Source organism: Mauremys reevesii, linkage group 3 (assembly GCF_016161935.1).
Source record: "Mauremys reevesii isolate NIE-2019 linkage group 3, ASM1616193v1, whole genome shotgun sequence".
NCBI classification, from domain to species: domain Eukaryota; kingdom Metazoa; phylum Chordata; order Testudines; family Geoemydidae; genus Mauremys; species Mauremys reevesii.
In genome coordinates, this window is record NC_052625.1 from 34,415,612 (window position 1) to 34,703,969 (window position 288,358).

At 43.7% G+C, this 288,358-nt stretch overlaps 3 protein-coding genes across 29 annotated transcripts in view; 1 reads left to right on the top strand and 2 right to left on the bottom strand.

The window, feature by feature from the left end:
* Positions 1-4,235: 4,235 nt before the first annotated feature.
* On the bottom strand, positions 4,236-15,346 carry MRPS10 (mitochondrial ribosomal protein S10). 7 transcript variants are annotated; one of them, XM_039532781.1, is made up of 7 exons: positions 15,312-15,346; positions 8,097-8,161; positions 7,930-8,002; positions 6,780-6,919; positions 5,951-6,059; positions 5,057-5,146; positions 4,236-4,686 (listed from the first exon to the last, which is right to left on the bottom strand). In XM_039532781.1, the coding sequence occupies exons 2-7, from the start codon at positions 8,120-8,122 to the stop codon at positions 4,600-4,602; spliced, it is 525 nt and encodes a 174-aa protein (XP_039388715.1). In that variant the 5' UTR covers positions 8,123-8,161; positions 15,312-15,346; the 3' UTR covers positions 4,236-4,599. The 7 variants fall into 7 exon arrangements, with proteins under 7 accessions (XP_039388715.1, XP_039388713.1, XP_039388718.1 ...); XM_039532779.1 differs by having other exon boundaries at positions 15,261-15,343; XM_039532784.1 differs by lacking the exon at positions 15,312-15,346 and adding an exon at positions 14,717-14,834.
* A 2,298-nt stretch (positions 15,347-17,644) lies between these two features.
* TRERF1 (transcriptional regulating factor 1) lies at positions 17,645-170,417 on the bottom strand. Of its 15 annotated transcripts, none has more exons than XM_039532762.1 (20): positions 170,306-170,417; positions 169,459-169,667; positions 126,169-126,219; positions 118,213-118,271; positions 116,529-116,958; positions 68,529-68,622; positions 64,195-65,845; positions 63,312-63,364; positions 61,282-61,432; positions 60,099-60,347; positions 55,478-55,844; positions 53,346-53,412; positions 51,391-51,530; positions 50,986-51,089; positions 31,328-31,403; positions 26,163-26,251; positions 24,242-24,355; positions 23,255-23,455; positions 22,602-22,810; positions 17,645-20,880 (listed from the first exon to the last, which is right to left on the bottom strand). In XM_039532762.1, exons 7-20 carry the CDS (start codon positions 65,599-65,601, stop codon positions 20,559-20,561), a joined length of 3,549 nt encoding a protein of 1,182 aa, XP_039388696.1. In that variant the 5' UTR covers positions 65,602-65,845; positions 68,529-68,622; positions 116,529-116,958; positions 118,213-118,271; positions 126,169-126,219; positions 169,459-169,667; positions 170,306-170,417; the 3' UTR covers positions 17,645-20,558. The 15 variants fall into 15 exon arrangements, with proteins under 15 accessions (XP_039388696.1, XP_039388698.1, XP_039388706.1 ...); XM_039532764.1 differs by having other exon boundaries at positions 169,459-169,581; positions 170,306-170,404; XM_039532772.1 differs by lacking the exon at positions 170,306-170,417 and adding an exon at positions 170,137-170,296 and having other exon boundaries at positions 63,312-63,361; positions 169,459-169,581.
* A 36,153-nt stretch (positions 170,418-206,570) lies between these two features.
* UBR2 (ubiquitin protein ligase E3 component n-recognin 2) overlaps positions 206,571-288,358 on the top strand; it is a 121,450-nt gene continuing 39,662 nt past the window's right edge. Inside the window, exons 1-25 of one of the 7 annotated variants that reach the window (XM_039530180.1) lie at positions 206,571-206,740; positions 210,289-210,548; positions 214,133-214,211; positions 219,351-219,464; positions 232,240-232,370; positions 232,888-233,026; positions 234,276-234,338; positions 237,886-238,006; positions 248,678-248,785; positions 254,407-254,495; positions 255,343-255,441; positions 258,380-258,543; positions 258,629-258,728; positions 259,846-259,974; positions 260,838-261,021; positions 262,769-262,830; positions 263,782-263,892; positions 273,575-273,640; positions 279,157-279,279; positions 280,881-280,944; positions 281,397-281,521; positions 283,875-283,927; positions 284,183-284,285; positions 284,748-284,796; positions 285,548-285,702. In XM_039530180.1, coding sequence (XP_039386114.1) covers positions 206,663-206,740; positions 210,289-210,548; positions 214,133-214,211; positions 219,351-219,464; positions 232,240-232,370; positions 232,888-233,026; positions 234,276-234,338; positions 237,886-238,006; positions 248,678-248,785; positions 254,407-254,495; positions 255,343-255,441; positions 258,380-258,543; positions 258,629-258,728; positions 259,846-259,974; positions 260,838-261,021; positions 262,769-262,830; positions 263,782-263,892; positions 273,575-273,640; positions 279,157-279,279; positions 280,881-280,944; positions 281,397-281,521; positions 283,875-283,927; positions 284,183-284,285; positions 284,748-284,796; positions 285,548-285,702 — 2,769 coding nt within the window. In that variant the 5' untranslated portion in view covers positions 206,571-206,662. Of the gene's footprint in view, positions 206,741-206,962; positions 207,112-207,155; positions 207,543-208,352; positions 208,379-210,288; positions 210,549-214,132; positions 214,212-219,350; positions 219,465-228,338; positions 228,454-232,239; positions 232,371-232,887; positions 233,027-234,275; positions 234,339-237,885; positions 238,007-248,677; positions 248,786-254,406; positions 254,496-255,342; positions 255,442-255,516; positions 255,616-258,379; positions 258,544-258,628; positions 258,729-259,845; positions 259,975-260,837; positions 261,022-262,768; positions 262,831-263,781; positions 263,893-273,574; positions 273,641-279,156; positions 279,280-280,880; positions 280,945-281,396; positions 281,522-283,874; positions 283,928-284,182; positions 284,286-284,747; positions 284,797-285,547; positions 285,703-288,358 lie in introns of those variants that run through there. The other 6 variants (XM_039530182.1, XM_039530184.1, XM_039530185.1 and 3 more) reach the window with 6 other exon arrangements.

The following is a 288,358-nucleotide window of genomic DNA, read 5'->3' on the forward strand; positions in this document are numbered from 1 at the left end:
CCCGGCCCTTGAGCTCCCAGCTGGGGAGGCTAGCCCATGGTCCCTCCCCCGCAGCCTCAGTTCACTGCGCCGCCAGCGCTCTGGGCGGCGGGCCTGCGAGCTCCTGCCAGGCAGCTCGGTGGTATGTCTGGCTCTGGCTGGGCTCGGAGCGGCATGATAAGGGGGAGGAGTGGGGGGTTGGATAAAGAACAGAGGGTCCTAGGGGGCAGTCAGGGGGCGATTGAATAGGTGTGGAGTCCTAGGGGGCCTGTCAGGGGCAGGGATGTGGATAGGGGTTGGGACAGGGAGCAGGGGGGGTTGGATAGGGGGGTGGGGTCCTGGGGAGCAGTTAGGGATAGGGGTCTGAGCAGGGAGGGATTGGATGGGTGGAGGGTTCTGAGGGGGGCAGTTGGGGTGCGAAGTGGGAGAGGATGGATGGGGGGGCAAGGGCCAGGCTCTTTAGGGAGGCACAGCCTTCCGTACCCAGCCCTCCATATAGTTTAGGAACCTGATGTTGCCCTCAGGCCAAAAAGTTTGCCCACCCCTGGCCTAAAGAATCTGATCGCAGTATATTAACTTCCCCACCCCTCCCAAAAGTCCTTTGTCTCTCTACTTATGGGTGTTAGGTAGATAAAATACCACTAGTTTCTTCTTTTTCATGTTATATTTATTTTTGTGTCCTAAAGACCTAGTGTCTGTCTGGTTTTAGTTAATAAGAGATTAAAAGATCCCACTTTTATTCTAGATGTATTCCTGACTGCTGAACAGATGACAGAAAAAACAATATATTTCAAACAGATTTGTTGATGGGTTTGATGTGAATATCCTGAGTAGCTAGCAAAATCAGGCCATTCAGTAAATGAAGCTTTGTGGCTGACACGGTGAGCTTTATTGATACACTAATTTAATTTTGTTTTGATTTCCCTCCAACACTCCATCTTGGCTCTTTTTATTTTTCTATTAAAAGCTGCTACAGCAGAACTTCCCCAAACTATCTACCTCCCTACAGCGCCTGTTGCCTATGTTTAGCAGAGTAGTAGGGGTTGAAATCAACTGTGTGCCTTCAAATTGGAGATAGGTATGTCTCATAGAACTGGAAGGGACCCCAAAAGGTCATTGAGTCCAGCCCCCTGCCTTCATTAGGTGGAACCAAGTACTGATTTTGCCCCAGATCCCTAAGTGGCCCCCTCAAGGATTGAACTCACAACCCTGGGTTTAGGAGACCAATGCTCAAACCACTGAGCTATCCCTCCCCCCTTGAGCTGTGTTGTTTCCCATCAGTCAGCTAGGTATGGAAGGAACATAGACTGTACTTGAGGGCTAAAGTTATTGGGTTCTTCCTGTCTGACACCTCTTTTTAAGAGGTCACATATAGAGAAGAAAAAAGACTGTGCCCTGAAAGTTACATTACTTCCCCCCTCACTTCCCAAATGGCCAATGAGATCAGCGCCCTCCCCACCATACAATTGAGTAAGGTTCTCCTCTTCCCCAAAACACAGTGGGTTGTGGCAGAAAAGGAGTGTTTGTACACCGCATTCTAGTGACTGTAGGGGTCCAAAAGTCCTCCTCCCTCCCACTTAATTATTTTGTTTTTAAAGTGCAGCCCCTCAGTTGAATCTCTTGCTAGGTGTCACAATAAAGGCTGTGTGATTTTACATAACTTGAGGTTGGTGAGATGAATAGTTGCAACAGTCACATGTTGTAAGAAGCACAAGAAACTCTGCACATCTCTGCTGAAGCAGGTTGATTTTCCCCTGGCAGGGGACTGCATTTGTCCGCTAGTAGCTCTCTAGTGCAGGAGTCGGCAACCTTTCAGAAGTGGTGTGCTGAGTCGTCATTTATTCACTCTAATTTAAGGTTTCGCGTGCCAGTAATACATTTTAACGTTTTTAGAAGGTCTCTTTCTATAAGTCTATAATATATATCTAAACCAGAGGTAGGCAACCTATGGCATGCATGCCGAAGGCGGCACGCGAGGACATTTTCAGTGGCACTCACACTGGCTGGGTCCTAGCCACCGGTCTGGGGGGCTCTGCATTTTAATTTACTTTTAAATGAAGCTTCTTAAACATTTTAAAAACCTTATTTACTTTACATACCACAACAGTTTAGATATATATTATAGACTTATAGAGACCGTCTAAAAACGTTAAAATGTATTACTGGCATGCAAAACCTTAGAGTGAATAAATGAAGACTCAGCACACCACTTCTGAAAGGCTGCCAACCCCTGATCTAAACTATTGTTGTATGTAAAGTAAATAAGGTTTTTAAAATGTTTAAGAAGCGTCATTTAAAATTAAAATGCAGAGCTCCCTGGATTGGTGGCCAGGACCCAGCCAGTGAGAGTGCCACTGAAAATGAGCTCGTGTGCTGCCTTCGGCATGCGTGCCATAGGTTGCCTACCCCTGCTCTAATGTTTCTAGAACCCCCATGATCTATTAATACACTTTCTTCTGACAGGTACCCTACTATTCTAACCTTGGGCCCAAGTATAATGCTAAATTTCATGGTGGGCCTGTGGGCAAAAAGACAAGGAGGCCAGCCAACTATTGTTTAGGTGTGACGTAAACAGACGACTTTGCTGCTAGAAGCAGCTAGCTCATTATCCCAGTGGGCCACTCAGGCCTCAATAATTTACTTCCTACTATAACCTATTTGAATATTAAATAGGTTATAGTATTAGTTTAAATATATATATATATAATATATATATAAATAAATATATATAATATAGCTTAAATATTCCCTGCCAGCTTGTAAAGTAGAAACAAAATATACGTAGCTGTTTTTGAACTGATTACAAGAGCAGGCTCATGCTGGACACAGCTAACCAGTACCAAAAGCTTGCTAATCTTCCTCTTCTTACAGCCTTCTTTCAATTCATTGCAGCCCCGCATCCCCTTCCATCTCCAAACTATTCTAAAGGACCATTGTTACGGCTAGAACTGCTAGGCAACAGCACTTTCACTCAGCAGCTGTTGATCCTACAGAGCAAACTGTTTAAAAAACACTTATGGGGTATTTGTGGTTTCTCAAGAAATTTCAATATTGGGTTTCATTCCAAATTAGAACAAAAAATTTAAAAATACCAATTTCTCAAACTGGACAGTTTTGGCCAGCTCTGATAGTAGTCACCCCCACCCCTGTGTCACCCCACAGCAGTTCTTGTGGCTCCTTCATACCCTTCCTTCTGTTGCTGCACCCCAACAATCTAGGTCCCAGCTCCACTCCTGTAAGCCTGCTGAAGTGCAGAGTAAGTTATTTACCAGCTCTCTCTGGCTGTGGAAGAGAAGGGAATTAAACTAAGCCTGCATCGTAGGCTAATGTGCTAATCATTCACCCACTTCTTCAGGAAGCTCTCTCCAGCTCCACAGAAGAAAAGGGAGGAAAAGGATGAACTTCCACTTAGAACTGACTGTAGGTTGTAGTGTAAGAGCCTCATTTTCAGGGCCCCCATGGAAGAAAACCTTTTACACCTGTGATTAAAATACTTGTGTTGAGACCAAGTTCATAGCATTATAACACATCATCAGATGATGCTGTTAAAGATAATTTTACAAGTGCTTTTTCTTAGGCTTGATCTACACTACAGACTTATGTGGTGCTCTGCATGATGCAGTATACTAACCGAACTCCCGCTGTAGACAGCAACATAGCTACCACCTCAGACATGGAGTACATCCAGAGACTGGAGAAGCTCATCACCAGGGGCAATGTCATCCCTAAGCACTGCTGCATGTGTAGACAAGCCCTTACTATACAAGCAGCATAGTCTTGGGAGAAATGCTATATTCAGTTTTGTGATGCAGATATTTTGGGGGAACTGGCAAGTAGCTAAAGAGTTTGCTCTTTGCCATTGTATCAAGAAAGGACCCTAGAGAGACTCAGCTGCTGCTTGATAACTGTGTCTGATCTGATATTTCCTGTGTGGTGTTTGACAACATTGTTCAAAGTGTATACAGCATAAAAGTTTCACTAGAAAATATCCAGTCTGTTACTGATTTCGCCTCCCACCAGAAACTGACCTGACCTGTAAGTGCCCCACCTGCTCAGCTAAGTGGTGAATACTAAAATAAGTCCTGAAAGTTCTCTTCAATGTGCTTTTACTGTCATCTTGCCAAGTATAACAAGAGAAGATAAATGTAACCTTTTTCAGGAGACTATCCCAGCAATAAATATTTTAAATAAAATTTAATGGGTCACATAAAAACTCTGAGATATGTGCTTCAAATATCAGCCTCAGTGACAGTAAATTCACAAATCCTGTGGTGTTTATGCACAAATAAACCATTACCGTACATCCATGACCTGTTCATGTACATTTATCAAGTTTTGGCCACATAAGACTTAGAATAAAGAAAAACAGACAAAACATTTTCACAGCAGTACAGTCTTTCTGCTAATGGCCTGGAGCTGGGATCCTAACTCACTGATAATTAGGGTAGCAAATGACCTGTCTCCTCATAATTTTTTAAGTATTGTTTGTAAAATTAAGACAGGGTTTGAGGTTGAATAGAGGGTAACTCCTGTGAGAAGATGCTGTGTTTAAAATGTTAACAAGCAGAGGCTGAGCTTCCGTGGCTAACAGATGTGAAAAAGCTTTAGTACATGAAGGGCTCATGACGTGCTTGCTGCTTCTTCTACTGAAGGTAGCTTGTCCCAAATGGGTTTCTGAATATGTTCAGGTAGTTTCTCTAATTTGGTCTAAAAACAAAACAAAACAGTTATACCTACCAATCTGCACCTTAGATGTGACAATTCCCTCAAAATAAATTATTTTGCTGTATTCATATTTACCCAAATCAAATTACAAATACTTAATTCAGGTACATGAAAGGCCACCAAGTGGCAGAAGCCATTGTAAGAACAACACAGCTTCCATCCCCTCTTCAGCTTGTGCTTTCCACTGTTTGGATCCCGTGTTCCCGAGCCAGAATTTCTGCATGTTCCAGAAATTACACTTGCTATTAGTCCCAGCAGATCTCAACAGCTACCATTTGTCATCTGATTCATCTTAAAACTAGACTCATCCCACAGCTCTTATTAAAAATTCAAGAAAGCAATTCAATTATACCTTTTTTATTTCCATGGCAACCCCTTCAGGTAAATTTCTTTGGATGTATTCCAAATAGACATCAGCTGTACTGCCAGTTAAATGTTTTAACTAAAACAACACAGAAAATGTTTTAAAAATAAAATTAGCATATCACTGTATTATGATATAGGCACACACTGATAGGAACATTTCCTCAGAGTCAGAAAAGCTAAAGCACTTAAGTTCAACCTTCTCTTCACTACAGGCAAAAGCTTAGCATCATCTTTGCACACTCACACTCATGCACAGTTAGTAGGAGAAGGTACTCCCAGACTCGGGGTTTGCTTAACACCTGTATTCTGGAACTGTAGAAACACATACACCTTTGTTTACCTCCAGATCCTCCTGGGATTAACTTGTAGTTTGATTAGTGCAGCCTATATTTAGAAAGGCCACCCTGGGTATTATATAACATCCTACCATCCTATGCTAGGCACACTACATACATACATTAATTGACAATCTCTTCCCCTCAACAGACATGGGTGGTGGCCAGTTTTTGTTGTTGTTTTTGTTTTTAAGAGGAAGGTAGTTATTTTTTAAAGGCAACTGTGGGATGGTTTATCTGCCATTTTGTTCTAATTTTTAATTAACGTAAAATATACAATGTGGAAAATGGTGTGCTCAGTACCATACTTTTCAGTAGTATTATTTTAATATAAGGTGCATGAATTGCATCAAATATAACAAGTATTCTCTTTAGTCTCCACTGAGACAGGATTAGGAAGTTCTGCATGCTGGGGTTAAATGTAAAATCAGTACACATTTCAGGAATTTTAGTGAGTGTCAAACATTAAATGCTTGACAAAAGTGCATTTTCTATATGTGAAGTTCTATTTGAGCTCTCTCCTTTCCTCAAATACACTCACTCACCTCCAAGCATCTATAATGCGTCCTCATTTCATACTGAACTCTGTGCTTCTTGAAAATGTGTATTGACTTCAGAAGGGTGAATCGTTCTATCTTCCTGGGAGGTTCATGTCTAACATGCAATCATTTAAAAACATTATTTCATATTTTAAATCACATTCATACCCCTTTTAGATCAAACCACTGTTTTCAGTATCTACATAACCCACCAGGACTTAATGCCAGGATCCCTGCTTTAGTTGACATTTGCACAAGTGAATGAGGCAGTGTGAAAAGTACCAGTGTATTTTGGTATCACAGCCATATTTTGGATTAATAACTATTAAAAGACCTGGGGGGAAAAACAGGCCCACTAAATTCAGCTAGGTGATAATGATACTTAGGGGGTTGCTTGCACAGCCAGTGATGCTGTCTTTACAGAAAGTTTGAAATGGTACTTTAAAAAAATACACACAACCCTAGGCAAGATTCCCTTTTCTATAAATGTTTTGCTGTTTAAGATAGTGCTGTGTGTGTAACAGCTGTTGCTTTTGGCTGTATGGTCCTTGAACTATTATTGTATCCTACTGCTGTGTGAAAGGCACCATGTAAAACCAACTTTAAAAAAAAAAAAACCTGTGTAGGATTTTATAACAAGGAAAATAATCAAAACAACTTGTCAGGGAAATATCCCAATGGCTTCAAATTAGTTAAAAAATGCCACCAGTGTACATCTTTCACTTCTGAAACACTTAGCAAAAGTAAATTCCATACCTCAAAAATCTACAACTATGGATGCCATAAGGGGTGGTGTTTTACAAGTTGCAGCTGAGAACAGGTCACCTACACTTACATTTTTTCAATGGAGATGCCAAGTTCTTTAGCAGCAAGCACAGCAAAATATTCATAACTGTCCAACACGGTTTTATCATGGCCTTTAATTAAAACTGATAATTTCCTGTATAACATGTCCGGTTCATCTGAAATGGATACCTACATTTTGTAAGAAAAAGACAAGTTAGGTGATAACTCTATACTACCCTTAATTAATTATTACAATACACATTTATCTTGTACACCCAACTATCCTATATGGGGGAAAATACTATAGGCAGCTCAACCTAATTGTACTTTATAGTTTTGTCAACCTGTGGCTGATTAGCCACTATTTCCAATTCTGTCAAGGATGGCAGAGCTGTGCATGACTTAGGGTATAAATACATTTAAAACACTCCAGCTAAGCCATTGGCCTAGATTCTCCTGTAGGTATAGGTAATCCACCTCCCCAAAAGGCAGTATTTAGGTCTATGGAAGAACAATGGAAGCTGTCTAAACTGGGGGTTAGGTTGGCTTAATTATGCTGAGCATATTTAACTACACCCCTAAGTGACATAGTTAAACCAACTTAATTTTCTAGTGTAGACCAGGCCTCTAAATTTTGAGCATTCAGAAGTTCTTGATCAGGAGGGTGAGGGCTCTTCAAGATGACTCAGGGGAAAAAATGCAGTAAGGCTTGCAATAGTTGAAGTTAAGAGTAGAGCTCAGCAACTTCTGAAGAGTTGCAGATTCTTCCCTAAAACCAGTCTACTATTACTTTTTTTTGGCACTGGAGAAGAGTCACCTTCTCAGGCCCTTCACTGTTGGCAATTCTCTCTGTAGCAGAAGAAAAATACACAGGACTCCCTCCACCAGGATAAGATGAAACATAAGTAAAATGGGAATTAAAATTTCTCCTTTTAAAGTATCTACCATACGTATTTTAAAATGAAAGGACTTTCCACAAGAATACAACATTTCTATTCTAAATGGAGATTGTAACCCTAGGACCTCATTGAAAATGAGACCTCAATGAGTAATAATCCAACTCATACTATAAATATTCTTTTCCTAATGGGATTTTGCATAATTAAAAAAATACCTATGCTAAAATAAGTCTGAGTTTGTGTATTTGCTTTGTTACTGAGAATGTATATAATAAGTAGAGGGTCTACTTAGTCACATACCAAAGAATTGTCCTTATGATGGTGTAAATCTGTGTGAAATCCTGAGAACTGAACCCACAACAAGTCCTTGTTTCTAGATGGGAGGAGGGAGAAAAGACCACATTTAACATGATTACAAATTAAGAGCTCAGGGTTTTTCAGACTTCATTATTAAATGTTATACTTACAGAAGAAAACGATATTGCTTTGGCATATCTCTGCTTGAGTAATTTACAGGAAAAGTCCCTAGTCCCTGTGAAAATAAGTTAAATCATCAGCTGGCGTCTTTCAAATTAAAAGTTATCAGCTTAATGTAGATTTGTTAAAAGCTAGTTATTGTTTTCTAGACTAATAAATAAATAAATGCAAGTCTGGAGGAACCACGAAGAACTTAGCATATGAAAGATTAAATGCATCTTTTTGCAGAGGCTCTATAGTAACTTGAAACCTGTGCATAGTGTTGGTGCAGAGCAATGAGACACATACTGGTTAGAGGAGTTTCATTCTTGCTCCAAAGATGATGGCACAGAAGGGAACGTAGACCGAGTCGTTTGGAATGGCTGCATGATTGGTATAAAAAGGCAGCAGCTGCTATTCCAGTGCATAGGCCTGAATAAACTTCACTTTGATTCCTAAACAAAGTCCATTTACACATAGGGTTTATAGTGAATGTTGCCCTCAGTTGAACACATCATAAAATGACTAGTTTAATTAATTTGTATGGTATCTTTCTAGAAGGATTCAGAACTATAGTAATATGGAAATTACCTTTAATCTGTGCAGAAATTCCACATTAAAGTTTGTGTGTTGGAAATGCAAATCTGACTAGCTCACACAGAAATTTTTTTTGGGTTAACAGTTACTTTACTTGTCAATACATTACCATTACATGAATACAAAAAATATATGAACTGATTACCTACTATATATGCCTACCTACATAATCACCGGCAACTAAGACAACTGAGGAAGAAACTAATTGATTACCAATTATACAAAGTCATAATTATAAGAATACCTGTGAGTTAGAACTCAATACAAAAATTGAATATTACTAATTTTATTAGCACAATAATGGACTCCAGCATGTGATGTCATTCCATTTCTGAATGCAGGATATAGCAATACATACAGTATTTCACAGTACAATTACAGTCTTTTTGGCTTTGCTTTCATATAATAGCAGACTTGTTAGCTCTGCCCCTGTGACAATTCACCCAAATTTGGCCAAGTTATTTGTCTCTGAAAAATCAGAGTTTGCACATGCTCAGTAGAGACGTGTTAGAATTTAGCAGGTAAATTAGCAGGTAAGATTCTCTCTCTAGTGAGCATTCTCCACCCCATATAGCTCCTATGGGGCAACCAGACTGAGCAGGCAACATCCCCCGAGTGACTGGTCTTGTTCCAGTCCAGGGCTCCAGGGGCTAAGCAGGACTTGTCCAATCATTGTTGCTCTCAGCATCCAGATGCTGGGGCAGTGGAACTCAGAGCAAGGAGACTGTCTCACCTATACTCTCAATGGTCCCCCTGCTAGCACCCAGGAGGAAAAAGAGGATGCCTCACTGGAATTTAGGGGGAGAAGGGAAGTCACAGAGACAGGCTTCACAGGGGCAGAATAGGACAGGCAGGGAAAGAAGGTTCTGTAACAGCAAAAGCACACTCACTTCCAGAATCTGGGACAGAATCCAGGATTCCTGAGTCCAAATACTCCTCTGCTGCCTAGCAAACAGCTGTGAAACCCACTGGCAAGTATCATCTCCCTTTAGTGGATGGTCCACACAAGAGGACAAAAGCCTGCTACTGCCACCAGTCACTTCATTAGCTCAAATGGTACAGACCTGCGCTATGTATCTAAAAGTTCCAAGCCTGCTATTGCTCCAAGCTAGGATCAATTTTCAGTTTTGTTTTGTTTTTAAATAGGAAATTACATGCAAAAATCTATTTTAAAAGAAAGTTAATGTTCCAAAGTCAAGCACTTAAAAGGGAGGACGTGCTAGAGTTAAGGTTTTCCATGCAACTGTAATGTGTCCCCTTGTGCATCTAGTCTTTAATTACATGATCACATGCTATTTTTCCCACAAGACCCCTGGCTCATTCACTCCACACTATAAATTGTGTTCAGGGAATGAATCAGGCTTGTGAATGAAGCTGTTGTCTGCAGGACCTCTCTCATTTGCTACAGAAGTTAGGAGGTGTGTAGTGAATGAGGAAAGACTGTAAGGAAGAGAAAGGAGGGTTTTTCAGTTTAAGCAGTTGAATATCACCTTGGAGAACTGAATAGTATTCTGGCCTCTGCCATGAAGTTCTTACATAATGCTGACAAGTCACGTCAACCAAAACATTCACAGGTGGCTACAAATTGTGTTCCTTATTTCAAAGTACCCAACTTGAGACACCTGGAGTCAGATTTGCAGAAGAGCTGAGCACTCACAACTGCAGCTAAAGTCAATTAGAGCTGTGCATTGAACATATGAAATGCTATAAAAATGCTAACTACTCTGAGAAATTAAGTCTCCTGATTTTAGTGAATACCTGACAGTTTGGACTGTAACTTCTCTATGGCTTAGTTCGTCACCTGTCCTACAATAGGGATAATGCCACCTCCCTAACTTACAATGGTTTATTGAAGATAAGTTCATTAACATTTGTGAAGCACTCGGGTACTACCGTGGTAAGTACCACAGAAAAGCACATGAATGGCATGCAGAAATATTGAATGGGACTGCACACTGAATGAGTATAAAAGATATATTGAATAGCCACCCATACAGTTAGCACTGTCCAACCTGGGCACTGAATGAGGCAGCTGTCCTGTAGAAAAAATGGTGATAATGTAACTAAAGACGATTATAATGCATATACACAAGGGGGGCAAATTAAGGTTGTACAGGCAACCTTAATTCCAACGTTTTCTAACTTCTGACTCTGCAATCTTAATATAGTTGTTTGTATGTAAATATATATACACGTTATATTCATCATGTGCTATTGTAAGCATCATACTAACTTTCATAACTACAGAATATTAAGAGAGTAGCAGAATATGTTGAAATTAATGAGAAAGTTGATTGTCTATATAAAATGAATGAGAAGAGATGTTTGATAATTAATGTCCTTCCTTTCCTCAAAACAAGAGTGGGCATCTCAAGTTCACAATAGGTATTAAGTTTACACCTTGGTGCATTGTTTATCCCTTTTAATTGACTGAATGGCAGATTTATATTCTTACACACATTCCATTTTTTGCAAGTTATGTTTTTAAAACTTCATTCTGGACACAAACATTTGTAATCAATTCAGTGTTTAAAGTGATCTACTGTTTCATCAAGCTTTGTTTTTAAATCTTCAGTATGGGGAGTTATGCTCCTTTGTGGTACCAAATGTTATAGCCTGAGGGGCATTCAGCACCTATTAAAATATAAGTTTTGTAATAGTTCCATTTATTCTACAATTTAAGTCAAATATTTTTTAATTTATTTCAAAAGCTGGCCATCCCACAAGGCTACAGACACTCAAACTACAGTATAATGTAATTCAAATTCCATATACAGGTTGACCCTCCTGGCTAAAACAAAATTGGTCCTCTCCTAACAACAGTCATCCAAAAGAGGCTCAACTTTGTCCTCCTCCCATACACACTGCAGGAAAAAAGCAAATCTTGGAGCTTGGAATGTTAACAAGTCTCAGGAAGAAAGCAAATTCCAAAGTAGAGGGTCTTAATGGGGAACCCCAACTGGTAATTTACTCTCAAACCTGAGAGAACTCAAGCACCTCCTCTGACCCTCAATTGTTGCAGAAATTACATAGGGAAAACAGCAGTCCCTCACATAGCTTAGTCCCAAATCTTTGTCTCTTTCACTTCCACAGCATAAATTTCAAAATTCATTTTCTCAGTTAGATACTTCCCACACGCTAGCCATCTCTTTGCTTCACCCACCAAATAATCTGTAAGCCACAGAAACCATGCCAGGGCACGACTGGGAGATGGCTTTTGGGGGCCACTATATCAGTGGCCATGAACAATAGATTACAAAATTCAACCAATTCATAGCTAAAGTTATCTTTTAGAAAGAGTACACTTCCCGAAAGCAACCTGATAGATATTCTACAAGGCTGGACCACTGAAACAGGTCTTTTGCGCCACCTGGATAGATACAGCCCTAAATCGACAGTCTTGGATAAAGGGTATATCTACCCTACCCCTCCTCCAAAGTCTGTTCATAACTTGGATTAAAATAAAAGACACAGCAACTCTGCTTTCAACTCATTTGTAGTTTAGGTTAAAGCCTATAGGAGAGCCTGGAGTTGAACTTGAGCTACTAACCCAAGTTAAGAACACATTTTTTATACCCAAAGCTATAACCCTCAACTCCAGCCAAGATGTGGCCAGTGACATGAGTAGAGCAGACGTCCCCATGATTGTCATGCTAGCTACAAATTCCTGAGACAATCCACAAGAGTCATCTGCATTGACATAGAAGTCAAACACTATTAGTCAAAGCGAAGAACCTGAGAAATTCAAGCAGGGCTCCCGCAGCACAGCTAGCTACTCAGCAATATTAACTAAACAAAGTTCGGGTCTCAGACTTTAACTTAGAATTAAAACAAACACAAAACTTAGAAATAGGGGTAAAGCCCCAAGACTGTCAACTCTTGGAGCGGGGCTGTCTATTTGCTCTGCCTTTGTGCAGCCCTGGCAGGCTGGGCTCCTGGTCCAGGAGTTGGGCTCCCAGGTGCTACCCAACCCCTCAAGGTGATATGCACAGCTCTCTGGGCCAGACACAACAAGCCGGTGTAGTGTGAAAAACTGCTAACTGATGTAATTTGCTACTAGTAGCAGTTACTGCTATTAAATGTCTATCCGACCTCATCTGCTACTGGACCAGGGTAGCAAATTGTAATCTGTAGCAGTTACTGACACATAAGGTTGTTCTTATTTGGTGACTTGTCCTAATTTGCTAAAACTTGGCAGGGTTGTTGGATGGAAGCATGAAGTCTTCCCTGCCTGGTGTACATAAGTATCAATTACCTCTTATAGAGTGAAGTCATTTAAACATCATTTATTTTGCAACTTCATTTACTGTGCTAACAAAACACAGCAAGTGCAATACTAGAAAGACAGATGTCATTGTTAAAACTACTAGCAAGTACTTACTTGTACATATTTTCAGTGAGTGTTTGTTATTAAAATATAAATAGCACAATAACAGAGGTAAATGATGAAGTGCTAAGAGTAATTCAGAGAATCCCAGCAGCAAATAAAACAAATTTGTGAACTGCTATGAGACTTCAGAGTAGCAGCTGTGTTAGTCTGTATCCGCAAAAAGAACAGGAGTACTTGTGGCACCTTAGAGACTAACACATTTATTTCAGCATAAGCTTTCGTGGGCTACCGCCCACTTCATCGGATGCATGCAGTGGAAAATACAGTAGGAACATATATATATACACACACAGAGAACATGAAACAATGGGTGTTCATGAGACTGCATGCAGCCATATAAACTGATAAGGGATTCTTTGTTCTTCAGGGCAATATGTAAAATATTTCACCAGATCAAGTCTCCTTCAGCACCTCAGTAGGTTACATCAGACTGAGAGGAGCTGCGGTGACTAGGCCCTGGGATGCCTGTGCCGCTACGAACCCAGCCTTGGGAAGCCCATTCTGAGAGGCACTGTCCTGTGGGAAGGGAAGTCCCTCTGCCCCTTCCTCCCTATTTTTGAAAACACTGGTGTCTCGGTCCTCTGGGGTAAGGGTCACCCCCTGTGCCCCAGTTTTGCCTTCTGGCAGTGCCTCACTTCTGGGCTTAACCCCAGTGCCTATCCCCCTCCTTGACTTTGCCCTTCAGCCCCTAGCCTAAGCCTGCCTCCAGCTGCTTGCACCCCAACCAGTCAATTTCCACCCCCTGCTCAGGCCATCCCCTGCCGATCTGCCCCCTTTTAACCCCGTACAAAGTAGCCCGAGGAATATCTGACGAAGTGGGTATTCACCCATGAAAGCTCATGCTCCAATAGGTCTGTTAGTCTATAACAGGGGTCGCCACTGCGCCCAGAGGGGCATCTAAATGCGCCCACGTCCCGGCCGGCAGTGGAGCATCCGCCGAAATGCCGCTGAATTTCTGCGGCGACGCCTCTCGAGGACGTCGCTTGCCACCGACAAGCGACGTCATGGAGAGGCGTCGCCGCTGAAATGCTGCAGAAATTGGGCGGCATTTCGGCAGCTGCTCCACCGCTGTCACGGTCCTTCCAGACGAAAAGGTTGGGGGACCATTGGTCTACAAGGTGCCCTCCGGACTCTTCGCTGCTTTTACAAGTAAGGGCAGTGGCTTCAGCAGCGGTTACTGAACCTACTCGCTACACCCTCAGCGGCAAACGCAGACCCAGAGCAGCTTCTCGCACCGCACCGGCTGTGGCCGCTCAGTTCTTGGCCCAGCTGCCGCGGACCCCAGGACGCCAGCCGAGAAGCCCGAGCCCCGCTGCGGGTACGTGCAGCGGAGCCGGGAGCCAAGCAGCACCTCCGCTCGGGCTGCAGACACCCGCCCGCGGGGGCCGGGGCCCTGGCTCGTGTCCGGCAGCGCCGAGCACTGGGGCGGCTGGACGCGGAGCGGGGAAGCCGGGCGGGGGAAGCCCTGGGGGCAGGTCGGAGCATCGCTGGGGTGCGCGCGCCCCGCCGCTGCTGCCCGCCCCGCGCCCCCGGTACCTGGCAGCCCCGCCGCCACAAGCGGCTCACGCCTCCCCACGCCGCCATCTTGCCCACAGTCCCGCCTGCCCCGGCAACTTCCGGCGGCCACCGCACCCTAGAGCTGACCCCGGAAGGATAGAGCGGCCCCACCCGCAACCTGCTACCATAGAGTTCGCCCTCCCGCCTGTAACGCGGCAGCAGCAGCTCGCGCTCGAGTAGCGGGTCGGCGCAGGAGCCAGACCCGCCCACGTGACACAGAACAGGCCCCGCCCCGCCGCACTGTCAGCGTCCCAAAGCCTGCGGCGGCACCGCCCCCTCACCCCGCCTCAGCAGCGCGGCGGCCTCAGGCCCCCCCGCCCCCGCCGTGGCGAGCCCGAGCGGAAGGCGCCTCCGCTCCCTGCCAATGGCTGAGAGGCCCCACGGCGGCTGCCCCGCCTTACACCCCATCGTCCCTTCGCCAGCCGCGAGCCGGGGCATCCCGCCGCCCAGGGCTCCGGGGCGGGATGGGCCACGGGCACCATTTCCCAGTACGCGCCTGCGCCCTTTGTCCCGTGCTTGTCCCCGGCCCAAGCACCCCCAGAGCGGCCCTGCCTGTGAGGAACCCGACCAGGCCGGGGGGGGGGGGGGGTCCTTGAAACACGTGTTAAGGCTGCTAAACAATCGGCTCCACCTTGTCTTGAGCCGAGACGCGCTGAGTGCGGCTCGAAAGCTTCTCACCCACCCTGGGGCCATCAACATTTTGTCTCTCCAGGATCCTCTCCTTTATCTTGTGCTTTCCCCAGGTCAGTGCGCTGCCCACCCGCTCTTTATAGCCTCGATTAGAATCGCTTTAGGCCAGCCCCGGTCTCATGATGGTTGTAGCGTGCCTTGCCTAACAGCGCTGCAGGCCATCGTCACTATTGCAAGGCAGGGACAATGACATACTTTGCAACAGTCAGCAGTACACATAGCCCCCGATCTGTACATACTCACTCTCCAGCGTATGATTGCCTTAGTTTGTAGTTAATCACAGCAAAAGTAAAAGCAGCTACATGTGCCTAAATTGTTTATAGCTGTATTAGAACTCTGTGAAACGCTTTTGAAACTGACGCACCTAATTCTCATTCTTCACTAGACGGAAATAAGGCAAACCCGTTTGTTCAAAGTGCTTTACACAAACAGTGATTATATATGTGTACACACATTTCTCCCTTTATAGAACCCGAGCATATGCAAATTTCTTAACCCAATAAACTCTGTACTCAGACATGATAATTGAACTTTCACACCTTGCTCTGTGGTGGCATGAAGACAGCCCTTCATAGAATGACCTCCCTATTCTTTGCCAGGTTACTACATGCTCCTTAACCACATCCCTCCTAAAAATTCAATTTCTCCATCATTTCTAGAAAAAATAGATAAATATAGTAATATATTAACAAGCTAGTAATATAATATGGCTTCTGTATTTTTTGTACACCCAAAACTTACAGTGGAGTCAATAGGAGTTTCAGATATACAAGGAATGCAGTTTTAGGGCCTTTGACAGGGAATTTTCAAGGGAGTGAAAAAAATAAAGGGAAGCTCTTTCTGGATTTGGATTCTAGTTGTAGAACATTCCAAAATATACAAGTAAACATATGGCAGCAGCAGAAATGTTTAGACAAGACTATACCAGATGTAGGAGAGGACAGAGTTCTTTAGTTATTTATTTGATAGATTTGTTTCCAAAACAAGATTAAATACACTGTGTATTTGTTTTAGGGCTATGGCACCTCAGAATTTTAAAAGATTTCTAATCTTCTCTCCCTAATACTTCTCTCAGTAATACTTTTTACTGTGACTAACTATACCAAAATATTAGGGGAGGGGGCAGGGGAAACAAAACACTTATTACTGGAATGATTTAGGAATCCTAGTTACCAGATATAGAATCTTAGAAATGTAGGTCTGGAAGGGACCATCAAGTCCAGCTCTCTACACTGTGGAAGAACAGAGTAAACCTAGACCATCTCTGACACATACTTATCAACATGTTTTAAAAAAAGCTCCCATGGGGATTCCACATTTCCAGAGCTTAACTACCCTTGTAGTTAGAAAGTTTCTCCTAATATCTAACCTAAAGCTCGTTTGCTACAGGACTTTCTGTCTTACCTTCAGTGGACATGGAGAACAATTGATCACAGTCCTCTTTATAACAGCCCTTAATATTTTAAAAGATTTATCAGGTCACCCTCCCTCCCATTGTCTTCTTTTCTCAAGACTAAACATGCCCAGTTTTTGTAACCTTTCCTCATAGGTCAGGTTTTCTAAACCTTTTTATCTTTTTTTTTTTTTTTGTTACTCTCCTCTGGACTCCCTCCCATTTGTCCACATCTTTCCTAAAGCGTGGGACCCAGATATGGACACAGTACTCCAGCTGAGGCCTTACCAGTGCCATATAGCAGAATTAAGGAATGCTCTTTTTAAAAGCATCTATAAAGTAAACTATGTGTATATTATTTTTTTTAATATATATATAACTTTGTTGTCAACCCCCCAATTTTTTAACAGATTAATTTATTTAAAAGAAATTTTCATCACGGTAGAAAAACCCAACAAACCACATTTTATCAAAAGTATAAAATTCACTAGAAAATACTGTCCTCTTTTTGGCAAACTGTTACATAAAACCCTTTGATTTACAAATACAACAATTATTTGTTACAAAAGAAATAGTACTGAATATTCTATACATAGTGCTTTTTGATATGTACCAAGTATATGGAATCCAAACAAAAACCATCAAAAAAACCAAAACAAATATTAAGTTGTGAAATTAAGCCATCCTAGTGCAAATCTGAATAAGTTACATCCTGAAGTTAAATTGCATGCAAGTCAGATGCTAATAATATGAAGCTATATCTGGAAGAGATCACAAACTACATTAAATATGTAGTTTTTATTTCCATTGCTTTTCCACCCAAAAGTATATATATATTTTTACACTAGAGCTCCTAAAATATTTACAACCTTCTAATAAAATATATCAGTTAAATATATTTGAAAATAAGATGATTTTTTTCATAAAATATATTGATTTTCTATGTACAGACTTTACCAAAGGACTAAATCCAATAGTGAAACCATCCCATAATACATAGTTTTGCATCAGCAACTATTAGCAAGAAAACAACTTTTCTGAAATAAAACGAAACCACATTTAGATACATCTAGGCAGAACAGCATCTGTATAACATCAGACTGTGCAACATTTTAATATGGAGTCAGTGTTTGAGGCCTAACTTATTTAATACTATTTCAGGAATCTGCATTCTTTCTTTATAGGCAATTTCTTTGGTTATTTTGAACTAATTTTTATCATGGGTGTAAAATTAAAAGTGTGCCTGTTTCATCTTGGAGATCTAGGGAATAGTTATGTGGATTTAACACAGGCATCATCTGGCCAATCTTTAGTTAGAAGGAACCCAGATTCTTTTAAAAAAAATACTTCTGTGGGGGTCAAATCCAAAAATGTCTACAATATGTTTACTCAATTCTTCTTCAGGCAAAACTCTCATTGACTGCAATGAAAGTTTTGCCCGAGTTCGGCAGGATTGTCCCTTCAAGACTCTCTATATGCAGACTCCTTCCTACCAACCTATGAGGAGTGCCACTTCCACAGCATGCTTCCACTTTCTCTTCAACTCTACTGAAGAAGTCCCTTCACAGAGGAGCCCTTAGGGTTCAAAGCTCCATAAATTTAGAGGGGAGGGGAGGGGATGGGCTCTAGTCAAGTCTTTCCACCTTAAGCCCACAGACTCCAATGCAAGTTATTGCATACAAAGGCCCTGAACCTGCAAATACTTAAATGTCTGTAGACTCCACTCACAAGAGTCTAAACTTCCGTGGACTGCCCAGAGTATAGGAGTCATGCTCCAGGGCATGGCAGAGAGCCAACTGGAAGTGTAGGGACATAGGCCTTCTGTCAGATCTCCTGGGATTCACAGGCATAGTGGGTGGAACCATCTGTTGTTCCACAGAAAGAGGGGGAGGAAACTCCACCCACCAACAAAAGAATTCACAGGAAACTTGCAACTTTTAAATGATGAGTGGTTTCAACTTACCTATAAGGGTCATTCTTGATTAGCAGAGCATTTGAGTCTGAGTAAGAACTTGAGGATTTGGCCTTGTATGTTTGGCTTTAACACAAAAATGGTCTCTTTACTCAAGTAATAATCCTGTGTAGACACCGGTCCTGATTCTCACTGCCTTTGCACCTTGATGGTCATTTACATCTGTCTATGGTGAGTGAAGAAACACTATTATTTGATAGTACTCTACTGCCATTTTGTATTCATTTTGTACAGGTGTAAGTATACAAGGGGAAGACTGTGGAGAACCAGGCCCAACATCTTGCTTGCTCTGGTTAAGACTACATTTTGTGACTCCACATATTGTCAGATATTGTGACGAATGAAATATTCTTATTGTAAAAAAATGGAGAAGATCTAAAATGATTTACATACAAATGTGTTATAAAATTTGCAGTACTGTTCTCCTACACAGGATTCAGGAGAGCATCAGTGTTATCAGTGAAGCCTCTAAAACATTTACAGCATTTTATTTCAAGAAGAGCTCACAAACTGCCACTTAGTAATGAAAGGTCATGCACCTAAGCACTGTCTAATCCTGCATGTGGTTTAGGTGCAACTCTATGAATCCAGTACTGTGTATCTGTGGAGAATGTGCCAAACCAAGGTCAATACAGATAAGGTTAGAGAGATCTTCTGTGCAGATCTTGGCCAAAGGCAAAAGAAAAAAAAGGGGGGGGGGAGTTAATGTAAGCATTTTTCCCACTTTTGCTGGATAAATGTCACACTGAATACATACAAATCTAAGTTTGATGTAAAGACAAGTGAATACTCAAAAATAGCACAAGAATATTTCAGGACAGGAAGAATAAAAAAAGTATCTGTTTAAATTTCCAGAATGTTCTTTTGAAAGAGAGCAGATATACCAACAATATCCCTCCCCCCTTCTGTCTGTGAGGAAAGAATGTCTCTGGACATTTACTGTCTTCTGGAACATGTTCCTGCACTGCTCAATTGTACAAAACCTCTAAAACCTCTGGGATGGCTATTGAAAAGCGTGATTTATTGTTACAATAGAAGGTATCTCCAGTTCTGTCCAATTACAAAGGCAGGGCTCCTAATCCAGTGTTCCAATTAGGGGATGTGAATTTTTGCCACACTTTAACTGAAGTGAACCGCTATAGAATCATCTTCAATTCTCAGACTGGGTCATTCAGAAACCAGTGGATCTCTCTCTTTTGAATCCTATTAAAATGGAAGCTCTAAAATGTACAGTATGAACAATATCTTTTGCAAGCAGACTAACAGGTACAGGTTGAGCAGTGTTCTGCTGAATGGATGGTAGTCACTCCTCTAATTATTTCATATTTAGTCAGATTTCTTTTTGTTACAGATACAACAAGAATGCAAAATGAAGAACACATCAAGTCAGCATCTCCAACAAATATGGAGTACTATCAGAAAAACACTGCAAGATCCATTGCAGGCAATTAATCCAGTCAGAAATGCACAACAATAGGACCAAAATGAGACGTGTAAAATGAAACAGTCCAGGTTATACTGAACTGAGAATCAGAACATTCTGAAGAGTTAAAGATTCAAGTTCCTCCCATAAAAAGGCTGGAAGGAAATGGAAATAGAAACATGAATTTCTCGGTTATATTTGTGGTTTTGAATAATCTCAGTGAAGCAGAACCCAGATAAAACATATTTGTGCCAATTATTTATTTTTCCCCAACAAACAAACTGATTAAAAAATGGGTGGGAAGCATATCTTTTCCCTAGACCTGGATAAAAGAATTACCATTTTTAAACAGGTAGTTTAAAATCAATGGGAAATAAACAGGTTGTCCAGGTTTCCTGACTGATACATTCAGGATGTTTTCAGTAGCTGTCTGCATGTGACAACTCTACATTTACAACTCAGCATCATCCTGAAGTAAATCTGCATCTTCATCATCCAACAAGAGGTCAGCATTCATGACTTCAGTCTCTTCCATGACATCTCCTAACTCCTGAACAACATCATCTTCAAGGTCGCCTACATGCTCAACATGTTTAATCAAACTCAAGTGATCCAGAGGGATCACATCATGTCCAACTGGCCCAGTAGTTCTTGCAATAGCAGCTGCCATTTCTGCTGCAACAGCAGCTTTCTGAGCCTTCTGCCTTTGCTGTTCTTCCTGTTGTCTGTGGGTCTTCATATGAGCATTGCGACTTTTGATTTTGAAAAACACCCTAAAATTTCAAGAGAAGAAAGAACATTTCAGATGACATCCTATTGCCTCTATTCAAAAACACACTGATGGTGAAGAGAAATCTATGTACAACTTGGAGGATTTCAGAGAGCAATTATCAGGTTTCTGCAATCTAATAATAATACAGACAACTGTATGCTCTCTTCATTTAAACATATATATGAATCCAATTGCTGCTGTATCTGAGTGCCTCAAAACTGTCAATACACTTATCCTCCAAACACCCCTATCAGGTAAGAGTGTGCTAATATCCCCATTTTACAGATGTGAAAACTGGGGCAGAAAGAGACTAAAGGTGGGATTCGCAAAGTATTTAGGCACCTATATACCTTTGTGAATCCCACCCTAAGTGATTTGCTCACAGTCACACAGGAAGTCAGTGGTGGAATAGGAAACTGAATCCAAGTTTTGGGAGTCCCCGGTTAGTGCCCTAACTGCTGGAGCATCCTTCCTCCCTCTTTTGGAAAGGTTAATTTATGCTTTTTAGCTACCCCTTCCTCGGATATCACATCCATCTACTGCAGCACTGCCAACTCCAAATACATAACAGTCATCAATCAGGCTTCCCAAAATCATGGTTGACTTTTGCTGAAGTGAAGAGTTCTGTGAAGATAGGATTTCAGTTCTGTATTCTGTGGCCAAACACAAGGGTAGGCAACCTATGGCACATGTGCCGAAGGCGGCATGCGAGCTGATATTCAGTGGCACTCACACTGCCCAGGTCCTGGCCACTGGTCTGAGGGACTCTGTATTTTAACTTAATTTTAAATGAAGATTCTTAAACATTTTAAAAACCTTATTTACTTTACATACAACAATAGTTTAGTTATATATTACAGACTTATAGAAAGAGACCTTCTAAAAACGTTAAAATGTATTACTGGCACACGAAACCTTAAATTAGACTGAATAAATGAAGACTCGGCACAGCACTTCTGAAAGGTTGCCAACCCCTGTCCTAACATTTCAAAACTCAGCTACTTAGAGTAGAGACCTTGACACTATTAAACTGCTCAGCTGGTTTATCCTGGAATAGTATCAGACTTTGCAATTTTGAAAACTTTTCAAGATTTGATTAGTATCTGCACCCAAAATGTCTGCTTTATGTGACACTTTCATGAAAGTGGCTTTTAAGACTTCAACCCTTGTGGGCAGGTACAGACGTAGCCAAGTCACTTGATGTGGCTGTATTGATTTTATGTATTACACTTCCAACACTTCAGATGTCCAGAATATCACATCAGCTGAACGGAAACTGTATCAGTTGAGCCAACTGAGTGTTTTACGCCTCTTGGAAACAGAACCCAAATGAGACTTCGATAACATCAACAAAAATGCTAGGGTTATCTGCCTCCCTCTGCTGGAACCAGGAAGCATAACTCTTGCATAGGGACTACCAGGAAATTGAAAGAGACTGAATGCAGTAGGCAAACTGTCCAAAGCTCTCAAATGATATCCAAAGCAGTTTCTCAAAACAGATTAGGGTAGGTGGCTTGTGGGCACATTTCAAAGGCTGTTTTTTGTTGGGTTTTTTTGGTGGATGGAGAAAGGAAAACGTCACAATATGTCAAAGGAAACTAATACTCCTTTGAAGCAACCATGAGAAAATAAATAATTACTAGAAACTTGTTGATGTTCTATTTCTTTGGAATATGAGCAGACAAACTTTCTGTACTATTACAGACAGATATATTCCCTTACTTGCCACACTCTTTACAAGGAAATATTGTTGTTGGGTCCGTCTCGCCACTTGTTGTGCTGTGGGCAGGGGAACTCTTGACTGAGCAGTATCCACTCTGCGTGGCAGATTTTTGCTTTGTACCTGGAACTGTGCATCGTGGTTTTGTCACCTGGTTTGTACCACCATGAATGCGAGCATGGCCATTTAGTGCTTGTCTGGAGCTGAACACCTAAGAAAAAAACCAAACTCCATTAGACCAGCAGCTCAGAAAGAGAAATACATTTAATTTACATTATATTGATATATAAACAACTGCACTGGTTAATAATACAAACAACACATTTAGCCAATTCTGTTCTCAATTATACCTAGTTGAAGTTAAAGATTTACTCATTATAGAAACAGAAATGTACAATAATGAGTGGCATTCCCAGTTATTTCATTATATTATCCTTCTAATATACAAAAAACCCTAGATATTATCTGGAGCTTTTCATCCATACATCTCAAAGTACTTATTTTATCCCTCTTTTATAGATGGGAAATCTAAGATACAGAGAGGTGAAATGACTTGCCCAGCAGACCAGTGGCAAGGCCAAAAGCAGAACCTTAGTCTCTTGAGTCCACCACAATACTGCCCTCCATATGCTTTAAAGGTATCAAATACACTTACAGCACCACAGTTTGGCATTTCACAGATAAAAGAGGCTGCAGAAAATGTAAGACTTTGAAAGGGTGGCAGGTCTACAGGTGCACCAAGAGCTATAGGTGGTGGTTCAGGAGATTTCTGCATTTCACTTTCCTCTTCTTTTACAGATTTTCTTTCTTCTTCCATCTCCTCCTCATCCTCTAAATCTTCCTCTTCCCCACTTGTCTGAAATTAAAATTAAATTTAAGGAAGACTAAAAATTTCATAAAAGAATAAAAGAAAGGCATAAAACTAGCGACAGTTCTGAAACACAGCATCAGTCTCTTCCTTCAAGGTTCTTGCTGTAACATTTTTATTTGTCCCACAATGGAGGACTTTCCATGTCTTATTCATAACAAAATGATCATCTATCCATAGCTCCAAGGAGTTCTACAATATGACACAAAACTGCCCTTGTCTTTATTATAAAGCTGTGGTGTCTACATATCCCAGCATGCAATGCTTCATATTGATCTGGGTGGCAATATATAACATGCACACACACACACTAGCAAAATTACCTGCTAAAAAAAGTGTCTACTTTAAGAATGTTCAAACAACAGTGGCATTGAACTCACATGCAAACTAAGACTTTCTTGCCAGTGTAGGTAAATTATCTTTCCAAAGACATAGGCCAATAGTCTATAGGAGTAACTATCCAACTTTTCATACACTGAAAATTACAGTAGCGATTCTATACATATCCACATACACACATGCATGCATCTAGGAAAGTGTGCACATATTTTTCTGTTACAGTGCTACCAGCAGCAGAAAAATACATAGGACATACATGTTTCTAGACCAGAATTTGATATACAGTGGTAGAAGTGCTTGTACCATTAATACATTTCAGTTTTCACCATTAGAAAGATAAATGAAACTGCACTACACGCCCTGTCCTCTTCCACACACGCACACACGGGATTTTTTACAAGTGTTACAGTTTTATATTTATTTTTTAAAGCTCACCAGGCATTCATCTCTTATTTCTGCTAGACGTGTTCTGTGTTTCCGTCCCAGACGCATGATTTTCTTCCAAGTATAGTAGTATTCCACACACTGTGCAACTGTCTTAGACTTAACCTATAGTGTGAAGCAATAATACAAATATTCCAATAACAAAATGTTAAAACGGCTGTTTTGTTTTTACCTCTGAAAAACAAAAATAATAAAAACACCAATTTCTGACAGCCCAGTCTTTTTTCATTTCTGCAGTCCAAGATAAACTACAAATCTGAGTTTCAATGTGGTTGCTTTGTGAACACTCCTATAAGATATTCTCAGACAAAAACTCCACTACGGTGTTTAGAGCCCTGCAAATCCGTGGGTATCCGCTTTATATCCGTGGGCCATTTTTGCGGATAGCAGCTCGGATGTGGATACAAATTTTGTATCTGCGCAGGGCTGTGGAGCTGTAGCACAGACTCACCAGAGCAGGTGGAGGGCCCTAGGCTCACAGCTGCCTACATGGCTCTCCCCGACCTGGCTCCAGCCGGGGCTCGGAGCCGCAGCCTGGCCATAAGAGCCAGGCGGGGAGCTGTGGGGAGCTGCGGTGGACCCTCCACTTGCCCTGGACAGGGAGCCTGAGCAGCCCCCCGGCCCATGGCCCTGCCCCCGAGGCTCCCCACCCAGGCTGGGTGGAGGGTCCGCACGGCGGTTGCTCCAAGGCACATGCACCCTGCCCCCGCCGGAGCTGGCTTGGCGCCTGGGGGGTGGGGACACGAATAGGGGATGCTCTAAGCCCCCCCCCCCCCCCCAGTGGGCAGGTGGAAGGTGTGCTGCGGCTCCCCAGGGCTGCCCAGCTGGCCTCCATGCTGGCCTGGCCTGGTGGGGAGGGGTCTGTGGAAGAAAAGGGGGAGGGGGCAGACAATTTTGGGGGATCGGATGTGGATACACATTTTTCTATCCGCGCAGGGCTCTATCAATGTTGACTGATGGTACACAACAGTAACTGACGAGTAAAAATCCTCAGAAGAATATTGTGGTGGTGTAACACCCCACTCTCTCTAAACAAAACAACCATTAAAAAGCCAGGAAACTGAGAATTAAAGTTTAACTTACACAAACCCAAACATTTTGAGCATGGATAATGACAATTGAGATACCTCAGCTCTGCCCCCCGAGAGATGCCTGCTTCCCATCTTTCCTTCTCTGGGGGTAGAATACCAAAAACATGCCCCAGAACATTCTGTCTTTATTATCTCTCTGATACTAAGTGTGGTGTTTCATCACCACTGTGACCTGGTGCCATAATTTCATGATCTGATCCTAGAAAGCTACTATACCAAGAGACACTAGCTCAGTGTCACATGAAACTTGGATAATTGGCTGACACAGAATCACAGGTACAATCTAAGGTGCCAAGAGCTCTCAACATCTCGAAGTATCAGCCCTGTCAGATCCAGTCTAGCCCCCAATGGACTAAAATTTGACTAGGCTGGAAAGGTATTTTTTGGTGGCCCAATGCAAATCCTTTTAGTTATGCCTGAGTTTTCTTTCTTTCTCCTCCCACACCCTCAGGTGCATAGGGTGTCAACCAGTTTCCACCATTTATTTTTGTCTTGTGCTGTTCTATTCAGGCTTCTGAGAGTCAAGTTGACAGATCTGGGTTTTAAAAAACAGACTTTGAGCATGCACACTAGAGTTTATTATTACTTTAAAAAGTAACTAAATTTCTAATGTTCTATTGCTGCACACACATGTATACACACACACACACAGAGTGAGCTGAATTCTTCATTCATTATGCAATCTCTAACTTCCACTGGTTCTGTGATTGCAGTGAGTCAGTCTATCACTAAGGCGTGAAGGAGGACAGATTCAAACTGAATGTGGCAAATAAAGAGCAAAAGATTATAAATGGCAAACACCAAAAGAGAAGCCGCCTTACCATTTTCTGTACAAAAATAAAATCTTTGCTGTAAGTGGATAATGCTTTGTTAAACAGCCTTCTTTCTAGAGGTGTCCACATGTCAGATCCTAAAACAAATGAAATAATTATAAACAACTTGTCCTCTAACTGCCAGCCTCCATCTTTGTTCGTATGATAGTCTGTCTGTTAGGGCAGGGGACTGGGAGTCGGGACTGTTTGCTTGTAATCCCTGCCATTAAACAAATTCATTTAGAGATCCTGGACAAGTTGTTTCTCTGTGATTCAGTCCCTTCCATCTCTAAAATGGGGATGGTACTTAACTACTTCATAGGAGTCTGGCAGAGACTGCAAAGTGCTTTGAGATGCTGGGATGGAAGGTGCCAAGTATTATTATTATGTATTTACTTTGCTAGATTGACTGCCCAGGAAAAAATAAATTTTCATCTCTGAATATCAGTGCTGAAATCTAGTGTGGACCATTTAAAGCAAGTTAGTGCTCTCGCTGAAATCCTTAGTGGGTATTAGTCAAACAGGAGGAACACAGGAGCCGCTCTCCTGGATCAGATTAGTATTGTCTCTGCACATGGACAGCACTAAATGTTTCAGAGGAAGATGCAAGAAACCTTATAGTGGACAGTTGTAGGATAATATGTCCATGTCTGATGTTGCTTCCTAACTCTGTTAGTGGTTGGTTTATGCTCCAAAACTTCAGGGTTTTTAGCACTTTTAAAAATCCTGTGTAATACAACTGTGGATGTTCTCATTATCCATATATGGATATATGCCTCACCCTTTTCTGAGTTCTACTAAATTCTTTCTGCTATCCTGTGGCATTGAGCTCCATGGACTAATTATGCCTTGTATAAAAATGTATATCCTTTTATCAACTTTCAGTTTTTATTGCTTTTCAATTTCATCCTATACTTATCAATTTGCTCCTGCACCTCCCTTTTGACATTCTTAATTGAAAAAATGGTGCCTCAATTTTAACTGAAAAGAGTAGGCCTAGGACACCTATCTCCCCAATATCTTCTGTTGTGACGACTAGACAGTGTTTCGCTTCTCTTCAGTGATATTTATCCTTTTGTTCTCTGAAGGAATTTCTCATATCAAGGAGAAAGCAATATTAGCAATTTCTATCTACATTTATATGAAATCTTTTTGTATGGCCCTTGTACAAGGAGACTGACCTCACAGGGCGAGTTTCATTCATTGTTCTGTTATCCCCTCAGGATTGTCTTCTGACTCATTGCTTTGTATGCAGCCATTTCTCCAATTCTGGATCTCTACTACTTAGTATTTTCCCCTATTTGCATAACCTTCATATACACCTAATTCTGCCCTTGAGCAGCTCATCACTCTAGTCTCTCTGCTTGTTTACCTGACGTGGTCTTGTGCAAGTTTACTACTCCACCCTTCTGTGCCTCACTTTATTAATCTGTTAAAACGGGAACAATACTTATATCAGTGGAACGTAGTGAAGTTTAGTTATTTTTTAATTGATCTTTTGAGATCTTGTCATGAAAACTGCTGTGTGTTATTACTCAAACTATAGCTTTTTCTCATAATTGTACATCTTTAATGCTTTTTTAAAAAAGATGCTGAAGCATAAGCTTCAGTAAACTCCTTCATTTGTCTCTTCTTTTCTTATGAATTATTACAATGAACGAAGGGTTAATTTACTGTACACCTAAGGGGATTCAGGCTTTGTATTGTTTCCTGGAAGTTGTGGTGTTATCAGCAGGGGCCCTAATATGAATATTAGGATTAATTAAAGCAGCCTAATTAACTAGGATAAAACCTCTGTAGGAAAAGTAACAGGAGAAAAGCTGTTTTTAACTCTGGTTGCTGGGAAACTGACTTTGTACTTGCTGGCTGTGGGAAACACAGAGTGTGTATAGGGGATCTGCAATGCAGTAAGATAGAACTGAGACCTTGGAATACGGATGAGTTTTTAAAGCAGGTCTTTATATTTCAGCAATTCATCCTATATTCCATTGTATTTGCCATATGGAGACTGCTACTGCACTGACAGACAGTAAATCTCTTCTGCAAAATGTGGGGGGGGGGAGAAGAGGGGGAGGGAGAGAAGGAAGCACTGGTTCTGAGTCCATCATTTCAGTGGGCCAGTTCAGGCCCACTATATGCGTAGCATGAGGAACACATAACATGGTATATGGCCTACATACAAAAAAGTGCCCTATGTATTGGATGTTTACAGACTCTGATAGGAGCACATTGCTGTTTCATGTGGTCTGTCTCTCTTATGCATTCCTAAAGTGAGAGTTGCAGAGTTGAGAAGTTCCAATGCCCAACAAACAAAATCCTGGTGCAGCTCAAAGGACCATAACAGAGCTTTTGTTTTGGATCTGGGCTATTTTAGAGACCACCTCTTTCTGAAGGTCACAATCTGACAAATGTCTCTAAAATAAACAAACTGGAGTGTTATTGCTAATAGTCCTCAGTTTAGAATGTCCACCATTCTCGGTGGATGGGTGAGGAGCCCTAAAATTTCATATTTCCTTCCCTCATTAGCCTGACGATGTCTGAGTGTGCTGACTTTCGAAGTACAGTTCAAAGTCCACTTACTCACTCATTATTTTGCCTGAAATGTATTTTAAGGAGGATTACGAATATCTCATATTTGGGGAATTGTTCACATTCTCATGAGTCAGAATTGTGCTCTGTTTTGATCTAGTTCTGCTTTAATGTACACATATACACCAAGGAACCATGATAAATCAAATTTATATTTGGGGGGGACGGACGGACCAAAACATACAAATTATTAATCCAAATGCCACTAAACATATAAAGTTTGAATTCAACTAATTCTTGCAGTTAGATTGTTTTCCTGCAATAACAAATCCCATTCGCCTAGAGCAACTGACTGACCAATAATCACCAACAAAACTACCATGTAAACCCTGTAAATAGACAGAAAGGGATTTTGTCAATATCAGACACAACTGTATATTGCATTGAAAAACTTCAGAGAGCCGTTTTGTACTTTGGCTTTTTGTATTTTAATGAGGTTTAAACTTGGATTGGAGAGATTATAATTCATCATGTAGTGAACTGACTCATGTTCAGGTTTCTTTGTCTGCTTGAGAAATTCTGGTCCCTTCACTCCACCTGGCAAACAACAGGGTACTCTGATGCCCACAGCGGTACTGCTAGTTGACAGGTATTAGCATTTAACTGGAATTCTATCTTGTGAGGAATGTGAAGAAAACAAGAGCCTCCTCTTGTGTTGCCTTTGTCATTGTGAACCACTTGCAGAAAATGATAGAAATTTGTTTGAATGAAGATGAATTCTTAAAATCTAGCATTTTCCAGCCTTTAACCACTTATCAGAACCTAGAAGAGAGATTTTGGCCTTTATTTCACTCTTATCAGCTAATTACAGATCTGAACAATATTAGGTGACCAGAGGCCAGGGCTGCAGACATCACTGGCAGTAACCAAGTAACAGAGATGGGGCTTTTCTTGCAATAGAAGTATCTCTTCTGCAAGAAAAAAACATAATTGACAATTTTCTCTCTTCAGTCTTCTGTGGGAATGACAACTGGTTTTCTCTTGGTGGGAGAGAGAATCTTCCACTCAAAGGAACTGCTTAGGAAAAGCACCTGCCATCCCTTCCATCCAAACAGCACCCACATGCAGGCACAGTGTCTTTTTAATACCTAATCTTGTTAAGACTTCACACATACTTTCATATTGAATTTCAAGTTGTTAATTTATCCTTAAAAGGAGAGAAACTGTGGACCAGACTTCCCCCTGCATCTAAGCTCCATTTGGCCAATGGGAGTGGCATGGCAATCACAGAGCTGCCTGATAAACTGGGACAGTATGAGTCTTTCCTGGTGTTTTAGAGCAACCTAGGGATTGCTCCAAGTTACACCAGTGGAGGATCACCATACTATAATGTAACTCTTCATGCCCCTATTTTGGGATGGCAGCTGGCACATGTGTCAGGCTGCAAACATTATACCAGCAGAGAGCTCTTCCCTGGGTTGCCATAGCCAAAATTGGGCTCATCTGCACTTCCTAGGTAGCACAATGGGCTCTGACTGGAAGCCAGAATTTGGCCTTGTACATTTTGATTATCCAAGCATCAGGAGATTCCTGGATTGTTTCCTTTTGAGTGCAAGCTGAAGACAATGGCTAGGCTCAGACAAGAAATCTTACTATAGAACCTGGGTTGGCTTAGACACAGGATGTGAGGTTGTGGGGTGAAAAGAGACCTGCCCTCACCTATCGTTTTTATCATGTAATCTTTAGTAACAGCACATACATCTAAATAGCTGGCCAGGGTACATGTATCACAAAGTATTTTCAAACTATGAACAAGAGGACACTTCAATTATGTTTGTTAAGTAGAAGAGCTAAATCTGTTTGTTTTAGGCTAGAACTATGCAAACAATGATTCTGCATTCAGTAACTGTGAAAACACTTGCAAGAGTTATACTCTAAGCTGAACTTTGCACTTTTCATGAAATGACCATAAACGTCCTTACAAATATTTAAGCATCACAACATCCATAGGAGGAAGGTAAAACTGTACAACAATGACACTCTGGTATAAAGAGGCTAAGGGACCAGCCCCAAGCTAGATCTTTAACAAGAACGCCAAGAATTTCAATCAGTTTTGGATCTGAATTAATGGCAGAAATTAGCCTAAATTGTTACAAATATCTATTAAGAACAATGATGTACCAAACCCTCCCCCCCCCCAAAAAACAAGGAAGAGTATTCATACAGTCTAAAGATTCATCTCTCCATTATTAAGAATTTTCTCTTTTAGTTATAGGAGATGATAATTTGAGGTGTTACCAGATGTTTTTTGTAACATCAACTCTTTATTTAGAATCTTTATTTTATACACCAGCATAGTTTACAGATTAATATACCAAATTAACATAGTTTATTTCATCATCTTTTTTTCCTTGACATGAAACAAATCAAAGTAGTATTAATGTAGCCAAGTACTGTCTGGTTACAAAAACCTGACCAGAAATTATACCAGAGAGAGGAAAAACCTCCGTTACGTTAAACAAAGGGAAAGAATAAAAGAATCAGGTGGCCTGTAGCTTTAATTTTATTCAAAATTATGTGTGCTTGCCCTGTGCTCTTTTATAAATGTAAATACATACATACATACAGCTTGTTTAGAAACCTACCAGCATAATGGTAATTTGCCAAAGGATGACACTTCAATCTTACTGGCTTCCTCAACAGCAGCATTTCCAGGGCAACCTACAAAACAAACAGAACAACAGAATAAAAAAACCCTCAGATATTTACTGTGTATAAATGTGCACACTACAAGCTTAACAAGTATTATAGTATGGGACAGGATTCAGTATCAACTGGGTTTATTTTCTACTTCCTTATACTAAAAAGCATCATCAAATTACTCTCCAAGACCTACTTATGCTTCCTCCCGTACAAAAAGTCATCCCCAACTAATCAACTAAAGATGGCCAGGCTGATGTGCGACCAGTGTTAAGAAGATATTATTTATTTTTATAGAAACAAAAATAAATATCCTTTACTTAGAACAACACAGTTGTGCACACAACTAGCCCATGTAACCAAGTGATTGTTCTACAGTTCCCCTCACCTTCCCTTCCCTTCCCTATTTACTCCTCCTGGTTATTACCTTCACTGGTTGCATCTTGCCTTAAATTAGAAGGTAAGTTATTTTGAGAGGGACTTTATCTTTCAATTTGTTTGTACAGCCCTTTGGATGCCACTATAATACCACCATCCCCGCAACATTCAACTCTAAGTGAATTATCCACACGAGAACAGCAAGCAATAGCACACTACAGTTCTGGACAATTAAACACAGATTTGACAAGGTTTCACAGGAGATAGAAGAAGACTAAGTCCTGTGGGTCTTTCCATTGAAATGAAGAGAGACCCTGGGTAATGTCAGCACAGGAGAATGCCTTGTATGTATTAAAATACACAAAGCCAAGGACTAAGTGCCATTAGTCACCCAAGCAGTACAAAACTTCTAGAAAGGCCCTGCCTTGAGATGTAATTTATTAACAATGAAAGGAAGTGGTCAGCCCCCAGCATGACTACAGGGCAGGTTCACGGCATCACTGCCAATTTATCAGAAAAGTTCTTTTGTGTGGCAAAACCTAAAGCCATTTAATAATAAAACCCGGTTACCTCCCTTTTGTAACTCTTGTACTTATAGATGTGCTGCTCATGTCCATTCCATTCTAGGTGTGCGCGCGCCAACGTGCGCGGCCGGAGATTTTTGCTTTATTGGTGCCCATAGGGCCAGCTGTAGCGCCCTCTGGCATGCCGCGCCCACTGCGGTATATTAGGCGCTGCCGGCCCACGCCCTCTCAGTTCCTTCTTGCCAACGACTGACAGAGGGGCAGAAGGGCGGGTAATGGAATGGACATGAGCAACACATCTGAAAGAACAACAGTTATGAAAGGCAGGTAACCGTTTTTTCTTCTTCAAGTGCTTGCTCATGTCGATTCCATTCTAGGTGACTCGCAAGCAGTATCAATGGAGGTGGGCTCGGAGTTCACCATCATGCAGCTCGTAGTATGGCTCTGCCAAAGCTGATGCCATCTCACAGCTGCTGAGTCAGCGTGTAGTGCAACGCGAACATATGGACAGACGACCAGGTAGCGGCCCAACAGAACCCTTGAATCGGCACCTGGGCCAGGAAGGCTGCTGAAGACGCCTGCGCTCTAGTGGAATGAGCTGTCACAATCGCTGGCGGGGCCACTTTCGCCAGCTGGTAGCACTGGCAGATGCACGCCATGATCCAAGACGAAATTCTCTGGGCTGACACTGGGCAGCCCTTCATCCTGTCCGTGACAGCAACAAACAACTGCGTTGACTTACAGAACGGCTGCGTTCTACCAGTGTAGGAGGCCAGTGCCCATCTGACGTCCAGCATATGCAGCCTGCGCTCCTCATCTGATGCGTGAGGCTTCAGACAGAGGACCGGTAAGGAGATGTCCTGGCCCGTGTGGAGCTGGGACACAACCTTGGGAAGAAAAGCTGGATGCGGGCACAGCAGGACCATGTCCTTGAAGAAGACCGGACAGAGCAGCTCCTACGTGAGGGCCCTGATCTCGGACACCTGCCGAGCCAATGTATTGGTGACCAGGAAGGAAGCAGGAGGGAGCAGGAAGCTAGGGGTTCAAAGGGAGGTCCCATGAGCTTTGAGAGCACCAGATTCAGATCCCCTGTGGGAAACTCGGTCACAGACATGATATTTCAGGAATCGTGCTGTTATGGGATGGGCAAAGACAGACGTGCCCTGAAGCAGAGGGTGGAACGCAGAAATCGGCCCCAGGTGCACCTTGACCGAAGACAACGTTAAGTGCAGCAAATAGTCCAGGATGACCTGCAATGAGGCCTCCTGAGAACGAATGCACTTGCCCGAGGTCCAACATAGGAAGCGCTTCCACTTGGCCACATAGGTAGCCCTGGTGGAAGGCTTTCTGCTGCCCAGCAGGACCTCTTGGACCACCATGGAGCAGTCCTGCTCGTCCGTGCTCAGCCACGGAGCAGCCACACCATCAGGTGCAGTGACGCCAGGTTCGGGTGGAGCAGATGGCCCTGGTTCTGGGACAGCAGATCCAGACCGAGAGGTAACTGCAGCGGGTCAGCCACCGAAAGACTCAGCAGCATGCTGAACCAGTGCTGGCGAGGCCACGCCGGGGCAATGAGCATGACCCACGCCCTGTCTTGCTTCACCTTTACCAGGACTCTTTAGATAAGCGGCACTGGCGGAAAGGCGTACATCAGCGCTCCTGACCACGGGGTCAGGAAGGCGTCCAACAGGGAACCTTTGTCCCCACCATACAGAGAGCAGAACAGGTGGCACTTCCTGTTCTGCCTGGATGCAAACAGGTCCCTCCATTGTCAGAAGATCAGGTTGACCACCTCCAGATGGAGGGACCACTCGTGGCGAGAGGAGAAGGTCCTCCTGAGGCGATCTACCAGGACATTCCTGGTTCCAGGTAAGTGAGCAGCCAAGCAGGTGGATGGCATTCTGCACACAAAGGTCCCAGAGACTCAGTGCCTCTTGACGCAGGGCCGAGGACCTGATGCTCCCATGCCCGTTGATGTAATACATCGTGGCTGTGTTGTCCGTGAGGACCTGCACCACCTTGCCTTTTAGGTGGGGCAAAAACAACTGGCAGGCGAGGCATACCGCCTTGAGCTCCCTGACATTGATATGAAGAGCTAAGTCGTGCTGCAGCCAGCGACCTTGGGTGCTGAGCTCACCAACCCAGATCTGATGTGTCCGAGACCAGGGTGAGCGATGGTGATGGGGCATAAAGGGAACTCCCCGCAGCACTGCCTTGGGGTCTAGCCACTAGTTTAAAGACAAGAGAACGCGGTCCGGCACCATGACCGCTCGGTCTAGGCAGTGCCTGCTGGGAACATAACCGTGGAGAGCTACGTTTGCAGGGGTCGCAGATGAAGCTGGGCGTGCTTGACCACATATTTCCACGCTGCCATGTGGTCCATCAGCCGCAGACAAGTGTGGGCAGTGGTGAACGGCTGTCTCCTCACATGGGCAATGAGATCCACCATGGCCTGAAAGCATGCTTCCAGAAGGAAAGCCCTGGCTCGTGTGGAATCAAGAACTGCTATGACGAACTCTCTGCGCTGGACCAGAGTGAACATGGACTTTTTCTGTGTTTATTAACAGGCCCAGGTCGTTGCAAGTGGAGCATACCAGATTGAGGCTTCTCCACATCTGTCCTAGTGACCTGCCCTTGATGAGCCAGTCCTCTAGGTACAGGAAAATCTGGATTCCCCTCGACATCTGAGGTAAGCTGCTACTGGCACCATACATTTCGTCAACACCCTGGGAGCCAAGGACAGGCCAAAGTGTAGCGCTGTGATCTGGAAGTGGTGCCCCACCACTATAAAACACAGGAACCATCTGTGTCCTGGGAATATGGAGACATGGAAGTAAGCATTCTTTAAGTCAAGAGCGGCGTACCAGTCCCCTGGATCCAGGGAGGGGATAATGGAGGCCAGGGAGACCATGCAGTATTTCAACTTCTTGAGACTTGTTGAGGCCATGCAGATCCAGGACAGGTCTGAGGCCCACCTTGGCCTTCGGGATTAGGAAGTAACGGGAGTAGAATCCTTCCATGTCCCGAGGAACTGCCTCCACAGCCCCCAACTACAGGAGCTTGTCGACCTCCTGAACCAGGAGTTGCTCGTGAGAGGGGCCCCTGAAGAGGGACCAGGAAGCAGGAGGGTGGGAAGGAGGAGTTTCCACAAACTGTAGGGTGTAGCCCTGAGCTACTACGTCCAGGACCCAGTGGTCCGAGGTAACCCGTGACCAGGCCGAGCGGTAGGGGGAAAGGCAGTTGAGGAAAGGATGGGAAGAATCTGGCTGGCTGACTGGGGCATCGCCCTTGAGCACACCCTCAAAACGACTGATCCCGCCCCCGCCTCCGCCAGGTTCTTTGAGGGTCCAAGCTGGGCTGGCAAGCGAGAGGAAGAAGGGCGGTGATGGCTAAACCCAGCATCCCTTCTCCTTGTAAGTCCCTGCCGGGCTTGCCAAGGCCTCGATGGCGATGGAGGCCAGAATGGCTTTCTGGCTGACTGCGGGATATGCATGCCCAACAAGCAAAGGGAAGCCTTAGTGTCCTTCAACCCATGAAGTCTGGCATCCGTTTGATTGGAGAAGAGCCCAGCTCCACTGAAGGGGAGGTCCTGAATTGAGGCCTGCTGTCTGGAGCCAGGAGGTGCATCGCATAACCACCGCCGATGTGACCACCCTCACTGCCGAGTCCCATGCCATTTGCAGGGAGCATCTGGCTGCCACAGTACCTTCCTCTACCAAAGGTACCAAACTCCTGAGCCTGACCTTAAGGAAGGGAGTCCTGGAACTTCTGGAGGCTCTACAAGAGGTTAAAATTGTATTGGCCCAGCAGGGCCTGATGGTTCGCCACCTGGAAGCATAAGCTGGCTGTTGAATAAATTTTTTTGCCAAATATATCAAGTTTTTTGGCTTCTTTATTCTTGGGAGCAGTGGTGGGGATCTACTTGTCCTTTTAGTTGACAGCAGACACAACCAGCGGGCCCAGAGGTGGGTGCGTATAACGGTACTCAAAACCCTTGGCTGGCACAAAATATTTTTTCTTGGCCCGTTTAGAGGTGGGCGGGATGGAGGATGGGGTGTGCAAAATGACTTGGTGATCTTGAAGACCCCATCGTGTACAGGCAGGGCAACCTGGGAAGGCATGGAGGCTGAGAAGACATGGAACAGGGTCTCCTCCTGCTCGGCTGTCTCTTGCACTTCTAGCCTCAAGTACTCAGCCACCAGGCCTGAGACGGGCTTGGTGCTCTTTAAAGTCCTCTGGGAGGCTGGCCCTGGAAAATCCTGTGGAGAGGAAGAGGCTCTGGCTGCCAGTGGAGGTGCTGGGGGCTCAGCCACCGCTGGAGAGGGAGATTTGGGGGTGGGCACAGAGACATGCATCCCAACTTCTGAGTGAACTTCCGGTACCAGGCCCAGCAGGGCCTCCAATACCCGCTCCAACGCGGCCACAGATGCGCGCTGCAAAGGGGGTATCATCATCACCGGAATGCCCCATGCCCCACAATATGGCCACTGCATTGGCCACTGGCTTTGCAGCCACTGCGGTGCCACAGATGACAAAGCAGTTTCCAGTGCTCAATCTTGTCGCGAAGACCAGGGCGATGGGCTGAACTGGACCGCCGCGTCAGGGGAACCGCACTCTGGCGACCAGGGAGGAGCCATCGACGCCTGGGTTTGCTTGCTGGTCGTGGCTACAGGTGAATGCTGACCAGGTGTAAGCAAGCGGTGGCTATACCGGGGGGAGCAGTCCCGGTGCTGGGGAGATTGGCACTGGGAAGAACGGCGTTGTGAAGACTAGTAATAGAGGGGGAGCAGTCCCATGGAGCCAGCGACCAGGCTCGACATCAAGACACAGATCGGCGTCATAACATGATCCAGTACAGGGGAATAATGTTTTGACATCCGGGGGGAGAGTCTGGGCAACTGATGGCGCGGTTGCAATCTGCCCCAGGATTGCTTATCTGGCAATCTGTGGTGCTCTCCCGCCCCCGGAGAGATCTTAATGGCTGGTTTGTCCTCTCGGGGAGCCTTAGCTTGGTCCTGCGGCACCAGAGACGTCACAGGAGCAGGTGGAGACCTGTGTGCTCTCTGCTCCCAGCTTTGGAATGACGACCGTGCAAGCAGGGTGGTGGGCCCTTTCCGCTCACCAGAGTCAGTGATGGACCTTTAAGAGGGCTAGGATCCCTAGCTGCAGAGGCCCACTCGTGCTGCTCTGGAGAAGGTTGGCGGACAGGCCTGGTTCCTCTGGTTCCTGGTTGGATGACCCTTGGGCCTTCTTGCTTGGCCCCGGCGAGTGCTTCTTCGTCTTCTTCTTCAGCACTAGTGACGGCGAAAAGTGCCGAGAGGAGCCGGGCGCGAGCGGCACACTGTGCATGGAGGCCTAAGTACTTGGTGCGGCCTGCGCAGACAGCTCGGAAGCCGGGTGGAGAGTGGACTCCATCAGCAGGGCTCTGAGGCGGATGTCCCTCTCCTTCTGGGTACGAGGCCGTAAGTTCTTAGGCCTGGTCTACACTAGGACCTTAAATCGAATTTAGCAGCGTTAATTCGAACTAATCGCTCAACCATCCACACCAGGAAGCCATTTAATTCGAACTAGGGGGCTCCTTAGTTCGAATTTGGTACTCCACCCCGACAGGTGGAGTAACGTTAATTCGCACTTGCTAGCTCGAATTAGGCTAGGTGTGGATGCAAATCGAACTTAGTAGCTCCGGGAGCTATCCCACACTGCACCACTCTGTTGACGCTCTGGACAGCAGTCCGAGCTTGGATTTTCTGAGCAGCCACACAGGAAATGACCCGGGAAAATTTGAATTCCTTTTCCTGTCTGGACAGTTAGAATCTCATTTCTTGCTTTGACATCGGGGCGAGCTCCGCGGCACCTGCAACGATGCAGAGCTCTCCAGCAGAGGAGTCAGCCCAATGGAAGAATAGAAAGAGATCCCCAGCATGGACAGACCAGGAAGTCCAGGATCTGATCGCTGTGTGGGGCGAGGAGTCTGTGCTGTCGGAGCTGCGCTCCAACAAGCGTAATGCAAAGACCTTCGAGAAGGTCTCCCAAGCCATGACACAGAAAGGATACAGCCGGGATGCGATGCAGTGCCGCGTGAAAGTCAAGGACCTGAGGCAAGGCTATCAAAAAGTCAGAGCGGCAAACGGACGCTCCGGAGCACAGCCCCAGACATGCCGCTTCTACGAGGCACTGCATGCCATTCTCGGTGGGTCTGCCACCACTGTCCCACCAGTGACCGTGGACTCAGTGGATGGCATAGTGAACCAGGACAGTTCCTACTCGATGTTCGCCGATGGGGAAGACAACGAAGGGTCCGTGGAGGAAGGCGCAGGCGACAGCGAACACAATGCCGCTTTCCCTGACAGCCAGGATCTGTTCCTCACCCTCAGAGATCCCCTACCAACCCTCCCCGGCCGTGAACCCGGACTCAGAGTCAGGGGAAGGATCAGGAGGTAAGTCTTATAAACAAGAAAACATTTATTTGTACGAAAACATGTATACAAAAAATAGAAATTCTATATCTAAATACTATATCTAAAAGTTTTTAACGGGAAACTATACGAACAGTAGGTCCACACAGATTGGGATGGAACAATAGTCCTCCATGGACAATTCCACAAATGCTTCAAAAAGTTCCTCAAATACCCTCCGCAGGAGGTTTCTAGGAAGAGGTGCCTTATTTGGTCCTCCGGTGAAGCACACTCTTCCACGCCACGACATCCGTAGATACAGGGGAACCATCGCCTCAACCAGCATGGCTGCGTAGGGTCCCGGTCGGTGAAGTGCTTCCCTTAACATCCTGTCTTTCTGTACTTGAGAGACCCGCCTCAGGGTAATCTCGTTCATGAAGTGCTGCATCTAATTAGGGCAATTAGCGAATAGTTACTGTTCTTAATGGTTTACTTATACTTTGCATAACAAAGCCCCTCGCTTAGCAGCCACGTGCTGTAGGCCACAGAGGAAAAGCATACATTGATCTTTCCCCTGCAGTGTCGGGAGTGGCTGGAAAAGTGTCATAGTATCTGATTTCCAGATTGCCTTTAGCAGGAGGGCACAGCTATCCGTTAACTGATAAGCATAATGTACTGTAAGGCTTACCAGGACTGTCTGCTAGACGGATTCAGCTATCTCTCCCGACTTCTCCGCTCTCCTGTGCAATGCCGCAGCCAATCAGAGCGTAGCCCAAAATGTTGTGCTTCTCTTGAGACCACGTGAGACTTGTTGCCCGGTACGGTCTTCTTCATAGAAATTGACTAGACGGTGTTCACTGTTCGCAAAAATGTATCTGTTCAAGGAAATCACTAACTTTCCCCATCACACAGCTTCGGCTCTTTCCCGGACTGCCCCGGCATCCCCCTCGCAGAGACTGGCAATGATTAGACGGCGAAAGAAGAAGACTAGGGACGAGATGTTCGCTGAACTGATGGCCTGCTCCCGAGCAGAGGCTGCAGAGCAGAAACACTGGAGGAGACCCTATGTGAGCAGCATCGCACACTCATGGAACGTGAGGATAGGTGGCGGCAGGAAGACCAGCAGACCACCCAAACGCTGCTTGGTCTCATGAAGGAACAAACGGACACGCTTCGTCGCCTTGTTGATGTCCTGCAGGACCGCAGGCTGGAGGACAGGGCCCCCCTGCAGTGTCTCTGCAATCGCCCTCCCCCGCCAAGAAGTCCTGGCCCCCCCTCATCCAACAGTACAAGACGGAGGCGGTAGAGGCCGTGAGAACTGTCACTGAACCAGAACAGAGCGACCGTGTACCCCGCACTTCTCACGTTAGAAATTTGTAGAAGTGCTTCCCTTATAGGCTCAGCCAGTCCCAAATCCAAGGTTCATCCCCCCACTGTTTATTAGATTAATAAAAGATGTTTGCTGTTAATCACTGTTTCGGTCATGTCTTTCCTGTCAGAGGATTTTTCGTGTATGGGGTGGACAGGGTTTCATACTTGCAGTATAGCCTACAGTACCAGGGTACAGACTTGGGGAAAGGATCAACTGCGGGGCACACACACACTGCAGTCAGTAGGCACCAGGGTCATTCTGTGTTGTGTATGCTGCCCCTGGTCATTTCGTAATATGTATGCTTGTCCAGGGTCCTAGCGCCTGCCACGCCATTAATGTAAAGGCAGGCTGCCCTTACCATGCACTTCCAACGGATCAACGAGCCTATCCGCTGCCCTGAGCCCCAACAAGAGCCCTCATCCACGGACAGATACTCACCCTTCTCCCACACCCATCACCCCTTCCCACGCACAAACCCGCAGCCCACTGCCGTGATCCAAACCCCTATGCAAAGAAGGCACCACTCGCCCCTTCCTGCAAACCCTCCCCTTCATGCAGAACCACTTTCAGCCGTCCCCCACCCCAGAGACCTATGTAGGAGCAGGAGGATGTCAGTCCTCTATGGAGGAAGCGGTCTGTACGTCAGTGCACACCGTGCCCAGCACAGTATGCGTCCATGTTTCAACACCAGAACAGAAATGCAAAGTAAAACAAAGATTTATTAATAATGAGTGTAACAATTACTTTGCTTTAAAACGTGCTTTGGAAGTGGGGGAAACTTGGAGAACGCGGCATGTAGCCGCAGATCGAAATCGACACAAACAGACACAGGCCCAGGGTCAGTTTCTCCTGAAAGCAAGTGGAGAGTCATAGGTTACCCGATCTCCGAGGAAACTTGCTTTCAAAGCCTCCCGGATACACAGCGCTTCCCGCTGGGATATTCTCTCGGCACGGGTGTCTGGCTGAGCGTAAACTGCAGCCAGGCGATTTGCCTCAACATCCCATCCGGACAAAAAGGCCTTGCCCTTGCTCTCACACAGATTGTGCAGCACACAGCAAGCAGCAATAACTACGGGGATATTCTTTTCGCTGATGTCCGAGCGAGTCAGTAAGCTCCGCCATCTCCCCTTGAGACGTCCGAAAGCACACTCCACCACCATTCTGCACTTGCTCAGCCGGTAGTTGAAGAGTTCCTTCTCTCTGTCCAGGGCGCCTGTATAGGGCTTCATGAGCCAGGGCATTAGCGGGTAGGCTGGGTCCCCGAGGATCACTGTAGGCATCTGCACATCCCCAACCGTTATTTTGTGGTCCGGGAAGAAAGTACCTGCCTGGAGGAGTCTAAAGAGACCAGAGCTCCTGAACACACACACGTCATGAACCTTGCCCGCCCACCCGACGTTGATGTTGGTAAAACGTCCCCTATGGTCCACCAGTCCTTGCAGCACCATGGAAAAGTAGCCCTTTCGGTTAATGTACTCGCTGGCCTGGTGGGCTGGTGCCAGGATAGGGATGTGAGTCCCATCTATAGCCCCACCGCAGTTTGGGAATCCCATCGCGCGGCCGCCTATGATGACCTGAACGTTTCCCAGGGTCACTACCTTTGAGAGCAGTTGCTCAACGATTGCGTGGGCTACTTGAATCACAGCAACCCCCACGGTAGATTTGCCCACGCCAAAGTGGTTCGCTACTGACCGGTAGCTGTCTGGCGTGGCAAGTTTCCAGAGGGCTATGGCCACTCGCTTCTGCACACTCAGGGCTGCTCGCATCCGGGTGTCCTGGCGCTTCAGGGCAGGGGACAGCAAGTCACAGAGTTCAAGGAAAGTGCCCTTACGCATCCTGAAGTTTCGCAGCCACTCTGTTTCATCCCAGACCTGCAGCACTATGCGGTTCCACCAGTCCGTGCTTGTTTCCCGGGCCCAGAATCTCCGTTCCACACCATGAACTTGACCCATTGCCACCATGATCTCCACTGCCGGCGTACCCTGCTTTCTGAGAGGTCTGCGCCACTCTCCTCACCCGCTGCGGAGCCTCCTCGCCCGATTTCTCAGCAGCTGACCGTGGAAGAGGTGGACGATAAGGTGCGAGGAGTTGACAACGGCCATAAGTGCAGCGATGATCGCAGCGGGCTCCATGATCGCAGTGCTGTGGCGTCCGCTGTAACCGACCAGAAAAGTGCGCGAACAGATTTCCCGCCGGCGCTTTCAGGGAGGGAGGGCGGTTGTGAGTGACGGTTGAATGATGACAGTTACCCAAAACCACCCTCGACACATTTTTCCCCCAGCAGGCATTGCGAGCTCTACCCAGCATTCCAATGGGCAGCGGGGACTGCGGGAACTGTGGGATAGCTTCCCACAGTGCACCGCTTCAAAGTCGCTGGCCCGTTAATGTGGACTCAGAAATTCGAATTACTGTATTTAGTATGGATACACAAATTCGACTTCATAAGGTCGAATCCACAAATTCGAACTAAGTTGATTCGAAATAGTCTTATAGTGTAGACAAGGCCTTACAGTTCCGGCAACGCTCCTTAATGTGTGATTCCCCCAAGCACTTAAGACAGCTGTCATGAGGGTCACTTACAGGCATAGGCCTGCCACAGACAGAGCAGGGCTTAAACCTGGGAGCTTGGAGCATGCTCCTCTTGGTGCAAAGTCTCACCAGGGACCTTAGCTAACAACTAACTACACTACTTAACAGCTACGTAACACTAACTATAATTAACAAAGGCCCAAAGTCCGATGGAAGAAAACCCCTTGCTCTTGACAAGCAAGAGAGGCACTCCGAAGAAGGAACTGAGAAGGCGTGGGCCGGCAGCTTCTAATATACCGTGGCATGGGCACAGCCCACTAGAGGGCGCTACAGCCGGCCCTACAGGTACCACTAAGGCAAAAGCCTCCGACGGCCACACACGTGGGCATGCACACCCCTAGAATGGAATCGACATGAGCAAGCACTCGAAGCAACTTGTTATTCTGCTTCGAATGCTCTGCAACTTCCCACTTATGGGTTTTGCACCGCCCGGTGCAGCCTAATGGTAGAACCTGCTCCAAGCACTGGCTGCTATAGCTTATGGCGCCCCTTCCTGCTGCTTCCTATAGCATCTCCAAACGTTCTCATAGCGAGGTTACACAAGGCAGCGCTGCGGCCTCTACTGTCTCAGTACTTTCCAACCACTGTGCCAGTCGTAAGTGTCTATCAGATTCGGGGTTCTCTCCTATTCAGTACCTTTGGATAGTTTGCAATAGTTGTTTGTTTTAATGTTAAGTGTAGTTTAAGGCAGCTACAGTATAGTTAGCTAGCAGAGTTTGTAGGTTCGGTTCTTTGTAACAGTGGAACTGAAGAAAAAGCAGCAGCCAGGTTTTAAGAGTTGTGCTTCATGCCCAGATGTCTTCCCAATGCTGGACAATCATGTTAGGTGCCATAAGTGCCTTGGGGAAGGCCCCTGGCCTTCTGACTGTTCTATTTCCCAGCCCTTTACACCCAGACTTTTTAGGGAGACACAAAATAGACTGCTAGCGCTCCTGCTTATAGAAGCTCTTGCTGCTAACTGTTGGGTTCTGGGAGATCACCAGAGCTGAAGACTAAGAGGCCTGTTTCAGCTCCAGTTGCTTTGTCTAGCAAGAATAAAATGCTAAATGATCCCAGGGATTAGGGTTTTTGTTGGTTCTGGCTCCTATTCCTGTTTTGTTGGATCCTCCGGTTAAACCCGTCAAGATGTTGAAGGCATTGTCTGTCCAGCTGACTGTTCTCCAATCCAGACCTAAGGTCTGAGCTTTGACCTGAGGATTAAGAGTTGTGGAGCAATTGGTAAGGATGCCTCCCCCTTCCTTTGCATGGAGACAAGCTAGCCCATTTCACTGACATTTGGAGGTCTATTAGCTTGGAAAAGAGGGTCCTAGTAATTATAGAAAAGGGCTATACACTACAATTTTAAAAGTTACCTATTCTCCCCTAATCCTTCACTTTTCAGGACACCTTCTCACATGATTATTCTTCTATCAGAAGTTTAAAAATGGATCCTGACAGGTGCTGTCAAAGAAGTATCTAAACATCTGTAGGTCCAAGGTTTATTCAAAATACTTCTTGGTACAGGGAAAAAAAAAAAAGATGGAGATTTCCATCCAATTTTAGATTTAAGAAAATTGAACAAGTTCACTTGGAAGTTCCAGTTTTGAATGCTAACCCAGGCCTCCACAATTCCCTTGCTTTCAGTTATGGATTGGTTCGCAACTCTTGGTTTACAGGATGCATATTTCTCTCTGGAAAAATCATCCTTTTTACCTTCATTTTGTAGTGGCACAAAGACATTTTCAGTACAAGTTTCTTCCATTTAGCCTTTTCCCAATGCCAGGAGTCTTCAAAGTACCTTTCTGTAGCAGCGATCCATCTCTGAAAACTATGCATCTTTGTTTACCCATATTTGCACAATTGGTTGCTAAAGTGACAGGTTGCTAAAGGACAGGGCAAGGACCATTGTTTGTGTGCGATACAATCTAAAGGCTTACGAAGGGGTTATCTAATATGTATACCCTTTTGAGGGAACCAGTTCCACAATGGGATTTTAATTTGGTTTTATCTATGCTCATGAAGCTGCCTTTTAAACCGTTGGCAGAGTATTTTTTATTTTACTTAACTATTAAAACTGTGTTCATTATTGGTATAGCATCAGCCAGAGGGGTGAGTGAATTATATCCTTTGATGGCTGATCTGCCATTTACTATTTTTTATAAGAACAAAGTGGTTCTTAGACCTGATCTCCGGTTTCTACTAAAAACTGTATCTGAGTTTCATATCAGTCTATTAATTTACCAGAATTTTTCTCAAAGTCACAGCCTAATAAAAGGGAATCTGTGTTATATACTTTAGATGCCAGAAGGTTTTTTTTAGCATATGATTTAAACAGAACGAAAAGTTTTAGGAAGTCATCTTGGTTATTTGCTTCTTATGCTAAAACCCATATGACTCATAGAATATCTCCTAAAACTATTTCCAGAGGGGTTAAACAATGTATCATTAAATGTTACAAGTTAGCAGCAGTCCCTGCGCCTACTGTTGTAAGATCTCATTCTACTAGGGATACGGCAGCATCTTTTGCTTGCCTTAAACATGTTCCTATTGGAGAAATCTGTATGGCTACTACTTGGAAGTGAGTCCATACTTTCATAGGTGCCGACTCTGTGGGTGCTCCAGGGTTGGAGCAGGGGGAAAATGGTGGGTTCTGAGCACCCACTGGCAGCCCCCCCATCAGCTCCCCTCCTTCCCCCCCACTGTTTGCCACCCGCCAGCAGGCCCCACTGATCAGTGCCTCTCCCGCCCTCCCCGTGCCTCCTGCGATCAGCTGTTTTGCAGCGTGCAGGAGGCTTTGGAAGTGAGGGGGGAGGAGTGAGGGCGTGGCGCACTGGGGGGGGTGTGAAACGGGGGTGGGAAGAGGTGGGGCAGGGATGGAGCAAGGGCGGGAAAAGGTGGGGTGGGGCCTTGGAGGAAGGGGTGGAGTGGGGGCAGGGCCTGTGGCAGAGCTGGGGGTTGAGCACCCCCCAGCACATTAGAAAGTCGGTGCCCATGCATGCCTTTACTAAACATTATGCTTTGGATTTGGCTTCAAGAGTGGATGCTAAATTTGGTACATCAGCACTTCAATCCTTTAATTAGGACTCTGTTTCGCTCCTCCTGAGTTTTCAGCACTGCTTGCTGAACTTACCCACAAACAGGGATATGCAAAGCCACTCGCAGAAGAAAGGAAGGTTACTCTTAAACAGAATTCTTCAAGACTATTTTGCATATTCACACTCCCACCCTCCACCCTTCCCCTCTTTCTCAAAGGCCTGGTCTACACTACGCGTTTAAACCAGTTTTAGGAGCGTTAAACCGATTTAACGCCACACCCGTCCACACTAAGAGGCCCTTTATATCGATATAAAGGGCTCTTTAAACCAGTTTCTGTACTCCTCCCTAACGAGAGGAGTAGCGCTAATATCAGTATTACCATATCGGATTAGGGTTAGTGTTGCCGCAAATCGACGGTATTTGCCTCCGGGCAGTATCCCACAGTGCACCACTGACCGCTCTGTACCATAGGCGGCAGGTTTGTATAATTTTTGGTGGGGCCCAAAATGGTGGTGCCCCCCCGCTCCCGCCCTGTAAGCCGATATAAAATGAAGCTACAACGCGTCAGTGCCACAAGATTACAAGGGTCAATTAAAAGTGGAAAGTCAGAAGCAGCACTTGCCTACTTCAATATACAGTATTATATTTTGTTGCATCTGTTGTGATGAAGTGGGAATGTTCTTAATATTTTCTCTGAATACTGTGTGGGTGCCTCAGTTTCCCCTGCAAGATGCCAACTGAAGGTGTTAGGGACAAAGAGATCAGGTGGCCTCCTTGTCCAGAAGAGGCACAGAGGCCAGAGGAGGGAGTTTCAGTTTGGAGCTGGCTGGGGAAATTGGGAGAGACCCAGAACTTGGTTCTGGGCTCCCCACCCCCCAAGATGGACCTGACAGAGGGGTTCTGTTTTCTGTACCAACAAGCTCTGTTTAAACTGTGTTCCCGTCATCTAATAAACCTTCTGTTTTACTGTCTGGCTGAGAGTCACATCTGACTGCAGAGTTGGGGTGCAGCGACCTCTGGTTGCCCCAGGACCAGCCTGGGCAGACTCACTTTGGAAAGTGCATGACGTGGAAGGGCATGCTGAATGCTCCGAGGTCAGACCCAGGAAGGTGTAAGCTTCTTGTCCTGGAGACAGTACGCTCAGAGAGAGGAGGCTCCCCCAGAGTCCTGACTGGCTTTGTATGGAGTTGTTCCAAAGCATCACAGCATCCCCTTCCACACCGTGCACTTCCCAGAAGTCCGCACAGGCACTGACACTCCCTCCTCCGGCCTTTGTCTCTTTTCCAGGCATTAGGAGGCCACCTGATCTCTCTGTTCTCCAACACCTTCAGTTGGCACCTTGCAGGGGAAACTGATTTGGGAGAAATGAAGTAAAAGCTGCCCAAACCGAGCTTGAGCACTCCTGAATTTTGAGGTGTTCAAATCTGGAAGGCAGGTGCTGGGGGTGGGAGAGGGCTGTGGGCTCCATGGGGGAGCATGGCAGCAACTGTCTGGAGCTGCATGGAGCCAGATACGCTGGTCTGAGTGGCACAGTAAGCAGTTTGGGGGTTGGAGAAGAGGTAGGGAGTTCCGGGGGGCAGTCAAGGGACAAGGAGCAGGGGAGTTGGATGGGGCAGAGGTTCAAGGGGCAGTCAGGGGACAGGCAGCAATTGGATAGGCATGGGAGTCTAAGAGGTTTATCAGGGGACAGGTAGGGGTGCGGTCCTGGGGGAAGTTGGGTGGGGTCTCTGGTGGGGGCAGTTGGGGACAAGGAGAAGGGCGGCTTAGATCGGGGCTGAGGTCCCAAGGGGCAGGTAGGGGCCGGGGTCTCGGGAGGGGGTAATTGGGGAACAAGGACCAGTGGGGCTTAGATAGGGGGTGGAGGTTCTGGGGGGCAGTTGGGGCAGGGGTCTGGGGAGGGGGCAATCAGCGGACAGAGGCTGGGATTCAAAGGGCTCTGGGCTGCTGGCAGCTGGGGATCCCAGAGCCTTTTAAATCCCAGCCCCGGCTGGGCGTCAGAGGACTCTGGGCTGCCTGCAACCGCAGGGAGCCCAGAGCCTTTTAAATCCCAGCCGGGGCAGGGAATCAGAGGGCTCTGGGCTGCCCACTGCGGCGGGGAGCCCAGAGCCCTTTAAATCTCAGCCGCGGCTGGGATTTAAAGGGCTCTGGGCTGCCTGCAACCGCGGGGAGCCCAGAGCCTTTTAAATCCCAGCCGCGGCCGGGAGTCAGAGGACTCTGGGCTGCCTGCAACCGCAGGGAGCCCAGAGCCTTTTAAATCCCAGCCGGGGCAGGGAATCAGAGGGCTCTGGGCTGCCCACTGCGGCGGGGAGCCCAGAGCCCTTTAAATCTCAGCCGCGGCTGGGATTTAAAGGGCTCTGGGCTGCCTGCAACGCGGGAGCCCAGAGCCTTTAAATCCCAGCCGCGGCCGGGAATCAGAGGGCTCTGGGCTTCCCGCTGCAGCAGGCAGCCCAGAGCCCTCTGATTCCCGGCCGCGGCTGGGATTTAAAGGGCTCTGGGCTGCCTGCAAACGCGGGGAGCCCAGAGCCTTTTAAATCCCAGCCACGGCCGGGAATCAGAGGGCTCTGGGCTTCCCGCGGCAGCAGGCAGCCCAGAGCCCTCTGATTCCCGCGGCTGGGATTTAAAGGCTCTGGGCTGCCCGCAACGCGGGAGCCCAGAGCCTTTTAAATCCCAGCCGCGGCCGGGAATCAGAGGGCTCTGGGCTTCCCGCTGCAGCAGGCAGCCCAGAGCCCTCTGATTCCCGGCCGCGGCTGGGATTTAAAGGGCTCTGGGCTGCCTGCAAACGCGGGGAGCCCAGAGCCTTTTAAATCCCAGCCGCAGCCGGGAATCAGAGGGCTCTGGGCTTCCCGCTGCAGCAGGCAGCCCAGAGCCCTCTGATTCCCGGCCGCGGCTGGGATTTAAAGGGCTCTGGGCTTCCCGCTGCAGCAGGCAGCCCAGAGCCCTCTGATTCCCGGCCGCGGCTGGGATTTAAAGGGCTCTGGGCAGCCCTGGCGGCAGCGGCGCTCGAAGCAGGGGAGAAAAAATATTGGTGGGGCAGAGCCCCTGCCTGGGATTTATTCATGGGGCTAAAGCCCCAGAGCCCCATATAAGTCGGCGCCTATGCTCTGTACAGCAATCTGAACTCGGATGCAGTGGCCAGGTAGACAGGAAAAGCCCCGTGAACTTTTGAATATCATTTCTTGTTTGCCCAGCGTGGAGCTCCGATCAGCACGGGTGGCGATGCAGTCCAAAATCAAAATCCAAAAAGAGCTCCAGCATGGACCGTACGGATGTGATCGCTGTATGGGCAGGCAAATCTGTTCTATCAGAGCTCCGTTACAGAAGACGAAATTTCAAAGCATTTTTAAAAAAATCTCCAGACAGAGGCCACAGCAGGGACTCAGCACACTGCTGCGTGACAAACGTAATGGAAAGCCAAAGAATCAAATGGACGCTCATGGAGGGAGGGAGGGGGGACTGAGGACTCAAGCTATCCCACAGTTCCTGCAGTCTCCGAAAAGCATTTGCATTCTTGGCTGAGCTCCCAATGGCTGTAGTGTCAAACACATTGTCCGCGGTGGTTCAGGGCATAGCTCGGCAATTTACCCCCCTCACTCACCCCCAGAAGTAAAAGGGAAAAAAATCCTCTCTTGACTCTTTTAAATGTCACCCTATGTTTACTGAATGCTGCTGATAGACGCGATGCTGCAGCAGTCAACGGCAGCATCCTTGCCCCCCCCTCCTTGGTGGCTGATGGTACAATATGGCTGATATCCATCGTCATCATCAGCCTTGTGGCAGATGATGCAGTACAATAGGACTGGTATCCGTCCTCCTCATCAGCCCGTGAGTGCTCCTGGCTGGCCTCCGGTGAGGTTGGCTGGGGGCGCCTGGGTAAAAAACTCCTGATCATTCCCAGTAGATGGTACAGAACGGCTGGTAACCATCTTCATCATAGCAACAGGGGGCTGAGCTCCATCAGCCCCCACCCTTCATGTGTAAAGAAAAGATTCTGTTCTGCCTAGACTATCATAGCAGCGGGATGCTGGGCTCCTCTCCCCCACACTGCTTAATGACCTGTCTGGACTACCATAGCAGCTGGAGGCTGCCTTCCCCTCATTTTATCTCAGTAACAAGTCACTGTTTCTTATTCCTGCATTCTTTATTACTTCATCACACAAATGGGGGGACACTGCAACGGTAGCCCAGGAAGGCTGGGGGAGGAGGGAATCAACAGGTGGGGTTGTTGCAGGGGCACCCCCTGTGAATGGCATGCAGCTCATCATTTCTGCGGGATCTGACACGGAGTGGCTGTGCTCTCTGGTTCTCTGATACACTGGTTCTCTAGTACACTTGCCCCATATTCTAGGCAGGACTGATTCTATTTTTAGGTACCATAAAGGAGGGATTGACTCGGGGAGTCATTCCCATTTTTGTCTTTTGCGCCCCCGGCCGTTCTCAGCCAGGGGCACCCATGACAGCAGCAGATGGTACAGCACAGAAGGACTGGTAACCATCATCTCATTGCCAATTTACAATGGCATGGTAGATGGTACAGAACGGCTGATAACCATCTCTGCTATCATGCAAAAGCAAATGAATGCTGCTGTGTAGCGCTGCTGAATCGCCTCTGTCAGCGGCATCTAGTACACATACGGTGACAGTGACAAAAGGCAAAACAGGCTCCGTGGTTGCCATGCTAATGACGTCTGCCAGGGCAATCCAGGGAAAAAGGGCGCAAAATGATTGTCTGCCGTTGCTTTCCCAGAGGAAGGAGTGTCTGACGACATTTACCCAGAACCACCCGCAACAATGATTTTTGCCCCATCAGGCACTGGGATCTCAACCCAGAATTCCCAGGGGCGGGGGAGACTGCGGGAACTATGGGATAGCTACGGAATAGCTACCCACAGTGCAACGCTCCAGAAATTGATGCTAGCCTCGGACTGTGGACGCACACCACCGAATTAATGTGCTTAGTGTGGCCGCGTGCACTCGATTTTATACAATCTGTTTTACTAAACCGGTTTATGTAAAATCGGAATAATCCCGTAGTGTAGACGTACCCAAAGTCCTACAGCAGTTTCTCTGGGTTGGCGGTGGCAGGAACTGAGACAGTAGAGGGTGAAGTGCTCCCAGTCAACCTCAATGTTCAGAGACACTGAGGGAGGAGAGGGGGCACATGTGAGCTTTAATAGATACTGCTTGGATAAGGTTCTACCTTTAAGGTGCACCAGGCAGTGCAAAATCTATAAGTGGCAATATGCAGAGTAAATACAAGTAAATAACCTTCATTTTCCCATGCTGCCAAGGTAAATGAGAAGTGAACCTTTCTCTTCAGCTTCTTGTCTTACCATAATATCCCCTTTGGACTCAAAGAGGGAGTGCAATGCATATTCTGAGTTAGTTCCTCCACCAGGTAACACGCTTGAACAGCACATATTTAAAAGGTCTTCCACTGTCAGAAACAAAAGGGATCCTGTTAAATATTGCAACATGTCAGCCAGATCCCTAAAACCAAGGATTCTGCAAAGCCAACTCAAACACAATAGAGTGTAAAGTTTTCATTCCGAAATGCGCACACAGTTCTTGATGTTTGCATTGCACTTTTCTGTAACAATTCTCAAATGCATAAAATTAAAACTGATCAGATATTGCAACATCTGTATAACCTTTTCAACGTAAAAAAAAAATATGTGGAGATTTCTATACTGAATATAGTGTTTTCAGTAAACAATTCAAATGGCAAAATACAGTACCTCTTTGTTGGAAGACTTTGTTTTCCAGTTCTGGCCATGGTTTCCAAACCAAAGTTGCCTTGTGCATATCTCTCCCCATTGATGATCGGTCTTGAAGTTCAGGAATATCAGCCTGGAATCTTGATCCAATATTGATCTGTCTGTAAATAAATAGAGATCTCAGTTGTAAGATTTACAGAGAAAAGAGTATTATCTTATCTTTTATTTTATGCCAAACAAAAAATAATTACTCAGTTGAGACGCTCCCCAGGAGTACCCAGGGCTGTGAGGCACCTTTAGCATGAATGAGCCTTGTCTGTACCTGCCAGGAGTCAGCTCCCTGACAACCCAGGCCACAAACAGAACAAGTACTCCCCCATCAGCCACTGTGGGCTCCACTGTCCCTCTGCAGGCAAGCAATAGGTACACACCAACCTCCAAGCGTCCCTCTGGAGTACCCAGCCTTGTTCCACTGAACATTCACAAAATTCACAGATTCACTACTCCAAAAGGAATAGTACACAAAAATTACTAGTTTTAACTCAAGATAGCCATCCACTTAACACTTAGCACTTAGATATATTTATAGTGAAAACAAGAATGTGTTTATTACCAAAGAACAGAGATTCAAATGATACTAAGAAAGAGTATCAGAAACAAATGGTTACATAAAAAACAAACTTATAACATGCTTGCTACAGCCTAAATTTAACTCATAAAATATTCCCTTGTCTCCTACAGCATAGCTCATCCCAAGTCCTTTTCCCCAGTGTTTTAAACCAGGTGTCTCATTAGATCAAGCCCACTGGCAGGTTGTCTTCACAGCCTGAAGGATCCCAGGTACACCTCCATACCCCAGTTACACTCCCAAAAATTCATTGTCTTTACTTGTAAACAGGATAATCCCTGCTGTTTTTGTTTTTTCACAATCTATTCATTAGCACTTGATTCAATATGCAAGTAGATTTCCACTGTAAGATATACAATGGTCAGCCAGGGAGATACGTGTCTCCCACTTGGAGAAGTCTGTCTCAATGCATGCTACCTCTGAGTGACCAGCCGTTAATGACAAGGCCTTAAAGACATAATTTTCAGCACGCATATATAACTCCTTACACATTATCTACACATACATTTTGCAATGATTATGACCACCAGAATGACACCAGAATGATCTATTTTGGTAAGGCCAGGGGATCCCTGTAAACCTGTGGAACCCTGTGCCCTCTGCCCGTGGGCATCAAGAGGTCCTTGCATCACACATCACAATGGTCTGACATGAAATGGTGTCAGACTCTCTTACAACATAATATTCAGTGAACTCTGCTCTCCCTGAGGCAAATAGTATATTATAAAGACCTAATGTTCAAAAAGCTGTGCACCATTCCAACACAGTTTAATTGGACTGGGAAGCAGATTTTAAGTCCCAGAAGGGAGAGAGAGAGGGAGAGAGAGAGGGAGAGATGATGGATATCATTACAGTATAGTGAACAGGCCAGATGCAGTCAGTTATACCTCCCTGCCCCAAAAGAGATGACACACCTCAGTAGAGGGCTGGCGGTGATAACACTGTCTCTGTCCTCTCTTGGCATCCCATGAAGGGAAGGGAAGTTTAACATCTCCCAGAACTCCACAGGAGGGCTGCCAGGGCAAGTACTGAATCAACATGCTGCCCGAATGATGTGGTCACACTCTTTTCCAGCCAGCACCGGCTACTTTTGTGACTTCACTGGCCCTTTATAGCTTTCCCCTGAAGCCATGGCTGGTTTGCAGTGCCACAATCTCATCTCTAGCAGACTTTCTGCTGTCAGTGACTCAGCCAATGTTTACACTGGTATAGCCTTGAGTGCCTCCAGCCAAGAAGTATGGTATTACCTGCCTTGTTCAAAATATACAAGACCACATTCTCTAGGTGAGAGAGGGTAAGCTGGCTGAGGTACGCTGTAAAGTGATACACATTGATAAATGTTTCTTACGGTTCTATATCAACAGTCTGTTCTCCAGGCCCTGGAGTCACTGGAATGCTGCTTCCATCAATACTATCTGAAACAGAAACAGGGATTTGATTTTCTGTTTAGAAAGCTATTTTCTTAACTAGCACATCATGTTTGGTCCTCCACTGCCCCCAGTTGTGTTACTATCCTTCTATTAAATGTTCCATAGAAATCAATGAAACATCGGGCTATAGCTGGTACACTGGCCTGAATGTACCAGGGGCCTTAAGAAACCAGGTACAGTGCAGCTGGGCATAGCTGTAATTTTCAATAGCATCAATTTCCACACTGACTACCACTCTGAACAATTTTACATTTTCCTTTATAATCTACACACTTGGTTGTACATGTTAGCTTTGTACCTCCTATCATGCTGCCACCCATGCCTAGTATGGTCTCCAGTCATCATATGCTAAGCGCACACTCCTCGTCCTCCTCCTCCAAAAACCTCTTTAAAATTAATTATTCCATAAATCTCTCCTACTTCCTTTCCTCATCAATAACCCCCACAGACTCCCTTAACCGATCTACTGTCCTGTGACTTGTTTAAATTGTAAACTATGGGTCAGGAAACATGTACTAACATTCTGTTAGTAAAGCATTGAGAATGTATTTATGGCACTGTAGAGGTGATTTTGCAAATCAGTGAAATACAACACAGTTACCAACAAAAAAAAAAAAAAAAGAAAAAACACTGCAGCCAAACCCCCAAAATCCAGGTCAGCTGTCACCGTGTTACAGTACCTCTGAAGAAACCAAGGACCAGAGTTTAAGGGGGATACAATAGTGACAGAAAGTTCAGGTGGCCCTGGACTACTTCCTAGAATTAGGAGAAGGCCAAAACCAAGTTCTGATCATCTTCTACAAAGAGCAGGAAGGAAGAGGAGACGTTGCAGGACAGAGGACTAGGACTGCCAACAATAGTTTTATAAACAGGATGTCAGTGCCTACTAGAGAACATATCAAAGAGGCATCTTGATTTATCCATTTTGCTAACTTGAGAAAGCTAGCAGTCAAATTTTTAATCTATTAAGGGGACTGATCGCAGAAGATGGGAATACAGAAGGGGAAGCAAGGAGAGGGGATAGAACATAACAGCAACATGTCCAGATAACTGAGGACTACTGATGGACTATGAAGGGTGTATCACCTAGTGATTTTTGACCAGAAGGCCGGTGGCTGTGAAGAAAATGTAGATGTAAAATTGTAAAACACAGGGGATCTTCAAGGATCCAAGACAGAAGATAATTTAAATACATCTATTCTTCTTTTGGGTTACAGGATAAATTTAATGGTCCAGTAAGTAAAATCTTAATTCATCACCTGAAACATGCTGCTAAATACCTAGTTTATATGTTTTGCAACACTACACAAACAGAAATGTGTCTCTGGAAATCTGAGGAATTGCTTTGCTTGCACAGTTAATTTATAATAAGTAAATTAAGTTCTCTAACATACTGGGGACCATTTCTAAGTTACTTAATCACACCTTAAGATGTTATTTCTACCTTGGACAGATTCTTCCAGTATAGCTAATATAGATTATCCCCCATACACACCTTAAAGATCTTTTCTATGCATATGCTATAGATAGATAGATAGAGAGAGAGAGAGATAGAGAGATAGAGAGAAACTAACCGTGTCTTGACATATGTATGTTGGGCTTTAAACAAAATATTTGCTATCGCAGTCATGTAGCCTGATGTTATAATAAAAAATTTCTTCTCCTGAACTGAATAAATGCTTAAAACCAAACAACTGTCAAATACCAAAACAGGTATGTCCCCCTTGGCCCATTTGAGCAGGCTCCATTTGAGTTACAAACACTGTCTCCTTTGAAATAAATATGTTCTGATCTTTCCATTTGAAATTAACCTGTCCATTTCCTGGTTTAAACCCAACACTATAATATCTAGAAGAGATGTACACATCTGGAAAAACAAACTTTGTTGAACAGGAAAAGTAACAGTAGTTTGTGTATGTGTCTTGTCCTTCTCCGAAGATGACTATTTCGAAACAGAAAGCACACAGGGAATATAATATAACATAATAGTGTTTTATGTAAGATGTGGATTTGGGCTCAGAGAAAGTGCTACATTAAATAAAATACTTACTAGATCGACATAGGAGCACCCGTGGAGTGGGTGTTAAAGGAGTAAGTGGCAGCTGGGGGTGAGATGCATTATGAGATGTGATAACGCTGCTGAAGAGCCCAGATCCTTGGCGTACTGGGCTAAGCATAGGTGGTGGGGTATAGGGAGGAAACGCATGTGTCCTGTCTAGGAGATGATCTCCTAGAATGCGGGGAGAGCGAAGTTGGCTTTGATACAGTGTAGCTCCTGAGTAAGATGCACTGAAGTTGAAGGAAGGAGGCGGTATGAAGAGTGGTTCAGGTCTATGTCGATATTTTTTCTTGTCCTGCAGGGATTTGAAGTCTTCTTCCAATTTTGCAGCACTTTGAGGCTGTTTTCTGCTAAGTTCCTAAATGAAAATGTATAGCATTGAAATATACAGCTATGATTAGTTTGAGTTACATTACCTATAATTTCCCACAGCCAATGGTGACAGGAAACTGATGGCTGTTCAGGGCCTTACATGGAATAAGTCTGACAGTTTCAGTCCAGTTTTTGTTTTTTTTTTAAGTCAACAGGTGCCCATATGACAAAAATACCAACACTACAACTGGTATGAGTTGGCAATCTTAAGACAGAAAGAATTAATTACTTTTCCAGATTCAGAAATCATCACTCCAGGTCAGAGAAGGACTGCAAAAAAGTTGGTTAGGCCAGTGGAATAGTGGCCTTTGCCACTGCCAGTGTTTAGTGGCTAAAGAGAAGACCTGGCTCCAAGATGTCAATGCAGCATTTTTTTACCAGCACCCCTCACATTCACACTTATTTCCAACTACACAGAATTTATACTGGTCATCTGGGAGTTGCTCTATGTACCCCCCAATGTCTGAGTTTATTAGAAAGTTAAATGTTTTCGAACACATCTACTTGGCTTTAGTAGGATGGACACATTTGAGCTCAGTGGAATAACTGCAGCATTGTCACTGGCAGGAGAGGGGGAAAATGTAATAAATTCAAATTCTCTCTCTTATCATTACATTTCTATCGGCTGGGTGGAATCCAGCTGCAAGGAATCTTGTATTAATTTTCTCCTTTCTTGGCAGAGAAAATGGTAGCAGATGAGAACTGGGGACATAACAGCATTATCCATTCCAATAATTTTGAGATTAAAGACATTTAACACTGTACCACCCTGGTCTATAAAAAGTGACAGCAATTGGGGTTCTGCAATCTGAAATCTGATTTTCAGGGAAAATGGTTAGGTAGCTTTTTAAGAATGCACACGATGATGGTACACATTCTTAAGTTTTAAATATACTACTTTCAGGTGCTTAGGTTTTAAGATCTCATTTATGATAAACATGGGGGGGGAGAAGAGAATTTCTTGGCTAGATAAAGATGTACCAAAATTTCTATATCATCTGGTTAATATTACTACTATATAAAAATAAATTACTCGACATGTTTAGATAATATATCTAAACACCATGGGTGGCTCTTGACAAGCATACTCACCCAATAAAAAGTATGTTAAAAGAACATTAACACTGTCACCTTTTATTCCCGCTGTTAACACATTCCAGCTTGTGGAAATGTTCTCTATTGCAGAGGTCCTGCCCTCTCTGTTAGATCATAGCTATATCCCTTCCAACATCTGGTGATTTTTCCTCCCCAAAAATTTAAGTTCTGAACATATTTTTCTTTTGCAGGAAAATGTATCTTTAAGGAGGACTGTGTAAAAACATTGAAAGCAATGAAAAAATCACAGGGGAGTGTGAAAAATAGCCATGTACTACAGAGTCAGTCATGATGGTGAACATCCAATGTTCAAAAAGGAGAAAGAAAAGATGGGGGAAAAAAAATCAAGAAATATAGCAGAGGTCTGATCAGAACCTCAAATTAAGTGTTTGCTCCTTCCTTTTTGCAAAGAGGCAGTGTGGTACAATAGCTAGGGTGTTGGCTGGGACTCTGGGAATGTGGGAGCTATTCCCAGCTCAGCCACTCTAGAGTGAGACAGTTTACCTCTAGGAGCCCCTGTCCTCCCTCCCATCTTGTGTGTGTTTATTCAGACCATAAACTCTTTGGGGCAGGGATTCTGTCTCACATGCCATCTCAATTTCCATTGGGGACTTTAGACACTACTGTGATACAAACACTACCTATAGTTTCTTAAACTTTCCATTTTATGCTTTGCATCTTTTTTTTTTTTTAAACTCTGTTTACCAGTTTTAAATAAAAAATTGGTTTTAAGGTTTCCAGTATGGATGATGGAATTCAGAAATATAGAGGGTACAAATCAGTTGCTGTGCTTTATTTGTAACAGCTTCCAAGTGAGTAGTCTTGGAACCTGGTCCTGCAAAAAACTTATGCACATGAGTAACTTATTCACAGGAATAGTCTCCATGAAGTCAAAGTGGAACTTATTTTTCTCGCTTTTTTCTTCATCTGACAAATGTTTTATTTTGCTAGTGACTTTCTCTGTGTAGTAACAGTAGAAAAATTTCTGCCTTTTCCCTCCTGTAACTACTTTTCTCATACACTAAAGTAATTGGAACTCCTCATGTGAGCAAAAGTTACATGCCCAGGTATTTGTGGGATTGTACCCAGAATGAGAAAACAGAACTTATGAGCCTCCTTTGATCACCTCTTCATTCTAACAGTCAGTCTTCAATTTCGGGGTAAGAGAAGGACCCTCAGTTTTACTATTTGCTCCATATCTACCTCTTTGACTAGAAACCCTGGGAAGTTAAGCCAAAAAAAGTACAGAGCAGATTATTATTATATCTGGTACTCAGCTCTTGCTGGAGTGAAATAAGGCACTGGAACTAAAATTCCCATGAGCCATTGCTCTGTATGCCACTACATCAAATGGTTAAGGGCACTCTCAGTATAGGAAATGCAATATGGCATTTTTGAAAAATGTTCACATTGAATATTAAATAAGTCCCCGATGTTCTTGGCCTCACAGCTCAGAATTAGCTCTCTAATTCCCTGAAGTTCCAGACACTGTTGCTTAGGTCCGGCACTGAATGCATTCTCTAGTACTCTATAAAAACCTAAATGTTTAATACTGGGACACAATGGAATGCCCATTTACCATCTGATTCACTTCACTGTGCACTGCTGTTGCAGGGTATTTAGTTTCCTTTTGCTTTCATTAAAAAGGCATTCACTAAAAAAGTATCGACTTTACAAATCAATCCTTGGGACTCCTTCATTGTAAGGCTTGAGACACAATGCGATTGAAGCAAAACAGTTACTGTTCCTTAGAATATAACAAATCTGCTCACCATCTCTAAGTGAATGCAGCTCCTTCACTACTCTAATACATTTCCACTGCTAGTATAAAAAACCGAGGTCTAGAGTTCAGAACTGCGTGTTCATAATTTGCACATGTAATAAACAGGATGGCATGCATAATCCTGGGTGGGTGAGTGCACAAGTGGCCAATCAGATGCCTAACTGGCCACTGCAGACTCAGTCACTGCAACTGCATACGCAATTGTGGTAAATGTGCATGCACAATCCTAAACATCTGGCCCAGAATCTCCAGAGGAAATCGGCACACAGCACATAGTGGAGCTCAAGGCTTCAGCCATCCCTCTCAGGAGATTAGAAATAGAAAGGAGAAACTACACTGCTAAGCTATCAGCAAAAAGAGAGATGCTGACTTCAGTGTTACTACAGAAGGTGGAAGTCTGCACTAGCTAAAGAAAAAGGAGGGAAATTCATTTAAAAAAAAAAGTGTGTAAATCCAGAAATATTTTTAGAGATCACTGACAAGTGTTTCACTGTATGGGCAGTAGTCACACCTTGTAATAGTCAGCCCTTCTTGTGCCTTTCACAATTACACTGCAGTGGCAGATTTCTAATGTTGTTGCACTAGAAAGTGTAGTAAATTAAACTGTTTGCTAAGCCCACATTCAGTAAAAAGCATGCTTGTGCATGCTTCACTGAAGTCTGACAGTCTGTCTTATTCATGTCTAATGTGCTTTTCACCATAGTGTCTGGTGATATCAGATTTATGAGTTAAATGAAAGCCAGAAAATACTAATCATCGTTACTTTTCCTTTTGGGTTTATGAAGTCCCCATGTTTTAACACATAGTTAAGATACACGCTGAAGGGGGGAAAAGAAGGAAAAAAAAAAAAAAAAAAAAGAGATGATCCCATTGTATGTGCCGGTGGCCAGGCAACACCGCACAGCTTCTTATTAGAACATACAGCTTTAGTAACTACCATACAGTGCTATTTAATCTACCGCAAAAAAGATACACAAATATATTTTACTTCAGAACAGGAAGAAAGTAGCTGCTGCATTTAAGCAACAAAACAAACACAAAGAAGCACAAATAGGAAAAAAAAGGAAAGGTAATAAATCCCTTTGTTTTAGTGGAATACAAAATCCCTGCACTAATGTTTCAAATGGTTTGTTTTATTTCTGAGTATTGATCTTCCACGAAGGATGAAATTAATATTCCTGGATGACAGAGGAGGAATTACTTACACGATACTACAGGCCTTCACCTTTCCTTGCTAGGTGTGAGCCACACTGATTTATTAAAATATCCCAGAGTGTATATATTTTAAAATGTAATTGCACTAAAACCAAAGGGATTTAAAAGCATCACAGCACAGTTAGTAGCAAGAAGGGCAGCACTCACAGAAGATGAGCAGGGGGTGACCACTTTTGGACTGCACGGTGGAGAGTAAGTCATCTTCATGAGAACTGGCATCTCGTCATCTGACACAGAATTGGCAGGCTTGTCTTTGACTGTGGTACTGTTGGTAGCGGGCTGCGCACTGGGCTCAGGCGACAGAAGCTTTACAGGGACAGAAACGGGCATGACGATAGGCGCGAGGCTATCCACCTCTTTAGGCGGCTGCTGTTGTGGCGGTTTCTCTCCTTCATCCTGTACAGACAATTACAGGCTTTCAGCCTCAGTTAGAGGGTTCCTATTGGATTTACAGACTATAAAAATAGTATGAAAATGTATTCATCGTGATCTGGAAAGAAATGGCTCTGGTGTGAAACAAACAGTAGCACCCCTTCTCAGACTGCATATTTGGCCTGAATAAAATTGGCCAGATAATTATGACTTATACATAGGATTCAGCCTCAGTGATAAAGAACCATATAACATTTCTTTTAAAGATGACCTGCAAAGAGGAAAAATAGGTTTGTGCTCTTTTTTATTGCTTCTTTATGCTGAAAGTAGAAGGTAAAAAGATCTCTTTTCAAAAATATTTGTTTTTTGCATTAGAAATTAGATCTTGTCTAACACAGAAGACAACAGAAGAACTAGTATGATTATGCCATCAGAGATACCAAGGCAGAAAAACCTGACTGAGAGGATAAGTTATTTTTATTCAGACCAATTAACTCATTTTGTGTTTGTTTTTTTGTTAACATCTGTTTAACTCAACATTTGAGAGACAAGCTCTATGTTAAAGATTTAACACGCCTGATCCTTCAATAGTCTTGAAAGCATTTCCAACATGTGTCAGTCACCCAAGGAGTCCAGCTAAAAATAAGGAAGACAAGATTTGTCATTCCTGAAATTTCTAATGTATGAAACAAACAGAAAAATAAAATTTAGTTTTGCAGGGCTTCTTTATTCATTACAAAAACACAGGCACAAAAAAACATTTTTTTTCTCCCCTTTGACAGTCACCTTTAAGCAAGGCTCTTGGCCTATGTATAGGCACAACTATACACATTTCCATTAATGTAGAGGATAGCATAACAAACAAAATTGGGGGGGGAAATGTTGACAGAAAAGCAAAGCAAGCAGCAAACATTAACATGAAAAGAAGAGAGCCAAATAAAGTAAAATGAACGAGTACCTGTTTAAAATTAGGAGATGCTCTTACTCCTCCATGTGATCTCATGTGACCATTTAGTGCTGGTAAACTCTTAAATTCCTTCAAGCATATTGAACATGTTAGCTTGCTCTTTATATGGGATCTCTCGGGAAACGTTCCTTTGTTTGGGCCACTGTTTTTACAGGGAGATAAAGGAGAAATCAGTTTGCCAGATGTCCCCTTTCACTAAGAGCCTTTTATCTGAGAACTTCAAAAGCAATTTGTAATTAAATTGTAATTAAGCCATAAAGCACTTCTTTCAGGTAGGTAAGCAAAGAAATCAGGGTATATACTTAAAGATATATGTGCTATAGCCTAGCTCATTGATTCCCAAACTGGAGGGGAAGGGAAGTGGTAAACAGGACACACTCTCTCAAATAGGGTTGCCAACTTTCTAAATCGCACAAAACCGAACACCTAGCCCTGCCCCTTCCCCGAGGCCCCGCCCCCACTCACTACATTTCCCCTCCCTCGGTGGCTTGCTCTCCCCTACCCTCATTCACTTTCACTGGGCTGGAGCAGGGGGTTGGGGTATGTGTGTGGGGGGGTGAGCACTGTAACTGGGGGTGTGGGCTCCAGGGTAGGGCCAGAAATGAGGGGTTCAGGATGTAGGAGGGGGCTCTGGGCTGGGGCGTGGGGGGCTCCAGCTGGGGGCTCTAGGATGGGGCCAGGGATGAGGGGTTTGGGATGCAGGAAGCGGCTCCAGGCTGGAGGGTGGGGCAGAGAGGTTCAAGGTGTGGGAGGGGGCTCTGGGCTAGGGCAGAGGGTTGGGGTGCAGGAGGGAGTGAGGGCTGTCTGGGGGTGTGGGCTTTCGGGTGGGGTTGGGGCTGAGGGGTTCAATGTGTGGGAAGAGACTGCGGGTTGAAGCAGGTGGGCTCTGGGGTAGGGCCAGAAATGAGGGGTTCAGGGTGTGGGAGGGGGCTCTCAGTTGGTGTGCAGGGTGGATGAGGGCTCCCTCTGGGGGTGGAGGCTCTGGGGTGGGGCCGGAAATGAGGGGTTTGGGGTGCAGGAGGGGGGGCTCAGGCCTGGGCAGGGGCACAGGCTTACCTCTGGCAGCTCCCAGTCAGCAGAGCAGCAGGGGGGCTAAGGCAAGCTCCCTGCCTGTCCTGACTCCGTGCTGTGCCCCGGAAGCGGCCAGCGGGTCCAGCTCCTAGGCGGAAGCGCGGCAAGTGGCTCTGCACACCGCTCTTGCCTGCAGGAACGCCCCCGCAGCTCCCATTGGCAGTGGTTCCTGGCCAATGGGAATGCGGAGCTGGTGCTCAGGGCCAGGGCAGCACGCGGAGCCGCTTGGCCTCCCCACCTAGGAGCCGGACCTGCTGGCTGCTTCCGGGGTGCAGCGCAGAGCCAAGACAGGTAGGGACTAGCCTGCCTTAGCACCGCAGCACCACCGACTGGACTTTTAACAGCCCGGTTGGCGGTGCTGACTGGAGCCGCCAGGGTCGCTTTTCGACCAGGTGTTCCAGTCAAAAACTGGACACCTGGTCACCCTACATCTTGAGAGTCTCAAGATGTGGTCCACAATATAGACCAATATGGCCTAGAACCAGAACTGTATTTTAGTGACTCATGTTTCCCCACCCATCTAGCAATAACAAAAAAAGAGTGCCAGAACATGACAGCCACCAACTGTGGCAGACAATTGTGCTGGCATGTGGTTCTCCTCATAGTACTGATGGGCCTTAAGAAAAACTAATGGATTCCTTGGTGACATTTGCTGCCAAAGATGGAAATCTAAACAATATAGCATTGATCCACTGAGTAAATCTGAGCAGCATTAAAAGCATGCTGTCCCCCTGCCTTCACTCATTTTAAAGAAAAAGAGCACTCCAAAGTAATTTAAATGTATTGGTGCAGAGATCGCACAATTTTACATCTAGTGTATACATCCTTAACCATGGCTTCACATAACAGTTCCCAAAACCAGCTGAGAACACCTCTATTCAATTGCAGAGCTCATTTATATTTAACCATAACATAATTTCATTAAGAAATCTACGCCAAACTCATAATACCTTGGCTCAGGGGACAGTGGCTGCTGCAGTCTGCCATCAGACAGTTGAATCTGCTACCAGAGAGAAAAAAAGAAAAAAAAGTATTTTTCAAGCAACAGCAACATAAAGAGTCTTCACAGCTTTATTATTATTTTTTAATTATTTTTACTTTTTTATGCTAATGAAGTGATGGTAAAAGGCTCTGAGACAGCCTTGGAGAATGCCATCCTACATTTATCCACAAAATGGGTATACCTCTGAGCAATGTCAGTACAAGTTGCCCTACACTTACCTGCTAACGTGCTCCTCAGCCCTGATTATGTGACAGCATAATGGAGGGTCTGTGTCTTGGTATTTCTGGGGAGCTACCAGGAAGGCTGCAAGCTAGTGACAAATTTGGTAGCATTTTTTGAGCTTGGGATATCTGTCCATCAGGAACTGAACTGACACTGCCAAACTCATTTTACACTGGCCAATGAATAGCCACTTGCTGGTAATAACTCAGCCTAGAGCAGTGGTTCTCAAACTTTCGTACTGGTGACCCCTTTCACATAGCAAGTCTCTGAGCATGATCCTCCTTATAAATTAAAAACATTTTTTTATAAATTTAACACCATTATAAATGCTGGAGGCAAAGCAGGGACTGGGGTGGAGGCTGGCAGCTTGTGACCCCCCACGTAATAACCTCGCGACCCCCTGAAGGGTCCCGACCCCCTGTTTGACAACCCCTGGCCTAGAGTAAATCAGTGACCTAGAGGTGAAAGACCCATTTCCAAGCCCTTGAAACATCTCAGCTATGCCCATGCCCTGACCCATTGAATCCCCTGCAGTTATTTCAGCTGTGTGTAGTACAGTCATTATTCAAAACAGGCCTGGATGAATGGAAATCTAAATCATTACATACCTGAGGCCAAATAGCACTAGGAGACTCTTGCTGGGACCCTTTGTTATTTAGATGGATACTCGATGGTGCTAAAAGATTTCGATGAGAGCCAGTGTTACCTACAGAATTAATTTCCTGCCGTGTAGTATCCTCTATTGCCTCTGCCACACTCAGGCCAACGTGGGAGTTCATCAGAACTTGAGACCTATTGTCATTCTGGTATTGCTTTTGCGGATCGGTGTCTTCTTGTTGCTGCTGTTGTTGCAATACACTTTGTGGATACAAATGCCTATACTGCTGCTGTGGATCCTGATAGAAATACTGAGGCATTGTTCCCAACTGTATAAGCTGTACAGGATGAGCTTGATCCTGGGAGTACTGGTGTGTTTCATGCACGGTTTTTGGGTCAGAATCCCTATGATAGGCAGGAAGATGCAGTTGCATCTGTTGTTGCTGCTGCTGCTGCAACTGTAACTGCTGCATAACTGGTTGTGTTTGATAATACTGAGCTATTTGCATTGGACACTGCCTCTGCTGTTGCTGTCGACTTTGTTGCTGCTGCTGCTGGATCTCTTGTATTGAGAGCCGCTGCTGTCCCTGCTGTGGCTGTTGCTGCATATAATATTGAGTCTGCTGCAACTGTTGTATCTGTTGCGGTAACAGCTGCTGAGACTGCATTTGTTGCACATGTGGTTGTCCTTGTTGCATTGCAGAATGCATTTGTAGCTGAGATAAGTGTTGCTGGTAATCATAATACAACTGTTGTTGGTGCTGCATGACTTGCATTTGCTGCTTTTGCTGAGTGCTTGCAAAATTCTGGTGTACTTGCTGTGGCCCTTGCTGATATCTTTGCACAGTGGAAGTTACAGATTGTTGCTCAACAGCAGGCTTCTGAGACAGCAGCTGTCTAAGTGCACTGTCACTGGCATTATCCATCACTGAAGACTGAGCATGCAAGACCTGAGCCATATTGTTGACTTGAATTCTTAAATTTTGGTTAGCAAATACTTGTGTAAAGGAGTCCAATTTATGTAAAACTCCACTAGTAAGTTTTTGTGACCGAAGTTCATTGGCTTGAGAATACGAATACTGGTATCCGTCAGGAGATTCACTCTGCCCTAATGGGCTCCACATGGCATTCTGATTGTTCCTTACCGGAACATGGTTTCCTGAGCCAGTATGTGTCCAACTTGTTTGTCTAGAGGAGTCCGCTGACCCAATATTTTTTGAACCTACATTCAAAGCTATGCTGTCTCTTGAATCCTGGGGGAATTGGGGAGAGAGGGGAGAAGCCTGAGAAGCATCCATGCCTGATGTTCCATAGCTGTGATTTAAAGGGGGGAGAGTGTTCATTTGGTGCGGTTGGTAATACAAATTCTCATTGCTGTTGGCAGTGTGGTTAGGTTTGTACAACTGCTGGTCCCCCATTTTTGGTCACCTTTATCCTGATCTTACAGGCACAAAAACCATAAACTTGTAGACCCTGAGATATTCCAAGTACGAAAAAAATTGCTAGAATTTGTTATTATTCAGCTTGTCCATTTACATTACAAGGACTAACTCCTTCTGGTCTGTTTGCAATTCCAATTTCAGATTGATGCTGCTTCACATCTTTGAAAAAGTCCAAAACGCAAATCTTAAACGAAAACAATAGATTCACTATGCCAGGTACCTGTGAAGTGAGAGAGAAATAGTTTAAGTGCATTCTACACAACTTTTGCAGTTTCCTTTGATGTAACAACAACAACTTAATGGGGAAAAGGATATAATCTTATGAACAGTTGTAGCAGTTGGGCTATTCCATGGCAATTGGATTGCTTCATCTCATCCCACTATTCCTTCATTTCATCCCATTACAGTGTTTCTACAGTTCTCTAATACAATCACTTTGTTTTACCAATGAAGGTGTGCTTCCAAAACCTCTCCTTTACACACACACACACACACACACACACACCCCTGTCCATATATAGCACTCAGCTGCAGTCTTTAACCAGACACTAAACTATGAGAAAGACTCATTTCTAGTGTTCCCAGTCTGCTAGTCAGAGACAACATACACATGTATAGTAAACTCTAATTCACAAACTCCTGCAGATATCACAGATGGCTCTACTATGTCTGATAACACAACTGAAAGGAAGTGGTGGCTTGGAATCCAAGTGCCAGCACTGAGTTGTAGGCATGGGGGAAGATGAGGTACAGTATGATTTAATTCTGATTCAGAATTAACATAGTGGCTCCAACTCCGCCTCACAACATGAGGGCTCGTTTTATTCCATGTTATCTTTACAGAGGTGTGCAATGAAGAAGAACAAGTCTGCTATTTGGTTGAAGATACAGCATTGTGTACGTCTCTGAGGAGTAATATGCAAGGCTAGTGTGCTTGTTAAAGTGACAATAAAATCACAAGTCTGGTTACATCAATCACCTCTGTACACACAGAGTCATTTACTCATCTTCTATATGGACTTTTGGTAATTGCTAAGACAAATCAAGCTGTCCAAATCGTCAAGTGATAACAGCACATATCTGTCACAAGCAACCTCTTGATATACCTAGTAGGTACCAAGTTCTAATTTCCATTCTGCCCTCTCCCCCACCCACCTTTTTTTTTTTCTTCAGTTGTCCATCAATTCCTTAATATTTTAGCAGCCTGGTTTATCCTGAATGCTCTCATTTGTCATCCTTATCTTGTGAACTGTAATTCAGTGTGAATTAACTGATTTACAAATATCTGTACTGTTTTGGATGCAATTAAAAAAAAGAAGATACATTTGTGTGTTCTTGGGATGTTTATCATTATGCGCACGGGAATAATCACACTCTCCCTCTACACACACACACACACACACACGTTGCGAAGCAGTTGGAGCTACTACTACACATAGGCATCTACATACGTTATCATTATGCTGCAACCTTATTTCTGCCCTCTCAACCCATCCTTCTCTCTAACCTAACTGCTCCCCTCCAAAGATTGTGTATTAATGTCTTAAGGTCCCTTCCAACCCTGATATTCTATGATTCTGTGATAAGATTGATTTAATGCTGGGGGCGCGGGGGAAGAGGCTGACATGAGGGGGCAGAAGTGCAGGTGCTGATGAGGAACATTTTAACCATCACCAGTTGCACATAAACAGCACACATTTATACAATTCTACACATAAACTCTTATGCCAGGTACAATCCACAGAACCTTCTCCATGGTCGGATAACATCTGAGGGAAAAGCGCAGCTCCTGTTGGAGAAGGCTGTGTGCCCACACCACTACACAGAAGGCTTTGTGAACAGAGTGCATAAACTTTCTCCATCAGCAACCAGTGGCACATAAATTTTCAAGTTATGATAAATAACAGCTAAGAACAATCCCAAATTCAGTATTTCCCCCCAAAAACCCGATCCGTTGAACCAGATAGTCTCAGAATACACCTCCCTACCAAATTTTTGTAGATGGACTTTTTTTTTTTTGGGGGGGGGGGGGGGGGTTTGAGAGAAAATACCGTCGACCACAAAAGTCAGCCTGCCAAGGAGAGATTTCAGCCATAGAAAAGCTTCAAACACTGCCTATTAAAAATTATGAATAGAAACTAAACAAAACCTACATAGAATATTCAAAGGGCATAAACATGGTGTATTCTTCACACCGATAAGCCATCTACTGTATATCTCACTAACACCCAACTATGGAACAGTGAGCAGGTGCTTCCATAACATACAGAGAGTACAAGAGAACGCCTGGTATTTTTTGCTGTATATATAGCATAAAACTGGGCTAGGCAGCTCTCTCTGTTTATTAATAGCACTGGTTTGTGTTGCATACTGTAAGAATTCTCATGCCTTTCTGTTAATTTTTTTGAGGTGACAAATATTCTTTTTTAGTCACTAGTTATATGAGTCATATTACTAACACAACTAATGAGTTAGCCCAAGTGTCCTCCACAGATAATTAAGTACTAACAGACTATTACAATTTCAAGAATACAAGAGAGTATTACAGCATGTATGATTCTTCTCAAGGCAGCAGAGAATATCAACATAATTTATTTACAAAAATGAATTTACTGGCCAAACCCCACATTTGAGAGGGGAGTGCCAGGGCAGCAGACATTACTGTCTACTGCAGCATCACTGCAACTAGCTCTGTGGTCAAGAGGGAATTCCATCTCCCTGGAACACCCATCAGACCCCACTTATTATGGCTGTTAGCAGGAAGTGAGGAGCTGGCCCATAACGTGCAGGGGTATCAGAAAACATTGTCAAAAACATAAAAAGGTTTGTATTTAAGAAGTAAGCCTGAAAATCTCATATATGTTCGCGCACACTCTCTCTCTGCAGCAGACCTTACAACTTACCTCCAGCTTGGGGGGTGGGGCATGTGGTCCTCTTGTGTATAGTCTACAATGTCGCCATCACTGTCACGCAGACACTGATTACTTGTGTACCAACCTGAAAAAGTTATTATGAAATATTATATTATTATGCCAACTACTGAGTCGCAGAGCGACTAGAGAATTCAGTAACTATAGAAATAAGTTGCAAAATGAGCTCTCATTTGCTTAAGAAGCTAAACTATTCCTTCACATCTATATTAATATCAACACACGCCCCTGCAAGAGCAGCATTTCTGAAAATATCATGAGGCTTCTAGAACTAATGACTTAAGGGCTTGATCCTGCATGGTGTTAAGCACCCTCACCTTACACTGACTTCAACAGGAGGGGAAGGTATGCAGCACCTCACAGGACTGAGCACTAAATAGAGAGCAGCATTTTTCTACTATTACAAGTCATTAATTAGACTCTAGAAGCACTGAGGAACCTGATCTCTGATAAATTAACTGAGAAACTTTTGAAAGTGTAACAACAACAGAGTTTACTTCCCCACCTATGAAAGAAATAAACCTAATATAACTACTTTTTATTTAAGAGCTCATGCCTGAAAGCCCTGGCGTGTCTTAACAATAGGACAACAATCAATAGCTACCAAATGGCAAAAAATGAGCCAGTGCTCAAAGAAATCCTAGAATCACTGTATGCTACAACTTCAGCTTCTACACTCTGCAAAATACATTTCCACAGTCACCTATCAGATGTTTTGGTACTACAGAGATAGCATAACGATGAGAGCATTAAATATACAGAGATAAATAATTAAAGAGTAACAGTGCTACCACCACCATTTCTGCAAGTTACATGGCAAGAGAAATATCCTCTTAAAGACTGTGGGTGAAATCTTGGCCCCTTTGAATGGGAGTTCAATAGATTTAAATGGGGATAGGTTTTCACCTCAATTCTCTTCACAACCTACCAGTCCCCATACTGCTTGATTGTATAAATATTCCATTCCGAAGACCACCAGGAAAAGTTCCATAATAACAGTGGTAGTCCACAGACCATAATTTGAGAACCACTGTTATAAACACAAACAGTTCTATCCCGAGCACACCAAAATAACCATCACATATTCCAACTCCCTTCCCCCATTCACACAAATGAAAAAGAAAATAAATCTTCAGTCTTCCCGGGAAGGATGCCACAAATTAATTCTGGCGTACATTAAATGGGAGAACATTCCAAAATTGTGGGCTCTCAAAAAAAGGAGACCTTGCTTTTCTATCCTCTCTAAATTATATTATCAGACAATCATTGGATCCAAATGTTTTAATCACAATGTGGGAAGTGGGGCAGTTGGCAGTTCTGTAGGGAGATGGTCCTGTATCCTTCCCAGCTTTATATACAAAAAACAGGCTCTTAAAAACACACTTGCTGAATTTTTCTAGGTGTAAAAATAATAGATGGGTCACATTTATAGACCTATACAGTTGCCTGTTTGGTTCCCATTTAAATTCCAGAGAAAAATATTAATTCAAAAATAATTCAGTGTTAAAAACTGAGTGGGGAGGCTGGGGAACAGTACTGTATGCCAGTTGAGTTTTGATTTCTACAAAGCTAGTGCAGAGTTAACATAAGATTGCAGGACAGAGAAAGCTGAAGCAAGCAGACCCATTAAGCCATAGAGTTACTAAAGTAAAGTAAGGACCTAAGCTGCCCAATGCTCTGCATGGCTATGAATCAAAACGTAATCAGATCATACGCATTATCCACTGTATTTCAGGTTTTTCAGCAGTCATATTAATCAAATGTCTACACACTTTTATAGTTGTGATTTCTCATAATCAAGAGTTAGCATGAAAGTGAGGACTGAAACAATATATATTTCCATACTTTGGAAGATAGATGCAAAAAGGCCTCCATGCTGGACAGGATCTGTAGGATTAATCTGGCATTTTTAATTAATTTCACTGATAAGCAATAGAGTTTTGAAGATTGTAAATTCCTTGGCACCAGGACCTTCTGTATTTTGCCTTGTACAACAATAAACATACTGTCATCATGTAACAAAGAATAAATAAATAATGTAAGACTTCTCTCAGCAATCCAAACAGTATTTTTAGAAAACTTAAATCAAGAAGTTGTTGTGTATATAGATGCTTCCTTGCTTCTCCCCTAAACTGGAAATAGCTCATTAATGGTCTTGATCATGCTTCACTACCCTTCAATCTGACAGAAAGGGACACAGTGTACTTGTTTCTGATATTAGAATATGAAGTTTTGTATCTATATGATAAGATTCCAGAATTGTCACTCTGAAGCCTAGAATGCCTGGAGTCAATGTGAAGTGATGGAAACAGCTACAAGCTAGGTTGAAAGCTTTTTGTTAAAATATTACCAGGGTGAATCATCACTGGGTTCACAATCTTACTATCCAGTTTGTTCTCAGTCATTTTGACTTTACAAATTACACACATACTGAGTACAGGTGTAGTATAGCATATATTTATTCCATGCCAAGAGTCCTAAACCATTGTGATAGCAGGGATAACTCAACCAATCACCACCTTTATTCTACAAGTAATTTGCATGCAACAATTTCATTGGTTGTATGAGAAAGACTACACAGATGGTGGATTATTTGGCCCAACTGCCACATCTGTGCAACAGCATGGGCTTTCAGTTATTAGTATTCAATAATGGTTAAATTGAAGCTCATGGGATACTGATCTTCTGATGCTCTCCCTCATTCTTTTCCATATACTAAAGGCATTTTAAATTTGCTTCATACTTTGCATCAGTGGAAGAGTAAGAGGATTTCCTTATTCAAGGCTATATTACATTTCTCTATGCTACTCTGACACCAGGTCTACTGCCACAATGCTTCTTGTAGCTAGTTCCCCACTCCCAGCTTCTTTTTCGCATATACAATTAACATATCAGAAGTAAATGTAGTGCATAAACAGAATGGAGATCATGTAACACCATGAAAAGATGCTGTCTGGGTCAGCCGTGAGACAGGGAGCAAACAGGACACAGGTGTGAGGAAGGGAGCCAAAGATGTTTTATTTTTCCTAAGCTCAGAAATTCATCTGTCAACCTTAAGGACACGTAGGAACATGGTAATGCAACTGGAAGATTTGCTGTCAGGAACAGGTAGTGAAAATTTGGTCCGAGGTCTGGGAGTTGCTCTTTTAAGTCTTGGACGGTGCCAAAATACCTCTATTGGTCCAAGGGAACAGTGACCATTTCAATACTGTATATCTCATGACCATTAAGATGGGAAACATTTTTTTCTGTCCTTGATAGTTCAGGATGGCTGTTAGAACCAAGCCTAATGCTGCACACCATCTCAAAGGTTTGTATCTCAACATAAAAAAAGATATAGAGCATTAAAAGCCCTAATTCTGGAGGATCATGGGAACATTGGCAGCTATAATAATTCCAGGACTGAAGAGAGGCTGGAGGGGAAGCAAAATGCTAAGTGGGATAATCCGATTTTAAAGTCTGGATATCATGAAATCTACTCATTTTTTAAAATACATTTTTAAAAATTAATGATGTACGTGTTCAGTAGTTTCACAAACCCTGAAAAAATATTGTGTGTTCCTTTACAACAAAGCTCCTTGTTCCAGTGAAGTATGAAAGGTTGTTGTAGTCTCATGTGGCTGCTGACAGCATAAGCAGTTCCTGTTTTTACTCTTTAAGAGGAACTAGAACATCCTAACTAAGTTTAGAAATTATTGGATTGGGTGGGGGAACAGAATCTAACATTTTCTCCATATAAATCTATTTTTGAAAAATAACCTATCATCTCTGGAAAGCGGCTTAAAAAAAAAGAAAAAATATTGGGAGAATTTCCTCTTCTTTTGATGGATAATAAAATGTTCTCAAACTGGCCAGTTAATTTAAGCTTTTCATAAAACTACCAATGTTCTTGTAATCCAAGTGGAAGAGGTTAATTTCTAGCCAAGATTATTAATTCGATTTAGTGAAAAAAGAGATAGTTTCTTCATTCCAAAAGAAATTGGGGGCATTTCGGTGACTCATTTGTCATCTTTGTTGTTAAATTGCTTCTTTACTTTCAGATGCATCAAATAATTCTAAGCACTGCAAGTGAAACCTTTATTGTATTACTCATATACAAGGTGAAGATAAAATTACAGGATTGCTTCAAAATGTGGATGCAAAAGATCGTTACTAGAGCCTTAGAGAATGGGCTTGAGTGGCACGTTTCCCAACTGTTGAAGAACCAGACAGGATTTAATAAAAAATTGGTTCACCACTGATAAACAAGATGGTTTTTAATATTCTCTATTATGCTGCTGCCCATCTGATCAACGGAAGAAGTGGTATTTGAACTCTTTTGGGGGGGGGGAATGAGGAATGACCTCTGGTGATCTGGGTGTAGAGAATATTTATGTAAACAGTTTTGTAAACCTCTCTGAGCTTTATGCCAGGGATTGTGCCATAAATCTGCCTCCTGTAAGATATGTACATTGTAGGGGAATTCATCAGGTTTTCCTTAAGGCTTATCTTTTGTTTACTCCTATTATTGAAATCCTGATTTTTAGAAGAGACGATTTGCCAAACTAGATCAAGCCACTGCAGTGGAGACTTCTCCGGGAAGGCAGGCTAGACTTTGCCTTTTGTCAGGCATAGTATGAGCTCTATTCACTGCTGCTAACCGGGGCTGGGCACAGTTTTGTGTGTCTTCTCACTTTCAGGTGCCACCAGTTAGTATCCTGCCTCTAGCAGTGACCAACACTTGTTTTAGTGCCAGTCGAATATCCCGAATGCACTTAGCCAACTGGGCAATGCTCATGTTCCTCCTTGACCCCTGCAGGTGATCTGATTATGCCTGAAGCTTGAGTATTGACTATCTTTTTCTTAGCTTCTATGCTGTTAAAGAGTCACATTACAATTTTAAAATTAATCATTTTCTATACTTATGTATTGCTTATGATTGTACTTGCAATATGCTAGGATTTTTCAAGACAAAGAAAGAAAGAAAGGTCCCTATCCTGAGGAACTCACATTATAGTGACAGATGGGTGAAATACAGAAGAGGTTACGAGGAAATGGGAAACAGCATATAAAATTATGTTTTCGAAAGTGACAAGTAATTCTGGATGGTTCACCTGAAACTACTTTAAACTGACTGATTTTCAGAGGATGCTTACTCAGAACTTTCTGAAAATTGGGGTACACAAAGATAACTAACACTTTTGAAGATTTGGACCATAACTCCCACCCTACCCCACTCCCTTTTTATTTTTAGTGAGTGTACATGTCATCTTGCTTTGCAGTGGGCAGTGCAACAGGTGTTGGTCTTCAAAAAGAATCAGATGTAGTAAGGATGGGGGCCTTGTGTATTGTACTTATTACTGGGATACATAAAAAGCTTTTAGATGCAGCTGACATGAATATAAATGTGTAAGAAACACAAGTCAAATTTTCCAAAATAAAGCCCTTCATTAAGGATGCAAAGAGCAAGAAACCTAGCCATTCATGGAAAGCCAAAATGAATGAGCATAATTAGAAAGTTTATAAATCGCGGTGACTCAAGGACCTCTTGATGCCAACTGGCAGAGGGCACAGGGTAAAGGTTACAGGGATCCCCTGGATCTGGTATTTAGTTTACCAAACAGCGTTATGTAAGTGTTCTACTGAAACCTGTCTCACAGTGGTTGTCATCATCTTTGCGAAATGCATGCGTGGATAATATGTAAGGAGATATGTATATAGATTGGAAATTATGTTCTTAAAACCTTAAAGTTAAGGGCAGATCACCCAGAGGCAAAATGCTTTAAGACACGTTCCACCAGAGAAGAGGTGGGAGACATTTCAACTTCCTGCTTGACCACCATGAATTGTGTGCTATTTAACACCCGTGAAAGACTCATGACTTTGGGAAGAAACTTAATTTTTCATTTACTATTTCATTTTTCAGAGTATGACAGTACTCCAGCTTCCTCAATCAAAAATCCACTTCTGCAGTTATGTAACATATAATTTTATGCCAAAGCAACAGTAGTCTGCAGAACTCTAAGGATCAGCAAAGAATAAGAAAATGTTGATACAAATTTTCTCTGCTCGTGTGGAATAAATGTACGTAGGCTTCCATTAAAAACTGGACATCTACCATCTGCATGCAGCTTCTAAGTTTACTACAATACTTCAAATTCTATGTATATAGAGAATATCACAAATGCCAATGGCAAAAGATAAGAGGTAAATACTGAAGTGCAATGTCCTTTTTTAAAATGGCATCTAATGACCACGAATGCATACAAATACATGACAGTCTTCCCACAATTCTGATCAACTTCACTGATGGCTGGTTTGACTCATTGAGATTTGGAGGTTTTTTGCTGGTATTTTTGCCATTATTTCTGTTACAATAAAAGACTACATAGAGCATCTGATTATCTAAATTGCTGGGTCATGATTAAAGAACATTTGACTGAAACAGTAGAACTAAACATCCTTATAAATGAGAGGGAAAAGAAGCAAGCAATATATATATATTTTACACACAATAATAAAAGATTAAGGTTTCAAAGTCAAGTACTCAAAAGTTAGAAAATGCCACAATTAAGGTTGCCACTGAGATTATGTGACAAGATACAGGTGATTCAGTCTGTAGAAGGTTAACAAGTCCCCGTCTGTCGTGTGACAGCTGAGGGTGGAGTATAAAAGGAAGAAAAGCTGGATCAAAGGGTGTCCTCTCTTCTTCTAGACCCTTCATGCTGGTATAGCTTAGAGAAATTTCTGCTGTGTTTTTAAATTAGCCCCCCCTCCTTTTTTTTTTTTTGCACAACTGATTTGCAAACAATAAAACAAGCCATCAAGAAAGAGCCTTGAAAAGACTAATTGCTTGGAACTTTACTCCCTTTCCCCAACTGTAAACTGGTGGGAAGTTTCATCTGATATCATGGGAGGATTTAGTGAATGGCAGGATGGAAAAGCAGGGAGATAGACACAAGCAGTCCAACACAGGATGAAATTTTTTGGTAATTAAATTAATTCAGAAACAAGGTGCTGTGTATACATTCACAAGAGAAGTAGGGGATATTGTTCTAATATCTAAAATATTCTCTCAGCATTTTCACATTGCTGGGTTTGTTATCTGGCTCTTCTGGCACAATACTTTGCATGGAAGTAAGAAACTGGTTCATCTAAAATGCAGAATGTAGATATATTCTCTGTAATTTTGAGTGTCCGCTTGTCTGAGGTCACGGCGACCCTGTTCTAAAAGAAATGTATAATCATCCTACAATCAAATGGATCTGAGCCAACTGGACCTCATCAAAGTTTTGGTTGCAGAGCTGTGGCAATAGACATTCTAAAGTCTGGTTTGCCTGAGCTGTTTGGCTGGTTGCTCTAATATCTTCTATATTCCATTTATCTTTCTCTCTCTCTTCTCGAGGCATTAAAATTTTGTTAAAATCTGCCAACTCCAACATCTGCATCTAAATAGGCCTCTAAAAATTGTTGCTTTAAACTGTTCCTGTAGGTCTTTTGCAAACATTAAAAGAGAAGCTCTTACATCTTCCACAAGAATCAGAAATACCTCATTTAAGCCCTGTCTTAGTTGTGGGGATCCCCAGTCACAGTGTTCTCGGGTGCTTAGAGCTGGGCCAGATTTCACAATTTGTGAAAGATTCTTATCTCGTGCTTTGGAAGCAATCATTTTGCAAGTACCAATTTCCTTCATCTCATTTCGCCTAACTCTTTCTTTTCTACTATATTTCTAGAGAATAGAATAGGCTATTTTTATAAGAACATTTTTCTGGACTTGTTTTAGTTGGCTATTGTAAAGTTTCAGAGTGAGCCTATTAAGGGAGCTATACTTCTCAGGACTACACTTCACCATAATCACAAAGTGTTGCAGAAGTTCTGGTGTAAGAAAAGCATTTTTATCCTCTGTCTTTTAGACATTTTTTAAAAGGAACCCTAGAGATCATCTTAACTTGCTCAGGACCTTACAATAAATAAATGCATTGCTATGTATCAATCATATAACTAATCACATCCCTGTAAACTGTCTTCCAAATCAAATTCAGACTGCGTTTAATGAGGACATGAAAGCAATCTGACCTCTCTCTTCAGAATATGTTGTCTTCTGAGATTAAGTACTTAGATTTGTTTGCTTTTTATGAGGTGGGGAAGAGTGAGCAGATGGACACTTAGCATCCCCTGAATCCATGGAACCCAAATCCATACCCCCTACAACAGTGGTTCTCAAAAACTTTTGTACTGGTGACCCCTTTCATATAGCAAGCTTCTGAGTACAACCCCCTCTTATACATTAAAAAGGCTTTTTATATATTTAACACCATAATAAGTGCTGGATGTAAAGCAGGGTTTGGGGTGGAGGCTGACATCTTGCGACCCCCCTACGTAATAACTTCATGACCCCCCGAGGGGTCCCAACCCCCAGTTTGAGAACCCTTGCCCTACAACATCAATTCCCACATCAGACTTGTGTGCCAGCTGATGAGATGCACAGAAAATAGAATGCTATTTAAATAATCAACAAGAGCCCAGTTCTCAGACCTGATGTCTAATTTATTACGTGCTCCCAGAAAGGAAAGAAAAGAAACATTGTGGCTTTTCTCCTTATATTCTTCATTCACGCTTGGTCTGTGGTTTTTTGAAGTATACTTCTAAGATGCCTGGCTGGAAATAGGGGAGAATGACTAGCCATCACCCACACTTTTTCTTAACTAGCTCTGCCATGTTTTATGTACACAGCAAACAGTGCCATTTCTAACAGCCCTTTCCTTCACAGAGGCAACATGGGGAATGCAGTTGCTCTGAGTAAGACTAACAAAACTAAACAGTAAATAAAAACAGCTGCAACAGAAATGACAGGGCAGGCAGTGCTACGCTTTCTGCTGCAGAGGCTGAGCAACTGCAGATTTCCCTGGAACACCAACATGGTATAGTCCAGGGGTCGGCAACCTTTCAGAAGTGGTGTGCCAAGTCTTCATTTATTCACTCTGATTTAAGGTTTCGCGTGCCAGTAATACATTTGAACGTTTTTAGAAGGTCTCTTTCTATAAGTCTGTAATATATAACTAAACTATTGTTGTATGTAAAGTAAATAAGGTTTTAAAAATGTTTAAGAAGCTTCATTTAAAATTAAATTAAAATGCAGAGCCCCCTGGACCGGTGGCCAGGACCCAGGCAGTCTGAGTGCCGCTGAAAATCATAGGTTGCCTACCCCTGGTATAATCAGTCACACTGGAACCTCTAGAATTTCTTATGTCCCTGGAAGTGAAAAACAAGCTCTTTAAAACAAATACAGATTACATGCATCTTGAACCTCCAGTATACACCAAGCATACGAAGATATTTTAAAAATGAACTAAAGTTTAAAAATAAGTAAGAACAATAGAAAAATACAGCTTTAATATAAGTTTCTTCAGGCACAGAATATTTTTATTGTCCCGGTCTTAAGAATTACAACTAAAAAAAAATCCCAAAAGGAAAATTTCCTTGTCACCTGTGAATTTTCTTTCTAACACTCTAAATGTTAGACACTCTGTACACTACAGGGCATGCCCCCTCTCCAAGGTGGTTAGAGCAAAAATTGACAGACAGCTTGCAGTGGAGAGCCCCAGAACATAAAACGCAATATGTACACTTTTCATTTTCAAAAGGGTTTTAGACACTAAGAGCCTAAATCCCACTGTCATTGGGATTTAAACTCCTAAGTGCCTAAATCCCTTTTGAAAATGAGACTTAAGTATTGCAACACTGACAGCATTAATGCCTAAATACTTTTTAAAAATTTGGGCCTTTGTCATAATGGAAAATACACAGATGAGTCTGTACAGACAATGGTTCAAGTTCCAATACATTCCTAGCTACAAAGAAAGCCACATCGAGAGAGAGCACGAGAGAGAAGGCTGAAACAGTGTAGTGGCTCAGTTATCTGGTTAAGGCATCTAGCACCAAATTCGTGCTCCAGAAACCTGTGTTGACTGTTGCTAAGGAATCTTTTGATGGGGTCTTGATTGTAATGAACCAAAGCAGATTTTTGGTCAGGACACTCACAACATGTCTCCCTAATGTATTGGATTTGAAGCTGTTTGGCAGCTCATCCTGTAGAAACTCTTAAGACATCCTTTACTGTGGCTGTCTTGGTATTAATCCACCTTTTGTAGCATCAGTATCGGAATTTAGTCCAATTGATCCAATATATCTTGTTGGTAGATGCTTTTCAGGATACCAAAAGTGTATCCAGAATTCTCTCCAAGTATCTCAGATACCTCAGTTCTCCCCTTTCACCTTTCAGAATGCTAATTTTAGCAAATGCAGATTTTGGCAGTGGATCAGTTCTTGGGTTGGAATTCCTTCTGAGGCTGTCGTTTCAGAGAGAGTTCCAGCTGTAACCTCACTAAGTCCAAGAACCATGATCTCTGAGGCCAGCATGAGATAGTCAGGATGACTGGCCTATTCCTTTAGATTCTTTTTACTGCCCTTTCCAAAAGAGGAAAAGCATAAAGTAGGTCCTGTGGTCACCTCTGAGATAGAGCATTGACTGCCTCTGCTTCACGCTCTCGTGTCCTTATGAAGAACCTCATCGTCTTTCTATATTCCCCCTAGGCAAAGAAATCCCTGGCCACTCCAACACTAGCTCTGGAGAGCTTCATTTCTTTTTCTCTCTATCTGACCAGAAGTACAACCCTCCATCTCCCCATTTTGGGGGGGAAGTCTGCAATGAGGTCTGAGAACATTTCATCCTGAGTTTTCCATTTCTTCTGCCTCAAGTTAGCCAACCACTCAGCTGTTGATAAAAGCCCTGTCTTTTAGGGTCTGGCCACTGCAGGCACCATGGTTGGAGCAAGAAAAAACAAAAACAAATCCCCCCATACGCTATTATTGTTCATATTCTGGAGAGGCTACAATAGCATTTTTATATGTATTTCTGACCTTCCCTCCCTGAGATTCTTCCCAGTCTTGGGGGAACCTTAGTAAATAGTGTGTGCATGATGGAGGATGACTAGATGGGGATTTTTGACTGCAGTATATGCTGTTTGGGTTTGCTGTTGGGCCTTGGGGCTGGGATAGGAATTATGTTCCCAGTTTTGCTAGGCTTTTGAGGCACTTATAGTGTTGGAGGAGACAGCAGGGGACATCTGAGGGCGAGCGGGATAGTAATCCCCTCTACATCCTCTTTAGGTTGTCCTGACTCTCAATACATTATGCTGAGACAGATGACTAGGAGACAGAGAATAGCCTTATTAAAAAAAGACAAAGGGCAGACCAGCACAATACGCTGTGATGTTATTCACCAAGATGGTTCCCCCAGAAACACTAGAGTGAAAGGGAATTGCAAAACTATACCTGGGGGATTTGCCATGCAGCTATCCCACATAATATCCAGACCAAAACTGAGCAATTTTTCAGTCTTAGATTCTGCTTCATCTCCCCTGCACTCCTGTTGAAAGTGCAGAGAAAAATATATAGGGTTCTGCTCAGACTGTCTAAAATATTCACTATCCCCAGGTTTTTTTTCCTATGTAAGATTGTTTAAAGCCATTAAAAGCTTTGCTAACCCTAAGATAAAGCTCTTTTCCTGTAAGAATGCATGTTATAGTGGGGAGCTAGAGTCTTTTTTTTTTTTTTAAATGGTCATGCAATGCCAATGTCTACCTCATGTTAATTGAGAACACTAACCAGAATCCTGAGTCCCAACGAGATCCTGCTTTTCCAGGGACAGGTCTTCACTGGCCTCCTCATTTTTTACCTCCAATGAGTCTTCCTGTTCATCCTCGGTGCTGGTAAGAATAGGGAAGCAGGGATCATAACCTTTTGGGGTTCAGTAGTCGTTTAATTGATCAAAATCCTGTGCAGCTCCTTAAATACCAAGGTTACATGTCCACTATCAGACCTTTTCCTGGTATTCTTGGTTCTAAAGCAAGTCCTCCTGAGCGGTTTGCTCTTTATCCTGCACTGGTTGGTGTCCTGGTTCTGACCCTGCAGACATCTGCTTGGCAATGTGCACAAAAATATCTTTATTCCAGTGGCTGACCACAAGAGCGTCTTGCACCAATGCTTCTCTCTAGAAGGCAATGAGATCAGTGGTCTCGGCACAACTCCAAGTAGCTGCTTGAGGTACGTTGTAAGGACTCTGGAGTAATATATCAGCAATGCTGAGATACTCAAATCTAGAAGCAAATGGGCAAATTCTGGCCCTGCACCAGTTTTTAAATGGGAAAGAGCACAGAGGTAAATAGACAGGTCAGAAACAGTTGTCTTCAAAGTGGTGTGAGATAGCAGTTGGAGGACTAAAAGTAGCAGGCAGCAGCACTGGATGAACATGAACAGAAAAAATTAACTCAATTTGCACTGAACTTATAGCACACTGAATTAGGACTTGAGACCTCACAAAAAATGCGGAGACAGTGCTCTACAATGAACTATGTCGTGCGTATGCAAGAGTTTACAAACTGAATTAACTCTACTTAATCTGGTTTAAAGCTCTCTCAGTAGACAAGGCCTAGGACTGGACCCTTGAACTTTTTTGACACCTCCTGAAATACTGAAGGATTCAGATTCCACTTCTTCATGTCCAGGTCTGCCTCCTGCTGAGCCACTCCACAGATATGTTCTCCCTCTCCTGTATGTGGATAGCTTTCAGAAAGAGTGAGAGAGAAGGTAATGTTCTGAGCAAGTCAGTATTCATGCACACAGACACCACCACTGCAGTGGCATACGTCAACTAACATGGGAGAACGACATCTGCCTTCTTCATTTCCCCTTGTTGGTTGACCTACGCCATTGCAATAACAGTGTATGTATGGATGATTATATAACATTGATCAGCTCTCGGTTGAAAATGGAGGTGGCCTAATGCAATGGTCCTGAGGTCTAGCCATTTTATACTCTTCCTTTTCTACCAATTGGACCATACCCCCTGGCATAGGTGACACTGTGAACTTGTCTTGGGGGAAAGGGGGAGGGGGGAGTTGGTCAATTTGATGGCATAACTCTGTAGAACTGACTCTAGTACCCACTTGTCCAAGACAGAAGTTGCTCACATATGGCAAATTTCTGAAGTCTCCACCCATCAGTGGACTCCTCCTGATAGTCAAAATGACAGGCTGGACTTCTACACAGAGTGCTTCTGCAGACGCGCACAGGCTGAAATTGTGAACAAACAGCATCACTTGCCCCATAACTTCAGCCGTATAGAATGCAACGCCATCCACAGCCTCAGAAACAACTCTGACATTACCATCAGAGGGGCTGACAAAGGAGGTGCTGTAGTCATAATGAACAGGTCGGATTATGAACAGGAGGCTGCCAGGCAACTCTCCAACACCACATTCTAAAGGCTACTATCCTCTGATCCCACTGAAGTACCAAAAGAAACTATACCATCCGCTCAAGAAACTCCCTGCTACAGCATAGGAACAAATCTACACAGACACACCCCTAGAGCCCCAACCAGGGGTATTCTATCTGCTACCCAAATCTATAAACCTGGAAACCCTGGCCGTCCCATCATCTCAGGCATTGGCACTCTTACAGCAGGATTATCTGGCTATTTGGACTCTCTCCTCAGACCCTCTGCTACCAGCACTCCTAGCTATCTTAGAGACACCACTGACTTCCTGAGGAAACTGCAATGCATTGGTGATCTTCCTGAAAACACCATCCTGGCCACCATGGATGTAGAAGCTCTTTACACCAATATTCCACATGAGGATGAACTACAAGCTGTCAAGAACAGTATCCCTAATGAGGCCATGCCACACTTGGTGGCTGAGCTTTGACACTTGGTCCTCACCCACAACTATTTCAGATTTGAGGACAACTTATACCTTCAAGTCAGTGGCACTGCTATGGGTACCCGGAGGCCCCACACTATGCCAACATTTTTATGGCTGACTTAGAACAACACTTCCTCAGGTCTCGTCCCCTAGCGCCCCTCCTCTACTTGCGCTACATTGATGACATAATCATATGGCCCCATGTGAAGGAGGCCCTTGAAGAATTCCGCCTGGATTTCAACGATTTCCACCCCACCATCAACCTCAGCCTGGACCAGTCCACACAAGAGATCCACTTCCTGGACACTGCAGTGCAAATAAGTGATGGTCACATATAAACACCACCCTATACTGGAAACCTACTGACCGCTATACTTACCTACATGCCTCCAGCTTCCATCCAGGACACATCACACGACCCATTGTCTACAGCCAAGCCCTAAGATACAACCGAATATGCTTCAATCCCTCAGACTGAGACAAACACCTAGAAGATCTTTATCAAGCATTCTTAAAACTACAATACCCACCTGGGGAAGCGAGGAAACATTGACAGAGTGAGACGGGTACCCAGAAGTCACCTACTACAGGACAAGGAAAATAACAGAACACAACTGGCCATCACATACAGCCCCCAGCTAAAACCTCTCCAGCACATCATCAACCATCTACAAAGTATCCTGGAAAACAATCCCTCACTCTCAAAGACCTTGGGAGGCAGGCCAGTCCTCGCTTACAGACTGCCCCCAATCTGAAGCAAATACTCACCAGCAACTACACACCACAGAAACACTAAGCAATGAACCAATCCCTGTAACAAACCCTCGTTGCCTACTCTGTCCCCATATCTACTCTAGCGACACCATCAGAGGACCCAACCACATCAGCCACACCATCAGGGACTCATTCACCTGCACATCTACTAATGTGACATATGCCATCATGTGCCAGCAATGCCTCTCTGCCATGTACATTGGCCAAACCGGACAGTCTCTCCGTAAAAGAATAAATGGACACAAATCGGACATCAGGATGGTAACATACAAAAGCCAGTAGGAGAACACATCGATCTCCCTGGACATTCTATAACAGATATAAAAGTACCCATACTTGAGCAAAAAAACCTTCAAAAACAGACTTCAAAGAGAAACTGCAGAACTAAAATTCATTTGCAAATTTAACACCATTAATTTGGGCTTGAATAGGGGCTGGGAATGGCTGGCTCACTACAAAAGCAACTTTCCCTCTTCTGGTGTTGACACCTATTGGGAGTGGACTACATTCACCCCGATTGAATTGGCCCTGTCAACACTGGTCCTCCACTTGTAAGGTAACTCCCTTCTCTTCATGTGTCAGTATTATAATGCCTGCATCTGTAATTTTCACTCCATGCATCTGAAGAAGTGAATTTTTTTTTTTACCCATGAAAGCTTATGCCCAAATAAATCTGTTAGTCTTTAAAAGTGCCACCGGACTCCTCATTGTTTTTGTTGATACAGACTAACATGGCTACCCCCCGAAACTTGACAAGATAAGAGATAAGAGATCTTGTTGGACATGGGCCACTATAATTTAGATAGAGGGAGGAACTTCCACAAGTGTTCCACTGAATGTCTCCACAGAGGGGAAGGAGCTTTCAGAAGTATATTTTTCATTTCCTTTGTCGGTAAAGGCTCCACCGGCATGTAGCCCGCCTGTCTGCCCATACTAGAAGCAGAGCCACTTCCTTACTTTACCACTGAGGTTAAGGATGGTGATGGTCCCCATACAGCTACTACTGCTCCATGGCTAACGGGACCAACTGAGATGAACAGTTCATCCCATGAGGCTGAGGAAAGGTTCCAGACCTATTATGGGATCTACCTGCACCACCTCCTGGACTGGGCTGGAAGATGAGATATAGGACGGTCCTCCGTGGCCTAATTCTCTCGTTCAGCAAGGACCTGGTCCTCCCACTGGCTGAGAGGGTTAGGTCCTATGTCTGAAGGGTGACAGGGAGACCTAGCCTGCCCCTGTGTTGCCTTTTGGTGTGGTTGCAGGTTCCTCTCTGCAGTTTGGACAGACCAGTCCTAGTGTCCTTGGACAGGAAAGGGTAAAACCTGAGGAGCATTTGCAGCTATTTTTCCCCTCTCCTTATCTGCAATGGGCCAATAGAGAAGTAGAAAACAGGTATATTCCAGCAGTAATCTGACATCTAGGACAGGGTCCAAGGCAAACCTGACTCAAACCCCCCAGACAAAAGACAGAGCTGCTTTTTTCTTATCTTTTTGGTAGTGCTATCTTGAAAAGTTCTGCAAGAGGAGACTCCTGGTCTGCTATCTGCTCAAGAGTGGAGGCAGAGAACTCCGGTTCTCCAGAGGGGTGGCGGTGTCTGTCAATCTTTGCTCTGCCTCCAATCTGTGAGGGGCAACCCCTTCCCCCTCGGTACAGAATGTTGGGAATGGAGGAGGGGTAAGAAAACCCTCTGTCATCCCACAAACTGAATACTTAAAAGGATGTAGAGTCAAGTCAAACCAACAGTAATCCTCAATGACTACTAAACCATCTGAACAAAAATGCTCATGCCAATAAACAAATCAGAAAACAGGATTATTGGACTTGATTAAATCAGTGCATGCATATTATGCATTCTGAGGTTTACCACTTTGCCAAAGAGATCTTCAGAAGATGCAGTGGATTAATTGTTCTGAAAATGCAAAATGTTATAATGACATCTCACTATCTTGTGCAGAAATGATAAAAATAACTGATTCATTCATCACAGGAGACAGGAACAGAGCACACAAGCTCTTTGCAGAGTATTTAATACGAACAAAGCAGATGTCAAAAAATTAGAAAACCAGACCAAAGTGTTCCAACAAAACTGCTTTTTGTGACTAAATGCACAGAGCATTTGGCCAATCTGTTCCCAAAATGAACAAAAGCACCTAAGATCCTGATCCTGTAAAGTGCAACTGCCACAGAAGTCAGTGAGAACCAAGAGTGCTCAGCAGACACTGCAAGTAATAGTACAGTAACAAATGTAATAAACTCAATTCACTGAGCATTCCTAAATTGCTATTTATTTAGGAGACATCCCTGAAACCAAGGGTGCTGAAACAATTTGTGTAATGGGGGTGCTGAGAGCCATTGAACCAAAACTGTAAACCCTGTATATGATGGAAACCACTTCAAGCCAAGGGTGCAGCAGCACCCCCAGAACCTCTGGTTCCAGCACCTATATCTGAAACCCAATACAGCACAGCACACCATCATTCTGAGCACCTCCTTCTTCCTAAAGGGATGTTGTTACCGTGGGCTGTACAGTAACTCCTCACTTAAAGTTGTCCCGGTTAACGTTGTTTCATTGTTACACTGCTGATCAATTAGGGAACATGCTCGTTTAAAGTTGTGCAATGCTCTGTTCCAACGTCGTTTGGCAGCTGCGTGCTTTGTCCACTGCTTGCAGGAAGAGCAGCCCGTTGTAGCTAGCTGGTGGGGGCTTGTAACCAGGGTGGACCGGCAGCCCCCCTATCTGCTCCCTACTCCCCTAAGCTCCCTGTGCTGCAGCCGTCCAGCAGGCTATCAATTGCCAGCAGTTCAGCTGTCCCTTCCCCCACTGCCATGTGCTGCTCCTGCCCTCTGCCTTGGAGCTGCTCCCAGAGACTCCTGCTTGCTGTGCAGAGGGGGAAAGAGGGCGACTAATGTCAGGGTGTCCCCCTCCCTCTTGCTCCTGCACCCTGCTTACCCCTTCTCCATATATAGCAGAGAAGGGACACGGATGGAGGGAGAGAGACAGAGAGAGCTTGGGGCAGCAGCTGCTGTCTCAACTTCCTAATCCACTTGAAAAGAATGCATTTACCAGTGGGCCAGCTTACTTAAAGGGGCAGTGTGCATCTCTCTCTCTCCCACGCACAAGGTGTATATCTGTTTCTGTCTGCTCTGCTGTCTCCCTTCCCTCGTGTCCGTGCTGCCTTGTGTGAGAGGCTACATTAACGTGTTAACCCTTGAGGGCTCAGCTGAGTGCTAGTTCATCATTTAGCAGCAAGGCATTCTCTGGGAAATATCCCTCCCTCTTTCACCCTCTAACTTCACCACCTCAACCAAGCTTCACAATCATCATAGCTGTGAACAGTATTAAATTGTTTGTTTAAAACATATACTGTGTGTATATCTATATAATATATAGTTTTTTGTCTGGCGAAAAAAATTTCCCTGGAACCTAATCCCCCTTATTTACATTAATTCTTATGGGGAAATTGGATTCGCTTAACATCGTTTCGCTTAAAGTCACATTTTTCAGGAACATAACTACAACATTAAGCGAGGCATTACTGTAGAATCTTCATCTTCAAAAGAGACACACACTTGCACTGCATCTAGGACATTCCATTACAGCATAAAACCACAAGGGGCACTGGGGGTAGGGTTGTAGTTTTTTCCTTGCCTGGTCAAAAAAATAATCTATTCTAAAAAATATCTGCTTGTCTGCATTTCAACATTTTATCATAGAATTGCTAGGGTTCCCCCAATTATATTTTTAGTCCTATTTTTAGGTGGATCTTGCTCTCGTTTACTGTTTGCATAGTTCTAAAAACTGCTCATATGTGGTTTATGGCACTTTTTATAGCGAAAGCAATGCAAAGAAGCACTTGACAATATCAGCAACAGACAGGACTGGGAGCCCTAACAAACATGAAAGAGAGGTCTGGAGCACTGCACAGTCACTTGTGAGTAGCTATGGACTATTCCAAAGTAAATGTACTTGGGAGGAAAAGGAATATTCCCTGCTTTTAAAAAAATATGTTAAGTTATACATTAAAAAATAAGCAGTGCTTTAGTGATAGTAACGATATAAAACTGTTCTGTGGTTCATCTGTATTTGAATTAGAAACCACTTTACTTACAGCTCTCACATCACAGGTCTGCAGATGTGTACATTGCTCATGATGCAATTCCCAACTAAAATAAATAAAAGGTAATCCCGGAATGATTTATGACATTCCATAATCAGACAGGAAACAAGACATTCATTTGTATTATTTCTGAATGTATTTAATGTTACACTTGTGTGCCTCATTAACTTAGAAAATGATGGCCCCATCACAAGTACTTCCTTTGTACTAAATGTATCTGAAATGGCTCATTTATAAATACAAAAGTGCTTATCTCATGATCTAGACACGTATATAAATTAAAAATACAATCATACAAAAGATAAAACCAGCAGCTTTTCCACACCCTCAAAACCAGAAAATGACTAATCAGAGGGTGAAAAACAAACAAAACTCAAATACCCCACCTTTTCCACAAGTTCTAAGTTCACATTAGAGAGAAAAAGCAGTTCCCAAAAATGAGGGCCTCCCAAAGAAAACAGTCAGCTGGCAGCTTTTAAATTGAAGGGACCCCAGGTTGAGCACCTCCACTGACTGCAGCTGCAACAGCATAAGGAGGGAATCACTCAAGCAAGCAGGTCCCAGGCAGCTACATCTTTTATCAATCAAAACCAACATGCTAAAATCCACTCTGAAACCAACGAGGGCGTCAGTGTGGGTCATGGAGCACTGGTGTTATGTCTCCAGAGACAGGCCTCTTAACAAGAGCATAGCATTTGCCATCAACTTTAATTTTGGGTTGATTTAAGTTGTAGCCTTACATATAGCGCATTGCAGCTGTCCAGTCCTAAATCCCATAGGCATGGATTACAGTAGCAAGGTCTGTGTAAGGAAATAAAATTAAAAATCTGACAATTTCCTCACAAGACCATCATGAAACAATAACATTCCTCACTCACTGCTGCTACAAGATCACTTAATAGCAGTTGGGGATGCAAAGATACCCACAAACTATGTATGCAGGTAGCAACTGGTAGATCCACATTTTCAATAAAAGGGCTAAAGTATAATCCTTGCCAGGGCTTCTGATTGCTTCCCCCCCCAACCTACCGACATCACCCTGGCCTTATCCAGATTGAAGTTCAGCTAGCTGCCTCTCATCCATGTCCAAACTGGTAAGGCACTACTCACAATTAAATATTTTTGGGAAACACTGAAAGCCATTTTTTCATTTATTCTCTTTTTTAAAAAAAAAGAATTAATTTTATGTGTCTACTTTTTAAGCAGCTTGGTTTTTAGATGCTTTTGAGATAAAACTGTGTCACAAGAGCTTCCTTCTTTGCAAATTCAAGCAGTTGTGTCAAACAAACACACACCATACCCCCAATAATCTGCAACTTTACAGTTTGTTGCTCAAGGAATGTTTGAGATAAGAACATCATAAATGTTCCTATAGCAACAGAATGTTATGAAGCAGTATTTGTAAAAAGCCACAGAGAATGCGTATCTTTACCTCTAAATGCTGGAGAAGAGAGGGTCACGGAGAACATTTCTGTTTGTACACAAATATATCATACATTAGCTAGCACCTAGCTGAAAAGTGTAATCGGGATTTGTGTTACTTTGTAGAACTCATTTACCAATGAATACTTGTGCCTTTATATTGCACCTTACACATTCATTATGCTTAGAAGTTGATCTTGTATTTCTGTGAAAAAACCATACTCATGAGAGCTGTAGCAATGCTGACCTAACCTCCAGTGCAGATGCAGCTAGGTCAACCAACAGAAGAATGCTTCTGTCAACCAAGCTACCATCACTTGTGGAGGCAGAGTTCCTACAGTGATGGGAAAAACCCCTTCCGACACGGAGTCTGTGTCTACCCTATGCCATTATGGCAGCATAGCTACAGCTCTGTAGCTATGCCACTAGAGTCCCTGTAGCGTAGACATGGCCTAACCTCTATCAGGAGGTTTTCACGCCACCGTCCTCAGTGGGCCTGTATGGGAACCCAGGCCCTCCCTCAATTCTGGGTTCCAGCCCAGGGACCCTGTAAGCAAGTAGCTATTGTCCGCTTCCTCTGACCCACTTCATACCTGAACTGCTTCTTTCCTTGGCCTCTCTCTAGGCCTTCTTCGCAGCTCCTACCTCAGCTCACTCCTATGCAGACTCTTTACCCCACCCTGGGCTCTGCTGAGCTCTTTGCTGCTCTTGTACAGAATGATGCCTCTCCCAGGGCTTTCATCCTAGAGACCCGGCTCCTGTTTGCCTCTTCCCACGTGGTGCGTGTGTCAGTCTCTCTCTCTCTCTGCCTTTCCCCCAGCTTCCCTGTCTTCCAACGCCTTGGGCCTCCTTACCTTAAATAAATCAACCAGTGCCTCCACTAGGTCGGATAACAGAATTACCTGACATCCCCCCACATACAACCAGGTGGGCTAACCGAGCTTCCAGTCTCCCACTAACCCTTTCTCTGTAAGGTATGCACACTGTGGGTTAAGCTAATTAAGACACGGATTAAGATAATTTGGAATAAGGCACTTTTATTCTGCAATAAACATGTCTACGCTGGGAGTTAATTAGGAATCGCTATTCCACTTTAAATTCAAACCCTATCTTAATTCAAAATAACTTCACTGTGTGGACAAATCCATAGAAGCAAGAACTGTATGGTTGTACATTTGCTGTAAAAAGCAAGAGTTCTTTCCACAAGACAAAAAACAGTTTATACCTATATATATATAATTTATTTTTACACAGAGTAAGCTATTTTTTAACCAGGGCATCACATTGAACCCAACACTCAGCTTATCATTCCTCTTTGAGAATGTCTCACAGACAATAGTAAGGACAGTTTGTCTTTCCCTACCACATTTCTGTACATACAAGTCCTTGAAGTCCACAGAACTATTTCTTGTTGCAGTCTGAGAAATCACCCACCACGTGGGTAACCACAGAGCAACCTACAAGGGACAGTGATGGTAAATTCAATTAAACTTTCCTGATGCCCACTCTAATAAAAACTGGTTTTGGACTAGATAATCTGTTTGGCTTTATGGTTACTAAAATGAAGTGTTGTCAGTGGAAAAAAGTGTGGTAAATTTGTGCAAGTTACAGGAAAGCCAGCTCCAATGAAGCACATGTAATTTTACAGATCTCTCTCAAGACCATACAAGCGCCACCAAATTCTGCAAAGGAAAACTCAGGAATCCAACATCTTCTCACACTAATTTTCTTCTTTTGTTTGGTTTTCACTAGGGAAGGGTCTGAGCTAATACCCCAGGATCCATGAGCTATTCTGGGGCTCTTTTCTAATGCATATTTGAAAAATAAAAATAAAAATAAAAATTGGCAATGACTGAGGCCACAACAAAATGTTGAATGTATTAGAGATAATATCATGAGCTAAAATTGTGGCAAGTGTCCATAGTAACCCTATAACATACTGCACAATGTATCAGGTGCTTGACATTTTTCACCAGACAGAGCTATGAGTTAAACAATTTTTGTAAGCATTTCAGCAATCCCCAAAACTTTTGTATTCTCTCTGAAATATTATCAAATATAGTACCCCACTTCTGCAGAGAGACAGCATACGTACATACACACATTCGTGTACACACACACAGATGTGACTGGAGCCTGATTTTTAAAAATGTATGTTGTGATAAATGAAGGGGGGTCGGGGAAACTCCCTTTTACGAACACCCAGCCAGTCAGTAGCTATAAAATCCCTCTTACTAGCTGTTCTCTAATTGCTCTACCTGTAAAGGGTTAAAAAGTCTCACTGCTATCCATAGGTAAAAGGAAGTGAGTGGGCACCTGGCTAAAAGAGCCAATGGGAAGGCTAGACCTTTTTAAAATTGAGAAAAAAAAAACTCCCCTGATGTCTCTGTCTGTTGTTCTCTGGGGAGAGGCGGACAGGGCAGAGCTATGCTCTAAGAAGCTTGGGCCAGGTATGAAAAAAATCATCAGTATCATACCTAGAACCACTCATTTAAAACCCCAGATATTTATGTAGATCAGGAAATGTCTAGGAAAACACAATTAGGTTATCTTTTATATCTTTATAACTTGTGGATTCCTCTGTGCTAACCCCAGGTGCTTTTGTTTTTCTTGTAACCTTTAAGCTGGACCTTAAGAAAGCTATTCTTGGTGTTTAATCCTTGTTGTTTTTTTTAAATCTAGCAATAGCCTGAGTTCCCAGATGCATTTTCTTTCTCTTTTTTTTATGAATAAAATTTACCTTTTTTAAGAACAGAATTGGATTTGTATGTTCTAAGAGGTTTGTGCACATGTTGCTAATTAGCCAGTGGCAACAGCTGATTTCCTTTGTTTTTCTTTCTCAGCTCTTCCCCGGAGGGGAGGGAAGTGAAAGGGCTTGAGGGTACTCCACAGGAAGGAATTCCCAAGTGCGCCCTCCTGGGCTCTCAAAGGGGTTCTACACTTGGGTGGTGGCAGCATTTACCAATCCAAGATCAGAGAAAACCTGTAACCTTGGGAATGTAATACAACCCTGGAGTGGCCAGTATTAATTTTTAAAATCCTTCCGGCCCACCACCTTCTGCACTTAGAGTGCCAGAGTGGGGAATTAGCCTTAACATATGTAACTTGTAAAAAGCAGGCTTCATCCACACCTGTGCAAATCTTACCCCATCATCCTTGACCACTCCCCCCCCTCTCCATAATGGTGGTGGGGACTCAAGGGAAGAAGCAAGAGCGAGAATGAACTCCTACTCGATCCCATATGCTTGCCCAAGTCAAAGGCACTCAACATTGTAGGATCAGTCCCAAAATTCCTTAATTATATTGCGTGTACAGGGTGACTGGTATTAATACAGTTTCTGCATATATTACTAGCAAGTATCTAATGACTTTATGTATTTAAAAATGTTTACAGTACACTAAGCAAAATAAGTGCAAAGTATATTTAAAATCAAACGCACAGTACTCCTTTTCCTAGCCAACTACTGTTCTTCCTTTTGCAGCCATTTGATTATGAGACTTTACTCAGTTTTGCTCAAAGTCAGATGAAAAAAACGTTACTGAAATGAGTGCATTGTCTGAGTCAGATGTGAAGGAAAAGGTCTGGCTGACAAAAATAACTTAAATAAGGTGTTAGTGAATTCATATTGCAAAGAACATAAAAGAAGGCAGGAAGCAGGGGAGGGAAGCATCTCTCTCATATTATATTTAAATGGCAAGTAAAAGTAACTCTTGGTGTTCTTTCAGCATCTCATTGATGGGGGCCATTGCATAATCTTGTATTATTGTATGCAGACAAAATTTAATATTTTTTTCTGAATTCACAGATTAAAATTAATAGAAATTAATGTACATTTCATCCATTAAATCAAAAGTGGCAGATACAAAATATAGTAAGTGTTCCTCTAAGCATGTTTGCTTGTTCTGCTCTGTGAATTGGGTATACCTAACTTTAACAACTTTCTCTAGCACTACAATACTGTGTAAACTCAGTGAAGAGAAGCTCTTCAGATCTCTGCATATCAAGTGTGACAAGCAAATTTATCACAAATACAAATCCCCGCCCCCCCCCCCCGCCCCACACACACACAGCAAAGCAGCAGGAACACAATGCACGCAAATATGCCTGTCTATCCAAAGTCCAAGATCATTTTGACAGAGGTCATAGCTAGGAGTTGAAAGAAAACACAATGAAAGGAGCAGAGAGGTGCAAGTGGGGATGGAACTGAGAGGGAGGAAAAAAGCAGTGAAGGTTTCTAAGACATTCAAAAATTTTACAAAATAGAGAAGGGAATTTTATATAAGGGAGAGGAGAAACAAACCCTCTGCCATTTCGGGAGATGCCCAGCAAGTCAGTGAGAATTCTGAATTCAGTGAAAATTCTTTTTATTTCAAACAAGTACAACCCTACACATACATCTTTCAGGTAATCTGTTTTGTGCAGCTTTGTGAGTGTAAAAGGAAAACTGCTTTAAATATTCACACATTGATAGGAAAACAGATCTTCTTGTCTGTTACAGGTGAAACTGTTCTTTAGGACCAGAGGGAAAATATTCCCTATGGACAACATCCAGTAAATACTGGCACCTTCCTGATTTATTTGCATGTGCAGTTTGCAAAATGGTTTGTATCAAATGAGTATATGCAGAAGAATGGCCACACTGGGTCAGACCAATGGGTCATCTATCCCAGTGGCCAATACCAGGTGCTTCAGAGGGAATGAACAAAACAGGCAATCAAGTGATCCAGCCTGTTGTCCACTCCGAGCATCTGGCAATCAGAGGCTAGCGACACCCAGAGCATGGGGCTGCATCCCTGCCCATTCTGGCTAATTGCCATTGATAGATATGTTCATGGAGGATAGGTCTAATTCTTTTTTGAACCCTGTTATAGTTTTGGCCTTCACAGCATCCCCTGGCAAAGGTTCCACAGGTTGACGTGCATTGTGTGAAGAAAATATTTCCATATAAAACAAATATAAGGAAGTTTAATAAGTAAAAGATAAAAGATAAGGGTAAATTGTATTTGGATCTATAGTCAAGTCACCTATTTTTTAGGTGGTCAGATGAAAGCCACTCCCCTGACATAAAAATGGGATAACACTCACTTAACCTTTTCAAGTCTAAAGGGTAGTGCTGTAATACAAATAACAAATAAATAAACATATATGTCTCCAGGTTCCTCAAATATTGTAAAATAAATGACAAAGGTAGGAGAATTTCTCTGCTGAGAGCACTTGAATGTCTTGAAAAACAATTAAAATGGTGTCCAACTTTTCTGGGGATAAAGACAGAGACCATTATTATTCATGGTGAGAGAGGCATATGTCTAGAAATGATATACCCCTGGAATGCTATGAAAACAGAACAGTCGCTGCTCTAGAAATGGGACTGGTCTGCCCACTATCTCCAGAGTTCCCTGGCATAAAACATAAACATACTTACCAGTTCTGAGAATCTGTTTAGCATTCTCCTTTGCTCTCTTTTTTTCCAACTCTTCCCAGTTATCTTGGCAGTTCCCCTGAGAATACCTCCTACTTGGTCTACAACAGGGGGAGGAATAATGAAGTGTTGCTTGTGATATTACAGGGATAGGGAGGAATAGCTCAGTGGTTTGAGCATTGGCCTGCTAAACCCAGGGTTGTGAGTTCAATCCTTGAGGGGACCACTTAGGGATCTGGGGCAAAAACTGGTCCTGCTAGTGAAGGCAGGGGGCTGGACTCGATGACCTTTTGAGGTCCCTTCCAATTCTAAGAGATTGTTATATCTCCAATTATTACTTTATTACCTTACCTTAGGGATCGGATTTCAACCCAGCCGGTCTTCAAAATCTTAGCTTACCAGTTACCTGAACAGGGGATCCCTTGCTGCCTGTCCTGCGAGGAAGGGCCACATACTCTGCTCACTGCCATAAGGGCAGTCATATTATAGATCAAGATACGAAGTCTTGGTCCATGTCATAGAGACTGAAGATGCTTATATCAGTTTAGCTTATTATAGGAATAAGCTATACCAGTATAAGAACCTATACACCAGGGGTCAGCAACCTCTGGCACACGGCTAGCCAGGGTAAGCACCCTGGCGGGCTGGGCCAGTTTGTTTACCTGCCGCGTCAGCAGGTTCAGCTGATCGCAGCTCCCACTGGCCGCGGTTCGCCATCCCAGGCCAATGGGGTGGGGGAGGGGGGAGGGAAGCCACAGCCAGCACATCCCTCGCCCACGCCGCTTCCCGCCGCCTCCATTGGCCTGGGACAGCGAACCATGGCCAGTGGGAGCTGCGATCAGCCGAACCTGCCGACGCGGCAGGTAAGCAAACTGGCCCAGCACGCCAGGACCGCGTGCCAGAGGTTGCCAACCCCTGCTATATACCAATATAACTGGATCCATATTAGGGGGTTGTACTACTTTAAGTATGCAGATTTCTAGACAGATACAATTTTAACAGTACAAAAAAACCTGCGTGGGTCAGGCCTAAGAGGAGTTGAGATGTTCCTTAGAGCTTATCACAATGTTTGGTGTATTAGCAAGCTTCACCGTCGGTTCCAGAGGTTGAGAAAACAATATTTTTGACTTTCTCCACAAGTTTCTCCGAAGAGAATGAGTTTGACATTCTCATAAGATGCTCTAGAGGGGCGGCTGCCCCACTTGTGGAGAACAGGTGTGAAAAGCACACAAGCTAGACTGATTAGGGAAGCAGCCACAGCTGTGGCCAGCTCAATCAGGGCCCAGCTGGCCCTTATAAGAGGGCTGGGGGCCAGGAGCAGAAGTCTCACTCTAGCCCTGGAGTGGGAAGGGCTAGCTGCCTAAGAGCACGGTACCTGAAGTAGAACAGTGCTGGGGAAGGGCAAGAGGAACTGGGGAGCTCCCGCCTGGTAAACCCCCAGGTTGCAGGCCTTGGTGAAGGCCTACAAACGTACTGGGCTACAGAGGTGCAGCCTGGGAATAGGCAGAGGCAGCTGGTCCTAACCCCTTGTCAATGATGAGTGGCCATTACAGACCGCGGTCTGCCCCAGTGAGAGGGGGCTAGATGACAATGGGCAGTAGCCCCTGAGGCAAGCTGGGTGTAGAGGGTTGGAGATTCCCCTGGGAGGGGAGACCCAGTGTGTGGAGGTACTGCTGGGGCAGGACCCCGAGCTAAAGGGCACTGAGATCCGGCAGGGACATGGGGCCAGCGGCAAGTGAGACGCTGGCCTTCAGAGGGTGCTCCATATGCTGGAAAAGAGCTAATTCCCAGAAGACCAGCAGGAGGCGCCATGCCAGTGAGTCTCAATTTCGCTACAGATGTCTAAGCATAGACAGATGGCCTAGCCTTGGGTGAAGAAGAAACAATGGGAGTCATTTTAGCCAAAGCAGGTGGTCTGCTTATCTAATGTGAATAGGGAGACGGTGAAGGACCTGCTTGTACTCTATGAAAGCCATGACTATTCTTCATGCAGGCTGGCTATAAAGGAATTACTTTTTAAAAAGTATACTTTGAAAGACGGAAGCAAGATCCTCAAGGATTTCTGTGCATCCAAAGCAAATTCAGAACTATGGGAGGTGGAAGGGCTAATGTATAAGGTGCTTACAATTCAAAAGTCAAGCAAGGGTATCTTGGAAGCGGGAGAGAAACGAAGACTCAAAGGACATGGTTTAAATGGTTCTCAAGTGAATAAACATTTCCTGCCTGTCTTCCTGGGCCTCTCAACCTTCTGAGCCATACTCCAGTAATTTTTTCTTTTCTGTCTTTCATATTTGTTTGGGCTCGTAAACAAAAGAATGGATATAGGAAAAACAATGGATCTGACTTTCAAAAATCATTTGACAAAATCCCCTAAAAAGGCTATTAAGGAAACCAAGTTGCCTTGAGGCAAGAGGTAAAATATTAACATGGATTAGAAACGGGCTAAGATACAGAAAATAGAGTAGGAACAATTCATCAGTCTTCAACATGCAAAGGTTAAGAGTGTGAATATATTCCTAAGTGATCTGGAAAAGGGACAAACAGTGAGGTGGCTGAATTTGCAGATTATACAAAATTATTTAAAGTTAGTCAAAATTAGCAGAAAGTGGGAGGAATTTCTAAGACCCCCATAAAGCTAAGCCAATCAGCAGCATAATGGCAGATGAAATTAAACAAATTACACTGCTCTACAGGCAAAATGCTTCTGAAATAAATGTAATCAAACTTTACTAATTCTGGGTCACTGAGAACGAAAATGATGCTTAAAATTGTTGATTGGCTCTAGTTTTCAAGATATGCTATTGGGTCAGTATATACAACCCTTGACTTGGGAATGGCGGAGGGTAAGTGAGTTATAAAGGGAAGGGATCTCAATTTAAACCAGAAATGACTAAAATACATCTTTGACTGGATCTATGAATAAATCTATGACTGGGTTTGGACAGTACTTGCTTTTTAGGCAAAACAATGAATGATGCAATCTGAAGCTGGTATTGCATCATACATGATATGAACTGCATCATGTTATTCCTAGAAGTCATGGATTATGCAATCATAATAAAGCTTACATCACTCTGCTGAACAAATTGCCCTATATCAGCTCTAGAAATCAATCATACAGTGTTGTGCTCTCTTATTTGTCAGTGTTTGATTTTGCAAAGGGACACATTTCTGTTTAGCCAAAGTGAGCAGAGATGCCTCGTACTTGTGTGAACAGTGCAGATAACGTCTGCTATGTTTGTGGTGAAGTGACTTTTGCATCACAAAAGCGCAGTATAACCACTATGGTTAAGAAAGCCTATCACCTTTATTTTGGCTGCAAAATTGGAGATCAGGACAAGAGGTGGGCCCCACACATATGCTGCAACACTTGTGCAACAAATCTTCGCCAGTGGTTGAACAGGAAAAGGAAATCTATGCCTTTGCAGTGCCAATGATTCGGAGAGAGCCAACAGATCATACCAGCAATTGTTACTTCTGCATGGTGCCTCCAGTTGGGAAAGATGTGTCAAAGAAGAAAAAGTGGACTGTGCATTATCCAAACATTCCATCAGCTATACGCCCAGTACCCCACGGAAAAGGACTGCCGGTTCCTGATGCACCAGAATCACTCTCACTTGAGTCAGACGAGGAAGAGGATGAAACTTCTGGTCATGAACCATCAATGTCACAGGACCCACATTTTCTCCCATCCTCCTCCTCTGAACCACACCTCATAACACAAGGTGAACTGAATGACCTTGTCAGGGATTTGGAACTACCCAAGAGGAAGGCAGAGCTGTTGGGCTCCAGACTACAGCAGTGGAATCTCCTGGCAGGTGATGTTAGGGTTCCCATGTTCCGTGACCGTCAAAAGGATCTTGTCCCATTCTTCTTCATGGAAGGTGATCTTGTAGCCTGCAACAAACATCGATGGTGTGATGGCAGCCCTCAACGTCGTTCACGATCCAGATGAGTGGAGACTGTTCATTGATTCATCGAAGACGAGTCTTAAAGCTGTTTTACTGCATAATGGCAATGTTTTGCCATCAATTCCAGTTGGTCATGCAGTCCATATGAAGGAAACCTATGACAACATGAAACAACTTTTGAGGTGCATAAACTATGACCAACATCAGTGGCAGCTTTGTGGCGATTTGAAGGTTTTTGCTCTCTTGCTTGGTCTGCAAACTGGATACACAAAGTACTGCTGTTTTCTCTGCGAATGGGATAGTCGTGCAAGAGATTCCCACTACATCAAGAAAGATTGGCCACTCCGACAGTCATTGGAGCCTGGGAGGAAAAGTGTTCAGCATCCACCACTTGTTGAATCAAGGAAGATTTTGTTACCACCCTTACACATCAAGCTGGGTCTGATGAAGAACTTTGTCAAGGCCATTGACAAAACACAAGCAGTTTTCAAGTACCTCCGTGGAAAATTTCCAAGGTTAAGTGAAACTAAGATAAAGGAAGGTGTCTTTGTTGGTCCTCAGATTCGTGAACAACTTCGAGATGATGCATTTGACCATGCACCGCGTGGCAAGGAAAAGACGGCATGGAAAGCCTTCCAGTTAGTGGCAATAAATTTTCTCGGAAACAACAAGACAGACAACTACAGGTTGTTGGTGGAAAACCTCCTCAAGGCATACAAAAGCCTTGGTTGCAACATGTCACTAAAGAGACATTTTTTGCACTCTCATCTAGATTTTTTTCCACCGAATTGCGGAGCAGTGAGCAACGAGCACGGCAAGCGATTTCACCAGGACAGTGCAACAATGGAGAAATGCTATCAGGGCAAATGGAGCCCATCAATGCTTGCAGACTATTGCTGGACAGTGACAAGAGATGCTCCATTTAATGAATACAAGAGACAAGCCAAGAAACGCTGAGTAGAGACTGAATAGGACTAAACTATGTACATAATAGTTTTTTGCCTTTTGTTTCATAATAAATTTTAGTTAGATAACCCTTTTGCTGATTTTTAAAGCGTTACATAAACAGGACAGGTGAAATATTATCATGTAAGGCAACCATAAACACATGAAAAGACCTAGGTTTACAATTTATGATTAAAACGCCACTATCTACACAATATACATAGACAAAATGTAAAAACTTAAATAGCTTAGAAACAATAGCCAATCAGTGGTTTTAACTGTCATATTTGAATTCAGCACATCAAAATACATAATAAATAGCACATTTTATCTCTGAAGCAGACGACTTCTCAAAAATTGTAGACCACTGTTGCAAGTAACACATATTGAAACTGAAAGGAATAATCTGAACTACTCATATGTATTGCTGAGTTCTAAACTAAATGTAACAACTCAGAAAGAAGGCCTGGGCATCAGTGTAAACTACTAAATGAAAACTGCTGTTAAAAGTGCAGTGTTATTGCTTAAGGAGGAAAAATAGTGCATAAAATGTTAGGCTGTATAAGGAATGAGATTAAAAATAATACTGAAAATGTTATAATAGAATTACATAAAATCATTAGTATGCCCTCAATTTGAATATTGTGTTCAGTTCTGGTCACTATCTCAAAAGGAATACAGCAGAAGTAGAAGAGGGTTCAAAGTATTGTTGCAGCTGTGTTGGTCCCATAATATGACAGAGACAAGGTAGGTGAGGTAATATCTTTTATAGGATCAACTTCTGCTGGGGTGGAAGGTACAAGCTTTCAAGCTACACAGAACAATTCTTCATGTCAGAAGGCGTTCTGAGGCAGATAGTTATTAGAGACATGAAATGACTTTCATACGGAGAGAGACTGAAAAGTTTGGGATTGTTAGTTTATAGAGAGAACAAAAGGCACGGTAGAGGAATTTAAAATAAAGAATGGTTTAGACAATCAGGTGCTCCTGTGTATCCACCCTCCTGATCAAAAACAAGGGAATATTCAATTAAGTTGAATGGTAAAAAAATTTAAAACAGATAATAAGAAATACTTTTTTTTTAAACTCAATAGTACTACCTGCCACAAGCTATCATTGAGCTTAATAAGATACAGAAAAGGATTAGTCATATATGTAGCTAATGAAAATATCCACAGTTTCATTAGGTCGGTGTGGGTACACACACACACACACACACACACACACACACACGGAAACACTAACTGACTAGGTTTGGAACTGCCCACCATAAGGTTAATTGCACTTTAAAGCCTCTGGTACAACAAACTGCCAGCAACGGGGTACTCGTGCTCTGCTGGTCCGTTCTCGTATGACAATTCCCATGTTCCAACATCACAAAAGTGCAGAACCGTGCTTCTACAGCTTGCTCCACAGCAATGCAGCAAAAACCTGGGATGGTATAACCCCCCTTTATTTGTGGGGCTTAGCCCTATGGATCCTAGTAGCAGCAGTGGTGGATCTACAAGCCAATACTCTGCCTTGCACCAGCCACACCTAACTCCAGGGGGTGTCATTTCAGAAAAATTCAGGGGGTAGAGGGGGGAGAGAGGACAATGGTGCATATAGACCTATGAAAAGTCAGGAGTGGGAGGCAAACTAAGGTCAGGGGGCAGGGTCAACCCACAGCAAATGATGCTCCTGCCTAACTCCTCCATCCAAAGTCCTCCCATACAAGGAACCAGAGAGATTCCACTGTGTTTTCACCTTGCTATCTAACAAGAGTTATCATTTGCCCCTGAAAGTTATTATTTCATTCCGTCTGTCTGCAGACTTGGCACTTACACTGGATCCTCTTCAGCAGAGATATTTGCAATGTTTAGGGTTAGTAACTTAATTTACTTTTAAATGGAAGCTTAAATTCTGCTGACACCGATGGGCCATGAGGGAAACACCAGTGTAGTGCACTGTCACAAACTGGCTCAATGACACTGGTTATAGCGGTGTTGTGTAACTAACATTTTCACCCTCCGATGAAAGGGGCTTTACAGAAGCAAAAGTATTATAATTATTATTACAGAGTATCCACTCTACAAACTTATTCCTGAGGTTAAGAACTGTGTACTAAAGCAGATTAAGAGAGATTCACAACTAGAAGCTTGCACTTATGCCAGAACTAGGGTAAAATGGCAGCCCTGCAGCTCTTGATTTACATGAGTCAACTCTCCTGCAATACATACACTACCGATGCATTCACCATTGTTCTCCTATTTATACGGACTATTTAACCTGCAGATAGCCCAAAGTTAATTAAAAAAACGGTTACTCACCTTTTGTAACTGTTGTACTTTGAGATGTGTTGTTCGCGCCCATTCCATTATAGGTGTGTGCGTGCCCACATGCACAATCGGAGACCTTTGCCCTAGCGGTATCCATAGGGTGGGCTGCAGCGCCCCCTTGAGTGCTGCGCTCATGCATCAGTATATTAGGCATCACCAACCCTATGCCCTCTCAGTTTCTTCTTGCCTGTAACTCCGACAGAGGGGCAGGAGGGTGGGTAATGGAATGGACATGAGCAACACATCTCAAAGAATGATAGTTACAAAAGGCGTAACTGTTTTTTCTTCTTACAGTGCTTGCTTATATCGATTCCATTCTAGGTGACTCAAAAGCAGTATCCTTGGAGGTGAGCTCAGAGTTCACAGTCTGGCGGCTTGTAATACAGCCCTACCAAAGCCAGCATCGGCCCGGGCCTGCTGGGTCAGCGTGTAGCAGGACATGAACGTATGGACGGATGACCAGGTGACCGCCCTGCAGATGTCACAAATAGGCTCTTGGGCCAGAAAGGCTGCCGAAGAGGCCTGCACCCTGGTCGAGTGGTCGGTCACATTGCCGGGATGGCACCTTCACCTGGTCATAGCGGCAGCGAATGCAGGCAGTGATCCACAAAGAAATTCTTTGCACAGACACTGGCCAGCCTTTCGTCCTGTTGGCCACTGCGACGAATTGCATCAACTCACAGAACGGCTTGGTCCTCTCAACATAGAAAGCTAATGCCCGCCTGACATCTAGGGAATGTAGCCTATGCTCCTCCTCCGACTTACGCGGCTTTGGGGAAAAGATAAGAAAATTTCATATGAGCCAGACACTGGGAGAGCACCTTGGGCTGGTGTGGTCTGATATGGACCTCGTCCTTGTAGAAGACTGAATAGGGCAGTTCTGAGGTGAGTGCCCTAATCTCCGAGACCTGGCAGGCAGAAGTCACTGCGACCAGGAATGCCACCTTCCAGGACAGAAGGAGGAGAGAGCAGGAAGCCAAAAGCTTGAAGGGGGGATCCATGAGCCGTGACAGCAACAGATTCAGGTCCCACGGGGGGACGGGGTCCTTGACGTGGAGGTAGAGGCTCTCGAGGCTCTGGGCAAAAGCCGACCTACCCGTGAGCAGCAGATGGAAGGCCAAGTGGACCTTGATGGGTGAAAGGGACAGGCCTTGGAGTTTGAGATGCAGAAGGTAGTCCAGGATCAATTGCACTGAGGCTCGCTCGGGCCGAATGCCTCTATCTGAGATCCAGCAAGTGAACCGTTTCCATTTGGCCTGATAGGTTGCTCTGGGGGAGGGTTTCCTACTGCCCAACAGGACCTGTTGGACATCAGCTGAGTACTGCTGCTCCTGCTCATTTAACCATGTAGCAGCCAAGCCGTCAGGTGCACTGCCTGCAGGTTTGGATGAAGAAGACTGCCAAAGTTCTGAGCTAGCAGGTCCAGCCAGAGCAGTATCTGTAACAGAGCGGCCACCGAGAGGTCCAGCAGTGTTCTGAACCAGTGCTGGTGCAGCCAAGCCGGCGCTATGAGGATCACCCCACCCTGTCCCTCTTGATATTCAAGAGGACCCTGAAGAGTAACAGCACCAGAGGGAAGGCGTACATCAGAGCCCCCGACCCCAGGAGAAGAAAGACATCCAACAAGGATCCTCTGTCCATACCCTGCATTGAACAGAAAACATGGCATTTCCTGTTCTGCCTGGACATGAACAGGTTACCCAAATAGTCCCCCACCTCTGGAAGATGAAGCTGACCATGTCCGGAAGGAGGGACCACTTGTGGCAAGACAAGAAGGTCCTGCTGAGGTGAGCTGCCCAGGCCTTCTTGGCCCCAGGGAGGTGAGCGGCTACAAGATGGATATCATGCTACAAATAGAAGTCCCAGAGCCGGAGGGACTCCTGGCAGAGGACAGACAACCTGGCTCTGCCCTGCTTGTTAATACAGAAGATAGTTACCGTATTGTCCGTCAGGACCGGCACCACCATGCCCTGCAATTGAGGCAGGAAAGCTTGGCAGGCCAGGCAAACTGCTCTGAGCACCCTGACGCTGATATGCGTCTGGACCAACGACCTTGCGTGCTGAGAGTGCCCAGATAGATGCCACGGACCTGGGGTGGAGAGCTTGAGACGAGTGTCACTGATGGGGGATGGAGTCGCGAAGGGGACCTCTTCCAGCACCGATGTGGGATCCTGCCACCACGTGAGCGATAACAAAACACTGTCGGGAATCCTGACCACCCAGTCCAGGCTATGCCAGTTGGAAGCCCGCCAGCCACACCTGCAGGGGCCTGAGGTGGAGCCCGCGTGCCTGACCACATAAGTGCATGCCGCCATGTAACCCACCAATCTCAGGCACATGTGAGCCGTGGTGAATGGGTGGGCTCTCAGAGATGAGATGAGCTCTACCATGGCCTGGAACCGGGTCTCGGGGAGGAAGGCCCTGGCCCAAGTGGAGTCGAGGACCACCCTGATAAATTCTATGCGCTGCACTGGGGTTACAGTTGACTTTTTCTCATTTATTACCAACCCTAGGTCACGACAGGTGGAACAGACCAGATCGAGATGCCTCTGCCCCTGATCTCGGGACAAGACCTTTATCAACCAGTACTCGAGGTATGGGCAAATTTGGACTCCTTAATGTCTCAGGAAAGTGACCACTGGCGCTATACACTTCGTGAACACTCCCTGGGCCAATGAGGAACCATAGTGCATCCCCGTATGCCACCTTTAAATTGAGGGTGGCATACCAGTCTCCCAGATCCAAGGAGCGGATGATGGAGGCCAGGAAGACCATGCCTAATTTCAACTCCTTGAGAGACTTGTTGAGATGGTGCAGGTCCGGGATGGGTCTATGCCCTCCTTTTGCTTTCGGGATTAGGAAATAATGGTAGTAGACTCTTTTCCCTGACATGTCCTGAAGGACCTCCTCCACTGCCCCCAGGCACAGGAGGTTTTCAACCTCCTGGATCAGCAATTGCTCATGAGGAAGGGTCCCTGAAGAGGGATCTGGAAAGGGGGTGGGAGGGAGATCTGGCTACAAACTGCAGGGTATAACCGGACAAATTCATGTCAAGCACCCAGTGGTCTGAGGTGATACGGGACCAGGCCAACCGGAAAGGGTGGAGGCGGTTAAGGAAAAAGAGGGATGGATCCAGCAGACTGACTGGGGCACTATCCTTGGGTGCACCCTCAAAACAACTGCTTCTGGCCTCCCTGGTTTCTGGGAAGGTCAGGTTGTACACCCAAGCAGGAAGATGAAGTATACTTCTGTTTAGGCCCCTTGTCCTTTCTCCTGTAGGAACACGATCTAGGAGTTCCCCAGGACCTAGAGTGCAGAGGAGGCAGCGGTGGAGGGTGGAACAGCTTCCTGGCCTGCTGAGGGGTGTGAAGGCCTAGGGAGCAGAGGGTGGCACGCAAATCTTTAAGGCGGTGCAGCCTCGCGTCTGTGAGCTCGGAGAAGAGCTCCATTCCCTCAAACGGGAGGTCCTGGATAGTGGCCTGCATCTCTTGGGACAACCCAGAGGACTGCAACCAGGAGCTGCATCTCATGGCCACCACAGATGCGACCACCCTGGCTGCCAAGTCAGTAGCATCCCAGGCCATTTTCAGTACTCCCCTGGCCATCCCCATGCCATCATCCACCAGCACAGTGAACTCCTGGGCATGATCCTGCAGGAGCACCTCCTTGAACTTCTTCAGCGAGTCCCACAGGTTGAAATTATACCTGCCCAACAGGGCCTGGTGGTTCAACACCCTAAATTGAAGACTGGCCATCATATAAACCTTTCTGCCAAATAAATAAAGTCTCTTGGCATCCTTATTTTTTGGGGTCCCCTAACATAGCACTGTGTCCCCCTTTTGTTCACCACAGACAGAACCAGGTATGCTGCTGGGGGGAGACTGTACAGGTATTCAAAACTTTTCATAGGGACATAGTATTTCTTTTCTGCTTTCTTGGAAGTCAGTGGAATAGACTAGGGGTTTGTCACAGTAACCTGACAATGCTGAAGACCTCTGGGTGAACGAGCAACGCGACCTAGGCAGGGGTGGTGGCTGAAGTAACATTGAAAAGGTCATCGGCATCCTCCATGACCTATTCTGTTGGTAAGTTCAGGTTCTCAGCCACCCTTTTAAGGAGGGCCTGGTGCTCCTTAATGTTGTCCAGGGGACTGCTTGGATGTGACGGCCCGGCCACCTCCTCATCCGTGGATGACGATGACTGCATCGCCTGTGGAAGAGCTTGTTCCCATTCCTTGTGCGGGGAGGGGCTCCTAGGCACCGGGGACCATTGTGCTGCCCCCACAGTGGATTTGGCACTATGCTCTGACTGCGGTGCCAAGGCCAGTTTATCCGAGGCTGCCAGGGAGGGCTGGTGGAAGTAGGGGACCAGCATCCCAGGTATACCCCACGGATTCCAGTACGGCCACTGGGAAGGCCACTACCCTTGTTGCGAAGTAACAGTGGTGGGTGCTGCACCGGTCTCCCATGTTGGTGGTGAATCCCCGCTTCGAGATGAAGGGCTGAACTCTCAGTCTGACTCAGACCACTGTTCTTCCAGTGACCACAGTGGAGCTGTCGAGGCCTGATCAGCAACTCTCTGGTCAGCAACCGGCGAGGCGAGGGGTGAGTAATGACGACTGCTGGAGGAACGGTACCGGGGGACCAGGACTGGTGCCGTGATGGTGAACGGCCCCTCCTGGGCAGGGACCGATGTCTAGGAGACCGCCAGAGGGAGGGCGACCGAGGCCTAGGGGACCTGCGGCCAGAAGCTCACCCATGACAGCAATACAGAGACTGATGCCTCAACTCCAGAGTCCCATGCCTAATAGGTGGAGAGTGTGTCGAGGACCTGGGTCTTCTAGCTAGAGAGCCAGGATACAGTGCCGGGGTCAGAGGTCGCAGAGATAGGGATCTGTGCCTATGGTCCAGCAACTGGGGGTGCTCTGCCATCCTCTGAGGCTGCATCACAAACTGCTTGCCCTTCGGACTCGGCTAAGACCCTGGCACCGCTACCTGGTACGGCGCCTGCAGTGCAGATCGGCTCCTTTGGTCTTTGGCCACCGGGAATGCCTCGGGCACTGATGGCCCTGGGAGAGGTGAGGACCTCTGCTACTTCCCGGGGTGGATCCTTGGCCGGGCTGGGGGGAGGGTCTGACCTCTGCGGTACCCCTGTGAAGCTCCAAAGCAGGTGCAAGGCCCGACACAGGTCCTTTGCCCGAATTCCCCCTGTTCTTTGGTGCTGAGGGCCTCCTCTTCTTTTGCTGCTTCTTCAGAACTGGCAAAGGGGAATAGTGCTGGGTGGAGCCCAATGCCAGCAGTGCGCTCCACACTGAAGTGGAAGTACTCAGCGTGGGGTCTACAGTGGAGCCTCCATGAGGAGGACCCTCAAGCGGATATCCTGCTCTTTCTGCGTTCAAGGTCAGAAGTTTCTACAAATCCCCCAGGCACTTGAGACAACTATCATGGGGATCACGGATAGACATCGGCCCGCTGCATGTTGAGCATGACGAAGCCAGGAGAGCAGGGCAGGCCCCACTGGGGGATGAAGTCCCAGCCGGGACTCTAAGTACTCTAACCTAACTCTACTAAAGGCTAACTACTTACAAACCATGTACAGTTAAGAGAACAAAAGTCTGTAAAGAACCGCTATTGCTCTTTCGATCTGCAAGACAAGGCACTCCAACCCACCGTCAAGAGCAGTAAGAAGGAACTGAGAGGGCGTAAGGTCCCTGGCACCTAATATACTGATGCATGAGTGAGGCACTCAAGGGGGCACCACAGCCAACCCTACATACACTACCAAGGCAGAAATCTCCGACAACCATGCACGTGGGCAGGCACACATCTAGAATGGAATTGACATGAGCAAGCACTCAAAGAAGAACAAATCAATCCCATGGAGATAAGTGCCTCTCAAACAAATTATCACATTAGTTATCCTTCTTAGAAGAAAATCCAAGAAGTTATCCATTTGTGTTTTCTTAATAGAAATCATATGTTCTTTCCCATTTCAGGGTTCATTTCAGGATTATGGCCACTCCAGAGTATCTTTATATGAAAAGTAAAGAGTCATACAGAGCAATTATTTCATTTGATTGTTGTAATCATTAACTTATTATTTGTACTGCAGTAGTGCCAAGAGGCTCCCAATCAGGAATAAGCCCCTCCTCTCACCACCAGGAACTACACCTATATAATTAAAAGACTTAGTCTCTGCTCCAAAGAGCTATCTAATTCAGTGGTTCTCAACCTGCAGTACAATCAGCACACAGCTGCAGCCCATGTGACATCCTGAGGGCCATACAGGGAGTATATATATTGTGTGGATGCGGCTGCACATAACACACAGAGAGCTGCACAGGTGGCCCACAATGGTAAACAGCTTAAATTAGATCAGTGGTTCTCAACCTAAGTAACAACCAGGTACTGTAAAAATTTCAAGAGTTGGCAGAGTTCTTTATTCTATCTTCCTTTCTCTCTTCTCCTCAATTCACCTGCACACAACAACCCTACTGGATAAAATGGAAGCAAGTCTGCAAATGGCACACGAGTATACAAACAAGGCTATAATATAGACTGGGCTTGTCTTCACTTGACTAAGATAAGCAGCTCAGAGAAGATGATATATTTGACTCCTGCTGATTGGACAAGTATCCCAAGAGATCTCAGAGGCATCTCTGAGCAGTTCTTCAGTAGCAAAAGAGGGAAAGGCAAAGGAAGCAAGGAGGGCTAGCTCGGTGGTTTGAGCATCGGCCTGCTAAACCCAAGGTTGTAAGTTCAATCCTTGAGGGGGCCATTTAGGGATCTGGGGCAAAATTGGTACTTGGTCCTGCTAGTGAAGGCAGGGGACTGGACTCAATGACTGTTCAAGGTCCCTTCCAGCTCTATGAGAGAGGTATATCTCCATATATTATATAGGAAATATTACTCAGAGCAGCAATATTTTAACAGGGTGACAGGACTCTTTCATTGATCCACTCTGTTAGCAGGCATTAGAACCCTGCACAGAACAGTTGGAGTTCTGCTAACTCATTGGGCACTTGTTAATGCCACCTGGGCTAAACAGGAGATAGGAGCAAGTCTAGAAAGTGAGAAATAGAATAGCGGTGACCCTGAAGAGAAACTCAGAACAGCTAACCTCACTGAGGAATCTTAGGCTAAGTTTTACCCATGAAGACAAACTCCAAAAAGGGTGTGAATTTGAACACTAACTCAGGGGTCTCTGTGCTCTGCTGAGGATGGGGTAAGCATTCAGTCCTTTCACAGGCATCTAAGAGAATGCCAGTAAGTATTAAATAACCTACATCTAAAAAATTGTGGTGTTTTTTTTTTATTTAAACAAAGACTAGATGAAGGGCAAAAACCACAATCCTATCAAATAAAGTGAACAAACCAACTCCGCTCTTTTCAAGCTACATTTAAAAAAACTAGCACACTTGTGACAGCATGGTAGAAACCTCACCATTGCCAGCTAAAATTAGAATTTTCTTTTTTCTGCAACAACCTACCATTAACTGTAGAAGCTGTTGTGGTTTGGACTTCAAATGACCCAAAGTTTCAAACTGGGGTCTCTTAAGAAAGAAAATGACAGCGTTAGGTAAGTGGAAAAAAAAAGTGACAAAGATGTTACAAAAATTTAAGGCCTGGTCTACATTACACAATGCAAGGCAGTTTATGTCGAACTAGCTGTGGATGTGTCTTCATTTAAATTTGTATCCCACTGACTTAACACTACCTCCAAGAGCAGTGCTATGTCATGGTCGATGTAGTTAAGTTCGGTGCAGTGATAGTGTAGAGGCTGCATTAATTACGCCAACTGTTACTGGCCTCTATGAGCTGTCCCACACTGATCTCTCTGGTCACCATTGGGAACTCTGCTGCCCAGGGGTCAGGTAGAGAGGAAGCCGCTTCTCCCCTTTAAATCCCAGCAAATTTTTGAATTTCCTTTTGCCCAGCTTGGCAAGCACACATAGCAGTTCTCCAGTGTTGTGTGTAATTGCCCAGTTGACCATGTCAGCTACACGCTACAGACATGCTCCTTCCTGGAGTACACAGGAGGTATTGGATCTCTTGGGCCTGTGGGGGCACAGCTCTGATCCAGACAAAGAAGCACAGACATCTACAAGCAGTTACTCAGGGGATGCAGAAGGGTTACAACAGGGGCCAGCAGCAGTGCCACATGAAAGCCACGGAGCTGCAGCAGGCATACCAGAAGGCAAGGGAGGCCAACAATCAATCTGGTGGAAAGCCGCAGACCTGTAACTTTCACAAAGAGCTGCAAGCCATCCTCGCTAGAGATCCCAACCCCGACCCCACCCCCAAGAGCACTCTGGATACTTCTAAGGAGCCCAAGTCACAGGCCCCTGCCATGAACAGCGAGGAGGAGGAGATGGTGGACAAGGAAGAGAAGGAGTATGGGGGACAGGCGACCAGGAGATCCAGTGCCGCACTGAGCCAGGACATTTTTGACTCCACCACAGTCCAACCAGTCCCGATAATCGAGCACCAGCAAGCCCGATGCAGGGGAAGGAACCTCTGGTAAGTATGCAGTTTGCTTTGAAATCACAGGGATGGCACCCCCAAAGTAGCAGGACACATCTGTCGATTTTTTAAATTTTTTTTTAAACTTGTGCTGGAAGAGGTAGTGGAACAACCACAAGAGGCAGAGTTGCTATTTGTTTTTCATTCTCCTATAGAGCTAGGTAGAGGGGCCACGTGGAACAGTTTGTTTATGTGCACCAGGATGTCCTATGAATCCTCCGTAGAGATCTCTATGAAACTTTAATGGATGTAGTCCGCAATCCTCTGCCGAAGGTTTCTGGGGAGGACTGCCTTACTTCTTTCACTGTGGTAGGACTTTCCCACGCCACTCAGCAATTACTTCAGAAGGCACCGTTGCAGTACACAAGCTAGCAGAATATTGGCCTGGGTGGCATCGAGATGCCAGCAGCAGCTGTGGTCTCTCTGCCTGTTACCCTGAGGACTGAGATACCAGCTGAAATCACCACTGCCTGTGGAAAACAGTGCCAGTCTTCAGTTCCATTGCCCTACACAACTATAATTATGGCAGCAAGCTATTCCCCCCTCATTTTCCCAACCCTCCCGAGAGCCACACTCACCATGGCTGGTGCTGTGACTGGCACTGTGCTCTATCAATCCCAAAGAGAAGTGAGACGGTAGTGCTTACAACTTCTGGGCAGCAAGGGGAGTGAGCTCAGTATCTTAAGTTTCTATTTCCATTGTGAATACACCGATATGGTACCTCTATTGTATCTGCTACTGCTGCCATTGTGGCCTTCAGGCTCTCCCCCATCCACACCTGCCAAATGCCTGAGCCAGATAAGGAGGAGAAAGAAAAGGACTCGGGATGATGTGTTCCAGGAGATACTACAAGCCATTACTGTATGAGAGAATGAGACCAGGGCCTGGAGTATCACCACTGCAGACAGCATGGAGAAAGAGTGTGGCGGGAGAAAGGTGCAGGAAAAGGAGAGGGATGTGCAGCAGGAGATGTTTGTGCTTCTCAGACAGCAAAGAGAGATGCTGAAGAGTCTGGTAGACCTGCAGGTTCAACAATCCCGTGCTCATCTCCCTCCGCAGCCCATAAAGAACTCAATATCCCAATACCCCCCTTCAACATTCCACGTGGTATCAGGGGTCGGTGCACTAGCCGTACTACTCCATTTGGGGCGAGGGGGACAGTACAGACAATCACAGCTTCACATACACTGACCCATGAAAGCCACGGTCGGTGTACATGTACCTGAAATGGAAATGACTGTTCTTTCCCCTTCATAAGGTCTGTTCCTTTAATTTATTAAGTTTTAATTTTTTTTTAATTGTTTGGTTCATGTTACAGAATACTTTTTTTTTGTGGGGGGTACAAACTTCATCTTTATTAGTTCACATATGCTGTCTGATGCTAAGCGGGTCTGACACTCACCAATTTCCTGTTACTTCACTTTGTCACAGACCCCGTAACATCCTTCACAGACAATATAGGAGTATGGACAATATTATATTCCTACATACAGAGCAATCACTACAAGATTTATACCGAGCTGCAAAAAGCAAGGCCATGTAGAGCACATTACAGCAATATACATACTCTGGCTCACTATTAAAATGTTCTTTCAAAGTCTCCCTGAGCCACATAACTCTTCTAAAAGCCCTTTTATCTGTCTGTTCAAATTCAGCAGACAGCCACTCCACCTCTGCCCTCCACCCCAGTGGAAACTTTCCCCCCTTTGCTTCACAGATACTATGCAGGACACAGCAGACAGCTATGACCATTGGGCTATTTTTCTCACTGAGGTCCAATCTTGTAAGTAAACGCCGCCAGTGATCCTTCAAATGACCAAAGGCACATTCAACTGTCATTCTGCACCAGCTGAGCCTGCAGTTGAAGCATTCCTTGGTGCTGTCAAGGTGGCCAACATACAGCTTTAGGAGCCACGGGAACAAGAGATAGGCTGGGTCTCCCAGGATCATTATTGGAGTTTCAACATTCCCAATGGTAATCTGCCAGTCAGGAAAGAAAGTCCCTGCTTGCAGCTTTCTGAACAGTCATGTGTTCTTAAAGGTGCATGTGTCATACACATTCCCTGACTGCCCACATTAATGTCAGTAAAGTATCCCCAGTGATCCATCAGTGCTTTCATTACCATAGGAAAGTACTGATGATGTACTCTGTGGCAATGTGGTCTGGTGGGGATATGCATGCTGTCTACCGCCCCACTGTAATTTGGGAAGCCTATTGCTGCAAAACCATCCACTATGTCCTAAACATTGCCCAGAGTCACAGTCCTGCTTAGCAGGAGGCTATTAATGGCCCTGCACACTTGTATGACAGTGGCCCCTGTGGTGGATTTCCTGACTCTCAGGTAATAATCTGGCATTTCAACTTTCCACAGTGCAATCATCACTTGCTTTTCAACTGTCAGCGATGCTCTCATTTTGATGTCCCTGTGCTGGAGAGCAGGGGAGAGTTCAGCACACAGATCTAAAAATGCGGCCTTGTGTATCTGAAAGTTCTGCTACCACTGCTCGTTCTGCTAACCTGCATCGCAATGCGATCCCACCAGTCGGAGCTTGTTTCTCAGGCTCCGAATCCACATTCCACCATCTCCAGTTGCTCCGTGAACATCACCAACAACCTTGAATTATTTCTATGTCCCACAACAATCTAGCCTCCAAGGAATTGTCATGTTCCCAGCGGCTCCGCAAATACTAAAGGATCCTGTGTCCTGTGCTTGAAACGCTCATGAAAATAGTGCAGACCTGTGCAGGCTCCATGCTTCTGTCAGAGATGGCAGACATGCAGGTTTGTGAGAGTTTTGAAAAGATGGTGCAAAATATTATGGGATGCAGATGAAATTATGGCATGGAGAATGCTGTATTATAGGAAGTTGCCCCCTTGCTCCCAGTCACCCCTGTGCGACTTGTACAGGCTCTGTCAGGCATTGCAAAAGCTTCCCAAAACACCCTGTGCTGCACAGTGGGATACCTACCCATCATGCACTGCACTCTGCACTGATACAAGCACTCCTGGTGAGGGCATGCACTGCTAACACAAGGAGCCAAGTGTGCACATGCACAAACAATGTAATAACCGCGGCAGATGTATGCCAACATAACTTAGGTCGACATAATTTTGTAATGTATTCCTGGCCTGTCTAGTCAGGAGATCCTTTTAATTTCTTATACAGATGCTTATTCAATTAAGGGCGTATATGGCTCCCTCTGGCTACTAGGCAAATATAACAGTGTAATGGCAAGGTGGGTGAGCTAATAACTTTTACTGGACCAACTTCTGTTGGTGGGAGAGACAAGCTTTTGAGCTTACACAGAGCTCTTCTTCAATGTAAGCTTGAAAACTTCTCTCCCACTAACAGAAGTCGGTCCAATAAAAGATATTACCTTACCCATCTTGTCTATCTAATATAATAGGACTGACAATGCTACAACAACACTGCATACCTAGTGTAATTGTTTCCTGTCTACCATCATTAACTTGTTTCTCTTCTGAAGGAATTCAGAGACTGAACACCATCATTCCTGCAAAAAATAGAAACTGACTATTGATAACTGGGATCAAATTCCTGCGAGTAATTATGGAAAAGGGGGGAAAAAGTTAGGAACAACATGGAATTGGGGAAAACACAAGGGCATCAGATCCTCATTCTCTATTCCATAGATGCTGTGCCTCGAAGATGGGGGAATTTACAGAATGTCACTTAATGGAAACTTTTTTTCCCCTCCCCTTTAACTAACACTGTGTGGTCCTTTGCCTTTCTTGGTATGTCAGAGCAAGAGAATTCCATTTTCTGTCACTGTACAGTCCCCACCAATGCGGTATCACAGCACAGCAACATCTTTCCAGCTCAGTGAATCTGAGTAGGCCTCTGAATTCCCCATTTTGGAACAGCTTTCTGGGTCTTCACAGTACTTCCAGGCCAGACCAAAAACAAAATCCAGATCTCCCACGTGACCATTCAACTCATTAGCACTGCAGAAATGTGCCAAAGTACCTGAGGCAAAGACTACAAACAATTAGCAACTGACTGGAAGACAAGGTACGGTTATGAACAGAATAGTCAATGAAGCACCATTGGGATCTGGTGAAGAGGTTGGAGCAATGGCCAAAGGATAGACTCCTTTACCAACTGTGGTCAAGATAAAAGTGATTGCAGTGCTCTGCAGGCAGCTTTAATACCATGCAGAGGGTGGAACACATGCTACTACTGTTGCCCTCAAAGGTCAAAAATCATGACAAGCTATAGCAGTTACACCAGTCTCCTGGTAAGAACCAACCCTACACATGAGAAGCCTACACAGATGGAATCTTTAGAGAAGGACTGTGAATTTTACAGATAGATAGGCAGACTGAGGAGGTTATGTCCCACAAGTTCACACAGCCAGCCAAACTAGGCACTGATTACACAGGCACGTAACCCCTCTGAGTTCCATGAGGTGTAATTTGGAGCTCTGACTGTCCCAGTGAGTCAGTGGCAAAGTGTAAACAGGAGACAGTCACCTCTTAAGTGCCTCCCTCCTGCTGCTGCATGCCCCCTGAAGATCATCAGCCTCACTTGGAAAATCTTCAGTGGCTCAAGCCCATTGCTGGGTCACACAATCCAAATGAACACCTTCTGGGTTAACAAAAATCTAACAAAGCTGTATCTGCCCTTCCCAGAGTCTTCAGCCCCAGCTCTGGGCCCTTTAAATTCAGCCCTTTGCTCGAGCTTCCAAACAAACCTTGTCTCCTTCTTGGAATTTACACCATTTCACCAGTGGGGGAACCTGGGCCTGTCCACTTCTCCAGGTTCCAATCCAGGGACCCTATCGCTCACTTCAATTCATTGCTGCTACTTCCGTGGGCCTCTTCCCACCTGACCCCTTTGTCTTCACCCCTTATCTTAGGGTTAAAGTTCTCAAGTCCTCTCTCACGCAGCTTAAGCAAATGCAACTGAAACAAACTGGTTATCGCTAAAGCGCCTTTGGCGAGAGGGGAATACCTGCCGTGTCTGCCTTTCCTGGGTCACGGTATAGTAGGATTGTGGGGCTTCCATCGGGGGACCATGAAGGTCCTGGTACGCTCACCACACAAAGCCAGTATTAAGTTCTTAGTTAGGAAGATACAGTACTTTCATTCTAACACATACTAACTTTTTTCTAACACTGCACGTTAACGATAACTAACAAAAACTTTATTTCTTCTTATTTGGGATGAAAATGTAAACACTGGCATTAATAATAGAGTTAAGCATCTTCTGTTAGCCTGATTCCACATAGCCCCAAATCAGTGAGAATGCACATAGCATGTGTGCTATCTGTGTCTTCTCATCAGAAAAGGAACTTAACTCCCTCCACCCACCCAGAGAACATTTTCTTACTGAAATGTGCTCATTAGAAACCAAAATTAAAAGGGATATTGAAAAGCAAGATTATATCAGGGTATGGGTTGAGAAGAGAACAACAACTATCTTCAGACAATTGTCCATCAATTTTTCTTTCAGTCAGAATGCACAGACTCAGTCCTATTTAAGATAAACTTCTAAATCAAAAGTACTGTAAACAAAAATATAACCTTTTCACTCTTTTCTAGCCTGGTGGCATTCATTCCCCATTTCTCCATCTTGAAATCATGGCCCGTTCAAATATATGCAGTTCACAAAACAGCAGGCAAGAAGTGGTTATAGCTATCATTTATTACAAATCAGCATAGAAGACTAATTTCAAAACAGGTGGATATTCATAAGATGGCATATTGCTCTTAATTTTTCACTTATCAAGTTGTATTTACTTCACATGCAGATACCTCTCTCAATCATCAATTTTTCACTGAGTGCTCAACACTTCATTTTCCTTTTAAGATACCTCTTATACTTGAACATGCCTTTTACAAAAAGACACTTGGATTGATGCAAGATTCACCTCATTCCTTTTAACCCACTGAAAAACAATGTGTCTGCTCTTTGTGCGGATGCCCTTTTCCATGTGGGTGTCTGGACAAGATTCAAAGAAGAAAAGACAATTATTTACGTCATGTACTAAAAACAGGAAGATTCAGCAAAGAAAAAAAATCACTAGCTTTTTCTATTTTATAGCCAGCACTAGCAAGACAGGAGGGGTTCCCCTAGGAGCGTGGACTTCTTCCATCAACCTAGCACTGTCTACACCAGGGGTTAGGTCAGCATAGCTTCATCTCTCAGGGGTATAGATTTTCACATGCCTGAGAGATGCACCTATTCCAGTGTAAGTTTCCAGTGTAGACCAACACAGAGCACTGGTTCTCAACCTCTTCTCATTTGCGGGCCCCTAAAAATTTTCAAATGGCGGTGCAGACCCCTTTGGAAATCTGTCTGTATATATAGTTAAATTCTGTTCTGTCAGTGTCTTTCACAGACCCATTAGATATCGTCTACAGACCCCCAGGATTCACAGACCACAGGTAGAGAACTACTGCCATAAAGTATGTCTACACTACAAATGCCAAGCCAACCCCCAGTATAGACAGTGCTAGGTCACCAGAAAAATTCTTCCAAAGAATTCTGCACTGCTGTAGCATTTTAAGTGTAGATAAGCCCTTACTGTTGAAAACCTTAAGTGTAGCCTGAATTTGTTGCTATCAGAGTTAGCAGCCATAAAATCTTTTCTGGGATTTTTAATCTATTTAAGTCAGCTATGGCAAGCCTAGGTAGCAGTACTTTGTCTGACTTTTACTAGTTAACACAGATAACAGGTCAAAAGAGCAACCATTTGCCAATCAGGAACACCTCTGGATAATTAGAGGGGGAGCAGGTGATCGTTCCTATATCCAAAAAGAGTGCTTACTTGTTCTAGTAAGATTCCTGGACTAGCAAAGTTACTGAGCATCCAATCAATTCACGTTCTTATTCAGACCAGTGTTTCAATCTCACGGGGTTCAGATCCGGGCAGCAAGTTTAACAGAGAGTCAATCCACAATTTGGCAACCAGATCATTATTATATTACATAGCATCCTTTTTAACTCATGTTGCTGTCCCTTTTAATGCTGAATTTGTTTTTGGGTTCCAGCCAGACACTTAGCATTGCTCTGATACTGCGTCTTGTGGTTTCATGTATTTCCTATTTATGAAAAAGGACCTACAGTATTGCAGTTCCTGGTTTGTTACATTTTCTTCAAATAAAAAGTGTGAGCAGCAGCTTCCTCTATGATGTATTCTTCTATATTGGTGAACGTTCTGTTCCCTTTTACCACACTCAGAAAAGCTACAAGATGGGCTTTAAAAAAAAAAAGGAGGCAATAAGATAAGTTGTTCTGAAACAATTCACTCATCTCTAACAAAAACTGACAATTTTTTCCCCACCTTATTAGGTGCCCAATGTTCAATCAGAAAATATTTCTAATTTCATCCTCTTTTCACACTGCCCTCTGCTTCCAATTTTTTTTAGCAATCCTTTAAATAATGTGCCATGGTTTTCCCAACTCCACAAATCTCATACATCCCAGTATGGTTTTTATTTAAAAAATAAATAATAAATACATTTAGTATTTACAGTAAGAATACTCTTTGTACATGTAAGACACCTTTCAAGAGAAGACCACAAAATGGCTTGTAAACATTAATTTAGCTTCATCATGTCCTTCTGAGGTAAGTATTACATTTATTTTACAGAGGTGGAAAATAAGACAGAGACAAGTTAAGTGACTTGCCCAATGTCATTAGCCTACCTGGGAAGAGGATCCATATGCTCTGACTCCCAGAATTCCTGCTCTAAGAATTACACTACAAATGAAAGGTTCCTCTACCTTCATCCTGAGCAAAAACCAGACCTTCTCCTCATTAATGTTTCACCATATTACCTTATCATTCAAAAGGACTATATACTCTGGCAGAACTCACCAGTCACATTAATGGCCTTGTTGGCTTTTTTATTACCAGATACCCAGCCATGGCCACATTAGCTGAACCCATTAAAAAAACATTAACCACTTTCATTTGGAAGCAATACTCTCAGGGACTGGCTTTTTTTTTTTTTTTTAAATACTGTTTCCCTCCCTTGTTTCTCTGGGCAAAGCAGTGGGTTCCCTGATTCCTTTATGCTGTAACAGTGACATGTTTCAAAGGACACAGGCGAAAGTTTCTCTTCTACCTTAAATAGCTATTCCTTCAGGTTGCTCTTTATGAAAAATATTATTATTTTAACTCAACAGAAGAGATACAATATAAGCAAATACAAGAGAAGAGGGACCTACAAACAAGGAGGGGAAGAACACATTATACCACAAGGAAACATACTGAAAATACAAACAAAATACTTAAAATATAACTCCTTCACCAAAAACAAATCACTTGCTCTAATGTAATATTGCGCTAGATGGACCTTGGATCTGACCCAGTATAGCCGCTCTTATATTTGTATGTCTTAATTCAAGTAATCAGAGCTTGCAGTTCTTGTGCCAAGGCCTGAATTCACTCCCCGCTGTCAACTAACCCATCTCTTATCTAAACCTATTTCCATAATAGGTCTTACCAAAGCCTCTTGCTGAAACTCAGACGACTCTATAGATGACCCCTGGAAGCCAGTTCAGTCTGGAGAAAGTACAAATGTTTGCCAGCTTTAGTCTTTCAAGTAGTCTTAGAATAGTGAGGTGTAGTTCAAAACTCCAACCTTTATTAGGGTATTCAGAATATCTCATCTTATCCCTTTAATTCCCTAAAACCATGCCAGGAAGTCACAGAAACAAATACCGTCTCAACCTGGTTCCCACCCTCAGACCAAAACTCAAAACCAGTTAGTCCCTCTGAGTAACTGATACACGGAATGTGCATTTGTGAATTACCATGGAGATAAAGCAGACAACACTTAAGGTTCTGCAGCACCTTCTGTATTGTAACTTGGTGTAACAGTAAGTTTTCTAGGTGGCATGGTCCATCCAAGGGACGACACATGAATGAGTTACATATCACATGACAGACAAATTCCAAGCACCTTTTAGATGTTTTAAAACTAACGGCTAAAGGACATCACTGAGACAAGATGTGCTTCTTAAACTCAGCTGGTTTGTGGGATTGACTGTGAAGTTCATTGGACTTCAAGAAAGCTTCCAGTGACAGGAGATGGAGTCACTGGCTTCATCAGTCCTTCCAAAAACTACAGACAGGGTGATATCTCAAGTTGGAAGCCAGCAGAAAAAGCAGGGCGGGAAAGGAAATTGGGTCATAGGATTTTTTTTCCAAAGCTATTAGACAAATCTGAAGGACGTTTAAGAGTGACACAAATGGAGACAAACAAGTTGACATTCTTCTCTTTATACAGCTTCAGATAAGGATCCATGAACATTTGTTTCTACTTATACAGGAAAATATGCAACTTGTTGCTATTATAATTAGTTTCAAATTTTCAAAAAACGGAGAGGTAGGGTCAAAGTAAAATATCGGCATTCAATAATGGAGTAAAAAATTCATTTGAGGTATGAACCTGCAAGACATCTGTAAAAGCACAGAATACTGACTGAAAGATGACTTTGGGGTTAAGATTCAGTTATTAGCATCTGTGCACAAACTTCTGGGGTTCCCCTAAGCAAGTCACTCAACCCCTATGTGCCTCAGTTTGCCCACCTTTATACTAAGGATAACACTTCCTTACATCACATAGATATTGTGAGCTTTAACTTTCTAATATTTATGAAGCATTCAAATAATACTATGGTGATGAGCACTGGTAAATTAATAATAATAGGAGCACCACATTGTAGAATTCAGCACTCTATTTGAAATCAAGCAAAGAGAGCACTAATGTAAGCAATAATGTTACAGTTATCCTGTTGGGGAGAAAAACCTGTCTGCACACCTTATAGCAGCAGAACAAGTTTGAACGGCTTAAGTAAGAAGTGAGTTTTGTGCTACTTAAAAAAACAGACCTGAAGTGAAAAGTTTCCATATTCCTCATTGTTAAAGAGCAAAAATGTGGTATATGTTGAAATATATTACTTTGGTTTTAGAAAAATCTGCAAGCTAAGTAACCATTTGATCCACAATAGACAGTCTGAAGTATGAATTTATTATTTAGACTTCAAATACTATATTTTACTAAACAAATTTTTTTGTAAAGGTGAAGTTAAGGTTGATAGCACACGAGTAATATGAATAAAATTCCTTAAAAGAATGCTGCAATTAGCAAAAGAAAAAACAAACAAACTACTGTATTAAAAAGTCAAAGCCAGAAGATTCAGAGTTATGGTTAAATTTACAAGAAATCCAAATATCTGAAGGTATGGAAATTCAACCGAGATACCCAAACTATCTTAGCTATGCCCTTTAGCAATCCCAACTTCCCATTTCCCCTCTTTTGTTTCTTTTATTGTTAGTTGTGGGATCCTGCCGGGATATATTCTTGACCAAATGCTATTTAATATCTTTATCAATGACCTAGAAGAAAATATAAAAATCAATAGTGGTAAAATTTGCAGATGACACACAAATTGCTGGATCAGTAAATAATGATAGGGACAGGTCAGTTATACAGATCAATCTAGATCTCTTGTTCAGGAGGGCTTATTTGAACATAGGTTTTAATACAGCCAAATGCAAGGTCATATCTCTAGAACTAAAAAGTATAGGTCACACTTACAAGACGGGGGACTGTATTGTGGAATGAAGTGACACTGAAAAGGACTTAGGGTATGTCACCACAGAAGTTGGGAGGCTGCTTCCCAGTATGGGCAGGCAGATGCGCTAGCTCTGCTTGAGCTAGCACACTAAAAATAGCACGGTAGCTACAGCAGCTGAAGCTACTCCCAACTACAAACCTGCCTGACCCCCTGCCATCCACGCCACTGCAGCCACACTGCTATTTTTAGTATGCTAGATCTGCTTGAGCTAGCACATCTGTCTACCCATGCTGGAAAGTACCCTCCCAGCTGCTGTGTAGACATACCTTAGTGGCAATGGTAAATAATCAGGTGAACATGAGCTCCAAGTGCAAAGTGGTTGCTAAGATGATGAACACGAACCTTGGATGCATAAGCAAGAGAATATCAAGCAGATGTAGGGAGGTGGTATTGAGATTTCAAATAATTTTTCTTATACTTTTGATGCTTTCCAGTTTTTTAAATATAGTTTTTGAACTAACACCAGAACTGGACAGTTTTCTATTAATGTTTTCACTAATGCTATATAGTGAAAACATATAGCATTAGTGAAAACATTAATAGAAAACTGTCCAGTTCTGGTGTTAGTTCAAAAACTATATTTAAAAAACTGGAAAGCATCAAAAGTATAAGAAAAATTATTTGAAATCTCAATAGGCCTTCTAGTGCGAGACTTAAGAAACTCAATCTATTTAGTTTTTTGAGGGAAAGGTTAGGTGCTGACTTACCACCAAGACAGCCCAGTGCTTCAACAAGATCATCTCATGAATGAAAACCATTGGCTGAAGCTGAACCTGAGCAAAACAGAGCTGATGCTGGGCAGAGGAAAACATTTTGAAGAGTTAGCAGCCACAGTGCTTTGATTAAAGGTACAGACCCACAACTAGTCAAATCAGTCCATAATATAGAAGTACTCTTGGATTCCTCACACACTACGCTCTCTCACAGCAGCATCCACAAGTAACGCATTCTGTCATCTCCAATTGGCTACGAGACTTCAACCCATCCGGCCAAATGATGACCTGGACTCAGTTATTCACAAATTCCTCATCTCTCAGCTGGACTACAGCTATGTGATATAACTGTGATATAACTTGGGCACAAAGGCTTCAGCACTTAGGAAGCTACAACTAGAACAGAATGCTGCAGCACATCTCCGCAGCAACACAGGCTAGTAGGAAACTTGTTCTCTGCTCTCTCATTGGCTTCCAGTAGAATATCAAATTGAATTCAAGGTCTCGGTCCTTATCCTCAAGGCGCTCCATGGCCTAGGCCCAGAGTATCGAAAAGATTGCTTAAAGCTCCAGGATGAAGATGTGGTTGACAGTTTTGCTCCTCTCACGCAATGGAACTCTCTACCATTAAGAGTTAAGTTAAGTCAACTTTTTTGACCAGGCCAAGACCATGGAATAAAATCTCCCAGCAACTACCAGCCATCCTTCTGTTCCAAGTGCAAGACTCATTTCTTTGAATTTGCCTTCTCTAAAAAATACTTAGTGTGTGTGTGTGGGGCGGGGGTCTCTGTCTTGTCTTGGTAAGCTTGTGTTTTAGTATTGTATTCAGTTAAACAGGAATTTGTACAGTAGGTTTTTTTGGTGTGAAATGCAAGGCTGGAGTTGGTACCAGTGAGTAGTCTGAGTTTCTTTTTTACTTAGAGCAGGGGTCGGCAACCTTTCAGAAGTGGTGTGCCGTGTCTTCATTTATTCACTCTAATGTAAGGTTTCGCGTGCCGGTAATACATTTTAACGTTTTTAGACGGTCTCTTTCTATAAGCCTAGAATACATAACTAAACTATTGTTGTATGCAAATTTAATAAGGGTTTTAAAATGTTTAAGAAGCTTCCTTTAAAATTAAATTAAAATGCAGAGCCCCCCGGACCGGTGGCCAGGACCTGGGCAGTGCGAGTGCTACTGAAAATCAGCTCGCGTGCCGCCTTCAGCACACGTGCCATAGGTTGCCTACCCCTGACTTAGAGGATCACCACGGGGGCAGAGATAAGGTAGTATGGATATCTGTCAAAGGCTCCCCTGAGCCAGGTACCCCATGGAGCAGGCTCACCTCAGGTTTTACACCAAACAGATGAACGCTGAGCTCAAAATAGCTACTTGGGCATTACAGTCCATAACATAAACAATAAATCCCTCACAGAGATCCAAGGCAAACACTGTCAAGGTTAAGCCCCTAACTAGGCCAGGTTACGTGGGTTAGGGCAGGGAGAGCCTTCCTTCCCTGGCTTCATCCTGACCCGTAGTAGAAGCAGCCAGCCCTTTTTATCCTGCCTGCTAGGCCCTGATTGGCCTCCATCTGCTCCTGGCCCTTTGAGGTGCTGAAGGACTAACTCTTGCTGATTCTGCCTGCAACTGATCATGGGAGGCCTCTTTAGGCAACCCCTAGGAGGTCCAAAGTTGCTGCTCTTCACCTTCCATCAGGGTCCCTTCTTAGTACAGGGCACACTAATGTGGTGGGCCTTCTGGCAGAGAGCAGCAAATGCCTAGTAATCTCCATCACAGTATCCTACCTATCAATTTCCATATGTTAAAATATTTGGGGTTTTAGTAAATTTAATCTTAACTCTGAATTTCCAGGCTTTTGAACGGTGTGGGGGGGGGGGGAGGAGTTGGTTGGTTTGGTTTGCTCCCCAGTTATGTCCAACTTTGTTGTAAGGATTTTTAATCATTAATTACTTATACGTTCTATCAACCTTAATTTCACCTCAGCAAAGTTATTGTCTCTGATATTGCTTATTTTTTAAAGACAGCCTGAACGTGGCTTAGGGATAAAGACTGGGGTAAAAGCACTCACTCCTACCTTTCCATACTAGGGGTGAAATCCTCACCAACTAAATTTTATCGCTCTCTGCATTTTCCTGACTTTTGTGTTTTTGGAGGTGTTTTGGCTGCAAGTGGAGAAAAAAAAGATTTTTTGGAAACTGGTGAACATGTTTGTTACTTTGGCGTTGTAAGTAAGTAATCCTTGTTCTGACTTACTTCAAAAGCCAGAGGGGGAAGGGAGGGGAGGGGAAATCAGCCAAAGACCTCACTCACCTACCAGTTCTAAGGAAGATATTTCTTTTTTTGTGGTATTTAGGAGCAGGGGTTTCTAATGAAAATCAACTTTCAGTCTTAATTATGAAGAGGTTGCTCCCTCTCCATAGTAATGGTAATGACAGCTGCCTCTTATATAACAGCATCATTCATGTGCACAGCACTTTGCAAATAATTAAACTAATTATTGCAACACCCTGAGAAAAAGAGAAATAGGATTATTGCCATTTCACTGATGGACAAACTGACTCAAAGAACTAAGGTGTGTTACCCAAGGCCACAGGGACTGTCATTGGTGGGGCCGCAGTTAAAACTCAGAACGTCCTAGCTTCCAGCTCCATTTTAAATCCCTTATAGCTATACCACACCTCCTCCCGATATTACACGTGCATTACAAACACAGGGAAAAAACTAACCATCAGTGTGCTTTGCAGGCAAAAACTGAAAATGGCTCTGTTAAATTTCCACATCTTTATCAACATTTTATAAGAAACTGAAGTCAGTGTCAACTATTCAGTGACTAGAGGAAATAATGTTACAGAAATTTTAGATACCTAAACAGTTTACAGTATAGTTGGGCCAGATAATCCATAATAAAACTGTCCATTTGGATAAAAATCAAGATAAGAATCTTAAACATGTTCCGAATTCCTCCATCCAATATTTTATAACAGAATACTCATGGCATTTAAACTTGGGAAAGCTAGTGAGACAAAGATGGGAAGGGGGAAGTGGGTATTCCATTTCTACATTAAAAGCAGAACCGCATAAACTCTGTTCTTTCATAACATGGTACTTATTTAAATATACCAAAGACATACTAAATTTGTGGAGAAATGTCATGTCTAGTCCCCTCAGTCACTGACGTTAAACATGTTCCCTTGTAGTTTTACTATAATTTGCTCAACAGGAAAGCTGTTAACCTATTCACATTTCTTAGGATATTACTTGTACTTATACAGGGCATATTTTCCTACTTGACTGCCTGAAGTTAGATAACTAACTTAAGTTGTTTGTTTCTCCAAAAGACCTGAGCATCCACATTTCCATTGTTGTCAATGGGAGCTGCAAGTGCTCAGCACCTATGGGTGAAGGGGGGTGGGGAGAAATCAAGCAACTTTTACTCAGCTCTCTAAATTCACACTGGAGGCAGCTATCTTCATGTACTCAAGTGTGACGTTATGAGTGTAATATAATATTTCATTGGAAGGTGACAGGGCCAGAAAGAGTTAATCAACTCACAGACTGACCTGACCCATGGGTGAACCTTAAGGACTGGTTAGGAAGATCTGTAAAGGAACAGAGCTTTGAAATGCAAGCCTGCATTGTTAGAGGTATCTATTGGGTTTCCGGGAAACAGGGCGGGCAAAGCCCGCCCCATGCTAACGGATCCCCCCCCGCCTAAGGGGAGTTTCCACAGGGCCTCAGAAACCCACTAATTGCGGGGGACAACTAATAAAAGAACAGGGACAGGAGTGCGGTCAAAGGGTCATAAGAAGGGAGCCTGACGGGGACACCGAGCAGAGAACCCCGGACAGCGCCCACTGCTCCTCGAAGGCATCAAGGGAGCCAGCGGACGCCGCCCAGAGGAACTCCGCTCGGAGACGTGAACAGACTAAGGATCGGAAACAAGCCCCACAGTCGCAGGAGTCTCCATTGGCCAACTGCCTCTCCCTGGTCACGTAGATGGCCATCTTAGAAGGGTAGATGTTTGCTCAAGTCTTGTGATGTAAGCAAACCAGTCTTGTCTATTGCTATAGTTTTAATTCAAAGATCAAAAAAGGAATATTAACATTTATAAGGATACTTGAGTGAAATAGTATTATTGTCTATGTGTCTCTTTGAAGGTTGTGGTAACCTGTATCTGAACTGTTTAATGGATAAATTACTCTGTGCTAATTGCCAGGAGATTTGGGAGAAGGAGTTAAGCCTATTGTTTTCTCAGGCCGAAAGGCTGCTGGAAACTTATAAGAACCCTGGGACACTATCCTTCTTCATCTCAGATCTGCTTTGGGTTTCAAGAGGGGGAAACCTTAAGCCATAATCATTGAGATCCCCAGTCATTGACTGGAGCCACCCTGAATATGGAAATTGGACTATAACCTATGGACTATTTCTAAAAGGAGTTTTGGCAACTACAAGCTCATCTCTACTATGTATCTGAACCTCAAGAACTGAATTCAAGTCTGTATGTATATTGATCTTTTAACCAACACACTCTCTTTTTTCTTTTTTAATAAATTTTAGCTTAGTTAATAAGAATTGGCAATAGCATGTATTTTGGGTAAGATCTAAGTTATAATTGGACCTGGGTATGTGGCTGATCCTTTGGGATTGGAAGAACCTTTTCTTTTATATGAGGAGATCAGATTTTTAGGAAACATCATCATATATCTGACAGGTGTGTCTGGACGGAGGCCTAAGGCTGGGTACTTTAAGGGAACTGTGTGGTTTGGACTTCTAAGTGACCAGTGAGGTACTAGAGAAGCTGTTTTGTGCTGGTTAGTAAATCTAAGTATTGAAACAACCACCAGCGTTTGGCGTTTGTCTGCCCCGTTTTGTTTGCAGTTCACCCTGATTGAGTGACCTCAGCTGGCTCCCACGGGCAGAAATCAAGCAACTTTTACTTAGCTCTCTAAATTCACACTGGAGGCAGCTATCTTCATGTACTCAGGTTAGAAAATAATGGATCTGTGAGTTTTCCCAAGTGCAGAAAAAAGAATTTTTTCCAATACTTGCCACAGATTCTCCATAATTTGTAGCAAAGAAAATAAAACTATAACTTAAATTACCTGTTGTTGTATTATTGAGATCAACTTTCTAATGTCTTCCTGAGCTGGCTTCTGTGGGGACAAAAACATATCATATGTTTAGGGGAATTATTCAAAACAGCGTAGTAAAAGATTTGTGTGTTCCTTTGAATTAACAAACAAAACAAGCTACAGCATATCCATTTAGTCAGAAAACACTTGCTTAGTTAGGTCCCAATCCTGCTCCCAAGAATTTCAAGTAATTAAATTCCCAATAACTTTCATCATGCAGTAACAGGCCATTACTACTCTATTTACTTACTACACTGTAGGTTTACTAAATCAGAGTTTTTCATTGCCAGGACCCATTAAAAAAAAAGTTTGCAAAACAGAGTGTTACTGCAAAATGCATTAACACAGTACCTCCCAGCCATTAGTGGCTTTTAAAAATAATCTGAATATACCTAAGTGTAACATTTTTCAGATGATCAGTATTAATCAGTAATCTAATTCTGACATGTTAAGACAAGTAACCTTGGCACTGCAACTCATCAAGCCCAAACTAGTGGGGACAGGAAGTCCCGGTCACTGTTATTTACTTGCCAGTTCCTTCCAAAATCCCACAGTGTAATTTCAATGAATGAAGTGATTTCATCTCATAGTGTTTCTTATAATGCTTTCATACTTCTGACCAACTTGTCAGCGAGGCCCCCAAGTGGAACTTGCAGAACCAGAATTAAGATTTACAAGGGCCTCAGGCTTTGGAAAGCGAAGAGAATAAAAGACCACTGGCGGGAGGAAGGAAAGGTGCTCTGTTGGCAAGTCTGGCACCCACCAACACACTGCAGCATTACCCACTCTCACAGTTTTAATGTAAATCTCAATTTCTGTTCCGTTTTTTAAAAGGGTTCTCATGAATTTCTGACTGCTGGCTTCAACCCTATGAAATCTGCCCTTATCCAAAGCGGACAGCATCTCTCATTACTGTCAATAGAATCAAAGCTACAGGCTGCCCTTAGCTATCTAGCTACCATGTCTCTGACCTTTGTAGAGGAAAGTGAAGCTGCTTCCAGAAAAGATGGATGCCATCTTCCATCGGCTGAAATGGGTCTAACAGAAGGATGATGGTGGCTCCTCAGTCTCCATACAAATGCCAGGCAAGAGACAGGAGAATGCAGAGTTTCAGGAATGAGACCATGGGGGCAGCAACAAAGGAAAATGTGCTAAGAAAGAGGATGTGCAGGGATGATCAGGGAAATGACCCGGGGAGGTGGGGGTGGGGCAAGTAGGGAAGGAAATAGGAGGCAGACAAGGAGGGTGCAGGGAAATATGGTGCGGCAGAGAGAGAACCCGTGGTAGGAGACAGAAGGTTAAGAGAGGGAAATATAAGAGGGCAAGTTAATGAGGTAGATGGTGGACTGGAGATTATAGGGGATCACGAAGCGAGAATATGAGTGAGATAGCTGCCTATTCTGCCTTGTTAGGGATGGGGAGGGGGAATTATGAGTTACCCAATGCCACCTCCTCACACACAATGATAGGAGAGAGTAAGTGCAGCTCCTTCCAAGCAGTGAACAGGGAAGCCACATTTTGTGTATATTTAAAGTTATTTTTTATCCTGAAATTATCTCTCACAAGTTAGGGGTGGGGAGCTTCCCCGTACAAGGTGAGAAATATCCAAAAGCAGGCAAAAATGTAATTTATTTACGGTTTTAAATCTGATTTTTAATCATGATATTTTGGGCTCTAACTCAGAGCAACAAACTCCTTGTAACTGAATCAGCTGGACCAAACCAGTTTGAGTACAAACCTTTTATTTTGTCCATATTAGCAATGATGTTTCAATTTAAAAACACCAGTTGCCCATCAGCTCTGCTGTTTTAAACCATGTCAACTGCAATGCCCTCTTGGAACCTTCCAGAGGTAGTGAATAATGGAAGATTAAAAAGATCACTTATGCACTGTGGGACAGCAGCAGGACGACTAGCTGAACCATTTTAGCTATTCTGTGCTCACATTAGCACTAAACCAGTCCAGACTGAACAAGTTCTGTAGACCTTCTGAAAGCAAGCTTAATCTATACAGTTCTGGGAACACACACGTGTACAGGTGACATGATTTACAAGCATTTTAAGTCACCATTTCTCAAATGCGGCCACCGTGGCCGCATGCAGCTACCAGGGGGTTTCCCTGCGGCCATAGCAGTTTACTGGGTGGGGGGGGGACCATCGGCCCCCCCTTAGTTCCCTGTAAGCTGCACAGCAGCCTCTTCAGCGCCGCGCAAGCGCTCAAGGAACACACCCCTCCCCCAGCCCCCAACCTGCTGCGGCCAGGGTGCCCCTCCACCAGCCCCAACTCTGCTGCAGCCTGGTCCTGCTGCAGCTGGGGCGGCATGGCCCCAGACTCGGCCGGAGCGGCCCAGCCTAGGCGCCCCTCCCCCAGACCAAACCCAGCCCCGGCCCGGGCACTCCTCCCCCAGCCCGAACCCACCTCAGCCCGGCCCTGCTGGGGCAAGGGGGCGCCTATCCCCCCACAGCCCAAGTACTGCTGCTGCTGCGGGCAGAGAAAGCTGCAGGGAGTCCTCTCTCCCCACCATAGACCCGGAGTATCCTCCTGCACCCCTCATCCCTGGCCACACCCCAGAGCCCGCAAACCCCTGTACCCCAACCTTGAGCCCCCTCCCACACTCCAAACCAAATGGGCCCCACCCCCATCAACTGAATTTTGTTATGTGCATCAATATGAAGGTGATGTTGACATCACCTCTATGTTGGTGCACATAACAAAATTCATTCCGCACATGGATAGGAAAAATTAAGAGAGAACACTGCTTCCCCTTCCTCCCTGTTGCGGCCTGCGCCACCTCTCTGGAGACACAGGTGGGACACAAAATGCTTAAGGAGCAAGGTGAGGAGGCAAGGGGGGGGGGGTGAGCAAGCAAGGAGGTGAGTGGCAAGGGAGAAAGGAGGCAAGCGGCGAGCCAGCAGCAGGATAAGGAGGCGGGTGGGGGAGAGGGGGGTCTGGCTGCAAGCGCGTGAGTGAGGAGGTGACCAATGAGCCACCAGCGAGCAGGGGTTCTTGTGGTGGGCAAGGGTGAGAGGTGGCAAGCAGCAGTTGGGGGGGGGGTGAAGAGGGAAACAGGAGGCAAGCAGCAGGCAGGGGGGTCAGGAGGCAAGTGGCGGACGCACGGGCAGAGGGTGGCCGCATTCTGAGCCTACCAAATCATTTGTTGCGATGACCCCTGTAAATTAAGGTGGCCAGTATGGCTCTCAGAATGGTAACATTCTCTAAAGTTAACAAAGCCAGAGAGAAAATCATATCAAAAAAACAGGGGGCAGGAGAGTTAGAAGGGCTGAATAAAGATAGGTGATAGAATACAAGGAAAACCTTTCTGACATGGAATGATAGAACAATTAGCAAAGAAAAGACCATCCCGCCAAAATAAAATAAATAAATAAATGTGTGAAACACTATTATTTATATATTTACATGGCACCTTTTACCTGAAGACCCACTAAATCACTCCACTAACTATATACATACATCACTACTGGAATGCAGCCACTGCTGGGGCTGAGGGTGGAACCTAAAAAGCATATACTATACTGCCCAACAGTGGATGCAAAGGGGGAAATTTGACTGGACAGCAGGGCAAACTCCCACAACTTTCAAAAACTATGTTTGGCTCTTTCATGTCCATACAGCTCTGACATGCATTTAATTTTTCGGCTTTTTCATGGACATCCACACACATACATAGGCAACCACACAGAAAAAAACCTCTCATATCTGTTGTACTTTGAGATATGTTGCTCGTGACCATTCCATTCTAGGTGTGCACGTGCCCATGTGCACAGCTGTCGGAGACTTTTGCCTTAGGGGTATCTCCGTAGGGCCGGCTGTGGCAGTCTCTGGAGTCCGCGCTCATGCCACGGTATATCAGGCACCGCCGGCTCTACGACAAGAAGGAACTGAGAAGGCGACAAGTCCAACAGAGGGGCAGGAGGGCGGGTAATGGAATGGACATGAGAAACACATCTCAAAGAGCATCAGTTACGAAAAGTAGGTAAATGTTTTTTTCTTTGAGTGCTTGTTCACGTTAATTCCATTCTACATGACTCACGAGCAGTATCTGTGGAGGTGGGCTTGGAGTTCACTGCTTGGCGACTTGCAGTACTGCTCTACCGAAGCCAGTCGTCCAGGGCCTGCTGGGTAAGCTCCTAGTGGGACGTGAAGGTATGGACCGACAATCAGATGGCCGCCCTACAGGGCTAAAAAGGCTGCCGAAGAGGCCTGCACCCTGGTAGAGTGGGCCTTGACTATTTCCAGGAGCGACACCTTTGCTAGATCATAGCAAAAGCAACTGCAGGCAGAGATCCAGGAGAAAATTATCTGAGTGGAAACAAGTTGACCTTTCATCCTGTCGGCCACAGCGACAAATAATTGCGTTGACTTGCAGAATGGCTTGGTCCTTTCAGGCCAGAGCCCTCCTGACGTCCAGGGCATGTAGCCTTTGCTCCTCTTCCGACTTATGCGGCTTTGGATAGAATACCGGTAAGTAAATTTCTTGGCTCAAATAAAACTGAGACCCCACCTTAGGAAGGAAGGCTGGGTGCAGTCTTAGGTGGACCTTGTCCTTGTAGAAGACCATGTAAGGTGGCTCTGAGGAGAGCGCCCAAATCTCGGATACCCGGCAGGCCGACATGACCGCGAGCAGGAACGCGACCTTCCAGGAGGAGGAGGAGAGAGCAGGAAGCCAAAGGCTCGAAGGGGGGACCCATAAGCCGTGACAGCATCAGACCAAAGTCCCACAGAGGAACAGGATCCCTGATGTGCGGGTAGAGGCACTTCAGGCCCTTGAGAAATCTGGCTGTGATATCCTGAGAGAAAACCAACCTGCCTTCAAGCAGTGGGTGAAAGGCTGAGATGATCACCAGATGGACCTTGATGGATGAGAGCGACAAGCCCTGAAGCTTGAGGTGCAGGAGGTAATCTAGAATGATCTGCAATGTGGCTTGCTTGGGACAGAGCCCCTTATTTGCCATCCAGCAAATGAATCGCTTCTATTTGGCCAGATAGGTGGCCCTGGTGGAGGGCTTTCTACTGCCCAACCCGACTCGCTGGACCTTGGACGAGCACTGCCATTCTTGAGCGTTTAACCACGCAGCAGCCAAGCCATCAGATGAAGAGCTGCCAGGTTTGGTTTCAGGAGACTTCCGTGGTTCTGGGACAATAGGTCTGACCTGAGCGGCATCCAGAACAGGGTTACCAGCGAGAGGTCCAGCAGAGTGCTGAACCAGTGTTAGCATGGCCATGCCAGTGCTATGAGGATGACCTTTGCCTTGTCCTGCTTGATCTTCATGAGGACCCTGGACGGCAATGGCACCAGAGGGGAGGCATACATCAGAGCCCCCAACCAGATCAATATGTTTCTGCACCTGATCTGAGGACTGGCCCCTTATCAACCAGTCACCAAGGTATGGGTAAATTTGGACTACCCGACACCACAGGTAAGTGGCCACTGGCATTATACACTTTGTGAACACTCTTGGGGCCAAGGAGAGACCAAAGGGAATCGCCATGAACTGGAAATGGTGCTGGCCCAACGTGAAACAGAGAAAACACCGGTACCCCAGGAATATAGAAGTATGTGTCCTTTAAATCAAGGGTGGCGTACCAGTCTCCTAGATCCAGGGAGGGGATGTTGGAGGTCAGGGAGACCATACGAAACTTCAATTTTTGAGACACTCATTGAGGCAGCACAGGTCTAGAATAGGTCTGAGGCCCCCTTTTGCCTTCAGAATGAGGAAGTAATGGGAGTAGCAAAGAATCCTGTGGTACCTTATAGACTAACAGACGTTTTGCAGCATGAGCTTTCGTGGGTGAATACCCACTTCTTCGGATGCAAGTCATGGGAGTAAAATCCTCTACCTTCCATGTCTTGGGGAACCTCTTCCACTGCCCCTAGGCACAGGAGGTTTTTGACTTCCTGAACGAAGAGTTGCTCGTGAGAAGGGTCTCTGAAGAGGGAAAGCGAAGGGGGGTGGAAGAGCTGGTCGGCTACAAAATGCAGGGTATAGCCCGACGAGACGGTGACGGACACCCAGTGGTCCGAGGTGATATGGGACCAAACCGACTGGAAAGAGCGCAGGCGGTTGAGGAAGATGGGGAATGGATCCAGTTCAGTGACTGGGACGTCGGCCTCGGGCGCGCCCTCAAAATAACTGCTTTGGCTGCCTTGATCTCTAGAAGGATCGGGCTGGGCAGGTGGATGAGAGGACGACCAGTGGCATCGCTTAAAACCCCCGTCTTTGTCCTCCTCTTTGTAGGAGCCAGAACGAGGCATACCCCAGACCTTGACGACAGCAAAGGCGGCAAGAGGGCAGAACAGTTTTCTGGCATGCTGAAGAGTATGTAGGCCTAAGGAGCAGAGGCTGGCCTGGGACTCTAGCATCAGTCAGCTCCGAGAAAAGCCTTGTTCCCTCAAACGGGAGGTCCTGGAGGACGGACTGCATTGCCTGGGACAGCCCATAGGTCTGTAACCAGGAGCTATGCCTCATGGCTATTGCAGAGGAGACCACCCTGGACGCCAACTCCGTGGTGCCCCAGGCCATCTGGAGGACACTCCTGGCTACTGCCTTACCCTCTTCTATGAGAGTGGCGAACTCCTGCACCAGATCCTGTGGGAGGCTCGCTTTGAACTTTCCAGCAGAGCCCCACTGGTTGAAATTCTATCTGCCAAGTAGGGCCTGATGGTTAGAGACCCTAAATTGGAAGCTTGCTGTGGGATAAATTTTTCTGACACACAAGTCCAGCCTCTTGGCATCTTTATTTTTGGGGGTGCCACACGACTGGCCGTGCCTGGCCCTTTCACTGATGGCAGACATGACCAGGGACCCCACAGGAGGGTGCATGTATAAGTATTCAAACCCCTTTGTGGGGACATAGTACTTCTTTTCCACCTTCTTGGATGTGGGCGGAATGGAAGATTGTCAGCCACACCAACTTGGGAATCTTTAGGACCCCTGGGTGAACGGGCAGACGATGGAATTACATTGAAGAGGTCATTGGGCTCCTCAGCTAGCTCCTCAACCTCCAAGTTCAGGGTGGCTGCCACCCTTTTAAGTAGGGCTTGGTGCTCCCTGAAGTCATTGGGGGCGGGGGTGAGCTACCCGTTTGTGAGGGCCCCACCACCTCCTCATCCGGAGATGATGAGGATGACTGCACTGCCGGAGGCTGGGGGGCGTCCCCTTGCTGCAACGGGGACTGCTCCACAGTCGTCGGGGCCTCCCTTGGGGTCACAGCTTCAGACTGGGCCCTTTGCTCCAAAGCTGGTGCTGGCGGTAGCTTGTCACCGGCCTATTCGTCTGAGCTGGTGTCTTGGCGGGATCCGCCACGCAGCGAGGTGTCTGTGGTACCAGTCTGCCTAACTGGTCTTTGGCTGCCGGGCCCACCTCAGGCACAGATGGCTCTGCGATGGGCCGGGACCCCCTACTGCTCCCCAGAGTCGGAGGTGGGTCCCTGGCTGGGATAGGGGGTCCAACCACAGCAGTACCCCCGAGAGCCTCCATTTGCTGACACAAGGCGTAGCTCAGGTCCTTTGCCCGAAGTTCCCTTGTGCGGTGCCTGTGGACCAGACGACAGACTGCTTCTTTGGTACTGGCAAGGGGGAACGGTGCTGGGTGGATCCCGGTGCCAGCAGTGCACTGAGGGCTGACGCCGAAATACCAGGTGTGGAGTCAGAGTGCAAGAGCTCCGATGCCAGGCACAGAGCAGCCGTCATGAGGAGGGCCCTTAACCGAATGTCTCACTCTTTCTGAGTTTGGGGATGAAAATGTTTGCAGATCCAGCACTTGTCTTTTCAATGGGGCTCCCCCAGGCACTTCAAACAACTCTCGTGAGAGTCACTGATGGGCATCGACCAGCTGCACTCAGAACATGGCTTAAAGTCTGGGGAGCAGGCACGTCCCACTCAAGGACAAAGTCCCAGTCAGGACTCTAACTACTAAACTACTACTAAAACACTTAACTAACTAATCACTGACTAAATAACAAAAGGAGAACCATCTGAACAGTGAAGAACTGCTAATGCTCTTGCTAAGCACGACCAGGCATTCCAACCAATCATCATGTGCGGTAAGAAGGAACTGAGAAGGCATCAGGCCAGTGGCGCCTGATATACTGAGGCACGAGCGCCACAGCTGGCCCTACAGATACCGCTACGGCTAAAGTTTCTGACAACTGTGCACATGCACACCTAGAATGGAATCAACATGAGCAAACACTTGAAGAACTCAATCTAATTTGGAAGAATAAAGGGCTGAGTTTATTCTACAGGGATTTGAACCTGTGGTACTGAGGAGTTTAGGCGATCTGAGCATCAGGGCTATTCACTTCACACAATGCACTCCAACGACAGCCAAAAGACAAACAGGAAGTCATGAGTGGCATATAAACTATAGTGATTTGAGGGATTCAGAAAAGATAACATTAGGTACAGAAGTGACAGCACTGGGTGGTGGCGGATTATCAACAAATTAATAAACAATTCTTCCACGTCCGTTCCTATCCAAAACAATTCTAACTGTTCATTGTTCTGACTTTAGGATTCCAGTACTTAAAGTCAGTATACAGCAAATATAAGCTGAAATAAGAATGTAAGCCCAATTCTAGGATTTTTGACATTCACTTGCACACCTCCCACACGTCATTCCTCACCATGAAACTGCTGAATGTCTGGGTTAGATACTGAAAGTTGACTGAAGGTTACCTTTTATTTCCAAGTATTAACACTATTAGTCAGCAAACTTTACCTCTCCCCAGCACTCTGGTAGCAGAAAAGACAGGTTTCAACTTAGAACTGCAAGTCCTATGCCTACTACTACTCAGCCTCTCTTGAAATATTTCAAATGTGAAGTGATTATTTAACAGGGGAACAAAAACAAAAATGTTCCGAGTTAACATAGCTTAACTATTTTTTTTGTTTTGTTTTTATAAATGCTTCAAAAATATATTAACCTTATTTGTTACTTTATTAAGGACTTATGTTCCAAGATATTCACCAGGATTAACTTAAATATTTTATAGTTTTAGTATTCATTTTTCCCCTGCATCAGAAGAGTCTAGTTATCTGAGTCGTCTTAAACCTAAATACTGGCCTCCATTATTCTAGAAATTAAAGATCTGATCTACATGGGAAGATCCTTGTACCGGCAAGCAGATGTATTTACTTGACCTGGGTTTCGTGTAACAGTCTACCAGCACAAGTTAGCTCACAGGATCAAAGCCTACATTTGGTATACTTATTATTTACAACAAATTACGTTACTGTAGTTACCAAAGGATTGTGATGGACACTGTACAAAGACAGGGTAGGTCTACGACGCAAATGAAGGTGTAACTGTAGCATGGGCTAGCATACCTGCACTAGTTTCAATCTAGCAAACATGGATAACAAAAGCAGTGAAAATGTGATGACATGGACCCCAGCGTGGGCCAGCAACCCAAGTACATATCCAGGATCGCCTCCAGGCTTGTACTGGGGTGGCTGTCCCACGCTGCCACATCTTCACTACCACTGTTATTTCTGCCAACTAGATTAAAGCCAGCATGGGTATGCTACAATCAGACTTTCACTTGCAGTGTAGGAATACCCAAAGATTATAGACAGTCCCTGCCCAAGAACAGACAAAGGACTGGAGACAGAGATACAATATACCAGTAAATGAATATCATTATCTTTGGCACAGTGTAGTTCACGGGGCGGGGGACACAAACTGGGAACAGAGGCAGGATGAACAATTTGCACTAGCAGCGTGTGGGTTTTTATGGACAAATATTTTACATATCATGCGCATCTCCTCACCCTATTCTGAATACAGTAAGTCAAAACATCCTGATTCCATTTGCAATAAAGAAAATCTTTTACCACCATCTGAAAACAAATCAGCAGCAGCATACAAGCCTTGCAATTCAGAAATAAAAATCTAATAATATTGTATAAGTTAGGAAAAAGGTGAGTTCTACCCTCAAATTAATTAGATAGCGTTAGGGGATTGAATCCCCTGCAATGGTCTTGCAATCCTGGATATAAAAGTAATAAGAATGTTTGTTACAACATGCTCTGTAAGAAATACTGGAAGAGATTCCCCTCCCAGAAAGGGGTTGGAAGGTCAAATGGTGCAATTTTATGACTAGATATGTCAGCCTAATAAAACTCAGCACCATCACATATACATAGCTAAATTATGTAATTATGAAGGTGAGGGACTAACAGCATTGGCCAGAGGTACTGGGGTCATATTGTAGATGTTTCTACAAATCCCTGTCAGTGCATCTAAATCCTGACACGCAACACTCCAACTACAGCCTAAGGCACAGTCTATGCATAAGCAACCAGTTATTAAACATGGTAATTTTTTAAATAAACTAACATACCATAGACTGAGAAACAAAATCCCCAAAATCAAAAAAGTCATGAGACTGGCCCCAAAATCATGAGGGTTTTTGTTTGTAAATAAAGAGACTAGATCAAGTTTTTTTAGGCTGTCTTAATTTTTTAACTCCCCATTCCATGTGTGTGAAAATTAGCATTCCCCACTCTGAGCTAAGAAATGCTGAGGTATAGTCCCAGCTCTGACAACTATGACTTTAGACAAGTAGCTAGAGCTTCACTCTCTAAGATGCCAACCATCCACAATTCCAACTGAAGTCAATGGGAGCTGCAGGTGCCAAGAACCTCTGAAAAGGCAGATCCCTTAACTATTCTGTGCCTCAATTTTCCCATCTGTAAAATGGAAACAGTATCAGTTTCCTATCTAGCAGGGGTGTTGTCAATTCATTTTTGTAAAGCACCGTGAAGATGAAAAATGTACACTTACAACACTGTAAGTATTAAAAATGCTTCATATTATGAATGCTGTTTCCTCATCCTTCATAGATTAAATTCATTGTCACTATTTCCTCTTTTTGGTTATCACTTGTACTACTCACCCATTTTTGTTGTTAGGAACTGATCATTTGTTTTTTGCTGTTACCAGACAAGGGTAAATAAGTGGCCTTCACTATAATTTTGTTTTCTCTAAATGAGGATCAGCTGTTCTGTCCATGTAAGAGCAAGATTTAAAAACACACACACACCCCAACCAGAAGATTGGCAGCCTTGATTGTGATCTGATGCAAGTGATATAGAGGGACGAATGCATACTCATGGAGACAACCTTCAATAGCCACTGATACTCACACATCTGATACTCCTTGATGAAACATAGGAGCCTTGTCTTATAAAAGACTTATTCAAAGTGATACAAGCTACGAAAGTGAGATCTTGGAAGAGTGTTGCCATTTTCATAATGTAATAATACTGTAATGATAAATAATAAATAATAATAATAATAATAGTGTGTAATAAGCATGTCGTATAAAATTTGTTTTTATTTCCAGGATCACTGCTTTTATAATTTATACTCAGGTAAAAGGAGAAAATCCCTGGAAATATTCATTTTTAGGAGGAGATTCACAAGACTTGATATTTTAGTGAACAGGGTTCACAGGTTGTTAAAGTATGGGAACCACTACCGTATTGTCTCAGTGATCAATCTTTTTCTACTAATAAGCAAAAGCCATGTGTCCATGCTGTCTTCCAGGTCTGTCCAAAGCCTTTGATACAGCAAAATGTTGTTGACTGACAGAAGTGGATGGAATTAATTATAAGTAGCTCTGGGAAGTTGCTCTTCTACCCTGAAGGCTGTCTCTTGCACAGCACCACAGGTTCTAGTCCACCAATTCTCATGTGTAAGAGGCATGTGCAGACGGACCCAAGGTTGAGAGGCTGCTTGGCTTGCAATGCCATCATCATGTGGCAACCAAGGTGTACCTTTGTTAGTAGGACACAGGTGTCCTTGTTTTCCCAAAACCACACTGAAATGTGAGCTTGGATGAGACTGAGCTGGGGAGCTCAACCTATACAAGATGTAGGTGTTGCTGATAGTTCAGGGACACTTTTTCTGACACTTTTAGGGATGTTTATGAAAAGAAAAATTAGGGAGGAATTAAGAAGGTTGCTTAGACCTCTCTCTCCTCTCCTCCTCCAGAGAAACCAGGACCTCTCCCTCCCATGCTCCCCTCTCCCCAGAGAAACCAGGACCTCTCCTCAACCCATATATGGTCAAGGGAGGGGGCCCAGACTCCCTCTCCATTGTGCCCCTGACCCCCACCCCAAAGAAGGCGGAACAGCCTTAGGAAAGCTGTCCTCCTACGCTGCCAAGGGCCCTTCATTACTTTGGCCAGTCCCAGGCCTGGACCTCCTTCCTGGGATGATTCTTCTCCTCTTATCCCTCCTTTGTCACATCCCACTCTCCTCCTCTGCTGCTCTCTTCCTGCCCCCTCTGGATTCTCTTCCCGCACGGACTGTACAGTGCAGTCTGAGAGGAGGCAAGACACAGGGACTGTCAGTGGAGTTTGGGGTGCTGCTAGATTCACCATCCAAGCCACAGGCTGTGTGCAGAACTAACTGCCCGTGTGTACCCTGCTGGTGTGCTCTAGGTACCAAGAGTGCATTAACATAGTCCAGCAGAGCCCATACAGAACAGCTAGCGTGCAGCACACAGCCTGTCACTTGGGTGGTGAATCCAGCAGTGCCCCCAACCCATTCAAAATCGCTGCAACTTGCCTCCTATCAGGCCCTCATCACGCAGTCAGTGCATGTGCTCCAGGTTGACTGAGAAGAACGCCCCCCACTGCCATGGCATTATCTGCTGTTTTTGTCACGAGTGGTGAGGAGTAACACACACACATGTGCATGTTTGCAAAATTAGTAGATTTATGCCTGAATTAGTAACTTTGTAATTACATGTAAAAAGTGGGAGGATTATGGAAAATTAGTGAGGGCTGGCATCTCTGCAGGGGAAACATATTGTCTAAATACTCTTAATCCAGTATGCAATATGGACTATTTGAACCTCACCTGCTCACCTCAGAGAGCAGAAGAAATGCTTCCCCCTCCCCACAATTTATACCTAGTTAGGAGATTTTGACCTCTACTCTCAGATGTTGTCCTTATCACACTTTGCCTTGGTCAGTGACGTGCTGCCAAAATATCAACAAAGAGCTCTGTAAGATTCATATCTCATTCAGTGATACATGTGATATTCCCTGGATAAAACAGCCCCATCCTCTCTCTCTCTCAAAAAAACCTCCAGACTATTAATTGCTCTCTTCTGCCATTTAAAAACAAAATAAATCATTTATATACTCATCCAACCCTCAAACCCAACAATCCTTTTACCCCCACCCCATCCAAACGCAACAACCCTTCCACCTCTAAGCCATCATACTTCCCACTCCCCAGAGCCTTAGATCCTCCAGGTGGCTCCTGTATAGCAGTGGTTCTCAACCAGGGCCCGGGGTCCCCTGGGGAGCCGTGAAAAGGTTTCAGGGGGTCTGCCAAGCAGGGCCAGCATTAGACTTGCTGAAGCCCCACTTAATGGAGCTGAAGCCCGAGACCTTCAGACCCACCACCCGTGGCTGAAGCCAAAGCCTGAGCAGATTAGCTTCACAGGGGCCCCCTGTGGCATGGGGCCCCAGGCAACTGCCCTGCTTGCTAACCCCTAATGCCAGCCCTGGCTTTTATATGCAGAAAACCAGTTGTTGTGCCACAGGTGGGCCGTGGAGTTTTTAAAGCATGTTGGGAGCGGGGGGCGGAGGGGGGGTTCAGAAAGAAAAAAGTTGAGAACTCCTGCCGTATAGGGCAGCTATTGCTGAAACCAACGGCCATAATGGCAGGTGGGTTATCCTGTGACCTCTGGCTGTGGGGGCTGTTGGTTAGATGGGGAGTGGGGTCTCCTGGCGGTGGTCCATTGAGAATGCACCCCCTCCCTCTGGTTCCTAAATTGGGAAGGTCTACCCTGACTGCTGGCTATCTACCATAGCTGGTGCGTGTGTGGCGGGGGGAAATGCTTGGATCAGTTGCGAAACATGCTGTTTTCCCTGCCGGTAGTAATGGAAATATCCTCTGCGGGTAATGGGGCTTCAGGCTCCCTCCCAGTACAGACTCTGATCTCAGTGCTGAGCAGGCAGGTACTGCTGGGGGATGTTGTAGCTGTGGCACTCTGACATGGTACAGCAACATCTTGGCCTTGCCTCTTCTTTGTGAGCAGCTGGAGTGATCTATAGAGGGGCAACATATCCTATCTCTAAAAGTGCATGGGAAAATGCTGGTGGAAGACACAGAAGGGGAGTTCCACCTACAGCAACTACCACAGTGGCTGCACCAGTTTGCAACCGTGTGTTTGAGAGATCTCCCTCCCTCCCTGCCAACCTCACAAAATGAAACTAAGAACTCTTGACCTTGTAATGGGGAGTGATATCAATCATTATCACGGTACATGCATTTATGATCTAACTTCAGCTTCAATGCCAGTAAAGGCTTTTTTAATAACTCTGCTTAACACAGAACTCCCCAACCCACAAAAGAAACTTACACCACTTACTCAGGAAAGGCCTGAATGAAGAGATAGTCCTTGCATCATGCTCTGAAAGAAAGTAAACCCAAGCCCCTGGAATGGAAGAAATCACATTCTAGAGGCAAGAGCCTCTGCACTTAGAATGCCCTACTAAAAATCCCTTTTCTGCTCCTGGTTTCACTGCACAACCTTCCTTCAGGAGCCCATTGCTTCTTCTCCAGTCAGTCTAAGGTGAAGGGAGGTTACCTTGTGATAAGAGGTATATTCTTCCCCTAGGGTCCGAGTGCAGGGGCTACACAGCACTACCAGCCCTGCTAGCACCATAAGCACAAAAACAAAGTTGGCCCAAAAATTCAAAGTGCTGCTCCTAGACTGCAGAGATATACCCTCAATACAACCCAGTTTGCATCTGTCCTTCCATGTTCCCCTCTGACCTTACAGTACCTTGGCACGCTCCCATTCTGGGGTTCTGTGCTCCTAATTCTTCTGTGTCTCTGTGTAATCAGTAATGTGAAACTGATATTATCTTGTCAGTTCTCTGTGGTCTTCTTGTCTAGCCATGAGAAGTGCTCCTTGCAGCACATTCATAGTTCTCCACTGCCCAAGGGATGGAAAAAGAGAGAGTGAGAAAAGAAGAGGAATGTTAATCTCTCCTCCTTCCCCTCCAGCAGAAGTCTGTGCTTCTACCACACAGAGGCTTCCCAAGGGAGTGAAGGACATAAAATCTGTGGAGCCCAAAGCTGATGGAGAAAAGTGACTGAAAAATGGCTGCAAGCTGCTGTCTCTTCAGTTCTGTTGCTGCAAGGAAGGCTAAAACCAGTCAATGAGTTGCTGATGGAAGATCAGTCTATGGAGTCTTCAAAAAAAATGCAGGGCCCTTAATTCAAACCCATCCCATAGCCTGGCAGGAACATTAAAGTTGGACTGACCCAAGATTGGATTGCTTTCACTCTGTGGTTCCTGCAGATGCTGCTATGTAAATATCTTGTGAAGGACAGGCAGTACAGGTGGTACCCCAGCTGTGAGACTCTCCCTATGGGGAATTTTTAAAATGAAGTGATAGAGGAAGGCATATGAGAAGATATATGAAAACCTGCGATCATGCAAATTTAAATGGATAGAATCTTACCATACTCCTGATGTCAACCCCAGAGCTTAGGAATCACTCTCTGTAAACAAGCCCATCTCTTCACGATAAGCTTATAAAAAGGAGTATGCAGTAAAATATCAATAGATGAAATATTAAACTTTGAGCAGTGGCTACTACATATTGCTATATTCCGTTTCCAAATAGAGTTCGAGTATGCACAGTACCGTATATATGCCATATACAAGGATGGGGAAGAAGCCCTAAGCAGGAAATAGTAGCTAGCATTAGATTAGCACAGCTCACGAAATGTAATAGTATGCTCACATCTGGTTTTGATTCGCAAACCCTGCTGACATGACGTAAGAGGTTATTTGGAATTAAAAATAAAATAATCAAACTAAACTGAATCAAATATTTCTCAGTAACAGATGGGTAAAACTTTAAAAAGATGTCAACTTGTGAACTGCCAAACATGACAATGTTTCTTTCCATGCCACCCAACCCCCATTTTGACAGAATTTAGCCATCATGAAAAGTACCAGGCTGACTGCTCTGGAGTTTCCTGTCCAGAATAGATGCAGCAAGAATGTTTCACCTGCATAGCACCCCTCCAAGGCAACACAAACAATTCTCACTTAGAGGGACTCCCTCTATCGGTGAGAGGATAGGTTAGTCTCAGTGACCTGTGGAGATTTCCCCAAGTGTCAGTGCGAGGGCAATAGTGTGGGCTTGAGGATGTGAACACCTAGCTGCCAGGAAATGGATTGAGACTATTCACGTCTTTAACAGATCACCAAGAATTCTCTGGATGGTAACGACTTGTGGTTACTAATGACTAAGGGCTTGATTGTGCTCATGCAATTTTCCCTGAACAATGTCCAGAACAATGTGCAGCACTCTAGGAGCAATGCAGAGAAGAAACTGGGCCACAGAGAAATAGGATTCCTAACCATTAGCAGAATACTACCCCCTGCACCAGGTTGGAGTGGGGAGCCAAGCTTCTGCTCAGTAACTTGGGAAGGGACGAGACTGTGCATAGCATCCATTTACTCCTACAGTCTCAGACCCAGGTTCAGCAAGCCTATGTATGAGTTAGAGTTGCCAACTTTCTACTGGCACAAAACCAAAACACCCTTGCCCTGCCTCTGCGCCCCCTCCGAGGCCCTGCTCTTGCCCCCCACCTTCTCTAAGGCCCCACCCCCTACTCATTCCATCCCCCCTCCCTCTGTTGCTCACTCTCCCCACCCTCACTCGCTCATTTTCACTGGGCTGGCTCAGAGGGTTGCAGTGCGGGAGGGGATGAGGGCTCCGGATGTGGGGTGAAGGCTCTGGGGTGGAGCCAGAAATGAGGAGTTTAGGGTGTGGGAGGGGGCTCCAGGCTGAGGCAGTGGGTTGGGATGCGGGAGGAGGTGAGGGCTCCAGCTGGGGATGCAGGCTCTAGCGTGGGGCTGCGGATGAGGGGTTTGGGGTGCAGGAGGGTGCTCCGGGCTGGGATCGAGGGGTTCCGAGGGTGGGAAGAGGAATCAGTGCTGGGACAGGGGGTTGGGGTGCAGGCTCTGGGCAGCGCTTACCTCAAGTAGCTCCCGGAAGCAGTGGCATGTTTCTCTCCAGCATCCTATGCAGAGGTGCAGCCACGTGGCTCTGTGCATTGCCCTGTCCACAGGTGCCGCTCCCGCAGCTCCTACTGGCTGCAGTTCCCGATCAATGGGAGCTGTGGAGCCAGCACTTGGGGCGCGAGCAGCGTGCAGAGTCTCCTGGCTGCCTCTATGTGTAGGAGCCGGGGGGGGGGGGGGCAGGGAGAGAAAGAGAACATGCCGCTGCTTCCGGGAGCCACACGGAGCCAAGGCAGGCAGGGAACCTGCCTTAGCTCCACTGTGCCACCAATCAGACTTTTAACAGCCCTGTCAGCAGTGCTGACTGGAGCCGCCAGGGTCCCTTTTTGACCAGGCGTTTCGGTCGAAACCCGGACACCTGGCAACCCTAGTACTATGAGTGCATCCCTCCTATGACTGTATCCCCACAAATGACCAGATAGGTCAGATCATGATCCGGCCCTTAAATTGAAAATAAGCCAGAAGAAAAATGTTTAGTAGTCTCATCAACAATCCCTTTCCATTCCTTGGTCTGAAACTCTTCTATTCCACTGGCATGGTAAGTCCCCATCCCACGCACCAACCTTCTCTCAAGACTCATATTCCATCCTGAAATTATGTTTGAGTCAAAGGGGGGGGGCACCTGATGCTACAATTCATACCTTAACAGTGAAATTTCTTGCTGTTAACTTATGCCATTATTCTAACTGTATTTAAACACAGCTTTTTGTATTTTGCCTATCTTGTTATCATTAAATAAAATTTGTGAAAACCTCTCTTCCACACACACGCATACTTTAGACTGTTTACACATTTAGTCCAAGAGGATGTCCTCATTTTATAAACAATCTGACTAGTGACTGCATTATTAGCAGGGGAAAAAATGACTTGAGGATAAAAACGTAGGCAAAACACTGTCTGCTAAAGCCCAAAAGTGGAACAAAGACTAAACACCAGAGTTAAAAAAAAAAAAAGGGATTCATAATTAAAGCTGAGGAAATAAATAATAGCATAAGATATGCTCAACTAGTTTTGCCCTTTCCCTACTTACAGAACATTCTTGAATGTATTCATATTTGAGAGTTTAAGATTTAAAAAAAAAAACTGATTGTGAGCAGGTCACTGTGACTATCTGATACAACTTTCTAAATTTGACTTGTGTTGGTTAGTTATAACTGGTCACGCAAGTCACGTGGCATTGTTTCTGTTATCTGATAGGATGAGCACAACACTTACCAGGAAAAGTGCTTGAAGAGTCATGACCTGAGTAGCAGATAAACAGGACCAGGAAAGCACATACTGTAACACTTTAAACCTTTTCCTTTCTGGGCTATACAGGCCTTGCCTTGATTTCCTCTTACCTTATTATTCCTGGGGGCTGGGGGGGACAATACTCTACTACAAGATTTACTGACTAGGTTCATCATTTAAATTTAGTTTTCTTTTGGCTCACACTTTTTTACACGTGCATATATAGTCCTAGTTGCAAAGAGTATGGTCTGAACCCTGCGTAGCTTGCTTAATTTACTGCCTCAAGGCTATGAGAGGGATATTGGGAAACCCATCACTCCATATGAAATATTATTTCCAGTGTGAATATTCGCACAAGATTAACATTTGCTATTCACAAGTACTTGAATGTCTGAGCATAGTTAGCTTTTTGCGAGCATTCATATGAAAAAAACTCAATTGCCTGAATATCTGTGAAGAGCAAATACAAGAACGTGTCAGTGTAGCCTAAATGAATTAGGTTTTGATTAATCTCAGACTTTTTTTGGTGGTATTTGTCTAGCTCTATTCAAAATGATGCATCACAGATTTAGTAAGTAACTTTCTTACCACTCAAGCACTCTGACGTAAATAATAAAGTGAGATCACACTAGGTTTGTGCAAGACAAAAGTAAATTTGAGTCTTAAAAAAAAAAAAAAAAAAAGAGACATTGAGGGGTATATATATAGGCCAAAAGAATATTTAATTTTATCTAGTTGACATGTTACTTCTAAAGCAAAAAAGGTGTGTTTTACAACCAAGTGTATTGAGCTAATTCTGGGGAGTTGAGAGCATTCAACTGAAGTCAGTGGAAATACTCTTGGCAGTAAGTAAGTGTTTGCCATAATGGACCCTTGACTATGGAGTCATTCTTTAGTGTGCCTCACAAATGGAATCTACGGAAGACAGTTTTGCTGAAAGCAACCCTTAAACATCCCAACTCAAGGAGGGGGGGGGGGGGAGCCAAGAATATCACTAAAAATGTTCCTCTTAAATAATAAAGTATCCCTTATATTTTAGCCTTCTAAAATATAATTGCCTGAAACAGGAATTTGTTTTATAGTCTGTTTTCATATGTCTGTAGTTTTAAAAATGTGACTGTTTCAAACTCTTTGCATGGAGAATGTTTGTAGACTGAATTTAAACGCAAAGATAGACATGTTATAATTAACTATTCTTTTGGTTCTGCAGGGTGGTCAATGTGCATTCTATAGAGGAACCTGAATCATCCTATAGACAAGTGCTGCATTCACAGGGTATGGCTTTCCACTAAAAGCAAAGTAGCAGCCTGAAAAGGCACGGCCATGGGAAATACATAACCAGAGGACAGGAATGGGTTAAACCATTATTTTCCCGCCAAAGATGTCATCAAGTTACCCACTACTTCTGGAATGTGAATTTTAAGTGATATTGTATTACTGCACTTTAACACGTACAAATTTCATTACAATGTTATACCAAAACAAGATTACCACATGTAAAGAATCTGATTACACTTGTCTCGGGTACAAAGGTTTTCATCTGGCAACACACATGGGCTTTAAACTTCAAACACCTGAAAGAATCTGCTTTAGGTGGGAGGGGAGAAAATAAACTATCCTTCAGAAAAGGAAAATGCTGCTAAACAAAGCTATAGCTCTCATTTCTTCCCACCAAATCAAGTCATTGATAAACAGAAACCATTTTAGACAATTTACTGTAATCAGCCTGGGTAAAATTTTAACCAAAGTATCACTGTAAAAACTAGTAATGTGGTGACACTCTCATTACAGCACACACATTCTTTTTTATAAAGACGTTAAAAGGCTAATATAATAAACTCAAGATAGCGTCATCGTTTGCAAAATAACTGGCATTTTTCTAAAAGCTTTTCAGAAGCATGCTCAGTTTACATCTCCACTTCCTGTTACTATCTCTCCTCTTTGCTTTTCATTCTTTCAAACAAAAATTATATTACTGATTCTACAGCATTTCAGTATCAGGATAAGGATTCAGGACAAGAATTTTGAACGACTGGTCAGTGGGCGTGGTGCCACTGCCACAACTTTACTGTGAACAATCAAATAAACTAAGAAGTGTATTAAAGATTTATTTACTATACTTCTAGTATTCATGTACACTATAATACTTTGACACAGTCTGTATCTGCAAAAAGAACATGAGAACAATGGGTGTTACCTGTGTATAGTATTGTTACCTGTGTATGGTAACACCCATTGTTTCATGGTGTGTGTGTGTGTGTGTGTGCGCGCGCGCGCGCCTACTGAATTTTCCACTGCATGCATCCGATGAAGTGGGTTTTAGCCCACAAAAGCTTATGCTCAAATAAATTTGTTAGTCTCTAAGGTGCCACAAGTACTCCTGTTCTTTTTATAATATTTTGGTATGTGCAATATATAAAAAAAATTTCCATCAGACAAAGGCTGCTGACAGGGCAAAAACTGGGGCCCAATCCCACGAAATTGCCATTAACAGTGTCCCTAGAGGGGTTTCTAAAAACAAAGATGTTGCAATTAAAAAAAGAAAGAAGCGGCAGTGAGCAACAGGCCAGCTTATCTCATTTCTGCACTCTTTGGTGTGAAATCTTGACGCAGGCTTAAGACAAGATAGCGAGTGTCACAACCACTTCAAAGTTTGCATTCATATATTTTCAGTGCAATTTTAAAACTAATAAAGTCTTTATATAGCCAAGCTTGTTGCTTTGTTCCAAAGTTAAGGTCTCAAAATAAACTTTATCATAATGCAAAAAAAAAAAAAAAAAAAACCTTTACAATTGGCCAAAGCATAAGAATGTTGTTCAATGTTATCATTTACTATTTTTCTTCAAATTAATTGAAATTAACCAAATCCTAAATTTCTTACCTATTCAAATCCCTCACTGACTACAAGAATGATACTGAAAAACACTTCTATAATTTATATCTTTTCCTTTACAAGATGTTCTTGTGCCAACAATGCTGAACGGTCATTACTAACTCAGTTTTCACAGTAACTGACAACAACCTCTTTGCTGCTTTTGTAGTTCACATTATGAAACAGCAGCCTCCCACTTATTTCAGTTTCCAAATTAAAGTGTCTTTTCTCCACTAGTCCTAAAAATATGAATCCGACTCCTTGTTTATGTTACAGTGGATGTGGTGAAGTGGAGGATATCTGGAGGATTTGGTCAGACTGCCGAGAGGTTAGGGTTTTTTTTGACTAATGTTATGTCTAATACTATGCTAATAAGGTTGGTAATAGGAGGCATTTTACCAATAGAGGGGCATTTTCGCCCTAGCGCTCCCCAGGTACTGATCTGTTGGAACCACAGATTTTCTACGTGAACCCACTTTATTTAGGGTTAATGCCAGCCAGTTTCCCACTGTTTCTGAGAAACTATTTGGCTTCTCCAGTCAATGAGAAAATGATGTAAATATAGAGTAACGCCATCAATTTCCGTAGAATTACTCTGTATTTACACCACTGCAAATAAGATCAGAATCTGCTCAGAGGTTGTAAAAACGTGAGACTTTAGTGATGAAAAACATTCAAGCCTGAGAAAGGATACTTTTAATAAACAAACAGATTAATTCTGCTCTCTTTTCCTACAATAAACAGAACTGCTCAGCTCAGAAGCATCTTTGTTCCAGTCTTCTAAAGTCTAACCCTGTTTAGATTTTTCATGGACTTCTATACATGTACTACAATCAGAGTTTGGTACTGTGATTCTGCTCAATATTTTACACTTTACTCATATTGTACTCCACATGAGTGATTTAGAGATTCACCTTAGTGTTGAAAATGTCTCCTCTGCTGTACGAATGGTTATGTGCATTCTATTTTTATTTACAGCAGGCAAACAGACATCATTGTACATTTTTAAAGTATTTATGGAAGTTAAATGCCTAAATACGTTTAAACATCTGGCCCAAGGTAAAAACAGTTTAAAAAGTACTAAATATGACTACTTCACTAAAAATATTTCAGACTACGACTTTGATTCAATGAATATTTTTTTAAAGGCAAAACCCTCCCCACTATAGTGTTATTTATTCTTATGCTATATTGAACGATCACATTAAGTTTTGCCTCTTTTGAGCTCAGGGAACCAGCATGAAAACTATAATAAAAAATTAAGATTAACTATTAGGCAAATTCATAAAACATCATATATTTTCAAAAGTAATGATTAAAAGTATTATGGGGAAATGTACTGCAGTATTGCCCTTTATGAGTTTTTACAAGTCATACTTTCAGTATTTTCTCTACTTTCTAAATGCTAACACACACATTTACACAAAAGGTATTGTGCTTATGATATTACAATATACAAGTATTTGTATAAATAGCAGAGAAAAAAAGAAAGGATTGTTATTATTCGTTATGCATGTAGGACCTGTCAAAAATAACTTTTACAGGATTGTTACACATAAGTGCATAATGGACACTAATAAAATATTTTAAGAGAATAAGGGCATCATGGCTGGCCACCCCAGTTTTGTGCCAACCGCTATTCACAACAAGTAGCTTTCATAACAATTTTGAAATCAAGGAGACACAATGGACACTGAGTATTCCTCACTATTTTTCCAAACTGAATGCAGTTAATATTTATATTTTATTTATGCTATGCCCAAAGCTCTCTCGATAGGAAACAAAAATATAACTTGAAGGCAACTTTACTCAATAAAACGCCAAACTAAGCTGCAGAACATTTCACTAATCTGCCTTCCAACATTCAACAAATAGAGAAGTGAGGAAGGATGTATGACGCTTTGATTAAAACACTGGACTGAAATGCAGGACTGAAACTAAATTCAACTCCAGGCTCTGCCAGTCTCCCCGCATGACCTCTGGCAAGTCACTTTATACCCCATCTGTAAACTTGGACAATGATACTTACTTTCTCTTCTTGTCTACTTAAATTGTGAGCTCTTCAGGGCAGGGATACTCTTGCTAAGCAAAGTGTTTGTCCAGAGCATGGCATAAAGAAGCCCCAATCTTAGTTGGGAGCCTCTAGATACTATCACAAAAAAACAAACTATCATCACCTATACCAACAGAAGGTTAAAAAAGTCTGGGCCAATTACTGAAGAAAAATCTAGACCATCTACTAGGCCAATTTACACTGATGAACAAGTAGGCTTAGAGCAGTGTATCCCAAACTTGGGACGCCACTTGTGTAGGGAAAGCCTCTGGCGGACTGGGCCAGTTTGTTTACATGCCCCATCCACAGGTTCGGCCAATCACGGCTCCCACTGGCCACGGTTCGCTGCTCCAGGCCAATGGGGGCTGCGGGAAGCGGCGCAGGCCGAGGGATGTGCTGGCTGCCCTTCTCGCAGCCCCCATTGGCCTGGAGCGGCCAATTGCGGCCACTGGGAGTGGCGATCGGCCGAACCTGCAGACGGGGCAGGTAAACAAACTGGCCCAGCCTGCCAAGGGCTTTCCCTACACAAGCAACATCCAAAGTTTGGGAAACACTGGCTTAGAGTATTTCAGACTCACAGGATCTCAGTGGAGAAGCCCTGCCTCCTAACCTCTGAAGATTATGGTGTAGGATAGTCAGCAAACCCAAACCTGTTGATTCCAGCTGCTATAGCAGCACACAAGGTAAAATAATAATATGTTGCATGTACATAGGAGCATCATTCATCAGAAGATCTCAAAGTCCTTTACAAACATTTAAAGATTAAGTTCTCCCCTGCAGAGGGGAACTCAAACTACTCATGTCAGGGGAGGCAGAAGGGGGAAAATGTCAGCTCCGAGGCATGCTCCCCAGTTCCCTGGGATCCCATGGAAACTTTTCCACTACCTCTCCCCACAGCTATATTTTCTAGGTTTTGGGGTGCATGACTGAACAGAGTCAAGTAAAGCTGTACTGCACTACATGCCTGGGGTGACCACATTTTCAAAATAAAAAACAATAAATTAGTCATTGGTGGGAGAGTATTTAGGGGGCAGTTTTAGTGGCCATTAGCAAGATGAGCATGAAGGGGGATGGGGGAAAGAGAGAGAGAGAGAGAGAGAGAGAGAGAGAGAGATCTACCAACCAAGCAATGCCCACTGACACCTCACTCCTTGCCTGGTATTCTGTGGATTTGACTCTACCATACAGGAGGGGACTGGTTTAAGGACTCACACAAAGAAGGTCTGTGATGGTACAGGACAAGGTGTAAATATAGGACAGACCTGCTGGGGGTAAGTTTTTGAGGTGCATGTGCACTCAAACAGCAGTCAATTTCACCAGCTCAGTGGGTGGGGGTTTCCTCTGGTGTCTAGTTGGCATGAGAGTGACAAAAATACAATATTGGTTACTAGGAATGATCACCACAGACATCCTCCCCTCCAGGCACCACATATTTGTCATCTGCTTGAAGTAGTATTGACTCACGTGGTTCCACATCTTCTACTACATCACCTCAAGGCCTGCCAGCATTGCTCCTGAAGGAATTTTAGAAGCTAATAGAATTATTATCCACATAACAAGCAAACCTGAAGGACTCAGCCTGTGACCAGGCTACAATTTTGGGCCCAACTCAAGTAGTTTGATTCAGCAGAGTTCATCGCTCATGAAGTACCTCAGGACCATGACATTCATTTCTAAACTGTAAGCTCCTCAGGACAACACCCACCACTGTCAGTGTTCAACAAATAAATAATGTCCCTCCCAAAAAAACCACAACTCCCCTCTCAAGAGGAGAAAAACAGCACAAATGTTCAGGTTACTCAACTAACACACCATCATACTTTCCACAGCTCCCAGCTAAACCCACCTAAACCTCCAGCTTTCCAGACCAGCCTCTGGTTCCCAGCCACCCCCCAACACTGGCCTTTTCAGTCCATGACAGGTGAAGCCAGTTGCCAAGACTCTCTCTAATCAGCACTCTCCCCACCCTCAGCTGCTCTCTGGTTCAGATTTTGTAAAGGAGGAAGGAGCTGAGGGAGCACAGCTGGTTGGAGGAAAGAGGTGTCACATAGCAGCAGAGTAGTCACCCCCACCTGTCAAAAGGAGGGGACTTAAGCATAAGAACTCTCTCTGAAATACAGGTGGAATATTTGTACTCTGTGTGGGGACAGGAAGGGGGGGGGGGTTGCACTCTCCCACAGCCTATCTTGTAAAGTACTCCACAGCCTGAGAAGTCTGCTTTTTCTGAAGCAGGGATAGTGGCACCTGATTCCCTAATCCTTAAAGGTCTATACCAGGGGTCGGCAACCTTTCAGAAGTGGTGTGCCGTGTCTTCATTTATTCACTTTAATTTAAGGTTTTGCATGCCAGTAATATATTTTAACGTTTTTAGAAGGTGTCTTTCTATAAGTCTATAATAGAAAACTAAACTATTGTTGTGTGTAAAGCAAATAAGGTTTTTTAAATGTTTAAGAAGCTTTATTTAAAATTAAATTAAAATGCAGAGCCCCCCAGACCGGAGGCCAGGACCCGGGCAGTGCGAGCACCACTGAAAATCAGCTCACTTGCCACCTTCGGCACGCGTGCCATAGGTTGCCTACCCCTGGTCTATACACTTCCTTTTTAAAGAATGCAGACCCTTTTCCACCCACATGGGAACTCACCATTTCTTTTTCTATTCCTTTGGAACTGAATAAGGGGTATCTTTCTACTATAAAACACTTCATCTGGAAGCCAAGATACTGTAGATCTGAGACATTCCTCTTGATGGCAACCCTTTACTTATACTGCATTTGGCTAGAATGTGTCTGGGCACTTTTATAATAACTTGTATGTATGTGTCTTATAAGGAAGTCAAATAAACTCACTTATAAATGTAAAAAAATAAATAAAAATAAATAAATAATAATAAAATAAAACACTTCACTCTACTACAAACACATCTTGCTCCACGAGCCCTTCAGCTTCACTTCGGCATTTATGAGCACAAGGACACATTCATCTGCAATGTAACGTTACTGCTACATGCTTCCGAATACATCAACCGTGTAAAAACACTGTAGAACTGAACAATATATTCTACAGTTATTTGCATGTCTATGTACAAGTTCCTCTAATAATGTAATGTGTGCTAAGCAGAGCAGCTAGCTATGATGAAGTACAATAGAAGCTTACACACATGTGTGTATGTTTATTCACATGTGCTTATACACCTATAAATACACTCATTCTGTGGGAGTCAAAACTCTGCCTTTTGATACACTCATACAATTCCACAAGACTCAAATTTGTAACTTTTCAATGGCAATAATAAGCTCTAAAATGGGCTGATTTAGTTTAATATTTGAGGCAAACAATGGGGATTCTGAACAAGCATTAGCTGAATTCTGGTGTTCTATAACAAGTCAAGTTCTAATTTTATGGATTTATTGTGATATTTTAGAAGCATTCTCATAATTTTTAAAAGGCTGAGTTTAAAATATATTGAGCCTAGTTCTAAGGGAATACAGTAGGTGCAGAACTGCCATTTTTAATAGGCTTTTTGCACCTCCTCCCCATGCACTGCTTTATAAATCAAACTCAATTGTTTTTTTGTTTGTTTTTTTTTAATTATAAGAAGCTCAATCTAGCAGAAAGGGCCAAACAGCAATAGACACAAAAATTAGAGGTTCATAATTATTAAAAAGGAACAAAAATGAAGGAAAAAGAAAAACTTCTGTACATGTTTCAATATTTTTGTATAGTAGAAATCCACTGGCTTCCAAGTCTGCCCAAATTTTCTTTTTCTGTAACAGTTTTCTGAGTTTATTTTGTTTACAACTGTATACTTAGCAGAAATATAAACATATAAAACAAAATTATCACTCACTATATATGTTTTTCAATTACAAAATCATAGATGCGACTTTAATATCTGTGAATTGGATAAAGCATGCTCTGAACTGGTACAGTATCTGCCTCAAAATTAATACAAAAAGAAAGGGGAAAGGATTAGTACCAGTTTAATATCCATGCTTGTGGTATTAAAAAGGTCAAGTCGTTTTTACAATAGATACTTAAGGCCAGTCTATACTACAGAATTTAATATGTCAGTAAATTACATATTATTGTACCGTAAGACTGAAGATTTGCTTGTCAAATAGGACAAACCATGGCCCCAACTGACTGTGCCCAGATGCACCACTGCACCAATGCTAAATGCCACTGGCTCCATGCACAGACAAATTGCAAGATAAAGCCTATGTCATCAAAACCATGGTCTGGAACTATATTTCAGCCTCAGAGTCAAATTCACCACTAGCATAAGTAGATGCAACTCTAGTGAATTCATATTCTGTCTACATAGGCAAGACCAAATAATGTTACCACACAGTGTCCTGATATGGCAAATTATGTAATATAGACAGGGGATACTGTGGCCGTGTAACCTAATTTTCAGTTACCAACATTTTATCAAAATAAAAATAAACAGAACTGACCACAATACAAATTATTTTCTTACATAAAGAACAAGGTGAGAAATATAAAAAATAGTAGAGATCAGTAGCAAAGTAGAGAGTTACAGTTTATATTATATATAAAGTTATAATAATGATATTTTTCTTTATCAGTTTACCCCATTTGGTTCATCTTTCCCTTCTGCAACCCAATTTTCTGTTGGGATTCAGGTTATTAGATATGTGCCTAGATTAAAATGACCGGTTGAGCACATGACTGTACAATAACTTGTATCATCTGAGTTCTGCGCAGGATTTTCCAACCTCCTTTCTGCTTAATTTCAGAAATCAGAGCAATGATTAAAAAAAACCAGCATCTGCCATTTCCATATGTGCTTCATGTTGTATTAATTTTCAGCCAAAACTGCAAAAAATAGTTTCAGGGAAATTAAGTCCCCACTGGCCCTTAAATTTTAGATCTCTTTACCTCCAAATCACTGGTCCAAATCCAATCCAGGGCAGTAATGACTTAACGTTTTTACCAACTGAGGACCACTTAGTGGTCTATTGCACTTTGCTAAAAGTCCACAACAGATTTGCAGAAGGAATGGCAAGTATTCAGCTGCACCATTACAATTGAGACAAGGAGGGACTACAGGACAGAATGCACCGGTGAGACTGGCAATGGAGTAAGGTTGCTGGGGTCCCACCCCCGCACCAGTTGGTGAGGACCAAAAGATGCAACTGTGGTGGTACCAGATATTTCTTAGATGGCCTACGTAAAATGATTTTCAGTAGTTTCAATACAGTTTCCTGTGGAGTAGTGCGCACATCACAAACCAGCACCACATTTTCAGAGGATTTAAATGGATACAAACTGAGTTATTGACTCTCACCCCCCCAGAAGTCACTCCTCCAAGTCAGGACTAAGCAGCTATGTGAACTGGGACTTCTGCACCTGTTCCAAGGAGAAACAGGACTTCAGCCTCCAGAACTGTCAATCTGGCACCTTTTACTAACACTAAATTCACAACAAATATATTTTCATACTTAAAACTGTCTGATTTTTACCCATGGCAGTCTGTCAACATAATGAACTCCTGTGATGGACATAACGATGGGAAATCATCTGGGAATATTTTTAATCCCTGCTCCAATAATTTATTCTTGCAGAGGACAAAATTAAATATTACTCCTTTAAACTCTAGCAAAGCAAAATTATTATTTGTCTACATTTTTCTATTGTGCCTGTTCCAAGAGCATCCGAGCACTTTACAGTTTAAACAAACATGAAGGATAAATCTAACATTCGGCCCAGATAGCTTCCTCCTACACAACGATATTCAGAGACTATCCAGGGATATGCGTCTGCACACTCGTGCTCTCTCTTATGTGAATATATCTAAATTTCCTCCTACCTTATTTTTCCCATATGGTTGCTGCTGAAAGAAAGCTAGGCTAATGGAGTGATCTAAAAATAGAAACTGTGCAAGAATGAAAATCCTTGATTTTTATGCACCGAGAGCCTGATCTAAAACCTACTTAAGTCTATTCATGACAATGAGTTTTAGATTAAGCCTTGTTTTCCAATGTGCATTTATCGTACGAGATTCAAATGAGCCCACAAGTGTGTGTTTAAGTTGAAGTTAGCAATTTAAGTGTACGTCATCAGATATTTTGATTGTCCCAATGAAATAAATGCACTTGCTTTTATTTCAATGTGTAAAAGTAAATATACAATATAGCCCTAGCACATTGTTAATAACACAGCAAGTAGAACTGCACAGGGACTGAGATAAGTTGTCATCTGATTTCTGTACAAAATCCTTAGGGGGAAGAGAGGAGAGATGGGAAGCATGGAACTCTTTCTAGTTCCAAGATCTCACACAGATATGTAGACTGTTTGGCGTCAATTTCAATGAGATTGTGCAAAATAAACCAAAACATTAAAATGAACTTCACAACTTGTTTCAACCTCACATTCCTGATCTTCAGAGAACTTTATCATTGCCATACAGCCAAATCGGATTGAGAACTGTGCCAAACCACTAGTGTAGGCAGGTGTAACTTCAACAGAATTACACCCAATTATGCCAACAATGATCTTGGCCCTCGGTCTTCAAAGAGATGTTTGAATTACTTCCTCTCCAAAGTAATTTGTCATAGTCCACTCTAATCTCAGTTGAAGAGATTTTTGTAACAAATAGCTGAAGTTAACAATTGAGTAAGGACAACTTGAGGCAACTGATCAAAATAATGACAGAAATTATAAAGACTGGAAGAGATGTGAGGATCCATGGGTGATTAAACTGTCTAGCTAAAAATTTAAACAAAAAACTTAGAACTGATCTAAACCAAGTTTAGATTAATTCAAAATATACCACTGAAAAATTTTGAAAGTGTGAAAGTTACTTTTATCACGCTCAGATAACTCAAAAGCAGCCACACAATTTGACAAAAAAGTTTCCACTGCATAAAAAGTAGTTTTTCAACTGTAAGTTCCTCCAAGCAGGGACTTTGCTTTAAGTATTTGTAAACTGCCATGTACACCTGTTGTGCACTAAAGAGTAATTTTCCTGAAGTTTCAACTTGGCAAATGGAAACAGGAGGAGTTTATAACAAAAACAAACAGAGCTCCTCTATAACTGCAGCACTGCTACCATCACATCAGAAATTGGTGTTTTACACTAAAGCAGATGGAAGACTTCCCAATAAAAATTAAGCCTACCTACACAGGACAGGCAGAACAATGTTCAGTACTAATAACATGTAAGCACAAGTTTCTAAAAACTTTGTTGCATAATTTATTAACTTTCATACCACAGTTTCACAGGTTAAGACAGAAAGCAACACTGAGATAGCTGAAACACTTCTTTCTGCCATTAGCTCAGTAAATTACATGTCTCAGAGTATTTTTAACTTGAATATACAGTGGAAATAATATTTACTTAAATTCCCCAATCTACAAAGTCATCTAACTGTAGTTTAGTAGAGATATACATCTGCCAAGCATCATAAAGATTTACAGTAAGCAGTGACTTACCAGTACTTCATACATAGTATGTGTGTCACTGACTCAATCTGAAAGTTTGTTTCATTCACATGAAAATTGAGGCTCTCTTTCTTATTTTTTTAATCTGATCCAGAAGGCCAAATCCTCCTCCTCCTAAAAATCAACAAAACTCCCACCAACTTCAACAGAGCAGATTCAAGAGCTTAATACTACTGTACAGAGTTGGCCTAAAGTTTATTAGATTCCCTACAAAAAGCAGAACAGGTGCCATCATGCCCACCACTAGACTGTGAAAAAATTTTTTTGTCCTGCTTCCTTTGAAGGGCTGCTGTATAATAGGGGGATCCCAGCACAGATAGTATCTACTGTTGCTTACAGCTGGCCATGCTATTGAATGAACTGTACTGATTGTCAACATTCAGCTAGAAGTTTCAAGAGCTAAACTGAACAATACATATGTGAAGTATGTACATCTCTAAAAAGTACGAACTTGGTTTACTGCTAACAGAAATAACACTAGCAGCATGCACTATATGCTGTTAGAACTGGTACATACAGCTTTACAGTTGATGGAATTTAGAATTTGCGTTCTTTTTATTTTCTTATTTCTCATGACTTAAAAGGATTAGTTTTAAAGATTCCCTGGAAGAATCTAGAAGTTAAGTGCTACATGTGAAAACAACATTTATGGTAAGCACAGTGTGGGGTTTAAACTTGACAGTTTATCTTTAGGTAAATTATAGAATATAATTACAAAGTAGACAGTAACACTGCTGCACTAAAAGAAACAGCTATAATTACTCATGTAACAGAAGCACTAACCTATGGACCCGATGCTGTAAATCCTTACTCATGTGAAGTCCATGGAACTATTCATATGAGGAAAGACTACTTCAAATAAGTAAAGATTACAAAATTGGGCCCCTGTGGGCCCAATCCAAAACGGACTGAAGAGAGTCAGAATTTTGGATAAGGCTCTACATGCACACTTCTACCAAGTCTGGATTACCACTTCCCTAGTTTTGAGCCATCACTTCAAGGGTTATTTGCATTTTCTTCTTTTAAATCAAGTCAATAAATTGGATCCAAATTATTCTGAGAAAGTCCTCAGCTTTAAGGGCTTAACATCTCAACATAAACATCAGAACATGGCTGTTAGTACAGAGATCGCCCAGTCCAAGAGACATTGCAGTCTTTTTTCAAGCCATTATGATCAGTGGAATCAATGTGTGTATGATTCACTCATATATATTAAACATTCATATTAAAAATTCTTACTGAAACCTGAATTACAAAAAATGCATATTAAAAATAAATAGTTTAGGACCAGATTCTTTCACCCTTGCTCACGTTCTATAGTACTTTAATTTGCAAGTAGACAGACTATGTCTATGGGACTATTTGACAAGTAAGGTACTATTCACCAACAGTCAGAGCAGCGATTCGACTCTGTCATTTTACAATTTTTCTATGGAATTTTCTATTTAGGTGCATTATTTCTTAAATCAATTTTTTGCTTTTAAAACGTAGCTTTTAAACCTCTTATTTCTACCATAAGCAAGATCAAGTATAAAATTCATCCTCTGTAATGCATCTGTGATTTTCAAACATATGAACAAAGAAATCATCCTTTCATTTTCCCAATAGGCATATTCCCATAGTCCTTCCTTTCTATTATTATAACACCACCTTTAGGAATGTTTCAGTTAAAATTCACTAATTTCATAATTTCAAAAAAGATGGTGGTTCTCCTCTCCTCCTAATGTACTTCACTTCCCCTTCTCTATTTTTTACTGTACTAAAAAAGGCAACAACTTGTTATTTTATAGAGATCCATGGCTGATCAGGTTATTGCCCATTAGACGTGGAGTGCCACCCGCTGTGTTGGGACTTCCTGCCTTGTAATAGTACAAAGTGGGTTTAGATCTTCTGATGAAAAGGTACAAAGACTCAGCACTATTACTGCTCATGGGGGGGAGGGGAGGGGAGAGCTTTACTATGTTTTCACAAATTTTCCAGCTCTAATTACTAGCACACCCTTGAAACCAAAGATTGACATATAGCCGGATCCAAGTCATACTTATAAACATGGTGTAACATAATGCCAGCAACTCATATTCACAACAACTTTACATTTGAAAAAGTTGTCTGCTGATTTAGAACCAGACCTCCCAGATGTTGTTGGACATGTGTGGCTCCCATGGTATGTTATAGTCATCAAATCTGAGTGTCACCCCACGCACTGCGAGTTCATATCCAACCCAGGATAGAAATCTGAAATAAAAAAGGGGGCAAGTTGTTCCAATCTACTGCTGTCAAAAGGGGTTGTGGAACCCATTTAACTGGAGGTTTATAAGAATAGGTTGGACAAACACCTATCAGGGATGAGCTACACATACTTGGTCATGCCTCAGTGCAGGGTGATGGACTAGCTATTCTCACAAGATCCCTTCCAGCCCTACATTTCCACGTTCAGCCACAGAAGTTTATCAAGCTTTCATGGTTTGGCAAATGCAGTGCCTACTATCATTGCATCAAGTTTTGGGAGGTGTATATAAATCCCTCTCATTCCTGCTGAATCACTGGTTTTCTTACAGACTCATCATTGTTCATGTTCAAAGACATCCAACAGTATTGATTGCCATGTTCCTACAAACTGCCCTACCTTGAAGCAATGGAATGGCAGGTGGTATTCCTTTGGAGAGGAGGCAAAAATGCCAGTATACACACCTCAATTCATCTACAAATTAGTGCTCCCTGCCCTACTCTGATCTGGGTGTTGATGATCACAACAACAACTATGTTGCAGAAGCAATTTAGAAGCATCAAACTTGGACCTCAGATATGTTATATGAAGCACCTTGGTTCATGTTTTTACCATGTCTACAAGACACATGTCAATCTCCAAGGTGTTTTTCTGACCTTTTTTCCCCAGGACCTGTTTGTTGGCTCTCTCTCCCCCCATATACATACATATACACACACACAATCTTAAGCAAGATAAAATTTACAAATAAAAAAATCCCACACATCCCATAATATAGACCATGTCTGTAGAGAAACCATTTAAGAAAACAAACAGATTATAGACACTTTTGAACTATTACTGGGAAATCACAATTAGTGTATTTCCATCAGTTATCTTTTATCTCTGATTGGAAATGAGCAACAACAAAAAAAGTAATAATTCTGGAAGTATATTCTGAAATTACAGATACTAAAACAGAGAAGCACACACACACAAGCAGCTACCTACGTGGGAGACATTCAGTTGAGTTTGAACAGTACTGGCTGCTGAACAGACAACTAAAACATCAGCCCTTGTTGAGACCTGCACCATACAATATGTGTTAACACTTACTGCTGCTTTTGTGGTGGTATATTGAAGTACACTGGTGTTCCTTTGAAACACGGAGTATCTGTACTTCAAAGGTGAAAACACACAAATATAGCAGATGGGTCAGAAACTATTTTGCACCTGACACACCAAGTGTGTGAAGCAACAAAAACTGCTGATGCCATTTTAAACAATGAAAAATGGCTATTAGATGACCAAGAGGACAATCCTTCATACAGCTACATAATAGCAGCAGGTTTGGTAGTGGGAGTCTTGTTTTTGATCCTTGAACTCTTTTTTAAAGTTCTACTGTGGTCTAGGAGCCGTCACAAAGGTGAGACTTTCAGCCTTCAGAGAAGGAAAACATGAAATGCTCTCTCACATGTTACAAATGGCAAGTTCTGCCTCCATCTCAAGGAAGACTGCCTGTCTGCAAGGTAAGTACAGCTCCTAAAAACTGGGATGTGACGAAACAAGACAAAAGACAAACTAAAACGATATGACTTGCAAGAGTTTTAAGGAACTCATAATAGAGCCAAAGTAATGGCCTTGTGGACATGAGGGCTCCATCAGCCTACACGGGAAGTAAAGAAAAACCCATATCTGGCTGGCTGGGACCTTCTAAGTTGTATCGTTTGGGGGCAGAAGTAAAATTGTATTACTTCATATAAAAATAGGTCAGGTTTAATTTCTTATTCAATAAATAAATATCATTACTAAAAAGACAAATCTGATCTTTGTCTGAAAGAGTGAAAAACTACAAAATGCAGGTTTAATCTATTAACAAAGATTGTGTCTACACTAGAAAAAACAAGAATTGTAATTTTCCACTAGTGGAGCCCCACTGATGGTACAAATGGGTGGGACATGATGGCAGTAAAAATATCCTACATTTTCCACCATTGCTACCACTGGTGATGCTGCAACAATTCTGAGTTACAAGTCCCAGATTTGCCAATGAATATGCAGTGTCATTTACAATGTGTGTAGTTTTCCTTCATGTACTGCTAACTAGTCTGAGGACAGTGAATAATCTGTGACCAAACTGAATAATAATTGATTGTAACTTTTATGCCTTAAAACAGTTGTCTTCACTTCTACATTTTCAGAATTGAATACAGTGTCTCCCAATTTGGGTTTTTTATTTTTCACATACAGTTCAATAACCAAGCATTTGAAGTCACTTAAACAGGATATATGATAATATTGAATACTACACATTGTCTCACATGCCAACTGATGACAATTTTAATTCTGTATGAATAGCAGACGGTTACTCAACTACAAGTGAAGCTTTTCAAATAAATATATTTATTTCACAATTTCTATGGGTACAGTACATAGTTAAAGACATGACCCTGCAAAAAAGTAAGGATGGACTTAATTATACACACATGAATATTCCCACTGCAGGATCACTGTGTTAGATGTTTACCTTATTCACCTATCCAACACTGCACATCTGGGGAGACAGCATTAGTCTGTTCAGAAAGAACAGAACTTCTGCTTAAGCCTAGTCTACACTTCAAAGTTTCTATACTGGAGATCTTTACCTGCGAAAGCTTCCTAGTGTACATGCAGCTTATACCAGCAAGAAAGCCCTTTTGCCAGTTCAGTGTATTCCAGTTTGGTGAGTGAAATAAACCATATAGGCAAAAGCACTTTTATGCTGGTATAACTGCTTCTACGATAGGGCTTTTGCTGGTACAGAAATGACACCCAAAAAACAAAAAGGAAAACACTAACATTTCCCTGACACTGCTATACCAGCAAAAGTTTCTATTGTACCTCTGGCCTTAGATAGATTTCCACATCCACATTTTAAACACACCAACCCCAAGATTGTTTATATAAAAAGAGAATGTTAACATTTTACACACACACACACACACACACAGGGGGAGACTGGGGAAAATGCAAACTCCCCCCCCACCCCCCATCAATTAGAAGAAAGGGGAAACGAAGGGATGCAACACATTTTCTTTTTTTGGTCAGAGAAGTGTTATGCAATTTTTTTTCCTGTAGATATAAAATTTAAGAAGAAAATCCTGGATGTGTTTAAACATAACAAAAATTTAAAGTATCTCTATAGTTATCTCATTGCTTTATAGGGCAGGAGAGCAAAGCCATTTTCAAATGACTATCATGGAAACCTCTACAGTATTCTTTTGATTTACAGATAAATTAATATGGTGTAAGCTCCAAACATACACGTCCTTAAAAAGTGGGATGTCTAATCAGGAGCAATGTAAATACAGAATCTCTAAGGATATATATTATATTATTCTTTCTACACTTAGTCATCGCCACTCTCAAAGACCCAGTTGTCAATATGACCATCCCTCACTGCTTAGGGTAAGCTGCTGCTAGACTTGTACTTGCCTACCAAATTAATATTTTCTCAACACCATATTTCGCCAGTTTTATCATAGGGCCCCCCAAAAAATCCTGCTATCAGTCACAACTTTCCCTCCACCCATTAGCATGCATAAGGTATCTAAAAAAAAAAATCCAGATATCAAAAAATAGCAATGCTGCTTCAATATAGAGACAATGGAGTCAAAGTATTGCACAGTTTTTTTCCACGCAGCACTTCAAGGACACATCACAACTCAGCCTCTTTCAGAAATCTTAGAATGAGCAGCTGACAAGGGGGAAAAAGATTGACTGTTTTCTATTTAGACTAAAGTTAGACACTAAAAAATGTGAGATATTAACAAACGTCTCTTATTTTCGGGAAGGGAAAATTTAATATTTCTTTATGCCCATATGGCTCAGAAAATGACCTACCCACAGGCATGCTATGCCAGTGAAGAGTACTGAAGAACTCAGTGCTCCAGATAAAAATTTGACAAATTTTCCAATGGTGACGTGGGGAAAAAAAAATACCTTTTCATACAAGTCTACATAATAGCAGTATCTTGGGTCTTTCTGTAACACAGAACTAGACAACTATGCAAACTTAAGTGGGCTGTTTGCGTGATCTGTATCACACTTCATTACAAAGTAAGCTAAAACCACAAAACTAATTTCACTTTGAACCTCAAAATGCACTTATAAAAGTACTACTGCAGCATTCTGGATGATTTCTGTATCTCTACTGTAAGATGGAGTGTTTTGGACTACTGTTGTAGAATACTGCAGGATACAGTACTGACAACCCCACGCATTCAAAAATTATGGGTCAGGCCCCAAAAAAACATGAGACTGGCTTAAAAAAAAAAAATCACAAGATTTTAAAAAAATAGTAATTGTGAGCTCTCTTCATTTGCCTTCTTGGTTTTGAGCCTTTAGGACAGTCTCAGGTCACATTTTTCAGCTTGTCTCTGCAACCATGAGGGCTAAAATTTTGTATTTTTATTTTTAAATAATGAAAGCCGAGATCATATATTTAGAGCACTGCAGGAACTCGGACTTTAACAGACTCACAAAATATCATGAGAGTTGGCAAAACTAAGTATGTATATTTGGACTTGAAAATATTAGATTTTTTAATTGGAGAATGTAGATAAATACTGATTTCACCATACAAACACAAACTGAGGAAAAATATTTCCATTGATAATCAAATATACAGATATGCAAAGTAAGAAAAATGGTGCTTGAGAATTTATTGCACTTGATTTAAGGTGATTTACTATGTATATTTTGACATATTGCCAATTTGTGTTTTAACAGTTATAAAGCTTTAGCTTTTTTAATCTCAACACTCAATGTCATTAAATAATTTTTCTCTGATGTCCCCATTGTCTGAACCCCCCATAATTTCCCACAACTGTGAAAATTTAAATACATAATAGAAAAAAGTGCTTAAAAATAAACATTTTAAATATAATTTTGGTGGATAATATTAATAATTCTGCCAAGCCTATTTTAAGGGCAGACTATAATACAGTACTTTCTGGGGACAAATTCTGCCCTGGTCTGGAGGGTCACTGCAGTTCCTGGACACAGCTAATTGGGGCAGTGTAAATAAAGAGTACTCCACTGGAAATAAAGAGTCCACTATTATTCTTTCTATACTACCCACTACCACTTTCAGTGACCCAGTGTCAATATGACCATTGCTCACTCCTTTAGAGCAAATTGCTGGACATTAATATTAAACTTGTACTTACCTTAGGAGAGTTTAGGGATCCAGGCCTATGCAGATTCATTGACAAAGTAGATCCCCCATTCCATTCTCTTGCCAGGGCCAGACTCAACAACTGCCGAGATCTATACATTCTATGAATGGGCAAGCTGTTCCCCGCACCTGCCTAAGAGCTAGGGGCAAACATGCTCCCAACAACGTAGAATGGGACTGTAGAATATTGTACACAAGTGCTACACACTTCTATGTGCCACTGAGGAGCAACCACACTGGATCACTTCAGTTATTTTCTCCCAAAAAAAGGAGAAGAAAAAGTATTTTCTTTATTTTTTAAATATCCTTTGAGTCATGCTCTGCCATAGGGTCTAAAGAAAGAGCAGCCCTTCTTAAAATATATTTGAATGTGCTATGTTCTGTTTCTCTTAGAAGGCAGGATTTCCCCCATTACCTTGAAATTGATTAAAAGAATATTTTTAATACATTTCTCAAAGCTAAACATGATGTAAAAACGGGTTTTATAGTACTCTATGTGGCTAAATACCTGGAATTTGCTTCCTTAGGTATTTAGTTTAAACTGGAGACCCCCATTCGGCAAACACTCCAGCATCTGTGTAACTTTAATGGGACTATTCACGTAATTAAAGTCAATAGTACTACTCACATAAATAAAGTTATTCAAGTGGTTAAACATTTGTAGTATGGAAATCACAAAGAGAGAATTAGTATATGTGCATAGATTGTATTTCTATCTGTATCTAACAGTGTCAAACAATATTTTAGAATTTTAAAAATGCAATTTTGATTAAGCTTCATCATTGGTGCCAATACTGTCCCAGGAGTTTTTTATTGGGGGGAGGGGGAGAATGAAAACTCCTCTTTCATAACTATCACACCTTCATTTTTTTAAATTCATGTTTTCAATGGAACTAATAACATCTTTTATACAGTAAGGCAGTGTCTTTTAAATGGCACTGCCATGTCACACAGACATCTTCATATACCAATGCCAGTACAGACCTGAGAACAGTGTTTTGCTTAGCTGCTGTACTGCTGAATTATCAAAAGAGAGAGAACAAATATTCTTCTCAAATGTTTTGCCAAAATAACGCAAGTTTTTAAATTTCTGGCAGATTTAAAACCAAATTTTAAACTATTCACAACAGAGTAAGCCTCATACCATGAAAATAGGGTATTTTGGGTTTAAACTCAGAACTAAATCATTCCATCAAAATATAAGCAGAAAGTGGGAGAAATCTGAATGGATATTGACAAAACCAGGCCAGTACATGAGGAAGGGCTGAGAACATGAGCTCAAGCAAAATCATTCCCCACTCCAGGATCTGACAAAGAACCTCCATGAAAACATTGCGGGTTCAAGGCTCCCAACCTTTAAGGAGCATGGCCAGGTTGAGGAAAAAAAAAAAAAGGGAGGGGGGGTGGAGCTTATATTGAGCTGCTGTCCCTAGCCTAAATGCAGCTAGTCAAGCAGCAAAATATTTTGCAAAAATAGGGAGTTTATCATCAAGTTTTAGAAAAATGTTGATGTTCTCTCATTAATAAAAATATCTCAATACTGCATTACTCCATGATTACACAGGACATATAAGAGTACTGTCCTTACATTTTTCTCCTATTCTCCACCTGTTATGGAAGGAGTTACATTAAACACTCCAATAATGATAGTTACTTTCTTGGATTCCTGAAAAGACTAAACTAGCCAGAAAAATTAAACTGATGGAATTTTATTTAAAAACCTAGGAACTACCTTCCTAGTTAAATGGACGTGCCTTAATAAACCTAAACTGAAACATGTACATATTTTATGTTATTGAATATTGTAATGCACTTGGAGGCATGTGACCAAGAGCAATATACAGACCTAAAACAATAAATGAATAGGAAATACAGCCTGACAACATCCCAATGCCAAATGAGTCACTTAACATCAGACAAAGAGTTTAGTCATGCTCTGGTTTATTTACTCGAATACCACATCGTTTTCAAATGGGTCAAACAGCAGGGCAGGACATCTAGTGAACTATTCAACAGCCTGATCCTGCACCGAAGTCAATGGCAGAATAGACATTACAACAATATGATCAAGATTGGCCCTATCATTTCACTTAAGGGCCTGATTCTGCACTGCATACTCATGTAAAATTCCCACTGCACAGCTCATTTTAAAAAAACACTTCTGTCCTTAAAGCTACATTATTCACATCTTTTCTTTTATATAGAGTCTGTCACTCGTCAGTTTGACTAGGTAGTCAGATGTCTGAACACTGCTCAGTTTCTTGCTGAAGTTCTCTGGCTTCATTTTGTTACATAAACACACTGTTATTCAAGCATAGCAGAAAGGATAAAAAAAGATATTAGTTAATTACATCACTTGTGTGCATATCTTATGTATTGACTTTTAACTCTCTCAAAATACACATATACATAAACTTTATGGAAATAACAGTGTTAACTGGTAATTCACAAATGTGACCCTAAGGAATGTTTATAATGCAGCTTTTTCATGTGATAGAGGAAATAATTTAACTAAATAAAAAAATGCCTATTTGTTAAGCTGTACACTCCCTTTATTTATAACAAAGCGTTTTAAATTAACATCTTCAAAGTCCCATAACATATATAGAGTATTTGAACCAAACAGTACATCTGATGTTAAATGTATGCCTTAACAAACCTTATACAAAAGTGAACATACCTCAAAAGGAGTGGCCCATAGTAGCATGGCAGTCAAGGCCTCGAAATGTAATAAATGCCTGAATTTTCTTTCATCTATCTAAAATACCCATAAGATTGTAATACCAAGGATGTCAGAGAAATAGCTCTGCTCCAGGCCAATTAATGTCCAGTCAGGACCACAAATTAAATAAATGTTCCAAAAAATGTTCTGTGCACGAAAACTATACATACAAATGGTTTATCCATACATTGATACCATAAAGATAGGTTATTTAATTAAGGCACAGAACATATTTACAGATTTTGAGAAAGGAAAATATTTAGGCTCTGACCCTGCAAAGTTCTCCACATGAGTGGATCCCTGTGCAGGGCTCACTCCATATTGGTGTCTTACAGTAATATTTTAGTTGCCAGAGACATACAAGTTTAACCAGTTAATCACTGGTTAAACTTGTATGTCTCTGGCAACTAAAATAATCACAACATTTTCTCACAAATAGTTTCATTATTATTCACATTTTCTAATGCTCTGTTATTTCAGTCTGTAAAGATCTGCACCTATCTTAAGTAATTTGTTAGCACAGCAAAGATGTATTAATTTATTAGACCTAAAGTACAAAATTTGCAAAGTTTACATGTGAGAAGTCAAGTGTAGGTAACTGACTGATAGACATGAACAACTAACCTATAAAGCAAGCAGAGGAAGAAGAAAGCATTATCCATTTATTAACTGATTATTAATTTTACTTGTAAAACATCTGTCTCGTATTTAGACATCTTGTGTACAGTTTTGCTCCTTACGCCACACATTTCAAGAGACCACAAAATTAAGTACTTAAAATCACTGACAGTGACCAGTTTACTGTACATTCCTTATCTGAGGAAAGCAATAATGTATAATTTCCAAAGAATAAAAATAACAAAAGATAAATTCCTATGCAACCATGTGATTCAGCTGCAACAGCCTGTTGAGACAATAATCTCAGATAGAAAACTTAAATGTGATCTTGTTAGAAACAGATTCACATACATGGAAGTACGGTAAGTTAGCAAATTAATATTTCAAGTATGCCACACAGAACACTTGAATTTGTCAGCCACCCTGTACAGCTAATTCAAAGTACCATTTCTTCTCCAGTATTTGCAAGCTATTTACTGGCCATTAAGTAGGAACCAAGCCATTATCTTGCCCTACGAGATCACAATATAAGTATAATTACAGCAAAATGTTTCAGAACCTGAATCCACATCCCTTTCCAACTTCCCCAAGAAGCAACCACCACCAGCTCTCATTACTTTAAATCCTAAACCCTTTTCAGGGGTGCACATCAAGCTCAAACCCCTTTTAAATGCAAAGCCCACAGCATACATCCATATTTAATTTCAGGCTTTTGGCCTGAGAAGTAGGGATTTTTCAAACTCTGGGGCCTGCCTCCAGAGTATCTGGACTTTCAGTATTGCAGCTCTGAATGTGACACTGAATAGAATATGGGAGGAACCTCTACAGGCAGGCTGCAAAAAGGCAATTCTAAGAGCCACGTTTTTTGGAATCACAAAGTACTGGAACATATTTTCCTGATTTTAAAAGCACACTTTTATCTTCGGCAATATTTTTTGTCGCTTGCCAAGGAAAAATGGTAGGGTAGAGATTTAGGGAGTGGCCAAGATGAAAATCTCAGGTTTTTCTATTTCCCACTGTAGGCAGGTATGGCTGCATATTATCAAGTGCCAAATCCACGCATACAGTAGCTTGCCACACCACAGCATTGACACAAATGCACCCTGTGAAAAGATTCATCCCTAAGGAGTCCTGAGGTTTCTCGGTTACAGATTGAGAACTTTATCACATACATTCCTTTAATTACATTCCCTAAGGCCTGCACATAGCGCACACTCCCCCCCCCCCCCAAAAAAAAAAAAAGCAAGCACAGGACACTAATAAACTGCCAGCCGGGCTGCCCTCTTCTCCCTGCTGGGATGTCTTGCAACAGAAGGAAAAGGCTGCAGGGAGGGCCTCGCCTACTCAGCACTACAGAGCGAGAGTGAGCTGCAAACTTTTTGTTTATTTAGGGGAGCCCCAGCTAATGCAAAATGAAACTTGCTAAGCATTTGCCTACCTGGTGTAAATCTGCAACAAGTGCATGCAGGATCCGGGAGCACAGACCTGGCCGGACTGGGCACAATTTTTCCCTTTTGGGGGGGCGTCGATGGTGCAATTTAAATACTAATTTATTACAGAACTGCCTTTGCTCGGTCCTACTTTACTTACAGTACAGATCTCATCCTGTAAACAAATATCGCTCCGCCAGGAAACATACTCCTCCCTCCCCTTCCCCCATGCAATACCCTCCCCTAAGCAATTGCACTGGGAGCGAAGAAGGAGTGGTGGAAAGATCCACCCACCTCCCCACACACTTTGCAACCCCACACTAGGAAAGGTTCCGAGAACCTGGAACTTACCTTTTGCATGATCCCCCTTTGGGCGCCCAGTCTGGTGATCGGGGGAGAGGTTGTTGGGGGGTTTCTTTCTTGTAATCTCTGATGCAAAATCCCAGTGTCAGCAAATCGCTGTCAAATTATTTTCTTGCAAAAGAAAAAAAAAAGCAGAAGCAGAAATGGGCGGAGGCTCGAGGAGGCGAGCGGATCCCTCCGCCGAGATGGGTCGGGCCCTGGGGTTGCGAAGCAGGAAGTAACAAGGTGTCAGCAGCAGCGATCGCCCTGAGCCCCCCTCCCAGGCTGCCGCGCAACCCCCCGCCCGCAGCCGCCCCGGGGCTTTCGGTGCAGGGACGGGCCAGGCCTCGCGCTCGGGCTGGTCCCTTCCCGGGGAGCCGGGCTGGGCTCTGCCCAGCTACCCCCTCAGGGCTGCAAACTCAGCGCAGGTGCGGGCGCCTAGGGACCCTGGGAGGCGGGCGGGGAGTTGGCAGCTGCGCCCCCCTGCTTCTCGGGGGGCTGGACGGGGCGATGCTGGGGCTGCAGCTTGCCACGCTGCTCCCGGGCTGAACGCGAGGAGGCTCCATTGAAAGAGGCGCAGCGAAGCGCTCCTGGCGGGGGGGCGGGGGCACTGCCTGAGACCAGAGTCCCGGGGAGGGGGCGCCCCCCGAAGCTGGGCAGGGCTGGCTTGGGGGTGGGCGCGCTCACCCTCTCCTGGGCCTGGGAGGTGGCGAGGCCGGGGGCTGCTAGGACGCCCTGGGAGCTCTGGGAAGAGTTTCCCCGGCCTCACACGCCATGACTGCACAGCGTGGGGGAGGGTCACACACAGGGAGCCGCTCTCCTGGGCTGGCTTGTATTGGTGCAGCGCGCCCCAGACCTGAGCCTCTCTCTGCCTCGTGGCTCCGCCCCCGGCGCGGGGTGTGTTGGCTGCTGGCTGCGGGAGGGAACTTCGCTCACTGCGGCCGCCGCCGCCGCCGCTCCATTTTGGCGAGCGAGCGAGCGCGCGCACAGGTGGAGGCGTCGTGCCCTCAGCAGGGGCTGCCACGCGCCGGCCGGCCGGCTTCGCCCTCGGCCCCGGGGCGGCGCCTGCATTTCGGACTCATTGTTAAGGCTTTTTGCCCTTTTTTTTTTTTTGTAAAGATAGTGGAAGCTGCACCAAGTTGCTCAGCGGGCCAGCACTCCTCTGAATCAGGCCTGCAAGTAGCCACCACACCCGGGGGCAGCGAGTTGTATTGGCCCATGGTGCCTGGGCTCCAGCAATATTCAGGGCCCAGGAGTCCTGCTCCACCAATGTTTGGGGCCATGTCTCTCCCCCAGCCCTGCCTGCCACCCCCACGCGCCTCCCTCAAGTATTCCCCAGCCCCCTCTTGCTGCCCCAACTCACTTCCCCCAGAGCCTGTAGCTCATGCTGACTCTGCTCTGCCAGCTCCTGGCATCAACTGCTGCCAAGAGTCCTAGTGCCCCCATCCATAAATGGCAGGGCAGGCTGCCCTTATCCTGCCCTTCCACCCTAGCCCTGAGCCTCTCCAGTGCCCCAAACCCCTCGGGCCCGGCCCGAGCCCTTATCCCCCTGCACCCTGATCCTCTGCCTCAGCCCTGAGTCCCCTCTGCAATCATGAACCCCTCAGTGCCAGCCCCACAGCCCTCACCCCTGCACCCCCTCCTATCCCCAAACTTCCTCCCAGAGCCTGCACCCCTCCTGCACCCTAATCCCCAGCCCAGGGCCTGCATCCCAGACCTCCTCCCCCCACCCAAACTCCCTTCCAGAGCCTTAGGCAGGTGGGGGGGGGGAGTTTGGGGGATGGGTTCTGGGCACCACCAAAATTTCTACAAATCTGCCACCCCTGACCACACCTTTTCCTGGGAAGCATTAAGTCCTGCTCTGCATGCACCGCATTCTCTTGGTGGGGGGAGGGGGTTGGTCACTGGGCACAGGTTTCATGCGGCACTTCCCTATTGTTATGAATATTTTGCAGTGTGTCCGTAGGTTTAAAGCTGTCAGAGCCCCAGAAGCGGCGCCAGGGTTTCTGGCGCCCTAGGCAGAATTCAGGGGGTGGCATTTTGTGCGCTCCCCACAGGGCGCACAGGAGCTTCCAGTTCCATTCCCATCGTGCCGCTGAAGAAGGACTCTCCACCGAAATGCCGCAGGCAACAATGGCAGTCATTGAGCTGCTCAATTGCCTGCCGCTGTTTTCCGCGGCACGTCAGCAGAAGGTCCTTCTTCGGCGGCGCAACAGGAGCGGAACCTGAAGCTCCCATGTGCCCCGTGGAGAGCGCACAAAATGCCGCCCCCCAAATCCTGGTGCCCTAGGCAACTGCCTAGGGTCGCCTAATGGAAGCACCGGCCGTGCAGCAGAGGTGAAAGTAAGCTGGTACTGAGATGGGTAAGAAAAGGAGACTGCCTGAGGGAGGGAGAAGTCTGCCCCCTGCATAAGAATGGTTTAAACTCAGCTGTTCCCTGAGTGGTTCAGCCCTCCGGTTAGGAGTGGTTTCTGGCATCCTTGTTAATTTCACTCACGGTAGCTGAGAGGAGTGGGGAGTGTGTGTTTGACCATGGCAGGGGCAGTCCTTGTCTGCCCCCCGGGATGAGGGGATCTTGTCTCCAGTACTAACATACACAACAAATACAAGCATTTGGCTGCACAGCTTAAATCCAGAGCTAATAAAAGCAGGTGGAAGGGGAAAACTCACTGTCACATTGGTTTCTCATCTCCTCCCTCTCCCTCCTCCAGCCAGGCTGCAGACAAGGCTCTGCATTCCTCTCTCCCTCTCCCCGCCCCCCAGCAGGGGTTCTCCTCTAGGCTCTAGCTTGCAGGGTTAGAAGCTGTTTCTGGCATCCTTGTTAATTTCACTCCCAGTTGGTGGGGGGGAGGGTGTGTGTGACCATGGCAGGGGCAGGGGCAGGGGCAGTTCAAAATATATTAATAATTAAAAAAAGTTCTTTTCTGCCCCCTGGATGGTATATCCAGGGAAGGCAATACAAAAGAAGCATAATCTAATTGTGTGGACCGCAGTATACTTGGGGGTTAAGAGTAGGCCGTGGAGAGTCAAGACTTCTGACTGGATTATTTTCCCAGCTTTCCAAGCGACTCATTAAAGGATTTACCCAAGGTGACAGGCCACAATTTTCAGAAGTGTCCACTGATCTAAGTTTTCAATTTTGGGTGCCTGTTTTGAGACATCTGGGGTCTGATTTTCAGAGTTGTTTGGAACCTGCAGCTTCAACTGACTTAAAACATGAGTTGTGGGCATTTATCACCTCTGAAAATCAGGCCTTAAGTATCAAGTTGAGCATCCAAAATCAGTAGCTGAGCTAATGCGTGGGAGGCATGACAGTCTGTCCCCCTCCCATCCCCTGGCAGCCTTTTGGTATATGTGTGGCACCTTTTTAAGCATATTATACTGTTAGGATTGCCAATTTCTAGTCGCACAAAACTGAACACCCTAGCCCTGCCCCTTCCCCAAGGCCCCACACCTGCCCTTTCCCTGAGGCCCCGCCCCACCACATTCCCCCTCCCTCCATGGCTCGCTCTCCCCTACCCTCACTCACTTTCACTGGGCTAGGAGTTGGGGTGCGGGAGGGGGTGAAGGCTCTAACTGGGGGTGTGGGCTCCAGGGTGGGGGCCAGAAATGAGGGGTTCAGGGTGCGGGAGAGGGCTCCGGGCTGGGGCACGGAGTTGGGGTACAGAAGGGGATGAGGGCTCCTACTGGGGGTCCGGGGTCTGGGCTAGGGATGAGGGGTTTGGAGTGTGGGAGAGGGCTGTGGGTTGAGGCAGGGGGTTGGGATGTGGGAGGGGTGCTGGCTCTGGGCTGAGGATGAGGGGTTTGAGGTGCAGGAGGGTGCTCCGGGTTGTGGGGGGGATCAGAGCTGGGGCAGGGGGTTGGGGCAGGTGTGTGGGCTTACCTCAGGTGTCTCCTGGTCAGCGGGGGGGCTAATACAGGCTGCCTGTCTGTCCTGGCACCACACTGCACACGCCCTGGAAGCAGCCAGCAGGTCCAGGTCCTAGGCGGGGGTGCCAGAAGGCTCCACACGCTGCTCTCGCCTTGAGGCACCCCCCCAGCTGCCATTGGCCAGTTCCCGGCCAATGGGAGTGCGGAGCCAGTGCTCCAAGTGAGGGCAATGCATGGAGCCCCGTGACCCCACCCCACCTAGGAGTAGGGTGACCAGACGTCCCGATTTTATCGGGACTGTCCCGATATTTGCTTGTTTGTCCCGTGTCCCGACCAATGTTAGGTCGGGACACTGGACAAACAAGCAAAGGCTCCGGAGCCCGAAGGGCTCGCGCCCTCCCCTGCCCCGACTCCGCCCCCTCCTTCCCCCATTAGATCCTTCCACAAATCCTCGCCCCCATCCCCGCCCCCTCACTGCCCCATTGTCTCCCTCCCCAAATCCCCGCCTCTTTCCAAGCATGCCATGCCCAGGAGACTCAGGGGAGTGCGGGGCCGGGGTGAGTGTGAGTCTGGCCTGGCCCCGAGCAGGCAGGACTCGGTACCTGAAGGGAGAGTAGGGGGGCGGCCCGCGGGGCCAGGCGGCGGCTGTTCTCCCCACCTGGGCAGCAGGACTCGGGAGCAGCCGCTGCTGCAGCTCCCACTGCCGCGGGGGGAGGAAGCGGCCAAGCACGTGGCGCTCAGCGGCAGTGGGAGCTGCAGCAGCGGCTGCTCCCGAGTCCTGCTGCCCAGGTGGGGAGAACAGCCGCTGCCTGGCCCCACAGGCCACCCCGTACTCTCCCTCCAGATACCGCGCCTGAGTCCTGCCTGCTCGGGGCCAGGCTGGACTCACACTCACCCCGGCCCCGTGCTGCCCTGAGTCTCCCGGGCCTCCCTCCAGCGCTTGCGGAGGGAGGAGGAGTCGGGGGTGGGGGATTTTTTTTCTCTGCCGCCATTTTTTCCCCCTCTGCCCCCGCCCGGCCCCCCCCCCCCCCCGCGTCCCGATATTTGACCTGGGTGATCTGGTCACCCTACCTAGGAGCCAGATCTGCTGACCGCTTCCGGGGCGCAGCATGGTGCCAGGACAAATAGGGACTAGTCTGCCTTAGCGCCCCAGCACCGCCAACCGGACTTTTCATGGCCCATTTGGCAATGCTGACCAGAGACACCAGGGTCCCTTTTCAACTGAGTGTTCCGGATGAAAACCAGACACTTGGTCACCCTATATTGAGAGTGGCAGACTTGTGAGGGGTCTGATCTACCCTGCACTAAATTTGCTGTGGCACAAACAACCTATCTGGGCACACCCTGATGTTCATTAACAGTTTGTTGAAAAAGTCCTCTTTGAAACTTGGATAGATGAAATTGCATTAACAAACTGGTAATGCACAGCAGCAGGCTGGACACAGTGCAGAGGCCTTTGCATGGGACCATGCAGCTGGAGGGCCTGGCCTGGTGAGGGCACTCTGGTGGAGCTCACAGCCTGACCCATGCCTCTCTTGGATAATGGGGTGAGCAGCAACCAGGTAAGTGGCACCCCCCGCCCCTCATCGGCTCCCTGCCCTAATCCTCCTGCCCCTCTCCACTCATGTCTTACCCCCTCAGCTACCCTTGCACCTCTAAGATCCTGTCCTCCGTTTCCCCCCGTCGTAATCCCCCATCTCATTCTTCTTGCCATCTCTTCTCTACCTCTACCTAGTTGGCTGGCTCCACTACTATTCAAAATACATGAGCTTTTTTCAAACCATGTGGGCTGTTGCTCCTTTTGTCTACATGCAGTTAACCAATGTTCAAAGCTTTTAAGGTCAGAAGGGTCATTAGATCATCTAGTCTGACCTCCTGTATAACACAGACCATAGACTTCAATCCAGTTACCCCGGTATTGAGCCTAATAACTTGTTTGACAAAAGCATATCTTCCAGAAAGGCATCCAGACTTTAAGGAATGGAGAATCTACCACATCCCTTAGAAATTTGTTCCAATGGTTAATCATCCTTACTTTTAAAAATCAATGCCTTATTTCTCATTTGAATTTGTCTGGCTTCAACTTCCAGCCATTGGTTCTTGTTATGTCTTTCTCCAGTGGTGGATTTAGAGTTAGTGTGGCCCTGTCCACAGCTTCATTTTCGGGGGACCCCCTTGGGACCCAGCCAAGAAGAATTCTTCCATCAACCTAGCACGGCCTACACAGGGACTTAGGTCATCTTAATAATGCAACTCAGGTGTGTGGACTTTTTACATCCCTGAGTAACAGCTAAACGGACCTAATTTTCTGTATAAACCAGCCCTCAGAATATGTCTACATTAGAAACCCTACAGCGGCACAGCTGCATTGCTGCAACTGTGCCACTGTAACTCTATAGCGTAAACACTTACTACAGCAATGGGGTTCTTCCATCATGGTAGTAAATCCATCTTTCCAAGAGCCAGTAGCTAGGTCGACAGAATTCTGTCAACCTAGCAGTGTCTACATCGGGGCATAGGTTGCTATAATTACATCACACAAGGAATGACATTTTTCACAGCCCTGACCAACGTAGTTAAGCGGACCTAACAGTAGCCCCTAGGTTAAAGAGCCCATTAGCACCTGATATTTTCTCCCCATGAAGGTTCTCATACTCTAATCAAATCACCCCATAATCTTCTTTTTGATAATATAAACAGAAACATAATTGGGAAGTAATTCAGGGCCTATGGCCTGTTTGTTTCTATTGGGATGAGAAATCAGTAATATTAGGAATATTTTTAACAAAGTCCTGTTTCCCGGAACACAGTAAAAATAAACAACAGCAGGTAGTTTCCTTGCTCATAAATCCCCAGATGTGTCACTCAAGTGAGCTCAGTGTCAAAGAACTCAGTCTGTTTCCTCTCAAGGGCCATGTCTACACTACACAATTATGTCAACCTAACGTACGTTATTAAATTGCTTGTGTGTGTGCATACTTGGCTACTTGTGTCAGTGGTGTGCAATCTTAAACCAGGAGTATTTGTATTGATTGTATTGTGGGACAGCTCCTGAAAGCCAGTAAAAATCGATGTAAGCAACCTTCAACCATGACTCTACGCTGCTTGGAGAGGTAGTGTTACTAAGGGTATGTCTACAATGGAAACTTCAAAGCGCTCCCACGGGAATGCTCCCCCGGTAGCACTTTGAAGTGTGTGTGTGGTCGCACGTGAGCACTGGGCGAGATCTCTCTCAGCGCTCCTGGTAATCCGCCTCCATGAGGGGATTAGCTCCAAGCCCTGGGAGCACAGCTCCCAGGGCTCGGAGCCTGTCTACAGTAGTGCTTTAAAGTGCTCAGACTTGCTGTGCTCAGGTTTTTCACATCTTTGAGACAGCAAGTTAGAGCACTATAAAATGCAAGTGTAGACGAGCCCTAAATCAGGCACTTATGTCTGCAGGTGTCAAATTTAAGTGAAGACACTTGCACAGCTAGGTCGACACAAATCAGATTACATCAACCTAACCATGTAGTGTAGACCAGGCCAAGGTCACACTCAACTTGTCTTCTGGCTTTCTTGCTCTAGCATGCAGGTTCAAATCCAATAACTTACCCCCTGCCTTTGCAATCAGGGAAATGCCCTCAGTCCACAGGGCTTGGGTCTGACTTGTCACCTGCCTTGGGTGGTTCCTCCAGTTTTTGTGGCTGTCTCTACTACATAAAGGAGATTAATTGCTTGTTTCAATTAGTATTCTCACCACCACTTAGGTCTATGACTGTCTTTGAATCAAAGACTCTCTTGATGGCAGCCATTAACATCTTTTTGGCATAGCCTGGCCTTACACTTTTTTAAATCTCAAGTCACTAAACTATAAAATGGGTACAATAATACTTAACAAGGATGTAAAACTACTTAAAGTTTGTAAATTTTCTGGTGAATGATGCTAGGGATGTGAAAATTAGTAGTACTAATGTGTCTGATAATCCAGATGATTATTTTTTACCCTACTTTATTAATGTTTGTAAATCTCTTTGAGATTCTTGGATTAATATGCACTATAGTTCAAATTGTTCAAGGTACGTTGTCTTAATCACTCTTATGCCTCATTTTTTCTACAGTTACAAGAAGCAATACCTAAGATTACTGAAACTGAAAGATTAGAAGATTTTTTTTCCATCTTATTTCCTTTGTGCATCTGACAGCACTTGCAGTATAGTCAGGTTCCTTTTCCCCTGCAACCTCACATGTGTCCTGATCCCATCAGGAACTCCGTGTGGTGTGGGCAGACCCAGGCATAATGGGGCAGTCAGTGCAAAGGACCTATTGACATGGAACTCCTTGCAGTATTAGCTGTCTGTTTCCTCTTTGTGTCGGCCTTTCACACAACACTAGAGGAAAAGAAACTTTTTTTTTTTTTTAAAGTGGAATGTTTAGTTGTCAAATCATAAACTTCCTAAGGTGGAGTGCAGGACAGGACACTTGAGACTACTGAAGTCTTTTTACCCCCAATGACTGTATTTCAGATTAGACACAATGGATGAGATATTCTCTTTTGTTGGACCTGTTGGTGAGAGAGAAAGTTTTTGAGCTTAGACATTGCTTTTCATAGACCTGAAGGAGAGTTCAGTGTAAGCTCGAAAGTTGGGGCTTGGCTACACTTGCAAGTTGCAGCGCTGGTAGAGGCTTTCCAGCGCTGCAATTACACCCCGTCCACACCTGCAGGGCACAACCAGCGCTGCAACTCCCTGGCTGCAGCGCTGGCTGTACACCTGGCCAGGTTGGGGTGTAGTGATTGCAGCGCTGGTGATCCAGCGCTGCTCATCAAGTGTGGACACACACCAGCGCTTTTATTGGCCTCCGGGGAATAAGGAGATATCCCAGAATGCTTTTAACTAAAATTACTCCCTTTGTTTTGTTATGCAGCCTGTCTTTGTTTTGTTGTGAACCTCGGGAGCTCCGTTTCTACCGGAGCTGCTTATCAGCTCCTGTTTGCTGTGATCAATCTGTGAACAATCAAATGAGATCCTCCTCCCTGTTGTGAACAGCTCTGTGGAGCTCCTCCGTTGCTGCTGCTGCTATCTAAAAAACAAACATAGCTCCTGTTTGCTGTGATCATCTGTACCTGGCTGTAAACAATCAAATGAGAGGCAGGCAGGGAAACAGCGGGGAGTCGTGCAGGCTGTTTGCAATTAAGAGTTAAGACTAAGGGGTCAGAAAAATGTTCTGATTTTTCAAGTCAGGAAGCTAAACACACAGTGTTGGCTCCAAAAATCCCCTCTCTCTTTCCCCCTGCTCCCTGTCACACTAGACCCCACTCCACCCCCCTCTTTTGAAAAGCACGTTGTGGCCACTTGAATGCTGGGATAGCTGCCCATAATGCATCACTCCCAACAGCGCTGGAAATGCTGCAAATGTGGCCACACACCAGCGCTGGTAGCTGTGAGTGTGGCCACACACCAGCGCTGCTCCTACACAGCTGGATGACCAGCGCTGCAAACTACCAGCGCTGCAAACCGTAAGTGTAGCCAAGCCCCTAGTCTCTCTCACCAACAGAAGTTGCTCCAATAAAAGATACTACCTCACCCACCTTGTCTCTCTAATATTTTGGGACCGACACAACTACAACACCACTGTCTACAAGAATAAATTTCATATTGAAAATTAATAAATAATACCTAGCTCTTGCATAGTACTTTTTATCAGTAGATCTCAAAGTGCCTTACAAAGGATGTCAGTATTATTATTCCCGATTTACAGATAGGGAAACTGAGCAACAAAGAACTAAGATATGTAGGGACCTAATTCCCATGTCTAAATGGGGATCTGAGATTTTGCCTCTTTGTCACTCAGTTTTCCTGTCTGTAAAATGGGGATAATAATACTTGGCGAACCTGGCCAAAGTGACTTGTCCAACATCTCAAAACCACCCAGTCTTTAAAGGTAAGCCCAAAAGTCACTTACTTTAAGCCACTTGGAAACCTGAAGTCCCCCCACTCACCTGGTGCTAGTTTCTGGGAAGACTCTAGACTTTGTTTTAGGAGTGGCCCTCTTAAGTGTTTCTTACAACTATCTTGAAAGAAGGGTGTGTTCACACATCAGTCTGAATGAGATTTTAACTCAACCCATAGCAAGGGTTCACCCAGGTCATAACAATAGTAGGGAAAAGGAGAAGCACCATTTAAATAGTATTCATCTCTCTCTCTCTCTCTCTCTCTCACCCAAATGACCGGGGCGGCTCCAGGCCCCAGCACGCCAAGCGTGTGCTTGGGGCGGCATGCTGCGGGGGGCGCTCTGCTGGTCGCCAGGAGGGTGGCAAGCGGCTCTGGTGGACCTCCCGCAGGCGGGCCTGCGGAGGGTCTGCTGGTCCTGTGGCTTCGGTGGAGCATCCGCAGGCACGCCTGTGGGAGGTCCACCGGAGCCGCGGGACCAGCGGACCCTCCGCAGGCACGTCTGCAGGAGGTCTACCGGAGCCGCGGGACCAGCAACCAGCAGAGCGCCCCCCCACGGCGTGCCGCCGTGCTTGGGGCAGCAAAATGGCTAGAGCCGCCCCTGCAAATGACACAATAATTTGTTGGATAGTAGAGTTTGAGTACAAGACCTGATGTCAGGAATTATGTCTAGAATTACTTTATTTACTATAAAAGTGGCAAAGAGTCCTGTGGCACCTTATAGACTAGCAGATGTATTGGAGCATGTAGTAATTTCCACTACATACATCCGACAAAGTGGGTATTCACCCATGAAAGCTCTTTCTCCAATACATCTGTTAGTCTATAAGGTGCCAGAGGACTCTTCGCCGCTTTTACAGATCCAGACTAATATGGCTACCCCTCCGATACTTTATTTACTATATATACATTACCAATTCATATTTTACAGAAAAAGATCACCACAAAGTGTCACGGTGACATCCATGATCAGGCTACTGGCACTAATTAGACCTTATCATCATCAGGAGAAAAGACCTACCCTTAGTGCAGAACACTTGCACATTCCACAGTGCTGATTGTGACACTGACCACTCCTTGATTATTAGCAAAGTGAAAATATATTCTACTATGAACTTGCTTATTATTGCATGCCCATCCTGGATGGAAAGATTTGGGTCACAGGTCATCCTGGGAGGGGGAGGGACCCAGATCAGCATCTAGCTGGTAGAGGCACATCCATCCAAAGGGCACTAGGGATTAGGAACAGGAAGTGAGACAAAGGATTAGTGTGCATGTTTGTGTGCATGCATGCAAGCAGCTGCCTGGGAAATGGCCGTGTGATGGGGAGACTAGGTAGCAGAGTCTAATAGGCAGCAGTTGTAGGTATAGCCAGATAAACATGACCAGGATGATTGGCCTGGGAGTTCCCAGGGAAGGGACTGAGAGCTGAGTTGGAGTAGGGTTGAAAAGGAGAAAGCAGACATGACAGAAGCAGTTCTATGGTTTCCAAGGAACCATATAATATGCCGAATACCAGGTTTACAATGGCACCAGTGGTGGCATGGCACCGGACCCAGGCTCCGAAGGGGCCCTGGCCCGGCCCGGCCTGCTCCACTTAGGCTGCGCTCCGAGGCCCTGCCCACCACTCGCTCCTGTTGGGTCAGAGGCCGTCCGAGGGCTCCTCTCTCCCCCCCTGCCTGCCACCCTCTCTCTCTCTCTCCCTCCTGACAGGCTGGGGAGAGATCTGGAGCCTGGTGCTGCCTGCCTGCTGGCTGCTTCCCCCCCCCCCACACCCACACACACACTGGACTCCTCCTCTCCCCCCCTGAGCTCTACATGCCATGGCCAGGGTCTGGGGTTGACCCCTCCTTCCCTCCCCAGCTCCACATGCAGTGGCTAGGGCTGACCCCTCCCATGAGCTCTGCACACCACTGCCGGTACTGGGGCTGACCCCTCCACCACCCCAGCTGATTAGTTGGCAAGAGCAAATGGGACAAATGCCTGTTTTTGTCAAAAAAAGTCAGGATGGCCAGGACAGAGCTTAAAAAGGGAACTGTCCCGGACAAAAGGGGATGTATGGTCACCCCACTTCCAGGCAAGTGAGTCCTGAGGGAGCCCAGGTGGGGTGAGGGCAGACCCTGGCCTGCCTGATCGCGCCACTCCTGAGAGGCCAGAGTGATTCCCTGCCCCGGCACTGGACTGGCCCCGGCCGCGCTGCCAGCTCAGCCTGGCAGATGCACTCACCTCCCAGCAGGGCTGGTGAGTGTGGCCAGGGGGCAGGGTGTGAGGGAGTGGGTCTCTGTGTGAGGCAGTTGCTGGGCAGTGTGGGAGGCTTGTGTGTTTTGGGTGCTAGGCAGTGGGGGGGTCTGTTGAGGGGCAGTGGGGGAGGTCTGTGTGTTCAGGTGCTGGGTAGTGGGGGGTCTGAGTGGAGTGCTGGGTAGTTGTGGTGGGGCTGTGGGGAAGTGCGTTGGGCACTAGTGGGGCTATGGGGGGGATGCTGGATGGGGCGGTGGTGTGCAGGGTGCTGTGCATTTCTGGTGGGGGGGCTGCAGGGCATAAGGGGTTGGGGGCTGTGTGGCATGGCATAGGCCCAACCCTGAGGGGAAGGGGCACGCTGGCAGCACAGGGCTGGGCGGGCCAGTGTGCATCTGGTAACTGCCAGTTTGTATATAGTGCCCTTGCACTGGGCTGCGCGGGGCCACCCATGCCATGCCATGCCCAATCGCCCCTGGCCAGCCCCTCGCTCCGGGGACCAACCTCCCCAGGCCGGGGAATAGTTGGAGCATAATGCACATCACCCCATATGCCAGAAGCTGTGGGGAGGGAGGTATAGAAGCTAGTTGGCTCTATATAGCTGGGGAAATCCCCAGCACGGAGATTGTGGGTTGTTTTCACTTCCTTAACCCCTAAGTATTAATTGTGGCCTTTTTTTTTTTTTCACCTTTGTGAAATATGCTCAGCCCTGAGACTGAACACGACAGGTCTGTAGGTTTGTTCCATTATATATCCTATCTCTGTTGTTCAAATATTGCATTGTTAGAGGCCATTTCCATTGAAATATTTGCCCAAACTCTCCTTAAGTACAGTGGTTCCGTTCAGAATCACCACCTACACGGAGGTATATTTCCTAGTGATGATCCCATGTTTTCCCTTTCTTCACTGCTAGGCAATCCAAAGATGTTGGGTTGTTTCACACATGAAAATACAGGTGTCTTTACTTTACTCTCTCTGACCTTGCTACTTGGTAGGTTGGAAACTTTTTCTGTTTGTTTTTTGTAAGACTGTTTCATAATCTGAGTAATGTGGGTCACTAGGCTTCCCGTTTCCACTTCAGTAATGTTTATTGTATTCATATGTATGTATGTCTAGTTCAGTGTTCACATTTGCAGCTCCTGCATGTATTCCATCCGCTTCTTCACTGCATTTGCAAGTACTGTCTGCTCTCTCTCCTCAGCTCACCTCCTTTTACCAATGATAAGTCCACTCTTACTGAAGCACTACAACATGGCATCTTTCACTTGTCAGGAAACAGGATATATAGGGTCAAATGAATAATCTTGACATTTATTTCCTGTTTGCCTTAGATATTTTACAATAGTTTTATGAATCTCAGATATTATACATTTTTGGACTTTCTGAATGTCTTAAATATTCTTTACCTGCTATGTGTAGTGGCCCCCAAAGAGGTGTCTGGCCATTAGAGATTCTGACACCCTCACCCGGCCCCCCCGGTCTGGTTCTAATGATCCAAACAATGAGGTTCCACCACTTCCCTTGGTAGACTTTTGCACAGTGCACGGTAATAGACCCCCTCCACGTTAGGGATGTTTTTACTAATATGCATCCTACATTTCCTTTGCTTCATTTCTTCACATTCTAATTATATTCTCTTGGACCATCTTAAAACTTCTATTCTGTCTCTAGGTAAGAATATGCAGTACCATACGCACACATCTTTGTCAAGCTGATCATAAGTATCCTGATTTTGTAAAAAGAAACAAATAAATAAATCAGAATCTCAGAGTTTGAACCCAGCTCTGGAGGCTACAGAATGCTCCAGTCACCTCTTAACCTGACTACTGCAACATCCTGCTTTCTAGTTTCCCCTCTCTATTCCCATCCAAAATGCTGCCACTAAAACAATTTTATTTTTTTCACCATTTCAGACATGTCTCCTTCATTCTTGAATCTGTACATCTGCTTCAGTTCATTTTCCTCATTTAGTCTCTCTCTTTACCTGTAAGGTCCTCTGGCTGCATCTATACTCATAAACCATTTCCTGCATTACACCCAAGCCTCACCATTAGCCCCTGTGTCTCCTTCTACTGCTACAGACTCATTCAGTAAAAACAGGTCAGGCTGCCTAAAAGTAGGTCTATGCTGTGTCTCTAACCATTTTTTAAATAAGCGTAGCTGAAAACCAGTTAGGCAATTTTCCCAGTGTAGATAGGCCCGTAGAATGAAATATCTAGGCACAATAGGGTCCATTAAGTAGCCCAGTGCTGTGTTAGCAGGAGAAGGGATGACTTTTGTGGGTTTGTCAAACCTTTATTTGTTCTTGTTTGTTTTGTATTTAATAGGCTTACCTCTGTGTCTTTGCTCTTTAGAGCACTGTATTATACACTGAAATGGATGGTTCCTTTCAGCAATTAAACAAAGCCAATAACCTGAAAGGAACCATAGCTCAAAAGCACAATCTTGACCTCTGATTGACCTTGATATTTACAAGGAAAAAGAACTTTTCTTTTAACAGACAAAACAAATCAGTGAGCCAGGAAGAACTAGAAGAAAATGGTTGTGTTGCTTTTTAATTACTTTGTTTAAACCAACATAGTACATGGTTTACAATACTTCATTTCAATGTATTAGGGCTTGGAGGTGATTTAATGCCTGTTTATAATTCAGACAATTCTTGAAATAAACAAGTGAATGCTTGGAAAATGGATGAAGCTGGTCTGCTGGAGACATCATTAAACACATCTCTGAAAAGCAAAACATGGGCATACTATATTTAAATTCCTTTTCCTCCTACCTTTGGCTGTATTTCAAGAATTTTACCTAATGATGTATATTCAAAAGTAATGTTGCATTATAAAATTGCCTGAGTGTTTAAAATTGTCTAATACCTATAAACGCATAGGGCATTGCTTTGGACACAGAAAGGCCAGTTCTTCAGGGTTTTTTCCTCCCACTTTTAAAAACTGTTTAACCTTTAAAAACAGGGAGTGAAGGAGAAAGGAGAAAAGGCAAAAGAGAGGAGGTAGTACCATTACGCTAGACTCCCTCGCTGGAATCTAACTTAAACCTGCTGCAGGCAGCTTTCATTTATGCTGACTCTTTTATGACGTTGGAGGGGAGAACTGTTTAAAATGAGGAACTTTTACACTTGTCCAAAATGTTCCTATAGTCCCAGGTAACTTATTCACTCCTCCCCGCACCTTTGGGGCGGGGGGGGGGGGAGGATTCACACTTTGCCTTATGTAGCACCCACAGATCTGCATTTAAGCATGATTTCCATTGCTTTGTGAAAAAATTTGGAGGCTGTGTTAGTAGGTAAAGATACCTTAAGTGGCTGCTACTCAGTGCAGACATTGCCACCTTATTTTCCACCCCTCTGTTCCCCCCCCCCCGCTGCTTTTCATTGCCCCATGAGTCATCTTCCCTTCCTCAATCTCTCTACTTTCCGCTGAAGATTCTTACCCCAAATGTATTGTGTAGCACTTTCACATTTGCAGATTTCCCTCTCCCTTTCCTCCCTGGTAACCACCTCCTTCCCTTGCAGATGCTTTCCCTTTTACCCTACCGTTTCCCTCATGCTTCATCTTCCCAAAGGGTCTTTTACTCCCTCAGGCCTACCTCCCATCTGTCTATCTAAGAATTTTATACTGCCCCCACTCTCATCATTGTAGTACCTGAGAACCTTACATTTAAAATCAGTAGCAATAGTGAAGTCCTTAGTGGACTTCACAGAGTCTTTGGCACTTGTCTCTCTCTCTCTCTCTTTTTTTTTTTTTTTTGGTTGGGTGGGAGGAGTTGTTTTGGGTTTTTTTTTTCAGTGAGTCAGTAGAACTTTGGGAATAGAAGTGGAGTTTGTATTGTGAGCATCACTTGCGATGGAAAAACATCCTCAAAGACCAAGTTTTTTGCAGTGTTTCCTAAAGATGGATAGACAGTGAGTTCATCTGATCTCTGCTGGAAGATTGTTCTGTAGCCAGATACCCTTGACTGAGGATGCTTTGTCCCCGGCTCTCATATCCTTCATTCTGGGCTTTGTTACCAGCATTGCCCCAGAGGAGTGCAGCTGTTACAGTGATTAATAGGTCAAACTTGAGTCTGATGTAGCTGGAGCTTGATCCATTAATTGCTTTGAAAATTAGGACCAAGGCCTTAAAATGGCACTAGAAGCTGTCTTGGAGCCAGTAGAGGGACTTTAACACAAGTCTCATGTGGTCATGGTGACCCGAACCACCGTAAAGGTGGGCAACCATATTCTGTACCAGATGGACCCTGTGCATTGTCTTGACATTCAGCTGCAGATACAGTGACTTACAGTAATCCAGTCTGCAGCTGACAAATGCATGGATTACTGTGGCCAGGTCACCTTTCAGAGGAAGGGACAAAGATTCCTAGCAAACTGGGGGCGAAATAAGGCATTTTTGGAAACTGATACTATCTAGTCATCCAGCCTTAGTGATGAGTCAGACATGAGTGCAAGGAACTAGACTAGATGACCTCTCAAGGTCCCTTCCAGTCCTAGGATTCTATGACTCTGAGGCTTTGGACCACTCTGAGAAATGGAGGCTGTATAATTTTGATGAGAGTTGGATACAACATCTTGGCCAGCTCTTTGAAGTACTTCTCCTTTCCAACCAGCATCACTTCAGTCTTGCCTTGGTTCTGCTTGAGCCAGCTGTTCTACAACCAAGAGCTAATTTCCTGTAGGCTTTCTAACATTTTAGTAGTGGTGATGGTTGCATCAGTTAAGAATGAGATATATAGTTGAGTGTCATCAGCATACCGTTGGCAGCTAACCCGATTGCATTTCACGGTCTCTCCCAGAGGTCTCAATAAATATTGAAGAGAAGCAAGTAGAGGCAATGTGTAGGGGGGACATGTGGGGTCAAGTGCCCCGCCCCCCCGAAGGGTTCTGTCCTTGCAAAGTCAGTGTGAAACAGGACTGGCTCCTGACTTAGCCATTCCTTCAGGGTCTGGAAGGCCCTCTTGCAGTCCTTGGACCACTCCGTGGCCGAGAGTTCTTCATGAGGTCCAAAAGGGGGACAGCTAGGGTGGTGAAATCTGGTACAAAGCATCAATAGTACCTTATTAGCCCGAGGAACTGCCTTACCTGCTTCTTGGTCGTAGGGATGGGGCTGTCTCTCAGGGCTTGTACCTTGTCCACAAAGGGGCACGCCTGATCCTTTCCCACCATATACCCCAAGTATGTCACTTCTTCCTCCCAGGATCCACCCTCCCACTCTTTCCTCGACCGCCTCCGCCCCTTCCAATCAGCCTAGTCTTGGCTGACCTCAGACCGTTGGGTGCTTGAAGTAATATCCTCAGGTTACACCCTGCAGTTTGTGGCCAACCCTTCCTCCCTGTCCCACTTCAAGGACCCTTCTCACGAGCAACTCCACGTCCAAGAGGTTGAGAACCTCCTGCGCCTGGGAGCAGTGGAGGAGGTCCCTCGAGACACGTACTCCTGCCATGTTTTCTGCTCAATTAGGGGGAATCAAGAGAGGCTCCCTGTCGGATGTTTTTCTACTCCTGTGGTCGGGGGCTCACCAGCAGCCATTTCAAAAGTTTCTCTGTCTTGTATTGGTTGGAGAGGCTCCGTCATCTGCCCTCCCCCACCAGGATCTCTTAGCAGGTCCTGGCCATTGCCCACATTCTCTACCATGTGTGGTGTTGAGGGAGGCAAAGGTGGGAGAAGGTCCCCCTTTGGTTGAGGTGACCAGATGTCCCATTTTTAAAGGGACAGTCCTGGTTTTTGAGACTTTTTCTGATATAGGCACCTATTATCCCCCACCCTCTGTCCTGTTTTTTCAAAGTTACTATCTGGTTACCCTACCTTTGGTGAATGTGGCTCCTTGCAGTTGAGGTAGTGAGGCCTAGGAGTCAGAGATTAGGGAGCTGCCTGTGCCCTTGGGGCAGTGTGGCCTAGTGGCCAAAGGGTATAGAGGGATAGGGGGACCCAGGCCCACCCTATTCTACTGGGTCCTGATATGGAACTAGTAGTCCTGTCTTCAGGCTTAGGTCTCTTGCTCCATAAACATGTTCCTTGAGCTGCTTCTTACCCTTGCTTCTAGATCCTGCAGTTCCTCCAGGGTTAGTGGCCTTCTGTCTGGGATCCTGCCCTGGATTCAGCATATTCAGCCTCGGTGGGCTGGTGCTCCAGCAGTTCCCTGGCAGGAGCCTGCAATGTGCATCCATTCTCCTCTTCGGTCAGCTCAGACTCAGCTGAGCCACCTCCTTTTACTGCTTCCAACTGGAGCATCGCAGCTAGGGCGTGGGCCGTGGGGGCATGGCCTCCTGGGCCCAAAGTGCATGGTTAACCCTTGCTGGGCCAGTGCATGGTTGGTACTCCCCATCACACTGGGTTTGGGGGAAATCTAAGGCAGGTGGTTGCCCCAGGTCTGTGAGACTGGGTATAGAGAGGCTGGCAAAAGCATTGTCACAGAATGAAGCAGCAGCAGGACACCTTAGAAGCAGCACTACAACACACTGCCACCAAGTGCTAGGAATGCAAAAGAGCAAGGTTTGACTTCTGATCAGCGCTGAGAGCCTGCTCCAGCCATAGGGAGAAGTTGTCCATTAGGAGGTGGCAGCCCCTAGTAGGGTTGGATGAAATTTTTCTGCTGAGATTTTTTTTTTGTACCAAAAATGCAGATTTGAGTCAACAGAATCATTTAATTAATTCATGTATATTTTGGCCAATTGGTCAAAAAAAGGAAAATAAATTTTAAAATATTGAAACAGTTCATTTCAATGTTTTGTGAATAGTGCCTAACTCTCCCTGTGAATACAGCCTATCATTACCAAATTTCATTTGCTTTTATTAAAAAAATTAACAATGCCAGAAATCAAAACAAAATGTTTAATTCAAACAAAAATGAATTTTTTTTGCTTCTTGATTTGCCAAAACTTTCAGTTTTGGATTTGAAACAATGTTGTTGTTGTTTTCAGAACTGCTAGAGAACCGAAAATTGTTGTATGCAGTTGTAGCCATGTCGGTCCCAGAATATTAGAGAGACAAGGTAGGTGAGGTAATATTTTTGATTGGACCAACTTCTGTTAGTGAGAGAGATAAGCTTTCAAGCCTCACAGAGCTCTTTTTCAGGTCTGGAAAGGTGCTCTGAGCATCACAGCTGAATACAAGGTGGAACAGATTGTTTAGCATAAGTAGGTAGCACATATTCTAAGGCCTGGTCTACACTATGAGTTTATCTTGAATTTAGCAGCATTAAACCGAATTAACCCTGCACCCGTCCATACAACGAAGCTCTTTACTTCGATATAAAGGGCTCTTAATATTGATATCTGTACTCCTCCCCGACGAGGGGAGTAGCGCTGAAATCGGTATTGCCAGTTCGAATTAGGGTTAGTGTGGCCGCAATTCGACAGTATTGGCCTCCGGGAGCTATCCCACAGTGCACCATTGTGACTGCTCTGGACAGCAATCTGAACTTGGATGCAGTGGCCGGGTAGACAGGAAAAGCCCCGCGAACTTTTGAATTTCATTTCCTGTTTGCCTAGCGTGGAGAGCACAGGTGACCACGCAGAGCTCATCAGCACAGGTAACCATGCAATCCGAGAATCGAAAAAGAGCACCAGCATGGACTGTACGGGAGGTACTGGATCTGATCGCTGTATGGGGAGAGGATTCCGTGCTAGCAGAACTAAGTTCCAAAAGATGAAATGCCAAAACATTTGAAAAAATCTCTAAGGGCATGATGGAGAGAGGCCACAATAGGGACTCACTACAGTGCCGCGTGAAAGTTAAGGAGCTCAGACAAGCCTACTAGAAAACTAAAGAAGCAAACGAGGGGAGGGAGGGGGCAGAGCCGCAGACATGCTGCTTCTACGCTGAACTGCATGCAATTCTAGGGGGGGCTGCCACCACTACCCCACCCCTGACCATGGATTCCGAGGAGGGGGTAATCTCAGCCAGGCCTGAGGATTCTGCGGACAGGGAAGAGGAGGAGGAGGAGGAGGAGGAGCTTGCGGAGAGCACACGGCACTCCGTTCTCCCCAACAGCCAAGATCTTTTTCTCAGCCTGACTGAAGTACCCTTCCAACCCTCCCAAGGCATTATCCCAGACCATGAAGCCATGGAAGTGACCTCTGGTGAGTGTACCTTTGTAAATATAAAACATGGTTTAAAAGCAAGCTTTTTTTAATGATTAATTTGCCCTGAGGACTTGGGATGCATTCGCAGCCAATACAGCTACTGGAAAAGTCTGTTAACGTGTCTGGGGATGGAGTGGAAATCCTCCAGGGACATCTCCATGAAGCTCTCTTGGAGGTACTCCAAAAGCCTTTCCAGAAGGTTTCTGGGCAGTGGAGCCTTATTCCGTCCTACATGGTAGGACACTTGACCACGCCATGCTAGTAGCAAGTAATCTGGTATCATTGCATGACAAAGCCTGGCAGTGTATGGTCCCGGTGTTTGCTGGCATTCAAGCAACATCTGTTCTTTATCTCGCTGTGTTATCCTCGTTCATGGTAACCTGGTTGAAATACGGGAATTTAATTAAGGGGACAGAGGGGGCCATTCCTACTGGGCTGTTTGCCTGTGGCTGAAAAGAAATCCTTCCCTGCAGTTAGCCAAGCGGGGGGGGAGGGGAGAGGAATTGACGCTGAGCTTTTTGCGTTTGGCTAGCAGGGATCTTCCCTGATACCAGCCATGCGGTGCGGGGAGGGGTAAAGCGATCATCCCAGAGAATTGGATGCGGGGGGGGGGGAGGTTAGTTTGGTTTCTGCTGCTGCACGTTAACAGAAAAGCCGCAGCACTCAATGGGCTTTGCTTGGTATGTGGGAAAGGAGGGTGCTGGTTTTATGAAGGCTGCAGAAGCCGAAAGGCAATAGCTTACCATGGCCACATGCAAGCCGAATTCTGATGCCCGGACCTGCGTCTGTGATCTCTAACACCAAAGCCGCAGGCACTCAATATTAAGATGGAAAATGCGACCTTGTACTGAAATCACATGTGCTATGTAATGTGAATAGTGTTGTTCACCGTGAAAGAGTATAAGCATTGTTCTGTAAAATGTATCTTTTTAAATACTTCTCTCCCTTTTTTTCTCCTCCCTTCCGCAGCTGCAAATTTTTCAAGCCTCCCTCCTCCGTCCCGACGGCTATCTCAGATAAGGCGGCGGAAAAAAAGGATGCGAGACTAAATGTTCTCTGAAATCATGGAATCGACCCGCAATGAAAGAGCTCATCTGAATGAGTTGAAGGACGTGGTATCAAAGTACAGGAAAGATGCCAGTGAACGTGAGGACAGGAGGGACCAACGTGAGGACAGGAGGGATGAACATGAAGAGAGGAGGGACGCTCTAGATGAGAGGTTTCGGCAGGAAGATCAGAGGAGCCATGATGCAACGCTGGGGCTGCTGCGTGATCAAACTGACATGCTCCAGCATCTGGTGGATCTTCAGGAACAGCAGCAGGATCACAGAGTGCCGCTGCAGCTCCTGTAGAACTGCCCTCCCACCTCCCCAAGTTCCATAGCATCCTCACCCAGACATGTAAGAACGCAGGGGGGACGACGGGGGAGGCTCCCAGTGGACAGCCCAAGCAAAAGGCTGTCATTATTTTGAACTTCTGAAGTGGCCTTTTCCTTCCCTCCTAGCCTCCTCCCAAATCCCACCCGGGCTACCTTGTCAGTTCTCTCCCTCTTTTTATAATCAGTTAATAAAGAATACATGATTTTTAAACGATAATGACTTTATTTCCTTAGAAAGCAAGCTGTGATCAAAGGGGGAGGGTGGGTTGTTTACAGGGAATGAGTCAATCAAGGGGGCGGGTTTTCATCAAGGAGAAACAAACAACTTTCACATTGTAGCCTGGCCAGTCATGAAACTGGTTTTCAAAGCTTCTCTGATGTCCAGCGCTTCCTGGTGTGCTCTTGTAATCGCCCTGGTGTCTGGCTGCGCGTAATCAGCGGCCAGGTGATTTGCCTCAGCCTCCCACCCCACCATAAATGTCTCCCCCTAACTCTCACAGAGATTGTGGAGCACACAGCAAGCAGCAATATCAATGGGGATATTGGTTTGGCTGAGGTCTGAGTGAATCAGTAACGTGCGCCAGCGACCCTTTAAACGGCCAAATGCACATTCTACCACCATTCTGCCCTTGCTCAGCCTGTAGTTGAACAGCTCCTGACTACTGTCCAGACTGCCTGTGTATGGCTTCATGAGCCATGGCATCAAGGGGTAGGCTGGGTCCCCCAGGATAACTACAGGCATTTCAACATCCCCAACGGTTAGTTTCTGGTCTGGGAAGTAATTCCCTTGCTGCAGCTGTTTAAACAGATTAGTGTTCCTGAAGACGTGAGCGTCATGAACCCTTCCTGGCCATCCCACGTTGATGTTGGTGAAACGTCCCTTGTGATCCACCAGTGCTTGCAGCACCATTGAAAAGTACCCCTTGCAGTTTATGTACTGGCTGCCCTGGTGCTCTGGTGCCAAGATAGGGATATGGGTTCCATCTATCACCCCACCACAGGTAGAGAGTCCCATTGCAGCAAAGCCATCCACTGTGACCTGCACATTTCCCAGAGTCACAACCTTTGGTAGCAGCAGCTCAGTGATTGCTTTGGCTACTTGCATCACAGCAGCGCCCACAGTAGATTTGCCCACTCCAAATTGATTCCCGACTGACCAGTAGCTGTCTGGCATTGAAAGCTTCCAGAGGGCTATCGCCACTCGCTTCTCAACTGTGAGGGCTGCTCTCATCTTGGTATTCTGGCGCTTCAGGGCAGGGAAAAGCAAGTCACAAAGTTCCATGAAAGTGCCCTTACGCATGCGAAAGTTTTGCAGCCACTGGGAATCGTCCCACACCTGCAACACTATGTGGTCCCACCAGTCTGTGCTTGTTTCCCGGGCCCAAAATCAGCATTCCACAGCTAGAACCTGCCCCATTAACAGCATGATCTCCAAAGCGCCGGGGCCCGCGGTTTGAGAGAATTCTATTCTACAGGAGTCTATGTCCTCATCACTCTTGTCGCAACGCTGCCGTAGCCGCCTCCTCCTCGCCTGTTTTTTCAGGTCCTGGTTCAGCATAGACTACACGAGAATGCGCGAGGTGTTTACAATGTTCATGACTGCTGTCTTGAGCTGAGCGGGCTCCGTGCTTGCTGTGGTATGGCGTCTGCACAGTTCACCCAGGAAAAAAGGCGCGAAACGGTTGTCTGCCATTGCTTTCACAGAGGGAGGGGTGAGGCTGTACCCAGAACCACCTGCGACAATGTTTTTTGCCCCATCAGGCATTGGGATCTCAACCCAGAATTCCAATGGGCAGGGGAGAAGCGGGAACTATGGGATAGCTATGGGATAGCTACCCACAGTGCAACGCTCTGGAAGTCGACGCTAGCCTCGGTAAATGGACGCACACCGCTGAATTAATGTGCTTAGTGTGGCCACGTGCACTTGACTTTATACAATCAGTTGCCCAAAATCGAATTCTGTAAAATCGGAATAATCCGGTAGTGTAGACATACCCTAAGGGACAATGTAGGTGAAACCAGACAATCACTACACTTTCAGCTGAACTCACATAGGAAAATGATAAAAGACAAAAACACCTTATCACCTGTAGGTGAACACTTTTCACAAAGTGATCACTTTATGTCTGACCTCTCAGTCCTCATCCTCAAAGGAAACCTGCCCAACATTTTAAAAAATATGAGCCTGGAAGATTAAATTCATAACTCAGCTAGACACTTAAAATTCATGGACTGAAGCAACTGGATTTATGGCTTAATTACAACAATCTGTAACCCACTACGGCTATGTCTATACTACAGACCTTATAGCAGCACAACTGTACCACTACAGATGTGCTGCTGTAGCATCTCCCACGTAGCTACACTTTTCCAGCAGGAGACAGTTCTCCTGCTGGCATAATTAAACCACCCACAATGAGCAGCGTTAGCTATGTTGGCAGGAGAACCTCTCCTGCTGACATAGTGCTATCCACATTAGCACTTCTGCTGGTGAAACTTCTGTTGGTCAGGGATGGGTTTTTTCACACCCCTGACAACAAAAGTTTTACAGACTGTGGCTGGTCCGTGGTTGCATAGCCTAGTGGCTAGAGTCAATACAGCAGCCCTTGAGTTCAGGGAAGCATGGCCTAGTGGCCAGAGTCAATATAGCTGCCTTTGTCTTTGGGGCAGCATGTCCTTGCGGCCAGAGTCAATATAACAGCCCTCAGGCTTTTGTAGGTGACAAATCTGAGGAACTGTCACAGATTGAAGTGTCACTAGAGGAGGTTTTGGAATTAATTGATAAACTCAACATTAACAAGTCACCGGGACCAGATGGCATTCACCCAAGAGTTCTGAAAGAACTCAAATGTGAAGTTGCGGAACTATTAACTAAGGTTTGTAACCTGTCCTTTAAATCGGCTTCGGTACCCAATGACTGGAAGTTAGCTAATGTAACGCCAATATTTAAAAAGGGCTCTAGGGGTGATCCCGGCAATTACAGACCGGTAAGTCTAATGTCGGTACCGGGCAAATTAGTTGAAACAATAGTAAAGAATAAAATTGTCAGACACATAGAAAAACATAAACTCTTGAGCAATAGTCAACATGGTTTCTGTAAAGGGAAATCGTGTCTTACTAATCTATTAGAGTTCTTTGAAGGGGTCAACAAACATGTGGACAAGGGGGATCCGGTGGACATAGTGTACTTAGATTTCCAGAAAGCTTTTGACAAGGTCCCTCACCAAAGGCTCTTACGTAAATTAAGCTGTCATGGGATAAAAGGAAAGGTCCTTTCATGGATTGAGAACTGGTTAAAGGACAGGGAACAAAGGGTAGGAATTAATGGTAAATTCTCAGAATGGAGAGGGGTGACTAGTGGTGTTCCCCAAGGGTCAGTCCTGGGACCAATCCTATTCAATTTATTCATAAATGATCTGGAGAAAGGGGTAAACAGTGATGTGGCAAAGTTTGCAGATGATACTAAACTACTCAAGATAGTTAAGACCAAAGCAGATTGTGAAGAACTTCAAAAAGATCTCACAAAACTAAGTGATTGGGCAACAAAATGGCAAATGAAATTTAATGTGGATAAATGTAAAGTAATGCACATTGGAAAAAATAACCCCAACTATACATACAACATGATGGGGGCTAATTTAGCTACAACGAGTCAGGAAAAAGATCTTGGAGTTATCGTGGATAGTTCTCTAAAGATGTCCACGCAGTGTGCAGAGGTGGTCAAAAAAGCAAACAGGATGTTAGGAATCATTAAAAAGGGGATAGAGAATAAGACTGAGAATATATTATTGCCCTTGTATAAGTCCATGGTACGCCCACATCTCGAATACTGTGTACAGATGTGGTCTCCTCACCTCAAAAAAGATATTCTAGCACTAGAAAAGGTTCAGAAAAGAGCAACTAAAATGATTAGGGGTTTAGAGAGGGTCCCATATGAGGAAAGATTAAAGAGGCTAGGACTCTTCAGTTTGGAAAAGAGAAGACTAAGGGGGGACATGATAGAGGTATATAAAATCATGAGTGATGTTGAGAAAGTGGATAAGGAAAAGTTATTTACTTATTCCCATAATACAAGAACTAGAGGTCACCAAATGAAATTAATAGGCAGCAGGTTTAAAACAAATAAAAGGAAGTTCTTCTTCACGCAGCGCACAGTCAACTTGTGGAACTCCTTACCTGAGGAGGTTGTGAAGGCTAGGACTATAACAATGTTTAAAAGGGGACTGGATAAATTCATGGTGGCTAAGTCCATAAATGGCTATTAGCCAGGATGGGTAAGAATGGTGTCCCTAGCCTCTGTTCGTCAGAGGATGGAGATGGATGGCAGGAGAGAGATCACTTGATCATTGCCTGTTAGGTTCACTCCCTCAGGGGCACCTGGCATTGGCCACTGTCGGTAGACAGATACTGGGCTAGATGGACCTTTGGTCTGACCCGGTACGGCCTTTCTTATGTTCTTATGTTCAGATACAAAGCAGGGCAGCCTAGTAACTAATAACTGAAGGGTAGAAGGGGTCTGGGCCCATACGACTCCACCAGGCCTCAACCCAGGACCCTATCAGTGGTCCGCCACTGGGTCATCGGGGAATCCCACCGAAACACAGTAACCTCACACGGGTGGTAGATACCACTTGCTCACCCTCCCTGGGTCACTTCCTATCATGCTTCCTGAAGCTGTAGTCCATGGAGTATCGGGGTTTCCAGGCTCCTCAGTGTGAGTAATTCCCTGGGGCTCCGTTGGCCACAGATCTCCAGTGTGGTTTTTGGGATCTCTGGCTCTCGCAGGAAAGGGCTGTGATGATTCCTCAGCTGGGAACTCCACCAAAGGTCCTCCGTCTCTGGCTGTCAGTCCAGACTGAGCCGGGCTGCTCCCTTCTATTCTGGCACAGCACTTGGAGCATGCTCAGTACAGTCTGCCCATAGTGTGGTATTAACCCCTTTCAGCCTAGTGTGAGGTATGCACACCCTGTCACACAGACAAAACTGGTAGTGTAGACAAAGCCTAACCCACTTTCTTCCCCATATGACTGTAGAGATGTTAACAGGTCACTCTGCTTTGAATGGTCCCTTAGAATATGTGCTAACTACTTATGCTAAACAATCTGTTCCAGCTTGCATTTAGCTGTGAGGCTTGGAGTATCTTTCCCAGACCCGAAGAAGAGCTCTGTGTGGCTGGAAAGCTTGTCTCTCTCAACAACAGAAGTTGGTCAGATAAAAGATATTAGGTCACCTACTTTGTCTCTCTAGAGAACAGAAATACCAGTTACTTGCACAGCCATTTCCACTTACGCCTTCCTATTGTAGCAGTCCCAGCTGAGCTTTGCCTGCTGCTATAAATTCCTGCTGCTATAAATCTAAACATAATTTTGCATCACCTTTGCCTGCCCTCTTTCAAATGTCATCAGCCTCATCTGGTACCTGCCAGAAATTAAAGTGTAAATCTTTAACACACCATACATATCTGAGAATAGATTAGGTCCCTTACATACTAACTTTATCTCTGAAGCTGCTCCCATTGTAATAATGAGTTACTACTAAAGAGCAAGACATGGCTCTTTATTTGGTGCAGAAACTTTTTACCAGTATATTTGAATATACAGTAGTACTGTTCAGAACTTATGATGAAAACAAACATCATCTGGTACAAGTGTTTTACAGTAGTGTTCCTCCACTTAGATCAGTGGTTCTCAAACTAGGGCCGCTTGTTCAGGGAAAGCCCCTGTTGGGCCGGGCCAGTTTGTTTACCGGCTGTGCCCGCAGGTTTGGCCAATCATGGCTCCCACTGGCCGCAGTTCACCACTCCAGGCCAATGGGAGCTGCAGGAAGCGGCACGGGCTGAGGGACGTGCTGGCTGCCCTTCCTGCAGCCCCCATTGGCCTGGAGCGGCGAACCTCGGCCAGTGGGACCTGCAATTGGCCGAACCTGCGAACGCAGTAGGGGCTTTCCCTGAACAAGCGGCGGCCCTAGTTTGAGAACCACTGTCTTAGATGCTTATTTTTTTCCATATAACTAATTACTGACTAATGGTTACTCTGGCTTCTCCAAAAGCCCGTCAGTGGATGGCACGTTGACCTAATAGCTGGAGATCCATGTTGTCATCAAATGGAGTTGCAAAGAGTTGCAGAACAATCAGTTTATAAGCACCTGGAATATAATAGGGTGATAAGTAATAACCAACATGGATTTGTAAAGAACAAATCATGCCAAACCAACCTAATTTCCTTCTTTGAAAGGGTCATGGGTCTAGTGGATGGGGGGAAGCAGTAGATGTAATATATCTTGATTTTAGTAAAGTTTTGACACAGTCCCATATGACATTCACATAAACAAACTAGAGAAATGTGTTCTAGATTAAATTACTGTAAAGTGGGTGCACAACTGGTTGAAAAATCATATTCAAAGAGTAGTTATCAATGGTTCACTGTCAAACTGGGAGGACATAACTAGTGGAGTCTTGCAGGAGTCTGTTCAGAGTCTGGTGCTATTCAATATTTTAATTAATGACTTTGATAATGAAGTAGAAAGTATGCATATAAAATTTGCAGATGACACCAAGCAGAGAGGGGTTGCAAGCACTTTAGAGGTCAAGATTAGAATTCAAAACAACCTTGACGAACTGGATAATTTGTCCGATATCAACAAAAAGAAAATCAGTGAAAATAAGTGCAAAGCAGTACACTTAGAAAGGAAAAATCTAGTGCACAAAGACAAAATAACTGGCTAGGTAGTAGTGCTGCAGAAAAGGATCTGGTGGTTATAGTGGGTCACAAATTGAACATAAGACAACAATGTGATGCAGTGGTGAAAAAGGCTAATATAATTCTGGGGTGTATTAACAAGAATGTTGTTTGTAAGACATGGGAATTAGTTGTCCTTCTCTACTAGGTACTGGTGAGGCCTGAGCTGGAGTATTGTGTCCAGTGCCGCACACCACAAGAAATATGTGGACAAATGGGAGAGAGTCCAGAAGACAGCAAAAAAAATGCTAAGAAGTTTTGAAAAAATGTGATCTATTAGGCAAGGGAAAAATTAGGTATGTTTTATCTTGAGAAACAAAGATTGAGGGTAGACCTGATAACAGTCCTCAAATATGTTAAGTGCTGTTACAAAGAGGATGATGATCAACTGGTTTCTATGTCCACTGGCAGTCAGACAAGAAATAATCAACTTAATCCATTCTGCAGCAAGGGAAATTTAGACTAGATATTAGGCTATGTCTAAACCACAGCTTATGTCAGCATAATTTATGTCATTCAGGAGTGTTAACAACCCCTCTGAGTGACATAAGTTACATCAACATAAGCTCTGGTATGGACAGTGCTATATTGGTTGGAGTGCTGCTACCGCCTCTCACGGTGGTGGTTTTATTATGCTGATGGGAGAGCTCTCTCCTGTTGGCACAGAGCACCTTCATCAGATGTGCTTCAGTGCTCTATGTGTAGACAAGCCCATAGAATTTTTTTTTTTTTAACTATAAGGATAGTTAAGCACTGGAATATGCTTCCAAGGGAGGTTGTGGAATCCCTGTCATTGGTGGTTTTTAACATAGGATAGACAAAAATCTTCCAGGAATGATCTAGGTATACTTGTGCTGCTTCTCAAGCAGGGCTGTCCCTAGCTATTCTGGGGCCCTACACAGCCCCCCCGTGAGGGGTGTGTGTGGGGCCCCAGGCCTTTGTGGGGAGGAGCCGGGGGACAGGCGAGGACTGAGCCCCAGGCATCCACAAGGACGGGGTGGGGCTGGTTTGGGGGGCAGGGTGGAAGCACCCCCCCCCCCAGCACTCACCAAATTTCCTGGTGCCCTATGCAGCTGCATACTTTGTGTATGGGTAAGGATGGCCCTGTTCTCAAGGTCCCTTCCAGCCCTACATTTATGATTCTACGGTCTGACATTGCATTGTAAGGCATGCCATTGCATGACTAAATCATGTCATTATCACATGCTGAAATCATATTAGCAGCAGTTCTCAACCAGGGATACAGGGCCCTCTGGGGGGCCACAAACAGGTTTCAGGGGGTCAACCAAAATAAACCAGAGAGCAGGGCCAATGTTAGATTTGCTAGGGCCCAGAGCAGAAAGTTGAAGCCTGAGCAACTTAGCATTGTGGGGCCCCCTATGGTTTGGGGCCCTGGGCAGTTGCCCTCCTTGGCTACCCCCTCACACCAGGCCTGGCTTTTAATCTACTGGATATGCAGAAAAACAGTTGTTGTGGCACAAATGCGCCATGGAATTTTTATAGCATGTTGGGGGCAGGGGAACTCAGAAAGAAAAAAGTTGAGAACCCTTGATATTAGGATATGAAGATGTAGCATTACCATTCCCTGGCTGATAAGAGAGAGGGAATATTTCCACCCTATTCTCTCACCTCATATTCCCTTGTGATAGAATCCTCACTGACATGCAGGTCTGTCTGCATAGTTTCACAGTAGCAGCCGTGTTAGTCTGTATCCGCAAAAAGAACAGGAGTACTTGTGGCACCTTAGAGACTAACACATTTATTTGAGCATAAGCTTTCGTGGGCTACAGCCCACTTCTTCGGATGCATAGAATGGAACATATATTGAGGAGATATATATACACATACAGAGAGCATGAAAAGGTGGGAGTTGTCTTACCAACTCTGAGAGGACTGAGGGAGAAGAGGACTCACTGGGCTTTTAGAGTAACAGGGAAGACAGAACTCTGGGAGAGTTTGCCTACAGTAACTGGAAGAGGATTGCCTTGATCAGTTTGTTGAGATGATCTTCCGGAACCAAGATGTGTTCTCGACAAAACCGGGTCGAACAACCGAGACATATCACCACATCGTCACAAACCCTGGGGCCAGAATAACAATGAGGCCCTATTGGGTGCCAGCGGCCAAAAGGGAGGAAATAAAAGCAGAAGTAAAATAAATGCTGGAGTTGGGGATCATCGAAGAATCCCAGAGTCAGTGGTCCAGCCCAATCGTGCTGGTGCCCAAACCTGATGGCACCACAAGGTTTTGCAATGACTTCCAGTGACTAAACGAAGTATCCCAGTTCGACACGTACCCCATACCTCGCATAGAGGAGCTAGTGGACCGTCTGGGGAATGCCCGGTACTTGACTACCCTAGACTTGACAAAGGGGTACTGGCAGATTCCCCTTGCAGAAGACGCAAAGGAAAAGACTGGGTTCTCTACACCAGAGGGTCTTTTTCATTATACTGTCCTCCCTTTTGGACTACATGGGGCCCCAGCTATTTTCCAGCGCCTCATGGACAAGCTGTTACGCCCGCATAACAGTTATTCTGCTGCCTACTTGGACGAGGTGGTCATTCATACCCCAGACTGGAAAACCCACCTAGAGAAGGTGGAGGCAGTCCTTGATACCTGCAGGCGAGCTGGCCTTACAGCAAACCCTGCCAAGTGCGCTGTAGGGTTTACAGAGGCCAAATATCTTGGCTACATTGTGGGAAAAGGTCTGGTAAAACCCCAAGTGAACAAGTTGGAGGCCATCCAAAATTGGCCCCAACCACGTCGCAAGAAACAAGTTCGGGCATTCCTAGGTGTAGTGGGATATTACCGACGATTTATCCCCCACTTTGCCACAAGGGCAAGCCCCCTGACAGACCTAGTGAAAGCCCATGGACCTGATCTGGTGAGATGGTCTGACGCAGCAGAGGAAGCATTCACAGACCTATGGACTGCCCTCTGCAGTATGTACTGATAGCCCCTGATTTCACCAAGGAATTTCTCCTGCAGACAGATGCATCGGAAGTAGGGTTGGGGACCGTTCTATCACAGATAGTCGGGGAGGAGGAACACCCAATTCTCTACCTCAATAGGAAACTTCTTCCGAGGGAACAAAAATATGCAGTGGTGGACAGAGAGTGCCTCGCTGTAAAATGGGCCATGGAAGCATTGCACTACTACTTGCTCGGGCGCAGATTTGTCCTTGTGACCGACCATGCCCCTCTTCAATGGATGCAGTGGAACAAGGAGAAGAACACAAGGGCGACCAGGTGGTTCTTATCCCTCCAACCTTTCCAGTTCCGTGTGCAACACAGGGCAGGGAGCCATCACGGCAATGCTGATGGCTTGTCACGTGTGCACTGTCTGGCATCCCAAGCTGCCCAACCCATTGGTGTTGAGCATGGGGGAGGGATATGTGACAGACCCAAACCAGTGGGGTACAGGAGTCTGGTAGAGGGCAAATATACTGGTCACTGGATGAGTAGTTTTCTGTTCCCTGAGTGACCAGAGCAGGGGCTGCACTAGAGTAATCAGGAACCTGCTAGAACCAGTTAAGGCAGACAGGCTGATTAGAACACCTGCAGCCAATCAAGGCAGGCTAATCAGGGCACCTGTGTTTAAAAAGGAGCTCACTCCAGTCGGGGATGGAAGGGGGGAGCCAGAGGAGAGGAAGTGCGTGTGAGGAGCTGGGAGCAAGAGGTGCAAGGAGCTGAGAGTGAGAGGGTGTGCTGCTGGAGGACTAAGGAGTACAAGCGTTATCAGACACCAGGAGGAAGGTCCTGTGGTGAGGATAAAGAAGGTGTTTGGAGGAGGCCAGGGGGAAGTAGCCCAGGGAGTTGTAGCTGTCATGCAGCTGTTACTATAGACAGCTGCAATCCACAGGGCCCTGGGCTGGAACCCGGAGTAGAGAGTGGGCCCGGGTTCCCCCCAAAACTCCCAACTCCTGATCAGACACAGGAGAAGTTGACCCAGACTGTGGGGAAGATCACGGAGGTGAGCAAATCTGCCAAATAAGCGCAGGACCCACCAAGGTAGAGGAGGAACTTTGTCACAACATATATATGCGGAAGTCTTCCTTTGTGAAATGTATCTTATCAATGTATCAACTACTGGGTTACATATTTCCCTTTAATTTTATAATTTATGTTATTACTGGTGAGATGCTATTTTGGACAAGACAAGAAAGAGAATTTGTAAATGGGACTGACAAATCTGTTCTTCCAGTATTGACTTCTGGGTTAGTCTTAACTAAGAGAATGATAGGAGACTGTGACTGTACACCTCTCCAGTTGGCACTGGTGGGAAAAAATATGCAAATTTTCATATGCAAAAATATGAAATGGATACAGCTTAAAGTAATCTACATTTGCAATGCAAAGTCATTGCAAAGGTCATTGAAATCTAACTATGAGGCCTTTTAATATTAAATAAAGATGACTGAGCAAACAGTTCTGTCAAAATCATTGCTGTTAGAGATATAGGCCCTGCTCCTGCAAAGACTTACACACATGCTTCACTTTCGCCTCGAATGGCACTATTTATGTGCATAAAGTTAAGCATGTGATAACACTTTGCAGGATCAGGACTTTAGATACAGGTGTTTGATATCAGCCAAATGAAAACAAAATGCTGATAATTTGTTTTAGGGGTGTGATAAATGAAGGGGGACGTAGCTTTCTTTTATGGACACTCAGCCAGCTAGTAGCTATAAAATCCCTCTTACTAGCTGTTCTCTAATTGCTCTACCTGTAAAGGGTTAAAAAGTCTCACTGCTATGCATAGGTAAAAGGAAGTGAGTGGGCACCTGGCCAAAAGAGCCAATGGGAAGGCTAGTACTTTTTAAAATTGAAACAAGACTCCCCTTTTGTCTGTCTGTTTGTTGTTCTCAGGGAGAGGCAGACAGGGAGCAGTTATGCTGTGAGAGAGCTTGGGCCAGGTATGAAAAATCATCCGTACCATACCTAAAAACTACTCATCTAAAACCCCAGATATATAAGTAGATCAGGAAATGTCTAGTAAGATGTGATTAGGTTTATTCGTTTTATTTCTTTATGGCTAGTAGATTTCTATGTACTAACCCTAGGTGCTTTTGTTTTGCTTGTAACCTTTAAACTGGACCTCAAGAGAGCTATTCTTGATGCTTAATCCTTGTATATATAGATTACATTGCTGTTTGGATCCCATTCCTTCATATGCAAAGCATGATACCTCTCACATGATCAAACCACAGAGATTTTATTGCTTTTTCCATGCTTATCTCAGAAGGAGGGGCATCTCATTATGTCATGTAGCTTTCTTTCCTCTCCCTTCCTTCTGCAAGAGGCGTCATCCTATATGCTTTATGCATCTGCAACTCATAAATAGAAGGTGGAATGGACATCACTTTGGGCATTACGTGGACTTTTATTCAGAAAGCGGCAATGAAAACATTGATAAAATGCACTAGGTTAAAATATACAGCTGTAAATGTTGAAAGTTGAAATAAATATTCCAGTTTGTTTGTCATCTCAGATACCTCGTTCTTCTGGTCTAGTATTAAATGGGGAGACACTCTCACCTGTTTGGAAGGCTTGTTTTCCTGGGTTAGGTCCAGTGAAACTCCAAAGTAAAATTTCATACTCTTATAACACACACATATCCTTGACAAAAACCACAGCCAAGTGAGTTCTGAAACCATGAATCTCCATCAAGCAGTGCTTGCATAATATACCATGTCTTGTGTGTGTCCATGTATGTATATGTACAGTAGATGTATATAATATGCACTGATGCCCTCTACTGGATGGAATATCATATTGTTCAAGAGTTATCTTGTAATGGCATATGGCCAAATGTATGTATGTATATATTATTAATAATACCCTGCTATATGTATATTTGTTGCTTTACAATCAAATGAAAGACAGGACATCTGCCCTGAAGAGTTTGCAATTAGGTCATTAGTTGGGGAAACTGAAGGGGAAAAAGAAAGAAAAAACAACAAACCCAACAAACTTGCACACAAGGATCAAAAGAGACGGATGGAAATTTGCTATCTAACACACATTGTTATCTTTTTATCCCCTCCTTAAAATCTACCATTGCTGTGATTACTACAAATCACCACCATCTGACCATCTGTGACTACTACCTTATACAATCACATCTGTCTCTCCCTTTCCCTTCCACTTCCCTACCTATTTGTCTGTGTATTCACCTGTTGCACTAAATCCTGGATTGTGAACTCTCTGGAGTATCATAGAATCGTAGAATCATAGAACTTAAGATCAGAAGGGACCATTATGATCATCTGGTCTGACCTCCCGCAAGATGCAGGCCACAAAAGCTGACCCACCCACTCCTGAAATAATTCTCTCCCTTGACTCAGATGTTGAAGTCCCCAAATCCTGATTTAAAGACTTCAAGTAGCAGATAATCCTCCAGCAAGCGACCCTTGCCCCATGCTGCGGAGGAAGGCGAAAAACCTCCAGGGCCACTGCCAATCTACCCTGGAGGAAAATTCCTTCCCGACCCCAAATATGGCGATCAGCTGAACCCCGAGCATGTGGGCAAGACTCTCGAGCCAGACACTCAGGAAAAAGACTTTCAATATCCCAACGTTGACCCTCGGTACTAATTACCAGTGGTGGCACGTTATTGACCTATTGATTAAATCACGTTATCCTATCAAACCATTCACTCCATAAACTTATCAAGCTTAATCTTAAAGCCAGAGAGGTCCTTCGCCCCCACTGTTTCCCTCGGTAGGCTGTTCCAGAATTTCACTCCCCTGATGGTTAGAAACCTTCGTCTAATTTCAAGCCTAAACTTCCCGACTGCCAATTTATATCCATTTGTTCTCGTGTCCACATTAGTATTGAGCTGAAATAATTCCTCTCCCTCCCTGGTATTTATCCGTCTGATATATTTAAAGAGAGCAATCATATCCCCTCTCAACCTTCTTTTGGTTAAGGAAAACAAACCGAGCTCCTCAAGTCTCCTTTCATACGACAGGCTTTCCATTCCTCGAATCATTCTAGTGGCCCTTCTTTGTACCCGTTCCAGTTTGAATTCATCCTTCTTAAACATGGGAGACCAAAACTGCACACATTACTCCAAATGAGGTCTCACCAATGCCTTGTATAACGGGACTAGCACCTCCTTATCTCTACTAGAAATACCTCGCCTAATGCATCCCAAGACCGCATTAGCTTTTTTAACGGCCACATCACACTGCCGACTCATAGTCATCCTGCGATCAACCAGGACTCCGAGGTCCTTCTCCTCGTCCGTTACTTCCAACTGGTGCGTCCCCAGCTTATAACTAAAATTCCTGTTAGTCATCCCTAAATGCATAACCTTACACTTCTCACTATTGAATTTCATCCTATTACTAATACTCCAGTTTACAAGGTCATCCAAATCTCCCTGGAGGATATCCCGGTCCTTCTCCGAATTGGCAATACCTCCCAACTTCGTGTCATCCGCAAACTTTATCAGCCCACTCCTACTTTTGGTTCCGAGGTCAGTGATAAATAGATTGAATAAGATCGGACCCAAAACCGAACCTTGAGGAACTCCACTGGTAACCTCCCTCCAACCCGACAGCTCACCTTTCAATACGTAGAGATGGCCTTTGTGTTATTTGTACAATGTCTAGCACGATGGGGCCTTAATCCTGATTTGGAGTACCAGTGAAGTACCACAATTTAAATAATAATCTCTAATTAGTGTATGGCATTTAGGACTGGTCTATATACAAAATTGCACCAGATTAATTGAACATGTGATGTTAAACCAATATAGGTTGCACCTAATGCTGCTAAAATCGAGGTTTGAAACCACTGTTAGTGTCCATGCACAAAGTTACATTGATTTAACTAAAGTGGTTTACCACCACATCTTTAATTATACCAGTGCAAATAGATATATGCTTTGTATGACTGAGAGGAGACAGATTGAAGCAGGTATGAGAAAATACCTGTAATGGAGATGGTGCTGTAGCTCAAATAATAGAATATCAGGGTTGGAAGGGACCTCAGGAGGTCATCTAGTCCAACCCCCTGCTCAAAGCAGGACTGATCCCCAGAGATTTTTGCCCCAGATCCTTAAATATCCCTCTCAAGGACTGAACTAACAATGCTGGCTTTAGCAGGCCAATGCTCAAACTGCGGAGCTATCCCCTCTCCTTCCTCCCTTTTTTTTTGAGTGAGGCCTATGTTTCTGGAATGGAAGGTCTGGGGTCAATGTTACTAAACTACACTTAAGAATAGATGACCTAGGAGTCCTTTAGGAGTCACAGAACAACTTTCAGGAGAGTGTATTTGCAGCATTGCCAACCTTTGCACTATTTATACTTGTCTTAAAGACCCAACTCCTGGATTCATGCAATTAAACAAAAGGAAGAAAAAAGCAAATTTCTAGTCCTGCTAGTTGTGGGGAAAAACCTTGGGACTCACATACACACTAAAACCTTAAAATCTAGAAAATGAATCAACGCAGCCAAAAGATATGGTTTAATAATCTCTGGATTTTTGGAGGCCTTGCTCCTGATTTTTGACCACTTGGGATTGGCAATAACCCTGGAGGGGGGTGTGTGTATGTGTGTGCGTGCGTGTGGAAGCTAACATTCCAGGTTAGGACAAGAATCACACCTGTAAGCTGACATGAGGCACAGCCCCCTGATGCTGGCAAGCTGCAGTGCTCAGGGCCTCAAAGCCTGGGCAAATATATGAGAGAGGGAAGAGGAGAGCGACCAGGGGCGATAATGGCGCCAGCCAGCCAGAGGTGAGGGCCGCGTTACCACCCCGACCAGCAGAGCGCCAGGAGAAAGACTACATCCCCCACAATGCACCGGCGGCCCACGATGGCGTCTCCGTGGCGGGAGGGGGAGGGGTGTTATACGCTGCCCGGGGCGGGGGGAGGAGCGGAAGTGGGTTCTCCCCCCAGGGAGGCCGTCTGGGTCCGGTTCCGGGTGTTACCTACTTGGTGGGGCTGGTAGAAGGGGGAGGAAAATGGCGTCGGACTTGGAGACGGAGGTTCAGGCCATTGACAGGAGCTTGCTGGAATGTTCTGCCGAGGAGGTTGCCGTGGTGAGGCTCGTCCGCCCGCGGGGGCCCGGGGCGCCGTTAGGGGTCGGCCCCGCGCTCGGGGTGGGGGTGTGCGCACGGGCCGGGCCAGGCCGGGCCGGCAGAGGGTCCGCAGTGCCAGGCCCGGGCGGCCGGCACTGGCAGGGGGCAGGCGGTCTCTAGGGCTGCTGGCCGGAGGGGAGGGAGGGCTGAGGGGGAAGGGGAGTAAATGCGCTTGATGGCGAGGGGCGGTTGTGGCGGGGCTGCTTAAAGGGGCCCCGTGAGTTAGACGCACTCTGCCCCCTGCGTCTGAACTTGCTGCTGTGACAAGCCCGGCCAGGTGTGACAGGACCTGGAGGCGAGGCGCAGAAGCAGCTCCCCCGTCTGCTTGGTTTGTGCGTTTGACAGCAGTATAGTGTAGAGTCCGCCCTGCTCTTTCCTCTCTAAAACTGGTCACTTGCACGTCTCTTACTGTAACTGCCTGTATTTCAGATGGCTGGTTCCGCCTCCCTTCACAGTTTTCAAGTTTTGTTCTTAAGATTTCTTGGGAGAAGGTTTTGGAAACACTATTTCCTTCTCCCCCTCCTTAGCTTTTAGGCCCCAGGCTTGGAAGGAACTTCATGTGTACTAGAGACCCGTGAACAGCGTCCTGTCGATTTCAGTGGGGTTCTGTGGGAGAGCAGTGGTCTGCCACCCCCCCCCCCACCCAACCTGTTTAGTGTTGCCAGTGTAGACTAGCCCTAACAGTCTGACAGTCCAATATTGATTTTTATGTCACATTTTTCCTGTTGTTCATTTTGTCAGTCAACTTTTTGGGACTGTTCAGGTAAAACTCATTTTATCCTGCTCTGGGATACTTTACTTTCTCCTCGTGGTCCATACTACTTTGCTTCTGATTTCTGTTTAGACAAGCTAGGACTTTAGTTGAATCTTAAAAGCCCCAATGAGGTCACTTGGACTCTGTATGGACATGGGGCATATGGGGGGTGGGGAGATGACACTATGCAGCTTGTGGCATTGGAGCCTAAAATTTCCACATGCAGTTACTTTGTATAAAATTTAGTATTTGCATATACAACTTAGTTATTTAGCTTTTTTTTTTTTGCATGGGCAGATACTACAGCTTATACATGTAATTGCAATATTTGTCAGACAAATTAAGCAATCAATTTCATGCATGTATTTGAAAATGGAATCCTCGCTAAGATTTTATAGGCTACAGAGTTTTATCTAGCAAACTAAATTCTGTACCCTTTGCTAAAATGTAATCTACTTAAGGGCAAAGTTAAAAAATAGATTATTTATTAAAACATTTAATCATTTTAGACTGACTTTCAAGGATAAATTAGCAGTTTATGTGAGACCCCTAGAGAGAATCTTTCTACCAGTATCAGAATAACCACAATTATTGGAAAGGATAGGCTGCTAACCTGGGAGATGTGATTTTTTTTTCCTCTGACTAGGTACTTGTCTGAGCTTGTAGTAAAACTTATTCACTCCGGTTTTTCCAGATAGAAGGTAGTAATATACTCTAGAGTTGAGATGAAGCAAGTTTAAGATACTTGGCTAAGGAAAGAATTAAAACAATAGAACTAATGTGTATTGCAGAATATGGCCTTGGAAATGACCCACTTTTTGGAGAAACACAGCAGGAGATGCAAGGTCAATTCTAATGTAATTAGATTTCGTTTCTAATACAGAGTAGAAGATATTCAGCACAAGTGAGGAAGACTAGATTTAAAATTCTAAAACTAAGGCTTACAAGAACAGAAAGGTCAACTTCTTGGAGAGAGAAGAAGATAGGGGGGAAAAAAAGATGATGTAGTTTCTTTGATCTTTTAATGGAATGGTCGGTTTAACTATAGAGCAAAATAACTCCTATGAGATTTTTGGTTGCTGGATTTTTTTTTGGTAGTCTTTCACCTGGGGGCAGTTCAGAAAAATTCCAGTTCTCTGAACACCAGAGGTAACTTAGTACTAGAAGATTGAGTAGTTTCATTACCAGGGCTTTGAGAAATCAGTACTGGGGGTAGGGAGGATAGAGTAAATTTCTACCATCAGTTCTAAGAATCGTATCAGAAATAGTCTAAACAGTTTAGAAGCAGCTAATTTTATTGCTAAATATGACATTTTCTCCTATGGTTTTATTGTAGGTGTTCAGCATTTTCCAAAGAGGCACTGTGCGAGTGTCATCAATGGAAGAAGTGCTATATAAATTTAAAATTGCAAACAGTATAAATAAGGGTAAACTCTAAGCTCTTTCATGAAGATTTTTCAGATTAGTGTTTGTCTACTCCAGGGGTAGACAACCTATGGCATGCGTGCCGAAGGCGGCATTCAAGCTGATTTTCAGTGGCACTCACACTGCCTGAGTCCAGGCCACCGGTCCGTGGGGCTCTGCATTTTAATTTAATTGAAGCTTCTTAAACATTTTAAAAACCTTATTTGCTTTACATACAACAATAGTTTAGTTTTCTATTTTAGACTTATAGAAAGAGACCTTCTAAAAATGTTAAAATGTATCACTGGCACGCGAAACCTTAAATTAGAGTGAATAAATGAAGACTCGACACGCCACTTCTGAATGGTTGCCGACCCCGATCTACTCTAATATAGGTCTTTAAGAGAAGACAGTACATTATTTCAGTGAAATCAAGCTATACTAGCTGGTTTCTAAAACCAATTATTTCTGTATAAGTAATTCTTGCTTTTTATCCATCTTTGGGTTAATTCTGAATGAATTAACTAGTTTTCACATAATCAGAAGTTATCAAGAAGTATTTAGTAGTAGTAATTACATGTTGGTAAGGTTTATACACAGTACAGTACTGAATCAGTGCATACTTCTAGTATGTGTATATGTCCATTGTTGATTATATTCTGTAGTAATGATTATCAGTAGTACATCAGTTAAAAATGGCAAACGGTAAAGTCTTCAGTTACATGGTTGAAATAAAACAAATGTAATGAGAGGGACACATTTTTACAATTTACATAATACATCTCACTTTTTGTACCTTGTGTAATTGAGGGGAAAATGTTTTGACTCCAGGGGATACAACAGATACACCCTTTGAAGGTCACTGTTCAACTTGAAACTTTTAAAAACTGAAATTTCAACTTCTGACATATTACCCTTTGAACAGTATGTCCTGAGTTTGTTTTTAAAAAGGTTTCTTTAAACAAAAAACGTATAAGGAATTTTCTTCTTTATTGATATATGAAGGTCCTTTCAGAAAGGAAAGAATAGACTATACACTATGATGGAGATTTTTGAGAGTTAAGCGCTAATTCTCCTTTGTGCCTTTGAAAATCTCCCTGTGTGTGCTGTCAAATTCACAAAATATTTAAATTGGGAAAAAAAGAAATATTTTTGCTAATGTTTATTTGTAGTAATCTATGTTACTTGTAACTGTAGTGGCTGCAAAATTTTCACAGAGAAATTTGACTTTAAAGTTTGCAGTGTCCCTTTAGCTTTTAGGGTGAAAAGAAAGATGCTATAACAGTTATGACTGGGTGGGGTTGATTTTATTTGTGAGTAATTTTGTTTAATGTTTTCTTTTTAATTAAAGAAATGGCTACAAGCAACTGATCTTCCTAAAGAAGTATACCTGCATCTAGCCTACTATGTACCCAAAATTTACTGCAGGGGTCCTAACCCTGCCCCACAAAGAGAAGACATGCTAGCACAACATGTACTGCTGGGACCAATGGAATGGTATCTGTGTGGTGAAGATCCTGCATTTGCATTTCCAAAACTTGAGCAGGCAAACAAACCTTCCCATCTCTGTGGTCGGGTTTTTAAAGTGGGAGAACCAACATACTCTTGCAGGTAGCTTAATTCCACAATTCTCCTAAATTATTAATTCTCAACTTTTTTTGGTGGAAACATTTTTGTCCGAATGAAAATATTAACTGTCCATATGTATTTTTAGTATACTTGGAACATTGTGGGTGTTGTCTGGTTTGTTATTGGTAACATACTGAAGACTTGGTCAGTAGGAGAAAAAATTAATTACAGTATCAGTATAATTAAACAGATTTAGTTTTTGAAAATGTCAGTGTTGGTTATTAAAAAGAAATACTCTTAGATAAAGAGGAAGGTGGCTAAACTGTCAAATCAAGGCTTAAATGCAAAAATTGAAATTAATTTATCATTAATTAATTCAAATGTTTAACATGCATTTACAGATGTCCCTCCTGTGTTCTGAATATCTTTCAATGAAAAGTACAATTAATGGTGATTAGATTGGTAGGCAAAAAAACCTAACTTTCTCATTAAGCCCGCTCCCCTATTCAGATTTCTGTTAAAATCTCATTTCTGTTTTGAAGCCTACAATAAGTGAATAGGAGAATGTTACCAATAAATATTAAAAACCACACCAGCAAGACCTGCATATAACTTAAAGTAGCTATGATTTTATTGTCACCTTGTCTGTCTTGTTCTTTTCCCATTTTTTGCTATCTTAACCTTTGTATATTTTCAGCACAAGAACCACATAAGAATGGTCATACTGGGTCAGACCAATGGTCCATCTAGCCCAGTATCATGTCATCCGACAGTGGCCAATGCCAGATGCTTTAAAAGGGAATGAACAGAACGGCAATCATCAAATGATCCTTCCCCTTTTGCCCAGCCCCAGCACCTGGCAGTCAGAGGTCAAACCCAGAGTGTGGGGTTGCATACCTGACCATCTTGGCTAATAGATTATTTAGGTTAATCTATACAGAAGCCTTGGAACCTCATAAAATTGGGTCCCTAATCCACGAACTGTTGGAACTCATTTACAAAACTTTTCTTAAACATTATATGAATATATTCTCATACTATAGAATTAGAATTTATAATCCCTATTCCATGATGAGATATCTTTGAGCTATAATGTATCTTAATTAAAACTATCTTTAGATAGGTTGTTTCCTCAAAAAGCATTTTATAAAACAACTTTTTTTTATGTTTTTACTCATTGATTTTTATCCACTCTGCCTGAAACAAAACATGTTTTGGCAATTTTAAACTTTTTTCAATAAGAGCAAATGATATTTTGGTCTAGATTCACAAAACTGAGGAGGTGGTGGGTATGGTGATGCCCCTTTTTACCCAATAGCCCAGGATCTGGGACTTGAACCCAAGTTTCCTATATCCCAGGTGATTGCCCTAATAACCAGGGTATTAGTTATTATGGGATGAGTCTCTGAGTCTCCCCTGTTGAAGCTGTTTCATTTTGTATAAATTATTCATTGGAGCAGGGACTGGAACCTGGGTGAGGCAGCTTTTACCCCCTGGTTAGTGTCATTCTCCCTCACTGGATTGATGAATATTTAATTTTTGTTATACAGAGTGGAACAGCTTCAACAGGAGATATTAAGACACAGGGATCTCACCTGGGATATGGGAAATCTGGGTTCAAGTCCCAGTGGGGAGTTGAAGCTGGATCTCCCACATTCTGGGTGAGCAACCTAACCACTGGACTGTTGGGTGTAAGGGTGGTAGTGGCAACAGCATCACCTCAGCCACCTTGTTTTTCTGAGTAGCTCCTAAATACGAATCTAGCCTGAAAAAAATCAAATATAATTCCTAATCATTGGGCTATAGAATCATTCTTATTCTTTCTGATCCAGAAGAATAATACCTTAGCTAAACATGAAACTTCCTTTACTTGAGCTGATGAAAACTGTGCTGTAATTACAGTAACTTCTTCCAAACCTGTGTTTTCAAGACCAACATCACAAGATATTAAGAAAACAATAGCCAGTGTTGTAGGAAAGCATAGAAAAATGCAGTTCCTTGATATAATCTTCAGAGAATAATAGGTTTACTGTTTAAATTCACTTGGTATCTTCATCTCAGTAGAAAATGTGAAGAATAGTTCAGGTCCACTAATATGGGTGATTTTTGCAGTTTTCAGTATGGGAAAGTGGTTTGTTCTGCTAGGCCTATTATAGTACATATATTGTTACTGTGTATCCTTTTGTATTTAATAGCTTATACTTTGTAGTTGGTGGCAAATGGGGGAGAAGAATTTTTTTCTTAAACCCTACAGTTTACAAATTTGTTATTGTTTGTAATCTATGAAATACCTCCTGAAAGTATGAGAACCTGAAAAATGGTTTTTGTTTTCTTAAAAAAGAAGCTTGTTGACCTGAAGCAACTAATGTGTTAGGCTTCGATACATGCCAAATAAATCATCTTTATAACTTCTGGTGAATGGCCATGTGCATTTTTTTTAAATCCCAGGATTATTAAATGGTTAATTTCCTACTACACAATGTAATAAAAATAATTGCCTGTAACCAGAAACAAGAGGTTGTACAAATGTAAGTTATTCTCAAACAAAACAGCTTGCTGGGATTATTCAGTTTTTTTTTTTTTTTTTTGGTCTCACTAATTAAATTTGCACTTAAAATAAACTAAGGTAAACAAAAAATAATATTGGTAATATTTATGCTGTGGATCCATGATTATTCCTCTACTGATACTGATGAATTGGGCCAAATGGAATTAAGAATACTAGTAGGTGCTTCCTAGGTTTTCGTTTATTTTTGTTTGTTTTGAACAAAATAAGGGATTAGTTCATGTGAATTCTTGTTTATATTATTTCCTGATGGACATCTCAGGAAATCCTTAGTTTCTCTTCAGATATTTTTTTAGATGCTCTTTATTTTTCCATTGTGAAATCTGACTCCCTGAATCTATCTCAGTGGCTGTCAGTCAGTTGCCTTTAGTGTCAATATATCATGTGATTGTTTTTTCAAATTTTTGGCTATATGAACAAGGCAATTGCACATTAGTCTTTTACCTGATTTCTAGAGGTGGTACATCCAAGTGTTACAGTTAGTACATGTAAAAAGTGTTTGTCTTCTCTAAGTGGTCCTTGATTTTCTGGTTGTTGTGAAAATCTTTTTCTTCGAACTCATTAGAAGACTTGTAGGGCTAAACTTACATGCAAAAAGATTAGGAACCAACTCTTCGCTTCTAACTTTTCATACAAGGTGTGATGAAAATCTGTTTGCATTGATTACTTAGGACCATGTCTAGGACTTGCATTCTATACCCTGAGAGAACTTGCTTGGTTATGTAGTTTTCATGATTTCCTATACCTTAAAAACAGGTTTGAATCTGGTAACGTGGCTGAATTACCAGTTAATGCACTTGTTTCATTTACTGAAGGTAATATGTACATTAGCCAAATGCTTTTCCAAGCCTACTTCCCAGGCTGTTCTTCATAGCCACTCCTGCTCTAGGAATAAAATTTCCTCTCATTGTCTCATCAAAAATGATCATATTCCTGAATAGCAAACAGTTTAGCAAGAAGTCCCACATTCATGTATTTTGAAAATAAACTGTTGTTAGATGCATAGTTTAAAAGTTAAAGTAATATTTTTTGCTTAATTTTTTCCTCTGTTTGTTTCCAGAGACTGTGCGGTTGATCCAACTTGCGTGTTATGTATGGAGTGCTTTTTGGGAAGTATTCATAGAAATCATCGATACAGGGTTAGTAATCTTCTTGGAGTATATGAATTGGGTATAATGTATTTCTTATGAATGGGTATATTCAGAGTTCCAGTATGTAATTTATATTTAAGAATGTTTTTGTATTTCAAAATAAAGTGTGTATACAAATATACACGCACAGTATGGTTGGAATTAAAAATGTGCAGTGTAACTTTACCAGAACTGGGAATGTTAACCTCAGTTTAAAAGCTTAGCTTTAACAAGACTGAATTAATATTTGAAACCCCTGAGCAAATTGTTGTTGTAGTGTTCCTACACTTCAATCTTAAATACCTTCACAATTCTAAATTAAACGTAAACTGGAGTTAGTTTTATTATGTAAAACTTGTGGTTTTCAACCTTTTTCATTTGTGGACCCCTAAAACATTTCAAATGGCAGTGCAGACCCCTTTGGAAATTCAACCTGTGACCTGCAGACCCCTACCATAGAAATCTTAGACTGAAAACTGGCTGAACAGAATTCAACTATAAGTTTTGCATATGCTTAGCATGGCACTGGGCGCAGTGTGAGAAAGGGCACTAAACTGTGGGCTTCTGTGGTAATGGCACATTCAGATTTTGACCTGGAGGTGGGGTATTCACATATGTAGACACTTTAGACATAGTGTGCAGATCCCCAGGGGTCTGCAGACCACAGGTTGAAAATCACTGTGTTAGACATAGTTTCACTTAGTTTGGGCACTATATTTAGACTTGTGTTTTTGTGTTTTTTAAAGGTGTTGAGCAAACTTATGAGTGAGAGAAGTTTAGTTAAAAAAGTAACCTTTTGGTTTCTTAGATTTAAACATACTTCTGCACTGCCATGAACTCCTGCATAACAGAAGTTTGTTAATGCACGAGAAGGGCCCTGCCAAATTCATGGTCCATTTTGGTCAATTTCATGGTCATAGGATTTTAAAAATTGTAAATGTCTTGATTTCAGCTATTTAAATCATGGTGTTGTAATTCATAGAATCATACAACTGGAAGAGACCCCGAGAGGTCATCTAGTCCCTGAACTCAAGGCAGGACTAAGTATTATCTATTCTAGACCATCCCTGACAGTTGTTTATCCAAACTGCTCTTAAAAATCTCGAATGATGGCGATTCCACAACCTCCCTAGGCAATTTATTCCAGTGCTTAACCGCTCTGACAATTAGGAAATTTTTCCTAATGTTCAACCTAAACCATCTTTGCTGCAATTTAAGCCCATTGCTTCTTGTCCTATTCTCAGAGGTTAAGAACAATTTTTCTCCCTCCTCTTTGTAACAACCTTTTATGTACTTGAAAACTGTTATCATGTCCCCTCTCAGTCTTCTCTTCTCCAGACTAAACAAACCCAGTTTTTTCAATATTCCCTCATAGGTCATGGTTTCTAGACCTTTAATCGTTTTTGTTCTTCTCTGGACTTTCTCCAATTTGTCCATCTTTCCTGAAATGTGGTGCCAAAACTGGACCCAATACAATTGTAGCGGTCCTGACCCAAAAAAGGACTTGTGAGGAGATCACAAGGTTATTGTGGGGGGATTGCAGTACTGCTACTCTTATTTCTGTGCTGCTGCCTGCAGAGCTGGGCTCTCAGTCAGCAGCCGCCACTCTGGCTGCCCAGCTCTGAAGGCAGAGCACAGAAATAAGGGTGGTATGGTATTGCCACCCTTTACTTCTGTACTACTGCTGGGGGGGCTCCGCCTTCAGAGTGCGGGAGAGGGTGAAGGGTGTAGTGCTTACCTCAGGCAGCTTCCAAAAGCGACCCGCACCCCCCTCTGGCAGCAGCTCCTAGGTAGGGGGATGGAGGGGTCTCCATGCGCTGCTGCCCGCAGGGACCGCTCCTGCAGCTCCCATTGGCCTCAGCTAGGGGCAGGGGCAGCGTGCGGGTCTTGTCCATTTTTCCCCTCTCCCCAGGGGCCGCAGGGACGTGCCGGCCGCTTCCGGAAGTGGACCAGGCAGGCAGGAAGCTGCCTTAGCCCTGTTGTGCTGCCGGTGGTGGTGGCGGGGTCTCCGGGCCCTTTTAAATTGCCTGGAGGCAGTGGGGGGGCACTTTGGGGGAGGAGCTTGGGGGTGGCAGGTGGGGCTGGGGGAGAGACCAGGCTCCAAACTTTGTGGGAGCCAGACCACCATGCTCTCATATTGGTGGAGCACGGGCACCATGCGCCCATACAGCTCGCCGCCCCTGAACCTTGTGACCCCTCTGCAACTCCCTTTTGGGTCAGGACCCCCAATTTGAGAAACGCTGGTCTCCCTTGTGAAATCTGTATAGTATAGGGTAAAAGCACACAAAAGACTAGATTTCACAGTCCATGACGTGTTTTTCATGGCTGCGAATTTGGCAGGGCCCTATGCATGACAAATTCTAGAAAGAAAAGTGAAATAGATTAGTTTGTCAAGCTGAGTGAAATATTTAAGTAAACACACAACTGAAATAAGTAAAATAAAAATTTTAGCTTCTTTAATCCACAGTACTGTTAGTAGTACAGGTGAATATATATATATTTTTTAACTTGATGTTCCTTTTAACTAGCACAAATGTTTACTTAATTAGGCCTGGTTTATACTACGAGTTTATCTCGAATTTAGCAGCGTTAAATCGAATTAACCCTGCACCCGTCCACACAACTAAGCCCTTTACTTTGATATAAAGGGCTCTTAAAATCGATTTGTGTACTCCTCCCCAGCGAGAGGGAGTAGCGCTGAAATCGACATTGCCATTTCGAATTAGGGTTAGTGTGGCTGCAATTCAACGGTATTGTCCTCCAGGAGCTGTCCCACAGTGCACCATTGTGACTGCTCTGGACAGCAATCTGAACTCGGATGCACTGGCCAGGTAGACAGGAAAAGCCCTGCGAACTTTTGAATTTTATTTCCTGTTTGCCCAGCATGGAGTGCTGATCAGCACAGGTGACCATGCAGTCCCAGAATCAAAAAAGAGCTCCACCCTGGACCGTACGAGCGATACTGAATCTGATCTCTGTATGGGGAGAAGAATCTGTTCTATCAGAACTCCGTTCCAAAAGATGAAATACCAAAACATTTGAAAAAATCTCCAAGGCCGTGATGGACAGAGGCCACAACAGGGGCTCAACACAGTGCTGTGTGAAACTTAAGGAGCTGAGACAAGCGTACCAGAAAGCCAAAGAATCAAATGGATGCTCACAGAGGGAGGGGCGACTCTAGCAATCCCACAGTTCCCGCAATCCCAGGAGGGGTGGGGGAGGAGGGAAGCAACGGGTGGGGTAATTGCAGGGGCACCCCCTAGAATGGCATGCAGCTCATCATTTCTGCAGGATGTCTGGGGCTCTGATCCAGAGCGGCCATTTGCCTCTCTGGTTCTTTAGTAGGCTTGCCTGATATTCTAGGCAGGACTGACTCTCCATTAGACAAAACTTAAAGAAGAGAATGGGGAGTCATTCCCATTTTTGTCCAGGCGCCCCCGACCGACCTCACCGAGGCCGGCCAGGAGCACCCATGACAGCAGCACACAGTACAGTACGACTGGTAACCATCATTGCCAACTCGCAAAGCAGCAGACGGTACAGTAGGTCTGGTAACCGTCTTTGCTAACTTGCAAAGGCAAGGGGATGCTGCTGTGTAGTACTGCGTCTGTCAACAGCATCCAGTAGACATACGGTGATGGTGAAAAAAGGCTGAACGGGCTACATGGTTGCCGTGCTATGGCATCTGCCTGGGCAATCCAGGGAAAAGGGCAAGAAATGATTGTCTTCCATTGCTTTCACGGAGGGAGGATTGACTGATGACATTTACCCATAACCACCCGTGACAAATTTTTGGCCCTGTCAGGCATTGGGATCTCAACCCAGAATTCCAATGGGTGGGGGAGACTGCAGGAACTATGGGATAACTATGGGATATCTACCCACAGTACAACGCTCCGGAAGTTGACGCTAGCCTCAGTACATGGACGCGCACCGCTGAATTAATGTGCTTAGTGTGGCCGCGTGCACTTGACTTTATACAATCTGTTTCCAAAAATCGATTTCTGTAAAATCGGAATAATCCCGTAGTGTAGACATACCCTCAGTCTTTACATATCAGTCTGTTTCTTTGGTACTGTCAAGTGTGTAATAGAATTTCTGTAGAAATGTTACAGTTGAAACGAATGGCGAGAGCTTCTTTTCCTCTCTCAATACCCTTGATAGCATACTTGCGTTTACTATTGTGGAGAGTGTTAGTATGCACTCTTCATTTAGTAACTACTAATGCAATATGAAACAACAGGAATAGAGGCTTTTGGAGGTGTAAAGTATTCTCTAAAAATGAAAAGAGATCTGAGTGCCTTGACTAACTTGGTAGACAGAAAAGGATAATGTGTACTGTGGAGAATCTGTGCATCAAAAATAGGTCGCAGAATCATTATGTATTTATGAACTCCATTCACAATTGTGATTTAAGAAATAATTGTATTCAATACTTATTTCAAGAGCTTTTAATTTTAAAATGAAGTTTTACTGAAGTGTGGAAATAGAGCAGTGCAATGTACAAATGCAAATATTTGTCATTAGCGAGACACGGTAAGCCTGGTCAGAGACACAGGCTTTTGATCTACACAGAACTCTTCAGGTCACAGCACTGCAAACAGTTTTTTTTCACTATCAACTTTAGTAAGCGTAACGGAATCCAGTTGTTATAAACGTGGCCCTCAAACTGTAGTGACTATCCCTCTGATGTCCTTATATAGTAGGATGTAGCAGTATGCAATTTGTCTTCAAAATAAGTGTCCTATTTATAAACGACATTATAATGCAAAGATTTTAAATATTGGAATTTGAGGAAAAGATTCTATGTTCTGTTTTTAAAATCAGACCAGTCTTCTGTGACTGATTCAGAATAAACATATACTGGTAATTTCTGTGTTCTATAAATACATCAGATGCTGTATGCGACCTCCCCAGGCCTATACTCTAGAGTTACTTTAACAATATAATTGTATGTTGTTGTTTTTTTAAACAGATTAATGATGTAGATAATCTCTGTCTGTCACGGACATTTGACACGCTTTTACCATATTTATTTGAGTAGCATACGGGAAAATCTCTAATAGCATAAGGGTTAATGTGTTGGTGCTTTCAGTATACATAGATCTTGCACATGGATACAGTTTTGTGTGTTTTAAACAACTTCAGATGACAACATCAGGCGGAGGAGGTTTCTGTGATTGTGGTGATACTGAAGCTTGGAAAGAAGGTCCGTACTGTCAAAAGCATGAACTTAACACAGCAGAGACAGCAGAAGAGGAGGTAATAAATACAATTTTAATGTATAGATATTGTGTAATAGTGCTAGTTTAGGACATTATATGTTGCCAGACCAAATTATGCACAATTCTGAAATTCAGAAGGTAAGGGAAAACAAATCTCTAATCATCTTATATGTGACTTTTGTAAGGTTATAAATTCGCCTCAAAAATAAGAAAACTAAATGCTATAGAAATAATATCTGTATACTTCAGTGTTTTAGTGAAATGGTGGACCCTTAAATTTTTAATAAACATTGGAACATTCGTAGTTTTTATGTTAAAGCTTTAAGACCATGAGTGAACCAAATTGAAAATCAGACAATTTTTGTGCTAGAAATTATTTGGTTGGTTGAAAATGTTGTCTTGATATATTGTTTACTATATCATCTCAGCACATTGATATTTGTAATTTTTTATCTAAAGTAATAGAAGAAATTATTTAGGACAGAAGCTGTTAGTCTTCTCTACTCAGCCGATAAGTAAAACAAATTGGAAGCTTGCAGCATGCTAAATATAAATATTGGTACTACACCATATTATACACTAGATAAAATTAATATAAAATTACGTATTAAAACTACTTTAAAAACAGCTATTTAGATTGCAAAGTCAAGCATGCAAAAATAGAAAAAGCTAGATTTCTGGTTGCCTACTAGCCGTAGTTCTGTCCCTTGTGCATCCATCCTGTGCACTGAATGAAGAAAGGGTGCGTTGCGGGGGTGGAGAAATGTAATTAAAGACTGTATCATAATTAATACATATAAGGGAGCAAATTAAGTTTGCACATGCAACCTATATTCTGACATTTCCTAGCATTCATGTGCTAGACCTTGCAACCTAAATAACTTTCTTTTAAAGTAGTTTTTTCTAATGTAACTTCCAAGGGGTTTTTAATTGGAAAAAGTTTTAAAATATAACTTCTGTTAGTTACAACTGTAACAACCCCCTCATCGTAGATCATCAGCAGGGTCTGAATCCTGAATCTTCAGCACTGCAACAGATTTCTACCGGTTGAGAGACAGGACTAATCATGTTAGCTGGTAGCATAAGAAGGATGTTATCCCAGAAAGATGGATGGACAGCTAGTGTCATGTGCTGGGTTCAAGGAGGTTTATGTGGGGAATCTGGTCTGGTTCTCCATTTCTTCTTCACTAGGTCTGAGAGAACTCCTTCCCTTTTTTTGGTGCCCCCACTGAGGAGCTGCAACATGTGCTAAAGGGGGTGGTGGAGGAGCCCAACCTGGCTATGTCTGGTGTGCGTGCGTGCTCTCTTCCTTCCCACCACTGCTACAACTGCTACAACAACTGCTAGATCAGGGGTAGGCAACCTATGGCACGTGTCGGCACGCGAGCTGATTTTCAGTGGCACTCACACTGCCCGGGTCCTGGCCACCGGTCCAGGGGGCTCTGCATTTTAATTTAATTTTAAATTACGCTTCTTAACCATTTTAAAAACCTTATTTACTTTTACGTACAACAATAGTTTAGTTATATATTATAGATTTATAGAAAGAGCCCTTCTAAAAACATTAAAATGTATGACTGGTACGCAAAACCTTAAATCAAAGTGAATAAATGAAGACTCGGCACACCACTTCTGAAAGGTTACTGACCCCTGTTCTAGATGTTTCCAGGTAGTGTGCAGTGGTGGTAGTAGTATGGTGCTGCTGCTTGCTGAATGTGTGGCCCTGACTCTTCAGAATGTTTTGTTAGTTAATTCTGCATGCTGCCAAAATTTCCCATGGAACACAAGTAACAGAAGGGAAATGATGACTTTTAACAGTTTATAGCTCTGCCAGATCTGAAGAGAACTTAATGGGAGAAGGGAAGAAAAGTCCCTAATCTGAGGGCCATGTCTCTGCTGAATTTCAAAGGCCTGCTGCAAGAAATGGAGATGTTTAGAGCCTCTCTAAAAAAAGACCACAAGAAAATTTTGTCACTGAAAGTGTTGGGCATCTCATTACTGTTAGTTTATATTTGTCTAACTGCTCTAGGAGCCTCTGACGTATATTTTAAAAATACATCAAATCAAAGAAAGAAACAGCAATACCATATATTTTTAAAAAGCTAGGGAACAAGGCAGCCCAAATAAACCAGATCCTCATAATACTTTATATTCCCCCAAACTATATGCTGCTTCAGCAGCTCTTTTAAGAAGATGTGCCGCAGCATTTATTATTTTTCATTTGTATTAACACCTCATGTAGGAGTCCTAATAATGGATCAGGACCCTATTGTGCTTGGTGTTGTACACAGAACAAAAAGACAGTCCCTGCATTAAGAAGCTTACAATCTAAGGGCTTGGCTACACTTGCAAGTTGCAGCGCTGGTAGAGGCTTTCCCACGCTGCAATTAGTAACCGTCCACACTTGCAAGGCACATCCAGCGCTGCAACTCCCTGGCTGCAGGGCTGGCTGTACACCTGGTCAGGTTGGGGTGTAGCGATTGCAGCGCTGGTGATCCAGCGCTGCTCATCAAGTGTGGACACACACCAGCGCTTTTATTGGCCTCCAGGGAATAAGGAGATATCCCAGAATGCTTTTAACTAAATTACTCTCTTTGTTTTGTTATGCAGCCTCTCTTTGTTTTGTTGTGAACTCCGATCGGAGCTCCGTTGAACTGCTTATCTAAAAAAACAAACACTGATCACAGCAAACAGGAGCTATCTGTACCTGGCTGTGAACGATCAAATGAGAGGCAGGGAGTGAATGTTTGTTTGACAGAGAAACAGCGTTGGATGCAGGCTGTTTGCAATTAAGACTAAGGGTTCGCGAACATTTTGTGATTTTTCAATCCAGGAAGCTAACACACAGTGTTGGCTCCAAAAATCCACTCTCTCTATCTTCCTCGTCACAGTACACCACCCTCCACCCCGCTCTTTTGAAAAGCACGTTGTTGCCACTTGAATGCTGGGATAGCTGCCCATAATGCAGCACTCCCAACAGCACCGCAAATGCTGCAAATGTGGCCACACACCAGCGCTGGTAGCTGTGAGTGTGGCCACACACCAGCGCTGTTCCTGCACAGCTGCATGACCAGCGCTGTAACTCCCAGCGCTGCAACTTTCAAGTGTAGCCAAGCCCCAAGTATAAGACAAGATATAACAGATGGATACAGGCAGCGAGGTGAGGTGCGGACAAGCAAACAGTGAGGCCTGGTCTACACTAGGACTTTAATTCGAATTTAGCAGCGTTAATTCGAATTAACTGTGCACCCGTCCACACCAGGAAGCCATTTAATTCGACATAGAGGGCTCTTTAGTTCGAATTCTGTACTCCTCCCCGACGAGGGGAGTAGTGCTAAATTCGACATGGCTATGTCGAATTAGGCTAGGTGTGGATGCAAATCGAACTTAGTAGCTCCGGGAGCTATCCCACAGTGCACCACTCTGTTGACGCTCTGGACAGCAGTCCGAGCTTCGATGTTCTGACCAGCCACACAGGAAAAGCCCTGGGAAAATTTGAATTCCTTTTCCTGTCTGGACAGTTTGAATCTCATTTCGTGGTTGGACATCAGGGCGAGCTCAGCAGCACCGGCAGCAATGCAGAGCTCTCCAGCAGAGGAGTTCATGTAATCTCTGAATAGAAAGAGGGACCCAGCATAGACTGACCGGGAAGTCTTGGATCTGATCGGTGTGTGGGGCGAGGAGTCTGTGCTTTCGGCGCTGCGCTCCAAAAAACGGAATGCAAAGACCTACGAGATCTCCAAAGCCATGAGAGACAGAGGATACAGGCGGGATGCAACGCAGCGCCGCGTGAAAATCAAGGACCCCAGACAAGGCTACCAAAAAATCAAAGCGGCAAACGGACGCTACGGAGCCTGCCACCACTGCCCCACCAGTGACCATGGACTCTGACGATGGGACAGTGTCGACGGCCAGTTCCTCGGCGATGTTCGCGGACGGGGAAGATGAGGAAGGGTTTGTGGAGGACGAGGCAGGCGACAGCGCTTACAACGCTGGTTTCCCTGACAGCCAGGATCTCTTCATCACCCTCACGGAGAGCCCCTACCAACCCTCCCCGGCCGTTAACCCGGACCATGAATCAGGGGAAGGATCACTCGGTAAGTGCTTTAAACACATAAACTTTTTATTCTTAATATAACAGGAATCTGAAGTATGTGAAAAGGTGGTCTCTATATATATGGGGATAAATCAGAAATCCTCCTGGGAGATCTCCACGAAACTCTCCTGGAGGTAATTGAAAAGCCTCTGCAGGAGGTTCCTGGGGATAGATGCCTTATTGGGTGCTCCGTGGTAGCACACTTTTCCGCGCCAGGCTTTCATGAGGTACTCATGGAGCCTTGCCTCCCCGAGCACGGCTGCATAGGCCCCTGGTTTGTGCTGGCTTTCACGCAGCATGCACTCTCTATCTCCTTCAGTGACCCTCCTCAGGGCGATCTCGCTTGGCGACTCCTGCATCTAATTAGGAAAATTACCATAATGTTATGCCTAGTCCAAAGTATTTTAAAAAAATCTCCGGACAGACGGCGTAGCAGAGAGTCAGCACGCTGCTGCGTGACAAGTGTAACAGGAAGCCAAAGAATCAAATGGACGCTCATGGAGGGAAGGAGGGAGGGGGGGGGCTGAGGACGCAAGCTATCCCACAGTTCCCGCTATGTCTGAAAATCATTTGCATTCTTGGCTGAGCTCCAAATGCTTCTAGGGTCAAACACAGGGTCCGCGGTGGTTCAGGGCATAGCTCGTCAATGTACAGCCACCCCCCACCCCCAGAAGGAAAAGGGAAATAAATCGTCTCTTGACTCTTGTAAATGTCACCCTATGTGTACTGAATGCTGCTGGTAGACGTGACGCTACGGTAGCATCCTCGCCCCCCCCTCCCCCGCCTCATGGGTGACTGATGGTGCAAAACGACTGGTACCTGTCCTCATCATCAGTCTTGCGGTAGATGATGTAGTGCAATAGGACTGCTACCTGTCCTCATCATCAGCCCATAAGTAGACGGCCTGCTAACCGTCTTCATCATAGCAACAGGGGGCTGAGCTCCATCAGCCCCCGCCCTTCATGTGTAAAGAAAAGATTCTGTAATGCCTGGACTATCATAGCAGCTGGAGGCTGCCTTACCCTCATTTCATTTCCCTAACAAGTCACTGTTTCTTATTCCTGCATTCCTTATTACTTCAGCATACAAATGGGGGGACACTACAACGGTAGCCCAGGAAGGCTGGAGGAGGAGGGAAGCAACAGGTAGGATTGTTGCAGGGGCACCCCCTGTGAATGGCACGCAGCTCGTCATTCCTGTGGGATCTGACACAGAGCGGCTGTGCTCTGTAGTTCTCTGATACACTAAAACCCTAGTACACTTGCCCCATATTCTAGGCGGGACTGTTTCTATTTTTAGATACCATAAAGGAGGGATTGACTCGGGGAGTCATTCCCAGTTTTGTCTTTTGCGCCCCCGGCCGATCTCGGCCAGGGGCACCTATGACAGCAGCAGAAGGTGTAGTGCAATAGGACAGCTACCCGTCATCACCTTGCCAGTTTACATTGGCGTGGTTGATGGTGCAATATGGCTGATAACCATCTCTGCTATCATGCAAAAGCAAATGAATGCTGCTGTGTAGCGCTGCTGAATTGCCTCTGTCCGCGGCATCTAGTACACATACGGTGACAGTGACAAAAGGCAAAACAGGCTCCATGGTTGCCACGCTATGGCGTATGCCAGGGCAATCTAGGGAAAACGGGCTTGAAATGATTGTCTGGCATTGCTTTCCCGGAGGAAGGAATGACTGACTACATTTACCCAGAACCACCTGCGACAATGAAATTTGCACCATCACGCACTGGGATCTCAACCCAGAAGTGCAAGGGTCGGGGGACACTGTGATGGGGTAGAACAGGGGCAGAGTTTATGCTTTCCGGATTGCCTGCTGCAGGAGTGCGGACGAGATAGGTGCTGTGCATGGTGTTGTTCACAGACACAGACTAGACTGTGTTCATTGTTAGCAGAAATGTATCTTTGCAAGGAATTCATTCCCTCTTTCCCATCACACAGCTTCGACTGTCTCCAGACCTGCCACAGCATCCCCCTCACAGAGGCTGGCAAAGATTAGGCGGCGAAAGAGAAAGACATGGGACGAGATGATCGCTGAAGTTATGGGGTGCTCCCGAGCCGAGGCGGACCAGCAGAGCCAGTGGAGGGAGACCCTCTCTCAGCAGCAGCGCTCACACAGCGAACGGGAGGAGAGGTGGCGAGAGGAAGACAAGCAGGCGACTCAAACGCTGCTTGGACTAATGAGGGAGCAAACGGACACGCTCCGGCGCCTTGTGGATGTTCTGCAGGACCGCAGCCAGGAGGACAGAGCCCCCCCGCAGTGTATCTGCAACCGCCCTCCCCCGCCACAAAGTCCCATACCTCCCGTCACCCAAAGTAACCAGAAGGAGTGGCGCCAGGGGCCGTGAAAACGGTCACTGCACCCCAGCAGAGTGCTCAAGTACCCAAAAGCTCTCATACCGTAATTTTTGAGAATTCCTTCCCTTCCTGACTCACCCTAGCCCCAATCCCAGTTTCATCCCCTGACTGTCTGGTTAATTATTAAAAATACTTTGCTGTTAATTACTGTTTCCGTCATGCTTTTTTACACAACACTGCGTTTGAAGGGGTGGGTGGGGAAGGGGGTAGGGTATTGCATAGGACAGTCACCTTTAGCAGGGTACAGAGACGGGGGCAGGATCAGCAGCAGGTCACACACACAGTGCAGTCAGTAGGCACCCTGGTCAGTATGGGAGGTGGTTTGCAGGTTCTGTGTGGGTGGGGAGGTACGTGACTTTGTAGCGGGGGAGGGGGGTTACAGATCTCATGCAACGGTCCCTGTCCTGGACCACAGAGCCACGCAGCAGAGGAATCTGTATCCATCCTCCCCCGCCACAAGGCCACATAGCCCCCGCACAGAGAGTCCCAAAAAGGAGGGATGGCAGGCTCCGTTGAAACAACCAGTCCGGCACTGCAGACCGCTCTGGGAGCAGGAGCCTGTCATTCCTCGAGTTTAGAGGTGGTCTTTACATCACCGCACACCCTACCCAGCACAGTCTGCGTCCCAGTTTCAACCCTTTAATGCAAAGTCATCAATAAAGAAACCTTTGTAAAGTTACAGTGGAACATGTCTTTTATTTTTAAACGTGTGTTGGAAGTGGGGGAAGCGGGGTGGACGGGGTATGTAACTGCAGATGCTGGTCAACAGTAACTTGGTAAAGAAACAGGGGCAGGTTCAGCTTCTCTGTAAAGAAACTGAACAGTCACAGGTCACGCTGCTCGCTGGTACTTGAAGAGTTCCTTGTCGCTGTGCAAGGCGCCTGCATAGGGCTTCACGAGGCAGGGCATTAGCGGGTAGGCTGGGTCCCCGAGGATCACTATAGGCATCTGCACATCCCCAAGAGTTATTTTGTGGTCCGGGAAGAAACTACCTTCCTGCAGGTGTCTAAACAGAGCAGAGTTCCTGAAAACACGCGCGTCATGAACTTTGCCTGGCCACCCGACGTTGATGTTGGTAAAACGTCCCCCATGGTCCACCAGTGCTCGCAGCACCATTGAAAAGTAGCCCGATTTCTCAGCAGCTGACTGTGGAAGAGGTGGACGATAAAGTGCGAGGAGTTGACAACGGCCATAACTGCCGCGGGCTCCGTGCTCGCAGTGCTGTGGTGCCCGTGCTGTCACTGAGCAGAAAAGTGCACGAACAGATTGCCCGCAGGCGCTTTCGGGGAGGGAGGGAGGGCGTGATTGACGGTTCAATGATGACAGTTACCCAAAACCACCCTTGACACATTTTTTCCCCCAGCAGGCATTGGGGGGGAAATCCCAGAATTCCAATGGGCAGTGGGGAGTGCGGGAACTGTGGGATAGCTTCCCACTGTGTACCGCTTCCAAATTCGACGCTGGCCCCGTTACTGTGGACTCACACTGTCGAATTAGTGTTTTTAGTGTGGATACACAAATTCGACTTCATAAGGTCGATTCCACAAATTCGACTTAAGTTGATTCGAAATAGTCTTGTAGTGTAGACATACCCTGAGACAGCATTGTTCAGCAGTGTAGACAGCGGTATCAGTGCAGCAGCAGCCACACAACTATTGTCAATTTTTTTCTGTAGGCATTATGGCAAAGGAAAGCTTTAAGCAGGGATTTGAAAAAAGGCTAGTGAGGTGGCTTTGTGCATGTTTACAGGGAGCTCTTAGCAAGTGTGAGGGGGAGCACAAAGGTTCTTGGTTTGAAAACTTAACAAATGGGTAATGCAAGCTGGTATCATGGGCTGATCAGAGGCAGCATAGGGAATGAGAGTTGCTAGTTATGGTGGGGATAGGCTCAAAGGGCCTGGAAAGTGATGACAAGCAGTTTGTTTTTGGCTTAGTAGGATTAGATTTTTATTGGTAAATGTCGATTTCACCATATACACACACAAATTTGACAAAATATTTCTATCTGTGATGATCAAAATTTACAAATGAGCAATGTAAGCTTGAGAACTTATGATGAGAGTTTGATATTTATTTTGTATATTCTGGCATGTGATGATGACAATTTGTGTTTTAACAGATATTAAATATTAACTATTTGAATCTTAACAGCTACATTCCCGTCCCCTAGGTTTTTGGTGGGTGTGAAATTTTAAATAGAAAAAATGCTTAAAACTCCTAATTTCATGTAACTGAAAGTTTTAATTGATAAAAATCAGGAAAAGAAGCTTAGAAATAAGCATAGATATTATCTGTCAAAATTACAGCAAAAAAAATTTGAATTCTGCCATGCCTACTTATATTTGCTGCTATAAACAAGGGGAAGCCAGGGGAAGAGATGCAAAGAGCAGATGAGAAGCCATCAGTGATAATGGACTGGAAGTTCCAGAGAGGTTGCCAGGTGACAATGATGAACAATGGTGAAAGAGAACAGGTGATGGCCTGAGAGGGGGAACTCAGCAGCAGAGATTAAAAAGAGAGCAATACTTGGTGAAGACCAAGTCAAGTGAACCACCCTTATGGTGAGTGGGAGAGTGTATTCAGGGCTACAGGTTTAATGAAGAGGAGAGGGTGAGGAAACATGCACCTTAAGGGGTTATTATGGAAGTTGATGTCACCAAATATGGGTGTCGGAGGTTGCGAGGAGAGGAAAAGAGGGAGCTCAGAGTCAAAATCACAGAGCAGGACTTGTTGGGTGGACAGTAATGTGAAAGGGGAGAGGAGAGAAAAGTTGACTGCAGCGGAGTTCAAAAAAGGTGGAGGAGTGGGAAGGGGAGGTGGGAGGGATTGGAAGTGACAGGAACAGCTTAGAAGACCAACGCCCTCACCATGGTGTGATCCAGAGTGGGAAATGTAAGAGAAGGAGAGGCCTCTGTAAGAGAAGGCAGCTGTAGGGGCAGTATTAGAGGAAGGGATCCAGGTCACTGAGAGAGGCAGGAGCTGGAGTGAATAATATATGAAGAGGCTGTGGATTGCTGTGATCGTTTTAGAGATGGACAGCTAGAGAAGAGGAGGGAGGTTAGGAATGGTGGCACAAGATGAGTGGAGATGGTTGTGGGGACAGGTGAGTGGAGATAGTGCCAGAGTTGTTATCAGAGGTGATGAGGACGTTTAGATGTGGGACCTAGATTTCTGCTGCTGATAGAGGGAATTAGATGGGGGTGGAGAGGGGCCGAGATGTAGGTAGAAGTGGTGGAACTGTAGAGGGAGTGAGGGTAACCAGGAAGAAGAGGTAGTGGGAGGAAAGGGAGGAGGAGGAGAATGATGATGCAAAAGAGAGATGTGGTGACAGCTGTGGGTGAGTGGCAGATGGCATGAAGTTTAATATATCCTGGGGTATTTTGGACCCGGGGGGAGGGCAAGGAGTGCATTCCAAAGGAGAAAAGCCCTTGCAGAGACAGGTTCCCTTCCCCCAATATCTGTTATACCTCTTTTCCATACAAATATTTATATTTTATAGTTATAGTCAAGTATATATTTAATCTTTGTAATTTGATCACTTATAGTACTGTGAAACACACATCATGAGATTGTTATGGAAAAAGAAATGTTTCTCAGATGATTCTGGACATTTACCAGCCATCTGACTTCCAAGATTCCCCAGTGTTCTTAAGCTCCTCTTTTATTTGTTAAGTCTCTCAAAATATTGGGAAACTCTGATTGTAATCCCAAATTAATTTTTTTTTCTAGATGGATCATTTGTGTTATAGCAGAGGTATTCCTTTAAGATTGTTTAAATACAAAGAACATTGGAAAAGTCACCATTATTCTAAAGATGGAGGCAGGGAAGAAAATTATGCCATAAAAAGGAATGCAGACTACACATCTCAGTTAGAATAATAATATAGTATTTAGTATTGCTGACTTCTTTCACTATACCACTCATGAAAAGTTTTCTGCAGTAAGAGCTATTACCTCTTACTCTCTTGGAATGTACTTTTTTTTAATGACAAATGAATTTCTTAAAACTTAAAACAGCAATAATATGAAGCCCATCAGCCCTGCATGAAATTAATAAATCAGTCATCTGGAGCTTTCTGAAGTTAAATTAGTTCATGGAAAAATTGGCTCTGCTTACCTTGAGGCTATTTTAATTCTCCTAATGGGAAGAAGAGAGTTTTTTGTTTGCTTTTAATGAAAGGCGAAAGCACATTAGCCAGGAAAATAAGAGAAGAATGGTTATTGGAAAGTCACTATATCTGTATTAAGCCTCAATTTTAATAGATTATTTTCAGGAGCCAAAAAGAATGTAACATCTGACTGAAATATCATGCATTATTTGTTTACTTAAATACACATTTTAAACTTAAGTGCAAGCTGTGAAGGTTTTTTAAGTAGTTCCGAATTTTTGTTTCTGTGTCTACTATGTGTGTTAGTATTTTTTTTTTTTTTTTTTAAAAAGGCAGCGTTTTGAAGAACAAACACCATGGAAGTCTATTATAGACTGGCTTCATGCTAGAGGGAAGACTAAACAGTGTAGAGTTAGTGCATGGTGCGGTTTTACCATTTAAAAAACAGGCTTAAAAAAAAAGGTGCAGTTTTTTGTTTTTTCGATTATAAAATAATTTTTAAAAGTAGTAAAATAGCACCAGGTACTCCAAAGGCTTTCTGTCTGATACCTATGGCTCTCAGTAGGCTACCTTTGCTCCAGGGAAGTTCTTAGGTACATCATGTTGCATTCTGATGGATATGGTTGTGGAGTAGGAGTAGATAGCAGTTACTCCAGGGAATCTGAAATCATGAGTGGGCAAACACAACTTGGAAACTTTGCTGTGCTCAGCATCATTCTTAACTTTCCTATTTTCGGATTGATGACATAACCTTAAAGATAGTTAATAATAAAATACCTATGGATCACCTTTAAAATATGTCATTTTACTTCAATATTATTCCCTTGTTATGAGGACCACGTGCTCCTTTTAAGGAACAACCTCAATTTTTCAGCGTTGATGACATCACCAAACTAGTGTGCACTGCTTTCTAAAGTCAAGTTGTACTGCCTCTCACTCATTTATCTTAATATATTATTATTATTGTAATGACAGATTTGCTAAGGGTAACAGTTACTTGTTCTTCATAAGTTAATGCTACTTATCAGGAGGAGGTAAAAACTCTTATAAAAGCTTGCTGTGGAGTAAAACTTGTCAAGAAGGAGGGGAGAGAGGGAATTGGTTTCCTAGCCTTCCTAGCCTGAAGTAACAGTTTGATTTTTTTGCAAACGTTATTTCTAGTTTAAGATTCCAAGTTTGCAGTCATATAGCTCTAAAAGGATTTCAGTTAAATAAATAAGTTGAAATGTGATTGTTCCACAATAGTTTCTAATCACTTGTGTTTTGTCCAAAAATAGAACCATTATCTGCTAATTTTAGTTGCCAATCTGGCTTGTGCTATAGTTTGTGCAATGACCTTACCCTGCTGGGGGCGCACAGTGAACCAACTTCATATTCTTTTGGGTTTTATTCTGTTTTCCTGTTAAGTTATGAAGATGCAATAACAGTTTAACATAAATCAGGGATATTAAGAATGAAACTGTTCTGGGTGCAAGCAGTCATTCTCCATTTCCTTTTCCAATCTCCCCTCTTCCCCCCCGATTATCATTTAATTCCTTAGTGTAGATGACATCTACACATTTGGACCATTTCTGTTTTTCACATGGATATGGGGTGAATTCAGTACCTATTTCCCACCAGACTATAATCACATCAATGAGCCATTACAATCAAACTGGCATTCTTCAGTTTTTTGTGGAATTCATGCATGCTTTACAGACTTTTTTTTCTGCACTGAATTTCTGCTTTTGAAAATAAATTAGTAAGGTATGCAAAACTAGTGATTGGCTATAATTTTAAATTCCACGGTGGCATTAAATGGGATAGTATAAATTTAGTATTTACGTGTTTTGCATTTTGGTGTAAACTTTTAGTTTAGATGTGGCCATTGAGCACCACCATATCTTAGAAATATTTAACAAGAAATTATCATATGGTTACACAGAAACAGGCAAGAGGGAGAGAAGTGAAATATAGTATTTTGGAACCTGGAATCTTGTTTATAATTTGTAACGTACTGTAACTAGTGTGAATACAAAATTTGACAAAAGGAGATGTGGCTTTGATAATTGTTGATACTATAACTTAGTAAGTTAAATTAAATATGAACAATGAAATGTCCAATACAAGCAGGATAATGGGAATGAGGGTTTGAGCCCAAACTCAAATGATTCTTTTTGTTGTTGTTGCTCGTTTTCTTTGTTTAATTTTCCTATAATGTTCTTCTACTATCTCACTATAATCAATTTCACTTTTCAGGATCCTCTGGTGCATTTATCGGAAGATATGATAGCAAGAGCTTATAACATTTTTGCTATCATGTTTCAGTATGCAGTAGATATATTAACATGGGAAAAAGAAAATGAATTGCCACCTGGTTTAGAGACTGTGTAAGTATATTCGTTGTGTCTGAGGTTTTCAAGACGTGCAGGTGTTAAAGTATAAAACTTAAATGCTCACGTTAGTCTACATCAGTAATACTGAGACTGCAGCTCACGAGCTGCAAATGGCTCTTTAATGTGTCTTCTGAGCCTCTTTGCAGCACATGGTATTAAAATGCCGATTTAATTAACAATGAGTCGGATGCTTTTACTATGTCATTAACAAATTAAGTTATCAATTTGCACTGTTATTAGTTTATTTGATGTAAGAATTATATACATACAAACACACTAAATATTTTCCTTGTCATACTGTTTAAATATGAATAGTACTACAGTAAATTAAACACTGAAGTCAGTGGGAGTTGAAGGCACTCAGCAGCTTCAGGATAAAGCCTTGTTGATGTACATCATTAGTGCCAGGGTTAACCCAAGCTTAGATATTCAGATTGTTGGAAATTATTAAAATTAAAAATAGATTAGATGCTAACCACTTAATTATATAAATGTGGTCTTTATTTTATAGCGAGAAGAGTGACACTTACTACTGCATGCTTTTTAATGATGAAGTCCACACGTATGAACAAGTTATATACACTCTCCAGAAAGCTGTCAACTGTACACAGAAAGAAGCCATTGGTTTTGCAACAACAGTAGACAGAGATGTAAGTAACTTCCTTGCTGGCACTTGAGTTAAAAGTAAGGTCAGGGTGAATATATATGACTAAACTTAGTGCTTTTTTCCTTTAAAGTGGTTGTGAGTCTTCCCAGTATTCTTCCTCTCCTCTTGCCTGTTGGCAGATATAAGGTTTTCAGGAGGGAATAGAGAAGAGCTGGCAGTTTCACAGCAGCTGGAGAGAGCAGGGAATTTAGCACCTAGTTAACTTTACAGTAAGGGGCCCACTGATCAACTCAAGACCAGCCTCCTTGCCCTGCACATCCCACAGCTGATTGTATGTGTTTGAGGATGGATTTCTTTTCTTCCAGGACACATTTGTGCCTCCTAGGAAAGGTATATTCTCATTTCTACATCAAGTCATTGGTCATCTCCTTCAGGGCAGGCACTTCCTCTAGGTCCTTCTTTCAGGCTGTTCTTTGCTGATGGGAAGTGAGAGAGTCAGTCTGGGGCCTCAGAACATCTAAAGTTAAATGTGACTTTTTTTCAGTTATTCTCCCTGTCCCAGATAATAGTTTTGTAATATCATTGGTTAAGCATCATATAACTTAAAAGGGACACTCCCCTGGTTAGGCCTAAAAAGTGCCAGACTTTTCCTATATTGTACGTTCATACTTCAAGGATTTTTGTTTTTTTTAAAAAAACAACTGAACCTTGCTGCATGGTAAGAGATTGACACCTGAATTGATGTTTTGAAAGCAAACCAGTTCATATGTACTATAAAATAACTCGTGAGCCACTTTGTTCATAAAATAACATGAATAAGTCAACTGTGCACATTTTTAATAGGCATATTTAACACTAAAGAAAGAATCACTGATTATAAGGTCCCCAAAATATTCAGGTAAAGCCAGCACTGCTATCATACTAGTCAGGTGAACCTATAGGCCTAACAAGCTTTACAATATATCTTTTTAAAGGTATTAAAATATATCTTATGATATAAAATGTCCTATTTTTAAATTAGCTGGAAAAGAAGCACCTTCATACTATACTATAAAATATGCTTGACATACATTAATAGGAATTAGTGTTGTTAAATTTTTGAATAAGAAGGTCACTGTCAGATTCTTAGGATCATATTAAGCTTTCTCTAGAAAGCAACTGCAAATGTGATTAACATAGATGGTGAGTTATTGCCTGTGATTTACTGTTCTCATTTACATTAGGACATAGAGTTTAAGCTTATTCTTGTGTTTCAACAAGCTGCTTATCATTTTGTTTTTATAAATTTAAAGGGACGTAGATCAGTCCGATATGGAGACTTCCAGTATTGTGATCAAGCAAAATCAGTAATAGTGGTGAGTGATTTTACATACTTAATCCATTCTTCTTAAAGTCCCATAAAATGCTTAGTACAGCACAGTTTTGAAATACCATGTACTATTTTGATATTTTATGTGCAAAATATTAATTTTAACTAATAATTCTGTGGTGAAGGTTGAGGGTGTCAATACAATGCCTGTCTATACTTTCTCGCCTCTTTCTGTGGCCTAATCCTCATACCAGTACACTTCCAGAAACAAGAATCTCAGGTCTAAGGTAGTTTTGACAAATCATATTTCCACCTCTGTAATTCTCAATACTTAATCAGCATGTGGAATAATGTTCTTATTTCAGTGTTAAAGAGCGGAAAATGTCTCATGGAAATTGTCATATTTACAAACTTCTCCTTTTCTTGATGGCTTTTTTTCATCAGTTTCTTGGTTTTAGGTACACTTGCATGAAAGGAGAATTTTTGTTACTTAGTTCATCTACTCTTAATTATTCCTTGCTTGAAATACTAATACTCTGTGATCACATTCAACTAGCTGTTGTCAGAAAGGATGACTTCAGGTTGGGAATAAGCCTCAGAAGAATATATTCATAAGCAGCAAAGAACCCTGGGTTTTTTTATGCAAGTGTCATGAATAATAGCGGTTTATGTCTTATACATTTGTGCTTGTCCTTTTTTAAACTTTAGAATCGGAAAATGCATAATATTTACCCATGAGGCATCAGTGATTCTCTTAGTGTATACATTGTAGCCTGTGCTTATTTAACATCTAGGAATTTTTAAATTTTAGATTAAACTGAATACAAGTTTGCAAATTCTATTTCAGAATAATGTTAACAAATATTGCTTTCTAAAGAAAAGAGAGAAAATAGTTCCAATCTCCAAGATTAAGTGTGTTACACAAATGTCTTTTTGTAGTTTGATTTAAGGAACTGGGAAAATTTTCATGCTTCCAGATTGGAGCAGAGTTCTTACTGTGGAAATACACCTCTACCCTGAAATAACACGACCCGATAGAACGTGGGTTCGCATACAATACGGTAAAGCTCTGACACTGCCTTGAGCAGCGTGTTAAGGGTGTAGGGCCAGGCCGGGGCTGAGGGCTTTGATAAGGGGCAGAGGGTCTCGGGGGCGGTCAGGGGCTCCCCTTCCAGGGTCTGGGGGGCAGGAGCTGTGGGGGGCACTTTTGGGGGCCCTGCAGTCCCAGAGTGGCCCGAGGGATTAGTGGCCCAGCTGTGTCACTCGGGGGAAGGGATCCCTCTTGCACTCACCAGCAGCGGTGGAAGCGGAGCAGCCCGGCCCCAGCCCGCTCCACTCCGCCAGCTCCCAGCTGCAGCGCTCTGCTTCCCGCCACAGGTAAGTACGGGGGCGTCCTTTCCCCAACCTCCCTGCACTCACCTGCAGCAGGAAGTGGAGCGCCGCGGCCGGGAGGTGGCAGAGTGCAGCGGGCTGGGTCCGTGTCGCTCTGCTTCCCGCCACCAGTGAGTGCGGAGGGCGTCCTTTCCCCAACCTCCCCTCACTCACCGGTGCCGGGAAGCAGAGCAGCCCAGCCCCAGCCAGCTCCACTCTGCCAGCTCCTAGCCGACGCTCTGCTTCCCACCGCAGGTGAGTGCAGGACCTTTCCCCAGCCACCCCCCAGTGACACTGCTGGGGCCAGAGCAAGGACAGTGGAGCAGGCTGGGGTCATGTTGCTCCGCTTCCCGCTGCAGGCGAGTGCGGGGGGGTGGGGGGCGGGGGCGGGGGGGACACCCATCCTTTCCCCAACTTCTCCACACTCACCGATGGCGGGAAATGGAGTGCTGTGGCTGGATGCTGACAGGGTGGAGCAGACTGGGGCCGGGCTGCTCCGCTTCCTGCCTCTGCCGGTGAGTGCCTGTCAGGGGATGGGGAGGGGTGAATAAGAGTTGGAGCAGACCCGGGGGTTGGGTAAGGGTGGGATCCTGGGAGTGATTAGGGATGGGGGGTCTCTGGAGGGGGCGGTTGGGGACAAGGAACGGGGGGGGCAAAGCAAGTTTGATATAACACGGTCTCGCCTATAACAACCCCGTTATATCGGGGTAGAGGTGTATTTACATCACTTTTTAAAGCAGCGCTTTCCAGTGAAGTCGTGGGGAATTCTCATTAAAATACATGGTATATGTCACATGTACTGTGTGTAGTTTTGTACACACAGTACACATCAGTAAACTGATGTGTAGTTTTGAGACTACACATCAGATCATACAAGTAAAAGTAACGTATAAAGTGCTTAAGCTATCCTAGAATCTTACATTTTATCAGTTAACACCAATGAAGTCAAGGAACTGAATTTGTTGTGCGTGTTACTATGGTAAAATATTAACTTTATCAGTGAAAGCATAAGTCACTGAAATAGTTAACTGTTAAAACTAAAATTGTAAAACTGAAAATGTACTTAAGCTATAAAGATAAAAGTTGAATAATGTAAGGAAAACGAGCGAATTTATTCATAGGGAAATCTGTTTACTATCAGAGCTTTTCAAGTGAATTACCTGTGTGAGACAGTTTATTGTATGTATAGTATTAGACTATTTTGGTTTTCATTCAGTTTTACTAACTGAAGTGACTATCTTTCAAGTATTGAAGTATTTTGGAAACATAATTTCATATCTCTGTGAACAGGCTTGCATGCTTGTTTAGGTTCCAGAAACATATATAATTACTTCTCAAAATTTGGCATTGTATTTAGTTGAAGGGACACCATCAACTTGAAAATTGCATTTCCATATCAGTTATCTTTACGTATTGTTATTACAAGTAATCCCAAAGATTAGTAGCACAGTAAGAGATCAAAGGGGAAATATATTTCTATAATTTCAGTGCATTTACTTTGTGGATGATTAGTTTCACTATTTTCTTGGTAATCAGCTGCTGTGTCACTCTTATGCATTTGCTCTGGAGGGAGCTCGCTTTGATACTTTCTGCCTGAGGTTTTTCAAGAGGGTGCTTATCAGTAAGAGGCAGGTATTAGATGTGTGCAAGGAGGAGAGGAAAGGTGGTGGGGAAGGGGCAGCTAAGTATGTTGGGTGTTAGTTTTTGACCTGGCCAAAAGACCCTTCAAAACATCTTATTTTTTATTGAAAATTTTTATAACAAACTGTTATAGTGTTTCAGTGCTCAGTCAGAAAATTATATAGTGCACTCCTGTTTATCTGAATGGCCTGGGGGATATTCAAAATGTCTGGTTAACTGGGGTTCTGCTAATTGGAAGTGCTATTAACTAATATAGGCCTAACTTGGGTGGTGGAAGGGAGAACACACTATGGATATCAAGGGAATTCAGAAAGCTGGAATTATACTGGATTTTTTTTAGCTAAAAAATTTAAAAATAAAATTGACTGTTTTCCTGGTTAATGTACTATTGGAAATAATCCTGTGCTGGATGTGGAAAAACTATGATAGATTGCCTATTAATAATAGGTCTCCATTTTAATTTCTGTGATCAAATGTTTTAATTTAGTGTATAGAATGCTGTGTGTTTCTCTACAACAAAACTTGTCTTTCCTGATATTCACTTTTAACTAAGTTTCCCCCTCCTCTTTATTTTTCTTAAGAGAAATACCAGTCGCCAGACAAAGCCATTGAAGGTTCAGGTTATGCATTCATCTATTGTTGCCCATCAGAGCTTTGGTTTGAAGCTCCTGACTTGGCTTGGCAACGTTATTGGATATTCAGGTAGGCAAATTCAAACACTTCTGCTATACACTAGAGGATAATTTAGAGGCTAACTTAATGCTAACAATAATCATAATTTTTTATATTAAAACAGCTTACCTCAAATACATAACATGTTAGACTAACCCATTAATAACTTTTGACACACTTCATCCTATTGTCCACCCGTGGATTTGTGCTCCCCGAATCCTGACTCCCATATGAAAGTGCTTTATGTATTCACCATACTAAAATTGGTGGAATTGAGCAGAAACAGTTTGAGAATTGCTGTTGAGTGGTGTGTGCTAACAGCATACCCCTCAGCCCTTGATCACTTTTAAATGAATAAAATAAATTAAAATATGGGCACCTTGAATAGATGTGAATAATACTTTTTATTTAATGAGACCTGATTGTTTCATAACTGTCATAGTGTAACTAGAACAGCAAAAGTGTACTTAATGTTCTCAAATCCAAGGAGTGTGAGGGAGGAAGTGAGCCAATGAAGCACTGAACAGATGTTCAGAAGGAGATTCCCTCTATAGAAGGAGGGAATCAAGGTATGCAGTCTCATTTCATGGGGAGTATCTTGTGAATTCTAGATGAAGGGCTCTCTTCCTTCTCATACAACAGCATTCTTATGGTTGTGGCTACGGAAATGGAAGTAGGGAAATACAGCTTATTAATGAACTAGGGGCCTAACTTTTCATTTGGTTACATCTGTGTGATTTACATGGCACCATGGTCCTGTTTAAAGAGGACTCTGTTAATGTGAACTAGGTACCTTTAATTTCATGTCTGCAATGGCCACCCTGGGAAGTTACAGTGCAGTTTGCTAGCATGTGCTGCAGTTCACATCCCCATAGTCTGAACTGTGGGGCCATGTAGACGTAACCTATGTCTTAGCCAACTGTAAAGAGACAGAAGTGGATTAAGAGGGAGGGGCTTTGACATGGTTATCGAAATACAGATATAACCCCACTTACACAGCACAAAACAATAGTTTTATGTCCAAAAATTCTCTAGAGTTATTAACATAGTGTTTATGCCATCACCTGCAACATCATAGAATCATAGGACTGGAAGGGACCTCGAGAGGTCATCTAGTCTAGTCCCTTGCACTCATGGCAGGACTAAGTATTATCTAGACCATCCTTGACAGGTGTTTGTCTAACCTGCTCTTAAAAACCTCCTATGATGAAGAGACTACAACCTTCTTAGGCAATTTATTCCAGGGCTTAACCACCTTGACAGGTACGTTTTTCTGATGTTCAACCTAAATCTCCCTTGCTGCAATTTAAGCCCATTGCGTCTTGTCCTATCTTCAGCGGTTAAGAACAATTTTTCTCACTCCTCCTTGTAACAGCCTTTTATATACTTGGAAACTGTTAACATGTCCCCTCTCATGGTATGTCTACACTACAGGATTATTCCGATTTTACAGAAACCGGTTTTTTAAAACAGATTGTATAAAGTTGAGTGCACGCGGCCACACTAAGTACATTAATTTGGCGGTGTGCGTCCATGTACTGAGGCTAGTGTTGATTTCCGGAGCGTTGCACTGTGGGTAGCTATCCCATAGCTATCTCATAGTTCCCGCAGTCTCCCCCGCCCATTGGAATTCTGGGTTGAGATCCCAGTGCCTGATGGAGCAAAAAACATTGTCGCGGGTGGTTCTGGGTACAGCCCCACCCCTCCCTCCGTGCAAGTAGCAGACCACCGTTTCGCACCTTTTTCCCTGGGTGAACTGTGCAGATGCCATAGCACGGCAAGCATGGACCCTTCTCAGCTCAAGACAGCAATCATGGACGTTGTAAACACCTTGCGCATTCTCGTGCAGTCAATGCTGAACCAGGACCTGCAAAACCAGTCGAGGAGGAGGCGGCTGCGGCGGCGCGGCGACGAGAGTGATGAGGACATGGACACAGAATTCTCTCAAACCGCGGGCCCCTGCGCTTTGGAGATCATGCTGGTAATGGGGCAGGTTCTATCCAATGAATGCCGATTTTGGGCCCAGGAAACAAGCACAGACTGGTGGGACCGCATAGTGTTGCAGGTGTGGGACGATTCCCAGTGGCTGCGAAACTTTCTCATGCGTAAGGGCACTTTCATGGAACTTTGTGACTTGCTTTCCCCTGCCCTGAAACGCCAGAATACCAAGATGAGAGCAGCCCTCACAGTTGAGAAGTGAGTGGCGATAGCCCTGTGGAAGCTTGCAACGCCAGACAGCTACCGGTCAGTCGGGAATCAATTTGGAGTGGGCAAATCTACTGTGGGGGCTGCTGTGATGCAAGTAGCCAAAGCAATCATTAAGCTGCTGCTACGAAAGGTTTGACTCTGGGAAATGTGCAGGTCATAGTGGATGGCTTTGCTGCAATGGGATTCCCTAACTGTGGTGGGGCGATAGATGGAACCCATATCCCTATTTTGGCACCGGAGCACCAGGGCAGCCAGTACATGAACCGCAAGGGCTACTTTTCCATGGTGCTACAAGCACTGGTGGATCACAAGGGACGTTTCACCAACATCCACGTGGGATGGCTGGGAAGGGTTCATGATGCTCGCGTCTTCAGGAACACTACTCTGGTTAAACGGCTGCAGCAAGGGAATTACTTCCCAGACCAGAAATTAACAGTTGGGGATGTTGAAATGCCTGTAGTTATCCTGGGGGACCCAGCCTACCCCTTGATGCCATGGCTCATGAAGCCATACACAGGCAGCCTGGACAGTAGTCAGGAGTTGTTCAACTACAGGCTGAGCAAGTGCAGAATGGTGGTGGAATGTGCATTTGGCCGTTTAAAGGCATGTTGACGCACATTACTGACTCGCTCAGACCTCAGCCAAACCAATGTCCCCATTGTTATTGCTGCTTGCTGTGTGCTCCACAATCTTTGTGAGAGTAAGAGGGAGACCTTTATGGCAAGGTGGGAGGCTGAGGCAAATCACCTGGCCGCAGATTACGCGCAGCCAGACACCAGGGCGATTGATGTGCACCGCTTCCTGGTGTGCTTTTCCAGAGACAGTTTGAAAACCAGTTGTGTTTAGTTTCTTCTTGATGAAACCCCCATCCCACTTGATTGACTCATTCCCTGTAAGCCACGCACCCTCCCTCTTCGATTACCACTTGCTTCCTAAGGAAATAAAATCACACTCATTTAAAAATCATGTATTCTTTATGAATTAATTATAAAAAGAGGGTGAGAACTGACAAGGTAGCCCGGGTGGGGTTTGGGAGGAGGATAGGAGGGAAGGAAAAGGCCACTAAAAAAATTTCAAAATAATGACAGCCTTTTGGTTGGGCTGTCCACTGGGGTGGAATGGGCGGGTGCACGGAGCCTCCCCCACGCCTTCTTAGTCGTCTAGTGGGTGAGGAGGCTAAGGAACATGGTGAGGGGGGAGGGCGGTTATACAGGGGCTGCAGCGGCACTCTGTGATCCTGCTGCCGTTCCTTAAGCTCCACCAGACGCCGGAGCATGTCCGTTTGATCACGCAGCAGCCCCAGAGTTGCATCCCGACACCTCAGATCTTCCTGCTGCCACCTCTCATCTCGAGCATCTCTCCTCTCCTCATGTTCGTCCCTCCTATCCTCATGTTGGTCCCTCCTGTCCTCACGGTCACTGGCATCTTTCCTGAACTTTGATACCACGTCCTTCTACTCATTCAGATGAGCTCTTTCATCGTGGGTCACTTCCATGATTTCCGAGAACATTTTGTCTCGCGTCTTTTTTTCCGCCGCCTTATCTGAGATTTGAAAAATTTGCAGCTGCAGGAGGGAGGGGAAAAAAGGGAGAGAAGTATTTAAAAAGATACATTTTACAGAACAATGGTTATACTCTTTCACGGTGAACAACACTATTCACCTTACATAGCACATGTGATCTCACTACAAGGTCGCATTTTGCATCTTAATATTGAGTGCCTGCGGCTTTGGTGTTAGAGATCACAGACGCATGTCCGGGCATCAGAATTCGGCTTGCATGCGGCCATGGTAAGCCATTGTCTTTCGGCTTCTGCAGCGTTCATATATCCAGCGCCCTCCTTTCCCAAATAGCAAGCTAAGCCCATTGAGTGCTGCTTCTTTCCTGTTAACGTGCAGCACCAGAACCGCCCCCATCCAATTCTCTGGGATGATCACTTTACCCCTCCCCCCATCGCGTGGCTGGTATAATGGAAGATCGCTGCTAGCCACCCTCCCCCCCACCGCGTGGCTGGTAGCAGGGAAGATCCCTGCTAGCCAAACGCGAAAAAGCTCAGCGCCAATCATCCCCCCTCCCGCTTGGCTAAATGCAGGGAAGGATTTCTTTTAAGCCACAGGCAAACAGCCCAAACATCTCTGTCCCCTTAATTAAATTCCTGAATTTCAACCGGATTACCATGAACGATATCACTCTCCTGAGGATAATACAGAGAGATAAAGAATGGATGTTGCTTGAATGCCAGCAAACACCGGGACCATACGCAGCTAGGCTTTGTCATGCAATGATATCAGATTACTTGCTACATGCATGGCGTGGTCAAGTGTCCTACCATGGAGGATGGAATAAGGCTGCCCTGCCCAGAAACCTTCTGCAAAGGCTTTTGGAGTACCTCCAGGAGAGCTTCATGGAGATGTCCCTGGAGGATTTCCGCTCCATTCCCAGACATGTTAACAGACTTTTCCAGTAACTTTACTGGCCGCGAATGCATCCCAAGTCCTCAGGGCAAATTAATCATTAAAAAACGCTTGCTTTTAAACCATGTTTTATATTTACAAAGGTACACTCACCAGAGGTCCCTTCCATGGCTTCACTGTCTGGGACAGTGGCTTGGGAAGGGTGGGAGGGTAATTCCGTCAGGGTGAGAAAAAGCTCCTGGCTGTTGGGGAGAACGGAGTGCTGTGTGCTCTCTGCAAGCTTGTCCTCCTCTTCCTCCTCCTCATCTTCCCTGTCCGCAGAATCCTCAGCCATGGCTGCGATTACCACTCCCACCTCGGAATCCACGGACGGGGTGGGGTAGTGGTGGCGGACCCCCCTAGAATTGCATGTACAAGCGGCATGTTTGCGGCCCTGCCCCGGACCTTCCGTTTGTTTCTTTGGTTTTCTGGTAGGCTTGTCTGAGCTCCTTAACTTTCACAGGGCACTGTACCTAGTCCCTGCTGTGGCCTCTCTCCATCATGGCCTTGGAAATTTTTTCAAATGTTTTTTCATTTAGTCTTTTGGAACGTAGTTCTGTTAGCATGGAATCCTCTCCCCATACAGCAATCAGATCCAGTACCACCCGTGCAGTCCATGCTGGAGCTCTTTTTCGATTCTCAGGAGACTGCATTGTTACCTGTGCTGATGAGCTCTGCGTGGTCACCTGTGTTGGTGAGCGCTCTACACTGGCCAAACAGGAAATGAAATTCAAAAGTTCGCGGGGCTTTTCCTGTCTACCTGGCCAGTGCATCCGAGTTCAGATGGCTTTCCAGAGCGGTCACAATGGTGCACTGTGGGATACCGCCTGGAGGCCAATACCGTCGAATTGCAGCTACACTAACCCTAATCCGATATGGCAATACTGATTTCAGCGCTACTCCCCTCGTCGGGGAGGAGTACAGAAATTGGTTTTAAGAGCTCTTTATATCGATATAAAGGGCTTCATTGTGTGGACGGGTGCAGGGTTAAATCAGTTTAACGCTGCTAAATTCGGTATAAACACGTAGTGTAGACCAGACCTCAGTCTTCTCTTTTCCAGACTAAACAAACCCAATTTTTTCAATCTTCCCTCATAGGTCATGTTTTCTTAGACCTTTAATCATTTTTGTTGCTCTTCTCTGGGCTCTCTCCAATTTGTCCACATCTTTCCTGAAATATGGCGACCAGAACTGGACACAATACTCCAGTTGAGGCCTAATCAGCATGGAGTAGAACAGAAGAATTACTTCTCGTCTCTTGCTAAGAACACTCCTGCTAATACATCCCAGAATGTTTGCTTTTTTTTGCAACAGTGTTACACTGACGACTCATATTTAGCTTGTGGTCCACTACAACCCTAGATCCCTTTCTGCAGTTCTCCTTCACAGTCATTTCCCATTTTGTATGTGCAACTGATTTTTCCTTCCTAAGTGGAATACTTTGCATTTGTCCTTACTGAATTTCATCCTATTAACTTCAGCCCATTTCTCCAGTTTGTCCAGATAATTTTGAATTTTAATCTTATCTTCCAAAGCACTTTCAACCCCTCCCAGCTTGGTATCATGTATACATTACCATATCTAATTATACATTAGTTTGAATGATTGGACATGTAGTTCATTTTCATATAATTTAATATATAAAATTCGTAAATCAAAATTTTCTGACTGGGTAGTGGTAGTGCATGTGTTTGGTAATATACTGCACGTGCTATATATCTGGGTTTATTGTGAGTATGAACTAATGGAGAGGCAAATGGGATATATAGTTTTGAGGAATGTTTACTCTGATTTTCAGGGAAAACTTTCAACCTGGCATTACCTGTATATCCTTTTTTGGGCTCAATTTTGTTGCGCAATTAATTGTGCTAGCCGCTTAGTTCAAGTACCAGATTGCACCTGCATATAAGTGACGTAAACATTTGAGTGAAAGTGAGGGTCAGATAATTGCAGATGCCACATTGTACCTACAGTTTTGTGCCCAAAGTGACTAAATTAAACCTTTTTATGATTCAGAAGGAAAAAAAAATTGTATCATTGCTGGTGAGAATAATATGCTTGCATCCTAATTTCTGAACTCTAATTGTAGGAAATAAGACATGGTTCTCTTGTAGTTACTTTGCTGAATGATTTAAGCACCTCGGAAATGCAATATTGTACTCTCTGAGGTGTCACCTTATGAAATGGGAGTTAGAAATTTAAAAATGGTCGTCTTTGGCCTTTGTCCTCCTGCTCCCGGCCCATCCAGATTCTGCCCATCAATTTGTGCAAGCCTCAGATCCGCTGAGCACCTTTCACAAGGTCTGAAGGAAGGAGGGGAGAAATGTGGGCAGAGGTGGTTGAGCCCCAATTCTGCACTGGCAGAAGGCGAGCCACATATAAAGGTCTACTCTGTCCACCAATCTAGAAGTAATGATGTGGGCCTTCATATTTTGTGAAGTGCATGTCAAGCCTTTGTCAGTGCATGAAGCTGAAAGCTTATTCTGGTATTTACATAATGGGATGCAAACTCCTGAATAAACCAACAATAAACTAGCAAACATATAGTTCTTCTTATCCTTTTGAAAATAAACTATCTAGTCACCTTTTATTGGACAGTGTGGTGGAGTTGTTATTCCTCATCTTTCCCAATATAAGAACGAACAAACGGAATGCTAGGAGTTCAGTGTGCATCCACAGTGGGGGGGATTGTTATAGCTGCACATGAAATGAAAAGGTCACTCCCCTCCCATTATCATTGTGCTGAACAACCTTCATAATCAAACTCCTTCAACAGGACATAGAAAGGGAAAAGTGTAATCTGTCAGCATTATTCCTTTTAGTTGGATGTTGGTCAACCTGCTGTAAAATTTTTAAAAGGAATTTGAAGCAAATCATGTTGTGCAGCAGTCTCCTGAGACCCATATTAACCTTATGTAGGACTGGAAAGTCCTTTTTACAAAATGTACGTGGTTATAGAAGCATAACTGGAACAACATATTGAATAGCAAATGGGGAGATTGCCCTAAAGATTCTACTATCTAAGTAGGTTTCATATTTCTGAAATGTTCCTGTGGGCCCACCACTCAGATAATCTCTAACCTTGTCTCTTAGTGACCACGTTATCCCTTTGATTCCATCCTCAACTGCTCAACATGACTTGGGCAATAAAATAGTTCCATTAAAAATATACCATTATTTAATCCCTGTCCTTTCTAAAAAAAACTATTTTTGATATAGTTGCGGAAAGCATGTTTGTGATTTAATAATAATTATTGTGAATGGACTTCTCACTGCAGAGTTTGTTTGTATCTTTCTGCCACCCTTGTCTTTTTTCCCTCAATTACATAGACTTTTTTTACTTTGAAGTACATTTCATATGTTGCTTAAAGAAGAAATATCTAGGAAACTTTTATGTTTGTGTTTTTGGAGGAGACAGTTGTTGCTTTTTAAATGCGGGAATTTTTGAGATTTGTTTCTGATGAACTCCCTCTAGCAATAAGATAATAGAGAAGAGTTTTGGCTTTTACAACTGTTCACCAGGTTTGGACAAAAGGTACAGTCTCCTTTTTAAAATCCAAACCCAAACTGTTTGCCCTAGATATAAAAAAATGTAACATTGAAAACAAAATTCTGTAGGGACAGGAAAAAATAAAACCCTATTTGTATCCATTAGCGCTGCTGACCTGTGCACAACTCTTATTAAATTAACAGAGTTCTGCACATCCACTGGGTTCCATGCTTAGAGCTCTGCGTAGATACAAAATTTGTATCCACATCAGATCCGCAAGCTGCAAAAATGGGCCACAGATATAAAGTGGATATCTGCAGATTTGCAGGGCTCTTTCCATGCTCACTGATCAATAGGACTAGGTCTTAGAATTCTCCTTTGGGAAAGTACATGCGTAGTGATTATTGCTGTCAGTGTGATCAATTCACAAACGGAAATATAAACTTCAACCTTGGAACTTCTTATCTTAGGATGATAGTTTGTTTCTTTTGTTTGGAAACAGTATTAAACTGTTGCTTTTTGAGTAGGTTGTGAGCAACAGCATACATTGTGTCATAATTACCGTCCTTCCCAAAGACCCACAGAAGAGGAGGATTAGGGGCTAATCTTTTTGGAAATAAATCATGGGATTCTGTTGTTGGCAAATATCCATTGCAGCTTTTTTCCCATAAGAGATTAATTGAATTTCCAGGTTTTAATCCTCAAAATTCCCCTTTCCCATCAGTAAAGTAAAAGGGAAAATTTGCTGGTTCTCATTGCTAAAATTGCCTGTACATTGATTATTAGATTTTTTTTTCCCCTTGAAAATCCATTATTAGAAAACATCTTTTGGAGAACGGGGTTTTGTTTATATCCTGTGCATTCACATACATAGAGAAACTTTCTGTTTTATAATTCAGCCATTTATAATAAAATGGCATTTGGCGATATACGTCTAAAGCTTTCTACTCAAAACCCCCACTTGTGGGGCCAAGCCTGGTTGCATGGGATTGGTGCAGATTCCAGAATTTGGATGTATATAGTATTATAAAAGGGGAAGGCCATAAAATTAATGGCATTAAATTAAGAGTTTTTCTTTATATTCATTAAGTTCTCCAATAGTGAGATATGTTAACCTGTGAATAAACTCTCAACAAAATAAGTGGAAGCTATTGGTAAATTTATAGTGCATGGTCCTGTATTGTCACAAAGATAAACTAGATGACTTAATAGGTTTGTCCGTCTCTAGGTTTTGAAACATTGGAAGCATGTAGTCTTCAGGAGCTATTTCTAACGTGTATTTATTCATCAGCTGCTGGGTGTGAGGCATTGTATAAAAATGCAAAGTGAAAAAGTTTGTTTAAAATGGTGTAGGTAGCCATTTTTGTAATGTTCTTCATCCATTGAACTGATAAAGAACCTAATTTCCTTTGCATCTTCCTTTTTATCACTTCAAATGGTCTCTTTCATGATAAAACACAACCATTTTCAGACCCGGGTGTTTAAAATTAGGCTCCTAGAACTAAGTTTATGGAGCTAAATCAAGATGGACTGATTTTTTTTTCTCAAAGGTGCTGAGCCCTTGATTTCACTGGGATTTGAGAGTGCTCAGAGTTTCTGAAAATGAATAATTCATCTGTCTAAATGGCTTAAGGAACCTAATTTTAGACACCTGACTTCAAATATTTTGGCTCATAACTTGTCATAATAACAGTTTATATGCAAACAGTTCTTGAAACAATTTGCTTTTACTAGTTAACTTCCTCAAGAGAGGAAAAATGTATGCTCATTAAGCCTGGGATAAGGAGTCAGGAGATTTAGTCAGGTCTCTGCTCAGATACAGATTTATTATCTTGGTATCTAGGGGCAGAAGTACATAAATTTAGGATGGGATTTTTTTAATAGCGGAATTTATGCACATTGAAAAATCCCATCCTTAGTTTGGTAGTCTTTCAATGTAACTGGATATTTTATTAAAGAGAAAAATAAATGCCCCTCCTAATTTCCAGTGCAGCCATCTGTAGGCAGAAATGCAATAGTTTTGCTGCATGGGAGGCCAGACACTGGAGTCTTCTGCTCATCCTGCTGAAAGCACACTAACCTCCTTGTACAGGAGTGGAGAAATAGAATCATGGCTGGACCAGGTGAACAAGGAGGATATGGTCAATTGGTTCCTGTAGATTAGAAAGCCACTGACTAAAACACCTGGGAAGTAGGAACCAGTGATTTTATGTCCACTGCTCCAACAGGCCTTTAATCCTCTGCCTAATTCACTTTGAGTGTGCCCATGAGCAGTTTATAATAGGTATGCGCCTGCCCTGGCTCTCCCCTTCCCCCAGAATAAGCTCTTATTTAGTTTCTTCTTATGAGAGGACAGTTCAAAAGCAAAAGAAAGTGGACGCTATATTTCAGGCCTCGATTATTTTTGCTTGGTGAGATTAAAATATATATATAAAGATGTACACTCAGTATATTATGTAAACTTCCATTATGCTACATACATGTTTAAAAGTAACTTTTTAATGTTAACTACGTTTTTTGTATATTTATTCCGTGATTTGTTTTTGTTAAGATGGCCTTCGTCGAATATTGTGTCAGGTTGGTTTACAGGAGGGACCAGATGGTGAAAATTCTTCTCTTGTTGATAAACTAATGCTGTCTGATTCTAAACTGTGGAAAGGTGAGTTGTCCCCCACTTTTTTTTCTTTTTAAAGAAAATAACTTTGTATGTGCCAGTAGAAAGCACTTTAGTGACCACTTTATTTTGTTGTATCTGTTCATGTTTTAGGCAGCTTTTATTGCCATCCATTATAGATGCAATTGCCTGTTTACAGATATACTGTGTTTTACCTCATCCCAAATTTGGATTGTGCTGAATTGTGAAATTATGGGATGGCCCTTTCAGCACTATATTCAAGGTGAAGTAGAGCTTTCTGTTTAGAACAGACTTCTAGGGTTGTAAAATTTACATGTGTGTACATATTGACCTGAAAATTGCTATGCCAGTTGAAGGCCCAGAGTAGAGACAGTAGCACAAATATGCAGTCCTTTGGGGTTCTGATACAGAGGCACATTCCTCCAAAATGGTCTAATGTTTAAAATTTGCTGGTTCTGTATAAAGACAGACAGATGCAGAGCTATTGTTTCAGGCTGCATTCAAACCCATTGAGCCGAGAACACCCTATGGAAATGACTGCAGCAGTTCACACACCTGTAAGTCTCCTGTGCTGCTATTCCAGAGTGCTTTAAAATCCATAGGTTTAATATGATTGGCCTGAAAATTGTCAGTTCAGGGAGTGTGGTAGAATCTGATGCAAATTTTGAGTCCTTTGGTCTAGGACATCCTGAGATACAGCCCCTCCTCACCCCTCCAAAATGACCTGTTTTTAAAATGACATTTGAAACAAACATTAGAAAACCAGGAAATACATAGTTTGCCCCATAGCCATGAATGGAAATATAACAGAACATTACCAATCCCAAACACATGCCACTTTCTTGATGCCTCCACAACTCCAGATCTACGTGGTATTGATGTTTCCAGGTACCCTCACTGTGCTCTGTGCACAACGTTGGTCTGAGGAGTAGTAGAAGGGATTGGCAGACATCTCCCTAGGCACTCAGTGTATGTTTACACTTTAATTAAAAACCTACAGCTGGCCTGTGGCAGCTGACTCAGGGTAAGAGGCTGTCTAATTGCAAGGTAGACATTGGTGCTCTAGGACACTGTGAGGTGGGAGGGTCCAAATGCTCAGGCTGTAGCCCCTTGCCAAATATCTGATGATGTTCGTCCATCGTTTTCGAAGAAGACCTTGACATCTAGCAGGTTGTGAGCTGTCCACAGTGCATCCGCAGGTGGCTGATAAGGCCAATATGGGCACGAAATGTTCTGCCGCATGTTGGGCAGACATGTGTGGGCACCACTGTTACTAGATTTACAGCTCTGGCTTTACAGAGTGCTCACTTCTCTTGTGCTATAGTTATCCTTCTGGCTTCAGATGTCTGGCAGCCTTGATGGATCAGCGTACGCCATGTCGATCGGTCTTGTGCCAGGGTTTCCCAGGAGGTGATGTCAATATCCAGGGACTTCAGAGAGGCTTTCAGCATGTCTTTGTATCACTTCTTTTGTCCCCCGTGCGATCGCTTTCCTTGAGACAGCTCACCATAAAAGAGCTGTTTGGGGATGCGGTGATCTGGCATCCTTACAACATGGCCTGCCCAGCGTGTCTGGGCTTTCATAAGCAGAGTAGAAATTGACCTGCTCTGGAGAGGACTTCTGTATCTGGCACCTTATCCTGCCACCGGATCCTCAGAAGTCTGCGGAGGCAAGTCATGTGGAAGTGGTTCAGTTGCCTAGTGTGCCTCCTGTATACAGTCCAAGTCTCACTGGCATACATCAGGGTAGTTAGCACTACTGCTCGGTAGATTTTAAGCTTTGTAGCAAGGCTTATTCCACGGTGGTCCCACACGTTGGTCAACAGTCTGCCAAATGCAGAACTTGCCTTAGTAATTCTGCAGTTGACCTCGATGTCAATTGTCACTGCGCGAGAAAGGGTGCTGTCAAGGTATGTAAATTGGTCCACTGCTTGCAGCTTTTGTCCCTTCACTATGATGGTGGGCTCTTGGTGTTGGGCTTTCGGAGCTGGCTGGTGCATCACTTTGGTTTTCTTTATGTTGATGAGGAGGCCGAAGTTATCCATGCTAGCTTGCATTTCCTGCTCTGATCCAGCATTCAGGGCACAGTCGTCAGCAAAAAGAAGGTCTCTTAGCACAGTCTCCTTTATTTTGGTGACAGCCTGGAGTCTTCGCAGGTTGACCAGTTTCCCATCAGTCCTGTATCTCAGGCTGATTCCCAAGGAACTGTTCTGAAAGGCGTCTGACAGCATAGCTGAAAACATTATGCTGAACAGGGTCGGTGCCAACACACACCCTTGCTTGACGCCGTTTGTGACGGGAAAGGCCTCTGAAGCTTCTCCGTCGTCCAGAACACGAGCCGTCATGCCGTCGTGGAACTGACGTGCCATCAGGATGAATCTGTCAGGGCACCCAAACTTCGACATGATGCGCCACAGACCTTCGCGACTGACAGTGTCAAAAGCCTTGGTAAGATCCACGAAGATGGTATACAGTTCACGGTTCTGCTCTTGACACTTCTCTTGGAGCTGTCGAACTGCGAAGATCATGTCCACAGTGCCACGCTCTTTGCGGAAGCCGCACTGTGTCTCGGGTAGTAAACCCTGTTCCAGGTGGTCAATCAGGGGATTCAGCAACACTCGTGCAAGGATCTTACTTGCGCTAGAAAGCAGTGATATTCCTCTATGATTATCACAGACTTTTCGATTTCCTTTCCTCTTGTAGAGGTGTACGATGGACGCATCTTTCAATTCCTGAGGAATGGACCCTTGATTCCAGAAGGACTGGAACAGCTGAGTGAGTTTGTCAACAAGCATTGCACCACCATCCTTATAGATTTCCGCTGGAATCGCATCAGATCCTGAGGCCTTGCCACTAGACAGCTGACTGATGGCCTGTAGGGTTTCAGTCTCTGATGGTGTAACGTCCAGGCTGTAATTAATATCCGCCTGGGGCATTCTGTCAATCGCCTTATTATTGATGGAAGATGGGCGGTTCAGTACAGATTGGAAATGCTCAGCCCAACGCTGTAAAATCAGAGTCTTCTCAGTAATGAGAGTTACGCCATCTAAGTCCAGTAGAGGGGAACTCCCTGAAGGCCGAGGTCCGTTCAAGGATCTAAGGGCTTTGTAGAACCGTTTGGCATCGTTTCTATCAGCAAACTTCTGGATTTCATCTGCTTTGGCACTCAACCAGGAGTCCTGCATCTTACGAAGCTTGCTCTGTACGGTCCTGCGAATGTTGTTGAAGGCATTTTTCTTAGCTGTTGACGACGGGTCGTTCTGATGAGCACGGTGAAGGCGGTGCTTTTCAGCAAGTAAAGCCTTGATCTCTTCGTCGTTTTCATCAAACCACAGTCCTGCTGTTTCCTGTGTGAGGGTCCAAGAACCTTTAGTGCAGAAAAGTGCACAATATTTCAGAAGCGTTCCCAGTTCCTCCCAGCGTTTTCCTCTAATTGCAGCTCTGAGAGTTGGTTGTCGAGATCTTCTACTAGTGAAGCTGCTGTGTTGGGGTTCCTCAGTTTACTGACGTTGATCTTTTTCATCACAGCTTTATTTCCCTGCGGACGTCTCTTTGGCTTGATGTGAAGGCTTAATTTAGAGATAAGTCTATGATCAGTCCAACAGTCAGCACTCGGCATGGCCTTAGTCACGCTTACATCCTGTCTGTCTTTCCTCCGCACGATGACATAATCAATGAGATGCCAGTGCTTGGAACGTGGGTGCATCCAGGACGTCTTTTTGCGAGTGGGCAGGCGGAAGATGGTATTGGTGATGATCAGATCATGAGTCGCACATGTCTTCAATAGTAGTAGGCCATTGCTGTTGCATTTGCCGATTCCATTTTTTCCAATGACGCCATCCCAGGCAGAGTGATCGGATCCTACTCTCGCGTTAAAATCGCCAAGTAGAATCAGCCTGTCGATGCGCTTCGCGTTGGCCCTGGCATGAGCTGGGCTCAGCCTGGGCTGCCGCTCTGCTCCCCTCTCCTCTCTCCTGGCAGGAGGTGGCGCAGAGGGGAGGAGGAGGAGCAGCCCGCCCGGGTGCCATGTTCCTCCCGTCCTCTGCAGCCAGAGCAGGGCCGCATTACCGGCTCCCGCCTGGGGAGTGGCTGCTGACTGTGAGAGAGCGGCGGGGACAAGCCGAGGAGGAGCGGCCCATCCTCTGCAGCTGGGGAAGGGCCTCGCTACCGGTTCCTGCTGCTCTCCCACGGTCAGCGGCCACCCCCCACCCTCCCGGGGGCAAGCCGGTAGCGTGGCCCTGCCCCGGCTGCAGAGGACGGGCTGCTCCTCGGTTTGTAGCGGCAGGGACAAGCTGAGGAGGAGCGGCCTGTCCTCTGCAGCTGGGGCACGGCCGTGCTACAGGCTCCCGCCTGAGGGGTGGGGGGTGGCCACTGCCCTTGGGAGAGTGCCGCCCCATATATTTTGCCGTCCTAGGCACCTTGTTTAGCTGGTGCCTAGAGCTGCCCCTAGTCCTTGGTCAAGTGGCTTTACCCTTCTTTGCCTCAGTTTCCCCACCTGCAAAATGGAGATAATGGCACTGACCCACCCCACAGAGGAAGTGAGGCTGATGATTATATGTTAATGTGAACTAGGAACTTTTTAGATTGTGTCTGCAGCACTCACATGAGGGAGTTACAGTGAAGTGCTTTGTGCACTGTTCACATCCCTATGGTCCAAACTGCAGAGCAGTGTAGACAAGCCCTTCAACTAAATGAAGGATAATGTGATGCAGACTGTGTGAGGGACTCATTAGAGCAGGGGTTTAAGTACACTATAAAGTTTCTCCCATACTGCTTTCTTTCATCCTTCTGCTGACCTCCAAATGTCGAGGAAATGTATAACACTGTAAACTGATTCCCATTCTAATGGTTCCAGTAGGCAAATGGGAAGAGTTAGGGTTGCATGTAGCATGGGAAGAATGACCCTACCTGTACTTTTCCTGATTTTCTAATACTTGTATTTTGTGTGGTTCAGTATTTTCCTTGTCTTCAGAATTTTCTGTTTTTGGCTGCAAACTTCAGTGTTCTTGAAGCTTATGAGGCACTGATAATTGACCACCCCTTCCCTTTTCCAGAGTCTTTTTGGTTATTGAAGAATCTCACATGTAAACAGGCGGTAGAATGAAAGTTCAGATTTCTATTGTAACTTTTGGAACTATTTGCCAATTTTCAGGGGGGAACAAATATCTATAATAATTCCACATTAAACAATTTAAAGTGTTTAATTATTGGTATTTGTTTTAAAACTGATCTATAAAGATTTTGTTTTTAAAAACTATTAACTTAATTAGTGGCAGAATGTATGTGGAGAAATAGTAAAAATAACACACATATATTTTATAACCTAAGAAGGAGCTAGTTCAGAACTATTATCTGACAAATCCTGAGTTCACTGTTTTTTGTATTTCCTTGCAACAGTTGACTCTGTCCTTAATGGTGCTGAAAAATGTAGGGAAGAAGAAATAACCCTACAGGAAAAGTACTTTTGGGGGGGATCTGAAGCTTTTCCTCTCCATTTTCTACCAACTGCCAAATGTTATCAAAGCACTCTTCCCTCTGGATTAGAGGGCAGAATTTCTTCTTTCTTTACGAGGCTACCATTACAGTTGCTTCTATAATAATATGACAGTCAATAATGGCAAAATAATATGTAACTTTTCTTAACAGGAGCTAGAAGCATGTACCATCAGTTATTCATGAGCAGTCTACTTATGGATTTGAAATACAAGAAACTTTTTGCTATCCGGTTTGCAAGAGTAAGTAACTTTCTTATGATGAATGGAAAACGCTTCAAAATATAGCCTAGAAAACAGTTTCAAGTAGAACATACAAAACCAATGATACCCAGTTAGGTAATATTGGTTGGGATTGTTTGTTTTTTGTTTTTTTGATAGGTGAAACTCTTTAAATGAGAACTTCTATTGATTTCCTTCTGTGTTCAGAAACTTAGTTATCATAGTACCTTACCACTCGTCAAGAAAATAGGTCTTTTGGGTTCCCAATCTAATGCAGTTGTTAGATCATCTCTAACACAGAATCCATCACCTCTGATGTTGTATCCTTCCAAACCAACCATCTAGGGTCCCATTACTTGAGAACCAGTCATTAACCATTGTTGGTCGTGCTACCCATAAGTGACCTCTGAAAGTCAACTACACTTAATATTATTTCTTGCAATAACTAATTTTTGAGATGCTTTTAATCAGCTTTCAGAGATTCTGCTCACTCTTGCCTCAAACAAATAACTTATTTTTAATTAGTAAGTAAAATATTATTAGTCTTCATAGTGATAATTAGAATGGGTGAGTAGATTTTTATGCATGTGTAATGCTGACAGACTGTTAGCAAAGGCAGTAGAGCAGACTTATCATCTCTTTCTCTCTGTGGTCTCAGTGCCACTAGATGGGACAGAACACCACACCCAGAATGTGTTTGGGTTACACATAGCTGGTTAATTGTCATCCCACTCTGCAAGGTTTCCTCTTAATGATGGCTCAGTACCACTGTCTATCATAGTGTTGAATATCCCCGGTGCAGACATTGAATTTAAAGCAAACATCAGGTCAGTATGGATTAGAGGTGAATTTCCCCCTTGTTGTTTAGAATTACCGGCAGTTGCAGAGAGATTTTATGGAGGATGATCACGAGCGGGCAGTGTCGGTGACTGTTCTATCTGTCCAACTCTTCACTGTACCTACTCTGGTGAGTAGTGCTTGCCTTTTTAAAAAACTGATAGTTGGCACTCCTTGCCTTTTTTTGCCTCCTTCTTCTTAATAGAACTATGAGCGATTGCAGAGTGATTATGTGAAAGATGACCACGAGAGAGAGTTCTCAATTGCTGACCTCTCGGTACAGATATTCACAGTGCCTTCACTTGTAAGTACGAAAGACTAAAAAAAGAAACTCCTTTTTTTGTTAGGAGCTGCACTAAGATCTTGAGTTTATAGACTGCTAGATTTCTCTGAACGTTTGTAGTACTACTGTGCAAATCAATGTGCTGCTGGCTTTATGAAAACTGATTAGTAGTTTATAAATATAGGTACAGTTTACTAAGTGGAGTTGGACCTATGCTGCTAAATTTTGAATCTGTATCAGAACTTCCCACAGTACATGGGTATATAGACCTATTCTTTTGTTTTGGACACATCTCTTAATTTTTTTCCATTAATGAATATATATATAGAGAGAGATTACCACTTAATAAATACAGTAATTTTAACTTCTGACTATGCCAAATATGCATGCTAGGTGTTGTAGGGTGTGGTTACAGAGCACACTGCTCCATGGTGTGGCACTGCAGCTACCATACCTCAGTTCTCTTCTTGATTCTCCATTCTACCCATACGCAGACAGGAATGTTCACATAAGGTTCCCTGTCTTGGGGTCTGATTTATTAAATCCTCACAGAATAAATCTGCAGGTCCCTTGGCCCTTCTAGGTTCAAATTCTTCTTTCCTTGGGGCTTCCAATTTATCCTTCCTTCAGGCTATCTTTCTCTCAGCTCCACAGTTCTCTCTATGCCTGAGGACATCAGAAAATCTCACTCCATCCTCTGGGCTTCTCTGGGAAGACCTGGGTTTAAACTTTCTTCTCTTAGGGCAGGGTCTCCACAGCATCTTCGGTCTGTGATTGAATCCTGATAGGCTTCTCCAGCCCACCACCATCCTGGTTCTACCACAGGAGAACCTCTTTGCAGGTCTCTCCTGACTCTTAGTTCCCCTTGACTGTGAACTGAGAACACTCCTTTTTAACTTAAATGGACAGACCAACCTGTTACAATAAATTTTCTATTAAAAATCAACTACTGCCTTTTGCAGAATTTTGAAAACTTTTTTCCTAACACAAACATGTCTGTCTGTATATCATAAATTATTTTTTAAAGTGAAGAATACTTAAAAAGAGTAGGTGAACTCAACAGAGATTCTATCTTCATGAAGACGTCTTTGGAAATTAAAGAAAATCTGACTTACATAGAATGTTTCTAAAAAGAATGCTGTTGGAAGTTTTCCAAGTGGAATCAACTTAAAGGTAGATCTAAATTTCTGAGACTGTATGGAAATCATGGCGTCTAAAGAACTGATTTCAGGATAACTGTTCTAAATTGTGATTTGTTTTTAACAGTTTGCTAGGTGCTGGAGGTGTCAGCTGGTAATTCTTACCTCTTGATTCAGGAAGTCAGGGTTCTCTTCCTAGCTCTGTCACTGACTTGCCCTGTGTGCTAGGGCATACCACTTAAACTCAGTTTGTTTTTCTGTAAGATGGTATCACCACCATTTGCGCTGGTATGGTGGGGCTTATCTAGGTAATGTTAGTAAAATACTTTAAAACATATAATTTTTATTTAAATTATTCAAAGCATGTTCCCAAAATAACATAAAACTTTTTAAAAAAATATATTTTATCAGAGAGAGAGAAGCTTAAAAGGAAGTGTGAAAGAGGTGAGAGTTGTAGTCATAAGAATCGAGACAAAGAAAAATTTTTTTTTTGAAGTATAAAGGTAATATTTTAAAAAATAAGATCAATTAGATTAGAGTCAAAAACCTCAGTCTCATTTCCAGGTTCTTTGCTAGCACGTTTCCCCAGCTAAGGCCATTATGTATTGGCTTAACTGAACTATTAATCCTATTAAAAATTGCTCTTGTACAACAGTCACTTGATTGTATATGCAATATAATCATGTACTTTCATATGGCCTTGATCCAACAAGGTACAAGCATGTGCCTGACTTTTAAGCACATGAATAATCATTTTGGATTCCGCAGGATTGCTCATATACTTAAAGTTAGACATATTTCTAATTACCTTGCTGAATTAGGGACCAATCTTTCAAGATGACCACACACTTAAATTAGACTGCATTTTTGATTTAAGTTTTTATCACTTAGTGCTTTTTTTGTGTATAGTGTAGTAAATTATCAGGGCACTTAAAAACATGTTTAAACTGGTGAATTAAATTAAAGAATGGAAAGTCCTAAAAAAAAAAAAAAGTAGTGGGCAAAGTTTTCAAAAGGGCCTCTGTGATGTAGGAGCCTAAGTTCCATTGAAAGTCCATGGCACTTAAACCCCTTAATCAATGACTAGGTGCTGAAAAGTTTACCCAGTAAACAGCCGTGACGAGGAAGCAGGAATATCTTTCTGGTCTTTTGTTTGCAGCCTCAGCATTCATAACCAAATAAATAAATAATTTTTTTTTGGCAATATCGTAGAAAATCTTTTGAGGTATTTATTTTCTTACTATAGTGACTAGAAGTCCCAATTCTGCACCAGGACCCCATTGTGCCTGGTACTTACAAACCCAGAACAAAAAGATGACCCTTACCCCCATCACACCTTACAATCTAAGTACAAGACAAGAGGCAACAGGTGGATTCAGACAAATGGGAGAGGACAAAGAAATGTGACAGTATTGGTCAGCATGATAGGCAGGGGGTAAGCAGTAGATAGTTTTGCAGATGGATTTTTATTTTCTCCTATGAACACCATTTTAAAGTAATGTTAAAATATAGAGGAACACCAGCAATATAAATGGTTTGGCTGAAAAGGCATAGATTTTACTGGTAAAATGCAATATTAATTTAGCCTCTTTCTCCTGTCAGTAATGTCTGTTGATTGCAACAAACTTTAATGTACTTTGGCATAGGCTCGAATGCTGATAACAGAAGAAAATCTTATGACCACGATCATCAAAACTTTTATGGACCACTTAAGGCACCGTGACATCCAGGGCAGGTTTCAGTTTGAACGATATAGTGCCCTTCAAGTTTTCAAATTCAGGCGGGTTCAGAGCCTTATTTTGGATCTCAAGTAAGTATCTCAATACTAATCAAATTAATGAGTACTTCAAAAAATCATTAAAACTAACTTACAAATTTGTTTCTACTATATTCAGGTTTGTGTTGATAAGCAAGCCAGCTGATTGGACAAATGACTTGAGGCAAAAGTTTTTAGAGGGGTTTGATGCCTTCTTAGAGTTACTAAAGTGTATGCAGGTATGTGAATCTGTGAATTTTTTTAAAAAGCACCATAAATTTTCTGTCTTAGTAAAATGAGTATTGTCAGATGTAGAACACATTTTGTTTTTCATTAGTAAAATTGTTACTTCATAGTACTTGTAATCCTCAGGAAATTAATATAATTTCCTTTATCTGTTGACTTCAGTGCAGTTTGGTTGAATTACACCGCTGTTAGAATCACAACAAATGTTCCTAAACTTTGTGTATGTAAAGGATCCGTTAACTTCATTTTGTGTATGAGGGGGAGGGAGAAAAGAAGGGGGAGAATCAAAATAAGGGTGCCAGTTTATATATTTGATGCTATAACACAATGAGGCAGTGCACATTTAAATGTGTGAGCAAAGTCAGACTGCCCTGTCTTAACTAGCTTTTACTATATGTGAGTGTGACAGATATTTGCTACTTGAGCATTACCAAGTGTACTCAGCTCTGTACAAACATATTGGGAAACCAAGCCCTTGTGCCAGGGAACTTTATGAATATACACACACGATGGTATCCTCTACTGTAATGTTTTTTGATCCTTTAATACATTACATGTTATACTGACTTTAACTATTTTGAGACTAATGATGCTTTTATAAGGACAAGCTACTAGTAGTGCAAAAAGGCCTGACCAAACAACACTCATTCTTCAGTGCTCAGTGACTGGATAGTATGCTTCTCTCAGAAAACTTTAGCTTTTGTTCATCCTTTTTAATAAATTCATTTTTGCTGAGGGCATTCCATCATAATCATAACCACACTTGAATGTCCTTTTGGATTTTAAATTTTTCTGATCCACAAACTTAATAAAAATCCCTAGAAACATCTTTAACAAACTGCATTTAGAGGTTTTTCCTTTTTAAAGTTTTGTCTTTTGATTAAAGACCTGTGTAGAGAGAATTCATGACTCAGTCTTCAATTCAAGATGCTTCCTAAATCAAAAATAGGATTAAATTTGTCTCTTTGATTTCTCTCCAGGTTTTTTCTATACTTTTGTGATATGAGCAGAAAGTTTAAACTATATAAGTCATTACTCACTTAGTCTTATGTTAGCACCAGTAGGGGGTTTCAATAACAGTTAATCTGTATGATTCTTTGTGGTTTTTAGGGTATGGATCCAATAACTCGTCAAGTAGGACAACATATCGAAATGGAACCAGAATGGGAAGCAGCATTTACTTTACAGATGAAATTAACACATGTTATTTCAATGATGCAGGATTGGTGTGCTTTAGATGTAAGCTGTTTCTGCTTTTATATATGAAGGGAGATGTAGGTAGATGAATATCTAATTAACAGCAATAGAACAAACATACATACCTGCACAGATTTATTTTGTCCAGAAGCAGTATTTTTAATCTGTGATGGATTAAATCTATTTAAGGCTTGAATTAACAAAAAACCCGTGTGTTTCTTGGAATGGCCATAAGAGATCACTGTGAACATTTTGGAATTCAGCTAAGCATCCAAAAGTTTGTATTGACACAATACCTTAAGAATATCATTACTGGAGAAGAAAGAGGGGAATAATTTTGTAATAGAGGAGTTATCAGGTCCCATGCCCTCTTGATGCCATCCAGAGAGGAAAACAGATTGCTGAACTCTAACAGAATGATCTGCAATCCCTCTGATGACAATTCCCTCCTTAAATTGACCTGCTGAGTAGGACTTCATATGTGGTGAGGGCTCCTTTTAGAACATATGAGCCCAGAATAGTCAAATATTAAATTTGACTTTAAACTGTAAATATTCTTGAGAACCCACCATAATCATGCACATTGTTAGCAGGCTCATATAGTGACAAGTACACGTTAAACTCTGATACATACTACTATTTAATCGGACTTAGCTTGGTGATTTGTGTCCTCTTTAATGAGTGAACAGCACTTGGGAAAGAGAGGAACCACTGACCTTCTGTGCTAATAAGGAAATGTTTAATTTTAAAATAGTAAGATTATATTAAGAAAAGTAAAAGAAACTTTGCATTGAGAAAAAATAAATACAGAGCAAGTATTTTTACACTTCATATCTTATAGACTGTACATCATTTGAAAGGGCTGTTTTCTTCATGATGTTTGTAAACCACAATCTTTTTTGTAGGAAAAAGTACTTATTGAAGCTTATAAGAAATGCTTGACTGTGCTGATGCAGTGCCACAGTGGCTTTACTGATGGTGAACAGCCTATCGTTCTCAGTATATGTGGACATTCTGTTGAGACCATCAGATACTGTGTTTCTCAGGAAAAAGTTAGCATTCATCTCCCAGTTTCTCGTTTACTTGCAGGTAGGAATGAACCTGGTTTTAAAAATGTTTCAGAAAATTAAATAACACATGTATGCACATATGCATCTCGCATGCTCACAGATATAAGAGATTATATGCCATCTGAGGATAGCCAGAATACAATGTACTCTTGCCATCTCCCCCAGCCTGCCCCAAGATATCTCCATGCCAGGGGCTGTGGGAAGAGAGGTGTAGGGTATGGCTATGCTGGCTCTGTGCCTGATTGGAGACCCCTTTATGCCCTGGGTGTCCCCGACATGGGGTTTGCAGATGGTTTCTGCTCCTTTTGTGTCACCTCAATGGAACAAAGGGGAGTAGAACAGGGCAGAGGATCTGCCCCAAAGTATGGATTATGGTTCCATGTCATTTTTTAAATCAGGCTGAAAAGATTGGACACCACTGTATTAGAGAAATGGCTGCAAAATATATCTATGCATTACAACCAGCATTGTTCATCAGGAATTAAGCTAGTGATTGCATTTTTTCCCTTACATTTTGGTTCAGTAATTGAGCAATTGTATTGGAAATATATGAAGGCTATCTCTACATTAGGAGCGTTTTACTGGTATAGGAATACTGGTATACTTAGTCTACTGGCAAGGTGCTCCTAGCATGAGCACAGCGATACTAGCAAAGCTGCACTTTGTACTGGTATAGTAAAACTGCCCCACTTGAACAAAACAGACTATACTGGTAAAAGCACAGTTTTGCCAGTAGAACTGTCTAAATTAAGGGGTTGGACAGAGCTGTGCCATCAGGTCAGGAATTGACACATCTGACTGACATAGCTATGCTGGCAGAAGTCTGTAATGTTGACCTGGTCTTTGACTGAACTTTAGCTCAAATGGAATCAGTAAATAATTTAGTAGCAATAGTGACTGGCATCTGACAATTAAATATTGGAAATTAAATGGACATTTGATATTGCAAGTTCAGCAGGTCAGGGTTGAATTATTTTGAATCTTCACAAGCAGCAGAAGTGTTGCAGTTAAGAAAAACTTGTCATGTTTAGTAGTTCTTAAAATTAAAGGCTGAAGACTGAAAGAAGGGAAATTGAGTTTGTCATTGGTAACTGGGTCTTAAAGGTAAAGGATGGTAACTGGGGGAATATTCCTCTTTTATGAGGAGAGCCGGTATTAATGAAACATGTACCCTTTGTTGCTGCATAGTATTTCCAGGACAACAGAAAGAGCTTTACTTCTTATACAGTGTATCTTCGTGTGTGTGTGTGCATGTGTGCTGTGTTCTATATACACTGCAAAGCTGATCATCTGCAAAATGGAGAGGGCATGCCTTAGGAAAGGTCAGATACCATGGTGATGAGCGCAGTATAAAAATCTGAAAAGAATAAAATCGTTTAAATGAGGTGATCTTTTGTACCTATTGAAATACTATATTAACTGAATTTCATCCATTATATTAGCTGCCAGTTATGGTCTGTTTGATTGAGAGAGGGGGATAACGTTAGTATTTTGGTTAAAACAGGATCTGTACAATGGAAACAGACTTCATCCAGAGGTTAATCTTTGACATGCTCACACATAATGTCATAGGTGTCTTGATGAGATGTATGAAAATTTGATTGTGTGTACATTCTTCATAGGTTGGGGACTTTGGCTGGATGTACTGACGTGTCTTAAAACAGTGTGGAAAGCTTAAACTATGTAGATTGTTGCAAGAAATGTATTTTTTCAGGCTAATATGAAGAATGTATTAACGTATACTTTTATTTTGTATATCCATATAGGTTTGCATGTGTTGCTGAGCAAAAGTGAAGTGGCATACAAGTTTCCAGAGCTTTTACCGCTGGTATTGTGAAATTTAATTAATGTTTATAATACACTTTGAAGATGAAAAATGCCATATAAGTGTTTAGAATTTAAGGGTAACAAAAATAACTTCTTTGTTATATCCTTTATTTAGGAAGACAATCTGTTTCAAATATTGGTATCTCTTTAAGAGTCAATCCACAATCAGTGTTTTATTAAACTGTTTAAAGATTTTAAAATTAAAATCTCATTTTGTTTCTCATACGCTATCTCCACTTCATGTTTGAAGCTGAGTTTTGGGACTGCTGCCAGAAGTTAACTCCTTCTATAGGCGGTGGCAGCTTTAGCATGTCCTGATCCAGTACTCTCCTACTCTCCACATGTCTCTTTTGGGGTATCTCATGCAATCATTTTAAAAATAAATATGGACATTGCTTAAATTTTAAGCGTGGAGGAGGGGAAGGTGGGACGTTATAAGAAAAGGGCTAAATGGAAAGGACATATAGAAAAGAAACGAGGAGGGGGCTGAATTGGCAGATGAGATGACACTGACTTGTAAAAGAAGAAATAGTTAACTTTTGAATGAATAAGGGATACACAGAGTAAGAGATCAAACAAAAGGAAGAGGAAGAAAATGATAGTTAAGAGGAAAAATGGTGATCTATGATTAACTTTCCAAAAGTATTAAATAGTATGATAGTACTCATGCATTTTTTTCACATTCAGAAGAAGCTTAAAGTATAAAAACAGCTAAGGGTTTTAAGAGTCGGCTATTTACCTTGGCCAGTGCAATACCAAGCCAAGGTAAAATTTGGGATAAGTTTGCAGGAAAGGGTGATTAAAATGAGTTAATCTATTTAATGAATCACTTGCAATACATTTGTTTTGTGTTCCCTTTTTCTGTTCCTAAAAGTCTTCAATGGTTTTATGTCATCTTAGATTACATTTTTGGTAATTAAACTAAGGTTTTGCTATTTTATATTTTCTGTAGAGTGAACTTAGCCCACCTTTGTTAATAGAACACCCTCTACGATGTCTAGTTTTATGTGCCCAAGTGCATGCAGGGATGTGGAGGAGAAATGGGTTCTCTCTTGTTAATCAAGTAAGTGTTTAATAGCTGTGATTTGATGTATATGTTTGCTAGTTTGTGGTAATGATCCTTGTGCCATAGTTGGACACGGCTAGAATGCCCCCTCTTTTTATTAAAAACAAAAGAAAAAAACCTCTAACTTTAAAAAGTCACTGAGGGGTATGTCTACAATGCAAAAAATAAAAATAAAAGACATGTAGCAGTGAGTCTCAGAGCCTCGGTCAGTTGACTCATGTGTGTGCTACAGGGATAAAAAATATCTGTGTAGACATCTGGGCTTGGGCTGGAGCCTGGCCCCCTTGCTGGGTTTAAGAGCCCAGATTCCAGCCAGAGCCCAAACAACCACACAGCTATATTTATCCCTGTAGAATGATCCCCACAAGCCAGAGCCAGTTGACCTGGGCACTGAGACGCTCTGCCACAGATCTTGGTTTTGCAGTATAAATGAGAGTTGAGGAGCTTAAATCCAGCTGAAAGCTAAGTCATGTAGTAGGTGTGTTTGAAAATTTCAATCAGTCTTTAATTACTTGCTCACATAATGTTTGTTTCCACAGGACCCCTGACTCATTGAGTGAACAGGCCAGATAGTGCCGAATAAATGAGGCAGCTGCTAAAGATTTTTGTTCTCTTAATTCAGTTAATGGCCCCAGACTTATTTATTGCACACTATTCAAAGCCTGCAAGAAATACAGAATTAAGTATTTCCTTATGCTCTTTTCTAGGGTGCTCATTGCTGTAGTATTGGAGTGTCTCACAAATACTAATTTATTTGCATGCCTCCACTGTGAGATCAGAGAGCACTGTTATCCCCGTTTTACAGATGAGGAAACCGAGACAAAGAGGCTAGCCTGAGGCTGCACAGTAAGTGGCAGAACCAGGATTAGTACTCATGATCTCATAATTTCTAACCTTGTGCTCATTCCTTCAGATCACATTTTTGGAGGTGCTGAGCATGCACAGCTCCCATTGACTTCAGTTGCAGGTGTGAGTTCTCTGTGTTTCCACAGATCAGGCCCCATGTGTCTCAAGTTGAGCACTCAGTAAACAAGGAATACACAGCTAGTGGCTACCTGCCAAAATGATTTTCTCAGCATAATATAGACTATGGCAGAAACAGGAATAGAGCTCAGTTCTTGTTTGTGATGTTCACTTCACTTAAACACAAAAAACAACCTTTCTCTCCCTTTAATACTCTGCCACATTCACTACACGCTTTCCAACTTCTGCAACAAATGAGGCAGGAATCCTACAGGCAGCCTCATTCGCTACTCGATCCTAATTTATCCTTTGAACACCATCCATCCTGTGCACTGAATAAGATGGGTTTTATGGAAAAAATTTTATGTGATCATATAATTAAATATGGTGGTGTAGTTCAGCCTCTTTGGGTACATGCATTAACGTTGTGTGGTATAGGGTTGAAAGGTGTAGTTTTAAATTGTTGAAGGCCAAGTAATTTAATTTTAAAAATGACTGACTAAAAATGTTTCTTTTAGCAAAACAGTGGTAGGCCAGCTCTTAGGGTACGTCTACACTACAAGACTATTTCGAATTAACTTAATTCGAATTTGTGGAATCGACCTTATGAAGTCGAATTTGTGTATCCACACTAAGGACACTAATTCGACTTTGTGAGTCCACACTAACGGGGCCAGCGTCGACTTTGGAAGCGTTGCACTGTGGGAAGCTATCCCACAGTTCCCGCAGTCCCCGCTGCCCATTGGAATGCTGGGTAGAGCCCCCAATGCCTGCTGGGGAAAAAAATGTGTCGAGGGTGGTTTGGGGTAACTGTTGTCATTGAACCGTCAATCACGCCCTCCCTCCCTGAAAGCGCCGGCGGGAAATCTGTTCGCGCCTTTCTCTGGTCGGTTACAGCGCAGTCTCCACAGCACTGCGAGCATGGAGCCCGCTGCGATCATCGCTGCACTTATGGCCGTTGTCAACTCCTCGCACCTTATCGTCCACCTCTTCCACAGTCAGCTGCTGAGAAATCGGGCGAGGAGGCTCCGGCAGCGCGGTGAGGAGAGTGGCGTAGACCTCTCACAAAGCAGGGTACGCCGCGCAGTGGAGATCATGGTGGCAATGGGTCAAGTTCATGGTGTGGAATGGCGATTCTGGGCCCGGGAAACAAGCTTGGACTGGTGGGACCGCATAGTGCTGCAGGTCTGGGATGAATCACAGTGGCTGCGAAGCTTCAGGATGCGTAAGGGCACTTTCCTTGAACTCTGTGACTTGCTGGCCCCTGCCCTGAAGCGCCAGGACACCCGGATGCGAGCAGCCCTGACTGTGCAGAAGCGAGTGGCCATAGCCCTCTGGAAACTTGCAACGCCAGACAGCTACCGGTCAGTAGCGAACCACTTTGGCATCGGCAAATCTACCGTAGGGCTTGCTGTGATTCAAGTAGCCCACGCAATCGTTGAGCAACTGCTCTCAAAGGTAGTGACTCTAGGAAACGTTGAGGTCGTCAGAGATGGCTTCGCCGCGATGAGATTCCCAAACTGCGGTGGGGCTATAGATGGGACTCACATCCCTATCCTGGGACCAGCCCACCAGGCCAGCCACTACATTAACTGAAAGGGCTACTTTTCTATGGTGCTGCAAGCACTGGTGGACCATAGGGGACGTTTTACCAACATCTACGTCGGGTGGCCGGGCAAGGTTAATGATGCGCGTGTGTTCAGGAACTCTGGTCTGTTTAGACGCCTCCAGGCAGGTAGTTTCTTCCCGGACCACAAAATAACGGTTGGGGATGTGCAGATGCCTACAGTGATCCTCGGGGACCCAGCCTACCCGCTAATGCCCTGGCTCATGAAGCCCTATACAGGCGCCTTGGACAGTGAGAAGGAACTCTTCAACTACCGGCTGAGCAAGTGCAGAATGGTGGTGGAGTGTGCTTTCGGACGTCTCAAGGGGAGATGGCGGAGCTTATTGACTCGCTCGGACCTCAGCGAAAAAAATATCCCCATTGTTATTGCAGCTTGCTGTGTGCTCCACAATCTCTGTGAGAGCAAGGGGGAGACCTTTATGGCGGGATGGGAGGTTGAGGCAAATCGCCTGGCTGCTGATTACGCTCAGCCAGACAGCCGTGCCGATAGAAGATCCCAGCGGGAAGCGCTGTGCATCCGGGAGGCTTTGAAAGCTAGGTTCCTCGGAGAGCAGGGTAACCTATGACTGTCCACTTGACTTACAGAGAAGCTGAACCTGAGCCTGTTTCAGTGACTGTTGACTTCGATCTGCGGTTACATACCCCGTTCTCCAGGTTTCCCCCCTTCTAACACACGTTTTAAAATAAAGTTAATTGAACACTGATTATTATCAAAGTTTTCTTTAATTATGAATTCCTGTTCTAGGGTTGAAACATGGACGCAGACTGTGGTGGGTACGGTGTGCACTGATGTACAGACCGCTTCTACACTAGAGGAATGACAGGCTCCTGCTCCTACAGCGGTCTCTGGGGGGAGGACGGTTGCGGGTGGGTGTGCAGGAAGGGGTGGGTTTGCAGGAAGGGGTGAGGGGTGCCATCTTTGGGACGGAGTTTGGATGCAGGCTCTGGGCTGGGGGTTGGGGTGTAGTAAGGGGTGAGGGGTGTGTGGGAAGGGTGAGTATGTGTCCGTGGATGAGGGCTCTTGCTGGGGCTCAGGGCATCGGAGAGGCTCGTGGCTAGGGTGGAAGGGCATGGTAAGGGCAGCCTGCCTTGCCATTTCTGGATGGCAGGCGCTAGGACCCTGGGGCAGCATACACCTTACAGACTGACCCGGGGCAGCATACACCTCCCAGACTGACCCTGGTGCCTAGTGACTGCAGTCTGTGTGTGTCCTGCTGTTGATCCTGCCCGCAAGTCTGTACCCTGGTAATGGAGGCTGTCCTATGCGATTAAAAAACCCCTTCCCCCCCCCCCTTCACACACAGTCTTCTGACAAGAAAAACGGGACGGAAACAGTGAATAACAACAAACTACTTTTAATACTCAACTACACAGTGGGGGGATGAAACTTGGATTTGGGACTGGGTGATGCAGGAAGGGAAGCACTTCTCAAAGTTTATGGCATCAGAGCTGTGTGGTACATGAGCGCTCTGCTGGGGTGCTGTGCCAGTTTTCACGGCCCCTAGCGCCCCTCCTTCTTGTTATTTTGGGTGAGGGGGGGACAGGACTTTGTGGCGGGGGATTGCGGTTGCAGATACAGTGCAGGGGGGCTCTCTCCTCCTGCCTGCGGTCCTGCAGAACATCTACAAGGCGCCGGAGCGTGTCCGTTTGCTCCCTCATTAGCCCAAGCAGCGTTTGAGTCGCCTGCTGGTCTTCCTGCCGCCACCTGTCCTCCCGTTCGATGTGTGAGCGCTGGTGCTGACAAAGGGTCTCCCTCCACTGTCTCTGCTCGGCCGCCTCGGCTCTGGAGCAGGCCATCAGTTCCGAGAACATGTCGTCCCTAGTCTTTTTCTTTCGCCGCCTAATCTGCGCCAGCCTCTGTGAGGGGGATGGCGGGGCAGTTTGTGAAAGAGCCGCAGCTGTGTGATGGGAAAAAGGAAGTGATTTCCTTGAAAAGATACATGTTTGCGAACAGTGAACACAGTCTACTCAGTTTCTGTGAACAAGACCATACAGGGAACCTAGTCTCACGAGCTCTCAGGACAAGTTCGAGATTTCGGAAGACGCTTTCAGTGGCTGCGGTCTTGCACCGGAGATCGGACAAGCGGGGCGGTACAGCTGAATCCGTTTATCAGCCAGGCCTGGTAAGCCCTACACTATAGGCTGCTTAACAGTTAATGGGTAGCTGTGCCCTACCGCAGAAGGCAATCTGGAAAGCATAAAGTCCGACCCTGTTCCAGCCCCTCGCGGCTGTGCCCGGGAAAGATCACTGTATGCTTTTCCTCTGCGGCCTCCAACACGTGCCTGTTGAACGAAGGTCTTTGCTATGCAAAGTAAAAGTCAAGCAGTCACAATAGTAACAGTACACTAATTGCCCTACTTAGATGCAGCAGTCGCCGAACGACATTACCCTGAGGCGGGTCACTCGGAGAGAGAGAGAGGATGCTGCGGGAATCCCTGCACAGACCAGGACCGTATGCAGCCATGCTGGTGGAGGCAATGGTCCCGCTTTACGTGAGGATGGCCTGGCGTGGAAGAGTGTGCTTCCACGGAGCACCAAATAAGGCATCTCTCCCCAGGAACCTCCTGCGGAGGCTTTTCGAGCACCTCTACGAGACCTTCGTGGAAGTGACCGAAGAGGATTTCTATTCAATCCCTATATGTGTGGACCTTCTTTTTATATAGTTTTATATGGACAACTTTTTAGCTACTTTTTATATAGTATATATTCCTGTTTTTTAAGAAATAAATGTTTCCATGTTTATAACACTTACCGACTGATCCTTCCCCTGATTCTGAGTCCGTGTTAACGGCCGGGGAGGGTTGGTAGGGGATCTCTGTGAGGGTGATGAAGAGATCCTGGCTGTCGGGGAAAGCGGTATTGTAAGCGCTGTCGCCTGCGTCGTCCTCCACAAACCCTTCCTCATCTTCCCCATCGGCGAACATCGCCGAGGAACTGCCCCTCGACACTATCCCATCCTCAGAGTCCACGGTCACTGGTGGGGCAGTGGTGGCAGACCCACCTAGAATAGCATGCAGTGCCTCGTAGAAGCGGCATGTCTGGGGCTGGGCTCCGGAGCGTCCGTTTGCCGCTCTGACTTTTTGGTAGCCTTGTCTCAGGTCCTTGATTTTCATGCGGCACTGCGTTGTATCCCGGCTGTATCCTCTGAGTGCCATGGCTTTGGAGACCTTCTCGTAGGTCTTTGCATTCCGTTTGTTGGAGCGCAGCTCCGAAAGCACAGACTCATCGCCCCACACAGCGATCAGATCCAGGACTTCCCGGTCTGTCCATGCTGGGGACCTCTTTCTATTCTGGGATTGCATGGACTCCTCTGCTGGAGAGCTCTGCATCGTTGCAGGTGCTGCTGAGCTCGCCCCGATGTCCAACCAGGAATTGAGATTCAAACTGGCCAGACAGGAAAAGGAATTCAAATTTTCCCGGGTCGTTTCCTGTGTGGCTGGTCAGAGAATCCAAGCTTGGACTGCTGTCCAGAGCGTCAACAGAGTGGTGCACTGTGGGATAGCTCCCGAAGCTACTAAGTTCGATTTGCATCCACACCTAGCCTAATTCGAGATAGCCATGTCGAATTTAGCGCTACTCCCCTCGTCGGGGTGGAGTACCGAATTCGAACTAAAGGGCCCTCTAGGTCGAATTAAACGGCTTCCTGGTGTGGATGGTTGAGCGGTTAATTCGAATTAACGCTGCTAAATTCGACTTAAAGTCCTAGTGTAGACCAGGCCTTAGTAATTGTTTCTCTTACTCTTGGGGGGGTGACTCTCATGGCTTAGTCATATAGGGATTCTTTTAGGTACCTTAGGGGACACCCTGATTAAGACCAAGCAGAATACTCACAATTATTAACCGTGGCTATTTTATTATTAAAGAAGGGTCGGGAACACTGAACACAAATGACCGAACACAAATGAAAAACTGGTTACTTTTTTTTTTTACAATCTCTTTGTACATCTCTGTGTGGGGAGCTTTTAAAAGATATTACACCTCTAGGGGTGCTTTTCTCCTGAAACAAAATTATTTTACCTATCTATAAACATTCTTAGTTATCTAAGAACATACTATGGAATGGATTTGCAATAATATTGGTCTTGAGTAATAAGTTGAGACTAATATTATTACAAATCCATTCCATTGTATGTCCTTAGATAACTAAGAATGTTTATAGAGAGACAAAATAATTTTGTTCCATGGTATATTGACCTGATGGCTATTAATAAATAAGTAACCAGTTTGTTGTTGTTTGTTGTTGTTGTTAAAGTAAGCAGTCTTAAGTACATCCTATGAAATTGAAAAAAATATTTAAATCAGTTACTTAGAAGAAGCCACTTAAGGAGCTGTCTTGAGACAGGCCAGTTAAGCAATATTAAGAATATTAAATCCAGTTAAATCCCCCTATTTCCCTGTTTACTGATGTTTAGCCCCTGTCTCCTCTCCAGAAGTATACATACTAGCAACTTGGTGATTAATAAGAGAAACTGTTTGTCCTTTATTACAGTAGCATTTCAATACCCAATAAGTTTTAAATATAATGTCTGAATTAACTTCCTCTCACCAATCCATGTTGAAGTTTTGGAAGGGTTTTCCTTGGTTTGTTTCCTCTTGTTTTCTCTTTTTCTTATCTGCCTGTGGCAGCTTGCTTGTAGAGATGGAAAGCATGAGTTGTGGTGTGCTTGCTGTCTAAAAAGAGTTAGCTGGAAGTGCATGGGTGGTGTGCCGACTTAAGATCTTTTATATCCTTTCTCCTATTTTCATGATATAGGAAAACCCACCTCTTTCAGGCTTGTTTAGATTCAAGTTCAGTGCTGTCACTCTTGTCACTGGCTCCATGCCTTTATGGATGGTCCTCGTCCTTATGAATATGTAGTTTATTAATGAACATGCAACATTTCTTTAATTGCATTTGTTTTTCTTGTGGCAGGAAAGCATCAGACAACTTTCAAAGCTAGTTGTTACTTTTTTTTTCCTTTTATTTTTATTCAGTCCATTTTCTGAGTGATTATTTGACTTTTATTAGAAATTGACAGGAAATGAAATTCTGTTTTCAAAAACTCCCAAACACTCTGGTTCTTTTGTATAGGAAATTTTCAGTTCTCAGATCAATCTTTTAAAATTAAGTAACTCTTAAAAATTTGTAGCTTAAATTGTTTCTTCTGTATGACAATTTTTGGATTAATGATTTTTTTCTCATCTTCCTGAGTGGGTTGAGTTGTTTGAACCTAATGCCATTAACTAACTAATTTCCAGCCGTATACCTATTCTGTACTTAAATTACTTCTTATATCAGTAACCAGTTATAGCATCAAATTACCTTGCTATATTTGTATATAAAACAAAGTTACTATTTATATAATAATATCAGGCAGTTCTATGAATGCTGTCATTTAGATACCAAATATCCATTTCAAAATAAGTTTATGCCATCTTAAGCATTTGAACACTTAAAATACTTCCAACCATACATATTTTTCTTAGAGGCTTATCCGAATGAAGTTTTTAGAGTAATTATAAAATTAATTTCAACTAGAATATTTCTAGAATTCTGTGTGTGGCTTTAACTGAGGTTTTTTTTTGCAAAGAGCAGGCTAATAGATCTGCTTGTATGCCTTTGTTTATTGCTCGGATAACTCATCCTACTAATTAACAGTTCCTACTACTGATAATACACCTTAACACACCCTCTACTTAAAACATAAATGTTCTGCGTCGGCTGCCTTCTTGAGGTATGCTTGTCCTTGGGAGACAGAAGCAGAAACTTTCTGAAATTCCTTTGATTAACTTTAGCTATACAAGGTAGAGGAGATAGTACCTTTTTATTGGACCAACTTCTGTTGGTAAAAGAGATGTTGCAGAACTTTAACATTTTTGTAACATAAGTTGCTAGATATACCTATTATATTTCCAAGCATCCTGGCTATAATAGTATTGTAGCTATCTCTCATTCAGAGAAGGTGCAAACAAGTTTGTAGTGACTTAAAATAGTAAGTTATAATTTTATTAGTATAGTTTTTGCATCAGTATTGAGGTCTCTTCTCCACAATGGGCAGCCTAAATTCTGGCTGTTCCTAACTTTGTGCTTGATTTTGCAATGTTCTTTTAGCATATGGCTTTTGGTATGTTTTTTTTTTTAAAGGAAAAAAGGTAAAAGCAATTTCTGTTATGTGCAACTATAACAACTGGCCCACTGTGCATCATCACTAGGGTTTGAACCCTGAATCTTCAGCATTGCAGCACAGCTTGAGCTAGTTAGCTGGAGGAGAAGGCTGTTTTCCTGAAGATGTGGGGTTGAAATGGACATCTGGGTGGGAAGGGGGTTCAGGGAGAGCCTCATCCAGATCTCCTCCCCCTTCCCCACCCTCTCTCTTCACCTGGAGTTGGGGGAGGTCCTTCCACATGTGGTGTCCCTAGAGGGAGGGGGACACTGGAGCCATGTCATGAGTTCTGGGGTTGCGGGGGGGGGGGGGGGGAAACCTGCTAAGTCTATGTCTCTGCCCCCCCCCCCCAAAAAAAAAGTTCCTGGAGAGTCTGTCTATTCCTTGGGTTTCCTGTACAGTGTGTTTGGTGCTGCTGCTTTGGGCGCATTGTGAGGCAGTCTTACATTAAAATATTCATTTCAAGTTGTATGGGCATGCTGTTAAAATGTTGTCGGCAATGCAGTCAGTAGGAGGGAAATGGCAGTTCTCAAAAGTGTCTGTCAGCCAACCTGAACTGAAGGTCATGGGAGAAAGAAAAGACGCTTTTTGGCTACAGGCTTTCTCACTGGTGAATTTCAAACAATGGCAAACAAATAGGGGTGTTAAAATTTTTCAGAAGAGATCAAGAGTCTTTCCTAATGAAAAAAAATAGGCAACCTAGATATATGGGTTGTTCCAGTTCCATCTTTAACTATCTTTAGGTATATCACCTCACAGTGGATCAAAGGTACATAGGTATCCAATGTGCATTTGATTTTTCAGGCATTCCTGTAATTCATTGGTTAATTCATCCTTTTTTCTCTAATCTTCTATCATGAGACAGAAAGTTAGTTTCTCCATTGAGTAAAGAAAGCATTTTCAGAGCAGAAGGAGAATTTATTAATAAAATATGTTATTTTTCAGATCTATTATTATCATAATGTGAAATGCAGAAGGGAGATGTTTGACAAAGACATAATAATGCTTCAGGTAATCACTTCTTTGTGTTTGTTATGTGTGTGTATATATATATATTAAATAGATAGAGAAACCTTCATATTGTATGTTTTGAATTTCTGGCTTCACATTTTTTATAGGGGTTTCAATTCTCCCCTCTTGTCTTAAAATGTCTTTTTTCAAGGGAGGAACATATTTAGGGGGAACTGTGAAACTGCCTATTCTGTAGAGCTGTCAGATGAACTAAGTAAACAAACTGAAAAACTGGAGAGAAAACATTTCAATCTGGCTTCTTTCAATTATCAGTGTTACCAACTCTTGCAATTTTCACGAGTCTCATAATATCTGGTATTTTTTCTTAAACCCTGATCCTGGTCATTTAAATCTCAGCTTCGTTTAAAAAAAACCCCCAAAACTAACCCTCATGATTAAAGAGAGACGCTTGAATTAATAAAAGCTCAGAAACCAGAAAGCAACTGAAAGACCCCAAATTTATTTATAAAATCTCATTTTTAAGACAATTCCATGATTTTTTTTGGCTCTGACTCATCATTTTTAAACGTTTGGAATTGGCAACTCTGTTATCATAATCGTTGTTACTTGTAAGTATAGAAAGTACAAAATGTTTAGCCATGGTCTGCAAGATGGTATCTCCTTAATATATTTTAATCATAGAGATGCATACACATACTTAATCAATTCTATAAGTAAAATTTTATTTGGACGTCTCGGATTTTGATTTTGTCCTCTATCACCATGGTAAACACAACAGGCCTGACCCTACAAGGTATTGAGCTGCTTATCACTTCAGAAGATAAGGCCCTAATTTTTCATCTAGATTAATATTAAGATGAATATTCAAGAGCAGCTCTATTTTTGATCCCCACTTCAGGTTAGAGGGAAGTATTAGGGCCTGTATTTGCCCAATGTTAATCTAATTTAAAATATTCTCTTTGCAATAATTTAAGAGGGTTTAGGGTCCCCAAAAATCCCTGATCCCAAGCTCTGCCCTTAAAGCTGCCTTCTGGCAGCAGTAGAGCCGGGGTCCCTGTTGTTAGTGAAAGGTGTGTGGCACTGGCTGGCACCCCTGCATTGATAGAGCCAAGCATGATAAGTATCAATGGACACCTCCCATCCCATCCCAAGGTATTTAGGCAAGGTGGGGAACAAACCTCCATACCAGAGGTAGGGCAAATAGATCAGAGATGCCCCAGCCTCTCTGCGAATTGGGAAACAATCCTCCTCTTTCTCCTCATCCCCCACAAGTCCCCTGAATGGGGAGGAGGACTGAGGTGGGGGGTTGTGTTGGGGATAACACAGCCTGTTATTCCTCTGTCCTTTGTGTTGCATTAAAGGGAACTGTGAGAGCAAGGAGAAGCCAGTGTGGCTCTTCTTGTGCCAGGGCTGTTGGAGCTCAGGTGGCTGGTTTGGTCATGGCTCTCCCTGCTCTTCTTTCTCCCTGTGTATTGATGCAGATATGGAAACCATAGCCATAGTATGTTAAATGCACAGGCTGAAACGTATTTAAAACTACTACCCAGTTGGATAACTACTCCAAAATACCCAGTGGGGTGGTTGCAGTGCAGACCTCAATTAGTACCAGTGATCCCAGGTACTGCAGACCTGAGGGCAGGCTTTGTATGCTGTCAGGCCTGCCCCAGAGACTCTGACTGGGGGCAGAGCTTGGGAGTCCTGCCTTTCTGTCACTCTCTCTGCCACGGATAGGAGAGACGAGTGGAGCCACATGCTGTATGACAAACTGGGGCATACTACCTCACCAGGCTATACAGTGCCCATGACCGATGCCCAGGCGACCCACAGAATTATAGGGACCTCAGATTAAACACTTTCTAAACTATCTCAATGGAGCCTGTACAAGTTGTGATTATTGTAATTCTAAACCCTAAAATAGGCTTCCAAGATGCTGACTGGAAGGTGATAACCCACGCAGCAGTTTGCCAGTTTTGCCATATGGTAAAAATCCCTTCCGTATCCCAAAACTGGTGATCAGCCCCTGGCATTGAAGGAGATCCATCATACTAGTTTAATGGTGGGAAAGTTGGGGCTGACAGTCAGCCTGAAATGGCTGCTCACCTGTGCAGCAAACTGTAGTGACTTCTCTTCTGCTCCAGCTCCAGCTGGAGTGAATCACCAGTTCCCATTAAACCTCCACCACTCAATGCAGCAATGGCATGAGGGACAGGCTCTGATGCCTGGATGCAGCATTCAGTACCCTTCACTCCTCCCTGCAGCACAAGGAAGAGTGGGAAGGTGAAAGAGAAGCATAAACCCCACAAGCGTGCTGAAGACAAATGGGGGGGGGAAGCAGAGGGAATATGTAGAGCACTGCGCCAACCTCTTCTGGTAGAGATTTCATTTCTTTCCGACTCTTGCTGTTCCCATCTCTATTAAAGCCACACCCTTGCACAGATCCAGAGGGCAAGTGTGCCTCCAATCTTTATAATCTTTGTGGGAGTGTTCCCCTTCTGTGCTAAACTACTCCAAGACTGGTCCCTCTCTAGCTCCAGCACAGCTGTTTCTTAATGTGGCTCCTTCAGCAAGCCCAAAAGGACAGAAGCTGGGAATGATGATTACCTGTTCTGTTCATTCCCTCTGGGGCACCTGGCACTGGCCACTGTTGGAAGACAAGCACTGAGCTAGATGGACCTTTGATCTGACCAGTAGGGCCATTCTTGTGTTCTTATGGAGTCTTTACCCTTTTGGGAGCTATGTGACTTGCAGATGTTTGCAGTGACACAGGGCTGTCTTTTCAAAACAAGACAGCTTTTATTAGTCAACTGGAATACAGTTTTTTTGGGGCCTTAGGTTGGGATGGAAAACAAAGCTTACCCGTGTTTATGTTGGCAGCACTACCTGCCTCTTTGGCCCCCAATATGCAGGATTTCATTTCTTCTCCTATACTGAGCTGCAAAGTTCTCATCACGGTGTGCTCCGCCGTCCAGTCATTCTGTTTTGCCTTCCCGTCACTAGAAGTTAATGCTCTTTTGTTGATCTTTGATTATATCTTCAATTTAAATCCATTTACATGTTGACAGTTCTTGATCACATAGGCGTGTCTAAATTGGAATGAATGAATGATCAACGCCCAGCTCTTATTACCTTGTCCCAGAGAAGGGTTTAACCCCATCAGTCCTAGTAGGTCACAATACAAAAGTGAGTGGGGAAATGGATTCGTGCATATTTTTTATAAAAATGCAGAAATGTTACGCATTCTCCACCTCTCACCCCCTCCCTTCAAGAAGAAACTGAGGGGGATCACTCGTCCAGTGGTCTAGAGATGTTTGTGCTGTTGTGAACCTCCTTTCAGGACAAAGTGTCTGCTGTTACATTTGTGCTCCTCTTAAAATGAGTTATTTCCGTGTCATAATCTTGGCAGTGTAGACTCCATTTTAACAACTTGGTGTTAAAAACTTCTCATTTGATATAGCTCAGCCAGGGGTGGTGGTTTCTGATTAGTCACTAGCATGATAGCATATATGTAAGTATTTTTAAAAGGGACTTTTCAATGACCTAAATCTTTCTATTTTTACACTAAAAGCCAAGAGAAGATTTGTTAGTTTGTCGTAGGTAAAGCCAGATAGCTAGCATGAATTATGAACAGTTCAAGAAAGATGGGTTTCTGAGCTTGTGTACCTGTTAAAGTTTGTTTGCTGCTGATCAGTAAAAATTGGAGCTGATGGCTATGCTGCACTCATGTCCTGAGGCACGATGAAGCAGCTGTTCTGAATAGGGGAACAGAAAAAGTCCCCTTTTCTCTTGAAGGTAGCCAAGCAACGTGAGCAGTTGTAATATTAGGGAGCTTTGAGTTATCCCCAGTCCTTTTCAATGAACATCAGCAGGGGGATATAGCATATTCCTGGGTTGAGGACAAGAGTTCTCAGGGGTCCTAACACAACCACTCACCCACAGATTATTTTATTTTTTTAAATAGGTCCAGGTTATTCAAATAGATAAGGTTAGGCAATTATGGATCCTGGTCCTCATTTTTTCTTAAAGTGTAGATTGGCGGGAAAAGGAGTGTGACCACATTTTAGACCAGTATTCCTTTTTTATATTATTTTCTTATCAGAAAAGCTTGGAAAGTGTACATTTACCAAGTTTTTTGCGGAGGAATTATTTTTAAATAAGTACAAACTTCATTTATATATGCATATTAAATGATCCACAGTACTTATTAGTTTCACATGTTAGGATAGCAGAAACAAAAAGATAGTGGGTGGGGGCCAGGCGGTTTGGGGAGTCAGGGGATGGGTCAGGGGACCAGGGCCTGGGAGTTGGATAAAGAGTGGGAGACTCGGGGGGGGGGGGGGCCGCCTAAGAACTGAAAATAAACTTGTATCAATTTTATTTATAACACATTTGTGAAAGATCTTAGGTTGTAACTTTTTGGGGATAGGGACCATGTCTCTGTTTTTAAAGCACCTAGTCCAGGGGTGGGCAAACTTTTTGGCCCGAGGGCCACATCGGGGTTGCAAAACTGTATGGAGGCCTGGGTAGGGAAGGCTGTGCCTCCCCAAACAGCCTGGCCCCCACCCTCATCCTCCCCCTCCCATTTCCTGCCCCCTGACTGCCCCCCTCAGAACTGCTGATCCAACCCCCCTGCTCCTTGTCCCCTGACTGCCCCCCTCCTGGGACCCAGCCCACTATCTAACCCCCTCTGCTCCCTGTCCCCTGGCTGCCCCAACCCCTATCCATATCTCCGCCCCTGACAGTCCCCCCGGGACTCCCTCGCCTACACCCCCTGTTCCTTGTCTCCTGATCCCTATCCACACCCCCGCCCCCTGACAGACCACTCCCTGGCTTATCCACCCCCGCATTCCTGATCTCCTGATCCCTATCCACACATCCCACCCGAACCTCCATCGCATCCAACCACCCCCTGCTCCCTGTCCCCCGACTGCCCCCCGGAACCCTCCACCCTTTATCCAACTCCCTGGCCCCCTTACCATGCCGCTCAAAGCAGCATGTCTGGCAGCCACACCGCCCAGACAGAGCTAGACACATTGCTGCTTTGCTCGGCAAGAATGCTCTGCTCCGCTGCCTAGAGTGCTGCCTGTGCAATGGCGTGGCTGCAGGGGACGGGGACAGAAGGGGAGGGGCCAGTGGCTCAAAGGCCGGGCAGGACGGTCCCGTGGGCCGGATGTGGCCCGTGGGCCGTAGTCTGCCCATCTCTGACATAGTCCTATGGGGTCCGGTCCACGATTAGGGCCCCTTAAAATTGTTAATTCCAATAATCTTGCATTTCAACTGTTTTGATTAAAAACAAAAAGGAAAACAGCCCTGGTCTTGAAAGAGACTCTGTTCAGGTAAACCTGTGCACCTCTGCGGCATCACTTGCAGGATTGGTGCCTATGTAAGTATTTTAAGTAATTAAATTTGTATGGGGAAAAATAAATTCCATAAGGAATATACTGTGAACAAATATAGTACTTTGTACGTAATATCCATCCACCCCATAACTCCACCTATTCAATTTTTACATGTGTAATAAACTTTTTCTATTTTTTCCTTGAATCTTTTTCAAATAGACAGGTGTGTCCATGATGGATCCAAACCATTTCCTGATGATAATGCTGAGTCGCTTTGAACTTTATCAGATATTTAGCACTCCAGACTACGGCAAAAGATTTAATACTGAAAATACCAATAAGGTACTCTTATATTTTTGTCATAAATTTTTTTTAATGGGAAAAACTGCAATTTTTTTTTTTGAAAACTCTTAAAGATGACTACAAAATAAACTACAATTTAGTACTTCAAGGTTTTGTCTACACTGGCACTTTTGTTGTTAAGACGTTTGTTGCTCAGGGGTGTGAAAAAACACCCCCCTGAATGACACAAGTTTTAATGCCGAAAAGCACTGATGTCGACAGCGCTTCATTGGGGGGAGCGCTGTACTTGGTGATGAAGCTACCGCCCCTCGTTGGAGGTGATTTTATTTTATCGCCAAGAGAACTCTCTCCTGGTAATAAAGCTGTGCTGTTGTAAAGTGGAAAGTTTAGAAATAGCCTTAGAATGACAAAGTAACTGCATTGAAAGGAGTGTGGAAATTTTGATTCCTGGGACATGTAGAAGCGAAATTATTACATGTGGTACTAAAGCAGAACAGTTTCCCTTATAAGGATCTCTTGGGTGGTTTTAAAATGTAGATTTAAAATGTCATACTAAGGGCAGGTCTACACTATGGGGGAAAATCGATATAAGATACGCAACTTCAGCTACGTGAATAACGTAGCTGAAGTCGAAGTATCTTATATCGAATTACCTACCATCCTCACGGTGCGGGATCGATGTTCTCGGCTCCCCATGTCGACTCCGCTACCGCCGTTCGCGTTGGTGGAGTTACGGAGTCGACATGAGTGCGTTCGGGGATCGATATATCGCGTCTAGATGAGACGCGATATATCGATCCCCGAGAAATCGATTGCTACCCGCCAATACGGCGGGTAGTGAAGCCGTACCCTAAGGTTGTTGCCTCACACTCTGGCTCATCAGGTTCTGAATGTTCTGCAAAGACATTACACTGGACCCTTGGTGAGGAGACAGTTTCTCATGTCATTCAACAGCAGTCTGGTTAGAGAAAAGTGATGATGATGGATTCCAGAGGGAGAATCTGGCAGAAACCGTGGTTATTACTCAAAATAATACCATATCTGACATGGGTTAACACAAATGAACTCGGGAAACAAGAGAGGCTGTTTTGAAAGTGCTAAACTTTGTAAATTAAGTTAGGATGCATTTAATTAGAAAATCCATTAAATAAGCACCTACAAAGTTGATATGCACAAACTTTTACCTAGTTTCTAAAAAACAAAACAGACAGAACCAGTCTTCCATACAGATGTTCAAATTGTTGAAGAATCTTCAACAAAACCAAGATTCTCAGTTTGCATGTGGTGAAGAACTTGCATGTTGTGATGTTCCTTGCCTCATAAACTTGCATCTGAGTATTGAAATGCACCAAAAAAAATCACACTCAAAACTTGCTATGGGTGCAGTTTTGTGTAAATAAACTGGAATTTTAAAGTAACACCACAAATTAATAATGGATCATACGTTTAACATTTAAGAGGCGTGTAAAGAATTATTACTGCATCTCCATAAATAGTTAGCATTAGTAGGTTTAAGGGTGAGGATGGGCAACAGACCTTAGGTGGCAATTTGAAATCCTATTTCCAAAAAAAATTTTTAAATGTTTTACTTGTTAACTGAAAAATGTTTATTCTTTCTTTCTCCATTTATTTTCATTCAGGATGTAGTTCAGCAGAATAATACTCTTATAGAAGAAATGCTATATCTAATTATAATGATTGTTGGTAAGTTAAGATATATTTAATCAATTCATTTCAAGTTGGATCATCTTGGTGTCATTTTACATTGCCATGTGGACCACTTGAGGATTTTTTTTTCTCTGTTCCCTCATTTCTTGCATCTCATGATCCTTTCCTAGAAGGAAGGAAAGGCCCTTTTTGGTTCAGCAGTGGCCCCTCTAACCTAAGAGTCACATTTACCAGTCCCCAAGAGTGTTCACTCCAGTCATTCTTCTCTAGACGAGTACTCATAAAGATACAGAGCCTCAAGACTAGGTTGGCTTAATTTGTGGATTGGGAAAAGTGTTGGGTGAGCCAGAGTCCATGAGAGCCCCTTTCCCTCAGGCTATGGGGAGAAAGAGAATAAGGATACTTATTTTAAACTAGTCTTTCAGTGATTAATTATGAATTTATGTTCATTATTGTGTTCTTAATGTTAATTGTTTTTATTTTTACAGGAGAGAGATTTAGTCCTGGAGTAGGACAGGTAAATGCTACAGATGAAATCAAGCGAGAAATTATCCATCAGTTGAGCATCAGACCCATGGCCCACAGTGAATTAGTAAAAGCATTACCAGAAGATGTAAGTAATTTGAAAAAAATATGTACAAAGTAACCTGTATCTAAACCTTATGTGTCTGAATCTTCTGAAACAGGCTTGTGTCCCATACCTTAAGCTGGGAACATGTTCCTCTGTAAGATAGGGGTATGGGCAAGTTCGGTAAATGCTACTCAAGCAGTTGGTGGAGGGTTGTGTGGGGGAAGAAGGAAATCCTATAGAAGAGGAAGGAGTGGAGCATTAGGAACTCCTTAGCCATCTGCCTTCATGCTGTCAATAATTGGGAGACCTGGTGACATGCCTTTGGTGACTATCTGAGTACCTTTCCCAGACCTGAAGAAGAGATCTGTGTGGCTTCAAAGCTTGTCTCTATCACCAGCAGAAGTTGGTCCAACAAAAGATATTACTTCACCCACTTTGTCTCTTGGAATGTATAGTCAGTAGAGGATCCCAACTGCAGGTTTAAAACCTACTGAATAGCTCTTGCAACAATATAAACGTTCAATTACAGTAACTCCTCACTTAACGTTGTTATGTTCCTGAAAAATGCGACTTTAAGCGAAACGATGTTAAGCGAATCCAATTTCCCCATAAGAATTAATGTAAATGAGGGGGTTAGGTTCCAGGGAAATTTTTTCACCAGGCAAAAGACCCCCCCCCCCCCGCGCGCACACAAAATAAGTTTTAAACAAACAATTTAATACTGGTACACAGTGATGATGATTGTGAAGCTTGGTTGAGGTGGAGGAGTCAGAGGGTGGGATATTTCCCTTACTGCTAAATGATGAACTAGCAGTTGGCTGATCCCTCAAGGGTTAACTCTCTCACTCTGCAAGGCAGCTGGAATATGCCATTTCCCTTAATTACACTGCCTTGTTAATTAGATCAGCTTGCTGAGACCAGAGCTGCTGCAAGCTCCCTCCGTCCTGAGCCCTGCTCTATGGAAGACGGGGTGAGCAGGGTGCAGGAGCAGGGAGGAAAGGGACACCCTGACATTAGCCCCCCTTTTCCTTCCCTCCTTTTCCCGGCACAGCAAGCAGGAGTCTCGGGGAGCAGCTCCAAGGCAGAGGGCAGGAGCAGCACATGGCAGTGTGGGGAGGGACACAGCTGAACTGCAGGCAGCTGCTGCACAGGGATCTTAGGGGAGCTGATGGGGGCTGCCGGTCCACTCTGGTTCCAAGCCTCCACCAGCTAGCTGCAAGGGGTTGCTCTTCCTGCAAGCAGTAGACAAAGCAGGTGACTGCCAAGATGTTAGAAGGGAGCATTACACAACTTTAAACGAGCATGTTCCCTAATTGATCAGCAATGTAACAATGAAACAATGTTAACTGGGATGACTTTAAGTGAGGAGTTACTCTAGCTTATGGTGTGTTCAGGGATGCTGAAGTTCTTGGCTAATTGAGACTGTATGGTATTAAAAATATAGCATATTATAAAATGGAACACTGAACTTGGATGAGAAGAAACACTGATTATTGTAAATCTTTGATAAATACTAATAAGAAAGCAAAAAGACTTTTTCTAATGTTTTTAAAATGTGTCTTTAAAAAAATTTAAACTGAAAACTCTGGAAGAATTGTGACTTACTTTCAAGTTGTGTAATTATTTTTTTAATCAACGAAAATTTAACTTTTATGAAGATGATTCCAATCTCTGTGAATCACTTTAGAAACAAAAGTAGATTAAAATCTGGAATTTAAAATGAGTTACATCTGTGATTCTTGAATAGTTAAATAAGGTACTATTTAATGATCTACAGAGAATGTATGAAAATGTCTGGTTTTGGTTTTTGTAACACATCTTAAAGGGAGGATGCTTGCATGCAACTTGAAATCTAATCAATTTTTAAAAATGCTTTAAGTACTTCACTAACCATGAGTCCTCCTGCCGGGTGTTGTGGGTGGGTTGGTTGGTTTGTTTTGGTGGGGGAGTTTGAAAGGGGGATTGCAAGTACATTGTCCTATTTCTTTTACTTTGCTCACTTGTTGCTGTATCAAAGGCTCTCAGAAACAGAGGAAACTGACTATACATAAGATGCTGACAAATGCATAAAATAACTAAAGAAAACAGTTCTGTTTTTAATCTTTCAGTTCCAGTAATTTTTAGGTGTAACTTGTACAATAGTAGCTTTAAAAAAAATTGTACTGAAGTGTGACTCTAAATTGGCATGGTCTCTTTTAAGATAAAACTGTAAAAACTGTTGAATGTGTTTTAAAGACTGCTAAAAAAGACATACATAAAAAGTGCCTGAAGAATGACTTAGTACTGCATATATTTTGCGTCACGTACCTGGTGTTGTATTTGATATGGCAGGAAAGAAGTTAATCAGATAACTAATGTGGTTATGCATCATTTCTATTTTTTTAACTCCATGCAGGAGAACAAGGAGACTGGAATGGAAAGTGTGATTGAAGCTGTTGCCTGTTTCAAGTATGTTTTACTTTTTATTCTAATAACTCACTTTAAAAAATTGAATGTGAGTTATTTATGTAAGGGACTAAAACCATAGGCCAGAGCCGAAGCATTTCCCCACACAGCTCTGCTAATGTGCCTCATTCATAACCTGTATCACCTCTGCTATTTTAATCCTAGGACGTTTCATGAGCAGCAATTTTTAATCATGCCAATTTAGGATTAAGTTGCTCGTATAAATGGTTGTAACTAACATATATTCTTTCTTTACAGAAAACCTGGATTAACAGGCAGAGGATTGTATGAACTAAAACCAGAATGTACCAAGGATTTCAATCTCTATTTCTATCACTTTTCAAGGGCAGAGCAATCTAAGGTAACTAACAAAACCCAAGAGACTTATCACTTCTTAAACTCTCTTCTGTATACTTGGCTTCTAAAGCTGTATTCTTCTTTCAAGTGCTAATATGAGCCAATATTTTTAAACAAGCTTTATTCTTCGAGATCATATTTAGAGAATTTGACTCTGATTCTGCAATAAACCCTATGCCAGTGGACCACTGTGCAGAGATCCACTGAAATCAGTGAGGCTTCATGTAGGTGTAGGAGTCTGCCTGCACAGAACTCATTGCTTTGTTAGGGTCTTAATGTACCAAAATATTTTGATGACATAAGTTTCCATTCAGTTTTATGGAGTTTGCCACTTCAGTAGTTCCAATTATAAAAGTTCAGACTTGTCTCATAATTGTTGTGTTTAAAAAGTGGAGGGTATGTGTGTGTTGTCAGTTTGTGTCTTTGTACAGATTTGGAATAATCTTAGCACCATTCCTTTTGTCAGGCAGAGGAAGCACAAAGAAAGCTGAAAAGACAAAACAGAGAAGATACAGGTATTACCTTGGGGAATGGGGGGGGGGGGCGAAGTATGGTGTGTGTGTATATATATATTCACATGGATACCCTCATTTTCTCTTATTTTCACACTCAAAGGCTATGCATTAGAATAACACCTTTTAGATTACCCAAAAAGCAATCTTTTTTTCTCCAACTCAGTAAGCAAGGATTTGAATTTAAATCTGTCTTGGAGCCAGCCTCCTGAATTCCTTATTTCCCCCCCCCCCCCCCAGCATAGCTGCTTTTCTGACTCAGAGTAATTCTTGTTAAACAAAGGTGTCCCATTTTCAGAAAAAAAAATTAGTCTATCTGTATTGCCTACCCTTAGTGTTTTATATATTAATGCTTACTTCACTTCATTACTCCAATAATGTAAGGCAAAAAGTTTGTGGGGAAATGAATGCTTTCCTTTGTTCCATGTCTCTGTTTAATGCTTTTTTATAATTCAGTTAAGTAGTTTTTAGGTTTATGAAGTCTTGCATCCGACGAAGTGGGTATTCACCCACGAAAGCTCATGCTCCAAAACGTCTGTTAGTCTATAAGGAGCCACAGGATTCTTTGCTGCTTTTACAGATCCAGACTAACACAGCTACCCCTCTGATACTTTACCTAATAATGCAACTTATCAAGCAATTACATAATAGAATCTAAACAAATATACTAAGTTGTTAAGAGAAGTTCTAAATTGTGTAAGTATTGGGAACGTTTCAAAAGCTTTAATGTTTAGCAAATTAATTTCTGTTTCAGCACTTCCTCCTCCTGTTCTGCCTCCTCTCTCTCCTCTTTTTGCAAGCCTGATTAACATTCTCCAGTCCGATGTCATGTTGTGCATTATGGGAACAATACTCCAGTGGGCAGTAGAACATAACAGCTATGTCTGGTCAGAGTCCATGCTGCAGAGGGTATGTATAGACGTTTAAGTCTGTGCACGTGTTAGAGTAGAAATATCCATTTTAGTGTATTGATATTTACAACTATCTCTAGATCCTGGTAACTTCAATGGCATCAGGAATATTTTAACTGCCAAATGAAGTAAGCATGAAAAATGTAGAAGATCAAATGTAAACGAAGGATTTTTTTTCTAGCTTACTGTTAGTTAGAAAAATAACACCTAGGGTATTCAAAATATCAACTAGCTAATTAATATTAGTTTTGAATTGCATGCAGCAAATCATCTTTGAGTATGAAAACACAGGTAGGGGAAGCATGTTCTAGAGCTCTTGGTACATTTTTAACAGGTGGCCTCAATTTCAAATATATTTGTATATGTAAGAGGAAAGAATTCTGTTTGGACTAGTTAGAATAATTCTATAATTTTATGGTAGGGAAAGCATTTTCCTTCTCTTGCAACCTTGTATTTTCAAGATTCTGTAACTTAAAAAAAAAAAAAGTACATTTGGGTGTTGAAATATCCAAAGCTTGTTCTCTACTCAACGGTAAATCTTTTTTGAAAAATTGTTGGGTTTTTTGGTTTTTTTTTAAAACAGAAATGGAATTTTGAGACACAAAAACAAGACTAAAAAGCAATTTTCTCCGGTTACGGGACTTTTCAGATTCTCTGTGTAACTTTATAATTGCCTTTTTTAAAAAAAGACACCACCACATTTTCAAGCTTGGCATAGACTTAATCCCCCATGAGGGCCCTTGTCTTTGATGTATGAAAAAATTTAGTTTACAAATAAAAGTTTAATCTTAACTGGCAAAAGTAAGGATTACTCATCTGTGTAAAGACTGCGGGATTGGGCTCAAAAGTCTAACCATTTGAAAATGTATTTGATTCTGAGATCATACCTGTCTTTATTGGAATGTTGAGACTGAATTTCCCAACTGTTTTTAAAATTCACTCTAATTTGATGCTTTGCACTCAAAATATGCAGTGTATGAATTTGAACTGAATTGAATATCACACAGTAATACTGTACAAAATAATAACTGTGCTAGAGGGACGAGATGCAATTGCTGTGGGAACCATAACATTGAAATCTTAACAACGTAAGAGTCAGGAAGTTTAATCATAATTAAGGCTACGATTTAGTCAGGGAGGTCACGGCAGTCATGGATTCCATGAATTTACCAGACCTCCATGACTTCTTCCACTTCAGCTGTCAGCAGCTGAAGCAGGGGCTGGAGGCAGAACTGTGTGCCCCTGCCCTGCTGCAACTGGGGCTGGATGACTGGAATCAGGATCCTGCAGCTCCTGCCCTGCAGTTTGTGGAGGGACTGCAGCCGGGCTGTGTGCCCCTGTCCCACAGCTGTGGCCAGCTCTAGAGTGGGGGCTGTGCACCCTTGTGGCTGCGTCCCAGCGGCCATGCGCCTCTGCCCCACAGCTGTGGCCAGCTCCAGAGCTGTGGCTGTGCACCCCCCGCCGTACCCCCTTTCCTGCGGCTATTGCGGGGGGCTGTGCTGCAGCGAGGGCCGTGCACCCCAGCCCCGCGGCTTCTGGCGGGAGCTACAGTTGGGGCTGCATGCCCCTTCCCAGCACCAGCAGCTGGCTGCAGAGCTGGGGCTGCGCCCCTCCTTCTGTGCCCCAGCCAGCCACATGGCTTCTGCTGGGCACCATGCTGCATCCGGGGCTGCGCACCCCTGCCCGGGGGCTACGGCCAGCTCTGGAGCAGGAGGCTGCAGCTGCTGGAGTCCCCACACAGTGGTGGGGGTCTTGGCCTGTCAGTCTCCCTCTTCCCCCATGAGACTCCATTTCTCCTCCCTATTTAGCCCTGCCCCCAGTTATTTTTAATGAAGTCATGGATAGGTCACAGGCTCTGTGATTTTTTGTTTATTGCCAGTGACCTGTCTGTGACTTTTACTAAAAGTAACTGTGACAAAATTTTAGCCTTAATCATAATTCAGTAACATATTTTTCATACATTTAATAGAGTCAGTATTTGAATATGTGAGCCTAATTCTACTCTGATACTTGCATATTAGTCCCATTGAAGTGAATGGAAGTTGAATGCATGTATTCGAGAGCAGAATTTTTCCCGAACAGTGACAGACTGCATCATATTGACAATTACCCTGAGAATTCAGATAATTTGGCTTGAATTAATAGTTTTCCAGTTAATTCATTCTAATTCCTTGGTTATGTTGAAGGATCCCAGGGCTTTGCACTTTCCCTTTATTATCTTCAGCTGTGTTACACTCAGGATTAGTGACTGTTTGTCTAATAAATGGCCCAAGGTGGTTAGAATTTACTAGGTTCCTCTTTTTGTTAATTCCTGGAATTGAATGCTCCAGTACATGTGGAAGAACTTTCTCTGACTTTTCTGGAACTTAATCTGTGATAGCCAGAGACAGTATGTTTGACATGCTTCAGAGCTCACTTCTAGGTTTATCTATTTTAAACTCTTGATTTCGGCCATTTTATGGGCAGTTTGTATTTTCAGTTTAATGGGGCACCATTTATAAATTGGCAAATATCTGGATAACTGATTTTTATTTCAATCTTAAGATGCTGCTAGACAGTTAAGTTTTAATAGTTCATGTTTTAGTTTTTTCAGGTAACTTTCCTGTATGTTAGGGCAAAGAAGTTTAAAACTTGTGCATGCGTTTTATGCAAAA

Bases quoted from the DNA above. Each gene is read 5' to 3' on its own strand.
- MRPS10 (XM_039532777.1), bottom strand. From the start codon at position 14,656: ATGGCGGCGTGGGGAGGCGTGAGCCGCTTGTGGCGGCGGGGCTGCCAG. The intron at 8,003-8,096 runs GTAAGTATAACA...CCTCCCATCTAG, and splicing joins AAGCAATATCGTTTTCTTCT to AAACAAGGACTTGTTGTGGG. The intron at 5,147-5,950 runs GTGAGTGAGTGT...GTGTTGTTTTAG, and splicing joins CGCATTATAGATGCTTGGAG to TTAAAACATTTAACTGGCAG.
- TRERF1 (XM_039532762.1), bottom strand. From the start codon at position 65,601: ATGGGGGACCAGCAGTTGTACAAACCTAACCACACTGCCAACAGCAAT. The intron at 31,404-50,985 runs GTAAGACAAGAA...TTTGTTTTGTAG, and splicing joins AGTCCAAAGGGGATATTATG to GTTGCCCTGGAAATGCTGCT. The intron at 22,811-23,254 runs GTAAGTGTATTT...TTTTTTTCTTAG, and splicing joins AAATGCCAAACTGTGGTGCT to GTGTTCAGCTCCAGACAAGC.